Source organism: Aythya ferina (assembly GCF_964211825.1).
Source record: "Aythya ferina genome assembly, chromosome: 24".
Taxonomy (NCBI): Eukaryota; Metazoa; Chordata; class Aves; order Anseriformes; family Anatidae; genus Aythya; species Aythya ferina.
Window position 1 is genome coordinate 642,835 of NC_140322.1, and position 224,358 is coordinate 867,192.

Here is a 224,358-nt window from a genome sequence, read left to right on the forward strand (position 1 = left end):
CTTGATCTTCTCCCAGCCAACAGGTGGGAGGCAGCAAAAGCTTTTTAGAAGAGATTTATTGCTGCTGAAGTACCGGGTTTATCCGAATAGCGACACTGCAGTTCTGGTGTTGGCTCCTCCCCGCCAATAAAGAGAACAGATGGGTTAAGGGGAAGCAACAAATTCTCCATCCCTCGCCAAATATAGCTGAGGAATGTCCATAGGCCCCAGGGCAGCATCTCTGCATGGCCCTCAGCAGGATGTTCTCCAGCAGACTTGTTTGCTGGGGGCGCTTTCCCTGTGCCCACCCCCAGTCCTGCACCTCCATCCTCCAGCTGCCTGGAGGGAAAATCAAACTCCAGCACCAGTAAGTCCAGTAAGTCCCCCATTGCACCCACAGAAGTCCAGGGGCCCACCCAGCCCGGAGAGGTCGGGATGTCCACGCAGACACCAGGAGCTGGCTCTGACGTCCGTGCAAAGGCCACCCAGGGCTCCTGGGGACCGGTGTGAGCCGTGGAGCCCCACGGAGAGACACAGGGCAGTGCTGTGCAAGGAGGGAAGGGGGAGGGTTTGTCATTGGGGTGCTGCCAGCCTGAGTTTTTGTTTTTGTTGCCTGTTTTCTGAGATTTTTCCTTCATCAGGCATCGAAGGGCTTTGCAGTGAGAGTGCTTTAAAATAAAGGACATGGAGGAGGAGAAAGCGGAGGCAGAACTGAGGGAGCATTATGCTGCCTCTCAGCTATTGTCAGCACAGATGTTCACAAGGTGATCGTGGCTGTAAGCAGTAAGAACTGCTTTTCGTGACAAGCCCACGATTTAACCCCGAGAACATGTGGGGCCAGTAGGTGAGGGTGTGATGCCCCGATGACCATGGCAGGGCGGTTGGGCAGAGTGCAGGCAGGGCAGGTCCTGACACCTCCCTGCCTCAGTTTCCCCATCACCGTAACAGAGCTCAGAATTATCCAGCGGTAACATCAGGTCTGGAGGGTGACTCCTGCTCCTTGCAGAAGAAAAGCAGAAATCCAGGAGTACTCCTAAGTGCAGTGAAACCCCATATCCCTGTGGTGATGCCCGTGTGCCCCCTGGCGTGCAGGGGCCATGCAAACGCAGGGTTGTCCCCGCAGTGCTGGCAGGGACAGGCTGCACTGGCAGGGCTGCACCTCGTCCCTGCAGTGCACGTCATTTATGTCCTTTCTGGAGCACAGAACAGGAGCCAACACATGCGGCCAGGGACCCGCAGCCATCGCCGGAGAGTAAAATGTCAGGGCAGGGGAGAGCCGGTGACAGGATGACAGAAACACCTGGCGCTGGAAGAATAGATTAGAGGACCTGGCGGCAGGAGAACAAGCAAAGGGCACTCGCTATCAGCGCTGGTGGGGCTGTGCCAGGATTTGGATGGCCTGACCACCTCGTTCCTTCGACACCGCTATTTATAGCAGTGTTTGCTGATGCCTCTGTCACCGGAGCCTAAAATGGTTCCTCCGAGCGGTGCTGGGCTGGCGGGGCCGAGCCGCCTGCGCCGGGGAGGCCACCAACGAAGCGGTGACTCAAAGGGAACGCGTGTGAGCTGCTCCTCGCCCCGCTGATGGAGGCCTGTCCCTCTGCCAGGAGGCAGCCCCGCGCCCGCTGGCTCCCTGCAGCACGCAGTGAGTGCTCCTGTCAAATCCATGGCCCCTGGCAGGAGGCCTCGGTGGGGTGCGGGGGTCACTCTGCCGCTCCTCCTGCCCCCAGCCCGGGCTCAGCCAGGTGTGGAGCCTGGCGGTGGGCTCAGCTCCTCCTTTGTTCCGTGCTGCTGAGGGAACCCCGAGGCTGGAGAACCCCGGGGCTGGAGCGAAATGGACACAGCAAAGCCCCCCTAAGTGCAGGCAGCTGTGTCCCCTTCCCACCAGCGGAGCCGAGCACTGAAAACCAGCCTCATTTTTCTGGCTCTGCCCAGGGCAGGGAGATGGAGCTGGGGCTGTTTCCTCGCATTTTCCCATTCCTGCAGCAAAAGCTGCGTCCAAAAGCTCCGCCGGCAGCACGGTGCCAGGCAGCACCGGGAGCCTTCGTTCCCTGGGCAGGGGCCGGGGGCTGCGGAGCCGGCGGAGCCTTCCCCGGCGGCACCGGCAGCGAGCGGGGCTGCGGCGGGGCCGGGGCCGGGGCCGGGGCCGGCTGCGGTGCCGGGAGGGGGCCGCGAGGGGGCGCCGGGGGCTGCGGACCCCCACGGGCGTCCTCGCTCCTGCAGGATGGCGGCTGGGGAGAGCTGCCCCCAGCCCCATAGCCATCACCCCCACGGCCACTGCTGCCCCCACGGACATCACTACCCCCAGCCCATGGCTATCACTGCCCCACGGCCATCACTGCCCCCAGCCCCGTGGCCATCTCTGCCCCCAGCACACCGCCTCGTTGGGGTTCGTGCCCCATGGGGAAGGACAGCCATTGGGAGCCCCCTGAGCTGGGAACATGGCGCGTTCTTGTTCTTTTCAGCGCCAGTTTCCACATGCAGCACCGTGGCTGCAGGTGCCGGCGTGGCACGGAGAAGCCATTTCGGGCACGGTGGTGCTGCGGCATGGCTGCTATTTGGGTGCAGAGGCAGGGCTGCCATCTTGGGCACCATGGCACAACGGACCTCTCGGGTGCATGGCAGGGTGGCCACCCTGGGGACGGTGGCGGGGTGGCCGTATTGGGCACCGAGCAGCCCGGGGTGGCCAGGCCATGGGGCTGCGGGGCTGCAGGGCCACCAAACAGCATGGCTGGGGCGCTGGGGGCCTTTCCTGCTGGCTGTATAAATAGGCCCCCGCTTCCTCGGCGGCCAGGCGGCCTCCTCCAGGTGCGGCTGGGAATCATTAGGAGCGCTCTGCGCCGGGCTGAGTGTGGGAACTGGAAGAGAAAGCTGGAGAGAGGCCTTCTTTCATCTCCCCACTCCCTCCTCCCCCTGTGTCTGCCAAGCCTGGCTTCCTTTTGAATCCTTTAGCTTGTGCCAAGCGAGGGAGAAGAAGGGGGGGGGGGGGAGGGAGGAATAAAGAGAAAAAAGGAAGAAAAAAAAAAAAAACCACAGGAATGCGTCCAGGGATCTGGCTTCATTCAGGCTGCTGAGCCCTGAATACCCCGGCTCCCGCTCGGGGAGCCGGAGGGAGGGAGGCTGCGGCCGCCCCCGCCACGGAGGCAGGGGGAAAACAAACAGGGAAGCGGCATTTGTGCCCTGGCTGTTACCACAGCGACTGACAAAGGGCTGGCGGGCAGCGGGCTGTCTGCGAGGGGGCCGCGGCCGCGTCCCCCCGCCGCGGGGCCGGGGAGGCAGGAGCACGGGTCAGGGCGCCCCGAGCCCGCGGGGGGAGCGAGGGCCCTCGGCGTGTCTGGGTGAAGCCCGGGCCGCGTTTCATCCCGGCGTGGGGACGTGGTGCCCAGACAGACGCCCTTGTGTCGGGCCTGTCTCGCAGTACAAAGGCGACAGGGCCGCTCGCAGGGAGGGCGCGAGGGGGAGGGAGGAGAGGCTTTTCTCCGGCGCTCCGGGAGGATGGGTTTTTTTGACTCGATGCCGACTTTATTCCCAGCAAATTAATAATTTCCTCTCACGGCAACAATGTCGGCCTGTGTGTGTGTGTGTGTGTGTGCCGGTGTCTCCCCGCTGCCCTCCCAGACGTGCTCCCCCCCCCTCTCCTGCTGTGCACGGAGGGTCTGCAGCACGGCAGTTCCTCCGTCCTCGCCCCCAGCCGGGCTCCCTCCAGCTGTGTGTGACCGCCAGGCTCGGCCCAGCTGCCACGGCCGCCTCGGGAGCATCCCGGAGAGCAGGGCCCGGCTGTGAACTGATGGTGCGAGTGCAGGAGGTGGCGTGGAAGCACACTGGGTGGCGGCGAGGGAACGCGCGGCTGCGGGAAGGAGCGCTCGGCTCTGCAGCCTGCTTGGCAGAGCGCTTGGTGAAACGGGAAAGCGAGTACACGGGGCAGCCCCCAGCACGCCCTCGCCTCTGCGCCTGGTGCCGGGGATGCAGAGCAGCTGCAGGACGAGCTCGGCGTGCAGGACGGGAGCAGCAGCCACCCCAGCTGCTGCAGGGGATTTTGGCCTGGTAGTGGATCTCTGGTGGTTGTCCTGACCCACGAGTACTTAGATAGCTGTGCACAAACCCCTGTGCACACGCTTGCTCGTGCACACACCTTCTGGCACGCCACAGCTGCATTCTGTGCGTGCCTTCTGCGTGTTCGCTCCCAACACCCCGAGCCCGTTCCCACAGCCCTGCCTGCGCGGCTGCCTGCGGATCCCTCTCTCCCTCTCTCGTGTGGGCACACAATATGGCACAGAGTATCAGGAGATCTGGGAACGCAGTCCATTCCTCTGGCAGCATTGTGTTTTGTTCCTTATTTATATCCCCGGGGTGGTGCCACAGGTGGGCAATTGTTCCAGCTGACAGCCTGAAAGGCAAAGAAACAAGATTTAACTTCCTGCTATTCAATTAGAGAAAGTGAGCATTCATCACCAGCTGCTGGCTGCTGGCAGGAACAGACCCACCCGCCGCGGCAGGCTCAGGAAAAGCTCTCCGTGGCAGGAAAGCTGCCGCGGGCACGGCGAGCTCCCCGCACGCTCAGCTGCCGCCGCTGCTCCTGGGAGCCTCTAAGCGAGGCCGGGTGCTTCCCTCCTGCCCCGCTCTGCAGTTGATGTCCTTGCCTGTGGTCGGTTTGGGGAAGGAGATGGCCTGTTCAAAGCAGCCACGCTGGAAGCACTGCAGGTTACGGGGGATGCTGAGGCAGGAGAGCCGTGAGCTCGCAGGGCTGCAGGGAGCGGCAGTGCAGCAGCTTCCCCTCGGGCCCTCTGCCCTGAACTCTGCGATCCCCAACCCTGTGGCCCCTGTGGCTGAAGGATGGTGGTGCTGGAAAGCCCCCTCAGCCGTGCCCTTCCCCGTCGCTGTGCTCTGAGCTTGCCTTGGTTGAGCCAGCAGCTGCCAGGGTGTGGAGGAGCAGGGGCTGAGCCCCGTCCCTGTCGGCTCTGCAGCCTCCCTGCCCCACACGTGCACACTCCCTCGTGCTGTTTTTCAGGTTAGAAGGCAGGAGAGCGCCCACATGCCTGTGAGCTCTGTGTCTGACCACCAGCCTGCCTCCACCTTCCTCAGCACCGGCACTGAGCCCCCCGGGAGGCACCCGCTGGCTGGGGCCTCCTGCAAAGCCCTGCAGCTCACGGGCTGCAGGGAGAGCCACGGGGCGCCCTGGCAGCTCCACGCGTGCGGAGCCCGAGGCCGTTCCTGCTCCATTTCCTTTCCTTGCTCTTCCCCGCCTGATGCTGAGCCAACTGCAGACGAGGCTCCCGCTGCCTCCGCTCCCGTCCCGTCCCCGTGCCATCTGTCCCCAGCACAGCGACAGCTTCACAGCTCTGCGCTGGCCGTGTTCCCGCTCAAGGTCCTTTCGTGCACCTCTTAGCTGGCTCTCTATTTTTAATCCCCCTGTCTCCACAGGGACTCGGGGTATCTTCCAAGATGGTTGTGATCAGCAGGGGTACAGTTGGAACCCGTTCCGTGCTGCTGCACCGAGGCGCACGCACGCGGCTGTGCTCACATGCCTACACGCACGCTGGTGCCGTGCCAGACGGCGCAGCGCTGTCGCTCCCCTGCTCGGGAAGCCAGGCGCCCTGTCGGGCAGGACCGAGCCGAGCGCAGCACCTCGCACGAACAGCAGTTATTACCCCAGCCGAGGAAGGTAACGCGCCGCAGCCAAGACGATCAACAGCAATTAGCCCTTTGGGGAACTCGACTTGAAATGCTGCAGAGGCTTTTCTGTGCGTGCCGATTGCTCTTCCTCCGGTCCTTTGGAAGTGCCGTGAGTCGGACACGCCAAACCACTGGTCATGTCTGAGCAAAACTTGGTGCCTCGTGTCATTTCCATGAGGCCGGGAGGGCTCGGGGGGATGTCTGTGAATGTTAAAGGCACTTGTGTACCCAAGCAGTGAACGCACATGCTGTCATTACCTCTGCAATGCCATCTGGCCAGCAGCAATGCAGCTAGAACCAGGGCTGTGCGCAGAAGAACATTTTACAACAGAAAGCAATTAACCGAATAAAGCCCTTTTAAAAATCCAGTAATTAAAAACAGTCCCTCCCCCTTGTTTTCCTTTTAAGCTGAAAGTTGCTGTTTACTCATTTGCTTTACAAAGTGTGCCTTGTTGTGGCTTCAGAAGAAATGAAAGTTTGAAGTGGTTAGAGAAGAAAGGCTCTGGGCTGGTGCGTTCCAGGCAGGGCGGAGGGGCAGGGGCTCTCCAGCCCGGCTTGTTTGTATTTGTTCTTGTCTACTCACAAGATCGCTAAACACACATTTAACAAGTGGTGAAACTGTCTACCAGCCTGATCTCTCCCAGGGTTCATGAGAAGAGGCCTGGCACATTAGCATTGCTGGGGGGAGGGAGGGGGACCAGGCCTTTTGAAGGGTTGGTGTTTTTGGGGCTGAGCGAGGGAAGGGCTCCCAGTGCAGGCCAAGTCACAAACAAAGGCATTGTGTTCCCCGGGGCCCTGGGGACTGGCCCCAGGGGAAGGCCAGGGCCCAGCTTCACCGGGGGCTGGTTTTCCCATCCCAGCTCCTGTTGTTGCTTTAGCACGGGTGCAGCCCTGAGGCCACCCGTGTCCTTCCAGCACCCGGGGACGGGACTGGCGCAGGCAGCAGCTGGCAGCCAGGGAACCCATCGCACCCCCAGGGCTGTCGTGGCCACGCAGACCACCCCGCACCGCCGCCCCCCACCGTGTCCACACCGTTCTTTCCAGACCTGTGTCTACACAGCAATTTTTGGAGCCCTGTCTGTGTAACCCTGACCTTGGCTTGGGTTTCTGGGTGAGCCAATGACCCCGGCTGTCAGCAGGTTTGCTGCAATATTAATTGTCACCCATTGCTGCTTCGCCGTGAAGTGCGTGCCTGGTGCAATAGCATCATTACGGGTGGGGAAACTGAGGCATCCGAAGGGCGGTCAGGACTAAAATGCCTGATATTCTCCCCATCAGGATGCGCTTATTCTGGAACAAGAATGAGGTCCTGTCCCCAGACCATCCCCAGCCCTGCCGACCCGGGGACGTGGTGGCAGAGCCACCGCACATCGGGCACTCGGCTGCGTGCCCTGGGCACGGGCTCAGGGGGCAGGCAGCACCTCGGGGCTGAAGCCCCTGCAGAGAGCATTGCCCCAGCTGCCAGCCCGGCAGGTGCAGCCTCGTGGCCGTGTCCCACGGGGCTTGCTGGGCTCCCCAGGCCAGGCAGGGCTCCCCCAGGCCCGGCAGCATTCCTGGCCAGGCGCAGACCCGCCGCGGGGCAGTAGGCGTGAGGACGCAGATGGCCCTGCTGGGGCGGCGAGGGCAGCACCAAGCCTCTGCCGGGCCCTGAGCAGATCCAGGATCTGCCCTGTCCCTGCCTGGGGAAGGGTGAGGCCGCGGGTTTGTGGGAAAATGTTGTTTTTCCCTCCCCTGGACTGCCCCTAGCAGTCGGCTGGGCCGGCTCTGAATTGCGTGGGCTGGGGAAGTTGGGGGGGGGGTGAACAATTGTAGTGCCTCTGGCTTGGAGCGCAGCCACGGCAAACAATCCTCTCCTGGCAGCGCTCCACATCTGACAAAGCACGAGGTGATACCGTATTCATACCTACATGCTTTCATCCCAAATCACCTCCCGAAAGCCCTGCGTGTTTCTCCTGCCCGTGATGTGATGAATCCCTCTGCTTAGCCACAGAACAAGACGGCCCCGTCCGCAGCGCTGCAGCCAGGAATCCCGGCCAGCATCCCTGCGAGGCCTCTGCTTTTGAAATTACAGCTGTGGGTCTGGCAGCCAGCGGTGGGACCTGAGGTTAGGAGGTGATGTTGACTGAAGACGTGCGGACAGGGCATTCCAGGCATGCACGGGGTTAAAGCAGAGGTGTCAGTTCACCGGGAGGTAACAGATACGTCCTGCTCCTCGCCGCCTCTGGCTCTGCAGAAGCCTTGCCCTCCCTCCCACATTCCAGCTGCTGCAGCTTTTCACAGCTGGCCGCTCTCCGGGGACATTTCCCAGAGCTGAGGAGGAGGGAGGGGAGGGAGGGGACGCGGTCCCCGCACGGGGGTGGGTGGCCGGGCTGACCCGCAGCCCCCCGCCGGCCTGGGGGCTGCAGCCCCGCGCCCCCCGACGGGAGCTGGCGCGGGCAGAGCTGGGCAGCCCCGGGTCCCTGGCAGGGATCCACCCGCAGCCCTGGCCCGGGGAGCTCTGTCTGCTGCAGAGAAGGGACATCAATCTTCGCAGCTCACTTATTCCTTGGCCTCTGAAGCCGGGTAGCCAATTAGTGCTGGGTGTGATGGATGGCTTAGCCCCGTCCTCGTGACACCCGTCCTCTGGAAGCTGCTCCCACCTCGCCGAGGCGCAGCCAGCCGCGGGGGGGGGCGGCTTTCACCCACCGCCAGAGTCCTGGGGGCTCTCCTGGGGTCCCGGGACAGGGCCAGGCACCGCAGCGATGCTTGCTGAGCTCCCAGAGACCGCGCAGGAGGGGAAGGAGCCCTGAATGCTGGCCCAGGGCTGATAACGCAGGGCTAGGGGAGAGATTCCCGCTGGTAATTCCCTGGCTTGGCTTGGCCGAGCACGTAGCTCCCCGGGGAAGAGCAAAGCGGCCGTGGGCAGGGGTTGGCCACCCGCTGGCTGTGCCTGTGCTTGGGGCCAGGCTTTGCCACCGCAAGAGAATGTAAAGACAACGTACCATGCAGCGGCTTGCACGGCTCTCGGAGGGAGGAGGGCAGGGCAGAGGCCCCGTTCCCACGCCGTCCCCGTGGGGGCACATCTCCCCCCAAATCCTGCGTCCCCCTTGGCCACGGTGGGACACGTCTGCGGGCTCTCCCCTGCCAGACAGCTGGGCGATGCTGACTGCAGGCCGGCTTCCCCAGCACGCAGCTAAGCCTGTTTAATCCTCCCCTGTCGTCTCCACTGAACTGACCCGCGAGGGGTCTCGGCCCGCTCCCACCGGGCTGCTCCTGGGGTGGCTCAGATGGCTCTCGCCATCCCCCAGGGCTCGCTGGGGGCGATTATAAACGGCTCTCCAGGAGCACAGGCTGGAAAACGGATCCAATTACAGGAGAAGTGGGTTTCAGGGCCCCCGCTCTGTTCATAATGAAGTGTAATCCTAGAAAAACATGTTGCCAATTACACTTCAATTGAACCCAGATAATGATGCTTAGACAAGGCCCAGAAAAGATGGAGTCTGGACAGTGAATTCCTTTCTAATGGAGAAGAAAAGTGTTCCTCCGTGGCAGGTCTGGGCTCCGCTCGGTTCAGGCTCAGTGTGATATGAGCAAGAGCCTGAAATAACCAATCTCTGGATCCCATTTAAATGGTTTTATCAGTGGAAAGAGTATTAATCTCTCAAAAACACATGTTTATGGGAAGTTTAGTTTGGAGACGTATGTATTTTTAACCGAAATCGCTTTGGGAAGGGAGGGGGAGTGGGTCTCAAAATTGCCAGAATAATACGGTTCTAATTCTGCTGGTTCAAAGTCACCTCTAATTTTGAAATGCAGGCTCCTAACAGCTCGGTTTCTCGATCAATTTCAATGGTGAAAATTACAACAAAACATCAGAATTGTAGAAACAATGTGTTATAACTTAAAGCAAATGTTTTCTTTTAATTCTTTCAGTTTACAAACACTTCGGAGATGTCAGCCTTTCACCGGCCGGCTGGTTCGGCTCGGTTTCGGGTTGGGAGGGAGGACGCCCCGGTTCCGTCTCTTCCATTCTCTGCCCTCCTGCTGGGGCAGGCGAGGGCATTCGGCTTCCGAGGGAGCTGCTGGAGAGGTGGAGAGGTGCTGGGGACCGCGGGCGGTGCGGGTGAGCCGGCCGAGATGGCTGCGGCAGATAGGGAGCGTGCGGCGAGGCGCCTCCGCGCACGGGAGACGGGCGGCGGGCGGCTTGGCTGGCCCGAGCGGCGACGCGCTGTTATCGCCGCCACGGTCTTTGCAAGAGGCTTTGGGAAACCCACGTGCTGCCAGATCTCAGCGCCGATTATTTTTTTTCAAAATAAAAGGCGTTATTTTTGTACTGTGAACCTCCACCTCGGCTCTCTCCCCCCGCCCCGCTCTCTCTCCCACATGCGCACGTTTTCGGTGCCTTGGGGGATTTTAGCTGCGCAGGGTCTGACGAGCAGCCTCCTACCTCCTCCCCGCAAGCTCAGGGGAAGCGGGATGCTCTCCAGGTGCCGGGCTGCGGGTCAAAGTTTCCCGCGTTGTGGGACGAGACAGAAACCAGCAATTCATCCTAGCCTCATAAAACCTAAAGCTGGGCTTTGGTCGGTTTGTTTTACGGGTTAGGTCTAGGATGCCCTGGCAGTGCCACGAGCACTTGAAGATGCTCCAAGGCTGTGGGAGCGTGGCAGGGGTCCTCGCTGGGGACCACCACGGAGCAGTGCCGGGGTGCCAGGCTCGTCCCGATGCCTCGGAGCGCGGTGCCACCGCTGCCCTCCCGGCCCTCGGCCGCTGCCCGTGATGAATCCCAGGCGAGGGCCCTCGGAGCGGCGTCCTCAAACAGCTCGGCGCTCGCAGCGAGCTGGTTTCCATCTGAATCACGAGGCTCCCGAAGTGGCTGCGCCGCGCAGAGCCGGGCAGACATGTGTGTGCGTGTGGGGCTGGATGTTGATTTTTCCCTGAAACAACTCCGGGCTTTATCAGTCCCATCTCTTTCCCACGGTTTTCTGTTGCCAGTGAGGTCACTGGTCCCTTTAAACTGGGGCTGAGGCCAACGTGCGGCGGGTGGAAGGGGGGCCGTGGGGAGGGGGGCGGCGGGCAGAGGGGGCCACGGGGCGGTTCACACAGCCCCGGCCTTTTACAGGAAGGCTCCGGAGGGCGAGCAGCGAGCGGAGGGGGGTGCGGGGGGGCCTGGGAACCTGGGAGCGCCGGCGCGGCCGCGTAATCCGTCACTCCTGGGAGATGTCTCATTAACCCATTAACCAGGAGGCTGGGGACGTGCCGGCAGCAGAGCGAGGCAGAGCCGGGGGTGTGAGAGGCAGAGCGCAGGGGAGGAGCCGCCCCGAGCCCGGCACGCACCGGGGGAGCCGCTCGGAGCGATCCCCGCACCGGGACGGCGCGGACACGAGGGCTGCGGGACACGCGTGGGGCCGCCGAGCAGAGCCGGGACGAGCCGGGCAGGGCCGGGCAGAGCCGATCCGATCCGATCCGAGCCCCCCCCGCCAACACCACCCCCAGCCCCTCGGGGCAGCCCGGCCAGGATGAAGCGGCTGTGCGAGGAGAGCTCCTCGGACACGGAGTCGGACGGCACCATCGACGTGGGCAAGGAGGAGGAGTACAGGTGGGGGCTGCCACGGGGGGCGCGGGGACGGGGTGAGGGGACCGGGGGGCATCGAGCCGACGGGGCTGGGGCTCGGGATCGGCCGGGGGGCTCCAGCGGAGACGCCGCTGCCGCCCGGCGGGGGGAGCCCCCGGCTCGGCCGAGCCCCCAGCGCTGCCCGGGGACCCGAAGGCGCCCGGGGGACGTGGAGGCAGCGGGGGCGGCTTCGCGCTGGGAGCGCTCCCCCGGCTGGTGCCGTCCTAATTCTCCTCTGCGGCTCGGGGCCGCTGGACGGGGCCGCGGGGGGTGCCCGGTTCCCGGCGTCCCTTCACCGGGGGTGCCTGGTTCCCCTCGCCCCCTGAGCGGGGTTCCCCGTGGACCCCGGTCCCTCCGCCCCCCCAGCTGCCGCGCCCCATCCCCTAGCTGGGATGAAGGAAGGGCTCGGTCATTTGTCCCCGTCCAAAATTCAGCGGCTTCTGAGCTCTTGTTTCAGTAGCCAAGTGCCCCCCGCCGCGTCCAGCAGGGCTCCGGATGAATTAATTCGCCTTTGCTGCCCGCTGTCCCCGGCAGAGGAGTCGCCCTGCCCGGTGCCAAGCCCAGGTTCTCAAGGGACCAAACTCACTCATACCAACGCGGTCCCAGGCAGAGCCGGGCACGCCTGACACCCGTACCCTGCAGGAGTTCACTGACCCCTCGCAGTTTCCGAGTGCATCAATATTTAACCTGCCTTCCTGGTGCACATGGAAGACATCCCATCGCTTCGCATCGCTGCGGCACCCTGAGTCTGTAGTACCCCGCTGGGCAAAAACAGAGGAATTTCTATAATGCTTTAATTCGGTGAGCAGTAACAGTGAATTTTTGATCTCGCTCTGTTGCTGCTCATCTGTTCATCTTCTCGAGTCAGCCTTAGAGGCAGGCAGTGCTGCAGTGTGGTGGTATTTGTGTACGTTTACATTGTGGCTCATGTCACGCAAACACATGGCAGAAAGAACCCCTCCTGCCCTGCTGGGTCTGCGCGCGGAGCGATGCAGCCCTGCGTGGGACGCGAGGATCAGGCGAAATGAAACACTTCCAGGTGGGGAGGGAGGTCTGGCGAGTAGGGCCGAGGGAGGGAGCCAGCGTCTGGATGGGGTTCCCAGCTCCATCACCGATCGTTTGTGTGGTTCGGGCAAACCAGTTCCCCGTACAGCGGGGATGAGTCACTGCGGGTGTGAGCCACGGTTCACTGTGCGTGCAGTGAGTTTAGGCTCCGGGGTCACTGCAGAAGTGCAAGATACTACTTGGGTTGTGTTTTTTTTTTTCTTTTTCCTTTTTTTTTTTTTTCTTTCTCTTTTTGTTTCAAATAAGCAGTCAAAAGAACAGTGCTGTAAATTACAAAACCAAACAAGCAGCAAGGCAGAAGTTTTAACCATCAGAGAATTTAGTCTCATCATCTCCTCTGGTTCACATCTGTCAGTCAAACATATTTTAAAAATATATTTCGCAGTAAGTGAGGTCTGCTAGTTCTACATCTGGAACTGCAGTTCCCAGTGAGCAACACGTTCGGACAGCTCTGCAGAGAGGGTTTCAAAATTCACTGCTGCGGACTCCTTGAGTGCACGCTCTGCATTCCTGCGCTGCCGGGCGAATTCAGTACCCCCTGCACGTGTCGCAGCGTCTGTGCAGGGCCCGTTCCCACCCCGTGTGTGCTCATCGTGTGTGCCTCTGTGTGCACGGGCAGCGCGTGTTGCGGCTTGCGAAGGCAGCCAGCACCTCTGCCCAGAGCCCACCCAGCAGACGCTGGAACAGGGCGATGCACGGAGCTGAGCGGAGCAGGGTGCAGAGCGTGTTGCGTGGTCTGCTGGTGCAAAACCACTTGTGAAAGCACCTCGCTTGGGCCCAACAAAATGTATTTTTAACGGGCTGAGTTCGGTCTCTTTCTTGGCTTGCTGTGCAAGCAGCACTGTCTCTGCAGAAGCGTCCTTAGCAGACTGTGGTTAAAATGCTCCACAAACCGAAACCTCCTCGGACTTGGCGGGGTGAACCCGAGTGTCCCTTCCCAGCCCTGTACTTCGGGTCGGGGCTGTGGGGTGCCACCTGGCCACCCCTTAGCGTCCCTGCATGGGGCTCTCTTGGTGACCCTTGGTGGCTTCAGCCTCACCGGCACCCAGCCGGCACGGGACGGTTTGTGGGGCCCTTCGCAGCCCGTCCCTGCCCCCTGAGCCAGACCCAGTTCCCGTGGCTGAGGGCCAGATCTCCGTCCCGTCACCTCCTGCTGGCTTCCCCCCGCAGCCGCCGGGCTCCTTTCCCTCTGGCTCGGGGCGTCCGTGCCGTCGGGACGCTGCAGCCCACCCCAGGACCGGCGGGGTGTGAACCGGCTCCTCGGGCAGCCCTCAGAAACCACATCAGCGCCGCCGCCAGCCTCACCCCGAGCAGCCCCCGGCTGCCGCCTGGGTGGGAGCTCAGGTGCCTCGGGAGCTATCGCGGCTCCGAGACGCGGAGCCCTGCAGACAGGGCAGGCTCAGACACGAGGCCGGGAGGTTTGCGCGTGGAGACAAGAGGCCGTGACTCCGGGGCTGGGATCGCTGCTTTTCCAGCCTCCCCGAGCCACCAGCACGGGCTGAGGTCGAAGGAGATGTGTGCCTGGTAGCAGATGGGCTGTCTGGTGCAGAAATGGGGCTGGGGGGAGCCTCCCGGGGGGAGAGTGGGATTCGAACTGTGCTTGGCTCCCCGTCCTTAATTGCTGAGCTCTGTGTTGTGGGTAAAAATGAGATGGGAACCACAGAAAACATGATTCCGGGGGGAAAACTGCAGATGGCAAACGTGTGTAAAGCATATGTGCAACCGAGGTTTCTCTCCAGCTAGCGCAAGGAACTCTTCCCTCTTCTTCCTTCGCAGCCATGTGTCCAGGTCCGTGTCTCCCACTACGACGTCTCAGATACAGGCCAGGAAGAAGCGCAGAGGGGTGAGTCCCGTTCCCCAGGGCTGGGGTGGCTGCGCTGTGCTGTGCCTCCCTGCCGCGGGCTCGGCTCGGTGCGCGGCGCTGCTGGCACGTCCTCGCGTCCTCGTCCTCGCCCTGGGGACGTGGCGGGGCTGCAGGGCTCTGTGCTGTCCCCTGCGGGACGCTCCCTCGATGCCTGCGGGTTCCCTGCAGAGGTCTGGCCTCCGAGCTGAGGGGGAGGAGGGAGGTTTCACCCGGTGCTGCCGCACCAGCCAGCCAGGGCTTTGCCCGGCTTTTCCGCCCAGCTCATTTACCTACGTGGCCCTCCTCAAGGTGCCTCCCAACCCGCCGTAGCTCCTAGCGCGTGCTTAAACCTGTGCGATGTGCCCTGTGTGACCGTGGTTTCCTCTCCCTGCTCGGGAACCTCCCGCAGATCATCGAGAAGCGGCGCCGCGACCGCATCAACAGCAGCCTGTCGGAGCTGCGGCGCCTGGTGCCCACCGCCTTCGAGAAGCAGGTGCGTGCCGAGCCGGGGCAGGGCAGCGCCCTCGGAGCGCTGCTGCCTTTCCCTCGTCATCCTCCCTTCAGGGAGCGAGCAGGTGGTGGAACTGGGTGGTGAAGCACCATTAACAAATGTACTAATGATATTCAGGAGCTCTAGGGAGGATAAATTCAACCCAGGCAGCGTTTCGCGGCTTGGAAGAGGCACAGAAATGGGGATTTTTTGATTTGCATTGGGCGGTCATGGGAAGGAGCTCCATTTTCTCCTCACTTGATTAAAAAAAAACCTGAGCCACTGCCCAGATCTGGGTGTCTGAGTGCTCCGGGGCGTCAGGAAGGTGCTGGGGAGGAGGACGCTGGGCAAAACCCAGCTTGTGAGAGGCGCAGAGCCCTGACCACAAAATGAAGAACTGCTCTTTTCTTTTTTCCCAACTCACAGGGCTCTTCCAAGCTGGAGAAGGCAGAAATTCTACAAATGACAGTAGATCACTTAAAAATGCTTCATGCCACCGGAGGAGCAGGTAAGAACCGCTCCTACAAGCGTGTAGGGGAGCTGAAGGTGACATCCCGGGAAATTCCCCCTTGGCAAGGAACGTCTCAGTGCTGCTGTGTCTTGCTGGTACCAGCCAGCACCAGCACAAACGCAGCCTTGCCTCCTTCCCAAGGGAGATATTTTTCCTGGGGGGCAGATGAACGCTTCCCAGCCTGCTGGTTTTTTGGTCTGGAAGCTGTGGGTCAGCATCCCACGGGCACGCTTTGGCAGAGCGGGTGGCGCACCCCACAGACCCACGGGGACGGTGCTGCTGCCGCTGTTGCTCACCCCACTAAGAGCTGCCCGGACAGAGCAGTTTCAGAGAGTTTGAGTCCTCCCCAGAAACAGAGCCTGCTTCCAAAAAACCAGCATTAAAGTCTGTGCCTCCTCCTTGGGATACATTTCCTGCAGGGGCTGAATTCTGCGTGGGGACTCTGCAAATAAACAAGGCTTTTTTCCCTCTCTGTCTCTTTCTGTTCTTTTTTTTTTTTTTTCTTTTTTTCTTTTTTTTTGTCTCTCGGTTGTTATAAGAAGAGAGGGGGAGCCTGTGCGAAATTCAACAAAGGTCTCATTTGTACCGAGACCTCTGTACAGCCCCTCTGTCCTGTTCCAGTTAACAGGATGGAGATCACAGCTCCAGTAAAGAAGCCTCTGGCTTGCTTACCACCCACTTTTGGCTTGCCGGAGACATTGCTGGCATCCAGGCTTTGGTTCAGAGCAGTAACTTGGTCTGGAACATTTGTTTAGATATTCAGTTTGACTGCACTGCAACAAAGGGCCGTATTGTCCCGAGAGACCCCGGCAAGCAAAGTGGTCCAGTGCTTCGCCGTGCTGTGACATTCTCTGCTTTATTGCTTACCGCCTCATGAAGCTCCAAGCAGGGAGAAGAAGCTTAAAAATCAGCTGTTGTTTGCATTTTATTATTTTTTTTTCTTTTTGTGGCTTGGAGCTTTCTCATCTCGGTAGTCCTGCTTCTGTCTCTGTCCTGTGTCCTGCAGCCAGACATGACTGGGACCCAGGCAGAGGAAAGTGGTGCTGAGGTGTGTGAGGAGGCTCGCATCCGCTGCTCTGCCAGGCCTGGGGGGGTCTCTGAAAGAGGCACCCAGCGCACGTCCAGCCCGCAGGCATGTTTCCAGCAACAATAACTGATAGAGCCCAAAAAAAAAAAAAATTTCCTTCCTGAGCATGGCTAAGGAAACCTCTTACTCATCTCACGTGCTGCAGTAAGAGGCTTCATGACCCTGGCAGTTTTACCCCGACGAGATAACCGCGGGTGCTGTTCTCACGCATGCGAGCGTCCAGTCCTCTCGGACACCCACTTGGCTGTCTGCTTCAGTCGTATCACCCGGCAGCAAAGTGCCTCAAGTGAAATACACAGTGCATTAGAGAGGGTAGTGAGACTAAGGCACATTCCTGCACGCCGCTTGGACTTACCGTCACCCGTGTCCTCTCCCTGCAGGCTTCTTAGACGCCCGAGCTCTGGCTGTCGATTACAGGAGCATCGGCTTCCGCGAGTGCCTCACTGAAGTGGTCAGGTACCTGGGCGTCCTCGAGGGACAAAACACCGCCGACCCCATCCGGCTGCGACTCCTCTCCCACCTGAATAATTACGTGGCTGAAATGGAGCCGTCGCCGGTGGCCACCTCCCTGCTGCCCATCCAGACGTGGCCCTGGTCCTTCCTCCACGGCGCCGCCGGCCCCGTGCAGGTCCCGCGACGGGAGGCCGCCCCCGCTCCGCTCGTTGTGACTGCGTCCTCCCTGGCTTACCCGAGCCCCGCCGTCAGGCCGGCTCCCCTTCGCCGCGTCCCCGGCGACATGCTGCCGTCCCGCCGGAGCCTCCTGGCCGGCAGGATGGCCTCTTCCAGCCGCAGGGCCCGCGGCGCGGGCTCCTCCGCAGCCGTCGCGGCCGTGCCCAGGATGCCGTCGCCGACGGGCGTGCTGAGAGAGGGCTCGTCCAAGGGCAGCCAGATCGCCACCTTCCTCTTCTCACCGGCCTCCGCCGGCGTCCCCGTTCCGCCGGCTTACACAGCGCCTGGGGCCTTGGGCGCCGCCGTGCAGGGACCCGGGATCAGGGTGGGGGCATCCAGGATCTGCCGCTCCTGGGCGACGGAGATCGGGGCTTTCTGACCCCCCCCCCTGCTTTGGAGACGGGAGTTCTTCAGCACTCGCTGCCTGCAGGCCTGAGAACAAACCCAGCTGACCAGGCATCTCTCCTGCTTTGCAGAAGCCAAGGACCCAGAAAGAAAATTCTCCTTACTGTCCCCTGCCTCCCTCCTCGCACCGCCTTCCTCACCACCGCTCGTCCTCTCCCTCACAGCGCCCACAAACGAAACTCCCATCCGCTCCCACGCTCATCTGCACGTGGCCATGCTCCCGGCTGCGATGGAGGGGGCACCACAGACCCCGGCCCCATCCCTCCTCCTGCAAACCCCTCTGCGGAGCCGGGCACTGCCCTCCTTTGGAGAAGAGCCAGCCTCGAAGCACGGCCTCGCTTCCTCGGGGACTCAGAGCTCCCCCGGAGCCCTGCTCGTGCCGCTGCCCCACGACGTGTCCCTGGCTGCAGCACCCAGTTTTGGTGCGGGGAGATGGGTGCTGGTGGTACCCTATGGGGCTGGCTGAGCTCCCCGTTTCCTCACTGCCCTCCCAGCTGCTCCTGCTCGCGTGCCCTCGGTGTGGGGCAGGGGCCGGGCAGCGCTGGTTCCCAGGGCCTGGCCGAGTGCTGCCAGCATGGGGCTCCGGCAGCCCTCACCCCGCACCCAGGTGCGAAGAGGCGAGGTGCAGGGTTTCAAAGGGACGCCTGCGACCCAGGGGAAGGCTCTGACGCCAAAGTGAGAAGAAAAGCACTTCCCTCTGCCACTCTCCCTGCCGGAGCTGCCTTGCCTCCATCCCCTGCTGAGCATGAGACTGCAGCGGGGGGAGCGGGTCGACCCTGCCTGCCTTTGAAGTGCCTCCCCCCTGTTTTCTCTTAGTCCCACATCCTCACCCTCTCCTCCCACAATGTTTCCTTTCTTCAGCACTGTGTTTTGGTCTCGCATTGCGCATCCCTTTCCCGGGCCAGGACCAAAACCCACGGATGCTGCAGCGCAAACCTCAGCAAGCCCTGGGTCTGCACTTGTCTGGCTCCTGAGAGCTTTTTCCTGCCTTGTCTCGTGCCCCAAGACATCTGATGCAGCAAATGCTGCGGCTCCTCGGGCTGTCTTCCCATCCCCTCTCCTCCGGGCAGGAAGGAACAGAGACAAGAAGCTCTCGAGCTGCCCTGCTCCTGTGCTGCCTCCCTGGTCCTCGGGGTGGTTGGGGAGCTCCTCCTTGTCTGACCTGAGCGGCTGCGTGCCCTGGCTCCGTGCCTTCGCTCGCCGGGACAGGCGTGCAGGACCGTGCCCACCCCGAGGAGTCTCACCCGCCTCTGCAGCGCTGTGATGAGAAAAGAGAAAAACCCGAGGAGGTCAGCACAGAGCTACAAAAGGAGGGAGAAGCTCTCTCTCGAAGGGCAGAGACTCCCCGTGCCTCAGGTCGAAGGCGCAGCCGGTCAGACCGTGCGGGCGAGCTGGTGGCTACGTTCCTGCAGATCGTATCTGCCGCGTGCATGTCGATGTGTGCACCCGCTGCTGTTGTCAAAGTCAGGCCCTCCCAGGCGTTTTGATGAACGTCATCGCACTTAACACACAGAAATGCCTCCGCTACTTCTCCTCACCCCGTCCCGAAGTGCCAGTGCGGCCGGGAACCAGCATTGCCCTTCAGCAGAGCCGGTGGAGGGCCCGTGGGCCACGGCTGTTCCTGCAGCTGGCCGGATGCAAGAGCTCACAGCAAGTAGCCCGGCCTCGCTCCACGCTGCGCAGAGCTGTTAGATTCACACGCTGCGGCACCCAGCAAAGGTGTCCAATAAAGTCTTTCAAACCCCTGTCCTCGTTGTGAAATGTGTTGGTGTGCAGGTGTCCCGCCAAGCGGGCCTGCCTGGATGAGTGCGAGCTTGCAGCAGGTAAACTTTTGTTCCCCCTTAAGGTTGAAAAAGGGTAAGGTTTAGCTTTACGGTAACATCCCCACGGGTTGCCTTATAGCTGCCACTCACTGTGACTGGTCCCGTGGCTTTTTACTTTGCAAACCACTACACGAGCTGAAATCAGCGGGGTACTTGGCAGCACTTGCCCCGAGATTGGCAATAACCTGTGGTTTGGGAGCAGATCAGTTCATCTAGCTCCCAGCATCACAAAAACACCAGGGAACCAGACGGGTCCAGCAGAGCCTCGCAGCCAGACTCCGAGGGCTGGCCTCTGTCTCCTGACCCTTTGCAGGCAGGACCAGAATAACCCCCGCTGCTTCTGGCTGTTGGGAAACGCTTTGGACAAAGCCACAGCTGAGAGCTCGCCTCTGTTCTGGGGAAAGGCCCAGTAAATGATCCTGGTGGAGAAAGATGCTGGGAGAATTTTCTGGGGAATGGTGGGAATTCAGCTTCCTTTCCCATAACTCCTTCTCGCTCCAAAATGCCTTTCAAAACCGCCCATAAATCCCTGCCTTAAGTGCTGCGCTGGGAATTGCTGGAAGGGAACGACTGCAGCTGCGATGGGGGGAACGCAGCATCCGTCTGGAAGCGCACAGAGGCTTCCCGAGCAATAATGGGGCCATTGACATCGGCTGCCCCGACCCGGCTGGAGGCGGTGGCGGGAGCTCGGGGCTCTGGCGTGGCCTCAGCCGGAGAGGAACCAAATTGCCCTCCGTGGGAGGCAGGCATACAAACCAGCCCCGCGGGCTGCAGTGGTAAAACAAAACAGAGACAGTGAGAAAACCACTTCCTGATCGCTGCTGATCAAACGGGAGCTGGAGCTGGTGGGAGGGCACGGGTTCAGGCCCGTGGGGTTTTCTCCCCACAGTGCCGGGGTGATTACAGCAGCAGCCCGGGACCGCATCTTTGCTTTTTTTCCCAGGGTTTTCCTTCGCCTGCACGGCTCCCGTAACGCAGCCGGGCAACTTTTGATCTACCCTGTAGGGGAAATCCCCGAACTCTCCGAGCGCTCCTCTCCATCCTCATTCTTCAGGCACAAACCACGCTGAGGAGGCCTCGGGGAACGCGTGGGCTGCGCTCAGCACCGGGGCTCAGCACCGGGGCTGAGGATGCTGAGGGTGCTGAGGGTGCTGAGGGTGCTGAGGGTGCTGAGGATGCTGAGGGTGCTGAGGGTGCTGAGGGTGCTGAGCACCCCTCGCTGCTCCCGGGGCTGCCCCCGCACGGCCCCTGCTCCCCTTCCTCTCCTTCTCCCCGGGGAGAGGCGCTCCCTGCCCGGCCCCGCTGCGTTTTTTGGCTCCTGGAGCAGTCCCGGCCTGCCCTCTGCTGGTAATTTCCCGAAGCTGGAAGAAATCCCGAGCTCAGGAGCAGAGATTGGTTCAAAACTCGCCATCCTTGTTGGAAAAATAATAATAATAAAAAAGGGATGTCTTTTAATGTCTTTTATGATGACCACTGGTGATCGAGGCACGCTCAGCCACGCGGCATGGCCGTGGGATCACACCAAATATTGCAAAATGGGGATTATTACCACTGCTTTGCTGTTGTTGCCTTTTATTCTACCCCTCTCAATTATCCCATTGGAAGGGATAGGTATCACAGCCCACTTCTATGATAAAATTGTATCCTGCTTTTAAAGCAAATTAAAGGCAACGTGATGCAGAACTGAAGTTGCAGCAGAGCAGCTACCAAACCGCCTTAGTTCCCCTTAACAGCGTGGCGCTGGTGCCTGAAGGTCACTGATGAACGCCTGGGTCCTGTGCTCACACTGCTGAAGATGCTGGGGGCTGATACCTGCAGCAATTTGGGTGCTGTGGGGTGGCACAGGGGGGCGAATCCCCCTCCTGTCCCAGCTGGTTCCCAGGGGAGATGCTGAGGACCCTCGGTCCCGCTCCGGGCCAGCACATGACAGGAGCTGGCGCAGCACCGGAGCTGCCACGGGAACTGGCGTTTATTCGAGGAAAAATAGAGAAAATAGATCCCTGTGGGAACAACCCCAGCTGCCGCTGACACCTCAGAAAACACAGCTCGGAGCAGCGACCAAAAACCCTTCAGGAGGGGCTGCCTCGCCCCCTGTGCTCCCCCTCATCCTCACAGGGGGCTCGTGCGGGACGGGGCTGCCCTGAGGGGCCGGGGCCGGGGCCGGGGAGAAGCCGAGGCCCCGAAATGGCGGCGCGGGCCCCGGTCCTCCCCCCCGCTGGCGTCGCTGCAGCGGGCGGCGGGGGTCGCTCCCTGCGGGCCGGGCCCGCCGCCGCCTCCCCCTGGCGGCCGCTCGGGGCCCCGTCTGGCCGCGGCGGCGGCTATAAAGGGCCGCCCGCCGCCCGCCGCCGCCTCTTCGCTCGCCGGGGCCGCAGCGAGTGAGTGGGGTCGGGCCCGGCACCGACCGGGGAGGGTGCGGGGGGGGGGGCGAGCGCGGCTGCGGCCCGGGCCCGGTCCCAGTCCCAGTCCCGATCCCGATCCCGGTGCCCCCGGGGCTGTGCTGTGGGGTAACGTCCGTGAGCCTAGCGGGGACGGTTCGAGTGCGGGAGGTTGTTTCCTATAGATATCTTTGGGAGATAGTTGATTTATGTATAAATATATTTATTTATTTATTTATTTATTTTTCTAAAACCCCAACAAACCAAAGAGAACCAGCTCCGGGCCAGGGAGCGGGGGCTCGCTCCATGAGGCTGCCCCGTCTCCGGTGGGGCTCAGTGCAGCGCCTGTCCCACCCCCCAGGACCCCTTTAGTGAAGCTTTTCAGTTGTTTTCTGAACGTCTCCCCCCACCCCTTTTAAATATTTACCGAAAGCTTTCCCTACAGAACCCCCAGGATAACCCCCGCGGCTGCCGGGAGCACGTGCGGGGACGATGAACGCGGCGGCGGCGGCCAGCAGCTACCCCATGGCATCGCTCTACGTGGGCGACCTGCACCCCGATGTCACCGAGGCCATGCTCTACGAGAAGTTCAGCCCCGCCGGGCCCGTGCTCTCCATCCGCGTCTGCAGGGACATGATCACCCGCCGCTCCCTCGGCTACGCCTACGTCAACTTCCAGCAGCCCGCCGACGGTAAGCGACACGTGGGGCCACGGCCAGGGCCTTTTTCTTCCCTTTTCCTCACTTTTTTTTTCCTTTAACGCACCCTGCTGTTTGTGTGTTCTGCTGCGTAGCTCCCACCGGTGTTGCAGTTATGGGGTAAGTTAGTGCTTGGGGTGTTGGAATATTTTTTTACTGCTTGGTGTCTCCAGAATACTTTGCAAATGCACATCTCGGTGATTTCTCTGGTTAACAGGACTGTTTCTCTGTTACTGGAATTAAACTTTGGAGACTTGGGTTTATTGCAGTGCATATAAGAGGATAATCTCCACCATGTGCCACTGTGTTCTGGTGTAGGTTTAGGCTATTTATGTAGGACTTCATGCAGTCAGTCCTGGCAATAAAACATGAAAGTAATCAGCCCTGGTCAGATGTTCAGTTTGACTGCGCCTCTGGCTGTCCACCCACTATGACTTAATACTTGGGAGCTCTGATGGGCTCTGTGTTGCTCCATTTGTGCAAGCACCTGGATGGGTCTTCCAGTCTGAAGTGGTATTCCTGCATTAATAGGAAAGAAGATGCATTGTGCAATGTGTGTGAAATCTCTGTCTCATCTGCAGAATCCATGTCGGTTTGTTCTGTTCAGGTTTTTTCTTAATACTTTAATTTGGCACCTGCTCGGAAGTAGGTATTCCAGCACTGTAGCAGCAGAAATGGGAAAGAAGGGACAGAAAAGGTCATTTTGGAGCACGTCTTTTCTGGAAAAAAAGTGGGTCAGCATTTTCTGCCCACATTTTTAGAGCCTTTGCTTGTTGACTGGTGCAGGTTTACTGCTCCGTGCTGTGATTTAGCAGTGTCTATATATAGGCATCTACAGGCTAGATAAGGTGCACTCTTCCCTTTCATTCAGAATCAATTTGTAAGAGCACAGACTTCAACAGCAGGTGAACTCTCCTGTAGGTTCCAGTTGGCTGTCCTGTTCTACAGTTCTGCAAAGAGCAGCTAGCAGTCTGTCATGCAGGGTAATCCATAACTTTGGATCAAAGTCTTCATAATGTGTAGAAAACCAATTTTATCACGAAATCTTGCTCCTGCAAGCAAGCAGAGCCTGTGGGATTGAGCTCTTGGCTGGAATATGGAGTATGAGTTCATGTAATCTGGTTGTGACTGTGCCATCCTCACTTCCATCCTCTTCCCTGGTTCAGAGTGCCTTCTGCACATTCTTTCCTTGGGATACCGACTGATCCGACTGAGCTTTTCTGATCTTTTCTCTTGCCAGGCTGATTAAAAAAAAAACTGGCTGCAACCCAGTGCGCAAGAACTCATTGATAGAACTCTAAAAATTGCTCTTATGCATGTTAAGCTCTGTATTTGTCTTGAAACTTCCCAGCAGGAAGGAAAGAACTTGAGGGCCTGTCCATATGTCCCTCTCCTGCTCAGATGAACCTGCCTGCTTTGGCTCCCTCTTATAAAACAAGCTTGGTATATTTGTGCTGTGCAAGGGTACAGTAACCCAGGCTTACCTGCCTTTGTCTAGGCTATGATTTCTCTCCTTCAGGATAAGAGGAGAAACTAACAGGAAGCAAAAATAGATCCATGAAGGAACTCAGAAATATCTGGCTCTGTGTGTGTAAAGGAGTATAAAGTTCTCTTCCTTAAAGCAGAGAAGACCTGTATAATGTAGGTGTAGGTAAGATGTTAAAAGGGAAGAGTGGCTGGTTAGAAATGCTCGCTTTAGCAGGAAGAAGTTCTCCTCGTACAAACATGAAGACAGCTGGCCTTCCCGTGTATTTCAAAGTAATCTTTAATGGTAATAGATAGGCAGGAATTCAGAGGGACCTTGTGTCATTCTGGACTCCTGGTGAGGCAGCAGACATTTTAGGAAGTCCCAGTACTTAAAGTGATACTTCGACAGAGTAACTGGTGTCCTGTTACTGGTGGGTCTTACAAGGTCAAGCGACTTAAACCTAATCTTTGAGCTGAGATTGGGAAGGAGAAATAGACAAACTCCTGCCTTTGTGATCTCTTGTGGAAAACCTCCTGACTTGCCTGGCAAACTACAGCATGTTACGAGTAAAAGGCAGTTGTTCTGGTAAACTTAATGCAGCAGAACCTAAACAGATCATGTTGGGAAGGTGAGCATGGTGGTGGTGTGTTGAGCTCTATCCGAAACCAAGACTTGACTGTGAAAAATGCAATCTTTACAACATCATCCCTGCCTGTGGCAGGGGGGTTGGAACTAGGTGATCTTGAAGGTTCCTTCCAACCCAAGGCATTTTATGAACCTTTATGGTCAAATGGAGGACTTCTGGCTTTTGTTTTCATGATGGCAGTACCCAGTACTGTCTGTGTGAAGGCTCTTGGAGAATACAAGGACTCTGTATTTTCTTCTAGGGATGCATAAGCAGAAATGCATTGGGACGTCATTTTACTCAGCATACAAAAAGGTAGGTGGTGTTCTGTAGCACTGCAGGGAACTCCTCTGATTTATGGGTGATTGTTAAGCTGCTGTAAAATATCCTGCCATAAAATATAAAAGTAATCAGGAAGATTTGTGCACTGGAAACTTCTAGGGAAGTTCTTGTGGTCATGCTGTTGGTATGTTCGAAATGGTAGTAGATATGAAAGGAGTTGATATGGTAGCTTACATTTCACTGGCACCTTCTGAGTGTTTTGTAAATGCTCAGATTTACCACATCTTAACCTTTGTGTGGGAAATAGGACTCTGCCTTTACTGACTAGAGAAACCAAACTGTGGCCATAAAGTCAGGTAGCAGCCAGAACTCCCCTGTTATGTGGGACCACTGTCACTGTCATATCCTGTGTTTCCAGAACTCCTCTATCCAAATTGGCTAAGAGCTTGTGTTTCTCTTTGTTTTTCTTGGCTAATGGAGCGATACTTTACCCTGGAAGGGGTTACTCTTTGGACATGCATTGTCTGGCTGGTGTAGTCTGCTGCAGAGAGGTTATTTTTAGTGAAAATGAGCTCTGCTGCCTTTGATTGCAGTTCTGTGGCATAGTAGCCAGTGAATGCTGAGTACTGCTTCTGTCATACTCCGATAGGCAGATGAAGGAAATGCTTCAAAGTTCTGGGTAGTTCAGGCTCAGACATGGTTGTTAATATTTATACTTTTTTTGACCGTAAAGGGAAAGAAATTCATTTCATTTGGAAGAAAAGCTGAATTTCCTTTCTCGTGTGTTCCTCATGCAATTTAATTGCATTCCAGGGTTTCATAACATTGACAGTTATGACATGACAACTCAGATAATGAAGCAGAGAAGCTTCAGTGTGGCTGTAGAGATAAGCTGTTCTGCAAGTACAGAGAAAACAGCGTGATTCCCAAGTGAAGAACGAACCCAGAGCTGGGATTAGAGAATGGTCTCTGAAAATGAAAGGTGTAGATAAACTTGCTGCCTCTCTTCTTCCTTAAAGGAGAGAACAGCATAAAGAATATCCAGTGTTGCAGGATAAAACTCCCTGTGCAGAGTTACTGGTGGGTGAATCGTGGTGTGTGTGGTTATGTTTTATGCTGCTCAGTCACAGTTGCCTTGGCTTTTGAGGAGCCTGTAACGGAGAATGATTGCTTTGAGGCCTAAGGCAAACTGCAAGGGGTGCTCATATGTTTGTTTTCCCTATCCAAAAGGCACTTGAAGAATGAAAAGAGTCTGAAAGGGGTTAAAAGTGTGTGCAATGTTGTACGAGTTGCAGTTGAGCCTGCTGGAAGGATGACAGGAACCAGTGGGAGAGAAACAGATACAGGAACTGAGGTGGGTGAAGATTTGCTGCTTAAGCAGAGGAAAATGAGAAGGTGTTCGTTCAGATGAAGGAAGTGAACTGGGTGTGTTTAGTCTGAGTCACTCGCATCATTCTGCTGATTCTTCACAGCTTTTCCCAGGTACTGCTGTGATGTGATTGCATTTCGACCTGGGGGCATGGCAGGCCTCCTTCGGGTCAGGAAACCTCTCCGGGGCTTTCTTACACCACTGCTCACAAGCAGCATGTGTGTGTTTCAAGCAGAGCATAATACATGTAATACCACGGAATACTTGCAAGCTACTGAAAGAGTGGCGCAGTAGTGCCCACTGGTGTGTGTTTAGGAAGCTTGAAAGAAGCACAGTAAGTTCGTAATTAGTCTATATAGTTCATAACTCGTCTGTATAGTTCATAACTGGCCGGTATCTCAGTACCTGCTGCAGAACAATCCCCTCTGGTTGCTCACCACTGCTTCATCTGCCTGCCACCTTTCAGCAGGAGCTCTCTTTCTGCTGCAAATGGTATTTACGGCTAGTTTGTGTCCTTGCCAATGCATGCTTCTGGAGGACCTCTCTGTGCTATAAATAAACACTGCCAAATTTGACAAGCCAGACCAAGTCGCCTGCTGAAGTGCCTCATGGGGGTGGGCTGCGGAAAGAACCGAAGGGTTGCATTGATTCAGAGTAGCAGCTGAGGAATCATTTCAGCACGGCAGTTAATTGAATTGAATACATTTGACTCTCTAATAGAGCTAGTAGAGTCCTAGCAAGTATAGTTTTATTCCTGAAACGATCTCTTCTTTTGCAAGCCTACTTCAGGAGTGAGGCCCAGCAGAACTTGTTTCCCAGTTGGGGTCATGTATGAAGGGTTGGGGAAAACAGCAGTGGCACCACTTCGGCTTAAAAAGCAAAAAGATATTTTTGAAGCATGTGAAAAACTCCTAAAACTTCCATGTAGGAGTTCAAACTGATCATAGGATAGGGAGTGCAGGAGACTTCTTCAGGCAGTGACCCGTTGGGGTTCCTGGTGGTGGCTCTGTGAAACGCTGCACAGTTCCTCTGCTTGCACTAGCAAAGTATCACACAAAAGCAGGTGTTCATTTTCCTGGAATTTGCTGCTCCTGAAATGTAATTGGCAAGTATCATTTAGTGAAGGTGGCATGGAAGAACTGAGCTGAACAAATTTGGAAAATGGGTTCTGCCCTGTTAATAGTCCTTGATTTTTAATGCATATCCCTCTCTTTCCCTGCCTCATGCTGGGAATTGAGTCTTTCATTCTCTGCTCACTCCATGCTGGGAGTGTTTCCTTGCACAGAGGAGTCCCAAGCATCTGAATTTTATGAACAAGATCCTAATGAGTGTACGTAATGATCCTTTTAATATATCAGTAGGTAGCAGAAATAGAATTGTGGAGGGGGGCTGGTTCAGTGTGGGCTAGAATGGCAGCAGTGGGGTTTCAGAATTTGTCTGTACGCTTCCATATTCCCCATGTAGGCTATGTGGACTTCTTTTACAGTGTTTTGTCTGTTCTTACTCACTTTTAGATTGAGCAAATGGGGAATCATTTTTTGGCCATGTAGGCTGCAGGGGCTGACTCATGTTGTTCCCAGCCAGCCATGTGTTCATGTGCATTTTCTGTCCCTGACCTGATAGAGAGATGATCCTTTTCTCTTAATAGAAACAAGCATGGGTAGATGAGAGCTCATGCAAAGCAAACAAGCCAGTTGGTCACTTTTGCTGCTTCTTTTTTTTCCCCAGGGTTTTCTGCATTTCCTTTCCTTATTTTGGGTGCATACATTTACCTTTATAATGAAGAATATAACTAATTAATGAAGCACAGACATTTAAAAGACTACTATCATGTCAGTTCAGAACAGTTTATTAAACCAGTTAGATACTTAAGCCTGTCTAGTTACTGTGCTGCAAAGATCTCCCTCGAAACATAAAGTTAAACGAAACAAACCCTAGTCATTGGAATTGGTGGCCCCAAACTTCTCCATGAGCTGACTATAATTCAGAGAAAACCATCTCCCACACGATGGAAACCTTTATTCTTTAACAATCCAGAGAAACCTGTTCTTGACTTCTCTTGCAGCTGAGCGTGCTCTAGACACCATGAATTTTGATGTGATCAAAGGAAAACCCATTCGCATCATGTGGTCTCAGAGGGACCCCTCCTTGAGGAAGTCAGGGGTTGGGAATGTCTTCATTAAGAACCTGGACAAATCCATTGATAACAAGGCACTTTATGACACATTCTCAGCGTTTGGGAATATTTTGTCCTGCAAGGTGAGATGTGGTTGCTTTGTCCAATTCTGCTGTATTGGTGGCATGTTCAGACACACCCAGTGTAGGAAGCGGAAGGGACACCTGTAGCCAAGTGAGGAGTGATGCCTCTGGGAGGCAGAGCAGACCAAAGGGTCAGGGAGAGCTCAAGTTATGTCAGGCTCGGTCATGAGATGCGCCAGTCTGAAACACAGACCTTGCTTGCTTTGCCCCTTGGCAGTAACCTGTTTTCACGTCCTGTGACAAAGGAGCCAGTATGTGCTCAGAGATCTGAGTCTGGTTTCCCTCTGCACGTCTAGGTGGTGTGTGATGAGAATGGCTCTAAGGGCTACGCATTTGTGCACTTTGAGACCCAGGATGCTGCAGATAGAGCCATCGAGAAGATGAACGGCATGCTGCTCAACGACCGCAAAGTGTGAGTGTCACAGCCAGCAGCAGCAGCGATCGCATGAACCGTGATGCATCTCGGTATTAACAGGGACACACAAGGCACTGGTTCTCCTGGCCCGAGCCTTGGCCTGCTACCTCTCCACTACAGGGCTGGTGAGTGACCCTGCCCAAGCCATGGCCTGCTCCCCCTCCATTACAGGGCTGGTGGGTTCTCCTAGCCGAGCCTCGACTTGCTACCTCTCTGCTAGTGGGCTGGGTGGGTTTCTGTGGCCAGTGCTCTCTCCACTGCAGAGCCGGGTGGGCATCACAGGCTGCTTCTCTCTGCAGTAGGACAGGTGATTTTTCTGGTTGGTCTGCAACCTGTTTGTCCTTCTGTTCTCCTGGCACCCTTTCTTCTCCCCATTTCCAACTCCTACCACAAACTCATTTGCCTCACTGCAAATCACACATTGCTTTTTCCATTCCTGAAAACCAGTTGCTTATTGTAACTTTCATTATTTCCTACAGGTTTGTTGGGAGATTCAAGTCTCGTAAAGAACGGGAGGCTGAGCTGGGAGCCAAGGCAAAGGAGTTCACCAATGTTTATATTAAAAACTTTGGGGATGACATGGATGATGAAAGACTAAAGGAGCTCTTCAGCAAATACGGTAAATACAGAAGCACTTCTAATGAAGCTGTGAATTTCATGACCAATGCTCATTTAACACTGCTGCTACCATCTCTGTAGCTCTGCCTGGGTCACTTTGAGGCTGATGAATAGGAAGAATTGAAATGTGGGAGGTAGTTGGGTCAAATGCTGGACGGGAGGCAGAGGCTAGCTAGCAGATAAGTAAGAGAAGAGAGGTAGGGCTTATAATGTGGAGTTTAATAGTCTAGACAGAGCCTTATGTGGTATTTTACTAACCCTGTCCCTTGGTAACAGGTAAGACTCTGAGCGTTAAAGTGATGACAGACCCCACTGGAAAATCCAAAGGCTTTGGCTTTGTAAGCTTTGAAAAGCATGAGGATGCTAACAAGGTATGACCAACTGGTGTTAATGCTGCTTGCGTATCTTTAGAGAAGAGCTTAATTGCCTCACCACAGAAACCTGTTGAGACAAAATCATGTCTTGGGTGTAATCTTCTGGATGTGGAGACTAGAAGCTGCACCTTAATAGCTTGATATTCAGCAATAAGCTGGCGTTTCTCAGATTACTAGGTGCACACAAAATACGGTGGTATAAGAAGAAGAATTGTTGAAGAAATGTTACAATAGAGGGCTTAAGGAGTGGGTGTTCTTGGAGAGTTCTTATCCAAGCAGTATGCTCGTTAAAATTTGGCCCTAACTGCAAGAAGGGTGGGGATAAAGTCACAAGTTGCTGTTGTTAGTCTGGTACTTAATGGTGGGGTTGCCAGCATGGTCTCTCCTGATAACTCAGTTTATCTTTAATTAGCCTGTGTTACACAGGAACAATGTGAAGGTGCTATGGCAAGATTGGTTTATTGGCTAACGAACAGGGAGACACAAAGTGAGCTTTGGGCAGCCAGGTTCTTAACAGGATCAGCTGCTGTCTTGTTTTTAGCAGTTGACAGTTTTCTTTGAACCCTCTGTCCAGGCAGTAGAAGAAATGAATGGGAAGGATATCAATGGGAAAATGGTGTTTGTAGGGCGAGCACAGAAGAAGGTTGAGCGCCAGGCAGAGCTGAAACGGAAGTTTGAACAGCTAAAACAAGAGAGAATCAGCCGGTACCAGGTGAATAATCTGTCTCTTTTCTGAATTTAAGTACTGTTTGCAATTTGCTGGCAGACTGAAAAGGAACTGACAAAGTAGTCATTGTCCTGTAAAATATCCTGGGAGTTAAAGTTTAAAGGTGACTCTGGTATATGCGGGTGAAGGAGACATCTGTGCACAGCCTTGTTCAGGTGGATGTGAGAAATCACACAGCCTCCTTTATTTTCCAATGGGGATACCCCAAAGGATGGAAAGAGACAGCCTGACTGTGCTGTTGTCTCTCTAATTTATGGCAATATTGTCATGTCAGAGGTTGCATCTGAATCTTTCCTGCTCCTTGCAATATAGTGCTGGACTGGGGACACATGATGCAACAGGAAAGCAGAGGAAATCCAGACGGGCTCCCTTTCACCACAGTGGGACTTGTCTCTACACCTTTGCAACATTTTTTGCCCTTGGGTTTGGTGGTGTGAAAGGAACATTATACTAAATTAAGAGGTTTTTAGACAAATGATGCCTTTAACAGGTGGATGCCAACAGTCAGTGTGCTCAAAATTCTCTTCATTACTATAGGTGTCTTATTGTTCTCTGTTTTCTAGGGAGTTAACCTGTACATTAAAAACCTAGATGACACTATAGATGATGAAAAACTGAGGAAGGAGTTCTCACCTTTCGGATCAATAACAAGTGCCAAGGTATTTGGAGTTCTTGGATTGGTAAAGCCTGAAGGAGCTGTTACCTGACATGGGTTTGAAGGGCAGTTTGTTTATCCCTGTGTCACTGCAGTCACAAGAGTATATGGAATAGTAAATACACAGATTTCCTTGTCACAGTGTTATTTTACTGATAACTTGTTGTATTCCCTCCTGAAAAGAAGGGGTGGGAGATGGCAAGCATGCTCATTGGAGGTGACTCCCAATAAGCATCAGATGGCATTTCCCTACCTGTATTTAGAGGCTGCACCTGATCTTTCCCATTCCTTGCTGCTCAGTGTGGGCCTGGGGACACATGGTGCTTACAGAAAAGCTGAGTAAATCCAGACAGGTGATCTTTTGTTGAGAACTTGTCTCTACACCTCTGCAACACCTACCTGCCTGAGCTGTGACACTTCTCTAGGAAGGAGAATACGGAGTCTTATGCTGTTCTTGGTACCGTTGCTCCACTAACATTTGGTCTTTACCGCAGGTGATGCTGGAAGATGGACGGAGCAAAGGGTTTGGCTTCGTCTGCTTTTCCTCTCCAGAGGAAGCTACAAAAGCTGTGACGGAGATGAATGGACGAATTGTGGGCTCAAAGCCATTGTACGTTGCACTCGCACAAAGGAAAGAAGAGCGGAAGGCCCATCTAACGAATCAGTACATGCAGCGCATTGCTGGGATGAGGGCCTTGCCTGCCAACACAATCATTAATCAGTTCCAGCCTGCTGCTGGGGGGTATTTCATGCCTGCTGTACCCCAGGTAAGCTGAGTTAAATTAGTATGGTGTTAGGAATCTTTAACCTGGCTTGGACCTTTGATGGTTCTCATTGAGCCTTTCTTACACATATAAGCAAGCAACTCCTAATGAGGAGTGCCGTCAGTGGAGTTAATTGTGTGACTTCCCAGGTGCCTCCTGTCTTAATGTGTATTGAGTGAGTCTTGGGAACAACTGCTGAAACATGTTGTAAACAATGTGTGTTATTCACGTATGCACTCTGAGCTTGTCTGCTCTCCCTCCAGGCCCAGAGCAGACCCACTTACTATGCACCCAACCAAATGACGCAGATGAGACCTAACCCACGCTGGCAGCAAGGAGGACGACCTCAAGGTGAGCATGCTGGAAGCAGCGTTTTGGTTGTGTGACCCTCTTGGTTGTACTTCACACCAAGAACAATGCATGCTTTCCTCTCCGTGCACAACCCCCACCTGCTTCCTGCAGCTGACTGTCCTGACTTGCCAGTCAGCTCTGTTTTGAGGATTTCCCCATATTTCTTCCATTAGGCTTCCAGGGAATGCCAAATGCCATGCGCCAGTCTGGACCACGGCCAGCACTGCGCCATCTGGCCCCTGCCGGCAATGCCCCGGCCTCTCGTGGCCTCCCTGCTGCTGCCCAGCGAGTTGGTAAGGTGTCTGCCTCCCCGCCTCGTCCCCTCAGCTGGGGGGATGCTGTTGAGACTTGACTCTTATTTCCAGAAATGGCTGTCAGATACGGATAACCAAAGGCCACCCAGAGCAAGGGGCAGAGACAGCACCTGAATCTTTCCTATTCCTTGCTGTGCAGTGCAGGTCTGGGGACAGTTGGTGCTAGAGCACGGCAGAGGAAATCCAGATGGGTTGCTTTGCTACTTGCTTGGAGCTCATCTCTACAACTCTGCAACATTTGCCACTCAAAATAAGGCTCTGTAGGTTATGAATATTGTTTTCAGAGTAGAGCATCCAATTCATTTTTTCTAAGGAATAACTAGAAAATATCTCAAATGCAGGATGTGGAATCTGTGGTCTAGTCTTAGGGAGAAATGCACTTTCCTAAGTGCATTTTGGAAGCCAGTTTCTGAAGTGGTGTAATTAGACTGTACAGTACAGAGCTTGAATTCAGCAATTAATAGCAGGCACCCTGACTTGCTTGCTGCATGTTGCTCTGGGCGTTTCTAATCCTGTTCTCTTCCTTTGCAGGTGTTGCCACTGCAGCACAAAACTTAGCTCCTCGTCCACCTGTAGCTGCCCCCGCTCCCAGAGCGGTTCCTCCTTACAAATACGCCTCAAGTGTCCGCAGCCCGCACCCAGCCGTACAGCCTTTGCAGGTAACACAAGGATCTGTGTCGTTAAGTCCCTAAATAACTGCAGGCCAACAGATTTTACAAGCAACTGGAGTGTTTTTGCAGAAATGTCAAGCTACTTGTATAACCCAGACAGGCACCAGAAGTTGGAATTTAAAACCTGGCAGTTGTACCTTTGCCAGGGACAACTTAGTTGATTTGTCTGTCCCATACTAGTAAGCCACTTTTTACTCAGATATGCTGTAAGGTATTTTTCTTGGTTCTTTGCTTTCCAGCTTTGCTCTTTCATTTAATCAGCTTTGATACCCTAGTAAGAATTTGGCTTTGAAGGCAGTTTGTCTTTCCCATACCCCACTGCATTGTACAGAAAGTGAGCATGGATGTTTTTTCTCGATTGTGATATCTGCCTCTCCATGTTTGAAGTTTTTGTAATATTTTTACAGTGCTTATGTGTGACATTGAGTTCTTGATCAGAATTTGAAGCGTGTTTCGGACCTAAGGGCAACATTTCTGTCTGTTTGTGAAATGAAGTCTGCTGTCAGTTTGACAGATCCTTTTATAGAAGGAGGGGCTGTATTATTTTGACTCTAAATGTGAAACAATCCGCATAGCATCTATTTTTGAACCCTCACATCTGCCCTTCTACAGGCACCTCAGCCTGCAGTCCACGTTCAGGGACAGGAGCCACTAACAGCCTCCATGCTGGCTGCTGCCCCTCCTCAGGAGCAGAAACAGATGCTGGGTAAGTGAAACTCTGTTTCTTACAGATTGCACTGTAATTGGGAAATCTCCTTGGGTTTCACCAGCAACTTTTTAATTGAACTGCTGTCTGAACTTTTTTCTAGGAGAACGTTTGTTCCCTCTGATTCAAGCTATGCACCCCAGTCTTGCAGGGAAGATCACAGGAATGCTGCTAGAGATTGACAACTCAGAGCTGCTGCACATGCTGGAGTCTCCAGAGTCCCTCCGGTCAAAGGTAAGCTGGCCTGTTGCTTTTGGGGCAGATGGTGGGACCCTTTCTTCATAAGAAGTTTCACAAAGTAATTTGTCTCCCTCAGGTGGAGGAGGCTGTTGCAGTGTTGCAGGCTCACCAAGCCAAGAAAGAAGCTGCCCAGAAGGTGGGTGTGGTTGCTGCTACCTCTTAAACCAGGAAGACTGGTGAGTGTTTCAGTCCTCACTTCAATTGAAACCTTCCAGAATCAGAGTAAATAAAGCATGATCATTAGTAAATGCATCTGGTCTGGGAGCTCTGGGTGCAGAATTTGTCTGATCTTAGTCAATTATTCAGAAAAGACTAATGTAGCTTCTTGCAACAGAATCCTTACTGTAGAAGCTTTAGGAGTATTCTGCAGAAATCTCATTTTAATTAAGCATCAGAAAGGTGTTGCATAAGTTCCTGAAACGTTTCTAGCAGTTGACATGTCATGGAAGGGTAATGTATTGAAATGAGGCTTGTGAATTGCTAATCCAGGAAACGAGGCAAGATTTTCTAGTGACTTCAAGGCTAAGTAGACTGTTTAATGCCCATTCCTTATCCTGACAACCACCTGCATACTGTATACAAAGTACTAGTGTCAGGAATGTCACTTACTTGCACAGGTCTGTCCAAGCAAATGCTGTCTCCTGTGTTTGGAGCTGGCTCATTTAACTTCTAAATAAGGTTTATATTAAAAATACCTCTTACATTTGCTGATGCATTTCTCTCTGGGTTTGTCTGGAGTTGCTATGATCATCTTAAACACTTCCTGTGAAGCTGTTGTGGTCAGCTGTCACAGCTCAAAATGGTGAACATCGATGGCTTTTATACTTTAACCTTTAAGTTTCTCAGTGGGTCTGGTGACTGGCTTCTTTACCAAAGAATGTGAGTTTCTTAATGGATGGTCAGAAATTGATTTTATCTATTTTGACTTACTACCTTGCAAATTATATTAGTCCTTATGGCTTGTGAAGCTGTAAGTTCACTCGCCTGGAATGAGCTGTGCTGTGTAGATAACATGTCGTCTTCTTTTGCCTGTAGGATGCAAGAAGCCAAATAGCCCCTTCTTAGACATCAGCTCAAGATGTTTGAAGATTCTTCACCGTCCTGCACATCTCAATGCCATGCATCATATCATAGTTATATTGCATTTTGTAAATTAATCTTTAAAACCTTATTTAAAAAGGCAGTTCCCCAAAGCTCTAGATTTCCAAAACCAGAACTGGGTTTGCAAGCTTCTCCTCTGTGGCCAGAACGGTTCTCCTTTGCCTTTTCTAAGCCAGGACACTGAGGATTTCTGATCAAAAGTATCCTGTGGTTTTGGTTTTAACTGAACAATCATTCACTTTGGAAAGTCTGGAAAGCATTTATCAATAAAGAAATAAAAACTTACACTGTGTTGTCCTATTTTCCTTAGATTTGGTTAATAAATATGATGTAGACTAATAAAAGTAAAGGGGGAGGCAGTTGTCATGTAGTGGATGCATTGAAGTGGTGTTCTGAGTTACTCAGCTTGCTAATGGGGCACTATTAGCAAGCATCACTGTTCTCAAGCAGCTGTTAAAATTATGCTGTGGGTTATTACGTTGGGGTTGATTGGGGTCTGGGACACAAAAATACCCCAGAGGGGACCTGATGGAAGGTCTCAGGGGTGATCCTGACGAGAAGCTGATGCAGTTGGGTGCCTGCTCCGAGCGTGCAGGCGAGGCAATGCTTTGCTGTTCGGGGTGTTTTACACTTTTGGCTGGATGTGCTGGGCTCACGGCTCCCTTCGTTCCCCGGTACCCGGCCGGGGGCCGCTCCGGGTGCCCGGGGAGGCCCCGCTCGGGCCCCGCTGCCGGGAAATGGCCGCGGCCGCCCCTCGCTGGGGCGGAGCCGCCTCAGGGTTCCGGGGCGGTGCGGGGAAAATGGCGGCCACCAAGCGGGTGCTGTATGTGGGTGCGTGGGGCTCTGGGGGTCCTGTGTGAGGTGGTTTGGGGCTGCGGGGGTCCTGTGGGGGCATTGGGGGCGTCTCGGCTCTAACGCGGTGCCGACCGCAGGGGGGCTGGCGGAGGAGGTGGACGAGAAGGTGCTGCACGCCGCCTTCATCCCCTTCGGCGACATCACCGACATCCAGATCCCGCTGGACTACGAGACCGGTGCGTGCCGGGGCTCGGGGCTCGGGGGGGGGGCGTCCCGCAGGCTGGGCGGCCGCCCCCTGAGCGCTGTGTGTCCGCAGAGAAGCACCGCGGCTTCGCCTTCGTGGAGTTCGAGCTGGCGGAGGTGAGAGGAGAGGGGGCGGCAGAGCCGGGGTCATGTCCTCCTCCCGCGGGGTCCGGGGCTGGGTGCTGCTGTCATGGCAGGCCCGGGGTCCCCTCTGTCCCCCTACAGCTCCCGGGTTTCCCTTGGGCTGAGGCGCGGCAGCTCCCTGTGGGTTTCTGCTTGGTGGGCACCACGCGGTGCTGTTCATTTGCGGTCCCGTAATCTGCCTAAGATCTCCCCCACAGAGGCTTTTCTCCCCTCCCGAATATTGGTGTCACTGGGCAAGGGTCTTACCCAAGCGGGTGTGATGGGTTGGTCAGGGAGAAAACCCCCTCAGGTGCTTCCAGACCCTGCCTCAGATACGGCCCCTGCGAGGTCCGTGGGTTCTCACAGCCGGGGGCATACAGGGCATAGAAAAACAGCCCTGTGGCGATGTTCTGCAGGGGCACGTGTGTGCCGAGGCTTTCCTTTAGAGGGAAGAAGAAGTGGCTGTAACGATTCCCTTCTGCTTTTCCTGTAGGATGCTGCAGCAGCCATCGACAACATGGTACGGAGCCTGCTCCCGCACCACCCGGCGCTGGTCTCCCCACGGCTGACAGAGCCCAGGGCAGCTCTCTGTGGATGTGAGCAGGGCGATGCTCCCGGCGTGGGCCCTGCGTGCCACGGGCCGGGCTCCCTGCTGCTCAGGATCAGGCCCAGCACCATCGTGCCCTTCCCTGCTCCACCTCTGCCTGCGGTCTCGGTGTAGATCCCAAGCTGTGGGGCCCTCGCTCCGATGCTCGGAAGCGGGAAGAGAAAGCAAGCGGTTTTCTTCTGGCCTCTGCAGGGATTTGAGGGCCCTGGTGAGTTTTTACCTTGTGGTGGGCTTTGTTCTCCTTTTGTCCTCTGCAGAATGAGTCTGAGCTCTTCGGCAGGACAATTCGTGTGAACTTGGCCAAGCCAATGCGAATTAAAGAAGGATCATCCAGGCCAGGTGAGTTGGTGCCCTGGCAAGGAGGAATCCCCAGGGACGTTCAGAGTCTGGTGCGTCAGCCTTTCTGCTTTCCCAGCACCCTGCCTCCCATCCAGGCATTGGGGCAGCCTGAGCAGCATCCTGATAACCAAAAATATCCCCTGGTCCCTCGGGCAGATGTGCTGTTGGCTGTGCTTCCAGCTGCCCTCACACTCTCTAACAGAGCACATGAAATGCATGCACACATGCCGGGCTGGACATCATTACCAGGATGTCTGGTCACGTCCGAAACATGCAGGAGGCCCAGGCTGTGCCCAGCAATGCCTGCGTGGGGTGGTTGGCAGTGAGAAGCCATCAGGCTTGCCTTACCTGGAGGAATTGCTGGCTCGGTCCCTTATTTCTTCATGTGGCGGGGTACTTCCCACTGCCCTGGTTGGCCGTGCCAGCTGCATGCTCCTGTGCCCTGGCTGCGATCCCGCTGCTGCCAGAGCCACACCAAACCCTGACCCATGTGTCACACGCGGCCGTGGGTTTTGTCACCCTGCACCAACTATTTCCTCGTCTGTCACAGTCTGGTCGGATGACGAATGGCTGAAGAAGTTCTCGGGGAAGACTCTGGAGGAGAACACGGAGGAAGGAGGAACGGAGGCACCCAAACAAGAGGCACAGGAGGTAGGAGGAATGGCTGGAGCCATCTGTGCCCTCTGTGTGTCACGGGTCTGGGGAATCGCCACATCCAGCTGGGTCCTGCCCAAAGTGGGAGCCAGGAGGAGCAATTGGTGGCCCCAGGCAGCCCCCATGTTTCCAAAAAACTTACACAGGCTTCTGACCGGCCCTGCAGCAGCCCCTGGGGCTCACTGCTGCTGCCTGTGTTGCCTCCGGGGAGTTTCGGAGCTAGTGCTGCCTGCACCATCAGTGCTGGCTGGGGATGAGGGGCTGGGCTGGCTGTCGGGTGGCAGAGCTGCAGGGCACCACCGCTCGTCTTTTCTTCCCCTACCCAGGGTGAGCCTCCTGCAAAGAAGGCCCGGGCCAACCCCCAGGTCTACATGGACATCAAGATCGGGAACAAACCCGCCGGGCGGATCCAGATCCTCCTGCGCTCCGACGTGGTGCCCATGACCGTAGGTGAGGAGCGGGTCGGCCACTCGGGTGCCGAGGCTGTGGTGCTGTGCTCACCTCTGCCCCTTGTCCCGAACAGAAAACTTCCGCTGCCTCTGCACCCACGAGAAAGGCTTCGGCTTCAAGGGGAGCAGCTTCCACCGCATCATCCCCCAGTTCATGTGCCAGGCCGGGGACTTCACCAACCACAACGGCACCGGAGGCAAATCCATCTACGGGAAGAAGTTTGATGATGAAAACTTCATTCTCAAGCACACGGGGCCGGGTAGGGACAGCTCGTGCTGGCTGTGCAGTGAAGGTCTGCGGTGGCCAAACGCCTCCACCACGGCCAGGCTGTCGTCTGCCTCTGGCGTTCAGCAGGCAGAAGTGCAGCGCTCTCTGTCCGTGCACCGTTAATTTCCACTATTGTATCGTGGAGAGTTTCAAAGCTGCTTTCCTGTTGGATTTTAGAGGAGGGCTGTCGCAGTGTAACTACAAGCGTTAGACAAGTAGCAAAAAGCAAGCAGGCTTAGCTCCAGACAGCTTTCCTACTGCCACAACTGAAAAGAGATTAATGCTCTCTATCACTTTCCACTGATGCTTGCAGACCCTCTTAAAACTGGCAGGGTTTTGCAGGGCCTGGGAATGGGTTTTGGTTAAGAATTGGCCCACGTGCAGAGCGTGTTGCTCCCACCCCGGCTGTAACGTTGTGCTTTGTGATCACAGGGCTGCTGTCGATGGCAAACTCTGGCCCGAACACCAACGGCTCCCAGTTCTTCATCACGTGCGATAAAACAGACTGGCTGGACGGGAAGCACGTGGTGTTCGGCGAGGTGACGGAGGGCATGGACGTGGTGCGGCAGATCGAGGTTGGTTTCCCAGCAGGGTGATGCCCGCTCCCTGCCCGCAGCCTCGCGTCTCAATTCCCATCCCGTTAATTCCTGCTCTCCTCCTCCTGAAGGCTCAGGGCACCAAGGACGGGAAGCCGAAGCAGAAGGTGATCATCTCCGACTGCGGGGAGTGCGTGTGACCCCGGCGCTGGGGGAGGCTGGGGGTCCTGGCCCCTGGCCCCTGTGCTTCTCCCCAAATTTCCCTGCGAGGCTCGGCACCAAGTGCCCACGGACGGCGCTGCGGGGAGCCCAGAGCAACACGCCCGCCCCGGCTGAATCGCGCCTGTGCCGCCCGGCGCTCCCCACGGGGCAGGGTCAGCCTGCCATCGGCTTTGTGAAGACTGTTTGACAAAAATAAAAGCTAGTTTTAAAAATACCGAGGGCCTGCCCCAGCTGGTGAATTCTCACCGCGTGAGGATGGGCGTTGCTTTCGAAATGTTTGCCCTCATCTCGAATCTGGTGCCTAAATCTGAACTGCTGGGCAGGCTGCCTGTGCTGGGGCGAGAAGAGCGGAGCTGATCCCATCGCTGCTGCGTTCGGAGCCAGGACCAGTGCCCAGCAGCCTGCCCCCACAGCAGCGGGGGGAGATGGGTCCCTGCTGCCACCCGGCCCCGTGGCCAGCACCGTCCTGTCCCGGGGGCATTTCCTAGAGTGGGAGAACAAGGACTGGAAAAGAAGCACCAGGAAGGGGGTGATTTGGGTATATTGGGCTTCCTCTTTTTTTTTTTTTCTTTCCTTTGCCTGTGGCTAAACCAGGCCCGTTATTTGTTTAGTGATGCAAGGTCCCTCAGGTACTTGAGCTGAGGAACAGGCCAGGCCGTTTCCTTTGGAAGACAGCAAATAAATAACCGTGCAAATAGCGACGTGTGGCTGTGGGCCCCTTGCAAGCCCGCGACAAGCAGCCGCCGACGAAGGCAGGGAGACGCAGCCCGGCCCCAGCCCGTGTCTCAGCACCTCCACGGGGCTTCGTTTCAAGCAAATAGGTACAATTTTAGCTGATTGTGAGTATTTTTTCATTGCGAAATCCTGCCTGCAGAACAGAGCGCTGCTGTGCCGTGACATTTATTAAAAAACAAACAGCAAGAGAAACTACGTGTTTATTTTCCAGACTAGGCGTTTATTTTATAACAGTGTCGTAGCTCAATATGGATTTTTTTTTCCCCCGTTGGCTGAGTTTTGTGAACTTTAAGTAAACAGGAGCGGGTTAGTCAGCCAGCTACTGGGTTGGCTGACGCTGTTTTCGTTTAGGGACGTGGAGGCGCTGGTTAGAGCTGGGTTAGCTGAATGTGCACGGGCACAGAGCTGCCTCCCCTGCCCTCGCCCCCCCAGCCCAATCTGCCCCCACCAGCACCGGAGGCTGCAGCGCCCGAGGAAAACACATCCGCCAGGGCCAGACACGTCACCAGCCACAAATCCTCTTTCTCTCCTATATATATATACTTCTATATATGCATGTATGGCAGGGATGGCTCTCATTAAGTGTGGTAAGAGAATAAAAGTTTTATATTATTTACATCCACGTCCGGGAAGGGGAAGGGAGGGGAGGGAGGTGGTGGGGTATCAGTATCGTTACCGATGGGCTCTGCTGCGATCCAGCCCCGGGAGCAAGCCCTGCACGTGGAGCAAGCCCCCCGCACACGCAGAAGGTGTCGGGGCCGGGTCAGTGGCAGCCGCACGACTTCACCACCATGTTGCGGTGCTTCTTGAGGATCACGTTGTTGTTGCTGTCGTAGTAGAGGACCGAGGTGGCGCTGAGCTTGGTGGGCGCGCAGCACGCCTTGGGCACGGCCTCGGGCTTCATCAGGTGGACCTGGGGGGAGAGGAGCCCCGAGCGCGGGTCAGGCTTCAAAGAGCCCCGGCTCTTACCTGCGAAAAGCCCGGGTGAATGGGGGGATTATTCCTAGTGCTTCGTAAAAATATTTATTCTAAGCCCTTGGCAGTCCTTGCTGCAGTTTATATTGGATCGTGGCTCATGGCACCGCGCGGGCTGGGCAGCCCCTTCATTAATTTGGGATTCCTGGCCTCTTCTCACACTCAGCTAGGCAAGCAGCCCCTCGGGGCAGCACGAGGGCTTGCAATAGGGCTGCCCCCCCTTTGGGGCTCAGCATCAACCCCGAATTCTGCACTGCACCGAGACACGGAGCCCGGGACCCCCTCAGGAGCCTGGGGCACCCCGTGCCATGCTCGCGCTGTGCCGGGAGGTTCGCGGGCTGCCGAGCGCTCGCAGCCCCCCCGGCCTCGCCCCACATGTGCGAGTCATTTACTGCGGGGCCAGCTGAGCTCTCCCAGCTCGGAAGTCCGGTGTTTTGCTGTCAAACCCTGCTATTTGCAGCGCTGGCCGGGCTGGCACGGCTCCCGGCGCGCTCGCCCTGGTCCCCAGCGCTTCCCAGAAGGGCCGGCCCCGGGCGCCAGGTGATTCACGTCCGCCCGAGCGGCTCCGTTTTGGGAAGAACCCGGGGCTGGGAGGTGAGGGGTGGGTGCCCGCAGCTGGCGGGGGGGCTCTGGCAGCTTCGTTCATGCAAAAAAAAATAAAAAATAAAACTGAACCCCGCCAGGAGACACCTTCAAAGGCTCGGCCGAGGACTCGGCACTCCCTGTAATTAACTGCGAGCACCAGAGTCGGCGTGACTCTGCCATTGGGAAATCAAACACTCACAGGTCAGGAAATTCCAGAAATTAAAGCACGGGTTGCGATGCGGGGTGGATTTGGGAAAATGGGGCATTAAAGCTTTCCTGTTCGGAATATGCTGAGCCCAGCGCTTGGGCTCTGTGCCGCAGCCTCACACCACGGGGCCTCGGCTGCAGCCTGCGCACAGGGAGGGTGCCTGGGCACGATGCTGCCCCTTCCCGGTGTCCAGGACTGGGTGCCCCCCCTGGGGCATCCCCCCTAGCTGCCAGGGGGTGCTAACCCCAGGGAAATCACCTGCTTGTGCCCCATCCTCGCTGCTTCCCATGGGTGGGAGCATGCCAGGCAGAAAACCGGGCAGTGGAGACGCCAGCGCTGCCCAACCCTCCCTGTCCTGCCTCCGAGCCGACCCTGCAGAGCCCTCCTGCTCTGAGCTCCGTGCGCACCCCCAGACGCTTTGCTGGGAGCTGCCCCCCCAGCACCCAGCCCCGGCACTGACCAGGGACTGCAGGATGGCGTGGTTGGTGGCGTTCATGCAGGAGTCCAGCGGGAAGGCGCACTCCCCCTCGCAGTAGTAGGCTGAGTACCCCTGCGGGGCGATCACCCAGTCCTGCAAGGAAAAGGGTTCGTGCTGGGGCACCGGGGGCTTGCTGAGCCCCTTCCTCCAGCACCTGCACCCCCTGTGCCACCTCCCCGGGCTTCTTTTGATTTTAGGACCACATGAAGAGTTGTTTAGGGTCACTGTGGGGTTCAGGCTGTGCCAGGTTGTTTGCCATAAGGTCCCGGCACACGGCTGCGCTGCTCCCACCGCTGCCCATCACCACGGGGGCTGGGTGGGGGCCGTGGCTCTTCCCGGGGGGAGCGGGTCCGTACCAGCCAGCCCAAGTCCTGGAAGCTGACGTAGAGCTCGTGCCGCCGGCAGACCTGGCGCCCGTCCGCGGCGTGGACATCATCTGCAGGGAAGAGGGCAGGCAGCGTCAGTGCTCGGTGCCCCCCGGCCCCACCAAACCCTGGGGGTGGCTGGAGGTGGCCGGGTGGCTGGGGTCGCTCTGAGGGAGCCTCCTTGTTGCAAAGGAGAGAGAGAGCTTCACAGCAGGCTGGAGGTTTTGCTCCACCACTGGGATGAGGGGATGCAGCCTGGGGAGGCGTCAATTGGTGCCACTCACAGCTCTGGGGTGTTCCCAAGTGCCCCAAACGCTGGGGCTCCCCTCCTGCCCCAGTGGCTCCCCAGGGCTGTGATGCCTTCCTGGGGCAGCTCCAAAATGAGGGAACGATGCAAGAAAAAGCATCATCCAGAAAGCCCCACAAAAGCAGGCTGCCCCAAGGGTGCCCCCCGGTCTGCCAATGTCCCTGCTCCTGCACACCAGTGGTCATTGTGCTCCCCCCAGGGCTGTGCCTCTGAGCTGTCAGAGGGGTTTTGGAAAGGACAAGGCGCAAAGAGAAGAGCCCTTCACGGCAGCAAGAGCAGAGCCTCGTGCTTTTGGCCAGGCCCCCTCCTACCCTCCGTGCTGGGGGCTGCCCCCCCTGCTCTTACCAAAGATCCCCGGCAGCTTGTTGGGGTGCGGGAGGTCGTTCGTCTTCTTGGGCTGCCTCCTCCTGGGCGCCCTGGCTGCCCGTGTGACTCGCACGGGGCTGCTGCTCGCCCGGAAAAATGTCACCATGAAGGGCTGCTTGGAGCGGGGCCCCCGGCGCCCCAGCAGCCCGGCCGAGCCCGGGTCGACGCTGAGCCCTGCAGGGACGGAGCAGGAGCAGGTTGCAGGGAGGCGCAGTGCAGGGGGAGCTCTGCAGCGGGGTGCTGCAGTTTCTGCAGCCCTGGTGCATGGCATGGGGGCGGCGGGGCCTCATCCTGCACGGCCACTGCCACGCCAAGGTCCTGAACAGCGATTCAGGCTCTTGGGAGAAAAGCCAAGTGAGAGGTTTTCCCTGTCACCACCGCAGCAGGACGGGGCCGTGGCACTGATCCTGCGCTGCCTTGCGCCCTCAGCATCACACCCACAGCTTTCTGCAGGAGCAGTGCCAGGAGGGTTAACCCACAGCCTCACGAGAACCCCTCCATGGAGGGAGCCCCCCAGAGCCCCCCAGCCCACACCAGGAGCCGCAGTGCCACCCAGCTCCGTGCCCCCGGCTCTCCATCGCAGCTGGGATCACAACTGCAGAGCCGAGCCCTGCTGCCACCCACCCCTCACTAACGGGCCCTGCTGTTCCTGGGGATTCGGCCCCAAACGCTGCAGCTGAGCTTACCATCATCCGTCTCCACGTAGAGCCGCAGGCCCAGGTTGTATTTCCGATCCACCAACCAGTGGTTGCTGGCGGCCGTGACATCGAAGACCAGCCAGCCCTCGGTCCCTGCGCGCAGGTCCTGGGTGTCCAGCAGGAACAAGTCGGACTCCCTGGGAAATGGGGAGAAAGAAGCTCATGAGTAATAGCACCCAAAGGCAACGTCAGCCCACGGCCAGTCACAGAAATGACTCCCCGCTGTCCGTGCCCGTGCAGATCCCGGCGCTGCAGGGTCAGGACGGTGCCCGCAGCCGTGCCGTGTGTGCCGGTGACACCCTGGCAGCTGCCCTGGGAAAAGCGAGGCGCCCTCCCCGCCCGGCCGAAACGCCGGGTGTGTCACTGCCCGGGGACGCCGTGGGAACAGACGGCTGTGGGATGGGACGGCTGTGGGATGGGATGGCTGCTGCCCTCGGCACTGCCACGGCGCTGGGAGAGGCAAGTGCCAGAGCCGGCACTGGCTGGGGGCCCCATCCCTGTCCCCATCCCCGTCCCCATCCCATCCCTATCCTCGTCCCTGTCCCCGTCCCCGTCCCGCACCTGTTGGAGTGCTCGGCTGCGATCTCGTAGATGCTGATGTGCAGGGTGCTGTTGGCGTGGCGGGTGGCACCCCGCGCCTTGTAGATGCGAAACTCGGCGGCTGTCACCGACTCGCCCGTGGGCACCTGCGTCAGGTCGAACCTGAACTCCTTCCAGTACGGCTTTGGGGAGGAGGTGTCCCGGTCCTGCTCGACTGCAGAGCAGAGGGGTCAGGGAGCCCCCAGAGCCCGCAGCCCCCCGGTCCCAGCAACCCCACGTCCCCCCAGTTCAAGGACAAATCCCACTGACCCCGTGCCCTGCCCCACTGAGCTCTGCTGCAGGTTCCCACCTCTCTGACTGACCACACAACTGCTCTGTAAAAATAAACCCTCACTTTCTACCGAGTGTCTCCTTTCTGCAGAAATCTGGTGCTTTTTGGGAAAAAAAAAACTGGTATTTTTTTTTTATGTCCGTAAAGAACAAACACACTGTGTTTCTTTACGGTAAGGCATCCCCACACAGTTTCACTAATATGTAATTATTTTCTTCAAATTGTTCTTTAAAAATGTTCCAGACTGCCATGACTGAACGTAATTAAAGTGATTAAAGCTCCTCCTGCTTCAGGCGTAAGAGAACTGTAACAAATCTGAGCTGGTGCTCACTTATACCAAACAAACACACAAATAAATAATTAAACGGACATGTTTAAATGCAAATTTTAACCAATTCCGGGGGGGGAACATCCCAAACGTACTACACCACAAAGCTGACCCCCCCCCTCTATACATGGGGGCATCTCAGTGCCTCTCTTCAAACCGAATGCTCAGATTTTAATTATGCATCCACAGACCTTTCCGTCTTTTTTTTTTTTTTTTTTCCTCCGTTTCTGCTTTGAAAACAAAACAGGACACCACATTCCCTCCAGCTACTGGGCTCACCACAAGCTATGTTTTAAAAAAAGCACGGGGCCAGGCGGCCCGGGGCGGATGCGGAGAGCGCTTCCTGCTGCCGCCGGCCGCCAGCTGCGCAGGAGGTGCCGCGGGGATGCACCGGGAGCCGGGTCTGGCCCACGCACCCCAGGGACACCGGGGACCCCTGAGCCCATCGCAGTGCCCAGGGTCTCCCCGCTGCCCTGGGTGGGCTCTGGAAGCCGCCCTGGGGCCGAGGGTGCCGGCCCCCAGCTGTCCGAGCCCCCTTGCGCTGGTGCCTTTTGTGCGGTTCCGTTCCTTGCACCGAGCCACCGCGGGCAGCTGAGTGTGCCCCAGCTGCGAGAGGTCCTGCTGAAGCATTTGCTGCCTCGTTGCTCCTGTAAAACCCTTCGAACCCCATGAAAAAACTGAGCAGTCCCTGTCATCTCCCCCCTTGCAGCTGATGAACACCTGGAGTGAGGCCCCGTGGGGCCACCAGCCCCAGGTTGGTGCCCCTCTGGCACTTTGGGTCACCCAGGTGCCTCACTGGCTGCCCACAGCCACAGCAAAGCACCAGGGCTGGGTTTCTCCGTGTTGGTGACATCCTCAGGGAACCTGGAGAACTGAACTGCATTCCCCTTGTGTTCTCCCAGGCCATCACAACGCGTGGCAGCAGTGTCTGTAGCCAGGTACGGGCAGAGCCCTCCCAAACCCAGCTCCCTTCCCGCAGGGAGCAATGAGCGATGCAGCGGGGGCTCATGAAGCCCACCCTGAGGTCTTCAAACACACTCAGCAGCTGCAATTAGAGGCTTTAACCAGAATCATTTAAATTCGCCCCACCTGATTTATGACCACGCAGCCAGGGAAGGGCAGTGGCAGTTCTCAGACAGGACCGAGGTGCTCTCTGCGGCCGTGCCACAAGGATGCAGCTCCAGGCGAGGCGTCTGCTCTGCAGCGGGGATGGGGCAGGCAAAGCCCTGCTTCGTGCCCCCTTCACCGGCTGCTGCAGCACAGCCTTGGAAGGGCAGGGCCAAAATTTGTCCTCCCTTGTGCTGACGGGGGCGTAGAGCAGCAGGGTGAGGGCGATGGGGATGGGACAATTGGCAAACAGCAGCACGGTTTGATGCTCAGTGAGGTTTAATATTGCTGTCTTGGGCAAAGCTATAAATGTGTGCAAAATGATGAACTGGCCATGGGGGAGCAGGCGCCGTGTCCCGAAAGCACCCAGTGCCCTTTGCCCAGGCAGGACGGCTGCTGCTGGTGGGGGGGCATGGGCACAGGGCCCCCCCTCAGCCCGAGCACCCGGCTATTGATTCCAGGGTGGCTCAGCCGCGCCGCCACCCCGCAATTACCTGTGGGCGGATTATCCGGATTGCGGATGGGACGCTAAAAAAACCCAGCCCAAGCTCCTGCTCTCCGTGCCCCCTCCTTCTGCCGTCACCGTCTCACCCCTTGGGGCTGCTGCGTCTTTCCCCAGCCATGAACGTCACGGCCATGCCTTGTGTACCCCCCCACCCCTAAATAATAGGAAAAGCAAATAAACCTACATAAAATGGCAGCAGGGCCGTCCAGCTCCTGCCGTGCTGAGCCCCGTTGCGTGCCCAGCCCTGCGCTCCTGCTCCCCTCCTGGCTGGCAGGCGCTGGGCGATGGGGACGCCTTTTCCTCGCTCCCCACCTTATTTTTAGCTGCACTTCTTCCCTGCAAACCTTCTGTGTGCGCGGTGTTTCTATAAACTGCGCATCAGTCGTAATTACTAGTCCTGGCTGCTCTGAATGGTCCCCATGATCATTTCAGACACTAAATTAAAAGGAAATGCCAGGATATTCAACCACATCAAGTACGCTGAATCTTAAAATAATTTTAAAGGAGATGCAAGGAAGATGCTGTCCTTCACTTGCAAGCAGGAAAAAAATAACCTCCAGAGGCTTTCCTAAGCAGGGAGAGATTTAGGAGCTCTCCCAAGCACTGCAAATGCAGCTGGGCTCCTGCTCCAGCCCGTGAACACCTCCGTCTTCCGAAGAGCCGTGGGACAAGGGCTCTGCAAAGGGCACCCCACGCCCTGCTGCATGTGCCTGGGGGGCTGCCTCGGCCCCTGCCTACACCCCCACCACTTCCCGCAGCTGTAAGCAGTCAGAGGAGTTCAGTGCCAAAGGTGGACCCCAGGGGGTTTATTTGCAGATCTCCCCCTTTAAAACACGCACTGTGGGTGCATACAGAGCACCAGCATCATGCACGGGGGCACATCCCACTGCTGCAATCTCAGCCCATGATGGCCCAGCCTGGGGCCGGGACAACTCCCAAAGCTGGGCTGGGACGAGTGGACCCGTGGCCACCAAACCCAACCGAAGGTGACCAAGGTGCCACCACCACCCATTGCCCCATGTAGCGTGGCCTGGAGGGGCTTGAGCCCCCGGTTGTGTGTCCTGCCCTGGCCGGCAGGCACAGGCACTGCCTGGCCAAACTGGGACAGGGAATTTGGCGTGTCCCCCTCCCAAGGCGTGCCGTTGGGAGCCGCGCACATGCCCGGCTCACACAGGGCTCCGCGGGCGGGAGCAGAGCGGTCCAGGTGCCTAATGGAGTGCTGACTTACCCCATTTGCATGTCCCATCAGGATAATTGTGCAAAGAATTATGCATGCAAATTAAAGTTAGCCTTCTCCCACAAAAAAAAATAATATATTATTTAATTAACATGAAGGGACTCATGAAGCCGCAGAATTCAAAGCCATTCAAATTGAAGGCTGAAACTCTGTGCCCCAGCTCTCCCTGCTGCTCCAGGAGCACCAGGAAGGGGAGCGGCGTGGGCACCCCTGGGCCAGCACCGCTCCTCCCAGGCACCCACCGGCTGTGCCTGTAGCCAAACCTGTTCATTTTAAAGCACTTTTTGGTGCTCATGTTGAGGGGAGCTGGGATCTGAGGCCCCTGCATCCACCTCCTGGCCGCCCCTGATGTGCTGAGCCCCCCCCCCGGAGTGCTACAGAGGCAGCTGGGTGCTGAGTGCCCAAAGCACCAGGGCTGCCCCATGGGGCTCTCTGGCTTCTTCACAGCCAAACACAGCAGAGGAGATGCTGGAAAGGATGGCAAGGACTTGGGAGATGCCTCTGTGGTCCTTGTTCACTCACCTTTACCTTCTCCCGAGGGGCCTGGAGGGGTGCAGGGGAGGACAGCCCCATCTGGTCCTTTGTGCCATGGCAAGGAGGTGCTCTCCTTCCCATTGCTGCCACTTGCAAACCACGGTGCAGCAGCCGAATCCGGCCGTGCTCCTTAAAGCCAGCCCCGAGCCCTGGCCACGTCTGCAGCTCCCAGGTCAGGTCAGAGCTCTGTGCCTGCAGACACCCCCCTGCCCCCAGCCTTGGCACAGATGCCCCCCAAAAGCCTCGTGCTTGTCCAGGGATGCCTGGAGAGGGGCACATGCCCACATGGACACCCCTTAAAGCAAAGAGCAGAGGCAGGGAAGAAGCCTGAAAGCCTGGGTTTGGGCATCCCGCTGGATGCCCCAGTGGGACCCCAGTTGTCCCAGTGCTCACGGCCCCGGGGGTGCCGGCTGGAAACGGCTCTGCTCTCCCTGCCACTCGCAGCTGTCTGGCAATGGGACGGTGCTGGAGCCCGGCACTGCTCCGTAACCAGCCCGACGGGATTCCAGCAGTAATTAGCAACCTTGAGGATTTTATTCTGAGCCGGGATTCGGTGTCCCACTGCGTCCCCTTTGCTGCTGCCCCCCACACGTCCCGCTCCGTGTGCACCCACTCAATGGGGGGGGGCCGAGGTGGGCGACGCCGCTCCCTCGAGCCTTCCCCGTCGGTTCGCAGCTTCGTTATGGTGGGGAGCGTGCTCGGGGGGCCGGGGGAGGCTCAGGAGGTGGCTGCCGCTTGGGGAAATCTCGGACTCCCCCCGCCAACTCCGGGCCATCCACAGCAGGGACCGAGTGAGCCCCGCACACCCCCAGCCCGCGGCCACCGGGTCCCTCGCAGCCCCCTCCCGCCGCTACGGGACCGAGCTGTGTGCGGAACGGGCTTTGTGAGCAGGGAGGCACCGGGAGAGCGCCCCGGGAGCGACGGATGCTCGCGGCCGTCGGCGCAAACGGCTCGGTGCCGCCGCCCGCCCCGACGGCCGAGCCGGGCACCCGCTGCAAGGCGCTGGGCTCCGCTCCCGGCTCCGCTCCCGGTAACGCGGCCGCCGCAGCCCCGCTCCGTGCCGGGCCGGGGGGGCTCTGCCCGGTCCGCCCCGGTGCGCCCAGCGAGTGCCGCGCGTCCCGCAGTGCGCCGCTCCCCGGGACCCCCGGCGCTGCGACCGGCAACGGTGTCCGCGCCTGGTGCGCCCCAAGCAGCCCGGCTGCTCCCGTGCGCCCCAGTGCGCCCCGGTCCCTCGGTACTCCCCGGTGCGCCCCGGTCCCTCAGTACCCTCCGGTCCCTCCGTGCGCCCCGGTGCCTCGGTGCGCCCCGGTGCCTCCGTGCGCCCCGCTCCTCCCGTCTCGGCTCCCGCCCGTGCGCTCCCCTCCTCCGCCGTCCTGCCCGTGCGCCCCGGTCCCTCCGCGCCCCCCGGGGCCGCGCTCACCCATGTTGACGAGGCTGACCACGGTGTCGGCGCGGCTGACCACGCTGCCGGGCGGGGGGCTCTGGGTGCTGAGCCCGGTGAGCACCGGCCGCGACACCGCCTCCTCCTCCTCCGCCTCCTCCTCGCCGGCCACGGCGTGGTACAGGTCGAGCATGAAAAGCGGAGCGGCGGCGGCGGGGGCGCGGGCGGCGGCGGGGGCCCGCGGGCGCGGCCGCCCGGGCAGCCCGAGCACGGCCAGGATCTCCCGCTGCACGTCCCGCCGCTCGCCGCCGCTCAGCCGCCGCTGGAGGAAGCCGGCGGCGTGGAGGCGGCGGCGGAGGACGCTGCCGCTGCCCAGCTGGCACAGCACCGCCGCCGCCCAGAGCAGCGCCAGGGCGCCCAGAGGCCCCCGGCCCGCCGCCGCCCCGCGCCCCGGTCCCATGGCACCGCCGCCGCCCCGGGCCGCCCCCCCCACCCCCCGCCCCCGCCGCCGCCCCGGTGCGGTGCGGTGCGGTGCGGTGCGGAGCGGCCCCCGCGCGGCCCCGGCCCCGGTCCCGGCCCCGGTCCGCCCCGGCGGGGCGAGGGAAAGGGACGGGCTCGCCGGCGGCACCGCCCCGGCCCCGGTGCTCCCCGCCCGGCCGCCCCCGGGGCAAAGGGCGCGCCGCTGGGCAGCCGCCCCCACGGGCACCCGGCCCTGGGATGCTCAGCGCTGCGGGTGCCCAAAGCCACGGGCACCCACCCCCAGACACCCAAGCCCATGGGCAGCGACCCCCAGACACCCAAACCCACAGGCACCATCCTCCCATGGGTGCCCAAGCCCACGGAAACCCAACCCGACACCTAAACCCATCGGCAGCTACCCCCAGAAACCCAAAACTATGGGCACCCACCCCTACAGGCACCCACCCCCAGCCACACAAGCCCACGGGCACCCAACCCCATGGACACTGCACCCCTCACCCTGTGCTCCCACCCCTGCGGGGACCGACCTCTCTTGCCGCCGTGCCTGGCACCCACCCCGTGCCCTCTCCTGGGTGCTGACCTCGCTGGGCACCCACCTCCCCGGCACCCAGCCCCACCAGCGCACACCCCACCAGGCGATCCCGCCGGCAAACGCCCACTCCAGCAGGCGGTGGGCATCCACCCACCTCACCCGCAGGCACCCACACGCCTGGCGCAGGGACACCTCAGCCCCCAGAGCCCCCCCAGTTCAGGGGCTGGCAGTGAAGCCGGTCCTTGCACCGCTCTGCAAGGGAAGCTGCGTGCAGGCGCCCTGAGGCTGCTGCGAGGTGGAGGCACGGCGGCGTGCGGGACAGCTCCCTCGCCCAGACTCAAACACTGAGACTCTGGAATAAAGTAGGAGGCAAGATTGTTTATTACCGCAAGCAATTTTAATACAAAAATGTGTCTGGTTTTTAAACAATTCATTGGTAGAGCTTCAGATTTGCCTCAATTTAAACCAATTGAGAGAATCACACAGCAACACGGTCAGAGCCGGAGGAACAATATTTAATAAATACAGGGGCTCTGCTGAGCCCTCTCCCTCCGCCCATCTCCTGGTCACTTGGTCAGTTCGATTTTATTACAAAGAAAAAGTAGCGTACAAAAGCCAGACAGGACTTGTAGCGAGTGTGCTGGTGAGACTCATTTCAAGGACAAGCAACTGTGCGTGTAAGTCCAGATTTCTTCTAGGAGCAGAGGTCACATCAATCTCAGCCTGGTTGGAAGTGGAATGACCAGTTAAATAATAAATAGGAAAAGAGATGCAGATAAATAGCAATCCTGTAAGGAACAAGGTGGTCGTCTCTTAGGCCATCAATCCAGAAGAATCCTCTAACCCGCGGGACCCACCACCGCTAAGGGATGTGTCTGTGATCCAAACCTGCAATCTTACCAGCGTGCTCTCTTCTGGACAGCGTTATCGTGAACCCCCTCCCCAAACCCATCAGCATTTTTTGTTCTTTAAAAACGAAGTTGCCGGGACAGTATTTTAAAGACAGCAGTTATAATGACCTTAGCTGTAGTGTGTGCAAATTTTATTGTCAAACTCCGCTTTCTTCAGGTAAAATCACATAGCTTTAAAAAAATGGAAACATAAGCCCCAAATCCCCTCACCTCATGTTTCTCTGCTTGAGGTATCTGTGATTTACAAAAGAGAGTTCCTTGAACACTGTAGGATTCAGGTCTTTGTTTTTAAATATAATTTACCTTGCTGAGACAGCAAGTTAAGTTTATAAAGATGCATTTAGGAAACAATCCTAAAAGATAAAGCAGGTTCACACCCTGCACCGCGCAGAAATCCTATTTATAGTTTAGTTTTTCTTTACACTTTCACATCTTGACCTTTTTTGCTTCCTTTTTTTTTTTTCTTTTTTTTTTTTTTTTCCTTCCCACATCTCAGTTTTCCAGGCCCCTCTCTGAACAGGGGTCACCAAGAGGCAATTTTTATCTACATAAATATTCACATGAAAATAGTAACTTACAAAAAAGGAAAAAAACAAATAAGGCAGCTTCCATAACACAACTTTCTTTTACACTTTTAACAATATAGTTTCTCCCATTTAGAATAAATATACATCCAATGTACGTAGTAGGGTTAAAAATTGGACACAGGTTGGGTTTTCTTTCTTTCAGGAGGGCGTGGGTACAGTATTATCTCTTGGGGCCTGGAGTTTTTGGGGTGGCAGTGGTTGTTTTCTTGGACATGGTTGGGATTTTGGAGGGTTTCGCCATGCCTCGCCGCGAGCTGCCTTGCCCGCCGGCTACGCTGCTCTCCGAAGTGTCCGAGCACGCCGACTGCGTTTCCAGCAGGTCGAAATCGGAGGCGTCGCTTCCCCGCCGGCTGCTGGCCCGGCTGCCCGCGCGGCTCCCGGCACGGCTGGTGGGACGACTGGCTGTCTTTTTGGGATCTGCGGGGGGAGCCCAAAGCCCCGTGAGCACCGGCACGCAGAACGGCAGCACCGCCCCGGCACGCATCAGTGTCCCCCCTTGCTGCAGGCTCTGCCAGCTCCCTGCGTATTTGTTATTTGCCCTCCCAAATTAAGCAGGAACAGCCCCAGCCCCCAGCTTACCTGCCCGGCTGGTTTTGGCACCCGTGGAGGCTGGCGAGGAGCTGTTGCTGGTGTCCCCTGCCAGCGAGGTCCGGCTGGAGTGGAAGGTGGGGCGCTTCAGCTTGCTGCCCGCCGCCGGGGTCACCTGCGGAGGAAGCACACGGGGAGCATCGCTGAGAGGGCACCGCGGCCACCAGCTGTACCCGGCCGAGGTCACCTCACAGGTCAGTAAAAGGACCGGGGCGTTTATGAAACATCCATCTTAATGGTCACGGAGGACTCAAGCTGGCGTTTCAGCAGCGCTTGGAAAAAGGAAAACAAAAAGCAGCCGGATCCTGAAAACAAGGACGGCAGCGGCAGTTTGGGCACTGCGGGCTGAAACAAAAGCAAAGCTGCTATCCATACAAAGGACAGCAGGGTCACCAGGGTCACCAGGGTCACCTCCCAAAGGGAGAGGGACATGGTGCAAAATATGCGGGCAGCTCAGCACGCTGCGCTGGCTCCCAGGGCACGGGCACAGCTGGACAGCGAGGCACCAGAGGAAATGGACACGCGGGAGGCTGTGGATCAGCTTCGGTCATGAGGCTTCGGTCGTGTCCTGTGCCACGTGTATGGAACGGGCTTTCCGTGACCTTTAAGATGTTGCAGATGGGGAGCAGCAGAGCGCAGCTTGGCTCCCGCGCTGCAGAACAAAGCGGGGGCTTGGAGGGGGGTACAGGGAGGGAGAGGTGCCCACATCTGTCTGGAACAAGGCTCCAGTTTCTATTGTGAACCAAAGCTCAGTTTTGGGGCAGTGTGAGGGTGCTGCAGGGAAGCACCAGCCCATGGTGTGCCCCAAACCTTGCCCCTGTCACCCCAACCTCCCCGCCGGTGTGCTGCGGTGCTGCAGGGCGGCTCTCGAGGAGCTTAAGGCAGCAGCTGGAGAGGTTCCCCTCAGCTCCCTGCGACTCTGTGATTTTGGGGAAGCTTAAAAATCTTAACATCTCATGAAACTGGAGCCACGATGGGGGAGAGGGACGCAGAAGGGGAGCCGAGCAGCGGGCTCTCCTTCGGTCTCAGTGGGAATTACAATCCATTGACACGTGATTGGAAGGGACCGTTCCCATCATCAGAGATCTCGATTCTCATCCTTGATCCTAATTCAGAAACAAGTTACAGCAGCAAGCAGGCGGTTTAGGGCAGTTCAGAAAGTCCTCCTGACCTTCTGCGGATCTAGAAGAACGCCTTTTCCGTTTGAAAGCACTTTCAAGCAAGATCAAGTTATTTTGCCATTGCCATCAGCGAATCACTAAAATCTACCCAAGTATTTCATATTCACAGGGTCAGAAAAGTCGGCAAGGAGGCTGGGATGTTCGGCAGATTGAAGTGTCGGCCCGAATTCATCCTCCTTGGAGCATCCAAGTGCAGCCAGCCCGCGTTACTGCCGGACACACCACGCGATAACACGAGCGCTCGGTGGCACGAAGGCAGCGGTTACTGTGCATGCGCTGTAGCTGATTTTCAAGTCTCAACTCGGCTGCTGAATTTCAGTTTTTGAATGCCAATCGCGGCCTATTTTGAGTGCTGAAAGGCTGTTAAAGCTTGGAAATATTCTCTTTTTTAAAAGCACAACGTGATAAATGTTAATCTTTTGGTTTGACAAGAGGTAAATGTGCATCGCAAGCCGTCTGCACGCTGTGCTTTACTCAAAGGTTGGCACTTTGCTTAATCCGAGTTAGAAACCCATGAAAAACGCTAACAGGCCTCGCGACAGCGGTGCTAAAAGCGCTGCTCTACCAAAAGGAAAGCGTTAGGCAGGCAAGGAAGCAGGACTTCTCTGTGAGCCGCACTCCAGCCTGCCGCCAGGTCCTCGGGGCTACGAGACCATACTCTACCTCGGAGCTCGAGAGCTGGAAGTCGGAATAATCGAATCCCCTCAGAGGGGTGCCCGCTTTACTGTTTATCAACCAGGGTTTGTCATAACATCGAGAGAAGTGATGTGGAGTCTGTGAAATGGAAAATCCAGAGAGGGGGGAGAGGCGGGAGTGAGTGAAAAAAAAAATGGAACAGAAAAGTATCTGGAATGAGGGGAGAACAGCACTAAAATGAAACGAGAGAACCAAACGGGAAATATATAAATTCAAAAATGAAAAAACAAACGAACAAATGATGAAATTAAACCATGCATGGCAAACGGTGTGATGGGACAGCAGAGGCCGGGCAGTCGCTGCTCCCTGCGCACTGGCCCGACTCGGGGCTGCAGCAGCTGCGATCGCCCGCCTGCAGGAGCTCTGCTCAGACGTGGTGCAGGGGAACGAGGTGGAAACCGTCCTGAGCCATCCCACCCTGCCCACCCCGCACAGCCAGCAGGGCTGTTCCTGCAGACCCCACCACAAACATCTTCCAACAGAGGCCACGACGACTGATGAGGCCCCAGCCTTCCTCCTCCTCGCACCTCCTGCAGCATCTCACCTCACCGGGAGGGGTCTGGGGGCCACCGGCTCCTAAAGGACCAAAGGGAAAGGCTTCACGCCCAAAACCCTACCTTGGCTCCGCTGGCTGGGGTTGCAGGAGATGATGGCATGGAGGCGCAGCTGTGGTTGCTCTGGCTGGCACTGGAACTGGACCGAGTTGGGGAGGCAGCCCGGGAGGATGGCTTTGATCTCCGGCCCCGCGACCGGAACGGGGTCATTCCCTGGGAGGCCCCTTCTGGCAAGATGAATTTCTCCCGAAGTTCAAGGTTGGTCCGTCCTCGCGCTGGAAGGGGAAACAGGAGAGGAGAGCTGAGGTTTGCACGGACCCGACATCGTTACTGAGGCTCTTCATGTATTTTGGGTGATAGGGGACGGTAGCAATTTGAGAGGCAATGCCTTACAGACCAGAAAGCCAAAGAAGCAATCACAGAACAGAAGCACCACGCTGAGATAACCCAGGGATGGGAATAACCTCGATGTCAGCGCTCTGAAACATCTGCTGCAAAGCGTTAACAGAGGCCAAAGGAGCAGAGCTGCACGAGTGAAATCCTAAAGGTTACACCGAGCAAGCAGCAGACTGTAAATCATGCTGCTTTCAGCAACAGCCATTCGATAACAGAAGCAAGCAGTGGGTGAGCATCGGCCTGAAGACGACACATCTGAGGCAATCAACATCTCAGAGACCCCGGTGAGATAGGAGCATATGGAGAACAGACCCGAACTCCACCACGTGCAGTGAGCTGCAGTAAGAGCTGCTCAATGCTCCTTTCCTGCTGGAAAAGGGGGCAGAAAGGAGGGTCCCTGGCCCCCTTTCACAGATGGCTGCTCTCTGCTTTGCCACAGCACTTCTGCTCATCCCGCCTCCCCTCCCACGAAACGTGCTGGGGATCCTCTTGCAAAGCCTCCCAGCCTACGAGGCACCGAAGGCAGCATTGCTGACGGGAGAGAATTTCAGATTCCTGCCTTGCACCTTGATGCACTTCATTCCTGGCCACAACCCTTGCTCATCTTTCTCTCCAGTGCTTTCCCCCACCCAACGTGCCTCGCAGTTGCAGTTTTGTGGTTTGCTTCGGATCCACTCTCTCCAGTTGCTGCCCGTTCCTGGACACCCCGACCTGCTCCCCGCAGTGCCTGGCGCTGCCTGGCCCCCAAAGGCCACAGAGGGAAAGTTCTCAGACTCCCGCGACTGGGAGAGAAGGCAACATCTGCTAAAACCCAGAGCCTTACCTCTGCAAGGATCGTTCTTCACCAGGAACTCATCCAGGGCCATCCATCCTCCTCCAACGCGGACCATGACCGTGCTCCGCAGGATGCGGACCAGCCGCAGCTGCTGGGAATCGCCGAACTGCGGAGCCAAAAACCAGAGCTCAGGCAGGGCCACGAGGGAAGCACAGCTCCTCCCCGCCGCGGGCTGCACCAGGGCAAGGCGGGACCACGCCTGCCACTACGCTACTGGAAATTCTGGGGTCCCAAATGCTGTTATCGGCCTATTGAATGCTTCCTCGGTTTCCCCAGATATGCCTTTATGGATCAAATGCCTCTCTGGCACCAATTTACAGTTTTTCTGCTGCTTGGTATTAATATCATGCAGCTATCAAAATCCTTTAGTTTTAAAACAAAAGACAGAATTTTTTAGAGCAGCAAATGAGAATTGGGAATTTGGCCATTGGATGGATTTTCGCAGCCAGAATTGTAGGTTTCCTTCTTGTTATAAAAAAAGAGAGGCTGTCAATGCCCTGACGCTCCTGGTGCAGTCTGCTTGGAAAAGAGACGGCTGATACGGATCACTGAGGGCTGGTGAAACAGCAAGGCAGGCAGTGCTGTGTCACCGCTGAGCAAGAAACCTCGGATCAAGTCTGAAGCCCAGGGATTTCGCTGAGCCTCAGACCTGACCCCAACCAGCCACAAAGCTCCCGCTGCGGAGATCGCCCCGTGAGGATGTTTCAGTGAGTGCGGTGATGGGAATCCAGGCAGGAATCCCGCAGAAATGTTGATTAGTGATTGCGATGTACATTAGTGATTTGAAACACCTGCAATTTCAAACAAGTGCACCCCGGATCAGAAGCAGGCGGCTGTTTCCCAAAGCTCCCTGAGCCTCCCGGAGAGCCAAGCCCAGGCTCCTGGTTGCCTCCTGCACTGCGGGGGAGCAGCCGCCCTACACCCTACACCCATCCCTGCAAAGCCCCTGCTCCAACAACGAGGTTGGGGAACCACTCTTAGGAACCAAGACCACCTTAAGAATGATTAAAAAAAAAAGGAAAAAAAAAAAAAAAGCAGTAACATTTTCCCTGTGTGGACAGCAATACAAAAAACAAGAGACAAAATGAAAACACAGTGCAAGCCACATCGAGACGGGGTACTGCAGGTGGGGGAAAGGAGGGAGCAGGCTCCTGGCCACCCGGGGGTGCTGGAGGGGGGTCTGTCCCCAGTTTGGGGTCCTCCCAAAACCCGCTCGCCCCAGTGCAGCTGTGAGAGGTGCTGCAGCTGTGCCGGGATGGAGCTGCCTCACTCTGAGGGCTCAGCGTGCTTCGGGCACTGCATCCAGAGCTCGGTCAGCGGGGCGGACACCAGCCTGCCGGGCAGTGATGTTCCAGGGCAGACAGATCTCCAGACAGCCGAGCACAGCTCCTCTGCACCAGGGATGTGTCAGTTCTCATTTCCACTGCCACATTTAGATTATTTTTCAGTTGTCATTGAGAATTTTTCTAAAATCGCTGTCTAAAACAAAGCCAGAGCTCTCTTGGTTCCGTTCACTACGGAAATCCAAGCTTAGTTCTTTTGGGGCATGTTTTTGGTAGGGCACCTTTAGTCCACATGAAAAATACACCCGTGTGGGGCCAGTGGGCACATCCTAAGGACATGTGCTGCTCCAGTCCTGTTAAAAGAAGAGCTCTGAGCACCGCAGCAGCCGGCACTTTGACACATGGCCCCGCTAACCACGGTCACACCAGGGGGACACGCGTGGTTTGTGCGAGCCTTGCTCCCCTTAGGAGTTACTCAGCGGGTGCAGCAGGGATGGAGGTTTAGTTATCATTACCTACGGGATTAAACATGTGGACCTGGCGTTCTCATTCCATGGTGATTGTGATCCAAACCCATCCAGAGCCTGGTACAGCCCTCGTGCATGTTTTACCCCCATGTCCTGAGGGAGGCAGAAATCTGCCCAGCAGCACTGCCTGCTGCAGGGGGCCGTGGCTCAGCACCTCTGGAGGTTGCCACAAACATCCCCAGGGTAGCCAAGAAAGGAGCCCAGGAGAGAGAAAACTCTCCCTTTCTGATTCTTCCAATTGAACTTTTCCCTTCTTTCTGCATGATGCAGTCTTTAATTTTTTTTTGGTTGGCGATCCCAGCTTGCGCACGCCCCTGTACCAGGCTCTGCGAGCAGCTAACAAGCTCTCTAAGGCAGCACATTACAGGTCACATCCTCCCACAGCAACAAAGGACAGAGCGCAGTACGACACACAAGCTACGATTGTTATGAAGAGGTGAGAGCATTGCAAGGCAAACTGTACCTGATTGCCGAGGAAGAACTACGGAGGAGAGAAGTTGTGGAGGGATAAGGGTTGGGGAGGGGGGAAGGGAAGTCAAGAGCGAGAGGAAAGAAAAGAAAAAAAACAAGAAAAACATTTTATGGGATTAACAGTGCAATAATCACGAAAACTGTTAACTGCGGGGAGTTAGAAATCTGGGGGTTCTGCTGCTCGGTTCTCGGGCAGCAGCCGCAGCTCAGCCGGCAGCAACGCGCCCGGAGCGCTCGGCTCAGCCCCTCCGTGCCGAGCCACGAGTCCTGAAAACAACGCGCAGGAAACCAGGCGGGTTTGCTGCCAGCTTGCTTCAGAAGTTTACCTCGGTGAATAATTTGAAACGTAAACACCGAGGCCGTTACAAAGAGATTCTTTAAGGAAATTATTCTCCTTCTTCAGGAGCGAGCTAAGAAAAACACGGGCGTAAGGTACACTCATCCACGAGGAGAACTTCAAGGGCAGCCGGCGGCGGCAGTGAATGCAGCACTTCATGCTGCCCGCCCCAGAACAGTGCCACTTTTATGCTCTCCTGCAGCTCCCGGCGTGGGGCACGCCCTGGGGCCGGGCACAGCGCTGGGCAAATGGGGCTGAGGCACCGCTGCCTCCCTGGGACGTGGTGTGCCACGGGGTGAGGTCCCCGGGGGTCCCTGGGGCCAGGGCCAGGGCTCCCCCCCATGCTGGGCACCCTGGGGGCTGCAGGCAGCCCATGGGTAACCTCCCTGGGGGGCACTGGTGCTGCTGGGGCAGTGTTCAGAGCCCTCTGCCTTACCCGGTATTTGTTCTCGCCGATCTGCTCCACTTGAAACCTCTTGGCACACTTGCACTGGGCCACTTGCCGGGTGACCTGCAGCCGACAAAAAAGAAAGGTAAGGGGCCAGGGTCTGAGTCTCCCCGACACAAAGCATTGCTTGGATAAAATACAAACCCAAGCAGCCTTTCCTTCAAACGCACAGTAGGTACCGGCGATACATGGATGAATTATTTTGGCTCAGCACCAGCACAGCTCTTTCTTCCCTTTGTTTCCCCCCTGCCAGCCTGCAGCCCGAACCACCCCAAACCACAGCGCCCGCCCCGCCAGGTGCTTCACCTCATCTTCGATTTTGTCTGCATCGGTGGTTGGGCGGTAGGCATCCTTGTTCGGATGGAGAGCAGCCACAAACTCGTAGTAATCGATGTAGCCGTCGCCGTCACGGTCAAAGATGTCGGCCACCGCGGTCATCTCCAGCTTCGTGGTGGGGAATTCTGGAAGGAGGAAGAAATGAGAAACCGGTGCGCAGACCTCACCCCTCAGAGCCAGGGATGTCAGGGTAAGGTGGTAGCTTGGTCCTTGGGCAGCAGCAGCCTCTCGTCACAACGAGGTGGCCGTTTTCTGAGCCCCTTTCAGGCGGACGGGGACTTACTAGAGGCCAGGATGCCATCGATGAACTCCTGCCGGGTGATTTTCCCATCCTGGTCTTTGTCAATGCGCCGGAAGAAGTCCATGACGCGGGACTTCTTGTGGTTCATCCAGCGCATGTACTTCTTCCGCCAGACATCGAAGTCGAAGTTTGCAAACTCCTTCAACTGGAAAGAAACCGAGAGTCAGTGCGGGAAATCCCCAGAGGAAAGGCACCCAGCTCCACAGCACCCCCTGCACCAGCCTCCCGGGGACCGTGCCCGGGTCCCTGCTAACGCCCAGTGCCCGAGCTCCGGGAGGGCTGAGCCGGGGGAGCCCCGCTCACGAGGGGCTTCTCGGACGGACTCCCCAGAACAGCACGACACACAGCGCAGCCCACAGCACCACGCGGACCGGGCGTCACGTCAGCACCGACACGGGATGAAGCATCCCCCACGGCCGTGTACGGACACAGACGCAGAGCTAGCTACGTGCACACAGACGCACACACACACCCGCCTCGCCGCACTCCTCTGGGGCATCTCCTCACCTGCATCTCGCCTGCCAATGCCCCCACTCTGCCTCGTGGGAGGAACACCCACGGCCATCACCCTTGTGGGTGCTTGTTTCCCCTCTCTCTGTCCCCATTTCCCCTCTCCCTTTCCTGTAAGCAGCACAGAAAGCTTTCTTGCTCGTCTCCCAGGAAAGACAGCGGCTGGGGAACATCCAGCAACACCCACAGCACCAGGCTGGGACAAGCCTCTCATCCTCCTCTTAAACTAACACCACTTTTGAACCCCCCCCAAAAGGGCTCCCACAACCCCACCAGCTTGAGAGAGCTTACAGCAAGGTAATGCAACAATTCTGAACGCTTTTTTTTTTTAAAAAAAAAGACATTCCTGGAGTTAAAAGCAACAAAGGAAAAACATCAATACGCATAAACTGAACTGACCTACAGAAAAAGCAACGAAAAACAAAAACACTCACTTCTGGGCATAGCTGCTTTGTTAAGCGTAAATAAAAACAAAAATTACATTAGATGTTTGGAAAAGATATATACAGTAGCACTAATCAGTTAAACTAATTACTAGGAATAAAGCAGGCCTGGCTGCCATTACCTCGACAGATACCAACTCCAGGAGCACAAAGCAGTTCATTAATGTGCAGTTAATTAAAGACGGCTGTTTCCAGCCATAATGCTTTAGAACAGCTCCTTTTTTTTTTTTTTTTTTTTGGCATTTTCGGGAAGGCAGCAGAACAGTCTGCGAGGCCCAGGCCATTCAAGAGGCAGCACTAATTTTTAGCACCTCTGGTGCCAGGGCCCAGGCACCGCTCCCCCCCCGGCGGGGCAGCGCAGCCGTTACCTCCTCCAGCCGGTCCAGGGCATCGTTGAGTTTCCGCTGCCGCTCCAGCGCCAGCAGCCAGACCTGCTGCCAGCGGGCCGAGAGCTGGTTAATGCGGGGGTTCTTCGTTTCCGACTGGGAGATAATGGGCATGGCTGGGGGGGCAGCCTGGCTCAAAGATTTTCCTGGAAAAAGGGGAGAAAATGCATTATTTGAGGTTGTACCGATGGGTTCAGGCAGTCCGAGCGGTGGAGGACAAGCAGCGATGCAATGCAGCGTGCATTTAGAACAGAAAGGCTCCCCCAGCCCTGCTGCTCTCTGAACGGCAGCGCAGGCTGGAGCCGTGTCCCCAGGCAGGACGGGGCAGGAGCCTGCACCCCAAACCCTGCCAGCGCACCCTGGCAGCAGGGGATTCACTGCAAACTCTGCCTTCCAGCAGCAATGTAGAGAAAACAAATCAATTAAATAATAAATCACAAAAGAAGTGTGGAAAGAACCCAGAGAGAAGCGAGAGTGTGCGCTTCCCAGCGCTGCTGAGACAACCAAGACAAGGGCAGGCTCAGCACCCCTGGCAGAGGCAGTTTTGCAATCGCCACCTGGATTCTCCCCTCCCAACAAGCTTAACTGCCTTCCTGGTGGCTGTCAGTGCAGGATGCCTCGGTAATTGATAATCAGAGCTAATTAGTTTCCTACGTATTCCACTTCCTCCCACCACAGCACATGTTCCCCTGCAGGGGTACGTACTGTTGCTACGGGACTTGTCGATGAACGGCCCGTGGGGGGGCTCGGTGGCTTTCCTCTTGTAGGTCTTGGTGACCCGGTCCACATCCGGCTGTTTCCGTGTCATCTCCTCCATGAAGGACTGCCAAAACACAGAAGCAACAAAATGTGAGCGGTTTCGAGATGGTTTTGGCCTCCAGCCACTGTTGCTTTGGATTCTCCCTGGACGTGCCGAGCCCACGGAGAACACCGGTGTGTTGAGGGATGTGGGCTCGCAGTCAGGCAATTGCACAGCTCTGACTTCAATCTGCAAACACCTGATTTCATCCCCTGGGCTGGCTTTGCTTCTAAGCGACAGCTTGGGATGTGCAAGATGCTATTTTAATAGGAATTTAAACAGAATTCAGTGCCTCCCCCACAGCACGGCAGGAATAAAACCCCGTTTGCCCTCTCCCAAGGTCCTGCAATGCTCCCCATGGCACAGAAAAGCAAGCTTGCTTCGGCACAAGGCTTACCTGGTGCTCAGTGATGAGGGCTTTGACCTGGTCGATGTTTTGAGGCATCGCCTCCTGATCCCGCTGAATCAGGGTGGTCTCAGCCCACTGGATCCAGGCCAGGAGCTCTTCCAGAAGCTCTGCGTTCGCCACCAGCTCTGAAAGCGCAGACTCCAGCCTCTGCTGGTGCTGCTTGGCCCACGTGAGAACCTGTTGGGGGTGCCGAGAGGGCCATCAGCCCAGCAGGGGAAACCAGGGGGATGAAAAGCAACAACAGGGGCACGCTCTGGGACCGGGCAGCAGGTCAGGGACCGGGCAGCAGCTCAGGGACACGCTGCCCCAGAGCTGACCACCCTGGCTGGACACGAGCCCCTGGGGACTCACCTCCTCGAACCTGGCCCGGATGATGGTGATCCAGTGCTTGATGGTGGTGATGCAGTCGGGGTGGCAGGCGGCCAGGATGACCTCTCCCATCCCCACTGCTGCGTTCACGTCCACCCTCTTCTCCTCCACTTTCTTCATGAACTCCTGGGAGAGGGGCACACGCGGGCCAGGTGTGAGGGGCTGGCACATGGCAGGGGCCACCCAGCCCTGCCAGCCCCCACCCTGCACCCATCTGCAAGCTCTGCATGGGAACACTTCTCATCAAAATTAGTAGCCCATATTATTTTCCTATCCAACTGGTGTCTTTTTTTTTTTTTTTTTATAAAGCCATTATAATTTCCCTTCATCCCTTGAAACACAAACCACAGGAACTTAAGCAAGGCCCAAACGGATTATTTTGCAGTATTGTTGCCCATAAATTTTGCTCAGGTCTAAAAAGAGAAGGCAGAGAGCCGCCCTGTGCTCCTGGCTCCTGCCCTTGACCCTGAGGGCAGCTCCACGCTGTGACCCAGAGCTCCCTGTCACCTTGTGAACATCGATGAGGGACTGCAGCGCCTCAGCATCGTCAGGAAGCGCTCCCCGAAAGCGCAGGGACTGCTCTGCCTCCGAGAGCCACTCCAGCAGCATGTGCACGGCCGTCCTGAACTCCTCTGCCTGCGGACACAGAAGCACATGCATCAGCCCTCCTTGGGACACGTGCCAGCCAAGTCACAGTTGGGAGCTGGAGAGACAAGGGGCTGAAAGGGACTTCAAAACAAGAAAAAGAAAAGAGAAGAAGGACCTGTCTGTTGGCCTGGACCTGCCCAGCACCAGCACAGGGCTCTGCAGCTCTGGCCTGAACCCAGAGGCAGCGGTCATGCTCCTGGCCCTCTCCTTGGCACCAGCTGCGCCACAGAACTCAGTGTTTTTTAAAAACAGCCCAGCTACCTGCGCTCTAGCCAATTTGGCACCTGGGTAGTTTATTCTGCAAATTGCCTACTTGACATAAAATCTACGTAAGAGCCTTCTGACCTTTCTTTCAGCTCAAGTCTATGTCTTTTTCTTGCACTGAACTTCAGCAAAACCAAGCCTGAATAGCCTCTGATCAGCAGCCTCTTCCCACCTGCCTGCTGCACACGTCAGCAAGATCTTTCCGTCCTCCCTTTTCAAACAAGCCTTTATCGGCTCTTCATTGAGGAAAAGGTAAGGAACTGGTGCTGCTTTGCAGTTCTCACTGGTAGCAGCTACAGGACTGGGGTGTCCTGCTTAGTCAGGAAATCGGTTGCCTCTGCCTCTGGCACAGGGGGAAGTGCCCGACACATTTCCTCCAAGGGAGGTGTTTGTGTTGCAGCCCAGGACTCAACCCTGTGGCATGGGCAAAGCTCTCCAAACCCATTTCCACTGGTAGCCTTTTGCTCACCTGCTTCAAAGCCTGTTCCAGGCGTGTTTGTTTCGACACAGACAGCTTGCACACCGTGTCCCAGCGGTTGCTCAGCTCTTGCAGCTGCACTTTCACCCAGGTGGTGTCATCCCGGCTGTTCTCGATGAGCTCCCGGCCGGAGCGCTTGAGCACCTGGACAGTCCCCGTGCGCTTCCCCAGCTCCTTCTGGAAGACCTGAAGGAAGAGAGGGCCAAAGCCAAATGGGTCAGTCCCAGGGAGTGGGGTAAGACTGGGGGCCACATCTTGAATAGTTTTTGGCATGGGTTTTGCACCCACTGCCCAGCTAGGTGGGATGGCAGGCAGGCTGGGAGCTGGCCAGCACATGCAACACCTGAGCACGTTTCAACCTAAGTGCACACGGGCAGAGAACTCAGCACTGTCAAAGCTCTCAGAAGGGCAGGAGCCCAGACTTGGCACCACTGCACCCTGCAGAATGGCCGTGACCCAGAGCAGAAGGTTCAGGCTGCAGTGCAAGCAGCTGCTTTGAGCAGAAGCCCAAGCCCTGTCTGCAGATTTCATGTGTGACCTAATCCAAAACTGGGAGCACCAGCTTCTGAGACACGCTGGAGAGAACTGCCAAGACCAAAGTTTATAGAGGACTATAAACTCAGCCACCTCTTCAAAACTGAATCCTCAACAGATCTATCTGGTAGTGTCTTGGAGGAACACAGCTCCAGGCCCTGAAACCTTTCCAGGAACAGAAACGTTTCTTCCCACTTGTTCACCCTGTTTTTGCCCTCCCTGTCCAGCTCAACGCAGTGAGAAAAGCAGCTCCACGGCGAGCCACCAGCTTTGGCTCCTCTGTTGTTCGGCACTCGGGGAAGACGAGCTCTGCTCACATCCCCAAGAAGAACTGCAGAAGGAGCTCTCACCTTGTGAGCATCCATCAGGTTCATGACCAGGTCCAGGTCACCGTGGACAGGCTGATCTTCAGCTAGCTGGGGCTCCACCTTGTACAGCCAGTCCACCAAGGCCTGCAGCGCATCCATGAACTGGCCAGAGAACAAGAGGGCTTCTTCCAGCTTGTGCTGCCTGAAAAAACAGATATCCCCGTGAGCTTTCATGAACATCTCCTTTTGTCATTGCCCAGTGAACTTCTCCACCCTCTGACCACCCCACAAAATCACCACGTGCTCTCGGTCCAACCTCCCTTCTGCTGCTCCCCGCTTTGCCAGCCCCTGGCAAACAAGCCCTGCTGGTACAACAGTGGGGCTGGATTTACCTTTCCACAGATTTGCCGCACACCGTGTCCCATTTATCCCGGACTTCTCCCAGTAAATTGTCCAGCTTTTGAGTGTCATCTGGAAGCAAGGCCTTTTCTTTGAGGGCTCTGCCCGTCCTGATGGTGGTGTCGTAGACAGGCTGCTTTCCACCAAGTGTTTTCTGGAACTCCTGGGAACAGGGAGGGAAAACAAAACTGCTTCAGAAAGCCTGACCTCGCAAAGAAGACACATGGCTCTCGTGTGGATCCCTGGCTGTACGTTTTCTACTGCAGCATTAAGCATGGCCATGCCTTTCCCCTGCTCTGAGAGCAGAGGAGACACTGCCCCACTCCCTCCTGACAAATTGCCCTCCCACCCCAAGGCCAGTGCCAGTCCTGCACCATCAGAGCTTTACCTTGTGTTTGGAGAGCTGGAGCTTGATTTTGTCAGGATCATTGGAAATCTCCAGCTCGGAATCCAGGTGATTCTCTGCATCCTCCAGCCAATCAATCAGTTTCTTCCAAGCTTCGTGGAACTACAAAGAAACAGAAGCAAGTTTGAAACTTCACACTGAAGCTGCCTCCAGTCCCGTTCTGGTCTCGGGACCTCCTGCCCCCAGGGCTGGCCATGCCTCGGGGTCTGTCGCACCCTCCCCGTGTTCCTCACCTGCTTGGCTCGCTTCCTGGCATCATCGAGAGCCCGGCCCCGCTCCACTGAGCGCTGCACGACCTTCTCCCAGCGGGACTGGACGCTCACCAGCAGATTCTTGATCAACACCACGTCCTGCTTTTGACTGAGAAACTTCAGCTGGTTCCCAGTTTGGTCCAGCTCGATGATGCGATCCCGATGAGCGTTCACTTCGTTGGCAAACACCTGCAAACAGCAAAGACGTGCTCCTATCCGTAAGGAGCCCCGGACGTGCCCACAAGCACCGTGTGCTTGGGTGGGGGTTCAGGTCCCACAGTTGCTCCCACCACCCCGTGAAGCTGTCCTGCACACCTTGTGCTCATCGATCTGGGCCAGCACGGCGCTGAGGATGAGGCTGGGTGGGGGCACGATGTTCAGGCTCTGCTCAGCCAGCGTCAGCCAGTTGATGAAGTCCTGCAGGGAGTTCTGGAAGTCCGTGGCCAGGGCAAGAGCCTCCTCCAGCTTCGCCTGCAGCAGTGGGGAGGGAGGGGGGAAAAAACCAACACTGAGGGCGAGAGCTCCCGATCTGCGGTTTCCCAGACAAGGGCAGGCTTTGTGTCCCTGCTGAAACGCGCCTCTAATGGGAACCTCGTCAACTCGGCCAGGAAACACGACTTGTTTACCAAGGCGAGGAGGTTTCAATGAAAGCCGCCGCTTCAGAATTGGTTTCTTTCAAAACCCACGGGTGAGAGTCGCACGTGAAAGGGGAGACAACTCCATTATCGACACACAAGCAGCTGCGTCGCCCTCAGCTTCCCGAGAAAGGGATCACCATGGGAAGAGCTCTCAGTAAATGGGAGGTGGATGACATTTCGATGGCAACAGCTGCAGCACCACAAATTTATTCTGGGCTGAGGCCACCGCGTCCCTTGTTTTATCTCATCACCGGCCAAAACACTAGAATGGAGTCAGCTCAGAGGAGGATTTGGCCTGCTGTCTCACGCAGAGGACCAACAAAGTGTGTCTTTCAGAGCTGCAGGAGGTTTCTTACCACCCCTCCTCGAAACTAATCCAAATGCAATTTTACCCTCATTTTCTGTGTGATTTAACCAAATTTTATAACTATGTAGAAATAAATAATAGCTCAGCTCTCAGGCAGCACCATTTGGATGACAAATTCAACCTGTGCAACCCAAGAGAGGTTATTAAAAAAAAAAAAAACACAACCCTCCTCTCCAGCCCTGTCTGTCTCCTTGCACTCTCGGGGTAGAGCAGAGCAGCAGGCAGGGGGCACCTGCTGTCGGTCCATCTTGTGGGGTAAGGACAGACGGTGTCTCTGCAAACGATACCTTTCTCTCCTCCATCTTGGTGCTGACCAGACACCACTTCTGCTCCAGCAGCGCTACGCTCTGCTCCGTCTTGGAGCCGGAGCCCGAGTCGTCGCGGTTCAGCAGCATCAGTCGCCCCTTGGCCAGCAGCTGGCTGTACACATCCTCCTGCGCTTTCAGCTGGCCGTACAGCTCCTGCAAGCGAGGCAGCACCGAAGCGTTAGACAAAGCAGGAGCTCAGAAAGGGGCTGCAGCTCGCTGCAACTCAAGGTGATGAGAAAATTAAGTTCTGGGCAGGCAGCACAGCGACAGCAGCGTGCCACTTTGAGCAGAGGATGGTGCTTAAAGCACTGTGATGCTTGTCCAGGCATCAAGTGCAAATTTATCTGTAAGAGAGCAGAGAAGCTCTCATCTCCCTTCCCGTCAGACACATAAAGGAGAAGTTTTTGATGCTGATATTTAACAGACAAAAGCTTGTGGAATTGAAAGTACTAAAAACCTGCCCCAAGAAATTACCATGTGGGCATTGAGCTGTTCCCGGGCAGTTTCTGGCAGACCTCCCGTGGGCTTCGATGCAGACAATTGGCTCTCCATTCTCGTTAGCCACAGGAGGAAGTCTTCAATCTCACCATGGAAACCCTGGGCCTGTTCGGGAACATATAATCGGCCACCATCAGATGACATCAGCCACCATTGATCATGCGCCAGGGTTAACGCTGTGCTGGCTTCAAAACCAGATAAAGAGGCAGTGCTGGACTGAACAGCGCGTTAAGAGGGATGCACAAGGTACCCCCTTAACCATGTCATTCTGGCAAATAAACAAAACACAGTTGGTTTTGCAAACAAAAAGCTGCCTGCTTCTAAATCTCACTGTGAAGCTTGTGCATCTCTGTCCTGGCACACTGCACTGCTCCAGGACAGTTAGATGGAAAGCACGGCACTGAAAGCCCAGGGTCTCCAGCTCCTCTCCCCTTTGCTCCAGAAGGAGCTCCCCTCTGTGCAGGCCAGTACCCGCCGTGTGCCCTGACCTGCTGGAGGGTGGACTGCAGCTGCTGCTCCCTCTCCTCTGTCTTCTGCAGCACCGACTCCCAGCACGCGTTCAGCTTCTCCAGGCGGTTCCGCAGGCTGCTGGCATCGTCCCCTGCGCTGGACTCCAGGAGCTCGTTGCCTGCTTTGTTCACCGTCTCCACGGTTGCTTGGTGGGCCAAGACATCGTTCTTCAGCACCTACATGAGACACGTTGGGCAAATGTTGGACATCTCTGTAAACGCCCTGTTAATTCCAGCGTGCTCTTGTGGACTTGAACCAAACCAACTCAAACCCTTCGTCAGAGAAAATTGTGCAACAGGAATGGATCAAAAAGTGACACAGTGAGACTACTCACATGGTGCTTTGCAAGTTCAACCTCGATGACTTTTGGGTCGCCATTGATGGGCTTCTGCGCATCGAGCAACTCCTCAGTGTGGGTCAGCCACGCCATCAGCTCTGCTAATGCGTGCTGGAACTGCCCAAGTGCCAGAAGAGCAGCTTCGAGTTTGTGCTGGGCAATGACAGGGAAGGAAAAGGAAAGTTTAAGTCAGGAAGGAGGGGGAGCATCCGAGTGAATTTCAACCCTGCACTGGCAAGAGTCCAGATCTCCTCTGTACCTGTCTGTGAGCAATCTTCTCGCCCAAATTCTCCCAGAGATGTTTCAGCTCTGTCAGTGGCTCCTTTATGATGTCTCTGTCTGTCTCATCTGTAGCTTTTTTTAGCATCAGTTCACCTTGGTGATTAAGCTTTTCCATCTCAATCTGCTGCTGGTAAACCTCCATTTTAAACTCCTGCCAAAACAAGCAGGACAAAAACCAGAACGAAATGAATCATTCGAGCGAGAGCTCTGCGATGTAAAGCAAGCACCAGAGAAGCGGCCCGGCTCCACCCGCGTACCTTCATCTCGTTCATTTGCTCCTTGACTGTGTTGAGGTCAGTGCCGACAGGAGACATGTTGCAGAGTTTAATCACGGCATTATCCAGCCAGTCAAACATGGCCTGAAAGGAGTGCAGACACCATCAGCAAAGGGAAAGGCAAACAACGCTCTTCCACAGCCAGCTGGGAAAAAGGGGCAGGTGCCCCCATCACCAGGCAGCCACCAGACTTTTTCCCTTGTGGGGCAAACTTTCCCTGCTTGCTCTATAAGAAAGTGTTGGCAGCCAGGCTCATCCTGCTCTGCTGTGCAGAAGCAAAGACAGGCTTGGGAAGCCAAATGCAGTCAAACATTTGCTATTCCCTGGAGCTGGCTGGAAAGCTCAGGGTCTAACAGAGGCTGTCAACAGTCACGCAGGAGACATTTTCCTGCCTTGCATTACTGTAAAGCCTAGCACAGCTTCAGGGAGAGGATGCACAGTGACGTTCCCACGTCTACCCACCACACATAAACAGCCCTGTCTCTTACTTGAAGAGTATCTTGGTACTGCACAGCCGACTGCATGGCTTCTTCGAGCTTTTCAAGCCTTTCCTTCCAAGTTTTGTTTAGATTTTCCCACGCATTGTTCATCTGCAGAACACAAGATTGCCCACAGAATTTGTTAGGCTCCTCCACTTGAGCTCTCGCTTGCTCCTACCTGATTTTATCTGAATGAGGGACTGCTGTTTTTCCTACCTCATCAATGCTCTTTTTCACTTCTGGTTTCTCAGTTTCGCCACAGGCAAAAATTAAGTCAGTTCCAAGGAGTCGGATGAACTCCAGCTCTTCATGCAAGCCATCCGTTTCCTCCTTAATGGTCTGCATACAACATAATGGTGAAAGGAAAATGTTTATTATTAAATGATCCTCCAAAAATTCCCCATAAATAGGAGGGCTAAAGCGTGGAGAGTCCTTTCTGTGCTGGACATGTCCTGCATCCTGGCCAACAGCCCACGGCCAGACCAGACCCCAGGGCTGCATCACGAAGCAAGCAGATGGGTGCCCTGCTCAGCAGCACTGCCACCACCAACCTTTCTGCTCCCACCTCTGGCCAGAGTGGCAGCGCAGCTGTTTGCAGGGTTTGGGGGAACTAAAAGAAGGAATTCTGTATTTAGCTTGACGTGAGCCTGAACTGCCTCTCTGGAGATGTTGTTTACAAGAGATGTTCTGTTTACAGGAATGTTTTGTCAATACAGGAATTAGTTTTTGAGACCCAAAAGTTGCAAACCAAAGTCAGAGTGGTTATAAAACAAAAATAGAAAGGACAAACTTAGCAAAGAGCAACACGTAACGTAACACGCCATCTCCCCAAGGTCCGAGCCCAGTCAATATGCAAACACCTGAAGTGGATTTCACCATTTACTTGAAACAACCACACAACAACACACAAATCCGAGCCCATCCAGCTTTACACTTATCTCCACTCTAACAAAATCTAAATATACACTTCCCACGCTAGACAGCACTCAAATGCCTTCTACACAGACTGGGAGCAGAACCGTGCAAGCTTCCACATCACTCAAACATGTGGGCACACAACTCTGACCGCATGCTCAATAAGCTTCCTAAAACAGTAGCAAAAAAAAGTGATTTAAGCATTATTTCCTCGTCTGGAACAGGGGGTGGTGGAGGTGGGAAGGTAAATGTAAAATACACTTATGTTTTTTCCCTGCAGTTCCAAATTACAACAGAAACATTTCATAATCTGACTGACTGCCTACAAACATGCTCTACAGACACGTTTGGCCATGCTCGTACTTAAGACCTATCCCAATCTATCTCACAAGGTGGGTGCAAACAAGCTCCAGACAGAGGAACAGTCTCATGGTCCTCACCTCTGCTGCTTCCACCTGCTGCTTGATGATGGACGGGTCAATGCCTGGGCTCTCCAGGTCATGAACGATGTCCTGGGTGTCTTTGATGGTAGTCAGGAGGGCTGCCATGTCGTACCAGAACTTTTCTGCCAGCTCCAGGACATCAAGGAACTTCATCTCACGTTCCTCTGCCCGGGCTTTGATGTCTTCCCAGAAGAAGACCATCTGATCCAACTTATCCTGGATTACTGACAGCAGGAAAGAAAACAGTCAGTCAAGGAGAAGACTGTCCTATCTTGCCCCAAGGTAACTTTTTTACAACTCAAAAGCACTTTACAAAAACTTTTCACTTAGAAATAGCCAACAGAATATTCAAATGGGAATTAAAGGCGGATGGGGCTATCAGAGCATTAACTATGAGAGCTGCTCAGGGACAGGAGAAACCCTGGCTTGCAGAAATTCAGCCTTTATTTATGTGCAGGCAAGCTCAGGACAAATTTGCCCACGTACTCTCCTCCAATGAACCTCTGTTCAGGCCACCTCTAGCGTGAAGTCTATGCTCACTCAGTTCATGAGCTGGCTGTTGAGCTGCCAACAAAGGTGCCAATTAGTGCCAATTGTGTTGGCAGGTCTTTTTGTGCTGGGGATGTTCCTTCCCTCCATTAGGAGCTGAATCAACACCAACAAATCGTTTCACTGGGGACCACCAACAGTTGCCACAAGAGACCAGCTCACGGTGATGGCTCAGCTCAGCTGAGCTGAAACCTCAGCCTGAGCAGTCACAAACAGAGAGGAGAAACAGTTCTGCGGCTGATACCACCCCGAGATACCTTTCGCTGCCAGGTCCTTGTCTGTTCCCTGCGATCTGCCGATCAGCTCTTCCCCGCGGCGTTTCAGAGCCTCGAAGGAGGGCTGCAGCTTCTCCAGCTCCACGGTGGCGTTTTTGTTCTCGCTGATGCACTCCCGGATCTTGTCGACCTCGGCAGGAATGAGGGGCGGCATGCGCAGGCGGGTGGAGAGGGTCTCCAGCGTCTCCAGCATCGGCTCGATCTTGTCGTGGAACTGGGGAGGAGCAAGGTCATTCGGGCAGGTGAGATGAGATTAAACAGCGCTGCACCGCTCCCTCCCTGTGCACCAGCCCTTAGCGCTGCGCCCAGCGGCCTCTCGGAGAGGACAAACATTGCCAGCAACAGCAATTACACCTGCAGCCTCCTGTTCGTGCCTGCCTCGGCTCTTATTTGCTGCACACAGCCCCGGGCTGCACCAACCCCAAGGAATCCAGCCCTAAGTCAGCCAAACACACTCACAGCACAGGCAACTGTGAACCAAACACGGCAGCGCTTTGTCATGATGCTCAACCTTGTAGTATTCACGTTTTGACTGCTGTCCCGCTGCTGGCAGATGGGCAGCGTGACACAAAAACCAAATCCCATTTGTTTTATCATCTGCGCAGAGACGCTGCTGGAAGAGCGCCTGTGTTTGGTGCTGGAGGAAACCTCCGCTTGGTGCAAGGAGAGCAGGAAAACCGCCCTGGCACGGTCAGGGGGAGACGGGGGAAGGCTGCATGCGCACAGGGAGGAGCAGAGTGAGCTGCCAAGGAACGGGGGCTTCAACAAAAGCAAAATCAGAAAGCCAAGAGGGTCTAGCACAGTTTGCTATTTTTTTTTTTTGTTTGAATATACATATGGCTTCATGTTTTTTTTTAATGAAGAAAAGTCAACTTTGGCCTGGAAGACACCAGGTCATCTCTGCTGGTGAGAACAAGGGTAGCCTTGCTGCACCGGGCTGCCAGCCCTGGTGCTCCTCATGCCCCCCCACAGGATACCAGCATTGGCTTTTGCCCAGTCCCAGCTAACAGCAGAGACGAGATGGGATCTTGGTGCAAAGTTGATGATGGGCACACTGCCTTAGCCAACAAGCAGGAGCAAATGGGAAGTTGAGCTAGAGCAGAAAGCTCTGTGCACCAGTGCAAACCGCTTCAAAAGCGAAACCTCTGCTTTGCACGAAGCATTCCCAGTGGAAGCTGGCCACGGCTGAAACCAGGCAGCAACGCAACAAAAGCCATCTCAGAAACGTGACTTTGTTTTCCCTCAGAGTTAGTTCTTAAGCAAGTTCAGCTGAGCTGTGCATGAACCAGAAATAAAAGCCTGGGTGTAAAACAGAATTGTTTCAGCCCAAGGAAAGAGTGTAAATGAACATCTACCATGGTGGGCTTACCTCTGTGATCTGCAATGGTGGGGCGTAGTCAACACAACAATGAAATGGGACCATGTGGGGAAGACAGGAACAGGCAGCAACACACACAGATAACACATTCCACAATGTGAGTGAGAGATGAGACGGGAGGGATGTGTGGGGGGGAAAAACTTGGAGTTAATACAAGTGCAAACCAAGAGAAGTGACTAAACAATAAAGGAATAAAATAAAATTAAAAAAAAAAAAAAACGACACCCAGACATGACAAAAACCAACTGCACTACAGTAACACTGGGTGAAATGAAACAAAACTAAGAACCACAAACCCTGAACCTGTGTGGCAGAAACTCTTTACCCCTTTATGACCTTTAGCACCTACAATCTCTGCCCTTCCTTTCATATCTCTGATCCTGCAGCCACCAATCCGTGGGTCTCCTCTCGAGATGCCCGGACCCTGGCGATGGCAATTAGCTCTCCCATACAAACCATCCTGCGGCTGTTCACACACTGCAGTGCTTTGCTTATCAGAAATGAAACTTATCTCTCCGAGCTCTTTAAGGAGGCCCTCTGGGCCCTCCCAACCTTGGGTGGATGCCAACACAGCCCCTTTGAATGAGCATCGTTATGAAGGTTGTAAAAATTTATTGCTCTATTTACCATGTCAAGATTCAAGCTCCTTCTCCCCTCCTTCTGCGGTCAGTGCTGAGCGGGGGCCCTGCTCAGCAGTCAGCTGAAAACTACCCTGAAGGTGTCTGCCTATGTTGTGCCCTATAAAGGGTTTTACAATCCTAGCATAGGAATAAAACTGCATTTCAAAGCACGTGGCTTCCCCAGGGGACTGCAATAAACGCTTAGCAGACTTGGCTGCTTGGCACCCCAGAAGCGTACCTGAGTGGACTGCGAGACAGCTTCATCGAGTGCAAGAGCCCGCTGACACACCTCCTCCTTGATTTTGGCGTACATGGCCTCTGCTGTTGAGTACTTTTTCTGCACCATCTCTCCTTCCTCAGGGTTGAGGTCCTTGAGCTGCGGTCCGATTTTCAGCAGCTTGTCAATGTGAGGCTTATGTTCAGCAATAGACTCTCTCAGTTGCTAGGGAATAAGATGAGGGGGGGGAAGACAATTGTTCAGAAGTCTACCGAGAGCTGCTGCCTATTTATTTCACACAACACTCCTAGAGCCACGATTGCATCTGGCAGTGCACGCACACCATGGATTTCTTGACCCAGCATGTGCTGAACACGTGGGGCTCGGCTCTTCCCATGGTGTGCACCGGCACGCCGCCCTGCTCCCGCTGCCCCAGGCAGCTCTGTCTGGTGACCCTCCCTGAGGTCCCCAGGGAGATGACAACAAAAACTTCCTTTGCATCTCTCTACCCTAAAAGTACAATGCTCTTCTCCCCGCTGCAAGTCAGGCATGAGATGCAGAGACAACCAGGCTCCCCTGGGTTTCATCTGGATTTTAGTAAGAAATGACCCAACTTATCTAGCGATTCCCAAGTGGCATGACCAAGGCACCCTTGTGATACATAGGTAGGATCCCCAGAAAGAAAAGAACAGGGAAAAAATAAAAATAAAAATCAGAAAAATGGCCCACTCTGGCCCTGTGAGTGCTGCACCTCCATTCAAGCCCAAAGTGCTGACCCAGCAAGAGCTGGCGCAGGAGCTGCGGGCTCAGCCACCGCCTTACCCTCATGTCCTCCTGCTGCTGCTTGAGCTGCTCGTGGTCGATGGCTGGAGGGGGCAGCTGCGAGATCAGGGCCTGCGTTTCCTCGATCCAAGGGTTCAGCTCCTCGTAGGTCTCCCAAAACTGGTTCACCAGGACCTGCGCACGCTCCAGGCGAGCATAGCGCTCTGAGTTGAGCTGGCTCACGGCTTCGTACTGCTGCACCAGGGACTCTGTTTTCTCCTGAAAGGAATGGGAAGAGAGTTAGCGATGGATGCAGAAGGGCACAGGAACGCTGCCAGCTGCATGCTGTGAGCTGGAAGAGCAGGAGGTGCGCTCGGTGGCGTCGAGCCACGTGCACAAGCTGTAATTCCAATTAAAGCAGCCTGAGAAATCTCACTATTCTCCTTCCCCAAACACTGCAATAAAAATACTGCAATAAAAGAGGCTAATAAATATAAAGAGATCTCTGTTAAGTGTCACTGGTGGGAATTCCTGAAGATGGAGTAATTTTAAACTGCTTCAGACTGTGCAAGAGCCGAGTGCTCGCCTCTCCCCCCACCCTGTCTCCCCCCAGTACTAAATATCCATCAGGCTCACCTGGAGAACAGCTTTTTGTTCTTCCCCACACGTCCCAAAGATCTCGTTGCGCTGGCTGAACAGTTCATCCATGGAGTCTTTGTGCCGAATAATGTCGATGGAAAAAGCCTGCAGAAAGGAAATGTCCAAAGAAAGGGAAGGAATGAGAATGGAGCCCGACCACCCCTGCCCAGCCCCACGAGGGGCCCTCCTGCCCCGCCAGGCTGCCCAGCCCCAGCACTACAAAAATTGCACCAAACTCAGCACCAGCGCCCCGTGGCACACCGAGAATCTGGCTGAAAAGGCAGATAGCCACATTGCTTTCTTACTGCTCATCTACTTTAACCCCTCTCTTTCAAAGGCCTGAACATGGCACTCGAAATTAGGCGTCAGGTCAGGCTCCGAGCAACTTCCACACCCAGGTCATCGTCCCACGGATTGGAAACCCATGACTGTCCTGCATGTGTGTCCTCCCCCCAAAAATGACAGGTAGCAGTCAGTCAAACACTGCTGTGCCTTGGGGGAGAGCGTGAGGGCACACGTTGGCGTGCAGGTCCCTGTCCCAAGGGCTCCCTGCCTGCACAGGACGAGCTCCACCACCCGTTTGTGATCAGTTCAGCGAATACTTCAAGCCCCCCAAACCATCCTCTCCAGAACTGCCTCTACCCATAACTTTGCCATTCCCCAGGTCCACATGATTAACAACATCCACAAGCAGCGGGGAGCCAGGCTGAGCTCAATTCAACTTAATGCTCGATGCTTCAGTCCCCGTCCGTTATAACAATGTGGTGTGTGTGTTTTTTTTGTGTTTTAAATGCACAAAATCCAATAAGCATGTATGCCGCTCTGATTGCCGAGGCTGGTGTGGGAAGAAAAGGGCTGTTTATTTAAAGTGCACGTTCTTTCAGGCATGAGCTCATCTCAAAGATACATTAAAAAAAAAAAAAAAAAAAAGGCAAAAAAAGAAGAGCTCCTCTTTGTTCCATGGCTGGCTGCAGCTAGTGAAACAAGGAGTCCCCCACTGGAAGGAACAATGAGCAGAAAGCAAATGTAAAAGTACCCTCATTAATCAATAGGTACAGCTCTCCAAGCTGCTCCTGCCAGCAGTGCCTGTGAGACACAGGTAGAGCTCGCTGCCACGGCCGGGCAGAGCCCTGGAAGGAAGGAACACCTCCCGCGAGGGCAGCCCAGGCAGGAGCAGCAGCCTGGCCCCAGGGACCCAGCTCGCTCCATCTTTAGCTCGTGTGAACAGCTCTCTGGCACCCTGAGCTGCTCAGGGCTCTTCAGATGTCCAACACTTCATTTGTCTAAAGCCTTCTCCTTCCTTTTTCCTTTTACTTACCAAGGGCATGTGTTGCACCTCTCCTGGAGCTCTGGGCTCAGCCGTACAAAGACCAGAAGCCCCTCCAGAGCTCCGCTGCCCTGACAGACAGCCCCAGCCCCATCTCCAGCCCCATCTCTCCCTCCCACTGCCCACTGCCCACCACCTCCGTGCCCACCCGCTCCTCCTGGCAGCCCCCTGCTCGTACCTTCTGCACCTGCAGCTGTGCCGTCGTCTGGTCCTGCTCCAGCCGAATGGGACCGAGAGCCATCAGCTTCCGCTTGGTCTCAGCGACCCAGGCCAGCTCCGCGTCGGCCGCCTGCTCGTACTGGTGGAGGGAGAAAGGAGGCTCCATCAGCCAAAGCCAGGGGGCAGAGCAGCCTCTGGGCCCATCTCTGCTCTGGTTTGAGCAGAGCAGGGCAGGGAGCTCGCTGTCCCCACCAGCATGGACCCAGGGCACCAGTGACATCTACATCCCTGTCACAAGCATTTAAAAACCAAGGGCCCTTCTGTAAGATGTAAGTGGTGACCCCGCACGCCCTGCCCCTGTGCTTGGAAGGCCAACAGCTGCACAGAGGCCACGTTAACACAGCCACGTGCACTAACACACACATTGTTGGCTTTAGGAACACCTGCCAGCGTGGGCCGTGGCTTTCTGAAGGAGAGTTCCCCTCTGCCGAGGGCAGCCAGGCCCACGGGGATGCTCTTGTGGCAGTTTTGGGCCCAGAGCATCACCGACACAGCGAGCACAGGGAGGCTGCCACCTTCCTCCACACCCTCTCCATCTGCAGGGCAAGGGACTGCTCTACTTTACACGATAATTTCGCTTGCACGTTCAGTTCTGCGGAGGCAGTGCTCAAAGCCAGCACAGGCAGTTATTCGTGGCACTCCACAGCCTCCACTCCATACAGAACGAACATTTCTGAGAAGGCTGCTACCCCGAATAACCCCATCCTGTCCGGCAGTGCTCAGGCCCTCCCACTCCCACTCATCCCAGAAACCCCCCTGGAGGCTGCAGGGTTCATCAAATTACCTGCTGAGACCTCTGAATCGCAGCATCTATCTCCTCCACCCGCTGCTTGATGGTGTCGCTGACCAGCTTGTAGCGCTCGTTGGTGTCTGAGACGAGCTTATCCAGCCCCTCGCGGGCTCGCCAGGGCACCAGCTCCAGCAGTGCTCGGCTCACCTCGTTCACCGTGTCCAGAACGAGCCGCTGCTCCATCACCTCCTTCTTCAGCTCCTGGGGAAGGCACACACAGACACATGTCCTTCTGGTGGCGGTGCCAGCCACCCGGGCAGACCTGGCTGCTGAGTTTGTGGCGGTTTTGTGACCGGGTTCCTCCCCTTCTCCCTGCTGCCACGAGCTCTCCAGCCCAGCTGTTCTCAGAGCCAGCACGTGCACGACCTGGGCTGCTCACCAGCAGATGTGTGAGTGCCGAGGAGGCACAAGAGGAGGGCGGCTTCCCCACAAACACAGAGACTCAGCAGCCACCAGCTCTGCACCAGGGAGCAACGGGTTCCCTTGCTCTCATCCCCACCTAACACGCTCCCAGACCGCCTACCCCACACTCCCTGCCCAGGCACCGAGCAAACCTCGCCAGCTCTCCTCCCACACAGCCCTCGTGTCCCCGTCCCCTGCATTCTGTGTCACTGCTCCCCACCTTCTGCCTCTGCTGGAACTGCGGTATCTGCTCGCCGGCCGGGGACTGTCCCCCGCTGGACGCCAGCTCTTCCTCCACTTTGCTCATCCAGGAGTTGAGCTCCTCGTGCGTGGACTGGAACTTGGTGGCCAGCTGGCGAGCCTGCTCCAGCGTGCGCAGCGCCTTGGAGCTGGTGGCGGTGATGTCCGAGTAGCGGGTCTTAATTCCATCCAGCTTCTCTTGGATGAGCAACACCTCCTCCCCTGCGGGACAGCAAGAGGGGCCGAGTGACGCCGGGCACAGGGGGCTACAGGGGGGTGTGAGCAGCCAGCTGCCTGGTCCCCCATCGTAAGTAGCTACTGTGAGTCTCACTTTTCTGCACGGCAGTGAAGCTTAGCAGCCTATTTTTACAGCCAGGAAGCTACTCTCAGAGCTGACATTTTCTGCCAGCCAGTGTAACGGCCACCTCCTGCCTATAATAGGAAGGAAATGTGCTGTGAAGCCTCACTTTGCCACAAGCCCCAGAGCCACCAGAACTCAGCTCTCAGCTAATATGTCACAGCTCCACAAAAAGTCCAATTCACTCTCTACTGCTATTTCCGAGGGGACAGGAGATTGCGAGCCAAATTCTTTGTAATTCCTCTTCCTGCTCCAGGGCTCCCACAAGGACAGAGGTCTGCACATCTGCTCAGAGCAGACCACATCTGAAGGAAATGCATTGCCCCGACCTCTCTTCCCACTCATAAACACAAACTCACACCCACGTGGCAACAGCAACAACTGCTTAGTATGGGAAAGCAATATTAGGAAAGGGTTTGGTGTATTTTTAACCTCTTTCCATGTGATTTAGCAGCTGGATGCAAGGAGAAAACCCTGCCTAGTGTTACAGGGCCGCTCCGTGCTGAGAACCGCCGAGCAGCCAGTTGGAATGGCCACTCTCAGAGCTGGGGTTGGTATTTGGGATTTACTAAGCTGGAGCACATGTGGCTTGGCATCCAGGTCTGGCTGTACAACAGCTACTTGGGGAATTTCCTAGCAGCTCTGAGGGACGGCAGCCTCCTCTGCACAGACCTCCCAGTGAGGAGCACTTCCTAGACCCCATAAGAGCCTGCCCAGCACGCCCAGCTCCTGCCTTACCTGTGGTTTGCTTCAGAAGAGCCTGCCCATTTCTAATGGCCTGGTCCACGTTCTTCTTCCTGTTCACAATCTCCTCGTTCAGGGCCTGGACAGAAAGGCAAACTGGGGTTAACCTTTGCACGGTCATCTCTGTGTCCTGCTGGCCAGCACCTGACAGACGCTAAGAGAGCAGGACCTGCTGGCACAGCAGGGGTGGACAACAGATCTGACTCCAGTCCAGTCAACATCCCCCTGCTGTGGGACTTACTGGGCCTTCTGAGACCAATCTTAGAGCAAAACCCACCCCAAACCCTAGGGTACGTATTAGTGAAGAACTTACTCTTGCAAAGAGCTTTCACAGCCCCCACGGAGCGGAAGCAGACTGCTTCCTCGGTGGCCAGCCTAGCTTGGGAAACCCACCGGGCTTTTCAAATTCACATTCTTGGAAACGGCAAAGAGCTTTCTAAAGGCACAGGGTGGCCAAGCTCGCTCAGACATTGTTCACAAAGCAAATGAATCATTTGAAGTTTCCCCTGGGAAACCCGTTTTTTGGGGCTTCAATTATTGTTTTTAGCACATGAAATCTCTTTACGCTTCTCCAAGCCTACAACAGTCAAAGCTTGTTCTGCTGCTGGTTAAAATTAAAGTCAGACCAGAAACAAATGGAAAAATAAAGCAAATAAACGCCAACGAAATAAATAACATAAACGTGGAAGAAAATGGAAAATACCAGCTGGTCAGCATGCTGCTTCTGCAGGACGTCCCGTTTGTAATCCTTTACGGATACCGAGCCGAGCTTGTCCTCGACCTCAGCCAGCCAGTTGAGCACTTCCACCTCCTCCTCCCCAAAGAGCCTGGCGTTACACAGGGCCTGCTCCAGCAGCGCTGCCTTTCGGCAGCACCGCTCGCGGACCTCGCCGTAGCGGCCCTGCAGAGAGTCCAGCTTCTCTGCCAGCAGCCTCTGCTCGGCGGCACAGCTCAGGGCGGAGAGGCTCTGCCCGACTCTGACCGCCTGAGCCACGTCGGCCGCCTGGCTCTCTATCTCTTCCTCTAGAGCCTGGAAGCCGGGAAGGACAAAATGGACAACAGAAACGAAAATGAGTGAAAAGATGAGATAAAACAAAATAAAACAAAACAAAACAACGCAACCAAACAAAGGGGGAACAGAAACGATGAACGCAACTGAAGGAATGAAGGAGATGCAAAACCCACCCGTGAACGGGCAAAGTATACTAAAAAAAAGTTTAACAGAAACATGAAAATGGGAGTGTTTTTTCTAACCAGAAGCAGACACATTCCTCGTGAGGAGCACTGACATCAATTAAATGTTACCCACATCAGTGGGCAAGGGTTTGCAGCCTTCTCTGCACGTAAAGCAGCCCGCATAGGCTGCTGACCCTATGGACAGGATCCTCTCTGATCACCACCAAGACCCGTTTGTGCCAAAACCCACCTTGCCACAGCAGAAACATCAGAGAGAGACCTGATGCCAACCGCCTCCACTGGCGGCTCTCATCCACGCACGGGTCCCTACCTTGTGCCGGCTGATCTGCTGCTGGATTTTGGCAGTCTGGGTACCGATGGGCTCAGAATTGGCCAGCTTCTTCTCTGTCACCGACAGCCAGTCGGAAACGGGCTCCGTGGTTTCGTGGAACTGCTTTGCCAGGACCAGGATGTCCTCCAGCTGCTTCTGCCTGTACCAGGGATGAAACAAAACACTAAGGAGCAGCTCCCTTGGAACAGAGAACGGGAAGCAGCTCTGAGCACAGCCACTGCCCCGCTGCCAACGGGGCTCCGCACCAGGAAGCGGTAACGGGCTTCAACAGAATCAGCAGCCAAAGTGGAAATACTTGGGAAAGCACCGTGACAGGAAGGAGGAACAGAAGCAGCTCTGTGCAGCGCAAGGTGAGACACCTTGTCGGGCAAGCTGCAACGCAAACACAAAAAGCAGCGCAGAGAATCTGCAAAATAAGCTTTTTCCTGCAGCTGTTCCTTTAGGATCCAGTTCATTCTCCAGTGAAGGCGGTAGAAAGGCTCCCTTTGTGCTGCTTTTCTGCCGTTAATATCCCCACCTCGCAGAGCCTTCAATGTGGGCCAGCTCGTAGCCGAGCTCTTGGTGTTTCCGAGCTGCTGTTCAAAGAGCCTGGCAGCGGCACAGCGCCGGACGGACAGTCCATCCAGGCTGCAGCCATTTCAAGCACCAGGAGGTCAAATTCGGCCCTCAGAAGTGACTGGGTAACCAGACATATTAGCTGATGTAGCAACAAGAAGCTTGTAAATGAGATTCAGGCAGCAGAAAGGTGTCAACAGGATGTTGCTGTTAAAGCTAGATGCTAAAGCTTAAAGGAATAAAAATAACATCCATCCCCTGCAGGGAATTTGTTTAATCTGAGCTCTTCCCTGCCATTGTAAACCACCGCTATCTACTTCGGCTCCCCAACAGGCTTTGATTTCTCATGTTTTCCAGCTGTGGTTTCCAGGATGTATCTGCACAGAGCTCCCTGCCAGCTCTCCACGTGCTGTTGCCCATGCAGGCGGAGCGGCTGCCGGGGCTGAGCAGCGAACCACCACCTGCGGCTGCCTGCACGGCCTCTGGCCTCGCTGACCAGTGCGTGCGAGGAACAAAAGCTCCAGCTCCAGCCAGAGGCCAGCCCAGCCATCGAGCAAAACAAGCCCGAGAACAATAAAAGCAGCACCATTGTCACAGAGGGGACGCGCAAGTGGCCAAACTCCGTAAAGCTCTGGGGCGCCATGAATTGCAAGATAAGCCTACCCCATGCTTTTGGCCAGCGTAACAGACCCTCTGAGGGCTGTAAAGCCAACAAAACTCTTTGCTTCTCTGGGCTACCAGAGCTGCCCACGAAGGATCGAGCCAGGAATGCAGAAGAGCAGCAGAGCTCTTGCCTCCAGCATGCCCCTGGCTTCAGGAAGAGGCCTGAGGGAGCTCACCCGGCGTGCAGACGGAGCGAGGGGCAGAGCACAGAGAGAAAAAAGGCTCAGAGAAAGCTCCCGGCTCCGAGCCAAGGGGCAGCACAGTCCCGTTCCCTGCAGCTCTCACCTGGCGGCTGCCCTGCGGAGCAGCCCTGCCCATCTGCTCTCCAGGCTCTCCAGCTGGCAGACGATCTTCTCCCTGTCTGCTGGCTCGGCCGACTGCGCGATCCTCCCGCCCTCGGCTTGGATCATCTCAACAGTGGCTTTGCGATCGTCCAGAAGCCGCTGGAGCAGCTTTAAGCAGCAAAAACGAGAGAAAGGGGACAGAAGTTACCAGATGGGTCAGCAGAACCTCCTGCATTCCTCAGGGATCAGATTTCCCTGTCTGAAAACCATTGATAAGCACTGGGCTGAGACCAAGGCCAGCCAAGTGGGATAACCACTGCCTTCTGCCTCCACCATCAAAACCAGTTCAAAAGAGACTGGTTTCACTTTTGAACTGGTTTCAGCGCCAGAGGACTTCCCAGAGGCTTCCCCATCCTTCCCCCAAACCTACTGAGATCAAGCTTTTAACTTTCCCTTAAATTTCCTCTTCAAAATCTCAACACAATGGACCAAGCCTCAGTAAGAATTCACTTTTAAGACATTTTGCCACGACCGCACTTGAACTTTCATCCACACGCTCACAAAAGCAGGCTGCGACCCAGGCTTGTTATCTCTGCAAACACTGCTGCGCCTCGGGTTGGCTTACTTTGTACATTCGTTTTGTTCAAATACCCAAACCAGTAACTGCAACACCAGCTTGCTCCTGACACAGCAGAATTATCAGCACAAACAAAACCGAATCCAGGGCTGGAAAAACGTGGCCAACCAGCAAAACCAGCAGCAAACCTCAAGAGGCAGTTTGACAATAAAGCCACGCTGGAGACTTAGACCATGCAGATAGCACGTGTGGGCAAATGAGCTGCCTGCTTCCCACACTGAGGTGTGGGGAACCAGCAGGAGAGCCACTGAGCAAGCAGCAGACCTGTGTAGCTCCCAGCTACACCCAAGCTGGTTTTGGACCCCAAAAACATCTGGTTAAACAGAGCTCCCCCTCCCTGCACACCAGCCCGACCACCACGCTGCGCTCGCTCACCTTCTGCTCCTGGATCTGGGCTTTCACCACCTTGTACTCGGCAGAGGGAGGTTTCTGGTTGGAGATGAGCTCCTCGGTGTCGGCCAGCCAGCTCAGCAAGGGCTCCAGGGCGTCCTGGAACTTCCCGCAGCGCAGCAGGGCCTCCTGCAGCTGGGCGATCCTCTGGGCCACCTGCACGGCACCCGCACCCACAGCGGTGTCAGGGCGATCCCGCAGCCCCCAGCACGGGGCTCAGCCCCCTGCCCAGCACCGCTCCTGGAGCAGACCCAGCGGGACCAGGCTCAGCCCCTGCCCGCATTCTCACCTTCTTGTTGAGGGTGTTCCAGCGGGTGTTGATCTCTTCCATGTCATGCTCCAGCCCTTGGACATCACAGTTTTTCCCGGCGCTTTGGATGAGTCCTTGACCGACTCCATTCACTTGCTGCAGTTTTAGCTGGAGAGGATCCACTTGCTCCTTCTGGAACAGCTGGGCAAGGGAAGGGTGGGAGAGAAAAGCTATTTATAACCCGCATGCTGCTCGCCCAGCCCCTCTATCATTCCATGGATACACCAGGCTCCCTTCTCTAGAAAAGACGCAGCAGCTCCTGCTTGTCGTGGTGCATTGATTTTATTGGAGCTGCGCAGGTTTGCCTGCACGCCTCCGGCACCTTGACCCAGTGACATGAACATCCCCGGCACTCTCTGGCTTGGAGCCCACAGCTTGGGGTCCATACACAGCCACCCCTGCTTTTAAATGGGAAAACTCCTTTTTCAAAGCACCAGAACAAGGTGGAAAATGCAAATCAGGGAATAAATCAGAGCATCGGCTATGGTCAGTCATCCGATTGGGAAATAATGCTTCTGGGGAAAACACAAAGCAATTCTCACAGCGATGCTGTTGAGAACAGAGACCTGACACCATGCAAGTTTTGTTAACCACGAAATTACAGACACTGAGAAGCTAGCCGTGTTTCGAAAGACAAAGGCAATAGGCAATTAATGTGCTAGTCATTTACCGCACCACATATTTGGCACGGTCCTGCCTGGGAATCCTGCGGGGAAAAGCTTTGAAAAACAAAAAGATTTGATGGGGAAGGAGGAGGAGAGCGAACGAAGCTCCCCATCGTAACGAGAGGCAGCAGGGCCAATGCTGTTTCCGTGGAGGAGCGAAGTGCTCCTTATCACAGCTCCAGATCTGCTGCAAGCGGCCGCCGAGCAGGCAGCGCTCGCAGCACGCGCCCCCTCCGGCACACCGGCACCGCCGGGCCCCGTCCCGAGCAGCCTTCTGCGTCCCCACAGCCTGCAGCACAATCCCCAAAAAAGGGAGCGGAGTCGCTCTCTGTTTATTCTGGGCCCTTGGACTACGAGCTCATACAGAGCACAGGTCACCCTGCGGCGCACACTGGGAAGGATTAGAGCGCTCGGCCCCGTTGCAACATTTTCTCTTTTGGAAAGCGTTGGGAACTGAAGTCAGACAGCCGCGTGCCTGCTTTCTCAAGCGTGCCTCCTCCTTTCGTGCCCAAGAATATATGGACGTTGACGGCATCTAAAAATGCCCTCGGATACAGAGCCTAAAATGCAATCCCCCCCCCCTCCCAGCACAGCAGTGGATTGCGGGCGGCACGGTTCTCCGTACCAGGTAATCGCTTAACCTTTGAAGGAATACAGAGCAGGCAAAAAAGCCAAAGCACCAAAACCCAAATCTGCCTGAAAAAGAGGGGCTGCCTTGGTTTTCTCTCCCCATTTTCAAAGAGAAGGATACTTCCTCCTGTCAGAGCACAGCAGCTCGAGAGCAGGGAGGTATCACCGCAGGGCATGGACTGAAGGGTGTGCTGGAAGACATTGTCCAGAGCTGTTTGCTCAGGGAGAATTATGCTACGGTTATACGAAGTAAATGGTGACATGAAATCACCAATTCCCCAGCTACTTCTCCTGTTACTGTTTATATATGGAGCTGGCTGTGAGAGCAGCCAAACCCCCGACAGGACCAGGCTGATAAGTCTGGCATGCAAACGTTCGACTACAGCACAGCGCGAGCCCCGGCTGAGCGTGGTCCGAGCCCTCCACACCAGCACCGACTGCGAAAACAAACCCCAGGACTGCAGAAGCAGACAGGGAGGGAGGGAGGGCAGCAGAAAGCCCTGGCATCAGGTGACAGAGACCTGCAACACGTGAATAAGTACAGCCCAGGAGCGCTGAGGTTGCACAAGGACCATTAAGAAGATAATCACATACGCTAACGGCCCGAAGAGCAAGTATGTGGAACATGCTTGTTTTCCTTCACTCATGAAAGATTCCAGCGATTTAGTTCATTAACCTCAGCGTGACTCAGCTATGAAGCAAATATTTAACGTGCACCCTTCGCGGCGCGGAAAATCGCGAGGAGGCTCGCGCTGAGCGAAGCGGCTGGACAGACATCTTGGCGAGCAGAAGCGCAGCTGCTCCACTACACCTCCTCCTCCTCCTCCTCCTCCTCCTCCTCCTCCTCCTCCTCCTCCTCCTCGCTTTGCGAACGCTTCCCACAGCATCCCTCTGCTTTCTGCTTCTCCCATCTCTGCAGCGACTGCACCCCAGCTCCCTGTGCTCCTCGCCCCCCGGGCTGGAAACGCCTCGGTGTGAGGATCGGCAGCGTTCACCCCAAAGCTGCCAACAGCCCCCACGGCACCGAGCGGGGGATTTGGAAGGGGTTAACAACCAGGGACACCGCGCAGGGGGCAGTGAAAGCAGAGCAGGGAGCCTGGGCCATGCACGCTGCCATAACCCGACGTCTCCTTTCCCTTCCGAAGGTGCCCCCGGGTGCCCAGCCCGGTGCGCCCACACACAGCCTCCCCAGCTCAGCCGTGTGCATTTTTTAAATGGGTGGCACAGCACAAGAGATGAGTAATTGCTACCGAACCGGGATTTTCAGCGCTGACTAACTTCTGATGTCTCCTCTGCGATATTTCTGCTAATCCGGTGTTAAATCAGCACTCGCTTACGGGAACTCCACCACCGACCCGCGCCCCTCGGGGTCTCTCCAGGCAGGGCAAAGCAAACCCCAGCACAGAGAAGGAATTCGGCTGCCCTTCCACGTGGGCTCAGAGCCCCCCACGGCACCGTCCCCCTTCAGAGGGCTACAGAAGGCAGTCACTGCACAGGACCCGCTATTCCCCCTCGATTTGTGTCACAGGATTCAGTCTTCCACCACGCTTTCTGCTTCAAAGATGGGAACCACCCCGCTGCACTCTGGCAAGAATTACTTTTTTTCTGAAGAAGTCTGTAATTTATGTCTGAGGATAATACGCTTTAAAAAGCCAAGAAAGTTTAAGACAATAGTTTAGATAATCAAGCAGTTAAAGTCTTTTGCCTCCCCTGTTTATAAAAACATACGGTCCCCCCAAAACTTTTTCTCTGCCAATTTTAAGCCATAATCGGGAGGGAGAAGGCTGTTTCCAAGCCCGTGCTCGAGACGAAGAGCTGAGGAGACAATTACCAAAGCCTGCACCCCGCAAATCGTGTCAGCGAGTTATCAAGCACACTGTGATTTCACACCCACCCCTCAATCACAAAATAAAGCGATTTTTATGCCTGAAACACCGTCTGCGAGTGCCTGAGTAACAAATACCTCATTATCTGGAACGAATCCATCTGGTGGAGCAGGAGGCCCTTCTGCGAGCAGAGCGGTGGCAGGGGGTCCCGGCGTGCCCACCGGCACCATGCCCTTGCCGTGCCCCGGGGCAGCTCCGGGGGTCGGGGGGCAGCGGGCGTCCTCCAGACCCAGCCAAAGCCCAGTCGCCAGCCCCGGTGGCTCCGCGGTGCCAGGAGGGCAGGAGGAGGCTGCGGCCTCCATCCCGGGCAGCGTGGAGGCAGCATCCTGAGCTGCCACCTCTGCGGAGGGCGCCCAGGTGCTGGGGTCGTCCTCCAAAGCCGGCAGTTCATCGGAGAGCTGCTCCGGGCTGGGCAGCACGGGCGGGCTGGGGAAGTCGTCTGCATCCTGCAAGGCCACCACCGCCTCTGGGGGGTCACCACCGAGAGCCCCGACTGCAGGGAGGACCGAGTCGGCCGCTTGTGGTGGCAGCGGGGCACTGGGGACATCAGCAAAGGGCGGCGGGGCCTCCAGAAGCTCCTCCACCACCACGGGCACAGCGGTGGCACCCGGAGGTGGGCACTCAACGCACGGTTCCTCAGCATCCACGGTGGCATCCCCAGCGTCTGGTGGCATCTCCAGAGCCTGGGGCTCGGGGACGGGGACAACCTCGTCCCCTGGTGCCGGTGGGTCAGGCAGAGCAGGAAGCCCCCCGGTGTCCCACAGGCCAGCATCGAGGGCAGTGCTGGGAAGCCATTCGGGGGCGGTTGGGCTGGGGGTGCCCCACGCCACGGCCTGGCCCCGTGCCGCCGGCCGCTCCTCCCAGCCGCAGCCGAACAGCAAGTCCAGGTCTCCCGGCTGCAGCATGGCAGCCGGTGCCTCCCCGTGTGCCACCGCCACCTCCCAGGGGGACCCCTGGGTGCTGGCGGCCCCCTCCAGAGCCAGGGCCTGCTCCGGGGGAACCGCGTCCCACAGGAGGCCCTCTGAAGGCACTGGGACCAGCATCGGAGTCTCAGGTTCCGGCTCTGATACAGAGCCGGTGTGGGAAGGTGGCAGAGGACTGTGACAAACATCCCCGCTTTCTGCCGGACAGGTTTGGCCCTCAGATCCATCACTCTCTGGTCCCAAATCTGCGGTTTCATCCTCAGAAACCATTTCGGGGACATCCTGGGTGGTGAGCTCAGTCCTTCCAGGCAGAAGGTGACAGCTCTCGGATGGATCCGTGCCCTCAACACCGACCTCGTCGTGCTGCAGGGGGGACCCCGGCTCCTCTGCCACCGTGTCAGGAGCCAGGGGGTGACAGGAGGACAGCCGAGCCGGGGACGCTCGGCCAGGACAGGTCTCCTCGGGGAGCTGCGATACTTCACAGGGGGGTCCCAGCAAGTCTTGGTCATCTTCACCCCACCCCACCGGAGCGCTGGGGTGACCTGCTGCCTCAAAGCTGGGGGCTGGACACGTGCCCATCTCGGGAGATGCCACCCCAGCAGCCACCAGCACTGCCACTCCACAGCCGTCCGTGGGCTCTGGGTCCAGCAGCGGGTCGGGCACGTCCTCCACCAGCGCTGGTAAGTGCTGCTGGCTGGAGCCCGGCCCCGCTGTGGCAAGGGGGCTGGGAGAAGCCCCTCCGTCTGAGTCCGTGGGGGTGATGGCCGAGGTGTCCCTTTCTGAGAAGGGCTCTGTCGCCGGCTCCATCGCGCTCAGCACCTGCGAGCTGCAGGTGACATCAAAGTCATCCAAATCTGACACGACGGCAGAGTCCGAGGCGCTGATTTCCAAGGGGGCAGTAGGTTCACACGCTTCCACTGCAGCCCCGGGGAGTTCTTCTGAATCTGGGTCCGCTCCCCCCGAGTCCAGTGGGGAGACCTGAACCTCCACCAGGACAGGGACGGCCCCATCGCCCTCGTCCTCATCCTGGCACTGCTCTTCCAGCTCCAGGAACATCTGCACTGAGTCCGTGTCGGACAGCTCGTGCACAGCGGGGCTGGCCGAGCGCTCCGAAGCCACAGCCAAGTCCTCGGCCTCGCACTGCACCGCCACATCCTCGGTGCAGCGCGTGCTGCCAGCGAGGGGGCCACAGGCACCCCCTGGGGTGCTGCAGGACTGTGAGGTCCCGGGGCTGGGGGCAGAGCTGTCCCCGGCAGCAGCAAATTGTTCCCTTTCTTCAGAAATATCTGCCAAGCAACAGCTCTTCTTCTCCTCTGCCACCAGCACAGCCTTTCCTCTCTCTGACAGCGTCGCCTCCTCCCACTCCTCCATCATTACCCAGCGCTCGTCCTCCTCAAATCTCAGCTCAGACTCAGTTTTCTCTCTGAGATTGGAGGTGATGAGAATGTTCAGTCCCGCATCCAGCAGCTCCTCGCTCAGGCACGGGGAGAGGTTGACATTTTCCACCGTGCAGTCTGACTCGGAGGCCTCCAGGGTCTCCTGGCGCCCATCGCTGAGGTTACCCTTGATGAAGTTCTTCCTGGCCCGCGGCCAGGTGGCACTGGGGAGCCGGCAAGCCCTGGCCAGGTCCCCGGCACGAGCGTGGCCATCGCCCGCGGTCAGCAGGGGCTGGCGCTCATCCGCGGCACCACCGTAGCCGTCTGCTGCAAACTGCATGGCTGTCAGAGCCTCTGCCGTGCCGGATGATTTGGAGACGTGCTCCAAAGTGAGAGACTCGGACATGGGCTCGCCGTGGTCCGCCTGGCCGGAGCGCTCGGCCAGCATAGCGCTCGACTCCCTCTTATCCCGTAGGGAAGGGTTGGAGGCGCCCGCTTCCGACACCTCGCTCAGCGAGGCCCCCATCCTCTCTGCGAACTCGGTGAAGTTGGGCGGCATGAACGACTTCCACGACCGCCGGTTCACGTTCTCCTTCCGCTCGGGGTTCGGCCGCCTCCGGGGTGGAGCTGGCGCCGGCTTGGAGACGTCGCTGCTGAGCTTCAGCGCGTCGAAGATGACCCGCTCGTCCAGCTTCTTCGCCTCCGGCGCCCTCGACTCGAACACGTTGGCGGCTCCCAAGGTCCCGTTGCTGGAAATGGTGCTGCCGTCCCCCTTGCCGAGGGTGCTCTTTGAAAGCTGGTTGAGCTTTGAGCCCTGATCGATTTGCTCGTTGATTCTCATCGTGTCGTATATCGACCGCTGGGGCACGTAGCAATCCTCTATGTAGCCATCCTCCTCCTCGCCCTTCCCCAGGCAAGTGCGGTTCTGCCGTAAACAGTCTGGCCTGCTCAGTGGTTTGCCCATGCTCTCGCCCTTACGGATGACGAAACCGCCCCGTCAACCCTGCGCGCGGCACCGCAGGGAGCATCACATCTCGGGCAGGTCCCAAGCCCACGGCGGGCGGCCGGGGACGACGGAGAGGTGCTAGGGGGTCGGGAGGCTCTGCCCGCAGCACTGGGGCGGCTCAGCAGCCCGATTGCGGGGTGCGAGCAGCGGAACAGCACATCTCATCCCCGGCCCCCCCAAAAAGCCATCCGTCTGCAAAAACCATCCGAGGGCGGCAGCTTCGACAAATATTCCCAGTGACCGTTTGCGAAGGGAGCCGCGGAGTTTGAGGCCGTTAATTTATCCCGGGTGTCCTTCTTTAACAACAAAGGCGCTGCTGGTCCGGGCCGCTCACGTATCGCAGCCCGGGCGCCGCGCGGCTCCTCGCATTCCCTGCCCAGCTCCAGTCCCGTGGAAGTCCAGCTGGTCCGAATTAGCCTCTCCCCCCGACTCTCGTGTTTTCATTTGAACTGAGCTTGTCAGCGGATATTCGTGCAAGTTTAAACACAGGAAGTTCTTCATTCAGGGCAAACTCGGAGGCTTCCTGCCTCAAAAACATGATGGCATTGTTGTTCCCTTCGCCCCACCGCGCCTTCGCGCCCGGGGCCACCGAGCCCCGGCGCTGCTCCCCGGCCGGGCTGCTCCGGCGGCGGGCTGCTGGGGCTGCTGGGGCTGCCGGGGCTGCTCTTTTCCTTTTTTTTTTTCTCCCCAGGAAAAAAAAAAATCGGCTGGAAAACGCATCCAAAAATGGAAAGGGGCCGGATCGCCACGAATTCCCCCAAGTTCCCGGGAGCCGGCGGGGGGGACGGGGAGCAGCTGCGGCCGGTGGTGGCGGCGGCGGCGGCTTCCTCCTCCTCCTCCTCCTTCCTCCTCCTCCTCCTCCTCCTCCTCGTCCCGGCCCGGCCCGCACTAACTTTCGCGGCGGCCGGCGGCGGGCAGCGGGGGCTCCGCACCGCCGGGCGGCCCGGCCATGGCGGGGGAGCGGCGGGGAGGGCTCGGGCCGGCCCGGGGGCGGCGGGGCCAGCGCGGGGGCCGGGGCCGGGGTGGGGAGGAGGGGGGGGGCCGGGGCCGCGCTCCCCTTCCCCGCCGCTCGCTCTCGCCCTTTTGTGCGCGGCTTCAGCGGCCGGGCCGGGCGCGCTGCCGCCCCCGCGGGTACCCCGGGGCCGGTGCGTGGGGTTGCATGGCGCGGCGGGGCCCCCGCTGCCGGTGCTGCCGGTGCTGCCGCTGCTTCTGCCGGTGCTGCCGGTGCTGCTGCTGCTGCTGCTGCCGGTGCTGCTCCGCTCCTCGCCGCGCAGCCGGTGGAACAAAAGAACGGAGCCGAGCCGAGCCGAGCCGCCGCACGCCGCGGCCCCGCCGCCGCCGCCGCCGCTCGCTGCCAGCACCGGGCTCCCGCCGCGCCGCCAACTCCGGCGGGGGGCGGGCGGGGGGCGGCGGGGCGGGGAGGGGAGGGGAGGGGCGGGAAGGGGCGGGGGGAGGCAGCGCCGCCGCCCCCTCCCCGAGAGCCGCAGCCTCCCCCCCCCCCGCTCCGCTTCTCCCCTCCCCGAGCCCCGGAGCTGAGCCCGGTGGGGGTTTATTTAATTTAATTTAATTTTATTTTTTTTTGGGGGGGGGTTACCGGGGGGCGCTCCGCCGGTCGCCGGCAGCCCCCGGTCCCCGCCCCGCCGGGGTGGCTCCTCCTCCGGGGGGAGGCGGCAGCGCAAATCCCCCGACAAAGAGCAGCAACGCCCTGCCTCGGCGGCTGCCCCCCCCCCGAGCCCCGGCCGCTTTTGTCCGCGGAGGGGCCCGGCCGCCCCCGGAACCCCCCCAGCACCGCGGGCGGCTTGGTCCCGGAGGGACCCCCCCGAGGAGCCCCGGGGCGGGCGGAGCGGCGCGGCCGGGCACCGGGTCCCCCCCTTCATTCCCTTCCCTTCCCTTCCCTTCCCCATCCCGGTGCACCGGGCTGCCCCCGCCCCCCCCCGGGCACAAAGAGCCGCCGCCGCTCTGGTCGCCCACCGCTGAGCCCCGTGCCTCGTACGGCCGAGGAGCTGGAGCCCAGAAGAGCCGAAAGCCCCGATTTCCTGATTTTTCGGGCGTGCTGCAGGTGCCTGCTGCCTCCAAAACCACGGGGACTCGAGGCAGGAGCTCAGGGCACGGCTGGGGGGGCCCGAGCCCCCCGCAGCCCACGGGCAGCAGCCGCTCGATTTGAGGGTGTGCAAACTGCAGCCAGCAACTGCTCCAGCACCACGCTCCCAGGGCCGGTTCTCCCCCCCAAAAAAAGATGGAAACGATCGTTTTGCAAAGGAGGAGGCTGCCAGGGTTATAAAACGCCCGTTTCATTGCCTGAAGCACCCAGCTGAGCTGGTTGCAAACAACCTTTGGAAACCCTTTTCCTGTAACCCTGATAAAACAGGAGCGAGGAGAAGAGCTGGGAGCTGGGGGAGCTCCTCCTGCATCCCACGCCGTCCCTGGGCCCTCCCGTACAGATGCACGGGGCTCAGCTCGGGGCCCAGCTCTTTATCCTTCGGGGGTCCGGCCCCCGGTGCAGGTTTTGAAGGGGGCACAGCTGAAACAAGGCGGCAGGGGTGGCCGTGCCATGGCAGGGCAGCCACACGGCTCCCGCTGCCCCTCGGCTGCAGCGGGACCGTTACCGCTCCGGGGCCCCTCCGCCAGGAATCCCAGGCATCCAGGCCGGGGGCGCGGAGGCTTTTTTGTTCCACTCCTAGGAACGAGCTCGACGTGGAGCTGCCGGCTTCACAGCCAGAAATTCTTTTCCTATTTCCTCATAAAGTCACGTGCCAAAAGCAAGCCAAGTCTTCCCCTAACACATCTCCTCCCCTGCTCCCCCGTCTCTAAAACCATTAGGGAAATATCCAGCAAGTCCTAAAGCCAATTAAAAACCTGCCGTGTGCCTGGCCTGAAGACCTGAGCTGGAGCTCGTGCAGGTTCCCCAAGTCACCGGCCGGTCGGCATTAAGCCACCAAGCGCCACCACCGGGGACAGAAGTCACGGGGCTGAAGGGGGCCGGGGAGCACAAGCCTGGCTCCAGGGTGCGAAGGAGGGACAGGGCAGGGCGCTGAGGTCCTGTTTGAATTTCTGTCCTTTCTGCTGTCTGAACGGCTCTGGTATGTGGAGCCCTGCCAGCAGCGATCTCTGTTACTGAAATAAACGCCTGATAGAGCTTCCAGATTCGCAGCCCTGGGGGCTCAGGGGAGCGTGGCTGCTGGTCTCACAGAGAGCCGGACCCGTGCTTCGGGGGCAAAGGACTGGAAGGGCCACACCAGGACCCCGAACGTGGCTGTGGTTTAGTTCACAAATCCTCTCTGAGCAGCCTCACTGAGCCAGGCACAACTTTGGGTCCGAGGCTGGGGACGCTGGCGCCACTCTTGGTGGGGACACTGGTGTTGGCAGCGGGCTGCCCCCTGCCAAGGGGGGACCAACGGGTGCTGTGAGGGTGCCACCGAGCAGGGCACGGGCACCCAGAGCCACTGCCTCCCCCGGAAACCCGCTGGCCTGAGGGTGAGGAACCTCTGCTAAACCCCCCAGAGGCTGTTCCAGACTTGCTCGAGTTAGAGAGGCCCCCAGAGCGACCTGCTCAAAGGGGAAACATCCCCGTTCATCCCCCAGACCCACACTTTTCAAGCCCTCCTCCTATGGGCACCGTCTCCGGGGCGCGGGGACCCTCCCGTGGCCGGGTGATGTCTCCTGTTTACGCCTGCATCGCATCCTGCCCGCCGCCGCGGCGGCTGTTTACACGGGGAAGCAGTATTTGGAAGCCGACGTATTTTTAGCTTTCTTTTAATGCGTCTCAGCAGCTGGAAATGAGGGACCTGCGCTGGGAGATGATCAAGAGCCCAGAGACAGCTCCAAACCGCTGACGGACACGTTGCTAATGAGCCTGGCATACCACCGAGCACCTTCCTCATCCTCGGGGCTCCTCTAATCCTCACCCTGCTGCCAGGCGCCAGCTCCATGTGCCCTGCCCGTCCTCGCCGAGCCTCTCCGGTGGCAAGGGGTGGAGGGCAGAGAGCTCCTGGCTTGGCCCGGTGGGGTTTGCTGAGCAGCCCCGTGGATGGGCGCATGGGGTCCTGGCAGGGGGACGAGCCCCACGCTACCACCTGAAGCTGCTTTGAGGGGACTTGGAGGGGTTCAGACCCCGTCAGACTTCACGATGAGAGTGCAGCGCCACATCGCATGCGCCCAGCATCGGCCTTACAAGCAGCTCTTTAGGTTTCGCTGAGATTTCTGCTGGGGAGGTGGGGAGCTTGTGCCTTTTAGTCTTTGCTGCATTTGTCATTGAGTTCTGAGATTTCTTTATCTCCCTTTCAGTGCTGTTGCTCTCCTCCTAAACTCGCTTCTTTTGCCAAATCTCTGGAATTGGCGTTTCTGCGCGTTGCAAGGTACGCGGCGCTGCGTGGGCAAGCCCGGAGCCTGCAGCATGTTCCAGGCGCCCGCGCCCGGCTAATCCCATCCGACCGTGCCGTGCTGCGGCTCCTCCATCCACTGCGCTCACAGCCGACTTCAAACCGATTTCATGTCGGGCCTCAGCCACCACGCAATCCCCCTCTTCAGAGCCAGAAGGGTTTCGTGATGCGAAGTGCGCCTTTCAAGCAGCGATTTGCATCCTGCAACCCATCAGGTCTCTGGCATCCACAGACACCTCGCAGGGCTGGGGGAGGCAACCCACCTCCGTGGGGTCTGCACGGCCGCAGGAAAGCGTTCAGGGCAGGGTTGGAAACCAAACTCTTGGAGTAACCTTCTGCAGGGTGGATGTGCGGATGCAGGGAGCACCAAATTTCTCGTTGTTTCTTTAGCAAGGGTGCAAGAGCTTCACTGAAGCGCTTTTCTGCAAAGCAGCCAGCATAGATATTGGTATAAATAACTCCTGAGCGGAGCCTGGAGCCCACATGTTACAGCAGCGATCAGACTCAGCCCTACAACTCGCCGTTCTGCACGCAGTTGCTGCGGAGCCCGGTGCTCCCACGACGCCCATCTGCGCAGCACCGAGTGCCCCGAGGCACCCTGCAGGGACCGAGAGGGGAAGGCAGAGCCCTGTGCCCACACTGCAGCGCCCGCTTCTGTCCTTGGTCCCCCTTTTTCCCTGCAAATCCGCCCTGTGGCTGTCCCTGAGCAGGGGGCAGCGGGGAGAGGCACGGGACAGGGCGGTGAATCAACAGCTCCGCAGGCTGTGTAGGAAGTGAGGTAAGTGCGTTATCATCCCGAGAATCCTCTGGATGGGAGACATTTTAAATCACTCCTTCGGCAGAAGAATTGGCAATTGTTCTGTGCGCGCTGCGGTGACTAATCCGAGTCCGAGCCGTTCCCCACGCGAAGTCTGCGTCTGCTCCAGCCTCTCCCTGTCCCCAGCAGAGGATGGGGACAGCCGGGTGTTGGGGGCAGCCACGGCCTGGATTCTTGCCCTCTTTTGCTTGGCCCTCACAGACCATTGCTTCCACCCTCCTGGCTCTCCAGGGCTCACGCAAAGCCGGTATTTTTAGTGTCTCCTGGAAACCCTGCGAAGTGTCACCACCACCACCAATTAACGAACCCTCCTCTGGACGAGGACAGGCCCTTGCCCATCTCCCCTAGTGCAGGCTGGCAGGGAGCTGGCAGAAGAACCAAGGCATGCACAAGTGGGTGGCTTTGGAGCACTGACCCGAGCTGACTCCTGAAAGGGTCCGTTTGATCACAGCATAATTGTTTTATGGTTAAAAAAAAAAAGAAAAGAAAAGCCTTGTAAAAGCCTTGCTGCGATTTGGTCAGTCTCAGCAGCTCTCAGCTTCCCTCTCTTGTTCCCAGCTCGCATGGACACACGAGATCTGCTCCTGAAGCTGCCTGCAGGTTGCCACCTTCCCAGTGACAACTCAAGGTCAAAACTCAGCCACCGCCTCCTGACGAACGGGCGCGCACCGGTGAGGCTCCCGTCGGGGAGGACAAGCTCCAGGTACAATTTGCTCTTCCCTTATTTGAGGTGAATTCCTTTCCAAGGAATGAGAAGGCTGCGCGCTGCAGGAGCCACTCGGGCTCAAGTGTCTCTTCTGTGACCGTGTTTGTTTGCAGGGCTGCAGATTAGCGGGGCAGAGGCGCGGGGCGAGCAGCGCCAAGTGCCACCAAGGTGCTGCAGCTCCGTCGGGGACCGCGCCCCGGCGCCCAGCAGGTTTATCACCCCTTTTCCAAGCAGGGAGATGGTGCCTTTAAGGCAGCTTACCAGCTGTCAGAGAGGAGGCATTTTTGCGTGTGTTGCTGATGCTCAAAATACTAGGCAGAGATACTTTAAGTAGGCCTGGAAAGCGTTCAACAAGAAGACACCGCCGCGCAGCCTGTCCCCGCTCCCAGCCCCATCCCTCCCAGCTGCTCGGGACGGGACGACTGCAAGGAGCCACGCGCATTCCTCTGGGGGCACATAAGGGTTAAAAATACCACCGGGGGCTGCGAATCGTCCCCTCTGCCACCGCCCCAGCTGGGTCCACAGCCCTTGGACCCGCAGCCCTGGCACGGCGGCCGATTTTCCTTTGCACATCTTTGGGAGCAGCTCAGCAGTGGCAGAGCAAACCCCAGAGCAGGGGACAGAGCCTGACCGATGGTCCCCGAGGCCTGGAGGTGTGTGCACCTGGTCTTGTACAGGAGGAGCACAAAACACTGCTCACGACCACGCTCTCCCCCAGCCCGCAGAGCAGCGTGCTCTGCAAATGCAAATGGCATCAGCTCCGGGAGAGAAGCCACCCGTTTCGGTCAGCCTGCAAACTAACCCACAAAGCGCAGAGCCAGGCAGCCACAAACCCCTGCCCGTGTCTGTCTCTGCCACCGGTGCCCCTTGCAGTGACAACAGTTTCTTTTTCCAAGCAATTGGAGCTCCGAAGAAAGCAGATGCTGTCCTGCCTCGACGTGGGGCTGCAATGAGCTCACTGCTCCTCATTGCTCCTTTTGCTTAGGGTGACGTGGGGAGGGCCCGGAGCAGAATTAGAAAGAGCAGCATCTGAATGGGAAGATGACTAATGCTGCTCAGGTCTTCACTCACTAGCTGCATCACCACTCCTGGGATTTCTTTCCCTGCCTTTTTTTTTTTTTTTTTTTAAGTAGACAAAGGGGTTCTGCAGGCACGGGGGCTGAGGGCTGCGTGGGCCCTGGACGACCTGACCTGCTCTAAAATAAAATGGGAGCGTGCCACAAGTTAGTGCTGTCCAAGGGTCCTCCCTCCCCCGGTCCTCGAGCACAAAAGGTTTATTGGCACGAAGCAGCCTTGCCTAAGCACAGCACGTTGAGCAACCCTGCCTTCAAATCACCTCCCCAAAAGAGCGGCTGCCAGAGGAGCAGCGGGGAGCTGGGCTGTGGGGTGCCCCGGCACGCCGCGGGGTGCTCATCCCTCGCTCCTGGGGGGCTCTGGTGGCTCAGAACCACCCCCGGCATCCTGCCAGCCCTCCCGGTACAGCCGGTCTCGGCTGAGGTGGTGATGCCTTCGTGCAGCTCGGCGCTGCTCCCTGCATGGCTGGGGCTTGGGGCGAGATCCCGGGAGCGCCGCCTGTGCCAGCCGCGGCAGGTCCCGGCTCGCCGGCATTCCTGCGCCGTGCCCCCGCGCCCGGAGCAGCTGCAGGAGGGGGGTGCCGGCTGGGAAGGGGCTCGGCCGTTCCCTTCCTCGTCCCCTGTCACCCACGGTCCAGCCGCGTCCGGAGGCACAGAGGCATCCTCCTCCCATCCTCCTCCCCCTTCGGCATCTGCACCGGGGCAAATGTGAAAGCGACCGTTTGGCTGTGGCGACAGGTCTGATGCTTTTTTCCTGGGTTTCAGCTGGGGTAAAGTTCCTCAGACGCATGCAGAAATCATTTCTGGACTGCAAGGCCAAGGGGGAACGAAGGCACTCTGCCCAGCTTCTGCACTCATCCCCAGCATGGGGAGGAAAGCCTTCCCCAGAAGTACAGAGCCGCTCTGGCACGCTCCTGCAGGAGGGGCAAAGGCTGCTTTTCACTCCCAAGCCTTGTTCTATGCTGTAGTGAGCCAAAAAAACGCTCGCACCTCTGACCCAGGGAGCATTGCACAGCTGTGCATTACTGTGCTCTATTGGTGAATCAGAAAAATGAGAGCTTGTCCAGAACCAACACGGTGAATCCAAACAGGGTCTCAGCTCACTATTCAAAATCATCAGTGCTAAGTACCAGACAGGCTTTGAAAGAAGAGTTCAAAATCCAGCGTGTAAAATGTAAGCAGCAAGTAAACAAAACCAGGCAGATGTCTCCCAAACCCACCGGAGAATGCAATTCCATCGCCTTGCCAAGGCCCAGGCTGACAGATGCGCTTTGGGCAGGTGGGACAAGCCCATGCCTGGGGCTTTCTGGCACCGCCATGGCAAAAGAGCAAACTGCAACTCTCCTTTATCCTCAGCACAACTTTGGCTTCCCAATCTTTGGGAAAAAGGACTGAAATTCTCGCTCTTCTGGGTCAGAGGTTGCCGCTGTGTGAGGGCAGGCTTCGGAGAAAACCCCAATGTCTCGGCATGACCCCGCGTCGCTCCTCCGCACCCAGGGAGTAATTCCCCTGGGGAACTCTGCTGTTTGCTAAACTGAATCAACGTAGCTGTTATGTTTAGTAACATTTCGACTGTGGCTCATTTGATTTCAGTCATTAAAATTTAATATTACTGTGAGCTTTGAGAAAACCAAGCCAACAGCAGAGAGGGCGGAGGGGGAAGAAGCGCCCCAGCCCGCGTGCTCCCAGCAGCAGCTCTCGCTGGTGGCTGCCTCGTGCCAAAGAGCACAACGCGCTGTGTGACGCTCGTGGAGATGGCACGGAAAGGACTTTCCTGTTTTTAGTACCCGTTTATACAAAAAAGGGCTCCTCAGAGAGCTTGCGTGTGTTTACTGCTCTCGCAAGCGATGCCAAGCCAGCCTGCTCTTCTCTGAAGTGAAACCACGGCCCGTGCCCCTGCACTGTCTGCTCCTGTGCCTGTGAGCTCCGGCAGCACCATGCCCTATGATGGAGCTGAAGCATCTCATGGGGTGAAGCAATACCCGTCAGGATGTCCACATAAGCACAGCCTCCAACCCTCAGAGATGCCTCTCAGCTGCATTTATCTCAGCATAAAATGAGGTGGTGAACAAGGTGACACCTTCAGGCCTCCTCCAGCCGGGGTTCTCCCAGCCCTCTACCAGCCCCAGCAACTCGCCTTGACCAAGTTATTGGGGCCCAGGGAAGGCTCTTCCCCTGTGGGGCAGCTCATGGAGTGTTTGCAGGCAGGAAAAGAAAAATACGTGGGAAGTGTCGAGTATAAGCTGCTTCAGAAGTCATCTGCCTTGGCCTCAGCCAGCCTTCAATACCTCTCCTTTGATTAAAATGGGACACAATGAGCCCAGAAGTGCCCACCTTTGTCGGGGCTGCATTGGCAGCGTGCCGGGAGCCCTGGGGCCACGCCTAATTTGCATCTCATTTACACAGATGTTCATTAAAATTGATGCCTTAAGACATGCTATCTGCCCGCTCGCACCCCCTGGGCAGGCAGAGCGAGCCCCTGGGGCTTCTTGCTCCTGTCCGGGGGGAGCCAGGCCTGCGTCGCCCACAGCAGCGGGGCTCAGGTGCTGAGGAACCAGAGGCCCCCCAGGGCAGTGGGGCAGAAGCGGGGCCCCTGGCCAGTGCTGCCTGAACCCCTTCCATCACATCTGCCCACAGGCAGAGCCCTAAGATGAGGCTTTACCAATATCTGCTCTGCAACGCTTGTGCCTCACATAACAGCGCCTGCTCTCTGGACAAACCGTGCACGGGAGGAACGCTGCCACGTACCAGCACCATCCACCATTGCCTCTCCCCCACATCGTCCTCAGGCATTACACAGCACAACCCTATGCTCAGTGCCACCACTTCCACTTTTCCCATGAAGCTTTCCACGAACCAAGACCCCGCCGCGGGCTGCAGGTCCCCTCCCGGCCCTCACACGTGTGGCACCGGCCCCGCTAGGCCTTGTGTACTGCACGGACACTGCGCCAGTTACACAGACCAGGAAATCCTTTTCGGATATATTTGCTGCAAAGCAGCTGTAGGGTGTTCAACACGGAAATTAAGTCCTTCCTAAGCAATACAAGTTTAATGCAGAAGGCCGCCCAGCACAAGAGATAACCGCAACACAACCACGTAAGCTGGAGTTCGCCCTGTTAGCAACGCTGCCGAGCTTTTTTGGACAGGCAGCCCTCAAAGCAGAACTACCCCATCCTGGTGAGGGGTTCACAGAGCTGCCAAGTGATGGAACGGGATCAATTAGCCATGAGATGAAAAGTAAATGGCTGTAAAAATGCCTCCCCCTCCCGCCCGCCACGATCACCAGGAAACGGGCAGCCAGATGTAAATCAGCCCAATCATCAGCTCCCGAGCACATCGGTAATACAAGTTTCACAGCGAGAGAGTTCCTAAGCAGTATTCATGTAATTAATGTAGTGTAACAGCATGACCCAATAACACAGCGCTGTATTTAAAAAAATCAAACACAATCAACTCTTTTCTCAACATTTCCTGCAAACCTTGATGGTCCTGAACAGATCTGTGCTGGAAACATGAAAAGCCCACAACAAAAATCATCTCTGCTTGGTTTCTTTCCCCATGTGTCCCCCTTCTCCCACAGCTCATCTCTGGCTTTATTTGCACCCAAGGACCCCCAGATGGACATACATGTGTCCCACAGAGCTGAACAACAAGTGGGAAGGGTGGGTCCGGTAGAAAGGCCTATAGGATGATCTGATCTGGACGAGGCTCTCAGACAACACCAACAGCTCAAACGGACTCAAAAACATTCCTCCCTCCCACAAAACGTAAATACCAACCACCTCCAAAAGCCCAGGGGGTGCTGGCATATCAACATTACACACCACAAGAACAGGGAAAAAAAATTTTCTGCTACCCACAAAGCCTTGTCTCTTCCTTTCACTGCAGACTATCAAGTCCAGCAGTTGATTTTATATTCCCCAGAGCAACAGTAGTCTACTGCACCCAAAATGCCGACCTAGCAATGAACAACAGTCACAACAGCTTGAAGAACAGAGGTCCTACAAAAAAAGACCACAACACTAGAGAGAGCTTCTAACACCGAATGCCATTTAAGAAATGCTTTAGCGTAAAGACTTACCTTGAAGTCTGCCAACTGCTGGTTGATGGTTTCAACCTCTGTTCCCACCACCCACTGCAAGGCCTCGTTCTCCTCTGCTGCCGTTGTCATGTGGGTCAGCTCCTTCAGCCTGCTGTAAAAGTCCTCGACACGCGACAGGGTCGTTTCTACCTGCTCCTGACGGTTCTTGCCTCTCTCAGTCAGTTTGCTGCACTGTTTGTTCAGCGTCTCCAATTCACGTTTCAGTCCTAATAAATCAGGGCTCCCTTCATCCTCGAGCATTTTCTTGCATTCACTTTCAGAAGCCTCAATGTCAGACTTCAGCCTGTGGAGCTTGCCCAGGAACGTACGAACGTCCTCTGCTTGGGACTGAAGGCTGTCAGAGTCTCTCCCGATGGGGCCCATGCTGTCTAGCTCATCATCAAGATCTGCCAGTTGAGAGAACATCTCCCTGACCCGACTACTGAACTGGCCGATCCCTTCAAGTTTGTTTTCCATGAGCACGCAGCAGTCATTTACTTTCTGCTTCACAGCTTTAAAGTCCTCCTGAGCCACCTCAGCTTGGTTTAATAGCTGAGAACAGTCAGACCCATCCGGGGCATCTTCTACTAGACCTTGAGTGAAGTTTTTCAGATAATCCACTTGTGGTTCCAGGGCATGCAGCACCTCCTGCTGGGCCCTGAGCTTCTCCAAGTTCTTGTTGCTGCAGGCTTGTGGCCCGAGTGCATCAAAGATCTCCAGCTGGTGCTTTGCCCCTTCCAGCTTCTTCTCGATGTTCTTGAAGCTCTCTTGGAACTCCTTGAGCCTCTGGGACATTTCGTCAAGGGAGCCCGTCTTGGCTTGCAGCTCTTCTGTGATGGCATCCATCTTCTGATTGATCCCAGCCTTCTCGTCCCGAATGTCATCCTCATCGGTCTGAGAAGCATCGATCAGGATGTCAGCAGCGCTGTTCAGCATCTCCAGCAAGGAGCGGCGCTTCTCCACGTCGCTCAGCATGGCCTTTGATCTCAGGAGAGTTGCCTCCAGCTGCACCGGATCCAGAGTCACTTCCAGCTCTGACATCTTTGCCTTGCAGTCCTCCACCCAAGGCAGGAGGTCCTCTGTGTGCCGTTGGTACTTCTGAGCTTTCTGCAAGCAGTCCTTGAGCTTAGAGTGTCTGTCAGCAGCCTGTTTGCTAAGCTCTTCCCAGTGTGTTTTGAGGCTGACCAACTGGTTTTGGAGAGTGGTCTTCTCCTCCCCAGGCTGGACAGAAAGCAGCAAAGATTCTCCCTCAGCTACGATCATCTCATAGGAGCCGCTGTGTTGGTTGAGACTCTTCTGGAACTCCTCTTGTTCCTGAATTTGGCTCTGTAGCCTCTCAAGTTTAGCAGAAATGGGTTGGCTCTGAGCTTGCTGGCACAGTTTGTCATCTAGCCAGGTCCTGAGTTCATCAAACATATGCTGGAACTGCTGGGAACTTGCAAGCGCAGTCTGCAGTCGGTTCATCCGGTCGGCTGGAATGGAAATAAGATTAGAACGCAACAATTAAGCTGGAATCAAATAAGCAAAGTGCTATTATTTAAAATCATCTCAGATGCACCAACTGTGTTTTGATTAACAGGAAGGAGTTTTCCATTGCATCACCATCATTTTTGCTCACTAATTCATGTATTTCTTTGGAAGTATTAGGTAATGATAATGCAGTAATCTCAGTTCTCCCGAGCAACTTCTAAACACAACCTCTTAGAAACCCGAAGGGGAATCCCAAGATTAGAAGGCAGCCACTGCACCTTCTCTACTCCCCATTCTGAAGTTAGAGACCTTTTTTTTGAACAAAGCCTGCCTGGCTACTATGTCCAGGAGTGAGAAGTCTCCTCTGCTTAGTGCCGCTTTAAACACCCACAAAGCACCCCGCTAAAAATGATAAATAGTCCTTCCCTTATTATTCCTAAAAACCCAGTGATGGGTGAACCCTGTGGCAAAAACCAAGGGGCAAAGTTCAACACCTCGTAACCAACTTCTCCATGCTGTCTCACCTGCCAGGTCTTCCAGCCCTTTGAGAGGAAGAGCCACGGTCTCCAGACGTTTCCTAAGCTCATCTTTCAGATACTGCTCCCCGATCAGAACAGACAGGTCATCACAGAGGGTCTGAGCCTCTGTGATCTCCTCTTCCAGCTGCTCCAGGTCCGAGCGGATCTCACTGGTTTCCTCCAGCTGCTGTTTCACGGCATCGGGCTGCGTGCTGACGGCAGACTGGCTGCTCAGGCGCTGCCCAACCGCCTTCACCTTCTCGGAGAGGCCCTGCAGGAGCTCCTGGTACTGGGTACTCTTCACTATGGCTTGATCAATTTGGCTGGAGCGGGAGTTGAGGCGTTCTGTTAGCTCGGACCATTTCTGATTAACCCCTTGGAGCTCTTCCCGCACCTGGTTAGTGGATGGAGAAACATCTCCAGGGCCAGTTAGGATGCTCTGAGCTGCCTGGTTGAGCTGCTCATGCTGTTGTCTGCGAGCTTCAAATTCCTTCAGCATAAACTGGAACAGAAATAACATGAAAATGTTTGCGTAAAACTGACAGCTCTGAGTACACACAGTCAAAACAAACCAGACCTCCAAGGGTTTTATCCAGCCCACAGAATCATTAGGAGCAAATCGAGATGTTCCTGGGGTGGGACAGCAGTTGGGCAAGGGATACAGTGATTTATTGTGACCTTGTAACTTAAAAAGCTGGGAGGGGTCTGAGACTCCAGTGACAGAGCATTCTGCTCTCTCTCTTATTTGTCCTACTGCTGTGTAATGTAACGTAAACTGGTTAGATGAGAAGGAAATGTAATTATGTTAACTGGGGCATTTTACTTTATGCTGAGGCCGGTTACGGACATGTTAGTATTTGGAAGCAGTAGGCAGGGAACTGGCTGCCAGACAGTGCCCCAGGTGGAGGGGCAGCATTAGCAAGTCCTGCAGAGCATCAGCACAGGTCTTGTTTAAAGCAATTTTGCTCCCCAGGAGGGGCCAAGTGATTCACTGATGAGTCAATCCAGTGCAGGGAACTGAGTTCAAGCACTGCACCCATCTCACGTTATTCACAGCAGTCTGCAGTCAGCGGGGTTTGGTGGACTTGGAAGAGGAGCCCTGAGATCTCCCACCTCACCCAGTGGAAGCGACACCCTCCTTCCTTGTCCCTAACCCACCGTGGGGACATGTGCACAGCCCCCAGCTCACCTGGACCTGCTGCTTCTGTGCATTCAGCATGTTCGGGTCGATGGAGAGGGGTCCCAGCACGCTCATCATGAGCTCCTTCTCCATCAGCCAGGGCCGCAGCTGCGCCTCGGCAGCCTGGAAGCTGGCCAGTTGGTTCGCCGACTCCTCCAGCTTCTGCTGCCGCTCGGCCGTTGCCTGGCTGGCTCGCTCCCACCTGCAATCTGAAGCAGCGGCTGCGTTGGTGCTGGTCGTGCTCCCCTCCACCGAGAAGGTTTTTCAGCCTCCCCGTGGTTCACCCAACACGGGAAACCTCCTCAGCATTTCTAGCGTGGCTCTAGTCACTCTCCATCTAATAAGCCGTTACCCATTTCTAATGGCTACGTGGTCTTGAAGCTCATAGAAAAAAACCTCGCAAGCAGGATTTCTGCAATCTAGTCACTACTGCCACGAGCTCGTCTGACCTTGGGTGAGCCATCTCACAGCTCTGGCTCAGAAACCAGCTCCGATAAATGAGGATACTCTCATGTGTATCAGTCCTCAAACAGCACATTCAGATCTCCTGGACGGAGAACTCCGTAAATGCGTTCCTGCTATTTCAAAGAAGAGAATCTCTGGGCTTCTTTTTAAATACACAGTCTTGTTTAGTCAACATTGCATTACCTAGGATATCCTTGCTAATGACTAGAATTTTATATCAAGCAGTGAAGCTTTTAATCAAAGTAATCAACTCGTGCTTTTTTTTTTTTCAGAGAGGTAATTTAAGGAGGCAAGTCTTTAAAATATACATCCATCATAGAGATTTCATTAATCATGACAGTGCTCATCTCTGGAACACCTTGTACACCAGACAGCTTGGAGATAAGTTCGCTATTTACTGAATTTTAATTAGAAGTGACTCTGTTCTGCTGTGACTTTGGAATCGTCCTGCAGTCCTGAATCACTTCTAACATAATGTTTCAAGACAGAAGCCTCACTAGAGTGCTTCAGGCACTTACTCAGGTCTTCCTGCATCTTCTTCCAGTTTGGTGCTTCCGGAGAATCTGGATATTTCTCCAGCAAGCCAGAAAGTGCCTCCTTTACCTTCTGGATCTTTTCTGATTTCTGTTCCAATTCAGCCAGAAATGCCTGGAATACAATCATTTGAACTTCTTTAGAGACAGTGCAAAAGAATAACATCACCGAGGAGGAATGAAGCAGGAGCTACAAGCTGGAGTTGAACAGTTTCTGTTCTTTGCTCTTCATTAGCAGCATCATGAGCTAGCTTGGCTGCAAGAGCAGAACAGAGGGAGATTGCTTCCCAGAGAAGCTGGGGTGGCCCAGCAGCAAGGGCTACAGATAAGTGCCTCTCCTCTGAGCCAAATGCCTGAGAGCAACAGGTCTGAAACCAAGAGGGTTGAGCTCAGCGTGCCGGCTCCTGCTCCATGGACCCACCCGCGTTCCCTTCTTGGGAAAGCCCCTCTGCAGCCCAGGGCAGATCTGTGCTGCTCACACGTCTAACCTTGCTGCAATTAAGCACATCTCCAGGAAGCCTGGGGAGAAGATGCCCGATCCCAGTTGTGCTCTGGAAGAGGAGTTACCTTGTTGTGCTCGGCCTGGGCTCTCATCGTCTCCGTCTTGGTGGGCGAGGAGGAGGCTTCCAGCTCTGACAGCGTGCGCTCCTTTGACTCCAGCCACTTGAGCATGGCACTCACCTCCTCCTGCACCTCTTGCATCTTCTCCAGCATGGCTGAGAGCTGCTGCTGGCGTTCCCGCAGCACCACGCCAAGGCCCTCGTACTGCTGGGTGACATCCGACACATCGCACTGGATCTCAGTCAGATCTGTTGCCAAAAACAGCAGCCTGGGATGAGGAACGCTGCCCACCTTACTGCACTTCACCTGGACTCTCAGGAGCTAATCTAGCCCCGGGCAGCCACAGCCAAGCACCAGCAGCAAGCAGCCGTGCGGCCGTCCTGCTGCCTGCGGAGCGCTGGCAATGTCAGGCTATCAGTGCCCGGCACGCCGAGGGGCTCATCCCCTTGCACAACATTCGTGTGCTGACAGTTTGCAAACAAAGCAATCGCCTTCATGTTTGAGAGGCTGATGCAAGCTGAGCCCCACTCCTGCAATGTCACTGCCAATTCAGCGGTAAGTAACGTGACACCAAGGTATAAAGCCATTTTTATGCAGCTATTATCTCGTTGAACCGGTGAACTAACAGCAGATAACGGTCAGTAATTAAAATTGCTCTTCAAACTGAAGGGTTGGATGGCATTATAATCCCTGAGAACCAATAAATTTAATTGCAGGCCTTAAAACGATCGCCCGTTTATCAGCCCGTAACACCACCTGATGGGGTGCCAGGGGTTTGTCACTGCCCAGAGCCGCCTGCTGCCCTCCCGGCTCCGTCCTTCAGCCTGACCGCTGTCCCCGGTCACAGCCACCTGCCCGTCCCGTGGCGCAGCGCTGCTCGGAATTAGGAAGCCCATTTGCAGGCTCATTTCCCTTGCTACGGGATGCTGGTGGTGTCACATTGTGACTTCTGTCTCACGGATGGAAATGCACAGCGCTGCCAGCAGGCACAGACACAACGGACAGGACACGGCCCCAGCACGCGCGTGCCGGCACAGCGCTCTCACCTTTGCAAGTGTGGTATCCGTTCACGCTGCCTACCGGCCCTCCCAGAGCGGGCAGCACAGAACCTGAGCAGAGGGGACGGGGACAGACAGAGGGACAAGACAGACGTGTTAGGAATGCGGACAGCAAGCGATGAACACCAGGCAGGGCTGCCTCCACCGCCCGGGAGCGCCGCGCGAGGAGGATGCAGCCCGGCACGCGAGCCTGCGAACACAGCGTGGGACAACACAGCCCCCCCCGACAGAGCACGGCGGCACCAAGCACACGGACGGCACTGGGGGGCCGCTGCCTTGTGCTCATCAAGTCCGTGGGATGAGGTTCCTGCACAGCCCACAGCACTGGGGACACAGCTGTCCCCCCACGTCTCTCCGGATGCCCCAGAAAAGCTGCTGCCCTCACCATGACTTTGTGAATTACCGAGTGAGACCGCTGAGGCTTTATACTGCCTTCATTTAAAGAGATTAACTCCCCTAAAGAAATTAACTCCCCCATGTTCTCCTTTTCTTATGGAATGAATCTATTTATAGCTGCCTTGGTGCACAGACACGCTCTCTCTGCGAAGAGGCACCACGCACGATGCATCAGTGACCCTCTGTGGGACACACCGCAGACATCAGTTACTGTCACAGTCAAAAGGGGATTCTGCAGAAACGTCATCGAGTAAGCTTCTCTCTTTCTAACCACACATTTTAACGCTTTCATGGATGTAAGGGACTGCAGCTTCCAAATGTTACCCCGGGTTTGTACAGGGGAACGGTAACCTGCGTGGCAGCCCCCTGCGCTGGCGACATCATCCAACAAGCCTCAAGAGCAGGGAATGAGCAAACTCCAAATTAAAACTCCCAGGAAAATTTCAGGTTGGCAGCACGCACATATTGTGAACAGGTTTGGCACAGGCATCAGGTCAGCTACCCCAAATGCTAGAACCTTCAGTGAGCACTAGGACACAAGATACTGGATAACGTCACTGAAAGAGGAGCTGGGGTTCAGCTCACACTGCTGCCAGCTCCCGCATCCTTCACACACCCGCCTGCAGCCTTTCTCCCTAGTTTTCCTGGAGGCTTCCCACTGAGCTGAAAATCAAGTTAACCCCAACAAACAAACATAGACTAAATTCCCATAAAGGCCCATCAGTGAGGGGAGTCCAGAGATTTGTTCTCATGAGTTGGAAGACATCTTTTAGTTGGGTTCCAAACAAACCAGACATAATCTCATTGCTTCATAGACGTAAAGCCAAAAAGGAGACTAGTAAATCATGTCTGAATATCAGTCTTCAACTTCATGCAGATATGAAACCCGCATTCTGGAGTTTGATTAAAACGCCTCAGGCCCCAGGAGGCTGAAGCACACTGCCCTGCAGGACCCGAACCTCCTCTGCTTTGGCCGAGCATCAAGGCATGGCCATGAGCTGGGCCCGTGGCAAGCACAGGCTCCTTCAGTGCTCGTTACACTACAGCAAAGGAGGCCACACTGCCTTACCTGGCACTGGTGGGCTCAGAGCACATGGCCGATGCATAAATGCAACAACCTGACCACCGCTCTTGAGCCCCATGATACTTGGACCACCTCTGGTCCTCTAAGGTTTATTACAAGGGAGGTAGCCCCATTTTTTGCTTCATGTGGGCTCTGAAATGATGCTTGTGGAGCAGTGAGAGCGAGCAGAGGAAGCAGGCACGTTGCCAGCTCCCTGCAATGCCTGGCAAGCAGGGCTGCGACTCACCCGCCTTGCCCTGGCTGTCGGGGGCCGTGATCTCCACGATCAGGTTCTCCAGGAGGGTCCCCTTGCGGCCGATCTCCTCCACCTGCGGCCCCTTCCCCGTCCACTCCTCCAGGAGATCCTGTTCGGAGGCAAAGGCTGCGCTCACCTGTGCTGTCCCCGATGGAAACGGGGAGCCCGGTCCCCTCCGCTGTGAGCTGGTGGCACCGGGACAGCGCTGAGAGAACAGCCCCCAGCAAACCGCCTGCGTATCGCTGGGGCACACCGGCACATTGCAGACTGTGTGCATGGAGTGGGTGTCTCGGTGTGTATTTTTGCCAGTGGGAATCAGAGAGTAACGAGCTGTCCCCTGAGCAGTGTGTCTGTCACACCTTGTTCTCCCGCCTGCTGTTCCTGGGGGCTCCCTCCCACCCCGTGCTACCCAGCTGTGTGTGAGTGCAGTCCCACGGCTTTCTGCAGAGCCCCCGTGTGAACCTGCAGCTCGGAGCCCTGAGGCCACGGTGGCTCACAAGGATGCTGCTGGGCCTCCCAGCCCAGCCCTTGAATTGTCCTCATTTCAGGCATCGCCGGAGATGAGCGGAGGAGGCTGCCTTTGATGTCTCGCAGGGAGAAGCACTCAGCAAAAACTCGCAAATCCCCGACAAAGCAGGTGGGAAGGAGGGAAGGGAAATGAGGCTGTGCGCGGGAGGACCTTCACTCTGTTCCCTTGCCTGCACACCAGGGACCATGAAATGCCCACACACAGGGGGCTGCAGCCCAGCAGTGAGTGCAGGGAAGCCCAGGATTACATGAAAAACCCAGGAGAGCATGAAAAACCTCCCAGAATACTGTTTCCTGGAATTTATTCCATGTTCCAGGGTTTTCACACCAGCTGCCAACTTTCTCAATCTGTTTCCAGCTCCCTCTGCCCACCTGGACCTGCTGCCTGCATTTGTGCAGCTCCTGGGTGCCCAGCGAGGTCTCTGCGGGCGGCACTTTGCCCTCGCTCTCCTTCAGCCACTTCCTCAGGGCTCCAACCAGCTTTCGGAATTCGTCCAGTTGCTCCTGGCAGGACGATGCATCCCTTTCTCTGCGAGTGAAAAGGTTTCAGAGAGTCAGAGCTCGTGCTTTGCCTTGCAATTACCACCGCGTGAATGTAGCACAGTTGAGTCTCCAGGAGCCCGTCTTTTTATTATTATCATCCGATGTTGCTTAGGAACAAGCGCGCGCAGTGCCAGCCAAAACGGGGTGCAAGCTGCAGCCTGCCCCTCTCCGCTGGTGGCAGCTGCCCCGGCACTGCTGGCTCATGTGGAGCTCCCCTGCCAGCCTGCACCCCCTCTGCACGGGGCTTTTTGGGGAGCGGGGCTTTGGGGAAGGCAGGGCTCCTTCCCACCGCCCCAGGCACTGCCATCGGCTCTCCTCTGTTCAGCCCCTGGGGGGGGAAAACAAGGCAGCCCCTCCGCCTGGCTCCCCCACTGACCACAGCTGTAGGCAGCCTGCACACAGCCGGCCAGAGGCAGCACGCTGCGTGGTGCTGAGTTGCTGGGGATTATCAGGAAATTCCTCTGCCTCTTCCCATCGCCTCCCTTGCATTCACCAGGGAGTTCGGAGATGCAGCCTGCGAGGTGTGCCCTCCCTGGGGACGCAGGCGAGCTGTTGCTCCAACCTTGCTCACTCTGACTCAAGTTTAGGATGCTGCTAAAAGCTTCTCCTTATCCCCACGGTGAGGGGCTCTGTGGACACAGCCCTGCTGCGTCACCTCCCGCAGAGCCCGGGGCCAGCCCCGACCCTCCGGCAGCACCCGCTCCCCCCCGGGGTGAGATGCTCCCGGCCGCAGCACCGAGCGGTGGCAGCCCACACGCTCCGAGACGCACGAACGCCGGCTCCTGCGGCACCAGGAATTTTTCACAACGCCCCCAGCCAGGCTTTTTTTAAAGCGTCAGCTGGAGCGAGCTGCGTTACGTCTCCTGGTGTGGGAGGAGGGAGGCAGGAAGAGTTCGCTCGTGCCCCCCTGCGGAAAGGAGATCTCACGGGGGCTTGCTCTGCCTGCAAAGCCTCCCGGGGGGGCAGATGGGGCACTAGGACTCACCTCTCCTCTGCCACCTTCTGCAGCTGCAGGAACTCTTTCTTCAGGCTCTGCAGCTTCTCCTGCTGCAGGGAGGCACCGGGCGCGAAGCCGCAGGAGCCCAGCTCTGCAGCCAGGTGCTCCAGGGCCGCCAGGTCCTCCTGGTGCTGCCTCAGCTCCAGATTCAGCTCCTGCCAAGAGCAAAGGGTGATGCCAACCATGCCCCCACCAGCAGACCTGGGCAGGGGGGACGAAGGGGACAGCTCTGTGCCTTGGTGAGCTGGAGACCCTCTGTGGGCAGTGCCATAAATTGCACCAGTGCCAGGCGGGTGGGCAGGGCTCAGGCCCACTGGTTTCTGAAGCTCTGGCTCAGCAAATTCCTCAACCAGCTGCAGGAGCAGGTCCCACCTTCCCTGGTGCTGGTCTGAGGCCACACAGTGAGTGTGATGGGGAAACCCAAACCAGACCAGGCCGAGCCAAACCCGCTCACAGCACAAGCATCCGGTTTTATGCCAGCTTAGAGCATTGCTGAGGCCAAACCATGCCCTGTAGCACAGCACTTGTAGGGAACCTGAGGGAAGAATCTGTGCAGCCATTACCGGCCACCAGGACCCACTGCATTGCCAAGGGCTTTGTCACATCCTGCACTGCACTTGCTGCCAACGCTTGGGCGGTTTTGCTTATTAACCCGTGGAGCCTTTAACTGGTAAAGCCTTGCTATATTTGGACTGGCCCCTACGAGACTGATCCCTTCAGAAAATCAGGCTGGCTCCAGGGAAATGCCATTCCCAGCTCTCCCTGCTGGAAACAGCCTCAGCTGCTCCAGCATCGCTCCAAGTGAGCAGCAGCCATGGGTCCTGCAGCCCCTGGTGGCCTGGGAGAACCAGGAAGAAATCACAACAGGGTGACACTGCCCTCGGAACCCTACACGGGTGGAATTTTCTCCCTCCCTCAGGCAGGGGAGCCACATCTCACCTGGATGTGCTGGGAGAAGCGAGCGATGTCGCGGTCAGGCTGGTTTCCAGATGCCAACATCCGCGCTCTGCTCTCTGTGAACTGCTGCAGCTTCTCTGAGAGCTGCTCGTACTGCTCAACCTTCGGCAGGAGACCCTTCAGCGCCTCCTCCTTCTCCTGCTGCTGCTGGCACAGCCTGCCGAAATGCTCCGTCACCTCGGCCAGCTTGCCCTGCAGGGCAGAGGCTGTGGCACTGTCCGCCGCCTCCGTGAACCGTGTCACCATCTCGCGGGTGGCTTCCAGGCAGCTCTTCTGCCTGGCGATGTCCTGCTTCAGCTTCTGTTGTGAGTACACACAGACAGGATGCCATTTTAGGAAGACTCGAGCAAAACTGAACTGGCACAAAAGAGACACCGCAGGCAGCCCCGTGTACTTGAGGCGAGGGAGACCAGGGCCCAGCCTTACCGCGTTGGTGGCCAGCGAGTCCTGGATGGAGGCGGAGGAGAGCGCAGCCGGCTGCTCTCCCCCCAGGCTCTTCTCAATCTCAGCCACCGACTGCAGGAGGCTCTCCAGGCTCTCCTGGACGCTCTGGGACTGGGCGATGGATTTCTGCAGCAGGTCTGAGCGCTCGGCCATCTGCTGGGTGAGGCTCTGGTAGCGGCTCACGATGGCATCTGGGGAGATCAGCACGAAGAGAAGTAAATGGCACAGAGCTCAGCTGTGTTAGGCTTCACGCACCCTCCCTCCTGGTTTGCTTTCAGTCTCTCCCAACCACCCCTGCTGACACCGCTGGCTGCTTTCAGCTGTACCTGTTGTTTCCTGAACGTGTCTGTGGTCAGGGGCCGGCTCTCCTTGTATCTCCAGGAGGGAACGAGCTGCTTTCTGGAGCTTCTCCACCGGCACCTGATGCTCAGCGAGGTTTCCTTGCAGCTGCTGCTTTGACACAAGGCAAGACAAGACAACATCAGCAGCCAGTCACACACAAGAGACCTTCACCCGTGGGGAGCCCAGTGCTCCACTCAGACCCTGAGGATCCTTGTTCAGTTCATCAAAAAATCCCACAAATAAATAACACAGGTTGGACAGCCCAACCTTCCCCCCACATCCTGCTGGGACATCCAGGGGCAGCAGCCCCTCGTCCTTGTGCTCAGCACCTCTCAGAACAGCCTGGCTCCACCTCATCTGCAGTGCGGGGACTTCCCGAGCCCGCAGGCATACATTGCACTCAACCAGCAAAAAAGGCTAACAGATGGAATCTCTTCCAGTACCAAAGCTGCCCAAAGCAGAGGCCAAATTCCCGTACAGACTCCAGTGCTCCCCCCCAGGAGATCTCCCACAGACCACGTACCCCAGCGCTGGCGAGCTGCTGCTGCAGAGCGGCAGGATCTGAAGAAACCGTCTCTGAGAGCAGTTTCCCAACCGCAGCTTCGCTGTCCTGCAGCCACGTCCTGAGAGACTCTGCCACCTCCTGGAACTGCTGGTAGTGCTCCAGCAAGGTGCTCAGGTGGGAGCCAAGCTTGGTGCACTGCAAAGGAGCAACGAGACATAATGGCAGGGTGCTCACAAGAATGGGGCAACCTGGGCACCTCTACAAAGTGCACAGGAATCATTAGAGAGAAAAAACAACAAAAGAAACGTTCTTGTCCTGTGTTAAAGCAATTACAGGAAGCACCATGCAGACCAACACTAAGAATTACTCCTGCACAAACCCCAGAAGAAGACAATTCCTTGTCCTCCAAGCTATGTGCATGCTACAAGTGCAGCCACTCTTGAGGGAAGCCTCCCCCTGCCATCACTGCTTGTTCTACACACACACGAGGAAAACAGCGCCCGAGGTTTGACTCCCAGCCTCGCAAAGCCCTCCCCATACCTTGGAGTGTAGCGTGGTGTATCGCTGGGTCGCATCCTCCAGCTTGCTCTTCACCACGCTTCCCGAGGCCAGCGGCTGGGACCCTGCATCCCTGGCAGCTCCCTCAGCATCCAGCACCTTCTGCCCCGACATGGTGACAAACCGCAGGTCCCCTTTGTGAGAGATCACGTCTTCCGAGAAGCTGCCCTGCCGCAGCAGCAGCTGCCGGAGGGACGCGGGGTCGCTGTCCCCTTTGGACATCCCCTCCAGGTCCTGCTCCGCTTGCTTCAGCCAAGCCTCGAACTCCCCGTGGTCCCGCAGGAACTTCTGCAGCTCGTCCCGCAGCACCTGCACTTGCTTCAGCCGCGTCTCCGACTGGCCGAGGGAGGCCGCGTACCGCTCCTTCAGCTCCGCCAGCCGGCCCTGCAGCACGGCCCTCTCCTCCCCGGGCAGGCTGTGGCCGTGCTTGTCCAGCAAAGCCTGCGCCGACTGCGTCGCCAGGATGACATCCTGCTGCTGGGACAGCAGCTCCTGGTGCTGGGCCTGAAACACGCCGACAGGCAGAGGTGACTGAGGGAATCTGCACCCACACCACCAGCAGCAGGCTCACGGGTGGACGCAGCAAGGCGCTGCAGTGCCCCCGTGCTCTGGTGCTGCCAACAAGGCAGGGGAACACCCCCGGGGCAGCAGACGTAGCCCCCTCTCATTAGGGGCACTGTGCTCTTGTTACCCTGGCTGCACTGTGCCATGGGACACATCCACCACACCAGCCCACCAACGCCCAGAACTCATTCTCCAGGCTGGGCACAGTCTTCCCGAGTGTCCCATAGGGAAAACCACCCCGAGCGAGTGCTCTGGAGGCCAGGCAGCTGGAGGCAGTGTGTGGCAGCACTGAAGCCTGCTGTCACACTGACAGGCAGGCAGCTAGCTTGGAGAGGGACGAGGTGGCAGCCCTACCTTCAGCCTCTCGTATTGCTCGTCCAGGTTCTCAGCAGTGCTGTCTGCTTCCACGACGTGGCCATCAGGGACGTTCCAAGCATCCTGCCCTGCTCGCACCCCTGGTGCTGGCTCAATGGGGTGCGGTCTGTACTCCAGGAGCTCGCCCTTCTGCTCCAGAGATGCCACCCAGCTCAGAAGGGAATCGATCTTATTGCTGTTCTCCTCCAGCTCTTTGGCTGCTTTCACCTGAAAGCACAAAGGCTCCCGGTAAGAATGATCCATTTCAATCATATTCAGCAAACTGCTGCATGGGGGACGGACACAAAAACGAAAAGAAGAAAAACCCTGAACTGTTTTCCAACTGCATCGAACACCTGAGACAGAGACCCTCAAAACACTTTGTGACTTTGATAAGGAGAGGGTACAAAGAGGCTGTGAACAAACTTGGCCTCTGTTATGTTGCACTTCTCACCCTGCTACAACCCAGGGTCCCAGGCAGCCCCAGCCTAAAGGGCTGTGACTCCATGTGTACAGGTAGAAACACAATTCATGAGCATGTGGAGATGCCCAGCACTCACACTAAGGGCCAACCTAAAGGCAGAGTGAGTAAAGACAGAGTGAGATGCTTTGTACTGCCCCCAGCTCCCCCACAGCCAGCTCATCTGTGCCTGCTGCTCTCAAGGCACTTCACCAGGGAGCAGTGTCACTGCCTCACCCCACCCAGAGGACAGCCAGGGAGGAGCAGTAAGTTCTGTTATGTTCCATCGCCCAGAAGAAAGCCAGAGCCTTGAACGAATCTGATTCTACTGACCAGACCTCACTTAGCATCTCAGCCAGGCCCAGGGGCTGCAGCCCATCACGTTACCTTTTCAGTCTCCTGCTGCACCGCAGCAGTGACAGCGCTCTCCAGCTCCTTCTGGGCCATCTCTGTCCTCTCCTGCAGGGACTGGTACTGCTCCTTGGCACGCCGAAGCTTCTCTTGCAGTGCTGCCAGCTCCCCAGGCTCCATCTTTGTCTTGTTCTCCTCCAAGAACTCCTCTGTGGTTTTCAGGATGCTGGCGAAGGAGGCGGCTCGGGTGTGCATGTTTCTCTGCAGCTCCTGGGCAGGCGACAGCACGATGCCGTGAGGCGCTGAGTGCTCCCAAGGCAGTGCCAAGCCCCCCCAGCCTCCCAGCCCCCCTTTCCGAAGCACTGACCTTCACGTCGCTTTGCCTCTGCTGCAAGGTGGACAGGTCTCCTTCGCTGGCTGCTCGCTGCTGCTCGGCCAGCGTGTCCTCTGCTGCCTCCAGCCAGGTGCTGAGCTCGGCCAGGTTCTGGGCGCGCGCTGCCTGCTGCTCCTGCAGCGTCTGCGGTCGAGAGCAGAGGGAAGGGAGAGAGGGGACAGTTAGTACCGGGGCTGCGCTTCCACCATGCACGTTGCTGAAAAGCAAGGCAAGAGGTTACAGCTGGAGCACCTTCCTGGAGGTGAGGATGCAGCACAGAAAGCAGCTTTTGCAGCTCTCCCGGGGCTCTCTCCCCCTCTCACATTTACACGCTGCAGGAACGGGGCTGAGGTCCAAGCCCCCTTCCAGCAGCAGTGCTGGGGGACCGGAGTTGTGCAGTGCACGTTTGCCACCATTCAAGCAGGTTTCTCTGTTTCACTGTTTTAGGAACCCCATCCAGCTCCACGTGGAGCTACGCTCCAGTTTACATGGTCCTCTCTTGGGAGAGCTCAACCAGAAATTTCTGTGCCTTTTCCATTCAACCTTACGAACATTAAAACTGCATCAGAACCTCATCTAATAAGAGGTGAGAACCTGGCACCAGGCAGCACCACTGTGGAGCCCCACACAACCTAAGGCAGGTTGGCTTTTAGACACTGGGGTTGGAGAGGGAGCCCAGGAGAGAGAAAAGCGTTTCTGTAGCCGATCCAGCTCCTACATTTTGCTGCCAGAGCACAACACAGAAGCGCCTGTTTGAGCAATTGAGCATGATGTGACCTGAGAGTCCCTGCAACGTTTCTGTTCCCTTCCCCAGGGCAGAGAAAAGTTTTTGAGTTTCACTGGGCATTTCAGCAAGGTGATGTACAAACTTGTGCAAAACACTGTGCTTGGTTCTCACAGTCATAAGATAAACAACAGAAGCAAATTGAAAGAGCCTTCTTAAGAGCTCTTCAGCTGCAAAGCGAGTTCTTCCTGGGTTAGGATGGGCGCACACTCAATCTGAAAAAGCAAAGCAAACTGGTTAATATACACACACACTCCAGATGGGACAGGCAAGAGTTATAGAGAGCAACTGTTAATAAAAAAAACACATTAATACTGTCTTGAATAAGAGGATCCATGCAGTGATGAGCGCTGCATGAATGCAGCAGAGACCTGGGGACTTGCTTTTGCAGCTACCAGCTGCCTTGATACACCATCAGCTGTTTCTTTAGGTCAGCAAAACCTGTCTTGTGTGGTGAAAGTAAGACACTAAAACTGCCGGCTGCCTGTGGTGCCAGCTCTGCACAGGGATTTTCTGGTGGGGTTGCAGCGACCAGGGTTTATTCTACCTGGCCCAAACCAACTCAGTGCCTAGCAGAGGACTCCCAGCTGTGCTACCCGGACCTCTGACAGGGCTCAACCTCAAGGGAGGAAAGGAACTTTCCACTTGGGAGTTACGTGGTAGGAAGAAGAAAGACTTTAGAGGAAGCTCATGATGTGCAGTGGGAAGTCATAAACCGTGAGTGGCATGCACGTGAAATCCCAGATACGAGGTGTCTCAGCGCACACTCTTGTGGCTGGAAAAGTGTTGGAGTGAGCAAACTGCAGCCAGGAAGCAGCTGTGCCACAACCTTCACCTGATCTGTCTGCTCCGCTTGCTGGAGACAGACCTGCAGGACCTCGACCTGCGTCGCCACGCGCTCCGACAGGTCCCGGAACGCCTTCTGCAGCTCGTTGAGCAGCCGCAGCAGCTGCCTGCTCTGCTGAGGGGTCAGGTCCTGGGCGTGCTCCGAGATAAGGAACTGGATGTCGAAGGCGGTGGCATCGAGCTGAGTCTTGGTGTCAGCGAGGGGCTCTTTCAGCTCCTGAAGGGATGAGAAAAGACCCGTCAGGCTGAACTGCTCTCCACTGCCAGCTTCTGATGGGGCACACAAGCAGCATGGGCAGCAGTGTGTGCCGAAAAAAGCCCTGTGTCACTGAGCGCTGTACTCCATAATCCCAAGGGACCCAAAGCACACAGCACTGAAGTGACAGAGCCTTGTCACAACAATTCTTCAATGCTCTGCTAAGCAAGGCCTCCAGCACCTTGCCAAGAGACTGCTCCTGCCCTGCGTGTGAGGCTGCCCCTGAGGACGATCCAGGTCCAGAGCTGCTGGCAGCCCTGCACAGTCTGTGATGACCACGCACGGTACCAGAGGCTCTCAGCCTTCAGTCCCCTGACTCTGACTGCCCGCAAACAGGAGGTGCTGAGCTGTCCAAATCGTGAGAGCTGTTACTACAAGACGAGTGGCTGTGGAGGGAGGCCTGGGCTCCGCATACAGGTGATGGAGATCGGGGCAGGTGTGATGGAGGGGGCTGCTGGAGCCCCTGGAGGCAGCAGCTCTCAGCCTCACAGGAATCCCTGCCAGCTGCTCAGCCTCCACCACACACATCTGCATTTGAGCGTGTTCCCATAATGGCCAAAGCAGATGGTTCATGCATTGTGGAAACAAATGACTTTGGAGCAAATACAATATTGCTGCTCCTCCTGCAACGAAGGATAATGGCAAACCCACCAAGGCTCCAGGAGGGGAGCAGGATTAAAAGCTTCTCCTCTGCACAGAGGACAGCAACTCCATCCATCGGGAAGGATTAGGGGCATCGCCATGGTTACCTTGTAGTGTTGGAGGCAGCGACTCAAGCTGTTTGCATCCATCCCGTGGTGGTAATCGCTGCCGTCCAGCGACTGTGCAGTGCCAGAGACCCAGCTCAGCAGCTCCTGCAGTTTACCCTGGAGAGTCTCATGATGCGTCATGATTTTAGCCTTAAAAACAGAAGTGCACCATTCAGACAAGGAGCAGGGCACTCGAGGGAACCACCAGGATGTGCAGGGTGGGGGGACAGCAGGCAGCAGGGACAGCTGCCAGCTCTACCTTTTGGGTTTCCGCTGCACCACGCAGGTTTAGCAGCCGGGACTCCAGGATATCACTCGCGGAGCTCAGAGACTTCTGGAGGTTCTTGGCATCCTTCTCCAAAGCCTTCAGTAGTTGCTCAGGGACTTCTTCAGGCGGGTTGGCCACAATCCACTTCACGGCGTCCAACTCCTGATTCACTGGAAAGCTGAGCTCCTGCAGTTCAGCGCCCAGGGCCTGAGGCAAGACAGCATCGTTAAGTCTATGGTACGGTTCATCTTCCCACTGCCAAAAGTGATAGCACTGCAGAGGTTTTGGAGAACCAGCTCCAAACACCGTGTGTATCTGCTGGCAAGATTCACTGCAATCAACCCGTTCATGCAGCCCTGCTCAGCTGCCAGCACTCAACTGTCTTTCTCCAGGCTGTAAAATTCATTTCAGCCACACTTAGGTTACTGTCTAAGCACGAGAGGAAGGTAAGCCAGACAGAGTGCCAGAGAGATGGGGTTTGAATATCAATGCCAGTTCAGCCTGAGGCTAACGCCCCGCTTGCTCCCAGAGCAGGGAGGAGGCACAAGGGGAAGCCTGAGAAGTGCTGGGAAGAGGAGGGGAGAGCTCGGCCCTGCCTGGTGCCAGCAGCGCTCACCTCAGCCTGCTGCAGCAGGTCCTGCAGGGCGGCCAGATTCTGCTCTGCTGGCTGCACACGTTTAATTCTCATCTCAATATCTCGGAGCATAGAGAGATAGGAGATCAGCTTCTCGTCGTGCTCCAGGCACATCTTCTTGCTGAACTTGATCTACAGAATCAAATGGTAAAACAAAACCTCAAGTTTAGAGAGAAAACAGACAATTATACATATATCTGCTTCTTTTAAAAAATATAAATGCAATCTCTTAATAGCATTCCATTTCAGGGACTTTCCACTTGGTAGCCTTATCTACAAGATTTACTACAGGAAAAATAGAGTACATGGCTCTTTTTCCAGCATAAGCTTATAAATGGCAAGAGATCTATTGTGTTACAGTAAAAGTGCCAAAAAATGGTCCTACTTATTAGTCATTTGTAAGTAATGCTCTAGCAAAAAGAAGCCACAACTAAGCCTCGAGTGTTTCCAGCCCTACATCACTGGGTCCTTTGCCAAATCCTTTGCAGCTGATGCTGTAACATCAAGCCCCAAACATCCACGACTCACGTTCTGGCTCTCCTCTGCGCCGAGGACCTGGGACAAATTTAACATCAAACATACACAAAAAGCACGTAAAAATGCTGAAACAGCAGAAAGCAGTCACCCACCTGGGCTGGTCTCGCAGACTCTGTCGAGGTCTCCAGCAGCTCCCCCTCCACGATCACGGGTAGGAGCAGGCCCCGGTCGCCAGGTCCTGGCTGCCGGGGCTTCTCCTGGGGCGCTTCGGGGGCACCGGCTCGGCCTGCGCTGGGCTCCGCTGGTTGCTCCTGTGGGGTGCCTTCTCCAAGCTCCAGGGTTGCAGAGGTTTCCTGAACTTCTCCGGGTTCCTCCCTGATGATTAACTCATCTGATTTTTCTCCTGCTGCCGGGGCTGTGGTGAGCACCTCACTGCTGGTTCCCACCTCAGCGTTTTCCTGGGTCTTCCTCTCCTCCATTTCAAGTGGCACAGAGAGATCGTGCCTCTTTCTGCTCTGACCTTCTGTCACCGCTGGAGCTTCCCCTTGTTCTGGGAGAACTGGGAGCTCCTGGTCCCCTGGGAGGATTGCTTCATCTTTCTCAGAAATTGGCTTCTCTTTGTCATCTCTGCTGCTCTCCATCTGCTTTTGCTTGGCTGCATCTTTCGCCAACCTCACAGTAACCTTGGTGGCTCTGTCAAGTTTTGGTTCTGGAGCACTTGAGACAAAGTCCCCCTCCTTCCCTGGAATTTCTTTGGCTACTGGAGCAGGAAGGGACAGCTTTTCCACGGAAGATTTCTCTGGCTGAGCACTGTCCGCTGGGACACCACTCTGCTTTGTTTTCTTTTTCTTGCTTTTCTGTTTCTGGGTAGGTTTTCGCTCAGTTTCACCTACTTCTTCTTGATCTGCTTCTGCATCCAGTCTTGGGGCTTCTCCTACAGGGTGCCTGACAGCTCTTCCATCTGCAAGCTCATCTCCTGCTGGCCTCAGAGGGACACCAGTCTCGGGGGGTTCTCTGGACGTTGTAGGACCCAGCTCTTCCTTCCCGTCACTCACAGAAACAGCTTTCCTCGGGGCTGCCTGTACTGCCTGAGCCAGGCCTGCTGCCTGCTGCCCCCTCACTGCACCTTCCCCTGCCACAACCCCCCTTGCACTAAGATCCCCCTCCCTGCTCCTCTCCGTGCCGCCCTCAGCACCGTGAAGCACCTCTGTGCCAAGGAACGACCGCTGTTCCTCAATCCCCAGCCCTTCCACTTTCCCCGTCCCCTTATCGGCTGCTTCCCCCCTCGATTCCTGCCCCAAGGCCACTCTCACACGGGAGCTGCTTTTTGCAACCCCCTTCCCTGTAGCCTTTATCGCTGCTGTCCCTTCAGAGAGAGGTGCTGTGCCTAATACTAAGGGCTGTTCTGGAGCCACTTCAACCTTTTGTTCTCGCTGATGTGTGACACCATCCCCTGGAGCTTCTTGAGGAAGCAGTTCTGGTTTTCCTTTCCTTGGCATCACCGGGGACGTGGCAGGAGCAGCGGCTGTGTCCCCAGCCAGGCCGCAGCTCACAGCTTCAGACCTGGCCTTGTGCTCAGCACCACCGGGCTTCCCTGCAGCACTGCTAGGGAGGACAACACCTTCCTCTTTTGGAGGTGTTTTTTCCATTTTTTCCTGGGAAAGGCGGGGTTTATCTGCTTTGAGGACCTCAGAACCATATCTGTCTTCGGATATCTGTGAGTCTCGAAGAGCGGCAGCTAATTTTTGGCTAATCAGGCCTTTTTCAACAGCTTCCTTCACAGTCAGTCTTTTTCCACTGCTAGCATCGACAATTCCTCCGCCCCTCATCTGGCTGGTCGCGATGACTTTGGCCATTTCCTCATCCAGCAGCCCCTGCTCCACAGCAGCCTTCAGGGAGAGCCTCTCGCTGACGGTGCCCTCCACAAACCCCCCGCTGTCGGCCTGAGCCTGCAGCAGCCGCAGCGTGGGCAGGGGGTCCACCTTCCCCAGCTTCACCGCCTGGGCACACGTCAGCTTGCCCCCCGTCACCTCATCCTTGATGGCTCTGAAGGGATGGACCTCCAAATACCTCTGGCCGGATTCGATGTCAATTTTACACTTCTTTATGAACTCCGAGTAGGGCACGAGCATGCAGTTCTCAGGATCTACAATGCCTTGTTTCACTTCTGGAGACGCCAGGACTTTCTCCACAACCTGCCTGGGCAGCAAGCCCTCCTTCACCGCCTGGCAGAGCGCCAGTCTCTGACCAGAAACAGGATCGAGGATGCTTCCACCCCCGGCCTGGATTTCTTGCACTTTTCTCTGGAAGTCTAGACTAACAAGCCCTACTGCTACTGCCTGGGGCAAGGGCACCTTCTCCTTCGTTACTGGATGAACGTATTCATGCAGGCACACGCTCTCAGCCTTTGTGAGTTCATTACATAAATCTTGATTGATCAAATCGTGCTTCATCGCGTCATTTACTGAAAGCCTCATTCCAGACACGTGATGAATTATTCCTCCGTCTGCAATCTGCTTGGTCAAGAGCTCAAATGCTTTTTCCTTTTCAAGGAGCCCTTTTTCCACAGACTGCGCAACAGTCAAAGGATGCTTGGTTTTGGGATCCACAATTCCACTGGTTTCAGCCTGCAAGCTAATGAGCTTCTGCCTGGTTGCCTCATCAGTGCTTTTCCCTTTGGAAGCCTTCTCCAGCTTGACCAGCTCTTTCTGACTAGTTGGCTCTATGAGGCCAAGATTTGAAGCCAACGTGACTGATATTTTTTTGCCACGTTTCAAGTCAACAATCCCTCCAGTAACCACCTGCCCTTCCAAGATCCTCATTGCCGTCTCCTTGTCCAGGAGGCCAACTGCGGCAGCATCCTTGATAGAGTAGACAAAGTTATTGCCTGGGTCAAGAACACCGCTTATGGCTTTGTCAGATGCGAGAACCTTCTGGAGAAGCTTCTCATCCATTAAACCTTCTTCAATGACGTCCTCGGTGGTTAATGATTCACATGTCTGTGAGTCGAAGAAGCCACTGAACATCTTCATCTTCTCCATCAGTTTCACTGCCGTGTGGCCAGGCACCACTCCACAGGCCACCGCTTCGTTTAGAAGAAGAGTCTTTCCTGTCTGCTCATGGATTATGCCACCACTTTGGAGCTGTGTTAGCAACATTTCCAAAGTGTCCTCCTCATCCTGCTCTGTAGGGGCTGGCAGGGATGTGTCATCAACACACTCAGCACCCGCCACTTCTTTCCTCTCTCCTTCTTCCACTTTCAATACACCTTCAATGCTTTCAGCGTGCCTCTCCGTTTGCTCAGCCTGTCCGGTTCTAAGGAGCACAATCTCCTCTCCTCCCACCGTGCCATTCTGTATTATTTCCTCTTTTAGCAAATAAATCTCTCTAACGTCTTCCACCTTTAATTCAGGTTCCTCCTCATCCTGAGACCTCTCTGCCATTATTTCCAGTCTCTCTGTACTTTCAGAAATACCCACCAACATGTGGCTTTCGCTTTTCACATCACCTGCCCCAATTTCCAAAGTCCTCTTCTGATCTCTGATATTTTCCACTCCACCTACTATAATAGGCTTGGACTCTTCTGTCTCAATCGTCATTTCTTCCGTTTCTCTGAATCCACTACCAGAATCACTGGGATGTTCTGGCACAGATTTCACCTGATGTTTGTCCTTGCTTGTAGAAGCGATTTGCTCTCTACCAAGTTTGGATTCAGTCTCACTTTGGAAGGTAGCCTGTTCAGTGTAAATCTGCCCTTGCTCCTCCACAAGCAGGATATCTTCTGCACCCTCCAATGGGAGGCTTCCAGGTCCCATCACCACCTCTCCGTTCTCCAAAGCAGTTCTGGGTGGCAGGACCTTTTCGCTTTGCTCTTTTGAAGGAGCAAATTGAAACTCAAGCTGCTGCAAAGCCAAACCGTTGCAAGGCTCTCTTTCAAGAGCTGCATTTGCCTTTGTCTCCTCAAAGCTTTCACTCCCTTCCAACACATGTTCGTAGGATCCATTCTCTTGGGTTTGGATGAGGGCTTTAGCGAGATTGTTCAACTCTCCATCTACCAAGAGCAGCTTCTGGCCATCGTGGATGTTGATGTAGCTGTGGGTCATCAAGTGGAACATCAGCCTTTCGTCGTCGCTCCTTAGCAGAGGGTCACTTTGCTCTTTGTGACCTGTGGGACTCTTTCCAGAGGAGCTCTGGCCATTCCTGCTTCTGCTTGGAGAACCAGCGAGCTGCACGCTGGCCATGACATCAGGTATGACTGTTGATTTCAGCTTCTTCGCCACATCTCTCTCTAAGATGCCATGGTCAACTGCTTTCCTCCAGGACAACACCTCTGTGGTTTCTGGTATAAAGACAGCCTTAATGAGTTGCCTCTTGCTGAGAATCTTGTAAACCAGCTCTGTGGACAGAATTCCTTGCTCTAAAGCATCTGCAACTGGGATGATCTCTCCCGTCTCTGGCCACAGGAGCCCCATGAAGGACCAGAGGGATTCCAGGACCACCAATGCAATCCTTGGTGCTACCAACTCTTTCCTTACAGCTTCGTCAATGGTCAGTCTCTCTCCTGTGACTGTATCAATGATGCCACCTGTCTGGAGCTGCCGGATTAGAAGTGTGCATGCCAAATCCTGGTCAATTAAATTATGTCTCACAGCCTCGTCCACAGTCAGCCTGTGCCCTGTCCTGGGGTCAACGATGCCACCAGCAAAGAGCTGGGCTTCCAGCAACCTCACTGTTACCTGTCTGTCTATTAGCCCTTCCTGGACGGCACGGAAGATGCTGACTTTTCTGCCCGATTTCAAGCTCACCATCCCACCCGCCAGCTGCTTGACTGGGAGCAGCCTCAGTCCAGTCTCTTGGTGGATGATGCATCGGTGCATGAGCTCTGGCAGACTGATTTTCTCTGCAGTGTTGGGGTCAATCAAATCCTTGCCACATTCCAGGTGAGACAGCAGTCTGGAATAAAGCTGTGGGGTAAGGAGCCTTTCTTGTAGAGCTGTCTCCATGCTGATTCTGCCCTGAGGGGTTTTAAAGCCTCCAGTGACGAGTTCAACCTCAAGAATCTTTAGCCCAATGCTCTCACTAATCCTCCCCTCTTCTATTGCAGCAGCAACAGGTAGGAGCTGCCTCCCTTCACGTCGGACTTCATCCACCTGCTGGAGAGCATCCTTCAATTCCTGCAGCACCTGGAATGTCCTGAGATCAATGATGTTTCTTGCCAGACCTTCCTTCAGGGAGAGTTTTTCACTGGTCTCCGGAACATCCAAGTCAGATGTGATAACCTGGGCCTCTAAGAGGACAAGGCCAGTATCCTGATCTATCAGACCTCTCTGCATGGCACCAAAGACAGGGAATATTTCTACTGTGCCAAGATCGATCACTCCCGCCACTGCTCCGCTGCCCTAGAACAGAAAGAGAAGGAAAAGAATCAAACCAAAATCAAACATTTCCAGTGCTTGGATTGCATGAGTTCTAGGGAGGTACCAGTTTAAAAAAAAAAAAAGTTTCAAAACCCCAAACAGGCTAGAAAGCAAGTCCCAAAGTGTTCAAAATGCAACTCCAAAGGCATTGCAGCACACAAATTGGTGCATTTGCTAGCTTTCAGGTTGCCAGTGAATTTTGATGCACAGCGAGTCCATCACCAAGGGCAGCACCCAAATGCTTCCAACATCCACCACCAGTAATGCAGTAAAACAGCAAGCAGCAACACCCAGACGTGTTCCTAATGCTCCACAGAGAAACAGGGAAGGAAACCGACAAACACACCAAAACTGTCCAACGACTCCATTTAAAAAAAAAATAAAGACAACAGGAATCCCACTTTGTACTAACAGAAGAGAAAAAAAAAAAAAACAAAAAAAAACAAAAAAAAAAAAACAAGGACATCACTTCAGGGTATCCAGGAAGCTCTCCCAGTGCAGTTTCCACCCTGATTCCTGCCATGCTTAAATCCTGCTCTTTAATGAAGGATGCCCAGGGAACACCGGGGGTCTCGTGCCATGGAGGAGCTCCCCAGCACCACAACCAGCCAAGCACAAGAGCATGGGCACTGCCCTGACATGCACAGCAACTCCTCAAGCACATCCAACTGCTCCGGCACCTGGAGGCAGCCGTGCTCTTTAGGGCAAGGGAAGAAATATAAGAAGTTGTTGCTCCCAGCATGGAGACAGTGACAGACTGGGAACAGACCACCTAACTTTGGTATTTCTGGGCCTTTTCCTTCTGGCACCCCCACGGGGAGGGGAAGAATTCAGATAACGACACAGAGTAAGAGCGCTCTGGACCTTTGGATTTCTCCCAGTTGCACGGTTTAGGTGTAAAGTTGGCCCAAGCACTAAAATATTTCTGTTGGGACAGGGAGGAGTGAATCTGGATCCCAGGGAACTCAGATGTTGGTAACAAGAAGTCTGACAGCCCAGGCAGGCGGGTGCCTTGGAGCAGTGGCACGGCAGAGGATGCCACCTCCACCACGCTGCGTGCAGCTCCCCCAGCCACGGAGGCTGGGTGGGTCTGCTGGGAAACACCAAGCTCCCACCAGCATCACCAGACTCTGACATGCGTGTTTGGAAATGAACAAGCCATTGAAAGACAGAGAAGAAGAGGAGAAAGAGGATGATAAAGGAGGAGATGGGAGAGAGGGGAGTAAAAGGCTTTTACTTACCAGAGTTGCAGGGTGTGCCTTGAGCAGTTAAAGACAGAGCCTTATGGAGCAGTTCAGCCGTATCACACACAGTGTAAAGCTTGGTGTTAGCGTCCAGCATGCGACTGTTTTGTTTGCAAAAAGAACCCCACACACAGGTCGTCCTCTTTCACTTTGTGTGTTTTGTTTAAGTCCCGGAGGGTTAGTTAAACTTGTAAGCAAGGATGTCAGTTAATCTTAAAAACAGTTGACGTGAAACACAAACTGTACAGGGACACATCATGCTCAATTTAGCGCGTTCTGCTTTGCTTTTTTTTTTTTTTCTTTTTTACTTTTATAACCTCTGTCTTGACAATTGGATGTTTCCAGCAAGCAAATGTTAAGAGTCCTTCATGCTCCCTGTACAATGAAGCAACTGTACCACACAACAGCCACATAACAATCTCATAAATGGGCCAAGGATCTATGGCAGAGCCCCAGTGCCATCTTGTTTCTTTTCCTGGGCTTTGTCGAGAGCGTGAGTGAAAACTGTTCTGACCTGAGCCCCACAGCACGCTCCTGCTGCAGGGAAATGGCCCCAGGAGAAGGCTTGCACACCAAGGTCGTTTTCCTGCCCGGGAGGGAGGAAAAGGGAAAGGGAACAGTGTCCTTTCCACTGGCAGGCTTCTCTCAGCTGCAGCAGTGGCAGAGGTGTTGAAGCCGATGGCTGAGCCACCACCACTGCCTGGAGCAGGTTTGCTGTGTGGGGCAGCGGCACGGTGGGCTCACTCTGCCAGACAGCAGCTAACAGGACTTGCATGGAGACAGCCAAAATGTGTTGGGAAGCCCAATTCAAAAGGGAGATGCTGTATTCGTAAGTGAAAGCTGGAGATACAGATCTCGGATAAGCAGCCCTATCCCCATCTTCCCCTGATCTGCTAGAGCAGGGCTTCACTCACGGACCCAGCAGCCCAAACCCGCACCATGTCCAGATCTAAGTAGGCCGTTGCTTCAGAGTACAGGGAGCCAGCAAGCAAACACACAAATATATCCATCGACACATGTATATACACTTATATAACACGTACATGTATATCTGTGAACGACTGAGGACAGCTCACACCAGCACAGAGGCAGTAAGGACGCGCCTGGAGCCCCCCTACCCCACGGGACTGGCAGGAGCACTGGGGCCCAGCGGGCCCAGCTGGGGGCAGCGCAGGTCCCGTGTTTGCTGGGGGCCTGGTGGGACAACGCAGTCCCCTTCCACTTGGAGGGCAACTTCATACAGGCACAACCCAAACAAATCCCTCGCCAGGCCCTGAGATGTGTGAGGCCATGGAGGTGAACGTGCTTCTGCAGAAACCCACCTCCGTGTGCCTCCTGCATGCGGGCCGCCTGCGAGCCCCAGCCCGCCCTGGTTAAACACCACACGGGCATTACTGGAGGAGACAGGCTTGGCAAGGGCACAACTTTCAGGACAGAACTCCATTTTCCTCTTTGCCCACCACGTGAGCAAGCCAAAATTTTCACAGCTCTGACTGAAAGCATCGCAAAGGACAGCTCCCTCACAGGGACCTGCAACAGGAGGTCAACAGCTCCTGCTCGGCCACCAGTGGCCAGCCCAGCCCAGCCACTTCAGCTCATGGACAGAAGAGATGGGAGGCAACCACATGCAAGTAAGAAAGCTGATGGGCAGGAGTGGCTGGTGGCCATGAGACACACAACCGAGCACAACTGTGCTCACACCCTGAGGAGAGCCCTGTGCCATGCGGCCACTGGGCCGAGCGGGGACCAGTACCTTGTGCTCTGCCTCCTGAGCCAGCTGGCTCTGGAGCTGCTGGAGCTGCTCCGTGGAGTCGCTGCAGAGCGCCTGGTAGGTGTCCTTCAGGGCAGCGATCTGAGCAGAAATCTGTTCCTTCTCCTGATGGGAAAGCCTGCAAGGGAAAGGAAAAACTCTCAGGGAAGTTAGACAAACCATCTCCCAGCTCTGTAGAATGAACGAGGTTTTCTCATGAAGGAAAAGGCCAAACCCACAATGAGCCTCCTCTTCACACTGCCCTACTTTTTGCCTGGCACAGTGAAAATGAGGGACAGTAATTGTGCTCGGCAGAGACTGACCTGCATGATAATGACCAAATCCCCAAATATTCGGGGTTGGTTCACTACTAAAGTGGATTAGTATTGTCTCAACAGAATAAACAGATTTCATAGCTCATAGTTGTTGCAGATGAGAAAAATGGCCACTTTCCTGTGCAGCTGGTCACTGTTTTCAATGGCAATCAGGCACTGGGCTTTGAGGACAGCAGCCCACCAGCACCCACCTCGAGGTACCTCAGCTCCCCCCTCTGCTCCCCCTGCCTCCCTCCCTCCTCAGGCTGCACTCACTTGTGGCTGTGCTTCGCCAGGAAGATTTGTGAAGTTTTGATGGCCTCAGAGACCTGCTCCTTCTTTGCAGCCAGCTCCTCATTGAGGGCCTGTTGAAAAAGCAGAAGGAAGCTTAATTCAGCTGTGGAAAAAAGAGTTAAAGTTAAACAAACAGCCTCACATTGCCCTCACAAAGCATTCCATAGGAAGCCTCAGGGCTTCTGGTCATTAGAGATACAGGAAAGCTCTCCTGGAAGCAGAATAACGCCGTGATACAACAAGGACAGGCACATGTAACATGCATTGGTCAGAGATGGACAGAGAAGGCCCTGTGTTTACCTGCTGCTCTGAGATGGACTTCTCGATGTCGCCCAGCTCTCTGCTGCTCCTGGCAGCAGCCGTCCTGCCTTGCACGCTCTGCCTCAAGCCCGAGGCCCAGCCCAGGAGCTCTTTCACCTTGTCCACATGCTCCTGCTTCTCTTCCTCCACTACTTTCTGCAAACAGAAGAGAAAGACAACCATGTTGAGGGGGTCCCAGCTGTCCAGAGGCACAGAGGTTCTCAGGAGCAACACAACCTAAATGTGGAACTGAAAAGCTGAGGGCGGATGTCAGAGAAGCCAAGCAGCATCCTTGGGGTGCCAGGAAACGAGCCTGGACGATTGGAATGGAGTTCAGTTCCGTACAATCCCCTTACCTCCTCTTCCTCCAGGCGCCGCAGAGCATCGCTGATGTACTTCACGTGCTGCGTGGTTAGTGTCACCAGAGCTGTATAGCGAGTCCGCAAATCCATGAACTGCAAGGGAGAGATGGAGAAACAGGATGCATCAGTCACAACCAGTGAATCAGTGCAACGCACCGTACAGTACGCGACATGGATGCACCATCTCTCCCTTGGGAAGATCCCCAGGCCCCTCGCAGACCCAGTATAGCACCACTGAAATGCAGCAACTCTGGAGGGGAGGGATGTGGCCACACACGGCATGCTGCACAACACTGGAGCGAAGGGAAGACTCCGGTCACGGACACTGGGGCGGGTGCTCAACTCTTACAAAGAGGGCCACTGGGATCTTTAAAATCCACATGGAGCAGACAGGAGCTCAGTCTCTAAAGGGCTCATCCCAAAGATGCACACACAGTAATGCTGCATGGCGCTCTGGTTATTTACCTCGCCGGGCCGAAGGGCTGAGCTGACCCTGCTGGATTTGACCCAGGGGTTCCCAGGAGTCTAGGTATTTCATACCTGGTGCTTAGAGCACTAAGCCATCCTCTCTGGCTATTGGAAAAAACAGCGAGGGTGGAAACTTTATTTATACAGAGAGTTCAGCAGAAAGGAGCTCATTTCACAGAGGCTGCTTGGCGATTTGCTCAGAGTAGAGGAGCCCCCCCCACACCACCACCCCTCGTGAGGGGTGCAGACGTGTTCCCACCTCCTGCGTGATGGCATCTGAGGATGAGAGCATGCGCCGACGTTTCATGGGGGACTTCTGCTGCGACTCCACAAACGCTCGGTAAGTCATGAGCTGCAACTCATAGTCCTGCGGAGGAAACCAGGGTGGAGAGAAAGATGTTGCAGTCATCTCTTTCATACTGCACTCTTGGATCTCTAATTCCTGCTAGTTTGCCTGCAGTTGGATCTCTGCTCGTGCCCAAAGTTAAGAGCATGCAAGATGCAAACTGTCCCGGGGCTGTTTCTACCCAGACAGCTGTGCCCTAGGTTTAGGAAGGGCCCATACCTTGACAGCAGCCGAGTATTGCTGGGAGAACTTCTGACACTGGTCCAGTTTGGCTTGATTTTTCTCAATTTCTGCAGCCAAAGCCTTCAACAAAATCCAAAGCAAAATGGTTGTCAAGATGATTGCCGCAGGTGAAATGTGCTGGATTTCAGTCCCTGTCCTTTTTGGTGAAGCCTTATAGTCTCCATTTTTTTTTAATGCAAGGCCCCTTTCCACACCAAGTTAAGCAGCTTCTCTGCTTCTCAGACAGCTCAGGTCTACATTCTCTTCCCCACCCCATTTCACGTGCCTTAAAGCATTCATGTTTTCAAGCTTACAGGTTGAAAAAAAGAGACACAGTCACTGCAGTGACCACGCTGTCAAGACATCTCAAGCTCCTGTCTCACCGTTTGCTGGCTCAGCTGCTCCGACAGCACCCGGCTGTCCTCTGCCTGCCCAGGTTTCATCAGCTCCTGCTGGATGGTGATCTCCTCGATCCACTGGATTAGGGCGCTGTGGCACTGCCGGTAATCGCTCAGCACCTCCTGGATGCTTTCTAGCTCCGTGTGGCTGAAAGGAAAATCAGGACAAGAGGAGGATGAAGACCTGCCATAGGCTGTAGGGATATCCCAGTCCCCACTGGGACTCCCAGCTGGAAAAGTATCACGGCAAAGCAGCTGGTTGAAGCTCTCAGCTGCAGCATGAAAGCAATTCTGCAAACGGAGGCAGGTTTCTCACCGGGTCTCAATCTGGGTGCAGACTCTCTGCCAGCGATCCCACAGCTGGCTTTCCTTCTCCTGAAAGCGCTCGAGGTCGATGCTGCGCTCCTGCCTCAGCTGGTACAGCTGCTCCCCAACTGCCTTTGCCTTTGCCATCTCCTCCTTCAGCACGGAGAACACGGAGCTCTTGTCCTTCACTTCCCCAAGCCATTGCTTCAAAAAACAGCAAGAGACAGCTTGAGTTTAACTTCAGGGAAAACACAACACACGGCTTCCCCTAAGGCTGCCATTAAATCAGAGATTCTCTGCTTAAAAAGCCTGAAAAGCCTGAGAAAGCTGCAAAGAACAAGCCGATTACAGACTTAGGAGATGCCAAATGGAAGGGAGCATGCTGCCAGCTAGGAGCAAGTCAGATTGGATCATCAGCCCCTGTCTTAGAGCAGAGGACATGTAGCTGCCAAGACGTTCGTATGTATTAGCTTGTGCCCTACAAGTGAGAGCACAAGGCCAGAGCAGCTCCTTTACCTTTACAGAACAATAGGGGATCACATAAGGAGGACAAAACCTTCCTGGCAGCTATTTTGGGCAAGAAAAACAGCATGCAACATAAATTCAGCACAGAAAGGGAAGGACCCTGCTTGGCAAACACCAAAGCGCTGGCTGGTTTCTCCCTGCAGCCTTTGAAGTGAACAACACCAACCTGTAGGGCAGTTCTGTGGGACTGAATGGCTGTCAGGTCAGCCGGGACAGCCTCCTCCTGGCTCAGCTTGACCTCAAAGCCTTTGACCAGAGACTCTGCTCCTTGGGTGCTACGAATAATGACATCAACCGTCTTCAACCTGGCAAATCAGAGAGAGACGGCACATTGACACCCCAAATTTGGCAGAGATCCTCTTGGCGGTGAGGCTGTTTGCACCACCTGCCGCAGACTGATGGCGCTCAACACAAGTTGTTGGGTTAGAGGAACAGCAGAAGGGTTTGGAGCAGTCAGACACAAAAAGGTACCCACGAAGAGAGGCAGGTCCCAACTCACTTGTCCAGGTAGATGGAAGACAGCCCGTACATCTGCTCCATCTTGTTCACCACCAAGTCGAGTTCAGAACGCAAATGCGGCGTGCTGGACCCGGCAGGAGCTTTGTCGAGGAAGCTGTAACACCTCTCAGAAACATACCGCAGGTCGGATTTGAGCTTCTGCAGATCCTCCTGCACGCGCTGTGGAAGGAAGGAACGAACGTGAAATGGGCACCCAAGCAGGCAGAGAAAAGCAGGATTGTCCTGATGAAGGGAATGGGGATGAAATCAAGCAGGAAGCCCGCCTGATTTCCTGCGTGCTTTCTGTGCAAGATCCCCTCAAACACACAGAGGCAGGCACCCACTGCCCACACATTCAGCACAGGGAAGTTGAAGCCAGCCCAGGCACAAGCCACGAGCAGCAGCCGGCAGCTTCCTCCCCTCCGTGGCTCTCAGCAGCACTGACCTCCTGCTCGGCGATGCGGAGGGTGTTCTCCTGGATGCTGTCACCGTCTGCTCGGGTGCTGCTGGGGGACTGGATGCGGCTCACGAGTCGCTGCTCGCACTCCTCCAGGCGCAGACGGATGTTCTTGAGCTCGGAGAGATACGTCCTGGCAACAGTCTCGTCCTTGTCTTCTGCACATCACAGACAAAGCAAAAGAGCAGCTCTCAGCCCCGCTTGGTTCCTTCCTGGAGCCCCGGAGCCACGCACAGCACTAAGGTGCTGGGGGTCTCAGCTCAGGTGGAAAATGAAGCAAATCAAGTCAACTCATTCTAACACTGCCAAGAACGAGTCCAGCCACAGGACACCTCACGTGGCCAAGCCAAGACCCCCCAGTCCCAGTGGGACTTGGTCCTGCTGTGCCCCCAGCTCTGAACAGTGGGGCTGTGGCTGCCACAAACATTTTGTTAAATGACTGAACACGGCGAGGACTCTGTGCTCAGAATGTGTCCTGACTACTGACTAGACTCGTCTCCAACAACGTTAGAATAAGAGGACTTGGCAGTTAACCTGAATATGCAAAGCCCAAGCCTGCTCTGCAGGAACATCGCTGGACAAAGGCTGAACATTTGAATGGATGGAGGAATAAGTAGAGCAGCTGCACACAGCATCATCCAGCCAGCTCAGAAAAAAAATGAGAAAATGAAGCCGTCCCATAAATCCTTTGTTTATTAGTCCCCACAGCTCCTGGTTAATCCATCAGCCCTGTGAAGCTTACCATTCTCCATGGACTCCAGCAGCTGTCGGATGTGTTCCTTGGATGCCTCCACTTCTTCCTCCAAGCGCAGCCGGTCTGACACCGAGAAGAGCTCCGAGTCCCGGCTGTCCTGCAGGAAGTCCTCATAGTGCGCCTGGAGGCTCCTCATGGCTTGCTGGCACTCCCCTTGAGCCAGGGATCTGAGCTGCAAGTGGAAAAGCAACGTCCATTTCCAGCCTCCTGCAGGTCACCTGAAGCCAGCCTCCCAGCCGCAGCACCTCCACTTGCCAAGTATTTCCTCTCCCGAGGAGAAAAGCTGAGCTCCTCCGTATCAGCCTCACGTCTCCCTCCAGCCTTGCTCACTCCCCAGTGAAATGCTAACTCCACAATCTCTTATTTCAGTTCAGTGCAAACTGCTGATGCTTTTTTTTTTTTTTTAACTGGGAAGAAATGTAATCATTTTGCACTGAAATCCGGTCAAAGACCCTTGGCCTCCCGGTCCTTGTGGTCTCTGCTCTTCCCTTTAACGCCGGCAGTGCAGCAGTGCAGCTCAGGAGCCAGGCACACAGAAGTTTCCACCGTACCTTTTCCATGCTGAAGCTTTGCACCAAGGCGATGTCCTTCCGCAGGTAGTTCCAGGAGATGAGGCTCTTTGTGTTCATGTGGAGCTGGTGCCACAGAGCCATCACTTTCTGGTACAACTGCTCAACCCTACGAAGGGAAGGAGCAGATCTGTCAGCCCCAGAGCTCCCCAGCACAGCAGCCCTGACCCCGCTCATGCTGGCCACCACTGCCGAGCAGCAGCCCCCCAAGCCAGCAATCCCAGCCTACAGCAACACTCCTGCTCTCCTGCAGCTCAGTGCAGGAGGTCTCTCCAGGAATCCCTCCTCCCAAACTGGTATTTGCTCTCTTACAAGCTACCAGAGCTGTTGCTGTGACAGGGTTTGCAGCCCTACATCCACGAGGGATTCCTTGGAGCTCACCCCTGCTCCTCCACCCCGGCTGCTTCCCACAAGGAGCTGCTCCTCCCATGCCATCACCCTGCCTCTTGCAATTCATGCTGACCAAACGCCAGGCAGGGATGTTCTCCCCTGCCCCCAGCACAGCACACCTCTGAGAAGTAAATAACCACCGCGCAAAGGATCCCTGCAACCCTGGGTAGCGGAGACCAGCCAGTTACCTGTTGGCCACCTCAATGGCCTCTTTGTTGGGAGGGGGGATCAAGAAGCACACCGAGGGCACCATGGCCTCGTTCCCCGTGGGGCTGATCACCTTCCACTTGGTTCTCTGGGAGTTGTCTTCCAGCACGCACTCGTCGTTCCTGCAGATGGTGATCTGCGGCGGCACCAACACCCGGCCCGTCAGAGCCGGCAGCGGGGCCACTCGTGCCTCCCCCCCTTGCTGCCAGCCCCGTCCCGCAGAGGACAGCCAGCCCCCACAAACACGGCTCCATTTCATCAAGAGAAAGCAGGTTGCACTGCCCAGCAGCACAGCATGCACTGTCTGGGGAGGAAGGCGCTAGGAAGCCCACCAAAGCTGGCTGCCACCCACGTGCTGTTTGGCTGAGGTGGGTGAAGCTCACCCTCCTCGAGGAGAAGGACTTCATCTCCTGCCCAGACTAAATCTGAGATGTGGAAGTCTCCTCCAGGAGAACCAGCCAGCCATTTCCCTCCTCCCCTCTTCCCACTTTCCCATTGACAAACTAAACTGGTCCTAACCCATCCCAGGCAGCGCTCCCCTGCCTCGTTCTCGCATCCCGCTCGGAGCCTCACCTCGATCTGCCGATAGTCACACACAGCCTTGATGGGGATCGTGCTCTTCACGAGGTGCTCCGGGTTCCTGGGCCTGAGCTGCACGATGGTTTTGGAGCGGCCCACCAGGCTGGCAACAGAGCTCTTCGACTGGATGAGCTGCTCCTTCTCGTCCTGGCAGGAAGAAGGACCAAGCACGGGTTGCTTGAGGACGAGGAGGAGAGGTTTCTCTCAAGCACCTCGGCACCCCCTGCCCCAATGCTGGCCTTCAAGAGGCTGAACAACCACGTCGGGGGGAGCCGGCTGCCCTGACCGGGGTGGGAAGAAGGGGTCAGGAGAGATGGGGTGGGAGGAAAGGTGGAAGGGAGACGAGTTCAGCTTGGGCTGGGACCTCTCCACTACTCCTCCCACTGCCCTGCCAAGCTGCATGCACGCCTCTGGCTCTTTTGCTGCTAGGACAAGAAGACACTGTCTTTCAAAAGGGGGAAAAAAAAATAAAAATAGAACACAGCATACACCAAAATGAAAGTCCCAGGAGGTTTAAATGGCAAAGAGCAGGACAAGCCCCAGCCCGAGGCCAGGGACACTGAGTTGCCTGGAGGAGACACCACAGAAGCATGCTCCCTTTTCTAAAGCAAAGGATGAAGGCGTGTTTAAATCAACGGCTGGAATGGGGATACGATGAGTTATGTGGGTAAAACATCTCAGGAGAAGTGGCTAGTGGTGGAGTGATCACACAGGTCTCTGGATTTGGGCAGAAATTTGCCGGCTGGAGGGCTGTGTTGAGTCACTGACACCCACGAGTCCCCGCTGGGGTCGGAGATGGGACGACCCAGGGGGCTGGTGGAAAGCTCCCACGGAACAGCCTCCGGCCACTGATGGAGACGTGTGCGGATCACAGCACTGGAAGCTCGTGTGATTAGTCGCAGCTAGCCTGATCTGGCTGCAAAGGTTAAAAAGGATCCCAGAAAAAAGCTCTCCCTCATGCTTCGTACTCTCAGGGTTGGTTAGTGTGCTAAGAACAGTGGAGGATAATTTAATGGTAAAAAAAAAAACAAGAACAAAAAAAAAGAAGAAATGATTAAATAAACTACCTGTGCCTGTCCCCGGGAGCATGATTGGAAGAAATACAACTTTAACTCGTTAGGTAAGAAAGAGAAATAAAGCTGAGCTGGGGCAGCTGCCCCCGTCCTGACCCTGCTCTCCAGCACCAGCCTCTCCCACCCGCTGGCCGCATCCCGGGGCTGCCAAACACAGCTTGGAGAGTCCTGCAGGCTGCTCCATGTCCTGGAAACCCTGCAGGACAGAGCAGGACGGCCCCGGGACTGTGACAGAGAGGACGGGACCCCTGAGCCTGCAGGAGAGGGGCTGGCGAGCCCTGGCCCAGCTGATGCACCCATCGTGAGCCAGCAGCGGCATCGCAGCCTCCCTGCGGGCACGGTGCACAGCACTGCAGTGCACCAAAAGTAAAGCCAAAGCAGCCACCAGCCTTCACAAGCAGATTTAACCTCCCTGCCCTTCCGTCAGGGCTGAGGTTAACCCACAGCCCAAATCCTCCCTGTCCACGTCTTCAAACCCCATCCGAGGCTTTGCCACCCACCGCCCACTGCCAAGGGATTCATGGCAGATTGGGGCTGCGCAAAGAGCAGAGCTTCTCCTCCTACCACCATGCTCCGAGGGAGCTAACGAGCTGCTAATGAGCAGCAGCATAACGAGAGCAGGTTTGGGGGCCACTTGATGCCTCTGCCAGCAGAACAGGGCCACCGCCATGCAGCTGTGGGCAGGCACCGACGGGAGAACTAGCTCAGACATTTCGCTCTCCACATCTCTACCTACAGCCTCGCACAGACAACACTTTACCAAGGGGCACAGGAGGATGGTGGCAGGCGTCCCTAAACAAGGACCTGTCCCCTGGTGCAGCCACCGAGGCCCAGCTCTCAGCAGCAGCGTTCAGTGCACGCGGTGGTGCAGGGGGGTCACGCACAGCCTGCGCCCCACGGCCCCGCACAGCAGCACTCAGGGCCCTGAGAGGCACTACTGCAGTGGAGCAGGGCAGGAGCTGCCCACTCAGGGCGACGGGGGCCTCAGTAAAAACCCACCATGGAGTCCTGCAGCAGGTCCTCCAGCCGCGTCAGGCTCGTGTTGTGGTCGCAAGAATACTTCCTTTTGATGGAGTCCTGCAGGTTGCGCAGGTACGTCTCCGACTCCCGGGCATCGCTGAAGAACTGAAAAGCCACAGAGCGTCACAGAAACCTGCACAACTCAGCCCAGCCATCAGCAACCCCCAGCTCTACAGGAGAACACCCCAAATCCCCAGCGAGCAGCATCCTGCCGCTGTTCTGCAGCACTGCAGGAGCAGCGAGCATCCTGCACAGATGGACAGAACTGCATGGAATCTGAGCCCTTTGGCCCAAATGAGATATTTATTCTCTGAGAGCAGCTTAAAAGAAAGAGACGGTTCAGAAGAAGGTGCCCCGATGAGCCCTGCAACCCCCTGCTTCCCTCTCCCACAACGGGACACAAAGCACGGAGCTGATGCGCCGGGACACAGCAGCTGCTCCATCGCAGCCCGCTTGTGCCGCAGGGTTTGCTCCCCACTGAAACCAGGGGAATTTGGGGCTCCCCTCCTGCGTACCTGGAAATAGGCAGCGTTCTCCTTCACGTGCTGCTCCACACACAGGCAGAGCTGCTTAATCCACTGCCACTGAGTCTGCACAGCAGCGCTGTAGGCCTGGGAAACACGCAAAGAGCAGTGAGCGATGAGCACTTCCCAGCAGGGGGGTCAGAGGAAGGACAGCGCTGCCGCGGGTGGATGGACATAGATGGGCAAGATCTGGCTGCAGCCAGGATTGTTTGGACGCAGACACAGAGCAGGAGAAGGCAGAACAGGAACCGGCACACGCCGGGGCTGCTGCAGAAGCAGGTTTGCCTTCTGCCTGCCTGCCTGCCAGCAAACCAGACGCTGGATGCAGCGTGTCCCCGCAGCCCCCTGCTTCACCACCACAAAAATGGGAAACGGGGCGACCCCCAGGAGCTGCAGCCCTTCCCTGCAGCCCCACGCTGCTGGAGGGGCTCAGGCTCTGCACAAGCTTATCAGTGCAGGGCGTGTTTGGGAACAGCTTTACATTTCTCACTGTGTCCCCAGATTAAAACAGCTCTGTCATGGCTCTGCCACCACAAAGCACCACCAGCTCCAAGAGCCTGTGAGGGCCCCTGGGGCAGGGCAGCAGCTCCGTGCGTCCCCAAGGCCGTGCCAGGTTGGTTCCCCCCCAGCTCTCCCCCTGCCCGCTCACCTCTACGGTTTGCTTGGCGGGGTGGTTCTCCAGGGACAGCAGCTCGGCCGTGTCCTGCAGGGACCGCAAGATGTCCTGCTTCTCTTCCAGCTCCATCGTCAGCTCCTGTGTGAAGGACACGAGCAAAGGCCAAATCTTGGCTATCAAAAGCCGCCTGCGCTCAGAGCACGCGGCCAGCTAATAAGACAAGCAGTAACAGAGCACTGCAGTAAACATCAGCAGATCTCAGCCCGATAGGAAACCAGCACGGCTTGTCAGAGCAGCACAGCCGTTTCCCATCAGGATGCCTCCTGCACCAAACACACGGGGCAGACCTAACACAGATGCTGGAAACCTGCCCAGGGACCTCTCCAGTTCCAAACATTACCATTGTGGAAAGAGAGCAATTTATTTATACTGCTTTAAAGAGGAATCAATTTTCCTCTTTAGCCCAGACTTTTTTTTTTGCTACATAAGCATGTCTTTGGTTTCAAGCGGTGCTAAAAGAAATCTTTTGATGCCTTTTCAACTGATGCTCTATTAAAGCAGACACTTTTCTGTACCTTCGGCTCTAGGGAGAGATCTTTTAGCAGCTGCACTGGGCTGCTCACTCACCGAGAAGTAGTTTTTCTTGGCTGCAATGTTCGGATTGTTGTCGCTCCAGTCGTACGCCAGCTCCTCTTCCTCCTTCTCGTTCAGCCAAATCAGCTCAGCAGTGGCCCGAGACACAAACCCATGCAAGCTCTGCAGGTGTCGCAGTCGGAAGCTCGAGGTTTCCTGAGCAGAACGAAGCGACCCGGGCATGAGCTCTGGGAGAGAGCTCTGGGAGAGCCCCAGCAGAGCAGGGATGCTCGACCTGCATGGCCAGGACGGGCTGGGCACCCCCTGCAGCAGGGGACATCGCTCGAAGCACACACGAAGCACACTCACCATCAGTTTGCAGTACTGTGTCTCCAGCTTGCCGAGTGTCTCTGTGTAGCTGGCACGGAAATTCTGAGACATTTTACCCTGAAGGATGAAAGCATTCCTGTTACCTGGTCCTTTAAAACCCCACCTCCAAATCCTTCTCCCCAGCTCTGTACGAGCAAGAGGAAGAGCGGATGGCTCAGGGCAGCAGCCTCTTACACCGGCCCAGCAGCTCTGTCCTTAAAAAATATCCACCCCAGCCACTTTCACCCACAAAAGTGACACCCCGATGCCCTCCCCTTTCCAAGCACACTGTGAGGCCCAGCATCACCCCGTGCACAGCACCGTACCTCATACACACGGGCCTCCTTGACGCTGGAGCCCAGGTCCTCCACGCTGGCGTGGATGTGCCGCTGCGCCTCCAGCTGGGCTTCCACGCTCGGCAGGTCGCTGCCCCACTCTGCCCGCTCCAGCCTCATCTGAAACAGGCCAAGAGGTCCAAGTCAAGCTCCTGCAGACCAGGAGTGCTATCTCAAACAGACACGAGGGCAAGGAAACCTCCTAGGTCGCTGAAGAGGCAACAAATACCCCACCGGTCTTGGCAGAAGGTCCCAGGCCCACGGAAGACCAAAGGACTGACTGCATCACTACAGATTTGCATGAAGCTTTAAAGGATTTTCTAGTGTCTGCTGAAGAATGGGATCACACAAGAGGCCAAACCCAAGACAAAAGCACTGGTGCTCTCCAGAAACTCTGAACCATCGAAACAATTACTATTTGCAGATAAAGGCAGGAAAAAAAGCACCACCAGGCCATCTGCAGCCTGGCCCAGAGAGGCAGAGGCAGCTCTCACCTGCATTTCCTCCACCCAGGCCAGCAGCTCGTACACGAAGCGGAGGCTGCCTTCGTCTTCAGAAGAGGAGATGGCCACGAGCTCTGTCCTGGTCATGGGCTTTCGGAACCAGGAGGCAGAGGAGGTGTGCAGCCCTTTGGTCAGGGGCTCGCCCTTCACCTGCGTGGTGCTCAGCGTGGAAGCGGGCGCCAGCTCCAGGGTGGAGAAGTGGCCTTTCCTGTACAGGTTGGTGCACTCCAGCCTCAGTGTCACCAGCTCGTCTTGCAGCCGCATGATCCTGGAGGAGCAAACACGGCACTTGTGAGCAGAGGGGGCTGGTGCCACGCCGCCTCCTGGCACGTACGCGCCCTCCGTCCCCCGAGGAGCCTCCGTGCGCTGCTCCAGGCGCGGGCTGCGTGAGCCACAGCTCCTCTCACCTGAACACCAGCTCCTCCAGCTGGTAGTAGTTCTCATCCCGGAGGATCTGCACGTCCACCTGCAGCTGGCGGATGAGCCCCTCGCACTCCTGCAGGTACATGACCACGTCGGACTCGTACTGCACCGGCTGGCCGGACTCCAGGTGAGCGGCGTCCTGCAGCGAGACAGAGGAGCCTGAGGGCTGGGTCCCCTCCAGCCCAGGCACACGGGCAGAGAGAACGGGGTGGAAACCCAGCTCTGACTTCAAGACTGAAAGGAGATTTTCATCCTCAAGCTTGACCCGAGTGGAGGAACCTCCACTCCCACCTCACACAGCACCCAGGACGTGCCCTTCAGAACAGCTCCTGCAGATGAACTGAAAATTGCTCGTGATGGAGGCTCCCCGCAGTCAGTGACTGCTGTTAAAGGGGCACCTCGTTTCTTGCTTGGGTTCAGCCAGCTGCACCCAGCCCTTGCTCCTCCCTGCTCCTCTTTTTCCCAAAACAAAACACTCACTCTTCTGAAATCTGCTCCACACCCCGGTAGCTACAGTCTGCCACCAAGGCTTTTCTGCCACTCTTTTAGAGAAAAAAACATATTTTTGTGTGTTTTTTTTTGAAGCCTTATGATACCACAAGCTTTTCCAGAACTGTAGTTCTCTTCCAAGCCAGCAGCTTTGCAGAGGTCCAGCCTCACTCACTGCACTGCCAGCAGCAGCCTGTCCCCAAGGCCCTTGGGGACACCACCAGGTATCCACCTCTCCTACAGTCCTGCTGCGAGGGGCTCAACATCACAGGCAAAGAAAGCTGCCTGAGGAACCCCCCACCCCATGTAGAAGAGAGGAACAGAGACGGGCATAACAGAAGAGGCAGGAGAAATACCACCAGGAGGGAAATACCACCCCCCACTCACAGCTTGCAGCGTGTTCTTCGCCAGGGTGAGTTTTTCTTCACAGCTCAGAGCACCATTCTGGATTTTGTTCGCGATTTGTAGCAGCAACTCCAGCCTGTGACGACAGAGGGAGGAGAATGAGAAAGGCTTTGGGACAGCGTGGTGTGCCTCCAGGCGGGGTGTCCCTGCAGGGCCAGCACCGACCTCTCCACTGCTGGCCGCAGGAGCTTCTCGCGCTCCAGCATCTCTATGATCAGCTTGCCCCACTCCTCCTCCACGTCGTTGGGGTGGTAGCCCTGGGGCAACTTGATGCGTCCAAATTCAATCCATACCTGCAGAAAACACCAACGGAATGGCATTTTATTCCTCTTTCTTCAGCTGGCCAGAGTCAGACTCCAGCAAAGGAAGCAGGGCTCTGAGGCAACAGCTCTGCCTCCGCTCCGGCTGAGTGCTACTTGCTGAATAATTTGCCCTGAGGGTTATTTCCACTTCTCTAATCCAAAATAAACCTGAAGTGAGCACACTTTAGTCTTGCTAAAAGCACAGCGCTCCCACCTATAAGCCTCTGGGTAGCTATGACAAATCTTACCTCTAACAGTTTGTAGAGCTCCTCTATCCTGCCTTTTTCCTGCTCTCTCGCTGGGATTTCGGTTTCTTTGAAGTGTATGTACTGGTTATAAAGTGCCTGGGATGAGAAAGGTTGCATCAGAAACCACCCCAGGAATGCCACCACACAGCTCTTGGCGCCGAGGACAGGGGATTCTGCAGGGGGACCTTGCCCAGGACCTACCTTTAGCTCTACGGGGTTCTGGGGGAAGGATTTATCTGACATAAGTATCGTGTGCTGCTTGATCCAGGAGATGAGGGACTCCACGCGGGTCTGGTACTCCAGCCACCTCGAATCGACCTCCTGCGAGGGAGAGCACCCTGCTTGACTACCGCCAGTGGGCAGGACCCCTTGGGGCAGAGCCCAAACCCTCCGGACCAGCACATCCCCATCCGCAGCAAGGAGAGAACCCCGGCAGCACCAGCACAGCCGTGGCATGGAGCAGCAGCCCGGGCCTCCCTCCTGGGGGGCCACGCGGGCACAGGAGGAAGGAGGAGGCAGGGCAGCCTCGTGGCCAGGAGCAGAGCAGCACCACTTACGATAGCGCTGATCCCTTCTCCTCCCTCGGGGACTTTGGGAAAGGCATCGTAGATTGAAGACACGTAAGTTATCACAGACTTCTCATCTGGAGACGCGACGTCCACGTCTGGCAAAGGGGAAGCAGAAGAGCCATGAGAGGCAGGAGCAGGCAGAGGGCTCGGCTCCCCCCACCCCAGCCGCTCTCGCCGGCCGCCCACCTTCAGCATCCAGCAGCCGCGTCACCCCCAGCCGCTCTGCGATCTCGAAGGCTTGCTCCAGGTTCTCCCGGTTACTCTGGATCTGCACCCGCTCCATGTCCACCAGATCTGGCCTGCAAAACACACGGCAGAGTCCTGACGCCCAGGCCAGAGCACCCCGAACTGGTACCACTGCCCCACGGGGCTCACGCCGGGTCCCTGCCCTGGCTGGTGGCTCCCCAAGGGGTGCGGGGCTGCAGCACCCCCAGCCCACCCCCACGGGGAAGCAGAGCGGAGTGGCAGGGGATGGCAGCGCTGCCTCCAGCTACCAGAGGATGCTTTCTCATGCAGAACACCTGCCGTGCTCCCTCCTCTGGTCTAAAAGCTTTTTTTGCCTCCCTCTCCAACCTCACTGAAGAAGGCTTTTCTCACAACCTGATGTATTTGTTGCTTCTTCTGAGCACTCACCCCTCAGCTCCCTGGCAGAGGAGATGATTTCGAGGTAAAAGATCCCCTGGTTGGTCTCACCCACATCTCAAGCGCTCCAGACCACCACCAAACGCAGCGGTGGGCAGGGACCTCCCACCCTCCTCCTCTCTGCTGCTCCTCTCTGCCCACCTGTATCTGTGGATGAGCGCGTTGAACATCTTCCCGTCGCTCCAGCAGGAGGAGAAGTTGGTGCACTTCACGCCAATGTACCCTGCGGTCACCTTCTGCGTCCACAGGAGCAGCTTCTCCTTGGCCGACATGTCCCCCGACTCCCCGCTGATGTAGATGTCGGAGATCTGCCAGGAAAACCAGGGCGAAACTCTTGGTGGACGCATGGGAGAGGGGCCTGGAGCTGGTGGACTCGGGGAGGGACTGCCAGAGCCACGGGGACGCGCCGGGGCGCTGCGTGCTTGGAGCCCCTGGCACCAGGGGGACACAGCTGCCAGGTTTGGCAGGGGACAAGGTGCAGATTTGGTGCCTGGCACCAAACCCTGGCTGCCCAGCGGTGCCGCCAAGCTCACCGGTGCTGCTCCTCACCCAGAGCCCGCTGCCAAGGAGCAGGACCCAGCTCTCGGGGTGCTGGAGAAGCGGGCAGCACAGGTCGGCCACCACCTCCTGCAGCCGGCGGAGCTGCTCGGGGCACGGCCACCAGCTCGAGCCTGGGGGCAAAGGGACGAAGGGAGAAGGCTGCCGTGACCCCGCTCTGCCTCACCATGGCTGGAACCGCAGGTGTCAGGATACCAGGACCCACTTTTGGGGTACCGTGACCCATTTTCGGGGTACTGGGACCCCTTTTGTTAAAGGGACCAACCACCACAGCCTCCTTCCAGAAGCCCAGCGCTGGCTGCGAACCCCAGACTCACACGTGACACAGCGCACGTGTCCCCGCGTGCCGGAATATTTCTGATTGACACGGCTCTTTCCTCACCCATCCCCCCAGCTCCCCAATTAGCAGAATTACCTCGCCTTAATTGCGGGGCAGACAAAGGGAGGGGTGAGCCGCATGTACTTTCAGGGTGCTGTGGAACCGTAACCGTAACCGGCCACTCGCTCGCTGGGTTCCTTCTCCCAGCTCTGCCGGGAGCAGCAGGACCCAGCCCCATCCGCAGCCTCACCGGGTCCCTCCGAGCCCCTCCGAGCCCCTCTCTCTCCATCCCAAACACATCCCAAGACAGGAGCTGGGGAAAACCTCGGCGTTGTCCCGCAGGAGCGCAGCCCGGCGCTCCTCCCGCCCGCCCGCTGTCATTGGTATGCTGCAGCTCACCTCCCTCCGAGCCTGCTCCGCTGTCACGCACAGAACCGCTCTTTGTCAGCGCCTCCAGCGCCGCCGTTAACTCTTCCAGACCCAGGCGGGGCTCCCCGGGGGCAGCACCGTGGGGCTGGAGGTGGGCGACGTGCCGGGACCCCCACGCAGTGCCCGCGGCAGGGACCCGCCGCTCCCCGCCGGCCCTCCGCGCCCCCGACCATCCTCGTGCTCCGCATGGGCTCGCCTGCTCTGCTGCCCACCAGGGAGGCTCCCGGCTGCTCCAGCTCAAGCAATTCCCTATTTCAACCCCTCAGCAGCGGGGTTATCCGGCTGCCCTGCCTTCCCCCGAGGGCGTCCTTGCCGGAGACCCTCCTGGAGCTGCTTACGGAGGCGCAGGATGCGGCACCAGCTCCACCCTCCTTTCTTCCCATCACGTCTGTGTCAGGACAAAGATTTAGGGAGGCAGCAGCGAGGAGGGACAGGTGACACCTGGGACCTGGGGCCAGCTCCTCCTCAACCTCTCCAGCCTCGGCCTCCTTCGTCACCCAGCTGGTGGCTGGCAGCTGAGGTCCAAAGCGTGGCTGCGACCCCAGTCCGAACACAGCCAAGGTTCTGTGGGGCTCACGGCCCCTTCCTGGCCCTCCCAAATTCTCACTTGTCCTCAGGGTGGGACAAACCTGGCCCAACCCAAGCACAGATTCACCCAGCCCCGTGACCCCCTAAAGATCAACCTCCAACAGCAGGAACAGACCCAAACCAGGCACAGCACCAGCTCCTCCTCTTGGGTACCCTCCTCAGAACAGGCAAATAATCCATTTTCCTTTCCAAGCGACTCTGCCACCTTTCCCCTGTCTCTCTAAAAGCATCTTCGAAGCAGCTCCCACCCAGCAGCCTGTCCCTGAGCACAGAAGGGGCTCATCCTGCCCGCAGCAGGGTCCCTCCTGGAGAGCTCGTCCTGCTCCCAGCCGCTCCTGCCAGCTTCTGCTGCCCCTCTGCCAGGGCACAGAGCGAGTATGAACCCAGGGGACACGTCTCACGTTTCCCAGCCCCGGCACTGTCCCTCCCCACCCAGACAGCCTCTCAGGAGCCTCTCAGCACCCAAAGCCAGTGTGGGTAGGGGCAGGTGACAGCCCTGCCTCACGTCCAAGTGAGCAGCGAGCTCCAGCAAGCAAATCACCCACAAACAAGGAAAGGCACCAAGAGCCCAAGCACCCGCTGGCCCGCACCCATGGGCTCCAGCCACCCATGATGGGAGCAGAGCATGGCATGGGCTGGTCCCCGGGGTGCCCCCTGCTCCCCTTGCCCACCATCTCCAGGCTCTGTGCAAACGAGACCCAGCGGAGATGCTCGGAGAGGGAGAGGCTCTGCTGAGCGCTCCCTGCAGCAGCTTCACCCCACCCAACCCCAGCGTGAGGCTGCACCTCGTGGCGCACGGCTCAGGGCTCCCTGCAGAGATCACCACCCCCAGGGACCGCAAGGACCTGGGGGCTGCTGAGCTGCACCCCCCCCCCCAACACACCCCAGAAAAGGAGGCAATGGTAACCGCAGACACTGACCATTCCTCTGTCCGTCCTTGAGCTCCCCATCCGAGCCCGGCCCTGGGCAGCGGGCAGGTGTCTGAATTCGGGAGGAGATGCCGGGGTCCCACCGGCTCCTGCGCTCTTGGCCGGGTCGCTGCCGTACCCCGAGGAGCAGCGCGCCGTGCCGCCGAACGAGGACTCGCTGCGGGAGGCTGGCAGCCCGCGCCCCTCGCCCTGCCCGGCCCGGTCCGACAGCAGCCCCGCTGCCTTCCCCACGCTGGGGTTTTCCAGCTGATCCACCATGGGGGACGGCGTAGACAGCTCCGAGAGGGTGCCTGGCTCCGCAGCGGAGGTGCAGGTCCACGCAGCGCTCGAACTTTGCTCGCCGCTGTCTCCTCTCCCCCAGGTCCCCGCGGTGCCGCTGGCTCCCGGCTCCCGGCTCTCTGCCAGCTCCCCTCCGGACACGGAGCTCGCTGGGGACAGCAGCCCCTCCGCGCGGCTCCAGGGGCCGTCGGTGCCCTGCCGCAGAGGCAGGAGCACGGCCCTGCTGCTGCCCGTGCCGCTGCGCTGCAGCTGGACCAGGCGGCTCACCGCCTTCTCGCAGCCCTGCTCGGCGGGGTTCTCCAGCAGCCGGGCGATGACGGTCGTGCCCTCCTCGGGGGAATCCCCCGCCACCTCCGTGCCCAGCCGCCGCCGAGGCTCCAGCACCAGGTGAGCTTTCTGCACTTCCCCCTGAAACCTCTCCTTCACCTGCACGATGCGCCCCAGGCCGGGGTCCCCCCCCGGTGGCAGAGCCCCTCGGTGCCGGCTCCCCGCGGGGTCCTCTCCGCCCTCCTGCCACGGGGCTGCCTCCAACTTCAGAGCCTCGTCGTCCTCGGCCACCTCCAGGGCCGGCTGCTGCTGCTCCTCCTCCGCGGCCACCGCCGGCACCGCTCTCTTCTTCCCCCTCCGCCTCCGTTTGAAGCGGACCCGCTTTTTGGGGGGCAGGGGAGCCTTTCCGGCTGCCTTTTCTTTCGGCTCCTTAACGCAGCCCAGAGAATTCCCCATCTCCTCGGTGCCCAAAGCGCCGGCGATAAGGCGGCGAGGGCGGCCGCCGGCTGCTCCCGGATGAATCCCGGGGTGGGCTTCATGGGCTCAGCTCGCCGCACGCCGCGCGGCGCCGCGCGCTGCCCCTCGCATCCGCGCCCGCCCGCCAGCCCCGCCGCCGCTCCAGACAGCCATCTTACAGCCTGGGAGCTGCAACAAGCCCGATTCAAAGCATCTCACTGCAGTTCAGAAATCACTTGACCTAAAAGCAGACGGGGAGCGGATTGGCTGCGGCTCTCTCTCTCCAAATATGAGGTAATTGGAGCGCTGCCCTCGCCAACACAAACAGAGAGCAGGAACCAGACGGAAAAAACGGGGAAAGGGGAGGGAGAGGCTAGGAGGGGTGGGGAGAGAAGGGAAAAAAAAAAAAAAGAAACAACAAGAAAACGGGAAGGTTGGCAAAGGTAGCATAAAGGAAGGGGTGGGAGAGAAATAGGAAAAAAGCAGGGAGGAGCCAGAGCAGCTCTGCGTGCACGCAGATGGGGATGGGGATGCGGAGCCCACCGGCACCGAACCCCACCAGCTCCCGTGGGGCGTTTCCGAGGGCATGCTGGCACCGGCTGCGATCGCTCCCTAATTCCTAAATCCCAAGAGCCCCAAATCTCACGTGCCCACCCCCTCGGCCAGGCTCCCCTCCCTCAGGGCACCGAGGGGCAGCCCTGGGGACCCGGCTGCGCTTTGGGGAGCGGCGGGTTCTGGTACCCCACGCCCCAAGGGGGCACTGAAGCCCCCCAGGGCAGGGCTCCGCTGCAAGGAGCAGAGAAACACGTGCCAGCAGCAGGGATGAGACAGCAAACAGGCAGCAGATAAAGATGTGGGGACCAAACCTGACGTCAGCCACCACCGGGGTCACCCTCAACAAGGAGGGCCCCACAGACCCCGAGAGCCCCACAACCCGGGGGCAGCTCCGCGCTGGCACCCTCCCACCCCAAACCACCCCCCAAGGGCTCTGCTCGCTCTGCTGGCTGCGGCACCGGGATCTGGGAGATTAAGAGGTTCACAATGGAGCTGCAGCCCTAGAAAAAATCCGGCTAGTGCAGGCGGGGGGACGTGCCCAGATGCGCAGGCTCGCTGCCGCCAGCTCCCCCAGCACCCCGGGGGCAGCGTCCCCTCCCGGTGGGGCAAGGAGGGGACCCAGGGGCTGACCTGGGGGACCTGGGCATCTCCCACTCACCCCACAGGGCACGGCTGCCCAGGGTGCATGGGGAAGGGAGGGCTCCACACCCCCAGCAGATGTGACCGGGACTCATCAGCACCACGACCCTGCTCCTCCTGGGGGCCACAATGCAGGCAGCTGCCCCCAGCCCCTCCCTGCCAGCAGGGACACTGCCGCCCACCAGAAAGGCTCCGTCCTCAGAAAAGGCACCCGCTGACAGCCACCTACTGTCACGCACCAGCCCTGTCCCTCCGCAACGTGCCCTCACCCCAAAACGCCAAAAGCCGCCGTGTTTTTGGAAGTAACGACTGGTACTGGCAGCACAGCCAAGGCAGCAGCTCCCCGAGGGACTGCACGCTCACCCTCTGAAAATGAAAAGCTTCCTTAAGAGGTCTCGAAGCCAGCACTCGTCTCATCCAGGAGATGCCAGCGAGGACACGTCAGGGAGCTGGGACGCAGCGGTCCCAGTCCCGTGCCTCGCCGCCTCCCAGCACACCACGAGCGAGCCCCATGGGGGGGGAGCAGGGCACCAGCAGCCCCCAGGAGCCCACGGGGGGGTAACTGGGCACCAGCTTGTGGCCGTCACCCTCCTCCCACAGCCCCAGCCCCACTCCTCAGCCACCACCGCACGCAGCGAGTCCCAGGACACCGGGACGTGCCTGCAACACGTGGGCAATCCAGCTCCACCGGGAGAATTTGAGGCCATTAAAGACACAAAAGGTCATTTTGTGAGAACATCCACAACAGCCAGCTGCTGGAGATGGGCCCTGGCAGGGTCGGGCAGTTTCTCCCAGCCCTGCACTGAGCTGCTGTCACACAGCTGATGTTCTCCATCCTGATAGAGGACCCCGTGGCCACCCCAAGGCTGCGGGGTGAGAGCCCCTGCGTGGCCACGAGCTCGTCCTGCCCCCACCAGCCCCCTCCGAGCTCGCTCTTCTCCAGAGGCTTCAGCTGAGCAAACAGCTCCTGCCAAGCCCCTCGGTGCCAAGCAGGAGGCCGCAGCACACGGCCCATCATTAATGCCTTAATTATGGCAGTGATGAGAAGAGGGAGCTGCTGTTCTCCAGCACTGGGCTCCGTGACGCTGCCACGTACACGGGTCTCCCACCCCGATCGGTGGGCAAGAATCGCCATGGAACATGTGTAAGGACAGACAGACACCACATGCATCCAGACAGACAGACACCACCCATGTCCAGACAGACAGACAGACACCAGGGCCCCGGGGACACAGCACACCACCCCCCCCGGCCCCATGTCCTCCAGCAGAAAGCACTCACGGCCTACCTGGAAGTGGAGGATAATCGTCCATATGAGCCCCAGGGTGAGCTTGGGATTGCCGTCTGTAATGTCGTCATTGCGGATGTTCACCAATTTCACCTGAAAGAGCAGCAAAATGGTCAAACCGCCCCCGTCAGCCACCCCGCTGGGACCGTCCCCGACCAGGCCACCCCAGACCCCCAGGTGCTCAGGAGGGGCCCAGTCCCCCCAGCCCCATTTCCATCCCCAGGCTGGCCGAAGGGGCAGAGGAGCAAGAAAATGAGGCCACCCGGTGCCTCTGCTCCACCAGCAGCAGAAGGAAGGATTTTTCACGGCCCTCGTACCCCGGTCAGGCAGCCAGAAGTGCTTTACCAGCACTTAACGCTTTATTTCGGTTCACGTGGAGCAGCGCCTCGTCCCCAGAGCCCCGAGCACTAGTGCATAATTTAATAGCTACAGACCACAAAGCGTGGTTAAAAGAGGACAGCCAGGCTTTATTAACTCCCTCTTGGGTTCAAAACCAAGCTGCTAATCAATGCGCCCTAACAAAGGCAGATAACCCGGCCCTGCCCCAGGATCCACCGACGGACCACGTCCCGGCAGGCTCCAGGCTGCACGGCCCTGGAGCTGCTCCTCCCCGGCTGCTTTGCTCCAGGGGGGGTTTTAAAATCCAGGCACAGTCCCCAGGCAGCACAGAGATCCCTGCAGCACTGGGTGCATGAACCCTGGCACCCCCAGGGACCAGCCACAGCGCTGCCCCTGTCCTGCTGCCACCCCCCTCGGGCTCCTCGTCCATCCCCAGGGCACGGAGCCCCCGTTGCCCACCCTGGCCACGACCACTGGCAGCGTTGGCCAGGGTGAGGCATCCCGACAAGCCCTCAGCCACCAGGATATCGGGCTTGAAAGAAGAAATGTTTAATCCAAGTGGAGAAACAAGCTCCCCGGAGCCCCCGGCAAAATGTCTCTATCGAGGGGCTGGGGAGGAGGGCGGGGGCGCCTCACCCTCCCCGAGCAGGGCATGCGCGCAAATTTATTCAGTGCCCTCGGGCCAGCAGAGAGAAAAAAACCTCTGCTTTGGCATGGAGTGGTACGATTTATCATCACCTCCACGTCGCCGGGGAACGTGGTGCGAGGAACCTGACAGAACAGGCAGAACAAGGGAGCCGGCCCCGGGGGCTGCGGGGGCTTCGCGTGCAGGAGGAACGAGTCTGGGGATGCGCCCGCTGCGAGACCTGCCCGGGAGGCTCTGCGGTGTCCCATGGGTGCTCCGGGACTTAAATCTCCCGGAGCTGGGCAGAGGGAGCTCCCGGCAGTACCGGGGTCTGAGCAGGAGGCAGCTGCCCACGGACGTGCCCCTGACACCGGTGGAGATGCCCCCGCTGCACGGCCCCGCTGCGGGGACCTGCTGAGGAGCTGCAGGTGAGGCTCAGGGGGTGCAGAGGTGATGCTGGGGCAGCTGCAAAACCCTGTCCAGAAGGGCAGCCCCGTTTCTCAGTTTGAAACTCGTTATTTTGCAGCGCACGGACAGGTCAGCAACACCTGCAAGGGGAAATCCCTCTAAGAGCTGTCCTCAGCCAGCACCTCTGGGACGTGCACACCCAGCACTGGCAGATGCTGCTTCCACAGCCTTCCCAAGCCTCAGCCAGGAGAGGGAGTCCCCGACCATCCCGCTCTGCTCCTGCAGCAGCTCAAATCACCAGCGTGCTCCCGTGCAGCCCTTACCTGCCGTTGCTTCAGGAAATCCAAGGCGATCTGCACGTTCTGCAGCCGGTGGAAACGCATCCGGCCCTTCTCTCGTGGCTGCAAAACAGAAGCAGAGGCTGCAGGGCGGGCTGGGAGGCAGCACCCCGCGGGCACGGCCCCACACTGCACACCCCGCATGCGCTGCGGACCCGACCCCGTGAGCCCCGTGCTCGGCGTGCTGCTGTGACCCCGGGCACCCAACACACGGAGAAAAAAAGTCATCGCTGCACAAGGTCCTGCTGCAAGAGGGAAAATGCCCCCGGTGGGGCATGGAGCTGGGAAGGCCCTGAGCCCTCGCTGTCCTTGGGGTGAACAAAGAGCCCCCCCAAGACCCCAAGTCCCTGCGCCAAGGCTCTGGGCTGCTCCCAGCACCAGGCACGAGCAGCTCAGCCTCAGAGGCTTCATGGCAGGGAGCGGTTGTGGGTCTCCACCTGAGGGCAGAGACCCCAGCCCAGCACCAGCCGCAAGGGGAGGTGTGAGCTGAGCCTCTCCCATGCATGAGAAGTGGATTCTGCTGCAGATGCTGCCTTTGAACCACTGGGGAGAAATGCAGTGCCCTCAGCTGCTGATTTCTGGTCCAGGAGTCCCGTGGCACGGACCTCCCTGTCTGAGGTCCCTACATGCCCCCGAGCACCTAGGAGGGGCGCTGGGGCTGCCCCAAAGCAGCAGAAGGGGGGATCGGTGCCCTAACCCTGAGCTGGGCCTCACCAAGAGGTGTCCCCAGGGTGCTCCGAGCAGCGAGGACACCACAAGTGTCCTTTCGTCCCCAGTGGCAGGGGAAGAACCGTCCCTGCAGGAGGAATGCCTCGGGGGGTGCAGAGGGCCATGCAGTGCTGCACCCCCAGCTCCCGAGGAGTGGCAGGGAGCACCAGGAAGCCACCACCCAGAGCACGGGGGCAGAAAATCCCTCTTCTCCTCCTCCTCGGTGAGGGCAGGGGGCCCGCCCATCCACCGCAGGCCCCTTTTAGGGCAGCCCCTTGGCTTTGTTCTCATCTCCACTCGCATGCACGGGGCTGCTGGTTGTGACCCGGAGCCCACCATCGCCCCAGCCCGCTCCTCACAGCCGAGGCGCGGTGGTGCCGGTGCCCGGCGCGTCTCCATGCAGTGCAGGGGTTAGCAGACACCACGGCACGCCGCGGGTCGAACAGGCAGGGCCCCAACCAGGACCCACGGTGCCCACGGGCGCGTGCAGGACCCGTGCCCCCGCTGTCAGTAGGACTCATGCTCTCACACCGAGCGGGTGGCGTGCCCCTGGCTGCGAGCCGGCACCACCACGTGCACACAGATAGTCCAGGCAGTGCTAACACAGCTCCACCAGCCCCACAGGCCTGGCACAGCTCTGCTCGAGCTCGCAGGCAGGCGACCGCCCTGACCGAGCACTGGCAAAGAGCAGCGGGGATTGATGAAAAACCCCACTAAGTGCCCAGGTGAGGGGAAGGTCGGGGCCCTGCTGGGTTGCACTGGACTATCTGCCGGCACTCCGGTGTCAGCCGGGGGTTTGCTGCGTCCTGGGTGGCCCCGACCTACTTCTTCATCATCATCTTCCTCCTCCTCCCGCTCTTCGCTGCTTGCACGGCACCAGGCCGGCGCTTTCACCAGGCGAAGGCTCCGCTGAGCTGGCGGCTCTATTTGCTAACGAGCACGGCACGGACGGCACGATGGGAGGGTGACACACAGGGAGACAGAATGGAAACCAAAATGCAAGACGCAGGTAAAGGAAAACCAAAGAGAAACGCGTGCCCTGGCGAGGCTCCTCGCTGGCTCTCCTGGACACCACGGGCTCCGCCGCAGCCCCGTGTGCTGCCCGGGGGGCTCAGGCAGGGAAACTTCCCCGTGGCTTTGAAGCCAAAACGAAGAGAAAGAGGCTGTCTGGATCCCAGGCAGCTCCATCCAATTCTTCAGCCCCCACAGCATCTAATTTGGCATCTCGGGAGGGTAACGGAGTGAGTTAACAGATCTCTGCCCAGATCCTATTTTAGGGGAAGACTAAAACAGTTCCTGCTGTGCTACGCTGTTGCACCAATAACTGGCAGTAAATGTGACAGTCTGCGAAGGAGGAGGAGGAAGGGGGATTCTACGATGCTCAAGATGCAGGAAAAGAGGTCTGCACATCAGACAGCTCCTGGGAGCTGCAAACCCGGTCTGTGGGGCAGGGGAGGGCAAAGTGGCTTCTACCAACTCTGGGCCAAAGTGCTGGGCACGCTGTCACAGAAACAGTTTTAGTCAAATCCATTATTATCCAGTATTTTAAAGCCGTAGTGAGATCTGGAAGGGGAAGGCATGTATAAACCCTCCCCAAAAGAGGGCTCTGCCCAAGGCACCACAACCCAGCGGCTTCAAATAATCACACGCTTTGGTGGTGTCCAGGAAACCAGCACGAGGAACGTGGGTTTGAGTGAAAATAAATGAAATAAATAACAAAACGACAGATGTTTGAAAACAAAACTATGGCAGAAGAAATGACTGACTGCTGCGCTGGAGCAGGAGGGCGGACGGGGGGAGCGGAGCGGGGCTGGGCAGCTCGGGCACTTACCAGCTTGACGCCCGACAGCACCTCCAGCAGCGAGATGAGGTTGTGGCCGTCCCGCAGGTCTTCGTACAGGTCATTGATGTGCTTGCGCACCTGCGAGGGGCAGGGAGAGAGCAAACACCCTCAGGGCTCCTCTCCCTGGCCGCTGGACTTGGGGCAGCGCAGGAGGAGGGCGGCGGAGTCTGCAAGCAGACATCTCCCAGCAAGATGCATGCGTTTAAATCGGTTATTCCACAATTATCGGTAAGGAAACCAGCCTCTGCTATCCAAAATGACCTGGCAGGAGCTGCTGCCAATTGTGGATTCACGAGCAGATCCCCGTTAAACCATCCTCACCCCAGGCAGTCCTGTAGTATCGCACAAGTCCCGGGTGTCTCCCAGGGCACACAGCTCTGCTGAAGGGCTGGGGGTGTTTTTGGGGGGAGCATGGCTGCAGAGCACTGCTGCTTCTGGCACAGGCAGGGCTGGCAACACCAAGCCTCTGGACCTGCTCAGCCCCCAGCAAACCTGGACCTCACCCTGGAGAAGCTGAGAAGTTTCCACACCGCAGCCTAAAGCAGGTGCCCCAATTTCCCCCCCACCCTTCATTTGTGAGATTTAGAAAGTAGCTGAAAGGCTGAGACATCACAAAGCTGGCTGAAAAGTACCCCTGTGACACCTCCAATACCCAAACTACCTTTTTTTTTTTATTTTTTTTTTTTTGCAAACAGAGAATGAGCGTGGCAGTGAGCCAAGCCAAGCGCCTTGCAGCACACCACTGAACCCGCTCAGCGGCGAGCATCTCCCTTCTGCACAGCAGAGCCGAGCAGAACAGGACTGGGAGCAGCAGGACGAGCCTGGAGTTACAGCAAGGGCTGAGAACCGTACCAAAAGGGCTGGGCTGTGGTGTTACAGTGCCCTCCAAAGGCACCTCCACACCTCCATCGCAACCCTCCCTGCTCCCAGCACAGACACGTTTTGAACGCTCGACACCAGAGCAAAAATTCCCGGATTAAAAACCAGGCATTGACCTGCCCGTCCTGAGCCAGGATGGGCACACGGACAGACAGGAGGACATTTAACCCGGGTGACCACAAAGCACGCGACCCTTACCTTCATCAAGTGTTTATTGACCCATTTAGTGAAGGTTTTCTTTTGGACTCTGTCCCGTTCATCTGTTGAAAGAACACAAAGGCAGCTCCCGGTCAGTATTTGTCGTGCACAAACTCAAATGACTTTCAAATGAGGGGAAGAGACAGAGCGATCGCTGCCGGTGCCAGGACTGCTGGACGGATCCTGCCCCTGTGCCGGGAACAGAGGCTGCTTATTCGTGGGGTACGTGGACCGCAGCCTGGCCCCAGCAGAGGAACAGAAAATGGCCCAGGGCTGTGCCCGTGCCGGGTCACCCCACAATTAAGGCTTTAGATTTGGGGGGAAAAGAGTTTGTTTAAATAAAAGCAGCACAGAGCATTACAGAGGGGACCCCTGTGCCTCCCCTTGCTCCCCGGGGAGGCAACACCAGGAGGAAGAGGAGGCTCACCGACCCTCTGCGCATTGGGGTGGGTGTCCCCCCTCCTCTCCGTGCCCCTGGAAGGCTTTGACACATTACATAAAACCCACAGACACCCCTTAAAAGGCCACCGACAACACGTGCAATTAGCAGCTTATTCCTCCGCTGTATTTTTGGTTCATTGGATTGCCAGGATTTAACGTTTATTTCCGTCCCGCAGCTCAGCCGAGCTCTGCCCGGCCGGCTCACCCGGCCCCACGGGACAGGGGGGCACCATCCCCAGAGGTCCCACGCAGCCCCCAAACCCCAGGGCTCGTCCCGCAGGGGATGGGACAGGAGATTTGTGCTGACACCGAGCAGCCCTGGGGAGCTGCCAGCAGGCTTTGTCCTGCGTTTTCGGTGAAAAAACAACACGAGAGACAAAACAAACGAGGCAAAAGGAGAAGGCACCAGGCAGGGCCGTGCAGCACCCACCGCCTCCTCCCTGCGCCCGGGCAGCTGCGGGGCTCAGCGTAATCCCACAGCCAGCCCCAAACCAAATGGGACTGCCTGCTGTTAACAACATCATCTCGGAGGAGAGCCGGCACTGCAGTGTGCCAGGGCAGGAGCCCATGGCACAGAACACGGGGGCTGCCCCGGAGCATCCCCCCACAGCCCCGCTCCCATCGCTCCCATCACTCCCATTGCTCTGGACCAGTCTGGCCCAGCCCTGCCCAGCCCAGCCCAGCGAAGGGCGGTGAAATTCCTCTGTCCCCCAGCCAAGGGGCGTTCCGGAGCCCAGCCCAAACTCCTGGAGCCCTGCCCCATCCAGATGCGGGCTGTGCCAAGGAGAAAGTGGCAAAGGACGCAACCCAAGACATCCCTCTGACACGACGGTTCCCTATACAGAAGCACGCCCTGCTTGTTTTAAAGTCAAAACCAAAGAAAAGACTCAAGGGAGGGGAGAGAACCAGCACCTTGCTCTCCCAGATCCCGGGCACCAGCCCGTGCTGCACGTGCTGCTGCACTGCCCCATGGCCTCATCCCCAGTGGTGCCGGCGCTCCGGGAGGAGCCACGGCCCCGCTCCTGGGGCCCCTCGCAGCCCTGGGAAAACCTGGCCACATCTCACCCCGCAGGCAGGTGAAGGCACACCCCGCTGTTCCCACCCAGCCACAACCCTACAGCTTCCCCCACCCAAAGCACGGAGCAGAACCCGCGGCACGGCGCAGGCGAAGCCGTCCACGCCTCCCCCTCGCCACGCACCATCCCCTGGCTGAGGCGAGGATCGGGGTGCCCAAAACCATCCCCTCGCTCCACACCCCACCCCACCAGGCTCTCGCCCAGGCAGGGTTCCCCCCGAGGGGTGGCCATGCCACGGTGCTGCCGCCTGGCACCGCTGCGCGCCGCCCGCAGTGGGAAGCCACGTCACCACCACGCGTCCGTGGGGACTTCTCCTCCACCCGCCCCCCAGAGCCATGGCGCTGGGTCTCTTCCTGACCCCTGCATTAATTTGGGGTGGACGAGGCTCGAGCTGGCTCTAACAGTGACGCAGAGCCCGCGGCACCGAGCTGGGGAGCGCCCGGTGGGTACTGACCCATGCAGCACATCCGGCACACCATGTGCGCGCTCAGCCACCTCTCGGCCCCGTACAGGCGCTGCGTTTCCATCTCCTGTGCCCGGGCTGGGGGGCGCTGGGTCCTGGCAGACTGGCGACCACCTCCCTGCTCCGAGGGACGGGTGGGGAAGGGTCTTCTGGCGGCACCTCCTGCCCCGCCGGCCGAGGCAGCGCGGTGGGTGACGGCACGGCCGCAGCTCCTCCCACAGCACCGCTTCCTACAGCCTCTGCCCCCCGCTCGGGGCCCGGCCGCCCTTCCTGCGGGGCATGGCCATGAACCCCCTGCGATGCCAGGAGCCCCCTCGTGCTTCCTCAGCACCTCGTGCCCCACGGGGCCGTGCGCCTCTCCGGACGCCGCCAGCCGAGTGGACGCAGGCGCCAGGGACAGGAATTTGCCTCCAGAGGAGCGGGTGAGCTCGGCCGGCACGGTGGCACTGCGTGTCCCCGAGGGTCCCTGGTCCTGACAGCCGCCCGACGCTCGCAGAAGGCTCCCTGCAGATTCCAGCTGCTCCCCCACGAAGCGGTGGGGAAGGAAGGGCAGTGCCCCCACCAGCAGCTCCAGCCAGGAGCAGGAGGCGTTGCAGAGCGCGGCGCAGCTCCCGGCGGCGACAAGGGGCAGCAGAAGTGCTGGGGCACGGCTCGGAGCCACGCCAGGCGCGCCCGCGGAGCTGGGCACGGCCCCGCGGACAGGCTCCGGGCTTGTTTCTCTCCCTCTTGTTTTCCAGTTAATTGCACCAGCCGCGGGGCCGGGGCCGGGACGGACAATGCCGGGCTTTTTTCCTCGCTCGTGCCGGCCAGCCAGAAGCTTCTCCACAAATAATTCCCTGGGTCCGAAGTAGCGGAGCTGGGTCCCAAATGCTCCGGCTGCAGGCTGCAGTCCTGCTCGGCATGTGGGGAGATAACGGGGGCCTCCTTTATCGCCACCTCTCTTCCTTTTCTTCTAAATATAATCCTGCTGCAGACCTCCTGGTCCAAGCCCTGCTGCCCTGGCCGTGGAGGCGAGCAGAGCCAGCTCGTGGCCAGGGGAAGGCCGGAGTGCAGCGCCCCTGTGCATGGCAGGGGGCACACGGGGACGCGTCACCGAGCCCCAAGCAGAAAGTCTGGGGCAGACCAGGAGGTGTCCACAGGCCTGCGGCTCCTCAGCACGCTCCCCCTTCCCATCTGGCGCAGAATTGTCGTTTTCTCCCTTTTTTTTTGCCCCGTCTCCCCCCCTCCAGGTGGTTCCTGGGCTCTAAGTAGGTTGCGCACACCCCACGCCGTCGTCCGAGCTAATAATAATGCACGGCCGCTGCTGGCTAACAGCATTAAGGCGCTGCGAGCTTATCTCTCGCCGGGTAATCTTTCCAGAGTCACCCTGATAAGCAACCTGTCGCAACCCCCCCCCGCTTCCCTCCATCCTGTGCCATCTCGCAGGGTGCCCTGGCCACCAGGAGCCCCCGGCACCAGCCCTGCCTGGGGCCGTGTAGGGGACGCGGGCAGTGCCTGGGTGACGAGGCTGCCCCTGGCACCGCGGGGTTCCCACCCCTGCGTGGAGCGGTGCCGGGTGTCAGTGCCATGGGGATCGGCTCCAGCAAACGGTGACCCAGCTGCTGCAGCTGCCACCAGGCACTGGCGAGAACCGAAATCCGTAATTACACGTGCCCGTGCCACTCGCATTTGATGGTTCTCGGCACGTCTGATGCCTTCGGAGCTGCACAGACGCGTTCAGCTGCGCGGTGCTTTCATGTTGCTGCTTTCCCGAGACAGGCGAGGCTTGGAAAGAGACAACCACGCGGCGAGCCCGGCCGCAGCCCAGCCGAGCCCAGAGGCAGCCGAGGAGCAGAGCCGTGCACCCGAGGGCTTTTCACACCTCTGTCAGTTCCCTGAGCAAACCAGCGAGAGCTGGGCAATGCGCAAAGCCACCCTGCCCCACACCCAGTCACATCCAGCCAAACACATGGCACCAGCTGAGTTTGGGGAGGAAAACTTCCACTCGGCATCCTTTCAACAGACCCTTCACCACGCCACCGCCGCCCCGTGTAGGTATTTCCCCCTGGTGTGCCCGCGGCAGCCCCGTGCTGGCAGCCCGCCTGTCCGCACAGCTCCCGACGTGCCCGCCCGGCGCTGCCGCTCCCCACCTCGCCTCCTCGCCACGGCCCCGCGTGCCTGGCGGGTGCCATCGCCGTCTGCTGCCCCCCTGCTCGGGCCATGGCAAAGCCCCGTCCCAGCCCGGGCAGGGCAGGGCAGAGGGGTCCAGCACGGGAGGAAGGTGAGGGTCTGCGGGGCCGCCTCCTGCACGGGCTGCTCGGATTCTGCTCCCTGCTAAAGCCGAGGAGCACAGGACGCACCAGATGGGGTCCTGTGGATCACGGAGGTCCCCTGGGGACAGCTCTGTGCATTAAATCACCCAGCCAGGTGTGGGGTGAAGGAGCTTTTTGTTCCACACCGGTGTTTAGAAACAAACTGGGAAGTTTCGAAGCAAATCGCTTTCGCTTCAAACTCCTTCAGGGCAAAAAAAAGAAAGGGAACGCACTTTTTTTTATTTTTTTTTATTTTTTTAAAGGTGGTGCTTTCAAGATGGGGAATATGCAGAAAACCCGGCTGGCTCGGGAACACAAGGTATTTAAAATGTGCTGGCTGCCAGCTCGAGAGCTGACATAATCCATCATGACAGCAGAGCTAATTGGACGGGACCCACTCAGCCTTTCGAAAGCGGGAGCGGAGCCGGCACGTGACTCAGCCCGGAGGAACGCAGCAGATACCTGCGGTGGAAAACCAGCCAGCACCCGGGCACATAACGAGGCCGATACCCGAGCGGCGGTGACGCAGCGGAGAGCCGAGGCCGCAAAGGGGCCAGAAGATCCTGAGACGGAGCTGGGATGAGCACAGCGCGCACCTCTCCAGCCCTGGCACCGAGATAAAGTGCACGGGGGCAGCAGGGCCACGGCAGAAATCGCCGCAGGGCTGCACTGGGTGGGTAACAGGGCACGCTGCTGCCCCGCAGCCCGCTTGTGCAACTCGGGGAGGCCTCACCAGATCCGTCCTGGCAGCGCTGGGGGAGGAAGGAAGGGTTGCCTGCCACCAGAGTTATCTGGGGGAAAGGCCCAGCACATCCCCGCCAGCTGCCCGGGGTTCCTCCTGCACCACGGAAAAAGCAAAAGGAGGGGGGAACCCGGCCCTGCCCCGGGGGGGGGGCAGGCAAACAAACGGATCCCAGGAGGAGATGTCAGGAGGGAGAAGGCGCTGGTTACTCCTTGTCCAGCCCTGGAGTTACGGCCTGCCCCGTAACGAACCCTCGCGGCCCTCGTGATGCGGTCACACACCAGCCCTATTTTGGGAAACTGAGGCAGGGTCACTCCAGCTGCTCCACGAGCCGCTGCCAAGGCTCAAGCAGCTCCGGGAGGCGTCTTGGCCACGGCCCTCGCTGCCACTGCAGGTTTCTGCGGGTGTCTGTGGGTTTTTTGTGGGTTTCTGCGGGACGCTGTTGTCGCTGCGAGCGGTCGCGGTGACGTTGGCGCGGGGAGAGGACGTCCCGGCGGCACAACCAGCACCACGTGCGCTGGGCTCGCGCCGAGACAAAAAGCAGCCTCATCCCCAGCGAGGCCCCCGCACCGAGATCCTCCCCCCCCCACCTCCTCCAGGGGCCCGGCAGCCCCCCCCCAGCGCTTACACCGGGAGGGGAAAGCCCAAGTTTAGGCACCGCTAACCCTGCCCTCCCCAGGGCCTCCTCCCTCCTCCCGGCAGCCACGTCTGTCTGTCCGTCCGTCCGTCCGTCCTTCCCGCGCCGGGCCCCGACCCTGCCCCACGCCAGCCATTTTAGCGCCTCTCCCCTACCTGCCCCGCTCCGGCTCCTCCAGTACAGGACGCCGGCGATGCCCAGGACGTGGCTGAGGATGAAAGCGGCGGGCGGCAGATAGGAGCTCTCCGAAAGCGGCATCGTCCCCCTAGGCCCTGCCCGCCGGCCTCCGTCCCGTGGCTGCACCCCTGGCCCCAAACTCTGCGCTCCGGAGGCGGCCGCGGCGCGAGCTCGGCATCGCCGGCGGGGAACGAGGGGAGGCAGAGCCGCTGCCGGCGCACGCTGCAAAAACTTCCTGCCCTCACCGCCCACCGGCACCTCCGCTCCAGCTGGCCGCGGCCCCGGGGCTGGCAGGGAACGGGGCCGGTGGGGATGGTGGAGCTCAGGGTGGGGGGAGAGGAGAAAGCGAGCGGCGGGCCGGCCCCAACATCTTCCCTGCGTGTTCACGCGGTCAAACTTCGCCCCCCCGTCCCCTCCTCCTTCCAAGGGGAGAGACGTCATCTCCTGAATTTCCATTCCCAGCCCCGCTGGAAGGCCGGCTGCGGCTCCGCAGAGCAGGGGGCTCTCCGTGGGACGGCCGCACCGAAACAGCCGGCCCCAAAATGTGGGGCTGGGGGCCGGGGGGAGAGGCTGGGAGACGTGGGGCTGGCGGGCGGCGCGCCGGCAGCTCGGGGCACCCGGCTGAGTGCCGGCAGCACCAGCGCGTCCCAGGGGAGCACCAGGCTGGCCGTAGGAAATCCTCTCCCCAACAGCAAGGGTGAAAGCGAACGAAGCCGGATTTAGGTTTTGTGTCTCCTTCCCCATCGTTACTGGAAGTTTAACAAAAGCTCGTCGGCTTTTCCCACTCCTCGAGCCGTTTTGTTACAGAGGGAGCAGAGCAAAAGGCCTGGAAACGCTGCGGCAGCAGGACAACGCTTCCTTTTTTTTTTTTTTAGGATAAATTAATTTCCGGGACTCCGATGGGCTGGGAGCAGACGGCTCTCCAAAGACAAAGGTTTCCCCCATCCCTCCCGAGGCTGAGTCCCCAGCTGCTGTGGGGCTGGTGTCGGCGGCACCACAGCTCCTGCTCTAACTGGGGGTGACCGAGGGGCCCCTGCCCAGGCTCTCCCCCACCCGCAGGCTCGCCCCGCTCCCCGCCCCTCCCCACACCCCGTTATTCCTGCAGCCAGCATTCGGGCGAGTCCCCAGGGGCCACCAGCACTGCCAGCCCCTGCACGGTGATGCTTTGCAGTCTGACAAGGCTAATTAACGGGTTAATTAACGGTCCCGTAGGGTCGCACCGCCCGCACAGGCGTTGTTCTGGGGGTTTCACCCAGACCTGCACACCCTGTGGCCACACAGCCGTTATGGGCGGGGGGGGCCCAGCACAAGGCTCAGTTTCACTCTCGGAGCTCCTCGTGCAGCAGCCCCCGGTGGTTTGCCTCGCTCCCTGGCTGGGTGCAGAGTTACTCAGAATTTAATTTAACGCCGGGTTTCTGCCTTCCAAGAAGCAGCGAGCTCAGAGCCGCTCGCCTCGCCGAGGGCTCCTGGCAGCGGAGGGGAAAGCCCCGCTGCCGATGCGCGACAGCCGCGCCCCGGAAAGCTGCGAAACCACAGCCTGGCTCAGGGGCAGGAGCCTGGCGATGGGTTTGTGCAGGGCCAGCACATCCCAGCTGCACCAGACCCCAAAATCCCAGCACGCTGGGGGCACCCCATGAGCACCCAGTGGGTCTGTGTATTCCACTCCACCCAAAAACCCGCTGAGATTTTGGGCACACGCACACGCCCAGAGGTGCTTGTGCCCCACAGCCACAAGCACGGCCAGGCCCACGGAGAAAAATGTCAGGAGTAAATTAAGATAGACCCAAACACTTCTGCACATGTGACTTTCCCAAAACCGAGCCCACCACAGGCTCTCCACTGCTCCGGGGAAATCTCAGCCCCGGCTGTGGAGTGGGGACATCCCGCACCAGGTACCTGCAGCTCCCCGCGGCCACGCGGGCTAATAAGAGGGGCAAGGGGGAATAAAGAGGATTACCCCGGGGCTCAGCGCTGTGGCAACGTGTTTTCCACAGCTCTGGCCCTGCCCGACTTAAAAACATTCCAGCATAGCTTTCATCTAAAGCAATCTGCTTTCTGTTAAGGCTGGGGGAGCGCTGCAGGAGCCGTGAGCTGCCCGGCACCGCTCGCCTGCAGCGGCCCTTCCCGGCGGCTCGAGGCCACCATAAATAGCAAGCAGCAGGCACGGGGTCAGCGTCGGCTGCTGCTGCTGTGACGTGTCCGAGGCTCTCAGGGAAAGGAGCTGGTTTTCCCCTTCCTCCTCTCCCCATCCACGGGGTCGCACCCTGCCCCTCGCCAGGCGCCCCACAACACGCACCGAGCGCTTCCACCTCCTGCAGCCCCACACACCCCGAAGGAGGGGATGCAGCTGGACGAGCCCTGTGGCAAATAAAGAGATTCAAATGTGTGCATTTTGCTTTAGGAAGACAGAGGTTAGGGGGTCGCTTCAGCAGACCCCAGCAGACCTGCAGCTATAGCAGCAGCGGCACAGGGAGCGCAGGGGCAGGCAGAGGGGACGCAGGAGGGGGCAGCGCTTTGGGGGAGCAGCAAGTGGCAGCTCCCAAAGCCAGGGACGGGGCCACACAAAGAGGAGCCAGCACCAGAGCTCGGCCATGCCCTGGGGAGCTGCACTCAGGGTCCCCCCCCCCAAAGCACCAGGACCCAGGGGCACCGTCAGCCCCGCGGCCGGCTGAGGTCAGAATCGCGCTTCGTTCCACTCGATTTAACGCCGGTTTCCCCCATTTTTCCTTTTAATGCTCCTTTTAATGGCCTGCTCTTGGCACGAGCGATCCCTTGAAGCTATTTCTCGCTGCGGCAGGAAGCCGAGAGCGGCTGTAATTCACCCGGCTGCAGGGGTTGGGAGACGCGGGGAGCAGGCGGCTGCTGCGATGGTTTCGGGGCAGATCGGGGAGGCTCGGGGGGGGCCCCGAAGCCCCCGGCAGGCACCGCACCCTGCGCTCGACCAGGGGCAGAGGCACGAGGCCACCCCCAGCCATGGAAACGGCCCTGCACACACAAAACACCCGCAGCTAATTTTAGTTCCTCGCAAGGCGGCTCTCGCAGTTCCGACTGTCGCCTCGGCCCGAAAAGGAAACGGGTGGGGAGAGGAGAGCCAGGGGAAAGCATCTCCAGGCCCCAGGAATCCGGGCTGGGGGGAGCCGTGCCCCAGGCTCCCCGCCCCGCAGACACCCCCGTGCTTTATGGGGAGGTCCCCATGCCTCACCCCACAGCCCCAAATTATTCCCCTTTCGCCCCCCGAGCACCACGCAGCCCGGCCCTGCCCCGCGGCGGCGCGCCGGATCCCCCAGCTACTGGCTTTCCTCCCGTGCTCCCATCCCAGACATCTGCAAAGCATTGCCAGAAGTCTAAAAATAAGACGCCCCCCCATAATGTTTGAACATAAAACCATCTTCTTCACGGGGATGCTGCGTGGCGGGTCCCACCCTGCCCCCCAAGAGGGGCACAGACCTGCCCAGAGAGGGGCGCAGCCGCCCCACGCACCCCGTGCCCCATCCCCACGGCCGTGTCCCGGCCCGGAGCTGAGTCACGGCTGGCTCAGGGCAGAGGCATCACGCAGGGGGCCGAGCCCCCCCCCTCTCCGTGCGCCTCCCCGGTGAGTAATGCTGTGCCGCCGCGGCTCCGGCATCTCCTTATATGACTGGGGAAGTCGCCGGGCAGCGGCACCGCCGGTACCCGTGCCACCCGGGGCACCGCACCCCGGCACCGGGGAAAGGGACGCCGGGGGGATGCTCCTCTGTCCCCCGAGGAACTGCAGCCTCCCGGGAGGCAGCAGAGGCCACGCAGCCTCCGTCCAGGGGTGGGTGTCCAGCGCCCAGTGCCCCAGCCTCGGGGAGGTGGCAGCCAGGTGGCACTGTGGAAACGCCGAAGCGCTCGGCTCCGACAGCGACGGGACCTGAGCTGGCCCAAAAGCTGCTGGCATTGGGCATGGGAAGCACCCAGGGCTCCACAGGGCAGGGGGGCAGCACCCCACTGAGCCCCTCCCAGGGGTTCAGCTCAGCTCGTCTGCACCCCAGGGAGCCAACAGCCCTTTGTGGTGCTCCTGACCAGCCAAACCCATAAAAATCCCCTCCATCTCCTACAGCAAGCAACGCTGGACGGGACAGGGGCTGCAGGCTTAACGGGGAGCTCTGGGAACCTGCCAGGAAGGTGGTGACAACGCTGTGGGGGCTTTCCAGAGGGGTTTCTGTGCTCTGAGAAGGGGTGCACAGCCTGTGGGGTGAGCTCACGGCCGGCTGACGGCGGTGCTGAGCACGCCCAAAGGCATGACCCTGGTACGAGACCCATGCTTCCTGCTGTGCTTCCTCTGTGATGCTTTTTCCTTTCTGTTGTTTTTTTCCTGTTTTCTGGGAGTTCTAAGAGCAAATCTTGGTCATTTACGGCAGCAGCCTGATACTGGAAAGGAGCAAAAAAAACCCTCTGAGATCCAGGAGCTCTGGATCAGGGATCCCAAGGCAGCCCACGGGGGCGCAGCTCCAGCCTCACCGAGGCACCAAACGAGCAAACCCCAGGAGGAGCTGCTGCGCCCAAACCTCACCACCTGGATCCAGGTGCTGCGCCCACACCACTTCACATCTCCCCTCACACACAAAAACCTCCAAATCGTGTCTGCTATGCTCTGCACGACTGCACCCCTCTACCCCCGGCACCGCAGCGGGTGGGAGCAAACGCTGCTCAGAGCGGGCTCAGCCGGGCTCCACGTCTCCCCACGCCACCAGCAGCTCCTCCCGGAGGACAGCCGGACCCACGGCATGCTGCCATCAGCACGGTTGTCCTTGGGAAGGGCGGCGAACGCGGGCGCAGCGGGCAGGCAGCCCAGCGAGACGCGGGGCGCGCGCTCGCGGCACAAGCACGGGCAGGGCCCCGGCGGGCGCGGGGCTCGCTCCACCCTGCCCTCGGCGCCGGAGCCCTGGGAGAGGGAAGCCAGAACAAAGATGACGTTTCTTCTGATCTGGGCTGCGAAAAACAAGGCGGAACGGGCAGGTGGCGGCTCCCAGCGCTGCCCAGCGCGGCCCCAGCTCCTCCCCGGCGCTGCCTCCGCTTTGAACGCTGCTCCCGCTGCAGGTGAATCACTGGCTCCAGCCTGTGCGGGCAAAGCCTCCGGTTCCCCAAACGTGCCGGGCAGCAGCGGGAGCATTCCCCGTGCTAAGCGTTACCTTTTTGCTTTCATCACCCGGGAGCCCTCACGTGGCACCTGGCTGAGCCAGGAGGGACGGGGATGAGGCTGCGCCGTCCCCTGAGCCGAACTCGGGGCTGTAAAAGGTCTCAGGGGGTGGGACTGGAAAACTTCCCTGGCAGCAACGCTTCTGTAAGAGCCAACCCCACGTCTCTAGAGGGCATCAAGCAAGGGTTTTGTCCTGGGAGAGCTGCCCGTGCAAGGACTGAGGCTCCGTGCGCCCCGCTGTCACCTCCTGTCACTGCACGGCTCTCCGAGGGAGCCGCAGAGCCGGGAGCGGGGCCGGACCCATGGGTAACGGGAAGCCCGGCTCGGCCCAGGGCTGCTCAGCCCCAGCCCAATTCTGAGGCCTCCAACCTGCAGCCGCACGGAGAGGGCATCCCGAGTGAATGTTTAACCACAGCCACCTCTGCAGAGGGGCCCCGCTGGACGCGGCTCGGCAGCGATAAGGGAGCCGCACCGGGAAGCCGCCGGCCCCCCCCACGCTGTCAGCAGCAAAATCTGAGCTCCGAGGAACTCGGAAAAGGAAGTGCCGGTGATAACAACGGAGATGTTCCCCTTTCCAGCAGACGTCTGGGCTCCAAAATAGTAATTACAGAGCAAGAGAGACTTCCCTTCCCAACACAGACCTGCCTGTGTCGATGGGCAGCTGCCGGTGCCCCGGTCCGGGGGTGCTGAGCCAGGAGCAGGAGCAGAGGAGAGCTGGGCACCGGCTGCAGGGGGGACACTGCCCCGACACTGCCCCTGGGAGCAGCGGGAAGGGAGGGCAGAGAGGAGCTGGAAGCAAATATCATGGCTGCTGGCTCGCATTCTGCAAAGCAAACAGCAGAGCTGAGCTGCCACCTGCTCACGGCTTAATCATTCCCCAGGAGCAAGGCTCTCCGTTAACCCTTGGGCTGGCACCTCCAGCCCGGGGCCTCAAGGGACAGGAACACCTCGGGAGGAGGGCGTTTGTTTCCCTTTGCATCTGCAGCGAGCCCGTCCCAGCAGGAGAGCTGCTCCCAGCCTCCTGCAGCTCCGAAACCAGAGCAGGAAGGAGAGCAGCCGGCGTCCCCAGAGGCACCGGTACAGAACCCCAGCCTCCTTTCCTTGGTGAAACTCGCTTTTTGGTGACCCAGATTCTGCAGCTTTCCACGGGGGCCATCAGCTGCCAGCACTGCCTGCTCTGCTGCCCCAAGCGTGGGCACCCTCCCCTCCAGCAGCCCCCCGTGACACGAGAGCCCCTCTCCATCAGCAGGGTGCACGGCACGGACCCTAAGAGGCTCCCTCCGGCAAAGCCACCGGCTGCACAAGCTGGACGCATGCAATGCAGCACCCCACGGTGCTAGGATGGACCTTTGGAATCCCTCAAACGCTGCTTCCCAACCCTCCCCGTGGCTGGAAAGGAGGAAGATCACACAGCACGGGTGCTGGGGGTGATCTCACCACCCCGTGTGAACAGCCTCCATCCACCCGCCGCCTGCCAGCGCTCCCAGATCACCGCCGAGGCCGTCGGCCTGCTGCTGACGCAGCGCTTCGGGCACTGTCTCATCGCTTCCCACTTCTGAGAAGCCTCCCCGGGTTTGTCACCCCTGCGAGGGCGCTGGCAGGGAGCCACGCTGAGCTTGCTCATCCAACAGTGCCGGGAACCTCGCAGCCGCTCACCCAGGAGGGCAGCGGGGGAGCGTTGAGCCTGGTGAGCCAGCGGCACGGCCCCACGGCACGGGGCAGGAGGGAGCCGGGTGTGCTGCTGGACAAAGCAGGGGGACGGGGAGACCCCCACCGGGGGGTTTTCTCCAGGCAGGGGGCACGAAGCAGCCCTGGGATCCTGCCAGCGCCACGGCCCCGCTGCTCGGCCCCACGTTCAGCTGCAGCCGTGGCTCGCCCGCACGCCCACGGGACCAGGCGCTTCCACGCTTTCCCAGGGGCTTGTGCTGACACGGCGAGGTGGCTCCGTTCCCGGGACGGGGGAGGACGAGGAAGCCGATGCCATCTCCGGGTCCCTCCCTAGCCCCGCGGCCACGGGGACAGCAGCACACCTCCGCGGAGCCGCCGTCTGCGCGCTGGGTAAACACCAGCTCGGTGCTTCCCAGCACGTCCCGCTCCCCGTGGGGTGCGACATGGGCACCGAACCCACAACAGCAGCGAGCAGCCCGGGCTGGAGGAACCCCCTGCTGAAGCCCCAGCCCTGATCCTCGCCCCTATGGGATGCACGAGGCACGGCTCGGGGCTGGATGCGGTGCCCAGGACAGACAGCCAGCCCCCGGAGGGACGGACAAACCCCGGCAGGACGCAGCGAGCCCCAGCCGCCGGCTCAGGGCCGCTCAAGGCCAAGCTCTGCGCTTCCCACAGCAGCTTAGGAAAGCAGGAAAGGCAGCGGGGGGAGAGGCCGCCTGAATCAAAACCCCTTTTCTGCCGGCTTAACAAAAGGCCTGGTGTCTCCGCAAACAGGCTTGTTATTCCAACGCCAACCGAAGGCTTCTTGGCAGCAGGGGAAATAGGAAAACGTTGGGCTAGCGGGAACTATCCGCGCTTTGTGCTGCGTGCGGGGGCCCGCGGCGCGTTTACACAGGGCTCCACGCAGCAGCCGGCCCCACACCCATCCCCGTGTGCCCGTGAGCAGGGCACAAAATAAAAAAAAAAAGAGCTGGGAGCACGTCTGGGGGTTCAGGAGCTCAGCAGCAGAAAAGCAGGGAACCGGGGGGGAACCTGCACCGGCCGTGCGCCACGAAGCTGCCCCAGCACAGGGCTGGACCGGCACCGGGGCACAAAGGGGAGCTACGGCAGCTCGTGGGACACGAGGTGTGCAAAAAAATTGAGGTCAAGGGGAGCCACGCGGCGGATTCGCTCCTTTTGGTCTATAAATAGAGGGCAGGCAGACAACCTTGATCTCATCAGATCTCCCAACTACACGGCGTGGAGCAGGATTAGTGCCGGGAGGGAGGTGGCGGGTGGGAGCGCGGCGCTGTGCCTGTACCCCTGGGGGGGTGCTGGCACCCGGGGTGCTGGGGATGGGACCAGGACACGCAGAGCTCCCCCATCCTGCCTGCACAGAGTCCTCGCATCCTGCCCGGCCACCCTGTGGTGGTCACAGGATGCTGTGGGAGCAGAGGAAGGCCAAAAACCCCTGAGAGCCCCAGGATGGGAGCCCTGCTCCTGCCGTGCGCAGCACCTGAGCACCCAACCTGAGCATGGCCACAACCCAAAATCATTTCAGCTCCAGCTGCTGCAGGCGGCTCCGTAATGAGCCAGGCCTTGAAGTGCAGCCGCAGCGAGGAATTTGGGATTAGAAGAACAGGGGGAGGCAGGGGCCTGGGACCTCCGTTCCCTAGAGACCCGCTCTCTCCCACGGAGAAATTTAATCCCTGCTAAAAAATGGAATGAAATAATCCAGGTCCTAGCGCTTCTCCGCCGGCTTTGTTAAAGCAGCAGCGCGGCACCAGGCATCAGAGGTGGCTGCTGGATCCCACCAGCTCAGCCCAAGCCCTTAAGATGCTCTTAAGAGGGCTCAGCTGGACCTTCCAGGAGCAAAAAGCCATCCCTGGCTCCGTCAGCTGCGCTGGGAGCACTGCAGAGCCCCAGGGCCCAGCTCCCAGGACTGTCCCCGCTGCCACCAGGACGTGCACGCGCGCTCCCCCGTGCGCCCACGCCACTCGCACCCTGGATTTCATCTCTGCTCTGACAAACACCCCGAATGCCATCACCCTCCCCTTGTCCCCGCTCGGCAGGGACATCCCCAGCGCAGGGAACCCAAACCCGCCCGGGCCCCCGCCCGCGGTGCCGAGGGCAGATGGTGGCCCCGGTGCCCTTATCACCCCCGGCCACCTTGGGCGGCCCCAGCGCGGGGAAACCATCACGTGAGGGGACGGAGGCAAACAGCAACGCGCGGGGACAGCCGCGGGCACCGCGCCGGCACCAGGGCAGGGCTCGGCTCGTGCCGCCTGCTGCGATCCCCCGTGCCCCCCTCGGTACGTCTACAAACCCGTTTTTTATGGCAAAACCCACCGGGTCAGCCTGGGCAGAACCCCACCAGGTCCATCCCAGCAGCAGGGTCCCAGCTGACCCCTCAGCAGCCCCTCCGAGCAGCAGGGGGGATGGATTCGGCCCCTCCTGCGCTCCAAAAGCTTGCAGGGGGCTCATTCCTACACCCCGCGGCTCACCCCGTGCTGCCGGGTTTGCACGCAGCTGGGACTGGCAGAACTCAGAGCCACGGCCACGCAGCACACATCCAGGGGTGTCTCCACTAAAAGGCAGCCAGGGCAGCTGGGGGAACCTGCAGGCAGCTCCAGCAGGGGCCACACAGAGCGAAGGACACAAGGTTTTTGCCGGAGAGCTGCTCCCTTCCAGGCAGGAGAGGTCCACTCGAGGCTGCCCTGCCACGGGGAAAATCTGAGCTCAGCTCCCCCGGGGGAAGTGCGTGCCAACGGCAAGGTCAGATGAAGCAGGGAGATTAGCCCGAGCGTGCGGAGAAGGCCAGGAAGATGCTGGATTTTATCTGGCTGCCAAGTAAACAACAAACTTCTGAGAAAGCGAAACCGGCCGTCGTCATGCCACGGATAAAATTAACCCGGCAATAAATTTGTAATCAAATGGGTTTCCTGAGCCGAGCCCAAGGCTCTCGTCACCTCGGGGCCGCGGCAGCCTGCTGCCCCGGGGAAACCCGAGCCAGGAAGCTGTGAGGCCAGGCGGGGTGACCCACTTTATCTCATCCGCTCCCCAAAATGACCCCGGCTCGAGAGAAAAAGCCCAGTTCCCTTCCACCCAGGGCCAAGCCCCCAGGGGGGGCAGCCCCCAGCAGCATCCTTTGCCCAAGGCCCAGGGGAAAAGGGGCAGCACCGCAGGGTCCCCGTGGGCACGGGGGGGGGACGGATGGGACGCCCTCCAAGGTCCCCACGAGGCCGTGGCACAGCTGCTGGCACGGCGCCGGGGGTCAGGGCACTGCGCTTGCACACGCAGCATTTACATATGAAACGGCTCCAGCTCCAATATCCGCTGCTGCCTGCACCTCCCTGGGGAGCTGAATAGAGATGAGGGGGAGGCAGGGGCTAAGAGTTCTCCCCGGCAATGAAACCTTGCCTTCCACCAGCTTTGTCCAAGCCCCAGCTCGAGGGGAGCCCTCCCGGGGCTGCTTTTGGAGCTGAGGAGCACGCTGAGCCGCTGCCAGCACCAAGACATCGCAGCGACGGGCACGCTGCAGCCAGCTCCACAGCAGCTAAACACAGGCACCTGCACAAAAGTGGGCACCTCGACCACGCTCGGGTGCTTGGGGAAGCGCTCAGCCAGCGCCAGGGGCTGGCTCTGCCACTCGGAGCCTCCTCGTCCCCCGGGGACCCTGACATCCCCCTGCCCCTGCGCACAAAGGGGCTCCCTGCCCTCTCCCAGCTCCTGGATTCGAGCTGCGAAGGGCTGCGGTGGTGTGGTTGGTGAGAGAAAAGGAGCTGGCATCGCCCCGGAGAGCCCAGCAGATGCTGGTGAGGTGCAGGCAGGGCTTTGGGCAGCACCTGGATGGGGTCGAGCTGCCAGATCAGCTCCCGCAGCCTCACAATTAACGGTGTCATCCTGGCCGCTCGGCACGCAGCGCTCGCAGACAGGAGGAAAAGTCACGGAGCTGCAGCTGGAGGCAGGGCACAAAACCTGCACAGCCCCAGAGCGAGGGCAGGAGCTCACTGACACCAGGGCTGCCTCGTGGGGACACCGCGGGGACACCGCGGGCACCCACAGCACCGAGCAGATTCTGGCCAACCATCCATCCCCTCCACCACAGCCAAGCCCAGACCCCGAGCAGAAGCCAACCCAGAATTAAACCAGACCCCAAGCAGTGGGTAAAGGGGGCGACCGAGGGGGTGAGGCTGCCCCAGCACTGAACACACGGGGACAAACGTGACCAGGGGACGGAGCCAGCCGCCCCCCCGGCACGGCGCACAGCAACACCAGCTCCTTGTACATTGATTCCCCGTGCCAGCTGCAGCAAGGCTCACGAAAAATGTACGAGGGACACCGCGGCGGGGTAAGAAAGTGAATTCTGTTACTCCCGGACACGACGGCTCAGGGCAGCTGTCAGGCACGGAGCGGCCCTGGGGGCGCCGGGATTAACCCCCCCCCCCCCGCACCAGCCCTAGGAGGGTGGGGAGGCCGCCAGGCAGCCGGGTGGCAACTCCCTTGGCTGGCTGCTAAATTAAACATGGGATCGATTCACCTCCGTCGTGAGGCAGGATCAGCTGGCAGAGCCCGAGGAAGCGCTGGGAGGAGCAGCAGGTCGGTCAGTGCTCGGAGATGACAGGCGACGCCACCCCAGCTGCTTTCTCCTTCCCCCTCCCACGGCGCCGTCCTTCCAGCAGGAGAATCCCGATACCTGCCCGCAGCGGGACGAGGCCCAGCTGCGAGTCCCTGAGCAAAAAACTGCTCCGAAAATAGGGAGGAAATTAAAAAAAGGCCGTCACAGGCTCCTAGGAGCCACCAGGAGCACCAGGGAAGGGCAGCACGGCCAGCAGAGAGCAAGGTGCTGTGAGTGGAGGAGCTGCAGCAAGACAAAAACCACCGGATCCACCCCAAACCCCCAGCAGATTTGGGGTCCTGCCGTGCCACAGCAGAGCCCCCGGTGCCACCCTCCTGCCCTCACCCTGCCCACGGCCAGGGCTCTCTGCTGGCCCTGCCAGCCACGCGATCGGGTGTCGCAACCAGCTCCCCGGGGAGAGCCAGGGCAAAGCAGAGCAGCAGAAAAAAAAGGTTTGGGAATAGAAAAAAGGGGGGAAAAAAGGGAAAACGCCGGTCTGCATGCAGGTGCTGCCAGCCCCTACCCGCAGCGAGGTGCCGCCACGCACCCACGGCCGGGCACTGTGGAGACCAACACCTGCACCCAAGCCACAAGAGCTGCAGTCAGGTCCCCTCCCCTCCAAGGGCTGATTTGGAGCTCAATTTCTTTTTCTATTGTTATTTGCAAATCAGCTTCCACTTCCTGTGCTCAGTCCGGGGCTAGGCTAGCCATCACGGCTTGCTTTGTGCCCTGACATGCCGCTAAATGCCCAAAGCCAAGACAAAACAGGGAAGTGAAGCAGAGCCACGGAAGGCACAGGCACGGCCTCTCCCAGGCGCCTGTCCGCAGAAAGGCCACGTCTGTCCCAAAAGGAGCCGGGTACAGCTCAAAGTACCCAGGTTATGCAACAAGCAGGGCTGTGCCGGACCCTGAGGGAGCAGCCGGGACCCCCGCGGGCAGCACCGGGACCCCCACGGAGCACGGACACAGCTCAGGATCAGTTCTGCCCCCCAGTCCGAGGGGTGCTGGCGTACCTTTCAGGGTGCTGAGGCCATCCAGGAACTTCTTGTACTTGTCCACGTTCATCGTCCTGCCCCGCTGCTCAGCTGGGAGGCATCGGGGCGAGGACACCCTGCAGCCACCCGCGTTCGCCACGCTGCCGCCACCGCCACTGCCCTTTGGCCACCCGCGGCCCAGCCCTGCCTCTCCTTATTCGATGATCTCTGCTCAAACCTCCCCCCCCCCGGCAGAAGCCACCCCCCTTTTTGCAAATGAGGCCGGCAGCTCCCCGCGGGCACCGCGCACACGGCTCCCACCACCTGGCCCCCCGGGGGCTGGGGGTCCCGGGGATTGTGTGTCCTGCGGGTATTTCGGGCAAGGAGCTCAGCACGGCGAGAGCACTGGGAGGGGAACAAAAAAAAAACCTGCAAGGCTTTCAGGCAGGACAGCAGCAGACAGGGAAAGGCACCCAGCGAACCACAAACACCACCTGGGCTGCCCCAAAACCAGGTGCCCCGCAAAGACGCCACGGTGCGGGGCTCCCCAAGGCCTTTGGCCTCGATGCTTTGCTCACACCAGGTCCCGGCTCCCCACGTGCCACCCGTGCCGAGGTTACAAAACCCCCAAGGTGATTTTCTTGTTTTAAAAGTCGTGCTGGCAGCACAAACCAGCCCAGCGTGATCCCAGAGCAAGGCAGCCGCACACTGTGCCCACCCCGTGCTGGAAGGGGCCTCCACCGGGAACGGCACTGCTCTTCTGGCAAATTAAGGACTAATAATTTAACGAGAAGCCGTGCTGGGGAGCCCCAGCCAAGCAGGGGCAGCGCTTTTGGTTGTGCCTTTGCTCGGGGAGTGGACACCACCACGTCGTGGTGCCCACCAGCAGCGGTTCTGGGTCTGCAAAGCGCGTGGGGGGTGCGCGACACGGGAGGGAGCGGTGGCGAAACGCAGCCCTGGTGGTGGCGGATTGCGTTGTTCCTGTGTCACCTGTCCAAAGAGATTGCAGCGGGTTGAGCAAGACCCACACCGCACAGCCCCTGGAGGAGCCACCTGGCTGAGGTTTGCCAGGGCTGGCACCTCCCGGCAGGGCTCACACCCACCACAGGCACCCCGGTGCCGAATCCCGGCTCCCCCCCCAGCTGCAGCCTGATGTTTGGGGACAGTGGGGACACCCCGAGCGAGCACCTCCCTGCGCCGACCCCCACATCACCCACACCCGTCCATGGAAGCAGTTTGCCCAGCCAGGCGACCACGAGCAGGACACGGGGACCCGCTGTGCCAGCGGCCCCGCACCTCTCCAGGGCCGGACGCGCACCCGGCCGTATCGGTTTCCTTTCCCAACCCAGCACGCTCCCAAGGCCAGTTGCCACTTGTGCTCCCGACAGCTGGTTGTCCAGGATCACAAGAACCAAAATCGCTCCCAGCTCTCCGAGGGGAACGGCGGCGAGGCAGATGGAGGGCTTGGATTACAGCTCCCCCCCCGGCACAACCTGCGCCCACAGCCCCCCGCCACCGCTGCCGATTCTGGGGGAGCCGCCCCAGCCCCGGGGGATTTATCGACCCGTGGTGGGGACAGGAGCTCGTTCATCCCAGCGAGGGGAAGCAGACCTGACCGCCGGCGTGCAGCCACGTGGAACAGCCCATGCACGGCCGCGCCGGGCTCTGCCAAGGATCTCCACGCACAGCTGGAGCCAGAAGCGCTCCATCGGCACCGCGCCGCGCCGCAGCCTCCACCTGCACGCACACCACGGCCCTCCCGCAGCCCCCACACCCAGGGACCCCCCGGCTGCCTTCAGGCAGAGCAAGGAGCAGAGCGAAGTTGCTGCAAGAAGCCGAGCTGTCACCACTAAAAATAGCACAATGGAATTTTCCTCTGGGGGAGAAAAGGAAAAAGAAAAACAAAAAGCTGCTTCTTGCTGACAAAGGGGCTGCGAGAAGGGAACCGGGAACACGGGGCAGAAAGCAGGGGTGCAGCCCCCTCCAGGGCCCTGCTGCCCCCGCTGTCCCCAGCCACCCCGCAGAGCCCAGGCTGCCACGGGGGACCCCAAATCCTGCAGGCTGTGCTAACGCCCCCCAGCAGCAGCACAAAGCCGCGCCAGCGCTCAGCCACCTTCCCTCCATCACCCCCGTGCCAAGCGCTGGAGCGAGGAACAAAGCCCAGCGAGAGGCAGCAGGCGATGCTGCCAGACCAGCTGCTGAGCGGCCCCGTTTCATTTATTTTCATTTATTTTCTTCCCTGCCTGGGAAAGGGGAGAGATCGGACACCAGGCAGGCTCCAGCAGAACCCAAAGCCCAGGCACAGGAGGGGACGCAGCGGGCTTGGCCACTGCTGTCGATGCCCTGGCTCCCTCCCGCCAGCACCCGTGGCTGTGCCCCCATCCTGACACCTTTGTTTTGTCCTTCTGGGGAGATAAAAGCAGGGGTGAGCCGTGGCAGCCAGCCCTGGTGCCTGCATCCTCGCCCCATGGGGCTGGGAAGAGGAGGAACGCCGAGCCCCTCTCCTCCCGCCCCGATGGCGTTGAGGAGGCGCAGATCTGACGCCTGCCAGATCCCTTTCCAGCATCCCGGCTCCTCTCCCTGCCGGGAACGCCAGGAATCCCCAGCCCGTGGCAGATTGCTCCAGCTGGCCTGGAGCTGCACGGCCGGGACAGGAGAGCCGGCGGGGACGGTGGGGACGGAGCACGGAGGGAGCCCGCAGCTCCCGGGACGGCCGCCGTGCCCCGGCTGCCTGCCTGGCCGAGGAATCCCAACCTCCCCAGCCCAACAACTGCCCCTCGCAGCAAGAATCCCAAGCATCCCAAGCAGCCCGAGAGGATGAGATGTCTCCACGTGCAGCGTCTGGAGCCGCCCGCACCGAGAGCTTTGCGTGCTGCTGTCCCTGCCAGCCGTGCTCCCACCGCAGCGCCCGGCACAGTTTCGCCCCGAGGTGCAGGAGCCACCTGCACAGGGGGCAGAGCGGCTCACAGCGTGCCAAGGACGCCGCCAGAGCCAGGGCACAGACACATAACCCGCTGCAGGAACAGGAACAAGCCCGGGGCACGGTTGTTTTCCTGCAGCAGGAACGTGGCCATCACTGCACAGCCGTCACATCGACCGGACAGGCTCCAAACGGGGAGCAGGGGCTGGCCGTGCCCACGGCGAGGTGAGGAGGTGCCTCGAGGTGCTCCGGCACCACTCACCTGCCTGCAGCACACCCAGCAGGAGCAGGAGGAGCTCCCTGCGGGTCCCTGCCTCCTGTAGCAGCACTGCCCAAGGTCAGCGCGAGCTCCGCCGGCGCAGGAGCCCTCGCAGCCAGCTTCCCGCAGGGAAAAATAAGCTGCTGGCAAAGGCATTTCTGGAGGGCCAGAACAGCAGCCTGCTGTGGACTTTTTATCACTATTAATTAAAAAAAAAAAGACAGTGTTGTACCCTTAACTGAGCTGGAGAGAGGTAGAAGGAGACTTTGCCCTTCTGCCCCCGCGAACAAACAGGTTCAGGGTCTGCGCCCTGGGCAAGTGAGAGAACGGCCGGGAGAGGAGGGAGCGAGGCGGTGCCGGGGACAAGGAGCAGAACAGCACCCCCTGAACGCTGCTCCACACTGACAAACGCTCCATCAGCCACCGGCCTCAAGGCCCGAGCTGCAAATGGGGGAAAAAAAGAGGCACAGGGAGGAGAGGAGCAAGGGACAGCTCCTGCAGCAGGGCAGGCAGAGGACATGGCCCTGGGCAGGGGACTGTGAGCGCAGCGCCGGGCAGCAGGAGCAAACAGGAAATGAGAAAAAGCATCAGGCAGGTTTAATTCACGGGGAAACAACAAGAAACAGTCACCGTGCCCTCGCAGAGCCCCAGCCAGCAGCCCAGAACCGACTGATCTGGATTCCTGATAAAAGAGAGGAAATTAAGGGGCAGGTGGGAACTCCCGGCGCTGCGCCTGCGGGGACGCAGCACGCACGGGCTCCTGGTCCCAAGGCACACGCTCCCCCAAGCTGCAGGATGCCCCAGCAGCACGGCTGCTTCCCTGCTCACACCTCCGCTGACACCAAGAGGGCACCAGCCCCTCCTTGCACCCCGCTCCTTACCCAAAATCTCGGGGGCCACCTCTCCCAGCAGCTTCTCCACGCCACCCCTGCCAGGAACCACAGGACTTATCCGCCCCAGAGGCAGGGTACACCTCGGACTGCATCCAAGGGCTCACCTCAGCATGTCCCCAGCTGGGGACACTCCAAATCTGGGGGTCCAGACCCCCTGACACCGCCTCACCCACGGGAAGCCTGCTCCGGAGATCCCCCGCCCCGGCCCCCGAGCCGGATGGGATTCATCCCCAGGCAGAAAACCCCAGGACGTGGGCTTGGAAGCGAAACTTCCCAGCTCGTTAACACAAACATCCTCTGCACACGCTGCCTTCTGCGGGGAGCGCTCCCCAACAGGGCTTCCACCCCCCCCCCCCACATCCCGGGGCCGTTTGCACATCCCCAAGCCCTGGCTGCTGGCCCGGTCCCCCCAGCCAAGCCAGGGCAGTGCTGAGACATCAAATGTGGGGCTTCCAGCAAGGCTGGAGGAAGGAAGGAAGGAAGGAAGAGGAGCTGGAGGCCAGCACTCTGTGCACGCTGCAAGCCCAGCTGCTGGGGATGTGGGACGTGGACATCCAGGGCAGCACCGAGCAGGGACCCGGTGACTTTGGGGATGGGACCACCGAGCACAGGGAGCAGGGGCAGCACAGCACGCTCCTGCTCGCCCTGCAGCACGTGGCAAGGAGAGGAGCTGGGGCACACATCCTGCGCCCGGCCGGGACGTGCAGCGCAGGGGACGGGAGGCCCAGCCCCGTAATTAGGGCTCCCAACACTCCCCAACCATCACACCCACTGCCGCCGCCCCTCCTCGCCCCGCGGGCGGCTCTTGCCTCACCTGCCCTGCAAAAACAGAGCCGGGCTGCCAGGATCCAGCCCTGCTGCGGATCCCCAAGAGGCACCGCGAGCCCCCACGCCCCCCACTCCAACATAAAGAGCCGTGGAGAAGGCACCAGGCACCAGCCAGCCCTGCCCTCGTGCTCCTCGCCATGGGCACAGGCAGGGGCTGCTGGAAGAAACAACCCCCAGGGAATGGGGGATGAAGGAGGCTGAGTTTTGCTCCTTCCTGGGGATGCGATGGATGCAAGCTCAGCCCCGCCGAACCGCGGTGCCCACGGTCACAGCCCCTGCCCAGGGCTCAGACCAGGGGCTTCAGCTCAGCCCAGCACAGCTCAGGAGGAGCTGGAGTGCTCCCCGCAGAGACAGGAGGAACCCGCGTCCCCCAGCGTCTCCACGGGCCGGATTTTGTCTGTTTTAGGTGCACACAAAGGGATCAATCACCCCGGTATTCAAACAATGCTGTTAGAACGCTTCCAGGAATGAGCAGGGGGAAAAAAAAAATCCTCTTTTTATGCTTCTCCCTGGGAGACTGGAGCGGTTTCTTCCTGCTGGCATCAGCCCTGGTATGTCCATTGCAGTCTAAACTTAGTTGACACGAACGAGACCAGCCTGGGAAGGAGCTTGGCCGCGGACCAGCAGACGGAGGTTGGAGATCTCAGCCTCACCGAGCCGAGGAGGAACAGGCTCCGAGGCAGAACTGACACAAACGGCGCCACGGCACCTAAAAAAAGGGAGCACGAGAACACCGCGGGCTGCTCTCCGAGCGCCCTGGCATCCGCAGTCCCTCCAACCTGCTGCTGAGATGAGATCAAAGGCTCCCGGCGCCAGGTACCGGCGCGGCACGGCCTCGGCACGTCCTCGGCACGTCCTCGCCCCCGGCGGCACCGTGCCAGAGGTGACCGCAGCGGTGACCGCAGCGCTGCCGCCCCACACTGGCGGCGATGGCCTCAAGCTCCCCAGGGTGTTTGTCCCCAAAGCAGCAGCAGTTCCCCTGGAAAACAGCAGAGAAGCAGCGAGGAGCAGCCAGCAGCCCCCCGATGCCCCACGGCAGCGCTCAGCCAAACTCGCAGAGCCACGGCGGTGGTTTCGGAGCAGGGTGACACGAATTGACACAATTTCCATCGCTGCCATCCGCTTGGAACAGGTTCTGGGGCTGGGGACTGGCCGCAGGAGGGAGGCCACGAGCCTCCCGGCCAAGCAAGCCTCCGGCAGGCATGGGAGAGGAGCTCGGGAGGCGCCGTCACGTGCCGGCGATGACGGTGACTCCACTGCAAAGGCAGCAGAAACCTGGCCAGGCAAGGCAGGGTGGGTCCTGCCACCAGAAAAACCACCGGCTTCATTTCCCTGCTGTCCAAAACAAACGCGAGCAAAACAGCATCTTGCACCACGAGCCCAGCTTCCACCTCAGCCACCAACAAAGCCTCGTGGGCAGCCGGCTCCAGGCACCGCGCCACCGCCCCGAGACCCCCGGGTGTCCGGTCCCTCTCAGCACCTCCCTGTGCCTCCCAAAATAGAGTCATCAGGTCCCGTGGGGGAAATCTAATGGGCTCAGGGCAGCCGGAGCACTCCGGGAAGGGCCCAGGGAAGCAGCACAGGAGGACTCGTGGAGAGCACGCAGCGGAGCTGCCCACAGCAGCAACCCCGGTGAGGTGGCAGCGCCCAGTTCCCCTCTTCCCAGGCGATGGAGAGGAAGAAGAAGGGCTTCCTCCCGCGGCGAGGACTCACCAACACGCCACCCGTCCCGCCGGGGTGCTGGCAGGCTGCAGAGCCCTCGTGCAGCCCGCTCATCACCAGCGAGGAATGATGTTTATCTTAGCACAACGGCTGCTGCCCCGCGGCGGGACGTGGCCCCGCGCAGCGACGCAGGCGGTCGTGGGGCTGATCCCCGCTGCCAGGAGCGCTGCCTCCGGCACGAGACCCCCACCCTGGAGCACAGACAAGACCCGGACGTACAACGTCCAGTTAGGTTTCGTGTAGGAGAAGATAAGACTACAGGGAGAAAACAGAGCTGCTTTGGAGATGGGCAGGAGCAGCCGGGCTGCCTGCCACAGGGAGGGCTCCAACGCACCCTGCTTCATCCACGCCACCGTCCTGCCCTGTTCTCCTCCAGCCCCGGGGCAGATGTCCCCAACCTCACACCAAGTGTGCTCACAGGGACGTGCTGACACGCCAGCCCCCGTGCAAACACATCGGGACACACGTGTGGCACCGTGGGGAAGGAAGAGAAGGCAAGGACGGGTGGGAAGGGGATCCTCTGATGCTAACCACCAAATTCTACCTCCGACCCCCAAAAAGAGTTAATTATTTGGAAGAAGGGATCCCAGCAGGGTTGATTAGTTGATGGTTAAAGTGCTCTGAGCACAGAAAGCACGACCCATACCTGCATGGGGCTGGCAGCACCGCCCGCAGCCTGCGCTGCACCCATGGGGCCACACTCGGCCTCACGATTTCCTGCAGGGACGTGGTGTGCCTGCACCCTGCCAAATTCGGGGACGTGGCAAGTGCTGGGAACAGAGGCCAAGCCTGGACACCAAGCCACACAACATGCCAGGAACCTGCAAGGAAAGCCAGGGCTTTTCCTCCAGCTCAGAGCCCTCAACCTGCTCCGCCACCGCAGCAGCATCCCAGGGACTGACCCATCCCCAAAACCTCCGCCACCACTCCCTGCTCCAGCTGGGAGGCACCACGCTGGGAGTGCTGCACCGCAGCCGCCTGCACCGTTCTCACGGGCACCGTCAGCAGCGCCGCTGCACGTCCTGGCATGTGCCACAGCATCACCATCCGGCGATGAGGCAAGCGGGGCTGGGAGCCGCGCCACGCCGCGCCGTGCCGAGCCTCCTGGGTGCGGCCCCACCACGCTGGGACGCTCACCACCGGCTCTCGGCAGAGCCCCAGATCCCAGAGATGTCCCGTGGCAGCCCCAGGAAGCTCGGCTTTTTCAGCTGGAGGTGCCTGGGTCCGTGCAGGACAGCACAGCTCACTCTGTGTGCTCTCCCCGAGGACGCGGCGCACCCCAGGGTGCCAATGCTCTGCGAGGAGGCACCCGAGCCCACGCAGCTCCCAGCTCCTGCTCTGCTTCCCAACCCCGTTCCATCCGCCCCCATTGGGGACCGGGGCACCGCCGGGGTGGGCAGAGCCCCCCGCAGCAGCACGGAGCCGTGCCCCCGCGCAGCGCCCACGCTGCTGCCAGCCTCTTCCACCAACCTGCGCGGGAGCAGTCCGGCTGCGAGCAGCGGCGCTGAAGCAGAACACCTACCTGACACCCGAATCACGCTCGGCATCTCGTCTGCCTACAGTGGGAGCCTGATAAAGAAAGAAATCACGGGGATCTGCCATCTGGTTAACCCCTGCTCTGCAGCTCCAGACGAGCTCTGTAGCCGGGGAACCAGCGCCCACCGCACCAGCTCCGGGACCCTTCCCCGGGCTGGCTCCAGGCAGAGGCCCCAGTGCTCAGGTTCGTTTTTAAAGCCGGTTTTTAACCAAAGAGCTCCGCTCACAGAGGTGACCCCCGCACATTTCGGCAGCTCTCAGTGCAGCTCCCAGCTTGAGCAAGGCCCCGCAGCGAGCAGGAGATGTCCTGGGAGAGCCGGGAGCTGGGAAGGGGCAGAGGCAGGGGCCAGCCTCCATCCTGCACAAACACTCACTTCCCCTGCGCTGAATGTGCTCCATAAACAAGACCACAAGCGGTACCAGCGGGGCATTTCCAGGCGATTCCCGGCTTCCTACAGCCGGCACAGCGACCGCAGCAGCCCGGAGAAGGTTGTCCCCTGACCACGGGAGCATCGCGGCTGAGCGCAGCCGACGGCCGGAGCAAGGTGCGGTGCTGGGGGATGGCGAGCGGGGCCGTGGGGCTGCAGCCGGCTCAAATCACACCCTGAGATTTCATTTTCTCTTTTGGAACTCGGGAGAAGTGCTGGAGGAGTGATGCCGAGCAGAGCCCAGGGTGTCAGCGCGCCCTTCCCACGCCAGCCCCATCTCCCTGCGCTGCCCTCAGTGCCTCCGCACGGCGCCCGGCCACCCCACGGGGTGTTTTTTTTTTTTTCCTGAACACCAGCCCACAAAGCACCTGGACAGGCTGGGTCACGTCACCCAGCGCCTTCCCAAGCCCAGACACCACAAGGGGCTTTCTGCCTTTCTCTCTTTCCCTCTCCCCACGGAGGCGGAGGCCCCACGCTGCGCCCACGGGGGAACATTTGAGCAGCACCCCCCGAACCGGGGGAATCCATCACTCCCCTTTCTGTGTGCAAGAAGGAAAAGGGCACGGACAGAGCGCCTGCTCCTTGGGGCTTGGTGCTTTGGAGACCCGGCTGCTCTGCTTGGAGCGGGGCAGGGCGCTGGGAGCCCCGGGGGCCGGTAGCCAGCCCCCCCCCCCAGCAGCCCCCTGCATGGCCAGGGGTGATGGAGCACTGCCGCCAAGGAGCGCGCCTGCAGCCACCAAAAGTGCACACTCACCGCCCGCACCACCCGGCCCCACGGCCCCAAACCCCCACGAACGGGACCGGGGACACCCAGGGGGGTCTCCATACCCCGGGGGGGGGCGTCCCGGTACCCCCAGGGGGACCGGAGGGGGGTTGGCCCCCGTGCTCCGTTCTCAGGGCACTGCGCCCCCGGTACCCCAGGCGCTGGTCCCAACCCCACGGGGGGACCCCCGGGGTGCACGGGGGGGTCCGCAGAGCCCCGGGGCTGCCCCCACCGGGCACAAACCGGGGGCACCGAGCGGGACAGGACCGGGGGAGGAGGGAGAACGGGGGGTGGCTGCAGGGGCACGGCCCCCCCCGGGACCCCCAGGGACCCCCAGGGACCCCTCCGCCGCCTTAGCCCCCCCGCAGCCCGGCGGGGACCCGTGCGCACCCCGGTTCTCTCCCACCCCCCCCACCCACCCCACGGGCCCGTAACCGGGCCGCCCGCCGCCACCTCCGCCTCCCGCCGGGGCCGCACCTTTGTATCTCTCCAGCACGTCCTCGTAGGCCTGCTCGAACTCCTTCTCCTGGCTGCGGTTGGCCGGCAGCAGCCCCGGCACGTACCCGGCCATGGCGCCCTTTGTGCCGCCGCCTCCCGCCCCCCCCCCGCCGCCAGCAGCTCCCGGCGCCGCGGCCACCGCCGCTCTGCGCGGCCCCGCTTCCGCCCCGCGCCGCCGCCGAGCCACGCCCCGCCCCCCCCCAGGCCACGCCCCCTCTAAGCCACGCCCCATCGATGCCACGCCCTCACCCACCCCGGAGGGACACGCCCCGCCAGACGGGCCACGCCCGTCCCCGTCTGGCCACGCCCTCAAGTGGCCACGCCCCTTTCGGCGCCGCCCCGCCGGTGGTGGTGCCGGTACCGGCCCCGCTGCGCCCCCTGGTGGCTGCACCGAGCCCGGAGACTCCTCCCAGTGCTCCCAGTGCTCCCAGTGCCCCCAGTGCCCCCAGTGCTCCCAGAGCAATGTGTCCCAGCTCCTCCCAGTGCCTCCCAGTACATCAAGGGCACCGCGCCCAGTGCCACCCAGCGCCTCGCATCCCAGTGCTCCCAGTGCTCCCAGAGCAATGCGTCCCAGCTCCTCCCAGTGCCCCCAGTACAATGCCTCCCAGTGCCTCCCAGTACACTCAAGGGCACTGCACCCAGTGCCGCCCAGTGCTTCCCAGTGCAACGCATCCCAGCGCCTCCCAGTGCTCCCAGTGCTCCCAGTACAATGTCTCCCAGTGCCTCCCAGTACACCAAGGGCACCGTGCCCAGTGCCACCCACTGCCTCCCAGTGCAATGCGTCCCAGCGCCTCCCAGTGCTCCCAGTGCACCAAGAGCTCCGTGCCCAGTGCCTTCCAGTGCTCCCAGAGCAATACGTCCCAGTGCCTCCCAGTGCCTCCCAGTGCTCCCAGAACACTGCCTCCCAGTGCCTCCCAGTACACCCACAGCACTGTGTCCCAGCACCCTGCCCCCACCCCCCATCCTTCTGGGGCAAATCCCAGCCTTTTTTGGCCGCCGCAAGACGTTGCTTTTTCGCCCGGGCTGCGCTGTTCCCATGGCAACCCGAGCGCAGCCAGCTGGGTAACCACGGCGACGAGAAAAGCCCCTTCCCACAGCCCTGACATCACCGCGGGTCCCCGACACCGCCCAGGCACCCCCGGATCCCCCGGCGGCACCCATGGGTGCCGAGGGTCCGCACCCCACATCTCCGTGGGGACGGCACCGCAGCGCCAGCCACCAGCATCCCCCCCCGGTCCTGGCCACCAAAACCCACAGTCCTAATGGGGACAAACCCTGGGTCCGGGGGGGTCCCCTGGGGCTGTGTCCCCCCCCGTGCCATCCTCCCTGTCCGTCCCCAGGGGCTGGCTTCGTCCCCACCCCGCTCCCAAACGGGCATCACCCAGCATCACCCAGTATCACCCAGCATCACCCAGCATCACCCAGCATCACCCAGCATCACCCAGTATCACCCAGTATAACCCAGCATCGCCCAGCACCACCCCAGACTCTCCCAAACAACCCCCCGAGCAGAACATGACCCCGGCAGGACCGAGGGCAAACTCATTTCGGATGAGTTAGGCTTGACACAGCCCCGTCCCCAGCGTCCCCCCCCCAGGAAGGACACGGGGACAGGCGCCCCCAGCCCCTCCCCAGCCCCTGGCACCTGCAGCTCCTGGCCGCCCCTTTCCCCAGGGCACGGCTGCGTCCCCACGTCCCCACATCCCCAATTCCTTGGCCCCGATGCCAGAGGGGACACCGCGAGCACCCGGACCCCCCCCCCCCGGTGAAGATGCCAGCAGGACGAGCAGTGGCGGTGCCACCACACGTCCCCCAGGGCACACACTCAGAGGTGACACCGCAGCCAGCCCCGAGCCCACGAGAAGCAAATTGTCACGGGGTGTCCCCAGCACTGCCCGGGGGTCCCCAAGGACACGGACAGGAGGAGCCAGTGGGACACAGGGGGCACCCTGGGGTCTGTCCCCACCGCGGGGTCCCCGCTGTCCCCTCCGCGGGTCACCCAGCGGCCGGGGCCAGCCGCTGCCCCCAGCCCTGCTCCCTCCTGTCCCCAAAGGGGGGTCAGAGCCCCCTGGGGGCACAGGTGCCGGGGCGAGCGCGGCGCCACGCTGAATAATGCAGGGATCCGAATCAATATTTCAGCTCGTTTGCGAAGCCGGTGACACAAAACTGTCTCCAACTCTTTCTTCCCCGGCTCGGCGCTGTCTGGCTGCACCTCCCGAGTTATTTTTACTGGGGAAGCTGCGTGAGGCTGGGTGTTTTGTGACATCCCCTCGCTTTTAATCACAGCCTGCATCGACCCGGCGTGATGACAAGCGCTCGGCATCCTGCACAGCCCGGCGGCGAGCTCGGCTGCGCCCGCAGCACCCTGAGGGTGCTGAGCCCCGGCAGGACGGGGTCCTTGGGGGAGCAGGACCCCGGTGCGGGCAGCACCCGTGCGGGAACGGTGCCGGTTTGGGTGCTGCGGGTGCTCGGTGCCGGCAGCGCGGGCGTTTGGGGCAGGGCCTGGCCGCACCCTGCGCATTTGCCTCCCCCCAGCCCCAGCCGGCGCGCTGGGAGCCCTCATTTGAATCGACTGGTTCTTCCTGCCCCAAACTGCGCGGGAGCCTGAGCGGCACGGCCGGGGCCACCCGCACACGTGTGCATGCACGCGGCCGTGTGCCCGCACCGGGGAGCCCAGTGCCGGGGTCGCTCACTGGGGGGCAGGGGGCTGGCGGGGTGCTCGCCCCCCTCTTGTGCTCCTTTGCGAGAAGATCAAAGCCAGGCCTTGGAGTTTCCTTGGGGTGACAGCTGGGAAAGACCCAGCCAGAGCACCCCGGGGTGCCAGGTGCCCCAGGAGAGGCTCCCGGTGTCCTCGTCCCCAGTGCGGGGGTCCCAGGACATTGGGGGTCCCGGTGGCCACGCGCCAGGGCTGCCGATGGGTGCTATGGTGAAGGAGCAGGCGCAGCTCTCAGCCAAACCCCGCCAGCAGCCGGGAGGAAACCAAAAACCTCCCGGGGCAAATTCCTCCCCCAGGTCTGGCTGGGGGCATTGTTCCAGCGGAGGAGCCATTCAGCCCATTTAGGCCGTAATTTGGCACCTTGGTGTCACCCAGCGCAGCCTCCGAGGTGCCCAGTCATCGTCTGAGCACAGCGTGCCGAGAGCAGGAACCAAACCACAGCGAGCCCTGCCCAGAGCCACCACCGAGCCAAAACACCAGCGCCAAAGGCCGTGTCCTCCCTGCCCCAGCGTGAGGCTGTGCCCCACCAGCCTCCGTCCTGCCTCGCTCGTGAGCCCCGTGCCCAGCCCCTGGCACCTTGCTGGGTGCAAACACACCCAACGAGGGGCTTCCACCCACCCCGACCCGTGCCCGGCCAGCAGCCAAGGGCCACCACGGCAGGGCCACCTTGGCCACGCTCTCCGTGGCACCATGGAGGTCTGAACACGGGCGTCCTGCACCGCAGTTTGGGGGGGGGGACAGGGACAGCCCCTGACATCACCTCGGCCACCGCAGGGTGAGCCCCCCACCCCGGGGCCCCGCGGCACGGCCGAGCAGCGGGCGCCGCCTTACCTGCGACCCTGACGACAGCCCTCTCGGCCGGGTCCAACACCGAGTCCTGGCTCTTCCGCTTCTTCTGCTCGTGGAGGGGCAAGTTCCAGGGCAGGGTGTCCCCGGGGGGGCAGGGGGAGAGGCTGCCCGAGCGCTCGCTGCGGTACGACCGCTCGCTCCGGCAGGAGCGCTCGCTCCGGCACGACCTCTCGCTGAGGGTCTCCTCGTCGGAGGACGACATGGCCCCGGCGCGGGCAGGACGTCCCCGCGGGCAGCAGCCTGCAGAAGGAGCAAACAGCGCGTGATGCCGGGCCACTGCCTACCTCTCCCTCCCCTCTACAGGGGTGATGGAGGGGCAAGCACCCCACCGCAGCCCCTATGCCCAGGCAAACCTCCTGCTGGGTACATCAGCCCCCCCCCCGGAGCTCCTGAGCGCTGCCTCGGTGTCCCCAGTGCTGGTCTGGTGGCCGGGACCCCAGAAATGGGGTCAGCAGCACGGCCACCGCTCTGCCAGCAAAGGTCACGCCAGCATCCCCAGCACCAGCTCGCTGCCACAAAGCAGAGCCCAGCCTCTGGGGTTCGGTTTCTTTGTGCTCGGTGCGAGAAGGAGCCGTGGGAGCTGCCCTGCCCTTTGTACCTGGGTTTGTGTTTTTTTTTTGTATTTTTTTCCCCTCTGAGTGGGAGCTGCTTTAAAAATCCTATTAATCACGTTAGGAGAAAATGGTCGGGCTTTCTGCAGCGAGCAGGGGGTGAGCTGTGCAGCGTACGCACGCTGGGCAAATAAGCACCTTGCGCGAGACGTGCTTAAAACCCATTCTCATTGTAACCCTCCAGCTCGGCCAGGAAAAATGCACGCCAAGTGCCCGAGCCCCGCAGCCGATGCGCGGCGGCAGAGGAGGCGCCTCCATGGAGCCGAGCCCTTCCTCGCCCCCCCCCCAGTGTGTGCTCGGCGAGGCACGAACAAAGAGACCCCCCAAAACCGGCGACGGGGAGCGCGGCTCGCATGATTCATTCGCCCCCCACCGAAAAGCTGCGGAAAAAAAAAAACGACCGAGCCCCCCCCCCCCCTCCCATCAACCAGCCGCGGCTGCGGGCAGCCCCCGCGCCTGCCCCCGGGGGGGGGGCCGCGGCTCTCGCCCTTTTTTTGGGGACCGGGGGGGGGGGCGGTGCGGGGGCAGCGGGGGCTCGGTGCGCAGGGGCGGGCGCGGCCCCGCTGAGGGGGGGGGTCCGGGGCCGTTTGGGCAGCGCGGTTTTGGGGAGGGGGGGGCAGCAGGTGCGGAGGCAGCGGGGCCGCATCCGCCGCCCTCCATCCGCGCTCCATCCGCGCTCCATCCCCGTCCATCCCCGCTCCATCCCCGCTCCCTCCCGCGGCACCGCCGCCGCCCCCCGCCCGCTCCGTGCCCACCGTGGCCGCCCCCCGCCCGCAGCCTCGGCCCCGCTCACCCCCGGTGCGCCCCGGTTCCGACCCCGGCGGCTCGGCTCGGCTCGGTTCGGCTCGGTGCGGGCAGGGCGCGGCGCTCCCGCTGCGCTCCCGGTGCGGCCGCTCCCGGCTCCGCGGCTCCCGGCCCCGCCGTGCGCTCCCGGTCCGGCCGCCACCGCCGCCGGCCCCGCCGTGCGCTCCCCGCCGCTCCCCGCCGCCGCGGCGCCTCCCCCCGGCCCGGCCCGGCCCGGCCCGGCCCTGCCCACCGGGGCGGCACGGAGCGGCGGGGGGGTCCCGGCCGCCTCCCGCCCCGCGCGGCTTCGGGGACCGGCCCCGGTGCCGCCCCTGCGCCACCCCCTACGGGCAGCGCCCCGGGGCCCCCCCCGCACCCCGCTGCCCCCTCCCCAGCCGCACAATCTCCCCAGGGACCCCCCCGGTGCACGCAGCTACCCCGACACCCACCTCGTGCACCAACCCCGGTGCGCACGGGAGGCTCCCCGGGCCCCCAGCAGCCTCCCTCCCCCAGCCCGCACGGCCTCCCCGGGCACCCCCTGTCCCCAGCAGCCTCCCCGCCTCGTCCTCCCTCCGGGCCCTGGCTAATTACAGCAGCACATTGATTGCAACCCTGGTGGGAGCACAGCGGGGCTGGGAGCAGGGTGCAGGGGGCTGGGAACAGGGAGCATGGTGCAGGGAGCAGGGTGCAGGGTGCAGGGTGCAGAGAGCAGGGTGCAGGGAGCAGGGAGCAGGGTGCAGGGGGCCAGGAGCAGGGACAGGCTCAGATTGGGCTGGAGCCACGCTGGGAAGCCGCGTGCTGCTCAGGACCTCCCTGTGAAGCCACGAGACATCCCGAGTCCATGCGGGGAGCAGCCGTGGCACGGGCAGGGGCAGCAGCAGCAGCCCGGAGCAGGGGCTGAGCTGGAGCAGGAGAGCCCCGGCTGCTCTGCGGAGCAGGACAAACCGCTCCGGCTGACGGCAGATCCAGACGCTCAGCACCAGCAAGCAGCTCGGTGCCACGGCCCCAGGCTCCCGTGGTGCTGCACGAGGCCAGGCCAGCCCCGTGGCCCCGGTGCCTCGGGATCTCGGTGCAGCCCAGGGTGCTTCTCCCCCACCAGCTTTCAGATCCCATCCGGATCCTTTCCTCCCCTTCCCCGCAGTTATTTCCCGAGTGCCTTTGGTGTGGTGGCACATGGCACGGTGACACCGAGCACCCCACGAGGGATGGGAGCTCGGGAACAGCTGGGGGAACCACGTAACCTTGGTTGAGGGCAGCACAGGAGAAAGCTGTCAGCTGGAACCCCCCAGGGCCCACAGTTGTGGAGCTGGAGCTGTGGCAGCAGCCGAGGCCTCACGGACACAGACATGGGCTGGAAACAAGGGGGGAGCTCCCTGGGACCCCCATCATGCTGCAGCCGGGCTGGAGCAGTGCTCGGGCACCAGGGGTGGAGTAAAGGGGGTGCTGCAAAGAGCATCCTCGTGGGCCAGCACCAGCCCTGCTGTGCTGGCACTGCCCGTACTGGACACGGGTGGATAACCCTTGGCACGGCTGGGGACAGCGACCCCAAAACTGGCGAGCAGCAGGGGGCAGGAGGGCTGGCATTGAGGGGCCAGCAGCCTCAGACCCCTTTGGAGGAGGAAAGCCCCCGGGGTCAGACATGCGGCTCGTGGACAGGTTGGGTGGCTCAGCCACATCCTGCTGCTGCCATGGGGTGCCTCGCTGCCCCCTGCTGCACCCGGATGGATTGGTGGCACTTTCCCATCCCGCAGGACATCCCCGTGCCCTGGCCGTGCTTCTGCTCCTGCCCGCTGCAACCGGCACCGTTTGCTGCTGGGGTGGTGAGGCTGCAGGAATCAGCGGGCACACACGAGGCTGAGCCAGGCTGCCGGCCACGGGGAACCACATGCCCCAGCCATGCCCTAAGGGACGCGTCCCCTCGTCACCTCTGCGCGGTGCCACCAGCCGGCGGCGTCTGGCCCCTTCCTCGAGAAGCCCTCGGAGCAAACCGGGCGACTTTGCGCCGTATTAAATCCTGAATAAACGAGGGAAGGCGGCCAGGAAACGTTGCCTGTCCCAACCTGCATGCATTTCACACCCAAAACGCATTTCCAAAAATCCTTTGCAGCACGTTGCTGATCTGGATTCGCTGTGCTGTGTGAATCTGGGTTAAGATCGGGCGTTGTTTTGCCCAGACGGGGAAGGGGAGGCATTGCTTCAGGACAGGGGGGAGGCAGGGGCTGGGGCGGGGTCCTGCTCTCCACCACAGCGCTGGCTGCACTCCCTGAATCACTTCACCCCCCCATTTCTGTGCTGTAAAACGGGTCCACGGATGGAGACCCCTCCCTGACAGCCGTGGGGTCCCGCTTGGTGCTGTGGGGACACGGGCAGACGCCTCCCAGCCGAGCCCCGGGCCGTGGCTGCGCCCCTGCAAATCAGCTGGAAGGCAGCTCTGCCCCCGGGTCTGTCCCCCAGTCCCTCGTTAAAACCTTTGCCAGAGCCCGCAGATCAAACCTGCCTTTTCCCTTGACTTTTTATAAATTATTCATATTGCGGGAGTTGTTTATTTCCTCTCTCCAAGGCACAGATGAGCTGGAGAAGCTGCTGGAGGCTCCCGGCACACACGGGGCTGCGGGAGCTGCGGGGAGGCGGTGGCTCACCCAGCCCCAGCACCCGCATCCCACAGGCTTCGGGTTTTGGGGAGGAGGGAGCAGGACCCCAGGGGATGAAGGCTTTGGGGAAGGCACCAAGAGGCTCCCCAGGCTCCCACCTCCAGCTCGGTCCCAGCCTTGCTGCCTCCATCCCAGCTGGGATGCGGCTTCGCTCCACACCAAAGTGACACGAAAGCAGGCACCGAGGTATAAACCTGTCAATAAATCACCCTCAGGGCTCGGTGGTGGGCTGCACCAAGAAGCTGCGGGTGCTGCAGGTCCCTTTTGCAGCAGGAACTCGAGGAGGACCGGGCCCCGCTGCCCTGTAACGCCCTCACGGTGCTGCCTGGGCAGCGATGGGCTCCTCTCACCGGGTGGCGCGGGGCGGGAGGTGGATTTCTCTCTCTTGACCTCAATATTTTTCATCTGGTCTTTGGCTATTCTCCTTATCAGCTGAAATTTCTAACACGGCGTTTCACTCTGACAAATACCTCAGCTCCTCTCAGTCCCCGCGATTCCCCCGCTTGCCCTTGGCTGTGTTAACATCCATCGCCAGAGCAATTAGATTTTGGATTGGTCTAAAGAGCCACTTGGGAGGCAGGAGTGTTTAGATAGATTTCGATATTTCCTCCGACATCTGGACAACTCGATTAGATGAGTCACGCTCGACACCACCAAGTTGCTGCCTTTTTGCTGAGCCCTTTTTTCTTTTTTTTTTTCCTCTCCCCGTTCCCAGCCTGGCCCTGTGCTCTTTCTTTTTTTTTTTTTTTGCAGAGCAGCAATTCCCAGGCGCGCGCCAGCCTGCGCCGCCGCGGCTCGGCTCCGAGATGCCGTCACCGTGCACAGCCCGCTCGCGAGGGGTTCGTTAAGGCAGCCGAGTTAACGAGTGTCGCAGTCGAGCTGCCACGGAACGGTCACCCGCAAGGGGCCAGGAGCGCTGCTGCCCCTACCACATCCCCACATCGGCTCCCCCCGCGGCTCCTCTCCGGAGAATAATTCCTCCTTGTCCTTAGCGAGCCATCGGCTGCAGGCACTGCTCAGATTTAACCTCCCGCTGTCCCAGCCTGCCCTGATCCTCCAATTTCTGAACCCCAGGGGCTGACACTGGGTAAACGGGGGCCACGCTGCAGCCTGGAGGGTGCCGGGCTCCTCGCACAGCACGCGGCGGTGCCAGGGCGCACGGTACCAGCCAGAATTTCTCTCCCCAGCCGTGGTTTTCTCCCTGTTAACGTTTTCCCTGCTCCGACCGCTGCTGGCAGCCTCCTGGGATGCTGGCACCTGAAGCTGTGAATATTTCTGCCCGCTTCTTCACGCGGCTCTTTCATCTTTCTGATGTTTTCCCCCCTCGCTTCTGCGCGGGGGGCTCCCCTCTGCCTGCCTTTCTATCCGGAGCTCTTTAACCCACCTGAACGCCAGCGCCCTTATGTGAGTTTTCCCCTGCTGAAATGAATCGCCACCAAACAGTTTTCATATCTGAAAGCACCAAACGGGATCTCGGAGGATTATCGGGCCGTTACATAAAGCGAGGCAGCCGCCCCATTTCCACCATCAGATTGATCCAGATCTCAGACGCCCCATGCCCAGATCCCCCCCTTGTCCCCCAAAAGAAATCCCACCCAGGACCCATCCAGGACCAGGATCACCCCTTCTGCGATCCATCCACGGGCAGGAACCAGGAGAAAAATATTGAAGCTGCTGATAAAATCCCGTTGGTTTGGGCACAACCCAGGAGAGGCACCTCACAAGCAGCGCTGTGAGCGCAGGGCTGAGCAGGGGCAGCCTCCTCACGTCGAGGCTGACCCCTAACCTCCTCCATGCCTCCAGCTCGGAGCCCCCAGCCCCAGCCCCAGGTTTTGGGGCTCTCAGGGCTCCCGGGGCTGCCCCCTGCTCCCTCCAGCCCCCGCCAGGAAGGCGGCTCCGTCCCCCGCGTGCGATGAATCAGCCCGAGCGCCGGGCACCCATCTGGGCCCCGCGAGGCTCCATCTGGGGCTGGGGGAAGGGAGCAGCCGCCCGCTGCACGAGCCCTGCCAAGGGCAAATCCCCCCCCGGGACAGCTCCTGACAAGGCCAGAGCGGCGATGAGGACGCAGCAGCCTCACCCCAGGCTCTTCCCCCACGTGCTCGACCTCAACAAACCTCTGCCATCGTTTTTGTCATCGCCCAGCGGTGCCGTGCCTTGTAGAGGTGCAGCTCGCCCCTTACAGCCATGCCAGCCCCGTGGTTTTCAGGATCAAGGTACCAAAACACACGCTGGTGATGAAACCAGCCACTCTTTCCCACCACAAAGTCATTTTTAACACATTTTGGGGACGAATGGGCCCATTACAGTCATCTTCAGTGCAGGAACAGGCAGCCCGTTGCCTGTTCTCATCCGAAGAGAGGCGATGCTCCTCCTTTGGGAGCCTCAGGAACCTCACATGCTCCTGGACCAAAGATGAAGCATTAAACCTACAACCACCGGCATCAAAACCCCAGATTAAAGCACAGAAACTTCCCCTCCCTGCTTCCAGGTGCTCACTTGCTTTAATGCTGTTACAAAACCGTGCTGGATTGGGGAGGAACGTGGAAAATCCTCCCTTTTACAGAGGGAACGGTGGCGCAGGCAGCCCCAGCGGCCAGGGCCATGGGACAGGGGCCAGGGCTGCTGCAGCTGCCATCAGCAGGGCCCGCTGCTCGCTGCCAGGCTCAACGCGTGGTGCTGACACACCGGGCTCCAGAGCAAAGCCTCCCAGCCTCTGAGCAAGGGAAACAAAACTCGCAAACAAAATGACAGGAGAGAAGCTGGATCTAGCTGTTTCTGCCCCAAATCCTAGTGAAAGAGAGGCATTTTGAGCAGATTTTCACCTCACGCACTAATATCTTGAACAGGAAAGCGACTGGGAGCAGCCCAGCCACGAATCCTGCCTGTAAAACTTTGCTAGGCGTGGACATTTCTTTAGGAGGGAGCTTTGCAGGACAAGTTTGGATGGGTTTTTACTCCTTTAGGCTGTCCCCACACACATTTGGGGCTGACTGCCCTGCCTGCAAGCGAGGCAGGGAGGGAACACGAGCACCAAGGGCCATGGCCACCCTCGTCAGAGGGACACAGCTCCTGGTCATCCCCAGCCCCAGGGCAGCACCTCAGGGCATTAACCTGGCAGGATGGCTAAGGACACTCAAATATATTTTATTCTGAAGGACACGACAGAGCCGCGTGCTGCTCCAAAGGAAACATTTACTAGCAGGGAATTAATGCCTGACACAGGTGTCATTCCCCTCCAGTCAGGGCAAGGCCGTCGGGCAGCCCCGACCCCGCGGTGCGTGGAGCAGCCGCAGCAGATCCCAGCCATGCCGGGCGCTTTCCTTGCAGGGGCTTCACTGCTCAGCTGCAGACTGAGGTGGGGTCCCAGCGCATCAAGGCTTGGGCTCTTCCTGGCTCTTCTGGTAGTCGGGCGGGGTGTACTTCCCTTCCTTGATCATCTTGTCCCGCTGCTCCAGGATCTTTTTCAGACGTGCAGCCTGACAAAGCACAAGGGAGAGTTGACAGGGATGTACAACAGGCAGTCACAAGCACTCACACAGCCTCTGGCAGAACCCTGGCAGAGCCCCAAGGGAGCTGCGTGCACGCAGAACCCACACTAACCCTTCCCTTGGGTGCTGTCACGACACATTTTAGCATTAAATATTACAAGTTTTGTGTCAGAGACGCTCTCTGCTTTCTGAGAAAGCCAAGTGCTGACCCTCCATGCCCCCCAGCTCCTCAGTTAACTACCACACACAAACCCCTGACCAACCCCCAGCACCCCCTTTCCCCCTGAGGCCCCCGTAACCCCCCCGGGGCGCTCAGCTGAGCCCCCCCCCGTTTACCAGAGCCCCCCGGGGACACCGAGGGGCCTCTCACCAGCTTGGTGCGGTGCATGCACTCCATGAAGTCCTCGTACTCGGGCTGGCACTCGCGGCGGGCCCGCGTCTGGCCCAGGCCGTGGCCGCACTCCACCCACTCCCGCTCGAAGGCGTGGCAGGCCCCGGCCTTGCCGTGGGGCTGCGTCGCGCTCTGCCGCAGCAGCCAGCGGTCCAGGTCGAGGCCCAGCTGCCGCTGCAGCTCCAGGAACGGCATGGCGGCGGCCGGCGGGGAGCGACACCGGGACCGGGACGGGCACCGGGAGCGGCACCGGCACCGCCGTCCTTCACCGGCCTTAGCGCGACGCCCGCCGCCGTCAAGCGCGGCCGCTGTCGTGCCGCCCCCGCCGCGCTTTACGGCCGAGGGGCTCGGCGGTGTCTCCCGGCAGCGCCCCCTGGTGGCGGGAGGGCGGAGAGCGCGCCGCGCCCCAGCGCCCCCTGCTGCCGGTGGGGCCCGGTGTCACCAGTGAGCCCAGTGCTCCCAGTGCCACCAGTGATCCCAGTGAGCCCAGTGGTCCCAGGGGTCCCAGTGTCTCCAGTGATCCAAGCGTTCCCAGTGATCCAAGTGTCACCAGTGCTCCCAGTGCCCAGCACTCCCACTGCTCCCAGTGTCCCCCGTGATCCCACAGTGATCCCAGTGCTCCCAGTGCCCAGTGCTTGTAGTGTTCCCAGAGACCCTGGTGCCCCACTCCCAGTAACTCCAGAGTTCCCAGTGTTCCCAGTGCCCCCAGTCTCTGGCTCTCAGGGTCTCACAGCGTCCCCATTCTTTGGCTTTTGTGGCCTCCCCCCACCACAGTGCTGTGACCGTGGGCAGGAGGGCTCATTAGGAGGGCTCATTAGGGGGGCTCATTAGGGGGTTGCTCATTAGGGTGCCACCCAGCCTTCCCCCCAGCTGTACCCACATCCCAGAGCCCAACCCTGTCTCCAAGCCCCCCCAAGCCTCTGGGGTCCCTCCGGATGCCCGAATGCAGCCCCCAGGGCTGGGGTGAGCAGCCCCAGCTTCCCTAACGAGCTCAGCCTCATTATGCAGCTACCTCCTTACCAGAGCCGGCTCCTCCGCCACCCCAGGCACAGGGAGGGGAGGAAGAGCCCGGGGGCTCCTCAGCCATAACCCAACCAATGCTCAGCAGCCATTTATTTCCATAACCCTTTAAAAAAGAACCCAAACCCGTCGGCCGGCCCACCCAGCCCCTGCGGCAGGCACACAGCGCCTGAGGAGGAGCAGGATCCCCGTGGGGTGCTGAGGGCCACCCATGGGTGCCAGGACATGGGGTGCAGGCCCAAGGGTGCTGGCACCGCGCCGTCCCCGTCCCCGTGGTGCTCAGATGATGCCGGCCGGAGCGAAGACGGGGGGGACGCAGAGCGACTCCACCATCTCCCAGCCGCAGGACAAGGGGGTGCAGGCGCTCTCGTGGTCATCCTCAGCCGGCAGCGGCTTCCCCTGGCAGAGCTGGACGGCCTCCCTGCAAGCACGACACAGCCGGGGGGCGCGAGGAGCCCCCACTCATGAAATGCCACAGGGTGGGTAGGGGAAGGGGATTTTGGGGGCTTTTGCTTCCCCAGCTCCTTGTGCAGAGCTGGAGCTGAGCTGCCCATGGCTTCTCCAGTGACAAAGTGGCTCCGGATTTAAAACCTGGCTCGTTATTTAATAACCCCAGTGGCCAGGTTTTTACCCCGAACCCCTCAGGGTCTGCCCCCGTCGGATTCACCCCTCTCCCCTGGGCAGAGAGCCCAGCCTGAGGGCTGCTCAGAGCCTCCCCTGGGAAGCCCCCGGCCCTGCTGACGAGGACGGTCCCTTACCAGGCCAGGCGTGACATGGCGTAGGTGACCTGTGGCTGGGGGCAGCCGCCCAGCAGGGATGGCACGGCGATGCTGTAGGCGCCCATGTCCTGGAAGATCAGCCAGTCGCCGTCCTGCAGCTCGGGCAGCTCCACGCCATCGGCAATCCGGTCCTCGGGGTGCCCCGGTGGACCCCGGAGGCTGCTGCACAGGAGGTGGTCTGGGCAGGGCTTCTGAGGGGGGAAAAATCGGGCAGCTGCAGGGAATGAGGGCACCCGCAGCACTGTGCTGAGCTGTTTGATATGGGGGGAGAACCTGGCCCCAAACCAAAAGAAATGCTCTTAAAATCAACCCAGGTGGTGAGTGCCTGGACCAGAGTGCCTCAATGCCTGTGGAAAGCATCCAGTGCTGGGTCTGTCTTTGCTCCTTCACCAGCTTTAAAGACCAGCCTGAAAGGATGGTTCTCAAGGTGGTTTGAAGGATGGTTTTCAAGGTTTTTAAGGATGGTTTGAAGGATGGTTTTCGCCTTTCCCAAAGGTTCTTTGGCTCACAGGTGGCCAGACAGCATCTGTACATCCTAACTTACCACCCCAAACTGCCTTGCCAAGCCCGGAGGCAGACCCAGGTGCTTCCATGGATGTTTGACACCTCTGAGGGCCCTGCTGGGCTGCCCTCAAGCCAGAGCAGATCCTCACCTTGTGCAGCAGTGGCTTTGGGCAGGGGCTGTCAAACAGGACACAGCTGAAGGCGCCGTAGATGCCATCACTGAGGTGGTAGACGAGGCTCTTCTTGCTGCCAGACTCTTCCCCTGGGGGAGCAGAGTGGGGCTCAGGGGCCATGGTCCCACAGGCAGGCTGGTCCCACAGCCCCCCAGCCCCACGGACCATCAGAGCCCGGCTGCTCCACGGGAATCTCCTCCTTGGCCGTGATGCTGGCTGCGAGAGTGAAGGCCGAGGTGACGTAGTATCGCCCGGGTCTCGCAACGATTTCCACCCCGCAGCCCTCCGGGAAATACGTGTCCAAGGCAGAGTTTATCACGGCAGCGATCTGGGTGGGGAAAAGATGTTCGACCCCGTGAGCTCAGCCTCGACGCCCGGCATGGGGCAGGGAGCCAGCTCCAGCCTCGCTCTCTGCCTGCCCTGGGAGCCGTGTACCTCCTCGAACTGAGCTCTGGCGTCCTCGGTGCCGGGGAACCCCCCTCCGATGTCCAGGAGGTGCATCCGATAGCCCAGCTCTGCGCCCATGTCGAACGCCAGCTGCGCCTCAGCGACAGCCTGGGCAAAGCCCTGGGGCTCCAGGCTGCAGCTCCCGAGGTGAAAGCTGAGGGCACGGTCCCATTGAGCAGGGCTGGCCTGTCCCTTGTGGCAGTGAGGGGACACGGAGATCCCCCGATCCTCTCCGGGGCACCCCTGCACCTCCCACATACCATCAGGGGTGAGACTGCCCAGCCCACCCCGCAGAGCCCCTTTCTGTAGGCCAACCTGCCCCAAATTGGTCCCAACAAGGGCTCCCCACTGGGATGCCCACCCCGAGCACCCCGACAGAAGGACAACGTGCCGTACCTGATGCCAACAACCTCCACAGCCTGCTCCTTCGCTGCCTCCAGCAGGCGCCGGCAGGACTTGAGCGTGGCACCAAACATCATGCTGGGATGGGCAGAGGGGCTGGAGTCAGCAGCAATACCCAAAAGCATCCTGTGCAGTAAAAAAACACCATCTTGAGGGGTCTTTGGGCCCTCCACCACCCCACAGCCACCTCCCCAGCTCCTACTTCAGCCCCCTCCAGCAGGTCCCACATCGGCACCCACCTGGCGTGAGGGTGGCTCCTGGCCACCTTGCCCAGCTCCACCTCGTTGTCAAAGGCCATCAGCCGCACGCCACGGCTGGCCGCGTATTTGATGTGGGCAATCTGCTTGCAGGGGCTGCTGTAGAAGATCTTGTCAGACGGGACCCCGATGCTCTGAACCGCTGCAATCTCTGTCTGCAGGGAAACGGCACATGGATCAGGGGCACCGCCACGCTCGGACACGGCCGGCTCCGGGACACGGCCACCGTGGCACTGCGAGGGGCAAACCAGGCACTGCAGCCTGGGCTTCTCCAGGGAAAATCTACAAAAGCTCAAGGGGATCACAGTGAGCTTTGTCCCAGCAGGGGCAGGTTGCAGCGAGGTGTTTACAAGCAGCACGAGACCAAGAGGGGAGAAAAGAAGTGGGGCATGTGAGCAGGGACGGGGTTTGGGCACATCTCCCCCAGGAGCTGCAGCAGGAGGGTTACGGACACAGAGCCGTCTGAATCCTTGCACTTTCTCCTCCTGGTAACATGTCCTGCTTAATTACATCCAAGTAAGTGGCTTAACTTTGGTCTTCCCTGGGAACCTGGCTACGAGCAAATGGATGGATCAGGGAGCTTTGTGCTCGGCCCTACAGCCACTCACCGGGGACAGCCGCAGCAGCAGCACCCCAGGGATGAACCCTGCACCAGCCAAGCCTGCCAGCCGGGACACAGGTCACACAGAGGAATGTTGGTCAAAGGCAACGAGCCTGAGTCACGGACCAGACGGGACAAATATCTCTGGGCTGTGTGGCAGGGTTTGACAGCAGGGGGAGACCTCTGCTGCTGGAGGTGTCAGCAAGAGAGGAAACCTGGAGATGGGGGCGAGCTGTGCCGCTCTCCCACGCACACCCTGAGGGTGCTCATCCCAACCCGTCCCTACCTTGTTGGCACAGGCAAAGCCTGCCCCCAGCTCAGCCAGCAGCCGAAGCACTCCTCCGCTGCTGTTGCACTTGACGGGGAAGTAGGGCTTCACGCGGGGCAAGGCCTTCAGGAACTGCAGGTGTTTCTTCACGATGTCCCCCAGGTCGGCCACGAAGAAGGCTTGCTGCTCGCTCTAGGACAGGGCTGGGGTGAGCAGCAGCCTCGGCCCCACGGCCACAGGGAGTAGCAAAGCCGCCGGCCCTGGCCCTTACCGAGGGGCACAGCCCCACCAGGAGGTTCTCCAGGAGGTCCCTGGGGGTGAAGCCCTCCTCCACCATTGTGAAGTTGGATTCGTTCAAGTACCCATTCATGGCCAAAGTGCGACGGCACTCGTGTGGAGCTCCTCCAGTAGGGTAGAGTTTCTAAGTATGAAACTCACTGGGAAAAAAAAAAAAAAATATATTTTTAAAAAAGGAATGCTAGTAGCAGAGCTCCAGAGACTCCCACAGCACCTCCCTGCTCCCTGAGGTGCCTCCTGTCCCTGTGCGTGGGCCGTGCAGGGCAGCAATCCCTGGGGAGAGCTCCCTGCTGCTCTCCTCCAACCCAGCACCTCAGCTGGCAGCACCACCACGGGTTAAAGCAGGCTCCAGGGGGAGGAGGAGGCACATTTCCACATTTCTCTGCAGTGCAGAGCTCTGGTTTTGTACACAGCAGCAGCTCAGGCACCGACGCTGCTCACAACAAAGCCACCATCGCTGTGGAGCTGCTGGCCTATATACGCCAGGACGTGTTTCCTCATGCTGTGGCATGTCGTCAGATCTGCTCGGTGTTGCACGGGGAGACGTTTCCCTGTGGTTTGCCAACTGCTGCGATCTCACCGCCCCACGTTGCCGGCCACACGAGCCCCACGAGAAGGGAGGCAGCCCTGAGGAGGCAGCACAGGGCGCCCCCGAGCACCAGCCAGCTGGTCAGAGTCCGACCCGCGCTGGGCTTCCAGTTTCACTTCTGTCCCGTGACACGATGCGTGGCACCAGGGCACAAGTTAGGCAGCCCTGTGGCATTTCCTGGCTTGCATGCTTCGTGGAGCAGCTTTAATAACCCTTGGATCCAGCCCATCCCGTGACCTGAACACTTAACATGAGCTCACAGGAAACGTTTCCTCTCCGGTAATCCAGGTCCAGCCACAGGGCTTTTCAGGAAAATGCTCCCCCTGATCAGAAGCGAGCAGGAGACGGAGGTTTCATTTCTCAGAGCTGCACGCTGCCTCCGCTGCAGAGAGCTACCTACATTTTGGATGGGAACTGGGAGAAGGAGCACGGTGACCCCAGAGCGGCAGCGTGCCGCCACGCACCAGCAAGCACCACCGGCATCCCCAGGGATGGGCGATGGGCTCTGAGGCTCCCAGAGCTTTGTAACCCTCTGCCCTTACCCTTTTCCCCCCAGAGGTATTGCTGGCCAGCCCCCAGCCCTGCTCAGGCACACAACCAACGAGCAATGCAGGGGGTTGTTCCTCCAGCCCTGCACAAAACCATTCCCTGCTCCCTTGCACCCCCCCTCCTTACCGAGACCCACAGCCCCCCTCGGGAACGCTGAGCTCCTGCAGCACCCCACTGAGGCCCTGATGGCCCCCCCAGCCCATTACCTCAGCCAGCATCTAACGGGCTGTGCCCATGAACACCCCCCCCCCCACAACAAACTGTCCTCTGCGGCGGCTGCTTATCCTGCCCCAGCTCCCTGCCAGCCCCCAGCTGGGGGGGAGGGTTGTAGGGTGGCTGCATCCCCTAAATCCCAGCTCCCTCCTCTCCCCCCGTTCACAGCGTGGCCGTGGCAACAGCACCCAGCCGCGCTGCACTGCCTCCGAGCATCCTTCATCCCTCTCCCGGTGCAGAGCAAAATTCACCCCCTGCCCCCTGCCCGCTTCCCATCCCCGAGGCCGGGGCAGCCCCCCCGGATACCCCAGGACCTCACCGAGCCCCCGGTGTGCAGGCAGCTCGTCCCCAGGCTGCCGGTGCGCAGCGCTGCCGGCCTGCTGGCAGCCCGGCCCTGCCGCGGTGCTGCTCGCGGCCGCGCGTGCATCGCGTGCGCGGGGATCCTCTTGGGGGGGAAGAGTGCCAAAAATAAAAGCACTGCTTCCAGGGAAACCAGGCCGCCAGCACACAAAGGGCTGAGCAGCGCCCGGATGGCGGCTGCTCGGGGGAGCTGCTGGGGCTGCCTCTGCCCTCGCCGTGCTGCTGCCGGCCCCGGTGGGGTCCCCGTGGGTCCATCCATCCTGCGCTTGGACACGGCTGTGCTGCTCCATCCCGCACGCCGCAGGCTGAGCGGGGGATTTTTTTATTTTTTTTTTTTATTATTATTTTATTTTTTTCTTGTTAATTTACAGTTTTCTCTGTCCGGTCTCTGAGATGTTCTGTGCACGGGGTAAGTGCAGCGGGGGCCCTGCACGTGCCGGGGGCCCCCCATGCCCGCACAGCCCCGGTACAAACGGATCGGGGGGCACCGGGAGCTCAGCACCAGCCCCGCGCTGCCCCGGGGGGAGGCCACGCCCCCTAGTCCATAAACCCCGCCCCCTAGGTGTTAACCCCACCCACTCACCATAAACCACGCCCCCTGCCCACTAAGCCACGCCCCTGATGCATAGACTTAGTCTATCCCCTAAGCCCCGCCCCTAACCTTGGAAACACGCCCCCTACACTCTAAACCCCGCCCCCTAACAGCTAAGTCCCGCACCCATAATTTAAGCCCCGCCCACTAGCACCTAAGCCCCGCCCCTACCCTCTTGGCCCTGCCCCCTACTCCCGGACCCCTCAAGCACTGCCCACAGAGCCCCGCCCCCTAGCCGCCAAACCCCTCCCACTACCCTCTAAACCACGCCCCATTTCCTCCAAGCCCCGCCCCTCCCTCCAGGCCCCGCCCCCGGCGCCCATTGGCCGCGCGGCACGCGGCCGGCCCGGCGCAGTCGCGGCCATGGCTCCGAGCGCGCAGGCGGGGGGCGGCCGCGGGCAGGCCCCGGGCCCGGCCCCGAGCCTGGGCCGCGGGATCCGCGCGGTGCTGCTGGGCCCGCCCGGAGCCGGGAAGGGCACCCAGGTGCGGGGACAGCCGGGACTTCCCTCCCCGGCACCGTGCGGCCGGTACCGGGCCGCTTCCCCCGGCAGGGCCCAAAGCCTGCGGCCTACGGCGGGGCCTGGACAAAGGCCGGGCCGCGAGGCCTGGTGACCCGGGGGGGATGGGAGCGGCAACGGGGGGGGTCTCGGGCTCGGGGAGGGGGTCCTGGGGCTTTGAGGGGGGCATCCCGGGGCCTTGGGGGGGTCCAGGAGCCCAGGGAGGGGGTCCCGGGATTCGGGGGGGGGGTCTCGAGCTCCGGGGGAGGATCCCAGGCTCGGGGAGGGGGTCCTGGGCCTTCAAGGGGGGCATCCCGGGGCTCTGGGGGGGTAGAACCCGGGATCTGTGGGGTGTCCCAGGGCCCGGGGGGTGGTCCCGGGCTCCGGGGGGGGAACCCAGGCTTGGGGGTGTCCTGGGGCTCGGGGAGGGGGTCCCGGGGCTTCGAGGAGGTCATCCCGGGATCTGGGGGGGGTCCCGGGCTCGGGGGGGTCCCAGCCGCAGCCCCCCGGGGTCCCTCGGGCCGTGCCGCGTTGCTGAGCCACCTCCTCTGCTCCTGTCCCGCAGGCTCCGAAGCTGGCCGAGGCGTACTGCGTCTGCCACCTGGCCACCGGAGACATGCTGCGAGCCATGGTGGCCTCGGGCTCCGAGCTGGGCAAGAGGCTCAAGGAGACGATGGATTCCGGGAAGCTGGTGGGTAACGGGGGGTCCTGGGGGGGTCTGGGGTGGGGGGGGGGGCCTGGCTTCTCCTGCAATCGCAGCACCACAAATCCGTCCCTTAATAGGGGCGTAAGGAGAAAAAGCAGCAGTGGAGGAAGGGCAGGCTGTAGGGTGATGGCAGGGCTGGGGATTCCTGTGCCCCTGCAGGAGAAATGCTCTGTGAATACATCCACCCCCATCAAAACTCCTCGCCTGCCAGCAGCCCCTGTGCCCTGGGTTGGCTCTTTCTGTCACAGTGTTTACGTCTGTGGGGCGCTGCCTGGGCTGTGCCTTGTGAGCGCTGTTTGATGTAAAGGTTTGTCCTCAGAGCTGCAGAACGTTACGCTCATTCTCTGCAGCTCCTATCTCTTCCCGGGACATCCGGACCCCTGTGGGGCTGAAAACTCTGTTCAGAGGTTTCGGCTGCGTCCCAGCTCTTGTGTAACCGCTGCTCGCCTGTAACTGTGAGATGAAAATAGCCTTAAGAGTGTCACTGTGCTGCGTGAAGGACGCTTTGGATCCGAGAGTTAGCCTCCCTAGTTCGTTTTCCAAGGATTTAATTATCTTTCCTGAAATGACTGAAATCCCTTGGGGACACCTGAGAGACAGCAAACTGCAGTGACTTGCCCCAAAACTGAGCAGTGCGGAGCAGATCTTGGTTGTCACAGCTGGCTGTCACGGGCTCATAATGCCCAGAGGAGAATCTGCAGGCCCCAGGAGCCATGTGGCTTATCTCCAGCTTCTGCTTCAAGTGTGCATTGCAACACTGAGCCTGCAATGTCCCAGCTGGTTGTGAAAGATAGGGACGTTATCTGGCGGCACTGCTGGTATCTGCCACGTGTCTGTGGCAGCGGGCACCGGGCGCTCCACCGGTGCGTCCTGGTGGTGTGCTCTGGCTTCGAGTTATCTCACAGCCTGGAGCCTGGGATGGGTTTTTACGCTCGATTATGAACCGTGAACTCCTTCTCTGAGCGTGGTAATCAGGAGAGGACAGAAGGGACTTGTTGCTGGCTCCAAACTCCTCCCTGCTCGCATGCTTCCTGCGCCAGGGCTCGTGTTTATGTGCTGTGACAGTCTGGTCCTGAGTCCTGCTAGGTCACAGTGGTGTGTGCTGGAGAAAGCAGCACTGCTGCCGGTGAGGAGAGGTGGTTTTGGAACAAACACCCGTTGTTGGGGCTGCAGAACAGAAAGGAACTCATCCCACGGTGTGCTGAGGTCATGATGTAGGCGGGACTGCCCAGCAGGGCCCGAGCTTGTCAGCAGCTCTGCTGGCATTTACCTTCACACACAGCTCACGAGGGTCAATAAGGAACTCGTGTGTTTTACCTTCCCTGACCAGGATTACTTGGAGGTGTGTGTGAAGGTACAAAGTCACAGGAAATAAAGTGACGTTGCTACTGCTGTGTTGTGAGTTGTTTTTTTTAAAAAAAGAAGACATTAGGGAGTTTGTTGTAAGGTTGACGTCCCAAATGAGGCACGAAGTGTCCCATTAGCCATGCGAGGTGTCTCATTAGCCATGTTGACGCCCATCCCCAGCAGCATTTCCCTGACCTGGGCATGTCTGAGTGTGCAGCTTTTGCCCTGCTGGGGCTGCCTGTGGGATCGGGAATGGCTGTTTAAAACAAATAATAACAATAATAAAAAAATCTGGCATGCGCACAGAGGGCTCTGCATGTGAGATCAGGGTGTGCCCATCTCCGTTCCGCAGGTGAGTGACGAGATGGTGGTGGAGCTGATCGAGAACAACCTGGACACCCCTCCCTGCAAGAACGGCTTCCTCCTGGACGGCTTCCCGCGCACGGTGAAGCAGGCTGAGATGGTGGGTGAGCCGGGGCAGTCCCTGCCCAGGGGCATCTCCTTCCTCGGGAATCGGGGCTCCCTGGGCATCTGCCCCTCTGACTCGGGGTTTTTTTGTTGTAGCTGGATGAGCTCCTGGAGAAGAGGAGGGAGAAGCTGGACTCCGTCGTCGAGTTCAGCATCCCTGACTCCTTGCTCATCCGGAGAATCACCGGACGGTAACTCCTCTCTTCTGAATGCTCTGTGCCTGGGGTGGGGTTTCCCAGTTAAGGGAGGGTGTCCTTGTTTTGGTTCCCGTTGGTTATTCTCGTGGTGCTTAGGGCTGGCTGCGGTGCTGGTCTGTGTTAGATTCCTGCTCTGTTTGAGCCTGCCTTGCCGGGGCCAGCCTCGAGCAGAGCCCGTTGCTGATAGGAACCAGCGTCCTGGTGAGCCAGCTCATTGCAGAAGTGTTTGGGCACTGCTGAACATTCTGTCCAGGGTCAGGCGTGGCTGTGCAGACACAGACGTGCTGCTGTTACACCATCACCCTGTGTCCCTGGGAGCTAGCCTCTGTCCCCCCATAAAGCAGCCCTTCTCCAAAAGCAGCTGCTCTTATTTTTTCCAAGCACCCGAAGAAGCCGTTGGTACAGAAATAACCAGAAGATATTTTCCCAAAAGAGAGAGGCTAACTGTTTGCATTGCAGGTGTTTTTGTGCTGATGACTGGCACGATCAGGAGACTGCCCTGGCACCGGGCTCCTCTGCTGACACTTGCTTTCTGCCGTAGGCTGATTCACCCAGCGAGTGGCCGCTCGTATCACGAGGAGTTCAGACCCCCCAAAGAGCACATGAAGGATGATGTATGTGAGCTCCCGAGGCCGCAGCTTACCTTGCTTTGGGTTTAGCTGATGCTTTGCAGCTGGAAAAAAAAAAAAAACTTCTTTTTTCCTTCTCTTGTGCTTTCTGTCCTGCCTTTCTGGGGAGCGTGGGGAGCTGCCTGGGCAGCCTAGGCCGACGGCACCGCAGGGAGCGAGGCGTGGAGGGATGAGTGAGGGGCACGGCCCTCCTGCAGAGCTGGCCCAGGCTCTGCCACGTCACGACTTGGTGGCCTCTGTCCATAGCTGAACTTGCAGTGGGCTGCGCCTGATTTCCCTCCTGGGGAGCTCCTGTAGCTGGCGTTTGGTCCTGAGGATCCTTGGGCTTCTTTTAGCGAGCAGAGCGGTGCCTGGGGGAAAGACTGACGCTGAATCCTCTCTTCGGTGACAGCTCTGGGACTCGGTTCGATGCCCTGGGCTCGCCCTGCTCTCCTGTGCTCGCCTGGGGACTCGCCTCTGCAGCTCTGCCTTGTAGCCTGCCGTGAAGGAGGGGCGCAGGGGCTGTCAGAGCTGCTCGGAGAAGGGGGCAGCGCGCCAGGCTGCAGCAGCTAGCTGGAGACTGTCCCCTTGCTTCTCCCAGGTCACCGGAGAGCCCCTGATCCGCCGCTCGGATGACAACGAAGCAGCCTTGAAAACCCGCCTGAAAGCCTACCACACGCAGACCTCCCCCCTGGTCTCCTACTACAGCAAGCGAGGGATCCACACGGCGGTCGATGCCTCCCAGTCTCCCGACGTGGTGTTTGCTAGCATCCTGGCAGCCTTCTCGAAAGCAACATGTAAAGACCTGGTTATGTTCGTTTAGGGCTCCGTCCCAGGACGGGGCTCTCCTTGTCTGTCTCTCTCCACCTCTCTCCGTCTCTCTCTCTGTGTCTGTCCGTTTGGGGCCAGGGAGGGTGAAGAGCTAAGCAGAGTAGAAGAGGGAATGATGAAGCCCAAGGCAGGGCTTTGCCAATTCTCTATTAAACGAGCTGTTAACGGTCTCCATCTCGGTACGAGTGTCCGTTTGTGTGCACGTGTGGGCGGTTTGGCCCCTAGATGTCGCAGCGAGCCTGAGCACCGGCTGCCTGCTGCCAGCAGCGGGGTTTGCACCCCTGTGGGTCAAAAGGCTTTTGTTTCATCCTGGAGCTGCAGCTCCCCGGGGGAAGCAGCTGCACCTCCAGCTGTCCCTGGCTGCTGCACAGAGGATGAGCAGGAGATTGGAGATGAGGCCTGAGCAGCAGGGGGAAAGGTTTTCACAGGGTACCCGATAGGGGATGCTCTGTCAGCTGCAGGAAGCAAAATGGGCTTGTGGGGGGCGCCTGAAGGGCTGTGTGTGTCCTCGGGGGGAGCAGCAGCGGGAGGCAGAGCTTGGCTGTGAGCGTGTGCAGAGCTGGGTGAGGGTTTGTTCTTGTTGAATGTGTGGTATTCTGGGTGACACAGCAGTCTGTGAGAGCACATATCACTTTTTCCCCCATTCTGGTGGTGTTTGTAGGGCAAAAAAATGGGCGGGTGCGAGCTGGGGGTTCACTGTGGACCCTAAACCTTTTCCAGTTGAGGTATGGACCCCAATATAATGATTATTAGTGAGAAGGGTTTTTTAATGAAGTCTCTGGCCACAGCCAGGCAGTCTCCACATAGCAATTTGTCATGTCCTGAGGACAAGAAGTGGATCTGGGTGGTGGTTTCCTCACTGCCCTCTTCCCTTGACTTTGGCCAAGGAGGTGAAGACGTGTTTAGCTTCCCCTGATCCCAAAGTCTAAATAAAACCTTATTGCAAAACAAATGCTTTTTTTTTTTTTTTTTCAAGGCCTGGGAGACGCAGCTACTAACTGCTAGCATCACGTGCCCTTGAGCCAGTGCCCTTTGTTGTGAGCTCATGGAAATGTGCTCGTTCCTTGAGCAAATCGAGTAGCGCTGTCCGGCTGAGGGCACCGCGCGCTGTGCTTGGTGCCCGGGCACAGGGGAGGGGGTCGCTGAGCACCCTCCTCCCAGGAGATGCCACGTCTCCCTCTGCCCCGAGCCGCTGTGTGTCTGTAGCAGGTGCCCAGCCCTCAGGAAACCATTGCTGTTTTTCTTGGTAACTTCTCTTTTGGCTGAAAACGCCTCTGTCCTCGCACATCCTTTCCAGGGAAGCAGCCCTCTTCCCTTTCAGCAAACTGGAAATGATGCTAGAAACTGAAAGCAGTTGGTTTGTTGCTCTTGAAAGCATGTGAGTGTGGGGACAGGGGATTTGAAAGTAGCTGAGGGTGCTGGTTTCGTCAGCAGCCCGAGTTTCCACAGGTGGCTGTTACCTTGCCTCTTGTCTCATTTTCCTGTGAAAGGGCAGCCCCGCTGTGTGGAGGCCACGTGTGGGATGGGGGGGGCAGCATGGGGCTGCTGCACTCCACAGTAGTGGAAAATGTGCGTTGGGGCTGCCCCTGTGTCGGGGACTGTAAAGAAACCGAGTGGAGCAGCTTTTATCTCAGCATCTCAGGAGAGTCAAAGAAAACCGCGGCGCCCTGCGCGCTGCCGTGCTGGCAGGAGGGGTTCCTGGCCGGGTGGTGCCCCTGGACTTGGTTTTACCCCCCCAGCAAGATCCATGTGTGCTTCCCCTCTGCTCCTTCTCCCCTTCGTGTTTACTTTGCATCCAGCTCAACAGCCCTCTGCTGCCATAAACCGTGATTCTTTTTGTTTTGGTTTGGTTTTTGTTTTTGTTTTTGTTTTTTTCCCCTAAATCTATTTTTTTTGTTCCCATTTATTCCAGCTGAGTGACTTCGTGAACCAGATGAGAAACCGCCAAGCTGCACGCTGCTACATCACCCACTGCAGCCCTCCCCGGGGCAGGGGGGGCAGGGAGGGCAGCTGGGGGGGGGGATTGATGGGAGGGGGAGAGGAGGTGGAAGACAAGGGGGTTGGGGGTTGATTTGGTTGGTATTTGTCTGGATTTCTTACTCAGCAGAATCATTTTGAAGAGGAGATTACCTTCTCCTTAGGAATCGGTGTTTGGAAGGCAAAATAATTGTACAGAGAGAAAAAAAAATCCGTGCTGCAGCCCATACCCAGGTCCTTGGTGTGCTCGGAGGGGGGGGCTGGAGGCTGTCCCGGGCTCCTCCGGGACTTTCAGGGCTTTTCTTACTGCTCTTAGCTGGAAGCCACCGCAAGGTTTACCTTGATTCTAAAGCTGCTTCCTGTCAGCGAGGACCAAAATGAACAAACATCTCATTTCTGAAGTAGAAAGGGGAAAAAAAAATGCCATGGTATTTTCCTGGAAGTTTAGTTTTTCTTGTTCTGCTGCATTCCTCAACCCTCGGGGCACAGAGGCGGCTCGAGGTTTTTCTGCTGGTGAACTGAGGGGCTGCGGCTCTAGTCCAAGCCTGCCTTACCTGGCGTTGGGGTGGCTTTCCTGTGATCTCGACCAAGCTGGAATTCACATAATGCTGAAGAAATGCAAAAGAGACTTTCTTAATTGACTGCGTAAATAACACTTAATTGTTAGGGTTTTTTTTTTTGCATTTCTTTCTAGATCAAATGGTGCCTTGTCTAACCTCTGAATCAATAATAAAATAACCTCTTTACACTTCGTATCTGTTGCTGCGTCCTCCTTGACCTGCAGACGGTGGAAGAAGGGAAGCAGATGACAGCTGACTAACAATTGGATGGGGTGGATCCCCTGGCCTGATCCTATCTTGAGGATGTTTTTCTGCGCAGCTAAAAATGCGGCTTGTAATTCCTTTTATTTTCCCTGCTGAGAGTGCTCCGGTGCCTTGTATCTCCATAGCAATGGTGTCTGGCTGCTTGTCTCCCATTTCTTCGTGTCTGGCGCTGAAAGCACAGCCCCTGTGTATCTTGACCCCTCCTGGTCAGCACTTCTTTCAGGTATTTCCACAACTGATGTAATTCCTTGCCTTTTCCCCTGCCTCTCTTCTCACCGCTGGTGTGGGGATGAGCTGAGTTATTTTTCCTGCAGTAACTGCAAGCCAAATGTTGTCTCCTGGTTCTGCTCAATCGCTTTCTGCCTTTCGTACCCTCCACCAGCGCCTCACTCTAGCCACACAGGACAAAATCTGCTCTCATGGGGACTGAGAGCCTCTATACAGCCCCTGACCCTGTTGCGGGCTCTCAGAGGTATCCCAGAGGAAGGCTCTGATGTGCTGAGAGTCCTTGATTTCCACAGTGCCCTTGGTACCAGAGCTGGAGCCCTGCTTGTGTCTGGGGCTTTGATTTGGGCCCTGTGGACAGAGCCAGGCAGTGTGAGGCTGCCTCCTCCCGCATAATGGGGCGCTCGCTCCTCCGCCATGCAGTCTCCCCACGCCCCGGTGCTTTTATTACACCTCTACCTCTGATTAGCATTTTCCCTCTTTTGAAGGCAAGCTTGCGAGGCTGGCGCTTGTGGTGTTCCCTCGCTGCGTTTGATGATGGATGTTTGACTACGCTCTTCCTCCTCGTTTGGGATTCTGCCCTCTCCCCGCTTGCTGCTGCTCTCAAACCTGTTGTGCCTGCTCCTCCCGGCTCCTCCCGGCCTTCCACTACGTGCTGGGGAAAATTCTTGGCTCCTCCGAGCTGGGCTGCCTCCATCTCATCCTCATTTTACCAAATCTGAGGTATAAAAGGCGGCGTTGGGGTGCTGGGGGAGGCTGCTCGGCTCCCGTGCACCGTGTCCTCGGTCGCTGGATCTGTTCCGTGACCCGGCTCCGTCGCGCTGACCTTGAATGTTTTCCACAGCGTGTGATGCGCTGCAGGTGCTCTGAATTCCTTCTGTTCAACGATTCCACTCCAGCAAGCTGCTTATCAGGCACTCTTTTGAAAACTGTGTTCATATTTCATACCGCCAATTATTCAGCAACTATAAAAGGGGGAGAAATCCTATTTATAGCACAAGGACCAGCATCAAATAGGACACCGAATTCTTGCTGATAGAGGAAGTGACCTGTTCTCTAATGCAGCAATATTTCTGCTGAAAAGAAGCAGCATCTCGCGTGGGGGAAGGGAGGAGAGGCCCTGGGCCATCTCTTTACATTAAAGATGTGCTGCAGTCCTAAAAATCCATTATCTGCCCTTCTCCCTTCCTGATGAAACTGCGAGAGACTGCAGCAAAGCCTTTCGCTGGGGGTTTGTGGTTAGTAAGAAGGAGTTTGGCTCCCCAGGGGCTGAGCTGGAGCCAGTCTGAGGTTGGGGATCGATAGCTGGTCCCTGGCCTCGGCCTGGGGGGGGGAATGAATCCCTGCAAGGGCGTCTGGTGTGGGCACGTAGCCTAAATCCCTGCTGGGGTAGGGGCTGCGTGGGGGGTGGCACAGCACGGACCTGCGCACGGCCCTGTTACAGAAAGAGCACGGGGCTGGGGAACAAAATGTGAACGGGGAAGGTGAGAAGGGGGTGGGATGGGATGGGATGGGGATGGTTTGGGGATGGGATGGGATGGGATGGGATGGGATGGGATGGGATGGAGCTGTGCAGCTCTGCATGGAGAAAAAGGGTAACTGCTGGGGAGAAGAGGTCTGGGGAACAAGGGTAAATGCCAGGGAGAAGGGGATCAGAGAAAAAGGGTGAGTGCTGGGGAGAAGGGCACCAGGGAATAAGGTTAAATGCCGGGGAGCAGGGGACCCCCTGTTTCCCTGAGCCTGCTGCCCGTGACCATCCCTTCTCAGGCTTCTCCTGGCGTCGCTGCCCTTCTCCTCCTGCTCTTGCCCCGTCCTTCCTGAGGGGCTGCAGCGGGTGGTATGGGTACGGAGCGGACCCCCCCCGGGTGGCGGGGGCCCAGAGGATGGGATTCCCCCTCCTGTTGCTGTGGTAACCGTTGCGAAGGGCAGCGCGGTGCCAGCAGCGGTGCGGTGCGGCGGGCGGCTGCGCTGACATCACGGGGAGGTGGCGCGGGAGGGAGAGCGGGGAGACTGCGGAGGGACCGGGAGCTGCTGCGGGAGGGGGCTCCAGGCGAGGTAAGAGACCCCCCCCGGGGCAGCAGGGCAGGGTGGGCTCCTTGGGTGGCTGAGCTGTGAGCCTGCCTCAGCATCCTGCCGGCTCGGTGGTCCTCGGGTAGCGGCGGTGTTATACAATGCCCTAAACCTGGCAGGGCTGGGGTCTTAGGGATGTGGTCAGAGCCTGGCTGCCTGGTGCAGAAGCTCCAAGTGCAGCCCCCCAGGACAGCAGCGTGTGTGCTACGGACTGTGCTGGGAAGAGCTGGGTGTGTGAACCCCCCAGCGTGGGCTAAAGGGACCGCGGAGCAGCCCTAGTCCCTCTGGGGAAGGGGGCCAGCGTTCCCTCTTGGGGCTGGAATAGAAATCTTTGATGAAATGAAGCTGAAGTTTGGAGACCCAGTCTCCTTGAGCTGCATCGAGCTCACAGGAGGCTGTAAGCAGAGCTGCTGCACTGGAAGCGAGCCCAGTAGCGTGCACCAAACTACACATCTCCAGCAGCCCCTGCAGGAAGCAGTAGACCTGGGGAAAGCAGCCAGGTATGCATTTATTGCTGGGAGCTCTTTGGACGTGGATCCCAGGGATCCGCAGATCTGGGAGGCGAAGTAACAAAGTCCTTGAAGCGCTCCGGGTGGCGTGTCGCCTTTTAGCGTAGCAGTTGCGTAACGGGATGAAATCTGCTAGGAGAAGGAGCGAGGGTGACAGTCACCTCTGTGCCCTGCGGCATCCCGGTGGCACCTGCATGCTGGGCTGGCCCGCGGCCCGGGGTGAATTTCATCTCTTTCTAACCCAAAAGCTGGGTTTGTTCTTTAACGCCTGGGAAAGCCGCTGGTTTTACAGCTCTGGTTCCGAGGCAGAGGGGTGCACGGACTCTATACCTTGCAAGCAGGCTGGGCTGGGCTGGCCTTTGCTCATCGGGACCCACAGCATGCCTCTGAATGAGCAAAGTATTCTTGGGGTTAAAAGCCTGGAGCTGGCAACCCCCTGCGGGTGTCAGAAAGCAGCACTGGGGCAGGATGGAGGAGGCACGGAGCAGCACCTTGGGGGAGTTGAAGAAACCTTGTTTGAAATCAAGGAGCAGGGAGGAGCCGGTGCCCCTCTCACAACCATTTCATGGAAATAACTCTCATGCTTCCCATGTTTGTGGAATCACAAGGAGGCGTCAGTTAAAGAGCTGGGGAAAGCAGCGGGGCCATGGAGGAACGTAGTTGGGAATGCCTGAGTGTACACGAGAGAGCAGAACTGTAACGAGGAGCATAAAGACGCCTCGGTTAGTGGAGGCTGTCGCTGTGAGATGCACGATCCTCCCCCGTGAAGGCACAGATGTGGGGTCCGTATGGAGCACTTGGGAGTGGCCCGGGGTGGCCGTGCCACTGCTTGTTTTGGGGTAACTCTGCAGAAAGCAACAGCTTGTGCTGCTGGGTGGGAAGTCCGCGGCAGCATGGCGTTGGAGGCTTGGAGGTTTTTGCAGCAGGCTGGCAGAGGGGAGGCTGCAGGGCTGTCCCCCAGCGGCCTCTGACGTGGGCAGGCAGGGGAGGAGAGGCTCTGCCGGCAGCTTCCAGCACTGCTCAGGGCTGGTGGGGTGGGGACCCAGCTTGGGATGGCCCCGAGCACTCCCAAATGGGACCCTGCTGGGCACGGGTGCGGTGTGGGAAGGGTTAGCCCTGCCTTTCTGCAGTGGTCCCCGAGGTAGCTGCTGGCCACGCAGAACCACAGGCACTGCTACGGCTGCTCCAGCGCCACGCTTCATGTCGGTGTATTAAAGATGTTCAAAACGCAGCGGGGGAACGGCACCAGAACCCCTCCGAGCAGAAAGCCCCGGTCAGCCCTCCTGGCCCGCTGTCCTTCCTGCTCGCCCTATAACCTGCCCCAATGCACGGGGGGGCCGTGCACATCACAGCCTGACAGCTGCACACCAGCCGAGTGCCTGCAACGTGCTCCGAGAGCCTTCCTTTGTGATCCTCTCCTGCAGCTGTGCTGCATTCCTGGCTGCTTGGTCCCTACCACGGGCTATGGCTGCTGGGCCCCGGATCTCTTTGTGGTGCTTTTTGTGCCCTTTGGCTGGCAGGAAGAAGGGCAGGTCTCCTCACCTCCCAGAATACAATAAATGGATGTGCTGGGAGCTTGTTCTCTGCCGGTCGGCAGCGTGCCCTCTGTTTAAAGACGGCTGTGGGCCCACGGAGGCCTGGGGCACCCGGAGGAGCTGCCCTTGTGCCAGGGTCCAGAGAGGGCCCTGGGAGCCGAGCCAGGTCCCGTCGGACGTTTTAATCCTTCCTGTCCCACAGGCTCTCTTGGCCAGGACGCCACTGCAGTGACTGTTTTCCACTTGCTTTGCCAGGGCCACAGGCAGGCACGCAGAGGCACCAGCCTTGTGTTTGCTTTCATCCTTACCTGGTGCCTCCGACAGGGCAGGCCGTGCTGCCACGGCACCTGGGAGCACGGGGCGCTGTGTGCCCACTGCTGCCCTGCCATCCCCGTGTTCATCTCCCTGAGCCCAGGCTGGAATTTCCCTCTGCTGAGGTAGCCGTTTGTTCAATAGCTGAGGTTACTTGAGTAATCAATAGTTCCCTGTTTCCTAATGGAGATATTATCCTCCTGGCCAGACCGGCACTTCTATCTGTTATAAATGCAGCCTTCACTCTCAGCTGTAGGGGAAATTGAGGTGCACTTTCACCCTACCTGCACGGGACTCCCCTGCTCCTTTTCTTTCCCGTTGCCAGCATCATTTTCTGTCTGTGTAACTAACCGAGAAGGCCAGCAGGACACGGAGAAATTGCCAAAGCCGACTGACCCTCATCAATCTCAGCCCCTCTTTTGGCTCTACCCTGTTCTCTGTGCTTGCTTCTCCAAGGAGGGCGATGAGGACAGAGTCAATAGGATTCCCATGGCCAAGAGCACTGCTGATATAAAAATCCCAGTCTGCAGGCTCCAGGAGGACTTGCTTCAGCTGCTGCCAGCAGCAGAAAAACTTCCCATCACACAGCAGCACCGGGGCAGGGCAAGACCAAGCAGACAAGGTGCCCATAGTGAGGCTCCATGACTGCAAATAAACCATCCCTGCAAACAGGCGAAGGCTGCGGCTCCCTGCAGCTGGATTTCCACCGGTTCCACCCCAGGTGGCAGAAGGCCTGGCCATGGCTCTGGGCTCCAGTTTCCTCTGACTGAAGGAGGACGCAGGATTTTCTCTGCTGCGTGCTGTTAGTACCTCTGCATCTCTCTGCTATTTCCAAACCAGAGAAGGTCACGGAGACCCAAGAGAAACCCACTTCCCCTCTTCACTGGAACTCCTCTTTCTGCCTCACACATGCTTCTGTTGCCATCCCTCGCATGCCAGATGCAGGAACAAACACTGGGGTTTGGCAGGGCTCAAAGCCTTGGCTTCTCGGATGGGAAAGAGGCGTTCTTGGTCCGCAGCCCAGAGACAGGGCTCTGCTCCCCATCCACTGCCAGGTTCTCCAGCTGCAGTTTTGGTGCTCGTCCCATGCTGACAGCACTGTTCCTACATGCCTGGGGATGGGCAGCACCCCTGGGTGCCGGGCTGTGAACCCTGCAGGAAACCCAAAGAGGGTGGGAGGGAAGAGCTGGGGCAGGAGCCAGTGCGACGTGAGCCCCAGCACGCTGCCCTGAGAAGCTTTTCCCTAAATATGTGTGACTGCAGGGGGGCAGGGAAAGGCGAAGGGGGGCCGTGCAAAGCCAGACTGCCTCCCCTTTGTTTAAAGAGGGCTGTTATTGCCAACAGTTGCCTGCCGAGAGACTGCTGGGCTTGTGCTGGAGAGGGATCCTGTAACTCAGAGGCAGCTGGGAGGCACTTGGCAGCTCCCCCCGGTTTCAGTGGCAGGCGCTGGGCTTTTCCTAGCGCTCGGGGGAGCCGGGAGGGCAGCCTGGATCAGAGGGGCCGGGCCTGGACATAGCTGCTGCCTCCCTGGTAGAAGGATGCTGTGGAGCAACAAACAGCAGGGCCTTGTTCCTGAGGAGCACCTCGGGTCTCGGCGCACCCTGATCACCCCACAGACCCTCTGCTCACTTCTCTGCTGTGCACAGCCCATGCTCCTCAGGCAGAGTGGGGACCCGTCTGCTGGAGCACTGGCTAAGGCACCCCATGGGATCGGCCCTGGGAGGGCAGAGGGCTTTTGGGGGTGGCGAGGGATGGGGCTGGGAGCGGAGGCAGGGAGAGGAGGAATTTCCTGGCTGCGCTCCGCGTGAAGCCCACGTGGGCCCTGCCTGAAGAGAAGTCGGAGAGAACGGGCTTTGTGGTCATGGGAGAAGGAAGGGGAGGGTTGGTGGCAAACCTCAGCAGGACAAACCCCATCCACGTTTCCCTGCTGGCCCAGGAAGGCAGGCCCAGGACGTGCCAACCTGCAGCCTCGTGCTGCGCAGGGCGACAGCAGTGAACAATGCACGGGGCCGCGGGGAGCAGCTCCGCACCGAGCCAGGCTACGGGCCCTGCCCGAGCCAATTTTTGGTGAGAAGCTCATGCATTTCCCACCTGGTTAGTGCTGGCTCAGCCCTCTGGAAAATGACACACGTTTTCCTGGCTGCGGGGCCAGAGGGCTGTGCCCTGCCCTGGCTGCCGACGGGAGGTGCTGCTGGCAGGGACCAGAACCGCTCCTTTCCCCCTTCTCACAGCTGTTACTGGTTATGAAAATGGGAACGTTCCCCAGCCAGTTCTCAGCAGAAACTGCCCTTTCCAGGGCTGACCACATGGGCTGTTTCTTCCTCCTCCCCCCTCTTTGCTGTCACAGATTTGGGTATGATTTGGACCCTTCCCTGCTCCCTCTGCTCACAAGCTCACAGGAGAGGCCCGCAGCTGTAGCCTGGGAAGGGGCCACGTTTATTCCTTGGCCAGTTCTCTCCCCAAAGCACTGGGAAAGAAACCAGCGACATCGGGATCTGTCTTGCTGGAGGGATTTACTCCACAAGCCACCAGTCTGAATGTGACTCCTGCTCCTGACCCTGGCACTGTCCCTGCTGCACGTGAGGGAGATGGCACCAGGCAGCAGAGCGGTGGGGATGCTGCCACAGCATCTGACGGGAAATTCCTTATTTAATGTAATTCTGCATTTCTTGTCACAGCCCACGTGAGTATCCACCGTATGGATAAGGGAGCACTGGGCAGAGCTTAGTGAAGACAGGAGGGACACAGCAGGGCTCACTGCTGAAGGGAGCTGTGCAGATCCAAAGCCTAGCAGGCTGCACAGAGGGGCCACACGACCCAGCAGGTGGAGAGTTTCTCGGAAAGCCCAAATGGTGCAACTGTGTTAATTCAGAAAGAAGTTTTCTGGCTAATGCCAAGGTCAGTCTGAGTAAGTCCTTCCACTCTCTGTTCCACTTTTGATATGCCGTAAGGCAGGAAGCTGAAAACTCCCAGGCTGATTTTGGGAGCGGAGCAGGCGAACGCCCTGATTCTGGGTAAGGCAGGCAGGTTAGCACCAGGCCCCGCTGCGCTCACTTCCCTTCCTGGCTCCTGACAGCACACACAGACAAAATTTCCTCACTCTTTATTTCACAGCTCAGGGAAAATTTCTGCCTCTGGTGCTGAGTTAAAGAAAAAGCCGGTAAATTCAGGAGGAAATGCTGCTTCATTAGGCAAGATGCTAACCTTTGGAATTGCTTTGAGTTTGTTGAGTCAAGTATAACCGGCTTGAAAATAATCTTGATGATTTTACGACCTTTAATAATGTCTGTACTTCTGTACCCAGACAAGGGTCACCAGAGTGCTTCAAGACATGACCAGATCCCCTTAGGAACCAGGGAAGAATTCTCCTCCTGTCCTTCCCTGTCCAGCTGTGATTGCCATTGCTCCCCAGGCCATCACAGTGTGTCATGGAGTGCTGAATACACTGTGTGGCCTGTTCCCATGAACCCAACTTTGGGGTACCCTAAGCTTTGCCTCCTCTTGTTATTTGGGGGAAAGAAGCACCAATTCTATGTCCTCAGCAGCAGACGCAGGGTTTGAGCCTCGTTCTCCTGGATGGTCCTGAGGAGATCTGGGGGGTTTGCTCCACAATGGCAGCAACCTCCTGGCAAGTCAGGGAGCGTGCATGTGTCTCTTCCCATGCCAAGATGAAAACAGTCCCTTACTTTTCCTATTTCCCCTTTACTGTCCCCAGCACAGGGCTGTGATGATAGCGGGGGGCTCTATGTGGGTGCTGGTTCACAGCGACCTTCCCATGGCATTGCTGGAGGGGTCCAGGGAAGGAGAGACCCCACTGATGGGAGTCCTGTCCTCGTCTGCATGTTCCCCTAAGGCTTTCTTCTTCCTAAATGTCAGCTGGTGCGGCGTTGGGGCTCAAACCTCATTTGGAGCCCAGCAGCCCTGGAGACAGGCCTCCGCCATCACCGGGCCGTGACAGCAGGTCCCTGGTGCTCAGTGCACCGGGGCCTTCTCCCGTTAGCAGGTCACGCTGAGCTCTGGATTATGCCCAGGCAGCACGGACAGTGTGACACGCGAGCCCTGAAACGGCAGCGCCTGCTCCACTACGCTGCAAAATAGGTCGTGCATCAGCAAATGAAAAAGGACAGATGGTGTCTGCTAATACAGCTTAGTTTATGGCCTGCAGGATTAACTCACTAGTTGTCGTGCCCGCAGAAAATAGGAAATGGGTGGGTTGGGTGGAGGAAACGTGGTGTGCCCAGCCCTACCTGTGTTTGTAGGGTGCACCAGCTGGAAAGGATGTCAGAGATGCTGCGGGGTTTTGAGATGCTGCTGAAGGGCTGCCAGCATCTCTTTTGGGGTCTGAGGCCAGCGCCTCGTACCAAGCTTTCCCATCCAGCTCCGGTTCCCACACTCCCACTGCAAAGGTCAGCACCGTAAGGGGAAAGATGCTGAGCTGTGCAGGGACCCCCAGCAGAGATGGGGGCAGCATCTGGGGTCTGCACACCAGTAACCACTCTGCAGGAGAAGCTCACAGCTTCCTGCCCTGCACTGGCTGGGGACAATCTCCAGTTCAGCCTTTTGAACTCCCGAGCACCCACGTGTCTGCAGGAGCGAGACAGAAAGCTAGGCAGAAGCCTCAGGTCTTTTCAATGCCTTCTCTGTGACACACTGTTCTCCTTTCCTGGAAATCAGGCCAATGCCTCAGTCTGTGCTCACTGCAGAAGTCAAGCCCCGTGCCAGCGCTGTAACTTCTCTGCATCTGCTGTCTGTGGGCAGAACAAACCCCCCCAGACCCCACAAATTGTCCTCCTGAAGGTTTCACCTTGATTCTCACCGCTTCTACTGTGGCCAGGTTTGCTCACATCCCGCAGGATGCCGAGCACCCCAAAAACCAGCTGCCATCGCGGAGAGAGGAGAGCCCCCAGTGCCAGCACCAGGCTCCTGCCCCGTCGTGTCCCTCGGTGTCCCCACTGAGTGCCGGCCACCAGCACTGGCACCGTGAGCCCCGACGGGCAGCTGCCTCCTGCTGCCAGAGGCATTTGTCACCCCCACCTTCTCCTAACCACAACCAGCTGTTGCAGGCGCTGGGGTTTTCTCCAGTGACTAATTTGCCTGTGTTTATGCCAACACCAAACACATAATTGTCTGTTTAACAGCTCGGGTGAGGAGGGAGTCTGGCTGCTTCCTTGTATCGTAGGGATCAGACCATGGCAGATCCCGATGGCAGCACCCTACTGAGCTAAACCTTCTCAGCTGTAAATCCCGTATCGTGAGGGATAGCAGGTCACCAGGAAGAGTGAATCGAGAGCAGGGATCATTGTCACTTCCATCCGCGAATCTGTACAGCGAGTGCGCGGGACGGCAGGTATATAAACAAATCAGAACAGTCTGTGCTTTTGTTACAAAAGGAAATGCTTCTTTTGTGGAGGTGAAAAGCATGTCAGATTACTATTATAAGCAGTTGCTTAACGCTCCCACCTTTACGTCACTGCTGAAGTAATCGGGAGTTATCTCTGCGCCCTTGCTCGGGTTTTCCTTTCAGGGCAGTGCACCCAGAGCAGGGCCATGCCCGTGGCCCAGCTGAGCCCAGGGGGGGCAGGATGGGGGGCTACACCGGCTCTCGAGCCTCCAAGCTCTTCCCCCTCACGATCTCCCCACCTCCCACCGCTTTTATCAGCTGCTGACAAGCCTTGCCGGGTGCGTAGGTGGCTCCCAAGCTCACAGGATGATTCCCCACTCCCCCCCTCCACCCCTACGAGCGCTCAGGATTTCGAGGAGGGGGAGCACGCCGCTCCCCCGTCTGCAAGCCTGGTCGGCCAGAGCCGCACGATGCTTTCACAGCACTCCATGTGGCGACTCTCTCCCGGGATTTCATGTGACAGCATCTTCCATGGAAAGCCACAGCAGGGAGGAAAACGTGGCGGTGCTCTGCGCGGGGGTGTTCCGAGGGAGAGGAGTGGGATGGGGAGGTGGAGGGGAGAGGAGGTGCAGCCGCAGAGCAAACCGGAGCAATCCTCTGGAGAAAGCCCTGAATTTCTGAACCCAGGGCTCCCGTCTCCTGCCTTTTGCTCTTTGTTTAAAAGAATGTCAGTCCTTATTAAGTCCAGCAGGGACAAAGGGAATCGAGCAGAATCATCTCTTCTGTGAGCACATCCCATGGGGCCACAAGAGGCAAACAGAACATGAACTAACTAGATCAGTCCAGAAAGCGTGTGCGGAGCTGCACTCTGGGGAGAGCCCTCCCCAGCCACTGGTGTCCTCCCTGGACAGAAATAAATGTCCGTTAATGACATCTCCATCTGAGAAATGATCAGAGTGCATTGTCATTACAAGCCAGTGGTTCCCCAGGGCTGTGCAGAAAATGACCCCAAGCAGGCTCAGCTCTCGAGGACACAGCTGCTACCTCGTGTATGCAAAGCGTCCGTCCCCGCAGGTCTCAAAGCCCTGGGTTAAGCCTCGCTGAACCCCTCATGGACCAAGGCTGCCACCCCTGCCCTGCACACTGGAGACCTGGGATGCCAGGAGGAGGAACAAGGGATGCCCGTGCTGTTCTCCTGCCAAAACAATTCGGGGCAGGGGCTGGGATGAGGTCCCTGCTGCACCGCTGAGAGGTCTAGAGCTATTTTTGTGTGACGTGGGTCTGTCTGTCCCTCTCACCTCCATCTCGGTGCTGAGACGATGGCAGCCTCTCAGGTTTGTCTGCAGGGTGCCCAGGCTGTTCCCCATGACATGTCACCTGCAGTTTGGCCTTGGGGAAGCTCAGTGCACCCAGATCCCTTTAAGAGCCCTGGCTGTGCCACCCCAGCAGGGCCAAAGGTCTCATCCTGCTCAGAGACTGGAGCTGAGTCACTCCAGAGGCTCCCCATCCAGCAACAAGGAAGATTTCCTCTGTTCCTGCTCCTGGGGTAAAGCCATTCCCCTCCTTCCCCATCCCATCTTGGATGTGGCCATTTCAGGGAGCAGCATGAGCTGGATTTCCTCTAAATTCATCTGCTCTGAAACATGGCCCGTGAGCTGTGAATCTCCCTGTCCCTGTTTGGGCAAAGAGGGAGAAAACCTGAGGAGACCGGCGAACTTCTAGAGAAAAATCGGCTCTAGGGAGGGGTTCTCACATCAGTGCCAAAACGACCTGGGGGTCTCAGGCACCTTGGCTCTCTGTGTGCCTCCAAACAGCTGCTTCGGACCCCTCTGTGCCCTGCGGACAGGAGCAGCGGGCAGGTATTTACCAGCCCTGTGAGATCTGGGTAACCAGCACAGGGGCTGCCAGGCGATGGGGACACACCAGGCGCCGGCGTTTCTATTTCACCAGCTGCAAACCAAAGGCGGTGAAAAACCAAAGCCTGCCGGGCCCCACCACAGCAACATTCCCGGCCACGGCACCCAGCTGCCTCCATGCAAATGCTCCCGGTCTGAGAGCGGAGTTTCACAATCCCTTCCCGGCAGCCAGCCTCTGCTTTCACTCTCTGAATGACAGAGGGGAGTTTTCATTACATCACCGAGGGTTCTTCCTCCCTGAAGCCGGCGGCAGAGCAGTCACCCTGCTTCGCAGGGTTTTTTGGGCTGTGGGTGGCGAGGCAGTTCTCTGGAAAGCGGCCCCGTGCCTCTCGTAGCAGGTCCAGCCCTGCTCAGCCTCCCCCCTGCTCCCGTCCAGGCGGTGACCGGCACCGGGCAGTGAGCGTTGGCTGCAGTCGGTGCCTGGATGAAGCACTCCCCGCACTGCTGCTGGAAGCCTTCCTGGGAGCCACGGCGTTTTCAGGCAGCTTTAAAAGTCGCCCGTGCCAAATCCTGCTCCGATTGAAGCAGCAGGGTCGGAAGTCAGCAGTGTTCCAGCTTTCTGCCAGCGTAAGCAAGAGCAAATTTGCCTATCAGAGCAGGGATTTGTTCACTGGAGCGTTTGAATTCTCCCCTCACCCCCCCCTTTTTTTTCTTCTTTTTTTTTTTTTTTTTTGTTTATCTTTTCAAATGTCCCTCAGTCAAGCAGTCAGGCTGGTGACAGCTTCCCTGCAGCCCCAGGGAGCGGCTAATCTGATCTCCCTCCCAGCCCGGTGCCTTTCCAATCAGCCGCTCTCCTCCTTCCTGGCAGCCTGCTTCCGTGCGTGCCCTCCTTCCCAGCCCCACTCCGCCTGTTTTTTTTCGGTTTGAATCAAAACAAACCACCAGGTTCAAACTGCTCCTTAGTCACGAACACGCTGAGCGGGAGCCTCTGCTCCTGGCCAGGGTTATGGAAACTCCACGGAGAAACACCTCAAACCACAGAGAACTTGTTTTCGAGCAGGACCACAGCAGGGGCAGGGCGGTTAGGAGCCTATATCCACCAGCACCCTAAAAGCACTGAATTCCCTCAACCCTGTGAGGACTGACAGAAGATCTGCACAGCTCAGGAGCAGGGAAGGCAGAGGACGGCACCGAAGCCAGCCTGAGCCCCCCAGATCTCCCCTGGCCTCCCCCAGCCCCGTTTGTGTCACGGTTCCTCCTGTAAGGGAATGAGGAGCCGTTCCTGCCCCGTCAGCACGTTGCGAGCTGATGCCTTTCCCAGGGACTCCAGATGGTTTTGCTCTCTGTCTGTTTGTGTCTGCACTACTGGTAATTCAGGCCTGTCTGACATTAGCTTTTGAGATGAAACCTTCCCACAATTAGTTACAGTCTGTGCTCTTGTGCTGCAAAAGGACGCAGGGCTGAGCTGTCAGAGCGCTGTCTGGGAGACCCGTCCCACACACAAGTCCTGCCCAGGTTTCTCTATTTCAGTCAGGGGTGTGATTTTTCTAGTGAAATCATCAAACCAAGACAGTCTCTGCTACAGATGGGTAGCGACAGCCATTTAAAGATGTCTCATCGCCAGCCTATCTCAGATGGGAGTAGGTGATTTCAATATCATCTAGATTTACGCCGCTGTAACACCTTCCCTTTCCGTCTCTGGCCTTCCTTTCCCACCAGCAAGGTGGGGAGGGGACCCTTACACACGTCAGGGCTCCACAACCGAAGTGTCACAGAAACACAGAGCATCTTCACGCACAAGCAGCTGATGTGACCTGGCAGCACGGCAGGGACGGAGCTGGATAACTCGGCAGCTCCAGGGCAAGGCGCTCCGCAGACACCCCCGTAGCACCGCGGCCTCTCTTTGAGCAGAACTGCTTGGCTCTCCTGCTCAATTAGCTTGCTAATAACAGGGCTGCTGATCCCAGGCAGGAATTTAACACTCCAAGGCCAGTCCTAAGTGCGGGGCAAAGCTTGCAGCTGGGCCAAAGCCATGAGCGTAGCAGAGGCGGGGGAAGCTGACGGACGTTTGGGGAACATAAGCGCTGAGGAAGGACTCGGTTGCAGCAGGCAGCCTGGTGAAACCACTCGGTGAGGGTGTACGGAAGGCAGAGAACTCGTGGACAAAAGCACAGGGAAAGTAACAGGAGAGCTGAGGGGGTGTGAGGAGGGAAGGAGGCTTTGTTTGTGCACTCGTAAACAGGCGATTTACTCCCGCTGTGCCTCCATCCATCCACCCATCCATCCATCCCCTCCATCCCAGAGGCAGTGACCCTCGCAGGAGGCTCCACTGGAGGCAAATCTCCAGACACTGTAGGGAGACCGGGGGGTGGATGGGGGGACCCCAATGGGAAAAATGGGCTCTGAGGGGCCAACCGCGCTCCTGCACCCCACTGCACGACCAGGCCACTGCAGGGGGCCCTGAGGCCACCGGGCTGGGCACCTGCGGGGTCCCATAGCTGCTGGGGGGCATTGTGGGGGAGAACTGGGGGTCAGTGTGGGGGGGAACTGGTGCCTCGGGCCTGCCCGGGGCGCTGCCCAAAACCGAAATGGCGGCGGCGGCGAC

The 224,358-nt window shown here is 58.5% G+C and overlaps 8 protein-coding genes and 2 long non-coding RNA genes across 14 annotated transcripts; 5 read left to right on the top strand and 5 right to left on the bottom strand.

Annotated features, from left to right (window-relative positions):
- The first annotated feature begins 10,830 nt into the window (after nt 1–10,830).
- HEYL (hes related family bHLH transcription factor with YRPW motif like) lies at nt 10,831–19,058 on the top strand. The gene is made up of 5 exons (XM_084496877.1): nt 10,831–11,227; nt 14,084–14,150; nt 14,560–14,643; nt 15,067–15,148; nt 16,619–19,058. Exons 1-5 carry the CDS (start codon nt 11,148–11,150, stop codon nt 17,284–17,286), a joined length of 981 nt encoding a protein of 326 aa, XP_084353003.1. The 5' UTR covers nt 10,831–11,147; the 3' UTR covers nt 17,287–19,058.
- Nucleotides 19,059–21,390: 2,332 nt separating this feature from the next.
- Nucleotides 21,391–35,431, top strand: PABPC4 (poly(A) binding protein cytoplasmic 4). Of its 2 annotated transcripts, XM_084497032.1 has the most exons (16): nt 21,391–21,510; nt 21,956–22,201; nt 28,017–28,210; nt 28,507–28,622; nt 29,105–29,244; nt 29,520–29,614; nt 30,192–30,329; nt 30,908–31,003; nt 31,494–31,766; nt 32,027–32,114; nt 32,288–32,407; nt 32,960–33,087; nt 33,712–33,805; nt 33,909–34,039; nt 34,122–34,221; nt 35,081–35,431. In XM_084497032.1, the coding sequence occupies exons 2-15, from the start codon at nt 22,003–22,005 to the stop codon at nt 34,206–34,208; spliced, it is 1,899 nt and encodes a 632-aa protein (XP_084353158.1). In that variant the 5' UTR covers nt 21,391–21,510; nt 21,956–22,002; the 3' UTR covers nt 34,209–34,221; nt 35,081–35,431. The 2 variants fall into 2 exon arrangements, with proteins under 2 accessions (XP_084353158.1, XP_084353159.1); XM_084497033.1 differs by lacking the exons at nt 21,391–21,510; nt 21,956–22,201 and adding an exon at nt 25,814–25,936.
- A 458-nt stretch (nt 35,432–35,889) lies between these two features.
- PPIE (peptidylprolyl isomerase E) lies at nt 35,890–39,596 on the top strand. Of its 2 annotated transcripts, XM_084497038.1 has the most exons (10): nt 35,890–35,977; nt 36,079–36,177; nt 36,258–36,301; nt 36,801–36,827; nt 37,172–37,253; nt 37,804–37,904; nt 38,234–38,357; nt 38,431–38,616; nt 39,057–39,199; nt 39,292–39,596. In XM_084497038.1, exons 1-10 carry the CDS (start codon nt 35,947–35,949, stop codon nt 39,358–39,360), a joined length of 906 nt encoding a protein of 301 aa, XP_084353164.1. In that variant the 5' UTR covers nt 35,890–35,946; the 3' UTR covers nt 39,361–39,596. The 2 variants fall into 2 exon arrangements, with proteins under 2 accessions (XP_084353164.1, XP_084353165.1); XM_084497039.1 differs by lacking the exon at nt 36,258–36,301.
- A 297-nt stretch (nt 39,597–39,893) lies between these two features.
- BMP8A (bone morphogenetic protein 8a) lies at nt 39,894–50,567 on the bottom strand. Of its 2 annotated transcripts, none has more exons than XM_084497036.1 (7): nt 50,102–50,567; nt 44,661–44,853; nt 44,088–44,236; nt 43,381–43,575; nt 42,720–42,799; nt 42,346–42,456; nt 39,894–41,030 (listed from the first exon to the last, which is right to left on the bottom strand). In XM_084497036.1, exons 1-7 carry the CDS (start codon nt 50,520–50,522, stop codon nt 40,881–40,883), a joined length of 1,299 nt encoding a protein of 432 aa, XP_084353162.1. In that variant the 5' UTR covers nt 50,523–50,567; the 3' UTR covers nt 39,894–40,880. The 2 variants fall into 2 exon arrangements, with proteins under 2 accessions (XP_084353162.1, XP_084353163.1); XM_084497037.1 differs by lacking the exon at nt 50,102–50,567 and adding an exon at nt 46,095–46,565 and having other exon boundaries at nt 44,661–44,845.
- Nucleotides 50,568–51,432: 865 nt separating this feature from the next.
- On the bottom strand, nt 51,433–187,692 carry MACF1 (microtubule actin crosslinking factor 1). The gene is made up of 98 exons (XM_084496861.1): nt 187,458–187,692; nt 155,837–155,898; nt 154,748–154,837; nt 152,194–152,271; nt 150,499–150,591; nt 144,333–144,499; nt 143,736–143,848; nt 143,538–143,644; nt 143,182–143,301; nt 142,981–143,076; nt 142,596–142,723; nt 142,413–142,506; nt 141,521–141,675; nt 141,105–141,381; nt 140,602–140,730; nt 140,276–140,353; nt 139,961–140,122; nt 139,367–139,471; nt 138,709–138,804; nt 138,173–138,298; nt 136,095–136,247; nt 135,503–135,657; nt 134,907–135,033; nt 134,344–134,527; nt 133,590–133,759; nt 133,146–133,324; nt 132,813–132,951; nt 132,132–132,325; nt 131,801–131,963; nt 131,415–131,498; nt 131,109–131,216; nt 130,376–130,474; nt 130,020–130,175; nt 129,702–129,790; nt 129,115–129,250; nt 120,853–126,099; nt 120,206–120,355; nt 119,581–119,796; nt 119,322–119,471; nt 118,300–118,533; nt 116,681–116,830; nt 116,350–116,583; nt 115,503–115,730; nt 114,567–115,088; nt 114,045–114,221; nt 113,506–113,629; nt 113,162–113,370; nt 112,718–113,035; nt 111,767–111,933; nt 110,611–110,767; nt 109,702–109,819; nt 107,984–108,046; nt 106,944–107,185; nt 106,362–106,491; nt 105,388–105,587; nt 104,205–104,700; nt 102,211–103,682; nt 84,648–84,809; nt 84,344–84,514; nt 83,333–83,499; nt 81,809–81,968; nt 81,005–81,331; nt 80,296–80,380; nt 79,180–79,421; nt 78,552–78,758; nt 77,727–77,846; nt 76,219–76,326; nt 75,643–75,861; nt 74,842–75,045; nt 73,975–74,127; nt 72,588–72,819; nt 71,779–72,005; nt 70,640–70,762; nt 70,433–70,534; nt 69,927–70,028; nt 69,647–69,820; nt 69,385–69,540; nt 69,029–69,226; nt 68,517–68,645; nt 68,022–68,195; nt 67,045–67,200; nt 66,712–66,918; nt 66,461–66,580; nt 66,066–66,235; nt 65,716–65,875; nt 64,823–65,017; nt 63,949–64,077; nt 63,424–63,567; nt 63,061–63,249; nt 62,570–62,687; nt 61,847–62,010; nt 60,508–60,670; nt 60,195–60,349; nt 59,877–59,951; nt 56,811–56,928; nt 55,655–55,866; nt 53,152–53,275; nt 51,433–52,989 (listed from the first exon to the last, which is right to left on the bottom strand). The coding sequence occupies exons 1-98, from the start codon at nt 187,675–187,677 to the stop codon at nt 52,733–52,735; spliced, it is 22,434 nt and encodes a 7,477-aa protein (XP_084352987.1). The 5' UTR covers nt 187,678–187,692; the 3' UTR covers nt 51,433–52,732.
- Nucleotides 94,752–98,279, top strand: LOC311423259. The gene is made up of 2 exons (XR_014685612.1): nt 94,752–96,311; nt 96,909–98,279. It is a non-coding gene; the product is annotated as an uncharacterized lncRNA (long non-coding RNA).
- Nucleotides 187,693–194,648: 6,956 nt separating the features above from the next.
- Nucleotides 194,649–195,771, bottom strand: NDUFS5 (NADH:ubiquinone oxidoreductase subunit S5). Its single transcript, XM_084497040.1, has 2 exons — nt 195,379–195,771; nt 194,649–194,996 (listed from the first exon to the last, which is right to left on the bottom strand). Exons 1-2 carry the CDS (start codon nt 195,592–195,594, stop codon nt 194,892–194,894), a joined length of 321 nt encoding a protein of 106 aa, XP_084353166.1. The 5' UTR covers nt 195,595–195,771; the 3' UTR covers nt 194,649–194,891.
- A 726-nt stretch (nt 195,772–196,497) lies between these two features.
- AZIN2 (antizyme inhibitor 2) lies at nt 196,498–201,132 on the bottom strand. Its single transcript, XM_084496816.1, has 10 exons — nt 200,997–201,132; nt 200,122–200,287; nt 199,869–200,042; nt 198,964–199,136; nt 198,719–198,850; nt 198,311–198,476; nt 198,041–198,203; nt 197,852–197,964; nt 197,178–197,389; nt 196,498–196,840 (listed from the first exon to the last, which is right to left on the bottom strand). The coding sequence occupies exons 2-10, from the start codon at nt 200,218–200,220 to the stop codon at nt 196,699–196,701; spliced, it is 1,374 nt and encodes a 457-aa protein (XP_084352942.1). The 5' UTR covers nt 200,221–200,287; nt 200,997–201,132; the 3' UTR covers nt 196,498–196,698.
- A 1,644-nt stretch (nt 201,133–202,776) lies between these two features.
- Nucleotides 202,777–209,836, top strand: AK2 (adenylate kinase 2). 2 transcript variants are annotated; one of them, XM_084497042.1, is made up of 7 exons: nt 202,777–202,933; nt 203,513–203,638; nt 205,353–205,463; nt 205,565–205,659; nt 206,207–206,279; nt 206,875–207,070; nt 209,017–209,836. In XM_084497042.1, the coding sequence occupies exons 1-7, from the start codon at nt 202,814–202,816 to the stop codon at nt 209,022–209,024; spliced, it is 729 nt and encodes a 242-aa protein (XP_084353168.1). In that variant the 5' UTR covers nt 202,777–202,813; the 3' UTR covers nt 209,025–209,836. The 2 variants fall into 2 exon arrangements, with proteins under 2 accessions (XP_084353168.1, XP_084353167.1); XM_084497041.1 differs by lacking the exon at nt 209,017–209,836 and having other exon boundaries at nt 206,875–207,274.
- A 10,003-nt stretch (nt 209,837–219,839) lies between these two features.
- Nucleotides 219,840–221,290, bottom strand: LOC311423166. The gene is made up of 2 exons (XR_014685596.1): nt 221,196–221,290; nt 219,840–220,800 (listed from the first exon to the last, which is right to left on the bottom strand). It is a non-coding gene; the product is annotated as an uncharacterized lncRNA (long non-coding RNA).
- Between the last annotated feature and the right edge of the window lie 3,068 nt (nt 221,291–224,358).

Excerpts from the sequence above, each read along its gene's own strand:
- HEYL (XM_084496877.1), top strand. The coding sequence starts at position 11,148 with ATGAAGCGGCTGTGCGAGGAGAGCTCCTCGGACACGGAGTCGGACGGC. Across the intron at positions 11,228-14,083 it reads GGCAAGGAGGAGGAGTACAG|CCATGTGTCCAGGTCCGTGT; the intron begins GTGGGGGCTGCC and ends CTTCCTTCGCAG. Across the intron at positions 15,149-16,618 it reads TCATGCCACCGGAGGAGCAG|GCTTCTTAGACGCCCGAGCT; the intron begins GTAAGAACCGCT and ends CTCTCCCTGCAG.
- PABPC4 (XM_084497032.1), top strand. The coding sequence starts at position 22,003 with ATGAACGCGGCGGCGGCGGCCAGCAGCTACCCCATGGCATCGCTCTAC. Across the intron at positions 22,202-28,016 it reads CTTCCAGCAGCCCGCCGACG|CTGAGCGTGCTCTAGACACC; the intron begins GTAAGCGACACG and ends CTTCTCTTGCAG. Across the intron at positions 28,211-28,506 it reads GGAATATTTTGTCCTGCAAG|GTGGTGTGTGATGAGAATGG; the intron begins GTGAGATGTGGT and ends CTGCACGTCTAG.
- PPIE (XM_084497038.1), top strand. The coding sequence starts at position 35,947 with ATGGCGGCCACCAAGCGGGTGCTGTATGTGG. Across the intron at positions 36,302-36,800 it reads TGGAGTTCGAGCTGGCGGAG|GATGCTGCAGCAGCCATCGA; the intron begins GTGAGAGGAGAG and ends CTTTTCCTGTAG. Across the intron at positions 37,254-37,803 it reads AGAAGGATCATCCAGGCCAG|TCTGGTCGGATGACGAATGG; the intron begins GTGAGTTGGTGC and ends CGTCTGTCACAG.
- BMP8A (XM_084497036.1), bottom strand. The coding sequence starts at position 50,522 with ATGGGACCGGGGCGCGGGGCGGCGGCGGGCCGGGGGCCTCTGGGCGCC. Across the intron at positions 44,237-44,660 it reads GCAGCCGAGCACTCCAACAG|GGAGTCCGACTTGTTCCTGC; the intron begins GTGCGGGACGGG and ends CCCATTTCCCAG. Across the intron at positions 43,576-44,087 it reads CTACGTGGAGACGGATGATG|GGCTCAGCGTCGACCCGGGC; the intron begins GTAAGCTCAGCT and ends CCGTCCCTGCAG.
- MACF1 (XM_084496861.1), bottom strand. The coding sequence starts at position 187,677 with ATGTCGTCCTCCGACGAGGAGACCCTCAGCGAGAGGTCGTGCCGGAGC. Across the intron at positions 64,078-64,822 it reads TGGAACAGGCTTTGAAGCAG|GCAGAGGAGTTCAGGACGGC; the intron begins GTGAGCAAAAGG and ends CTGTGTCCGCAG. Across the intron at positions 55,867-56,810 it reads GAAGAACGATCCTTGCAGAG|CGCGAGGACGGACCAACCTT; the intron begins GTAAGGCTCTGG and ends TTCCCCTTCCAG.
- NDUFS5 (XM_084497040.1), bottom strand. The coding sequence starts at position 195,594 with ATGCCGTTCCTGGAGCTGCAGCGGCAGCTGGGCCTCGACCTGGACCGC. Across the intron at positions 194,997-195,378 it reads GCATGCACCGCACCAAGCTG|GCTGCACGTCTGAAAAAGAT; the intron begins GTGAGAGGCCCC and ends GTGCTTTGTCAG.
- AZIN2 (XM_084496816.1), bottom strand. The coding sequence starts at position 200,220 with ATGAATGGGTACTTGAACGAATCCAACTTCACAATGGTGGAGGAGGGC. Across the intron at positions 199,137-199,868 it reads GCTTTGCCTGTGCCAACAAG|ACAGAGATTGCAGCGGTTCA; the intron begins GTAGGGACGGGT and ends GTTTCCCTGCAG. Across the intron at positions 197,965-198,040 it reads GGAGCAGCCGGGCTCTGATG|GGGAAGAGTCTGGCAGCAAG; the intron begins GTCCGTGGGGCT and ends CTGCTCCCCCAG.
- AK2 (XM_084497041.1), top strand. The coding sequence starts at position 202,814 with ATGGCTCCGAGCGCGCAGGCGGGGGGCGGCCGCGGGCAGGCCCCGGGC. Across the intron at positions 202,934-203,512 it reads GAGCCGGGAAGGGCACCCAG|GCTCCGAAGCTGGCCGAGGC; the intron begins GTGCGGGGACAG and ends CCTGTCCCGCAG. Across the intron at positions 205,660-206,206 it reads ATCCGGAGAATCACCGGACG|GCTGATTCACCCAGCGAGTG; the intron begins GTAACTCCTCTC and ends TTTCTGCCGTAG.